The sequence below is a fragment of the Hyperolius riggenbachi genome, chromosome 11, assembly GCF_040937935.1.
Source record: "Hyperolius riggenbachi isolate aHypRig1 chromosome 11, aHypRig1.pri, whole genome shotgun sequence".
Taxonomy (NCBI): domain Eukaryota; kingdom Metazoa; phylum Chordata; class Amphibia; order Anura; family Hyperoliidae; genus Hyperolius; species Hyperolius riggenbachi.
The window spans coordinates 250,108,902-250,397,259 of record NC_090656.1 but is presented as its reverse complement, the minus strand read 5'-3'; the positions used below and the strand labels follow the sequence as shown (position 1 = coordinate 250,397,259).

The 288,358-nt window shown below is 47.2% G+C and overlaps 2 protein-coding genes across 6 annotated transcripts in view; one reads left to right on the top strand and one right to left on the bottom strand.

Moving 5' to 3' along the window:
- TRAF6 (TNF receptor associated factor 6) overlaps positions 1-18,935 on the top strand; it is a 60,205-nt gene extending 41,270 nt beyond the window's left edge. For all 4 annotated transcript variants that reach the window (XM_068261359.1, XM_068261360.1, XM_068261361.1 and 1 more), the window contains exons 4-7: positions 4,223-4,381; positions 9,269-9,343; positions 12,535-12,612; positions 17,665-18,935. In XM_068261359.1, coding sequence (XP_068117460.1) covers positions 4,223-4,381; positions 9,269-9,343; positions 12,535-12,612; positions 17,665-18,579 — 1,227 coding nt within the window. In that variant the 3' untranslated portion in view covers positions 18,580-18,935. The remainder of the gene's footprint in view (positions 1-4,222; positions 4,382-9,268; positions 9,344-12,534; positions 12,613-17,664) is intronic.
- Positions 18,936-184,553: 165,618 nt separating this feature from the next.
- PRR5L (proline rich 5 like) lies at positions 184,554-286,268 on the bottom strand. 2 transcript variants are annotated; one of them, XM_068259502.1, is made up of 9 exons: positions 286,121-286,267; positions 256,341-256,592; positions 253,397-253,477; positions 246,060-246,108; positions 234,044-234,101; positions 231,482-231,573; positions 222,878-223,018; positions 217,041-217,167; positions 184,554-186,206 (listed from the first exon to the last, which is right to left on the bottom strand). In XM_068259502.1, the coding sequence occupies exons 2-9, from the start codon at positions 256,508-256,510 to the stop codon at positions 185,845-185,847; spliced, it is 1,080 nt and encodes a 359-aa protein (XP_068115603.1). In that variant the 5' UTR covers positions 256,511-256,592; positions 286,121-286,267; the 3' UTR covers positions 184,554-185,844. The 2 variants fall into 2 exon arrangements, with proteins under 2 accessions (XP_068115603.1, XP_068115604.1); XM_068259503.1 differs by lacking the exon at positions 222,878-223,018 and having other exon boundaries at positions 286,121-286,268.
- Between the last annotated feature and the right edge of the window lie 2,090 nt (positions 286,269-288,358).

Genomic DNA, 288,358 nt, shown 5'->3' with positions numbered 1-288,358 from the left:
TGCTAAGTTGTATGGCTGTGCAATAAGCTGTTAAAGCTGCGAAGTGCTGAATTGTAAAAAATGGCCTGTTCACTAGGGGTATAAACAACCTCTGGTCCTCAAGAGGTTAACAATGCATTCTTTTTTTGATACTGTTTCTGTTATTTCTACTTCAGTATGTTTTCAAATAAAGCTTTTAATGTGAAAAAAAAAAAGATAAGGACACCATGACCAGAAGGAAATAGAAACCGTTCAACAGATTGGTTCACTGAGCAGAAAAGGATGAGTAAAGAAGAACAGGTAGTCCTCGACTCACGAACGCCCAACTTACGAACAACCCGCCGATAAGAACGGCATGGATTATCTGTTTCCATGGGAACAGCCCCCAAAATTTTCTTTCAAATTGGACTTGTAGTTTTTGAGTAAAACGATTTAAAAAAAAAAAAAATCAAAGAAAAAATGGCTTTTAAACTTGTATAAACAGGTACAGAGGGAAGAGGTGACACAGAAGGGGGCCACAGAGGAGGTACAGAGGGCAGAGATGGCACAATGTTCCGACTTAAGAACAGATTCAGGTTAAGAACGAACCTACAGTCCCTATCTCATTTGTTAACTGAGGACTACCTATAGAATGCCTGAGTTCAAAATACTGATACCCGTGTTTCCCTGAAAATAAGACCCTGTCTTATATTAATTTGTCTTTCAAAAGTTGTGCTAGGTCTTATTTTCGGGGAGGTCTTATATTTTATGGTGGTAGCCAGATCCCCTTTGGTGTATACAATAGCTAGATTCCCCCCACAAGCCCGCCCATTACCTTTACCTCCCCTGCTCTTGCTACTGGCCCCCTCCTTAAAGTCCAGAACCCTCTGCTGATTATGCCTAGGATAATTCACACCGCAGATTAGTGGTGACTTGCGGTGAAAGCAGCTACAGGGATGTATCCAGTAACAGCGCTGATAGGAAGTAAACAGAGATCACTTCCTTTATAGGGCGGCGCTGTTACTGGATACATTACCGTAGCTGCTTTCACCGAAAGTCGCCGCTAATCTGCAGTGTTAATTATTCCAGGAGTAACCAGCAGAGGGTTGCGGACTTCAAGGAGGGGGCCAGGAGCAAGAGCAGGGGGAGGTAAAGGGATTGGGCAGGTGAGCAGGTCTGCCACTAGGTCTTATATTAGGGGGAGGTCTTATATTTCGAGCATACTCAAAATGTATGGTAGGTCTTATTTTTGGGGGAGATCTTAAATTTGGGGAAACACGGTAGTCTTTGTGCTGAAATTATCATTTTGACCAGTTGCTGGCCTGCTGATTGATGGAATCGGACAGCAGATGATGAACAAGGACAATGGACCAAGTGTGTCCCTGGGTTGTATGCACGTCTCCAGCCGGGCGTGGTTATGACACGCAAAAGTCCAGCCTTGTGTAATTGGAACAGGGGGCAGTCCCGTCCCCCCCCCCTCCCTTCTAGGAGAGAGATTTTGACCGAATTCCTGCTTTGCCCGTCTCTCGGTGCCCGTAGGTCACAATGAGAAATGGATTGCATGTTTATATTCAGTTACTTCCAACTCCAGATTCTGAAAGTCCGGTTTGTCTGGAGACTTCCCAGAACGGGTGCCAGATTGAGCCCAACGACTTCTGCAGAGATGGGCCGCCTATTAGATTCCTAACCCAGCAATTATGAAGAAAATATGGAAAAGATAGGAGCTTCAGGGTTACAGTCAGTTTATCTGTCCTTTGTAGCACAGCTGTTTGGAGGATATTATCAGATAAGATCTGTTTCTCTTAGCTCTGGAGCGAGGTGTGAATGGTGGAGACAGCTTCCTTCCAATAGACCCTGGTTTATCTTACAGTGTACCAGAGAGCAGGAATTATAATTTATACTTACATGGGGCTTCCTCCAGCCCCATGAGCACCACTGCGTCCCTCACTGTCCTCCCGGGTGGCTCCGTTCGCCTGGTATCAGCCCCAGTAACTGGCTCAGTAGCGTCAGTTGGGGTCTTCTGTGCATGCTTGGCCGCCAGCGCATTAGACCCCGACTGACACGACTGAGTCAGATTACCGGGACTGGTTGCAGCCGAACGGAGCCACCCGGGAGAGCGGCGAAGGAAGCAGTGGTGCTCATGTGGCTGGAGGAAGGCCTGGGTAAGTATAGATTCTTTCTGATTCCAGCTCTCAGGTTTCCTTTAAGCTGATATTTATGGCTTGTTAAACAGGCTGCTGGAATAAGTGTTTCTTGCATTCTTCAATGCTGGCTGAAAGCTAAGCTAATTCTCTACTGGCATAGCAGATTGTGACATTGTGGCCGATATATGTAATGACGTATTCCTTTATTATTCTTTAGTATTTATATAGCGCCGACATCTTCCCTAGCGCTGTACAGGGTATATATTGTCTTGTCACTAACTGTCCCTCTGAGGGGCTCACTATCTAATCCCTACCAGAGTCTTATGTCTATGTATGTATTGTGTAGTGTATGTATCATAGTCTAGGGCCAATTTCAGAGGAAGCCAATTAACTTATCTGTATGTTTTTGGGATGTGGGAGGAAACAGGAGTACCCGGAGGAAACCCACACAGACACGGGGAGAACATACAAACTCCTTGTAGATGTTGACCTTGCTGGGATTTGAACCGGGGACTAAGCGCTGCAAGGCAAGAGCGCTAACCACTATGCTATTGTGCAGCATTATGAAATATGGTGAATACCTCACAGGGGCCAAAAGTTTTTTACTTTCCTAGGGCCCTGCTAGGTCTTAATCCAGCAATTTTGTTATTAATATGGCAGTGCATTAGACTAGGACTATGGTAGGATTAGAGTGTGAGCTCCTTTGAGGACAGTCAGTGACATGACTATGTACTCTGTACAGTGCTGCAGGAGATGTCAGTGCTATATAAATACATAATAATAATATGGTAGGACATTAGACTAGGACTATGGTAGGATTAGAGTGTGAGCTCCTTTGAGGACAGTCAGTGACATGACTATGTACTCTGTACAGTGCTGCAGGAGATGTCAGTGCTATATAAATACATAATAATAATATGGTAGGACATTAGACTAGGACTATGGTAGGATTAGAGTGTGAGCTCCTTTGAGGACAGTCAGTGACATGGCTATGTACTCTGTAATGTGCTGCAGAAGATGTCAGTGCTATATACATACATAATAATAATATGGTAGGACATTACACTATGACTATGGTAGGATTAGAGTGTGAGCTCCTTTGAGGACAGTCAGTGACATGACTATTTACTCTGTAATGTGCTGCAGAAGATGTCAGTGCTATATAAATACATAATAATAATATGGTAGGACATCAGACTATGACTATGGTAGGATTAGAGTGTGAGCTCCTCTGAGGACAATCAGTGACATGACTATGTACTCTGTAATGTGCTGCAGAAGATGTCAGTGCTATATAAATACATAATAATAATATGGTAGGACATTAGACTATGACTATGGTAGGATTAGAGTGTGAGCTCCTCTGAGGACAGTCAGTGACATGACTATGTACTCTGTAATGTGCTGCAGAAGATGTCAGTGCTATATACATACGTAATAATAATATGGTAGGACATCAGACTATGACTATGGTAGGATTAGAGTGTGAGCACCTCTGAGGACAGTCAGTGACATGACTATGTACTCTGTAATGTGCTGCAGAAGATGTCAGTGCTATATAAATACATAATAATAATATGGTAGGGCATTAGACTAGGACTATGGTAGGATTAGATTGTGAGCTCCTCTGAGGACAGTCAGTGACATGACTATGTACTCTGTAATGTGCTGCAGAAGATGTCAGTGCTATATAAATACATAATAATAATATGGTAGGACATTAGACTATGACTATGGTAGGATTAGATTTTGAGCTCCTCTGAGGACAGTCAGTGACATGACTATGTACTCTGTAATGTGCTGCAGAAGATGTCAGTGCTATATACATACGTAATAATAATATGGTAGGACATTAGACTATGACTATGGTAGGATTAGAGTGTGAGCACCTCTGAGGACAGTCAGTGACATGACTATGTACTCTGTAATGTGCTGCAGAAGATGTCAGTGCTATATAAATACATAATAATAATATGGTAGGACATTAGACTATGACTATGGTAGGATTAGAGTGTGAGCTCCTCTGAGGACAGTCAGTGACATGACTATGTACTCTGTAATGTGCTGCAGGAGATGTCAGTGCTATATAAATACATAATAGTCTGTGTTTCTCTTTGCAGCGCCACCAAGCGCTTTGTGAGTTTGCCAGCCTGGAGTGTCGGCAGTGCCAGCAGCTCTTCCAGAGGAGCCAGCTGCAGCAGCACATAGTGGTGGAGTGTCCGAGGAGGGAGGTGTGCTGTGAGAACTGTCACATGCCCATGCCCTACGAGGAGAAGGAGGTGAGTATAGCTGCCATCACACATCACTTCACAATCGTTGGCATCTTACTGACCATCCCTAATGATGAGTCACCTGAGGATATTTGCATACTGAGCCCCAGACAGATGTATTTCCCAGTCCTGTGCAGCTCTTTGTGTCAGAACCTGTTGAACTGACTCCAGAAGGAAAACTGCTGGTTTGGGGGCTTGGGGTGGGCTTATAAATATTCATTTATAGATGATTTAGTCAGTGTTTACCCATTGTCAAATCTTTCCTCATCCTGATATATATTCTGATATTTATCACTGGTGGTGACCTCTTTAGTCCTGGCAGGTGATCTCTGCGGAATTCTACTATATGTCAGTACAGGTCCCCTTTGCTGCATTCTGCTATATGAATGTCACTACAGGGCCTCTTTACTGCATTCTGCTGTATGTCACTACAGGGCCTCTTTACTGCATTGTGCTATATGTCACTACAAGGCCCCTTTACTGCATTATGCTATATGTCACTACAGGGCCTCTTTACTGCATTCTGCTATATGTCACTACAGGGCCTCTTTACTGCATTCTACTATATGTCACTACAGGGCCTCTTTACTGCATTCTACTATATGTCACTGCAGGGCCTCTTTACTGCATTCTGCTATATGTCACTACAGGGCCTCTTTACTGCATTCTGCTATATGTCATTACAGGGCCTCTTTACTGCATTCTGCTATATGTCACTACAGGATCTCTTTACTGCATTCTGCTATATGTCACTACAGGGCCTCTTTACTGCATTCTGCTATATGTCACTACAGGGCCTCTTTACTGCATTCTGCTATATGAATGTCACTACAGGGCCTCTTTACTGCATTCTGCTATATGTCACTACAGGGCCTTTTTACTGCATTTGCTATATGTCACTACAGGGCCTCTTTACTGCATTCTACTATATGTCACTACAGGGCCTCTTTACTGCATTCTACTATATGTCACTGCAGGGCCTCTTTACTGCATTCTGCTATATGTCACTACAGGGCCTCTTTACTGCATTCTGCTATATGTCACTACAGGGCCTCTTTACTGCATTCTGCTATATGAATGTCACTACAGGGCCTCTTTACTGCATTCTGCTATATGTCACTACAGGGCCTCTTTACTGCATTCTACTATATGTCACTACAGGGCCTCTTTACTGCATTCTACTATATGTCACTACAGGGCCTCTTTACTGCATTCTACTATATGTCACTGCAGGGCCTCTTTACTGCATTCTGCTATATGTCACTACAGGGCCTCTTTACTGCATTCTGCTATATGTCATTACAGGGCCTCTTTACTGCATTCTGCTATATGTCACTACAGGATCTCTTTACTGCATTCTGCTATATGTCACTACAGGGCCTCTTTACTGCATTCTGCTATATGTCACTACAGGGCCTCTTTACTGCATTCTGCTATATGAATGTCACTACAGGGCCTCTTTACTGCATTCTGCTATATGTCACTACAGGGCCTCTTTACTGCATTCTGCTATATGTCACTACAGGGCCTCTTTACTGCATTCTGCTATATGTCATTACAGGGCCTCTTTACTGCATTCTGCTATATGTCACTACAGGATCTCTTTACTGCATTCTGCTATATGTCACTACAGGGCCTCTTTACTGCATTCTGCTATATGTCACTACAGGGCCTCTTTACTGCATTCTGCTATATGAATGCCACTACAGGGCCTCTTTACTGCATTCTGCTATATGTCACTACAGGGCCTCTTTACTGCATTCTGCTATATGTCACTACAGGGCCTCTTTACTGCATTCTGCTATATGAATGTCACTACAGGGCCTCTTTACTGCATTCTGCTATATGTCACTACAGGGCCTCTTTACTGCATTTTGCTATATGTCACTACAAGGCCCCTTTACTGCATTATGCTATATGTCACTACAGGGCCTCTTTACTGCATTCTGCTATATGTCACTACAGGGCCTCTTTACTGCATTCTACTATATGTCACTACAGGGCCTCTTTACTGCATTCTACTATATGTCACTACAGGGCCTCTTTACTGCATTCTACTATATGTCACTGCAGGGCCTCTTTACTGCATTCTGCTATATGTCACTACAGGGCCTCTTTACTGCATTCTGCTATATGTCATTACAGGGCCTCTTTACTGCATTCTGCTATATGTCACTACAGAATCTCTTTACTGCATTCTGCTATATGTCACTACAGGGCCTCTTTACTGCATTCTGCTATATGTCACTACAGGGCCTCTTTACTGCATTCTGCTATATGAATGTCACTACAGGGCCTCTTTACTGCATTCTGCTATATGTCACTACAGGGCCTCTTTACTGCATTCTACTATATGTCACTACAGAGCCTCTTTACTGCATTCTACTATATGTCACTACAGGGCCTCTTTACTGCATTCTACTATATGTCACTGCAGGGCCTCTTTACTGCATTCTGCTATATGTCACTACAGGGCCTCTTTACTGCATTCTGCTATAGGTCATTACAGGGCCTCTTTACTGCATTCTGCTATATGTCACTACATGATCTCTTTACTGCATTCTGCTATATGTCACTACAGGGCCTCTTTACTGCATTCTGCTATATGTCACTACAGGGCCTCTTTACTGCATTCTGCTATATGAATGTCACTACAGGGCCTCTTTACTGCATTCTGCTATATGTCACTACAGGGCCTCTTTACTGCATTTGCTATATGTCACTACAGGGCCTCTTTACTGCATTCTACTATATGTCACTACAGGGCCTCTTTACTGCATTCTACTATATGTCACTGCAGGGCCTCTTTACTACATTCTGCTATATGTCACTACAGGGCCTCTTTACTGCATTCTACTATATGTCATGACAGGGCCTCTATACTGCATTCTGCTATATGTCACTACAGGGCCTCTTTACTGCATTCTGCTGTATGTCACTACAGGGCCTCTTTACTGCATTCTGCTATATGTCACTACAGGGCCTCTTTACTGCATTCTACTATATGTCACTACAGGGCCTCTTTACTGCATTCTGCTATATGTCACTACAGGGCCTCTTTACTGCATTCTACTATATGTCACTACAGGGCCTCTTTACTGCATTCTACTATATGTCACTACAGGGCCTCTTTACTGCATTCTGCTATATGTCACTACAGGGCCTCTTTACTGCATTCTACTATATGTCACTACAGGGCCTCTTTACTGCATTCTGCTACATGTCACTACAGGGCCTCTTTACTGCATTCTGCTATATGTCACTACAGGGCCTCTTTACTGCATTCTGCTATATGTAACTACAAGGCCCCTTTACTGCATTCTGCTATATGTCACTACAGGGCCTCTTTACTGCATTCTGCTATATGTCACTACAGGGCCTCTTTACTGCATTCTACTATATGTCACTACAGGGCCTCTTTACTGCATTCTACTATATGTCACTACAGGGCCTCTTTACTGCATTCTGCTATATGTCACTACAGGGCCTCTTTACTGCATTCTACTATATGTCACTACAGGGCCTCTTTACTGCATTCTGCTATATGTCACTACAGGGCCTCTTTACTGCATTCTGCTATATGTCACTACAGGGCCTCTTTACTGCATTCTGCTATATGTCCCTACAGGGCCTGTTTACTGCATTCTGCTATATGTCACCACAGGGCCTCTTTACTGCATTCTGCTATATGTCACCACAGGGCCTCTTTACTGCATTCTGCTATATGTCACTACAGGGCCTCTTTACTGCATTCTGCTATATGTCACTACAGGGCCTCTATACTGCATTCTGCTATATGTCACTACAGGACCTCTTTACTGCATTCTGCTATATGTCACTGCAGGGCCTCTTTACTGCATTCTGCTATATGTCACTACAGGGCCTCTTTACTGCATTCTGCTATATGTCACTACAGGGCCTCTTTACTGCATTCTGCTATATGTCACTACAGGGCCTCTTTACTGCATTCTACTATATGTCCCTACAGGGCCTCTTTACCGCATTCTGCTATATGTCACTACAGGGCCTCTTTACTGCATTCTGCTATGTCACTACAGGGCCTCTTTACCGCATTCTGCTATATGTCACTACAGGGCCTCTTTACTGCATTCTGCTATATGTCACTACAGGGCCTCTTTACTGCATTCTGCTATATGTCACTACAGGGCCTCTTTACTGCATTCTGCTATATGTCACTACAGGGCCTCTTTACTGCATTCTGCTATATGTCACTACAGGGCCTCTGTACTGCATCCTGCTATATGTCACTACAGGGCCTCTTTACTGCATTCTGCTACATGTCACTACAGGGCCTCTTTACTGCATTCTGCTATATGTCACTACAGGGCCTCTTTACTGCATTCTACTATATGTCACTACAGGGCCTCTTTACTGCATTCTGCTATATGTCACTACAGGGCCTCTTTACTGCATTCTACTATATGTCACTACAGGGCCTCTTTACTGCATTCTACTATATGTCACTAAAGGGCCTCTTTACTGCATTCTACTATATGTCACTACAGGGCCTCTTTACTGCATTCTGCTATATGTCACTACAGGGCCTCTTTACTGCATTCTACTATATGTCACTACAGGGCCTCTTTATCTCACCCTTATCCTCCCCTAAGCGTTCCATCCCTCTGATACTTCCTCCTCCCTGCTGTGAAGGAGGAGGTATCGGAGTGATGTGGGGCGAGACGTGGAGTGCAGCGGCCAGTGGCAGTGACCAGAGTGAGCTCACTCCTTCAGGTGTCAGGGCTCTGTTATATTTGGAATCTCATCCCCAGTAGAGAGCGAGTTATTTTCAGTCACATGAAAGATTACGGTACGTGATTTGTTAAAAGTATTCTTTGCGATTGTAACTGTTACACCTTCTCTTTTCTCCATCCACAGGAGCATGAGCAGGCCTGTCCCCTGGCCTATGTGACCTGCGAGTATTGCCATGCCAGAGACCTCATCAGGAATCAGGTATCTACCGCCCAGCTCCTCCTCCTGCTGCCGGGCATACAGAGCTGCAGCTGCCTCTTTCCTTAGCAGTGGTGGCTGGATAATGTGCTGGTGAAAGAACCCGGGGCGGTGCAGGGTGGGGCAGATGGGGACAAAGAGGCGTGTTCTCTGCCCCATGACACGCCTCTGTGTCCCCACACTGCCACACTATAGCCTCCCCAGTCCTAACACACCTCACCTCCCAGAAGCCGCTGAAAGTAGACTGACAAGTTTCTAGCCTTGTCTGTGTGCTAGTTTCAATACCTTATTTATTTATTGTATTTATGAAGTGCCAACATGTTATGCAGCGCTGAAACCTTCCCTTTATCAACACATTCTGCTCTTTAAAGGGAACCAGAGACGAAGCACCCTTGTGTATTTTACCATATATATTAGTAAGAACATTAGAGAAAACACTTACCATGCTCTCTGTTTCACCCTCACTGCTAAAAGTGTCTGTTATCAGCTGTGATAAGAATCCCAGACTGAGCATTCAGTCTGGCTTTGCAGGGAATAATTATAGCTGAGTCATTATAGCAGAGCCACAAGGGGGCAGGCTTGGGCTTGAAAAGACACCAGAGAAGACAGACTCGGCTATAATCTTTCCGTAGCAAAGCTAGACTGAGTGCTCAGTCGGGGATTCTTATCAGAGGTGATAACAGTCAGATTAAAGAGGAGCTGTTAGGTATAAGGTCTCAGAGAAAATAAACACATATATCAGTAGCTAAAGATTGGCTGTACTTACATTACATATACATTTCACTGTCCACGTTTGGATTTCACAGAATTTGTATATAGTATATGCAGAGATAGATGCTCCTGACAGCTCATGGCAGGCTACATGTTTTTCTGTCAAATGTGTCGTCATGTCCTGCCTGCTTCCTGATCACAGATAAGCTTGTACTTGAACAACACAGTGTGCAGTGAATATTAATGAGCCATGTGGCTAGGAACAATAGCTGACTCCTGCAGTGTACTCTGCCTGAGATTTATCAGTGCTACGCGATTACAAGCTGCTGTAACGTCTCATTAGCAGCCGAGGGGAGAGCCCCAGAATGCTTTGCAGTATGGTATGCGGCTTGAGTCTTCTTAAGAATAACAGACTTGCTGATAAGCACACATCAAAGGTAACTGAGATTTTTATCTTCACTAATTGCTTTTGGGCTTCCTTCTAAACTGTTTAACACAGGAGAATAGAGGTTTAAATTAGCTTCTGCAGCCTGACAGTTACTCTTTAAACAGAGAACAATGAAACAAAGAGCAGATTAGGTGCTTACTGTCATGTTCCCACTGATTTATAAGGTAAAATACAAGAGGGTGCTTCATCTCTGGTTCTCTTTAAGGTTTGTATTGTTTAAAAGCCTTGAATAACCTGAAATTCCCAGAGGAATATACAGGGTTGCTGGCTGACATCAAAGTTTAAAGATGCTTCAAATGTCTTAAAGAGAACCTGTAACAAATAAAAGTTTCCCTGGGGGGTACTCACCTCGGTAGGGGGAAGCCTCAGGGTCCCAATGAGGCTTCCCCCTCCCCTGTAGCTGCAGGCAGTCCAGCGCTGGCTCCACCGAAGTCTCCGGCAATCCTGGCTCGAGAAGCCTGACAAGTCTTGCTATATTTACCTTCCTGGCTCCAGCGGGGGCGCTGTTGCGGCTCTCAGCATGGAGATAGGCGGAAATAGCCGATCTCTGTCGGGTCCGCTCTACTACGCAGGAACAGGAGACTTGTGCCTGCGCAGTAGAGCGGCCCGTCGGCGATCGGCTATTTTCGCCTATCTCAGAGCGGAGAGCCGATACTGCGCCTGCGCTGGAGCCAGGAAGGTAAATATTTACATCCCCGCTGTTCGGAGGGGCACAGCGAGACCGCCGTGTGACACAGGAGGACGGGAGAAGCCTCAATAGGATCCGGAGGCTTCCCCTACGGAGGTGAGTACCCCCCAGGGGAAGTTTTTGTCGTTACAGGTTTTCTTTAATCCTGGCGATATGATTTTTTCCAGATTCTTTTTCAAAAAGCGGTGCAATTTTTTTTTTTTACAAGCTTTCAGACCCTAAAATCATACCGCTTGATAGATCTGCGGCAGCCCAGCACATTCCACAACTCTGATGGATCCATCTCGGGATTACTGCTCAGAGCTGCGGATTTTCGTCCCGAGCCTGATTCGGGGTTACCGCTAGGGAGGTTAAAGAAGCAGAGAGAGCTATACTTTCCCAGGAAAAAAAAAATAAAAAAATCTATATATATATATAGAGAGAGAGAGAGAGAGAGAGAGAGAGACAAATACTTGTTCTACTTACGTAACATATGTATTGTACTATTATTATTATTTATTATTATTGATTTATAAAGCGCCAACATATTCTGTGGCGCTGTACAAAGTAAGAAACAACATGGGGTACATAATAATACAGACAATAGTGTACACCAAAATACAAGATACATAATTAGTGACAAAATACAAAGAATGATACAAAAACAAATTATAGAATTGGTAATGACAGTGATAAAATTAACATGATGAATAAAATGTATAATGGTTACCAGGACACAGTAATTTCAGTGACTTTTATATAGTAAATAAAAAGAAAACTGTTCTAGGCATTTTCCATCTTTACTGCCTCTGACTGGAGCCAATCCTAATGCAATTTCCTCCCTTACTCATTTTTTTTATTCTCCTGCCTGAAATGGTGTATGCATTGCCTCCCCTCCTTCCCACTGAGCTCTGTAGAAACTGCACTGTCATATCTAGCTTGCTGTGTGAGCACAGCATAGATCGTATTTCAGCAGCTTCTGCTGAGAGGTCCGGTGTATTTCCCTTCTCAGCCTTGTGTCACACTGAACTGCCCTCAGCCAATCAGTGAGGAGCAGGAATGTGGGAGGAGAGATAACCAGCTTCCCTCTTCCTGACAATGTACCAGAATAGTCAGGCTGACTGAGATAAGATTCATTACAACAGACACATTTATGATTATATTGGAATGCTTGCAATGCAGGGACAGGATTTAGACTGCATAATAAACATAGTGCAGTGGGTAAATGGAATTCGATTTTATAGCTGATAATCCTGCTTCAGTGGGACTTTGATCTTTCGGGCAATGCGCTTGCATTCTGGATGTTGACCTCATTTCATAATACCATCCCTAGTGGCCATTTTGTGTAACGGTTTTCTTTGTTTGTAGATGGCTGTACACTATGACAATGATTGCACCAAAGCCCCCATCCCGTGTACCTACAGCCTGTTTGGATGCCCAGAGAAGGTAGGAATGACTCTTTTGCACAGGCCTGCTGTTTTACTGCTCACCTCTTTATAACCGCTTGTCAAGCGATTTGCCGGATTTGCAGATGTGGAATGTTGGGCCGCTGCCATCGTTCTTGTGAATCCCACTAGCGACCTGAAAGCCTCTGCATTGTATGTTCTTGTTATTTGGCTGTATAGGATTGCTGACAACAGTGGCGGTGCTACCCTGGGGCATGCTGGGACACTGGGGCTGGAATTACTTGTCTGTGACCTGTCCATACAGGAGCAGCTTGCTGATCTGCAGATAACGTTTCTCCAATAATGGTACCATCATTTCGGCAGTCTGCTCCGCTCAAAAGACTTTGAGTTCCATGTGTGATGTTCACAATTGGTTCCTACCATTGCTGAACTAATTAGCCTTAATTTTATCACCTCTTGCCTCACTACATGTGATTCCAATTTTTTTATTCCCCCCCCCTCCCAAGACCCCGTGCGCTGCCTGACCAATCAGTGCCAGGCAGCGCTGTGGGGTGGATTGGAGTCCCCTTTGACGTCACGACGTCGATGACGTCATCCCGCCCGTCGCCATGACAGGAGAAGCCCTCCAGGGGATGTCGTTGAGCAGCGGCTATCATGTAGCGAGACAAGGTCTCGCTACATTGAAAAAAAAGAATTCTTTTAAAAAAACGGCTTTGCTGCCCCCTGGCGGATTTTCATAAACCGCCATGAGGGTTAAAGGAATCATCAAGCTATCTGCTATAGACAGATCTAGTGTGCTACATGGCCGGCCAGGAATGTTAAAGCGGAACTCCGCAATATCTCTTCAAGAATTTTAATGAAAGTTTCATATACCTTTTTGATTACACTTGATACGTATTATTTCTAGATTAATAGTATAATTAACTGGTTGTGTTCATCAAAGTGGGATAAAAGTATATTTATAAAGTTTGGCCAGGAGGCTCGGGATAACCTGTCCCTGGCCACTTAAATGATGTTCTACCCACTGTTATGGATCAGAGTCCAGAGACTCCATTTATAATACTATAGCCAGATCTAGTTACCTGGGGCTTCCTCCAGCCTCTTGTAGCCGACATATCCTACACCGCAGCTCTGCTCTCATCTGCCGGCCCGGGGTCCCCACCGGTGCAGAGGCCGACCTCGAGATCGTTCTCTACTGCGCCTGCGCAAGCGCTGATGTCAATCAAGTCCACGTTGTCCGCAGGCGCAGTACAGTCCGGACTACGTGGACTTGATTGACAGTGATCCTCACGCAGGCGCACTAGAGGACAGCCTGGCGAAACACCATGCGGGGACCCCGGGCTGGGAGCTTGCTTGATAATTCCTTTAAAGGGACTCTGAGTAGTGCAGTAACTATGGAAAGATGCATACCATTTTGAAGCTCTCTTTCTCCTCTTTCCAACGATATATAAACCGCCGCCCTTCACCTTTTAGTTTTCGTTATTTTGCGATCAAAATCGCTGCCGCCGTGATTTCAATCGCAAAAATAACGAAAACTAAAAGGCGTAGGGTGGTGGTTTATATATCATTGGAAAGAGGAGAAAGAGAGCTTTAAAATGGTATGCATCTTTCCATAGTTGCTTGTATTACACAGGACGACACTTTCCCCAGTGTCAGCAGCTCCATTCAGCACAATGCAATGAAATATAAGGAACCCAGGGGGATATAATTACAAACATCATGCTGGTAGGTGTGAGGATGTAATTAATTAGTTGTGGGTATGCTTAAAGGCATACCCACAGACATTGCTCAGAGTCCCTGTAAAGGGAACCAGAGACGAAGCACCCTTGTGTATTTTACCATATATATCAGTAAGAACATTAGAGAAAACACTTACCATGCTCTCTGTTTCACCCTCACTGCTAAAAGTGTTTGTTATTAGCTGTGATAAGAATCCCCGACTGAGCATTCAGTCTGGCTTTGCAGGGAATAATTATAGCTGAGTCATTATAGCAGAGCCACAAGGGGGCAGGCTTGGGCTTGAAAAGACTCCAGAGAAGACAGACTCAGCTATAATCTTTCCGTAGCAAAGCTAGACTGAGTGCTCAGTCGGGGATTCTTATCAGAGGTGATAACAGTCAGATTAAACAGAGAACAATGAAACAAAGAGCAGATTAGGTGTTTACTGTCATGTTCCCACTGATTTATAAGGTAAAATACAAGAGGGTGCTTCATCTCTGGTTCTCTTTAAAGCGCAATTGAAGTGAGAGGGATATAGAGGCTGCCATATTTATTTCCTGTTAAGCAATACCAGTTGCCTGGCTATCCTGCTGATCTATTTGGCTGCAGTAGTGTCTGAATCACACCTGAAACAAGCATGCGGCTAATCTTGTCAGATCTGACAATAATGTCAGAAACCTCTGATCTGCTGCATGCTTGTTCAGGGGCTATGGCTGAAAGTTTGGAGGCAGATGATCAGCAGGACAGCCAGGAAACCGGTATTGCTTAACAGGAAATAAATATGGCACCCTCACTATCCCTCTCACTTCGGCGGTTGTCCTTTAAATTTGATCACCCAAATGGGCTTTACCAGCCAGCCATTGTGCCTCCTCCCCCTCTAACCTCCCCCCCCCCCCCCCCCCCTAAAAAAATTAAAATAAAATAAATTTGAAACTGGAGCCATCACTGGCAGACAAGTGTTTTGACAATCGTGACTGTAAATACTATTATTATTATTATTATTATTGATGTATAAAGTGCCAACATATTCCGTGGCGCTGTACAAAGTAAGAAACAAACATGGGGTACATAATAATACAGACAATAGTTTACACCAATATACAAGATATATAAGTGGCAAAATACAAAAAAGATACAAAATACAGAATTGGTAATGACAGTGATAAAAGTAACATGATAAATAAAATGTATAATGATTGCCAAGACACAAAAGGGGGAGAGAGCCCTGCCCTTGCGAGATCCTAATCACAAAAGAAGGAGCTTGCCATTCTTTTAGTCCCCTCCTTATTAAACCCCACCCCTTTCTGTGCTCAATAGCAGAGTGTGTGTGTGTGGGGGGGGGGGGGGAGGGGGGGGGATACTGCTTATTCTACAAATACAACTTCCTGTGAGAAAATAAAAGGGAAAAAAAGACGATATAACGACCTGATTGAGTATTAACCACATCCTTGCCAAGGGATTTCTCTCACCTTCTCTCTAAGGGGTTGATTCACTATAACAAATAGTGTGCCTTATCAGAGTTAACGTTCTTTATCAGAGTTAACGTTCCTTAGAGTTAGCATGCCTTATCAGAGTAGCATGGCGAGCGGTACGAACTTATGCCTGCTAATTGGCAATGATGAGAGCTCCACTCGTCCTGCCCTGAGCCCCTGCGGGTCCAATCACTGTAAAGGACATTACCCCCGCACTTTGATTGGCCCTATGGTGTCATAACCGAGACAAATGGGCACATAAAATACATAGGTTTTAATTATGGTAGCGTGGATTATTTTAAAGCTATAATGGCTGAAAACTGAGAAATTAATTTTTTCCATTTTTTTCTTATTAATCCTGTTAAAATGCATTTATAAAAAAATAATTCTTAGCTAAATGTACCTCGCAAAGAAAGCCTAATTAGTGGAGGAAAAAACAAGATATAGATCAATAAATTGTGATAGGTAGTGATAAAGTTATTAGCGAATGAATGGGAGGTGAAAATTGCTCTGATGCATTAGGTTAAAAATGTTAATGTTTGTAAAAGTCCTGAATCTGCTGAATCCAATGATACCAGATATGTGTTGGTAGCCCACTTTTCCTGTTTTGGAATAGGTCCGCCAGTACAGGTATCCTGGAATAGGTGCGCCAGTACAGGTAGCCAGATATAGGTGCAGCAAGTATAAGTAGCCAGGAATAGATACCCCCAGTATATGTAGCCAGGTATAGGTGCCTCCAGTATAGGTAGCCAGGTATAGATGCCCCCAGTATAGGTAGCCAGGTATAGGCGACCCAGCATAGCTAGTAGGTATAGGAGCCCCCAGTACAGGTAGCCAGATATAGGTGCAGCAAGTATAAGTAGCCAGGAATAGATACCCCCAGTATAGGTAGCCAGGTATAGGTGCCTCCAGTATAAGTAGCAGGTATAGGTGCTCCCAGTATAGGTAGCAGGTATAGGAGCCCCCAGTATAGGTAGCAGGTATAGGGGCCACAGCGGGGAGGGGAGCCACCATTATCCTCCCTCCCTCCACATGAGCCCCCCTCCTGTGGCCCCCTGCAGAGCTGGAGCGCAGCGGTGTGGTGTGTAATTACTCACCCGATCACTGGCTCCATGCCGTGTCCCCTCCGGCAGCAGGCTCCTTTCTCCTCTCCAGATCTCCGTATGACGTGTAGTTACTATGCGTCATACAGGAAGTAGAAAGAAGAGAGAGGAGACAGCTGCCGGCGTGGGACACGGGTATGGAGCCAGCGATCAAGTGAGTAACTACACTCTGCCCACTGCTCCAGCCATGCAGGGAGGCAGAGGAGGGGGGCCCATGTGGAGCGAGGAATGTTGTTGGACCTCCCTCCCCGCTGCTTCCCGGCGTACAAGCTGCCAAATAATGTACCTAGTATGTTTTTGGCAGCAGCAGGCTACTCTCTCCCCCTCCCGATCCTGTAAGATGTGTATGTAATCATGCGTCATAAAGGAAGTAGAGAGGAGACGGCTGCCGGCGGAGGACTTGGGCATGGAGCCCGCGATCAGGTGAGTGATTACACTCCGACCGCTGCTCCAGCCATACAGGGAGGCAGAGGAGTGGGACCCATGTAAAGGGGGGGAGGAATGATGTCTGCCCCCCTCCTAGCTGCTTTCCGGCTCACAAACTCCCAGATAATGTACCTAGTACGTTGTTGGCAGTTAATGTCCTTCCCTGCCAAAACGTACCTAGTATGTGCTTGGCAGGGAAAGCGTTAAGAGTATTTGGACATTCTGAATTGGATAGGGTTAATTCGAACACAAACACTATTCAGGAAAGTAGTGTAGGAAATCAGGAATTGCCCGGTTCATGGTCCTCTTAGTTTAGGTTTCCTGTTGGTATTGATGTGGAGGGTTGAGCTGACCTTTTAATTCTCTCCCCAGATGCAGAGGAACGATCTCGCCCAGCATCTGCAGGAATTTACGCAGGTCCACATGAGGATGATGGCCCAAACCTTACGCAGCTTCAGCACATCCATCACCCCGACTACCCACATGGCCAACATCTCTCTGGACCCCAACCAGTTTGAGCCGGGGCCGCCTTCTGTGTTCCAGTTACCCTCCCGCCTGATGTCTTCTCAACACGATAACAGCCAAGAGACTCAGCAACTAAAGGAGACCATAGAGCAGCTGGAGACCCGTCTGGTGAAACAGGACCACCAGATCCGGGAGCTGATAGCCAAAATGGAAACCCAGACAGGTCATGTGACTGAGCTCAGACAGACCATCCGGAACCTGGAGGACAAGATTGCTGAGGTGGAGGCTCAGCAGTATCATGGGGTCTTTGTCTGGAGGATTCAGAATTTTAGCGCTCACCTTAAGACCCAGGAAGAGGACAAACCAGTGGTCATCCACAGTCCAGGGTTCTACACCGGGAAACCGGGTTACAAGCTGTGTTTGCGGCTTCACCTGCAGATGCCCAGCGCCCCTCGCTGTGCCAACTACATCTCCCTCTTCGTGCACACCATGCAGGGCGAGTATGACAGCCTCCTCCACTGGCCGTTCCAGGGGACCATCCGCCTCTCCATCCTGGACCAATCAGAAGGACCCAATCCTCAGGACCAGGAGGAGGTCATGGAAACTAAACCAGACTTGTTGGCCTTTCAGAAGCCCTCCATGCCACGAAACCCCAAAGGCTTCGGTTACGTCACATTTATGCACCTCCAGGCTCTCAAGCAGCGGATGTACGTTAAGAACGATACCCTCCTGGTGCGCTGCATTGTATCTACCCGCGGGGATCTTAATAGTCCACGGCGGGAAGGCTTCCAGCCGCGCAACACCGATGGGACAACCATGTAATCCGCCAATTATTGACACAACAGATTAGGAAGGCATACATAATGATCTAAATCTCCACTGATAGAATGGTGTAGTCTTTGGAGGACAGTGACGCCATTATTGTCCTTGTACATGTCCTGCCCTCAGATTCCTTCCCTAGCTGCCACTGCTTTTGATGAGTTCCAAAAGGGACCTGGCTAGAATGTGTACAAACGAGATCTTCCTGGGAGCAGATACAACCCATAACCCTGAAATCCTAAAGCACCACTCCATGTATGCGTCCCCCACCTCCTCCTGGGCATATGACTTTTTTCTTTTTCTTTGTTTATAAGTCAATTCAATAAAAACAGTGAGTTGGGGTATAATCTAAAACTAAAGGCCTCATTCCAGGTCACTTGTGAAGTGATAAACTTAATTGCTTATATCTGACTCCATTTAAAAAAACCGAAAGACACTGTTCTGTTATAACTTGATGGTAATATGATATAATGGCGAAAGGTCACTTATCGATACAGATGGTCAATAAGGTGTTATAGAGCAGGGGTCAGGAACTTTTTTGGAGATAGCTATGAACGTCACATATTTTAAACTAATCCTGTGAGAGCCATACAATACGTTTCAAACTGGCACAGTGCGCATGCGCAGCAGAGGGCTCATGTCCCTGTTGCCATGGGGATGTGTATACAGATGATCCGCCAGGCAGCGGAAGTGTCAGACACATCTTCAGCTTCTCTTGGGTTTCAGCAACATCAGAAATTTTCCCAAGAGCCAGACAGGAGAAATACTGACTAATAGCTTGTACAATTAGCTAGCAAGCAATGGGCAGCGCTCACAGGCAAGTGAAGTGAAAGCTCCAGAGATATGCCCAGCCCCTTGGGGCTAAATACACACCTTGAATACAAATCAGATGCAAATTATGTGCTAACACTAATGAAAATTGTAAAATTTGAATGCAAGCTGACACCCCTGGAGGCAGCTAGCCTGAAGTATACTTAAGTTTTGTACAGCAGAAGGAAATGGCAGCGCTTCCAAACAGACGCTGCACCTGAATTGACTACCTGCACAAGTATGCAGAGCTCGACTAACGGGCAGGTTACACACCTTGCATTCAAAACAGGTACAGTAAAGGGGGCGTTGGCTTCAGCATAAGTTGTGCACAAATGATCACTAATAGACTCTCCTACGCTGAAGCTAACACCCCCCTTTACTGTACTTGTTTTGAATGTGTGTAATCTGCCCGTTATTCGAGCTCTGCATACCTGTGCAGGTAGTCAATTCAGGTGCAGCGTCTGTTTGGAAGCGCTGCCATTTCCTTCTGCTGTACAATTAGCTAGCTGACTTGGGGGTTGATTCACTTTGTAGGACGAGATCCCCGCACTTTGATTAGCCAAATAGGCTGCCTGTCACTTGATTAGGCAGCCTACTGGGCCAAAGTGCGGGGATCTCGTCCTACAAAGTCATTGGACTTGACAGGGTCCTGAGTGGGACATTTGAAGCAGCCGTTAGTTTTGGGGGGAGCGCGAGTAAGTTAGTAGTGAATGCTACAGCAGTAACGTGCCTACTATGAAAATGTTACTTGCGCTGCCACACTAAGCTGTGCTGCTTGAGCCGTGTAGATTAGTGAACCAACCGCTAACTGTGAGCCAGATGCAGCCATCAGAAAAGCCACATCTCACTCCTGAGCTATAGGTTCCCTACCCCTGTTATAGAGGGACTGTAGTGAAAATAACAAAATGAAGAATATTGCTGTTTTTGTCTTTTACAATATTGATTTATAGATTATTTAGTCAGTGTTTGCCCTTTCTTCTCCCTAATTTACATTCTGAGATTTATCACTGGTGGTGACATCTCTAACCGGAACTTTAACAAAAAGGGGGAAAAAATATATTGACACATTGCAAAGTGAGAAGTTACAAAACAGAAGAGAGATGAAGAAATTATTGATATTCTCCATGTCATTTGTTCATGTTGTTTACGCCACAATCAGCCTGCAGGTCCTCATCTTTACTACTGGCAGACATGGAAAAAGACAGCACCAACTGCCATTATCTATAACCATACTCACTAACAATGCGATAGGCTAAAAGGTTGTTGTTGTTTTTTGTTTTTATTGATACACATATGCACAGAGGGAGATACTGGTTGCATGGCAGATGGGAACGGCCAATATTTCCCACAATGCAATGGGGTTCACAGACAGAAGACTGTCAGGACCATGGTCATGACATCACACTGTGGGAGGGGTTTCACCATAATATCAGACGTACAGAGCCCCCTGATGATCCGTTTGAGAAAAGGTCTCATGGGAAAGGGGGTATCAGCTACTGATTGGGATGAAGTTAAATCCTGGGTTACAGCTGTCAGGTGCATCACTGTGGAATGTTTGTTTACTGAGCATTTCAAAGTCAGTGTAAATAATACTTGGACTCCCAGAATGCTCTGGAAGGGGAATTCCGCATAGCTAATCAGCCTAGGCTAAGTATAACGGAGGATGGGGCTACATACCAATATACCGCAATGTATAGAGATATGAAGTGTTTCCGATGCTGAAATTACCCTAAACTTGGGTATCCTGAACACTTTACTACATCCTACTATATGTCACTACAGTGCCTCTTTAATAATGTCTGATATAATGCAATAAAGGTTCAATTAACCCATTTGCAGTTTCAATAGAGATAAAGCAGATCGGTACACTGCTTTTGACGTCAGTCGGCAAAACTGGTTGTGCTGTAAATTCTTGGAATGCTTTGATGTCTCTCTGCTAGCTGAAAATATAGAAACTGAAAGCATTTATTGTCTCACAATGCCCCCTAGTGACAAGTGGCCAAAAATACACATTACAGCAGTACTAATTAGAAGCAGGGAAATGTAACAAATAAGAAATAAAAAAAATGTTCTAGACTAAATTGGCCCGGAGCATTTGCAAGCCTCTAAATAAATTGGCTGCTAAAGGAAAACTTGGAATGGGACCAATCAAAATGATCAGTTCCTGCATTTTATTGGGCCCCTTTCCGAGCTCTGTCATTTTTCATAAAATTAAAGGGGCACTATGGCGAAAAATTGCAAAATTTCAAATATGTGCAAAAATAGACAAATAAGAAGTACATTTTTTTTCCAGAGTGAAATGAGCCATAAATGACTTTTCTCCTATGTTGTTGTTACTTACAGGAGGTAGTAGAAATCTGACAGAAGTAGCAGCAACATAGGAGAAAAGTAATTTATGGCTTTTTTTACTCTGGGGGAAAAAAAACGACTTCTTATTTGTCTATGCTTGCACCTATTTAAAATTTTACAATGTTTCGCCATAGTGCCCCTTTAACCACCCTGGCGTTCTATTGTTTGCGCCAGGGTGGATGCGCAGCACTATTTTTTGAATATTTTTTTTTTTAATCGTGTAGCTAGCCTAGTGCTAGCTACACGATGCCCTCCCTTCCGTGTCCTCCCACCCCTCCGATCGCCGCCGGCGCTCTTACCCATAAGGAAATCCCATTCTGAACGGGATTTCCTTTAGGGCTTCCCCCATCGCCATGATGGCGATGACGTCATCGGCGTCGTGACGTCAGACGTAGTTCCCATCCACCCCTCAGTGCTGCCTGGCACTAATTGGCCAGGCTGCGCAGGGGTCTCGGGGGAGGGGGGGAGTAGCGGCGCATCGGTGCATGCTTGCTGCATGTTTTTTAAAAAATAATTATGAAAATCGGCCGAGCAGGGCCTGAGCGGTGCCCTCCGGCGATCATGAACGAGCTGAGCTCATCTATACCGCCAAGGAGGTTAACATACATTCTGCATCCCTTTGAAATGATTAGCATCTCACTGACCATCCCTGATTATCACTCAAGTGTATGGCACGTGGAATCATTTTATTTGTATTTGTCTACATCGATTAACGTTAAAAAATATGTTAATATATATTTATTTTTTTTACCCAATGTACACTTTGAAAACTAATATCGATTAAAACTTCAAATCTTACAGTGGATGGGGTGCTTAACCACTTAAGGACCGCTGCATTTTTGGAAGATCTGTGTTGCGTGGGCTCTCCAGCCCCCAGCACAGATCATGTGGCAGGCAGCGCGATCAGACCTTTTTTTCTCCATTAGGGGGATGTCCTGCTGGGGGGTCTGATCGCCGCCGGCTATTTGTGTGTAGTTGGGGGGCCTCAAAGCCCCCCTCCCTCTCCTTCCCTCCTTCTCTTTCCCAATATAGGCGGTACAGGACAGTGATCCTGTACCGCCTCAAATAGGCTTCAGCCTATCAGATGGCGGCGATCCCCGGCCAATCAGAGGCCGGGGTCCGCCGATCTCCTTTACTGTGCTGCTGTGACAGCAGCGCCGTAAAATGTAAACGCCGGGGATTACATTTAGCCTGCGAGCCGCGACCGGAGGCTCGCAGACTGTTCACGGAGACCCGCTCCGTGAACTGACAGGAAACGGCTGCTCGAACGCTATCGGCGGTGGATGGTCGTTAAGTGGTTAAAGGGAACCCTAGGTAGGGCTTTTAAGGTCTGATCGGATCAGGTAGCCGCAATCCCTGCCCCTCTGCACCGTTCCTGAGGCCTGCAATCCATCACTTTTGTTTTCATGACCCCTGGCGTCACGACGCTGGAAGCTGCGCTCTGTGTGTCTCACACAGAGCGGAGTGCAGGGGGAGCGGCCGTACAGAAACAGCTGGGGGAGGGGTTCAGGAACATTCAGTGGCCATTTAGCAGGGAGTGTCTCTCCTGGATGAAATGCCCTTTACCCCCTCGAGATGCTGACAATCTGCAAGTGTTTGTAGAGAGTGGATACGCCATGCTATGGACCGCACAGAGCGGGCAGCTGTGGACTTTACAGGACTATGGGGTACGGGACTTCCACCTTCTAAGCCAGTGGATTGCTGCAGGCTTGCGTAATCACTTTATCAATAAATTATCAGTAATGTTTGATATTTGCATAACTGATCCAGGACCTTTTCTGCACTGTCTGCCTTTTTTATTACAATATTTGTTTCACTGTAAACTTTTTGAAAATGTTTATTTTTCAAATAACCCTCCAGGACAGGTGCTACATATGAGATATGGGCCCGCCCCCAACAGGAAACACATCAAACTAGCCCTCTATAACTTCCACCTCTAGCCTCTACCTGCCAGTTCTTTGTGTTTCCTGTTCCGGGGAACACCTAGCTCTCTAGCTAGTGGAGTGGTCAGCAGCCAGGCAGTGCTGAGGCCATGGAGAACTAGTTTGGGTAGCCCTATCCTGGTGGGGTTCTGGAGGTTACCTTTTATCCACAGGCTGGTGGATTCCTTTGGCTAAATCCGGCAGGTGCAGCGGTATCCAGAGGAGCGGCATTGGAGGCAGCTAAGGCGGAGGCCATACGCGCGACGGAGGGGACAGTGCCAAGCGGAGGCGTAATGGTGGTCTCTTGGAGGAAGCGGAGTGCGGGGCAGCAGGTCCAAGCGGAGGCTAGGGCATTGGCGCTCTCCGTACAGTACTTCCGCCCTGAGTATGACGTCACGTCCGGTGGCGTCATTTCCAGTTCCGGTTCGAGCGCCTGTTTAGATGCCGCGGCGTTCAAACCTTCACACGCGTTGGAGATAGTGAAGGAGATGGACGCAAAGCAGAAGACGGCAGATCAGGTAAGTGGGGCAGTGTCGGAGGACAGTCGCCCGTCTGATCTGCGAAGGTCTGAAATCTGTTTGGCCGCATACTGATCCATGAGGTCTGCTGAATGTTGGTGATGTAGTAATTCACTAAGGCCGCAGTCTGATCAGTAAGGTCTGAGTACATAGTGGTGGCTACAGTTTAATATTTTATGATGATTATTAACTTAGGCCACATGGTATCAACAAGGCTGACTATTATATAGCATATTATCTTTTGTTTGTGCGATAATTTATGGTATATGGCAATGCTTATTTTCATGATAAAGATAAAAGCTTGTCACTATTATTAACAGTAATTGGATTAGCGTTGCTTTAAGCGACATTGACTTTACACAGGGTCTATATAATTTTACATTGATACCTGTTGGAAAAAAAAAAGAAAAAAAGAGGTATTTCACTAATAGGTGGAAACATACTATGCCTAGTTTTTCTTTGGATTACCAACATCTGCTTGCATATTAATTGGTATGAAAGGAATATCAGTATGACATATTGTTTGTTATTTTGTATGTTTCTAGGAGGCTATGGAGTCTGATAGCTCTGATAGGCCCAGGAGTTGCATTCTGTGTAATAAACCCTTACAACTGCACTGGCCAAAAGCTTCCTGTCAGAAGTGTATATCAAGCATTATCAATGAAGATAATACTGCTTCATGTAAAGACTTTATGTTCACTATGCGTCAAGAGATGGTGGAGACCTTTAAGGCCTTCAGAGAAAGCTTGCCGACTACCTCAGCACAGGGGCAGCAGTCGGCTCAGTCAGTTAAGCCTAAGAAGGCTTTAGGAAAAACACCTAGAATAATTTATTCTTCTGAAGAAGAGGATAGTCACCAGGAGACTGGGGATCTGGAATCCAGATCTTCAGAGGGACTATCAGAACAAGAGGAAGCGGAAGACGCTTTTAAATCATCTAAATTTAAGTTTGCCTCTGAGGAAACTGAAGAGTTACTTAAGGCAATTTATTCAACTCTTGACATTCCACAAAAGAAAACATCTGAAAAGTCTTTACACGATAAGTTATACACGGGTATGGAACCCTCAGAGCAACTCTGTTTTCCATTTCATAGTTCAATGAAGAATCTGATTATGTTACAATGGAAAGACCCGGATAAGAGATTGTTTATCTCAAGAGGTTTTAAAAGGCGATTTCCTTTCTCAGAGGAGGACGCTAAATTATGGGAGTCATGCCCCAAACTTGATGCAGCCTTTAGCCAAGTAGATAAAGATAATGAGTTGGCTTTTGAGGATTTGGGTCGACTTAAGGATCCGGGGGATAAAAAGATTGAGTTCTCTCTCAAGAAAGCATGGTCGGCTACGGCGACCAACTTTAAACCAGCCGCTGCAACTACCTGTGTATCTCGCACAATGTCAGTATGGTTGGAAAGAATAAAGAAATTGATTAATGAGGATGCCCCTAAAAAAGACATTTTAGAAGCTGTTGAGGTAGTAGAGGGGGGTAATGACTACGTCATTGATGCAGCCTCAGAATCTTTAAGAATCACGGCTAAATCCACCGCACTGATAAATAGTGCTCGTAGAAATTTATGGATAAAAACATGGGATGGTAGTCAAGCATCAAAATCTAGAGCCTGTGCTCTTCCCTTTTCAGGTGATTTACTGTTCGGCCCACAGCTCCAGGAAGTATTGGAGCGTACAGCTAGTAAAAAGGCAACTTTTCCGAAAAAGAGGAAGTTTGAAGCAAAAAAGAAACCGTTTTTTCGGAAGAGGCAGACGCAGGGGAGAGAACAACAGAGGCGTAAACCCTGGACAGGCAATAGGGGATTTACCAAGAGAAATCCGTTGTTTACATCAACGGAAAATAAAAGTAAACCATGACGCCAACAAGGTGGGGGGAAGGTTAAAGAAGTTCCTATTAGGTTGGAAAGAAATTACAAAAAACAAATTCATTTTAGACCTAATAGAGAATGGATACAAGATTCAGTTTTCAAGAAATCCTCCCAAACGATTTATAATGACTTTAGCCCCAAAATTACCAGAGGAAAGGGGGGCCATGCAGGAAATAGTACAGGACATGCTCTCACGAGATGTAGTATGCAGAGTTCCACCTGCTCAGGAGAAACAAGGGTTTTATTCAAAAATATTTCTAGTAAAGAAACCCACGGGGAAATATCGGCTGATATTGAACCTCAAACCTCTGAATCCTTATATAAAGTACGAAAGATTTCGAATGGAAACAGTGTTTACGATGCGGAACCTTCTATCCCCAGATTGTTTTATGATCAATATAGATCTAACAGATGCTTACTGGCATATCCCAATAAGGAAAGAATCTCAAGCTTTTCTTCGTTTCAGCGTAATGACAGTTTCAGGCCCAGAACATTTTCAATTTTGCTGTCTTCCATTCGGAATCTCTTCAGCTCCCAGAATTTTTACAAAGGTGATGGCAGAAATTGTGGGAGCTCTACATCTGGAGGGTATTCTTATAATCCCTTATCTAGACGATTTATTAGTTGTAGCCGACAGTATACAAGATCTGGAGCGGCACAAGAATATTGTGATACAACTTTTGGAACAGACGGGGTGGTTAGTAAATTTTCAAAAATCATTCCTATTTCCAACACAAGAGATTCAGTTTCTGGGATTCAGGGTAGACTCGGTGGTCCAGAGATTGTTCCTCCCTGGGGACAAGACATTAAAGCTCCAGACAATGGTGCTGCAGTGTCAGAAGGAAGCAACTACGACAACCAGGCAAGTCATGAGGCTGTTGGGGTTTTTAACCTCCACAGCCCCAGCGGTATATTGGGCGCTAAAACATATAAGACCTCTACAGCAGTGGCTTCTGCAGAATTGGAAGGGAGATCAGTCAGCCCTAGATCAGACCTTATACATACCAGAAAAGATAAAGCAATCCTTGGATTGGTGGATTCAAGAGCCCAATCTAATACAGGGTCGCTTATGGAGATGTCCAGTAACGAAGGTCCTAACGACAGATGCCAGCCTCACAGGATGGGGGGCTCACATAGAAGGCATTTATTTACAATTTATTTACAGGGCACTTGGCCAAGAGAAGTGATAGTTCAGTCTTCAAACTATCGAGAATTACTGGCGGTAAAAAGAGCATTGACTCAAGCAGCAGACAGGATAAGAGGCCACCATATTCAGATCCGATCGGACAACATTACAGTGGTTATGTATCTGAACAAGCAAGGTGGAACAAGGTCAGAACGGCTGTTGAGACTAGTACTGGAGATATTAGATTGGGGGGAGCAAAATCTTCAGTCAATTTCAGCAGTACACCTCAAGGGATCCCTAAATACCATGGCGGATCTGTTAAGCAGAGGAAAATTGTCCAATTCGGAACTAAGTTTAAATCCAGACATATTCAGGGAATTGACACAAAGATGGGGCCATCCGCAGATAGATCTGTTCGCCAATTGGGAGAACACCCACTGCAACCATTTCTTCTCATTAGACCCAAGAGGAGCTTTAGGGGTAGATGCGTTGGCACAAACATGGGACTTTCAGATCGCCTATGCGTTCCCTCCAATCCCTCTATTATCAATAGTTATGCAGAAGCTGAGATCAACTGCAATGTATCTGATACTGATTGCACCCAATTGGCCAAAACGACTCTGGTTCCCAATGTTAAAATCAATGTTAGTGGACAAACCGATCCAGTTGAGAGACAGGCACAACCTCCTCAGAAAAGAAGGCGAATGGATTCAGATTCCCAATCTTCAGCTGACAGCGTGGTTTCTGAAGGGCAAATCCTGAAAAGAAGGGGACTATCTGACAGAGTGACAAAGACGATATTAACCTCCTGAGCGGTCTGGACGAGCTCAGCTCGTCCATCACCGCCGGAGGCTGCCGCTCAGGCCCTGCTGGGCCGATTTTTATCAAATAAAGTGCAGCACACGCAGCCGGCACTTTGCCAGCCGCGTGTGCTGCCTGATCGCCGCCGCTCTGCGGCGATTCGCCGCGAGCAGCGGCGAAAGAGGGCCCCCCTAGCTGCCTGAGCCCTGCGCAGCCGGAACAAAAAGTTCCGGCCAGCGCTAAGGGCTGGATCGGAGGCGGCTGACGTCAGGACGTCGGCTGACGTCGATGACGTCACTCCGCTCGTCGCTATGGCGACGATATAAGCAAAACAAGGAAGGCCGCTCATTGCGGCCTTCCTTGTTTATTCTGGGCGCCGGAGGCGATCGGAAGATCGCCTCCGGAGCGCCCTCTAGTGGGCTTTCATGCAGCCAACTTTCAGTTGGCTGCATGAAATAGTTTTTTTTTTATTTAAAAAAAACCCTCCCGCAGCCACCCTGGCGATTTAATCAGAACGCCAGGGTGGTTAAACAGTAGGAAGAGTGTTACAAGGGCAATCTACCTAAAATATTGGAAGACCTTTTCTAAATGGAAAAGGGAGTCAGGTCTGAAATCAAATAGACTGGCTACAGTACTAGAATTCTTGCAAGATGGAATTGACAAGAAGCTGGCATTGAGTACATTGAAAGTGCAGGTTGCAGCCCTGTCAGTTTTTCTGAATAGGAGGTTAGCTTTGGAACCCTTAGTTATCCGATTTTTGAAATCAGTAGAACGGTCTCGGCCGGTAATCAAACGTTCATATCCGAGTTGGGATTTGACTTTAGTTTTAAACAGTTTGATGAGTGAGGAGTTTGAACCATTGAACGAAATTCCATTACGATTGTTAACAATGAAGACCATTTTTTTAGTGGCTATTACCTCAGCAAGGAGGGTAAGTGAGCTGGAAGCTCTAAGTTCTGTTGAACCGTTTTGTTCCATTTTTTATGATAGAGTAGTCCTGAAGACAGCAAGTGAATTCTTGCCGAAGGTTGCTACCTTATCCAATAGGATGCAGGAGATTGTTTTGCCATCCTTTTGTAAAAATGCCACTGATCCTAGAGAAATTAGATGGCATAAGTTAGACGTCAGAAGATGTTTATTATTTTATTTAGATAGAGTAAAAGAGTTTAGAAAATCTACAACATTATTTGTTAATTTTTCGGGTGCAACAAAAGGGAAGAGCATGTCTAAAGCCTCTATAGCAAGATGGATTAAAGCCTGCATTTATGAAGCATATAGACTTAAAGGAGTGCCCTGTCCAAAAGAAATAACAGCACACTCAACTAGGTCAGTTGCAACTTCCTGGGCTTACAGAGCTGGAGCTACAGCGACTGACATCTGCAAGGCGGCAACCTGGAAGACGGCGAACACCTTCATTAGACACTACAGGCTGGATCTACTATCAGCGGAAGAACAGACTTTTGGAAGGAAAGTTCTTCAAGCTGTGATCCCTCCCTAAGGTTAGTGTTGCTTATTGCATATCATCTCATATGTAGCACCTGTCCTGGAGGGTTATTTGAAAAAACCAAAATTAGCTTACCTGGTAATGCTGTTTTTAATAACCCTCCAGGACAGGTGACCCACCCTAGAAGAACTTACGTGCATACGAAAAACTATATGTTGTAAACATGTACGATGTGGAGTTAAGTATAAGCATGTATTTATGTAATATGTGAGGCATTCTATCGGAACAGTTAATTGGAACATACTGGCAGGTAGAGGCTAGAGGTGGAAGTTATAGAGGGCTAGTTTGATGTGTTTCCTGTTGGGGGCGGGCCCATATCTCATATGTAGCACCTGTCCTGGAGGGTTATTAAAAACAGCATTACCAGGTAAGCTAATTTTGGTTTTTTTGAGTTTGAGTTCTTTCCATCGTCTTCAAAGCCACCTAACAACCTTGCTTGCTCCTCATGACCAGAGGTTTGTGGGTTGTGTCTTTGAAACCAGATCTCTTGCCCACCAGAAGAAAAAGGGTCCCAGCAAAGTCAACTGGAGGTCTCCTCAGCTGTGTACGGGAACCGCCATCGTGACCTTTAATAATTGGCCTCATTGCCGTTCACAGACGGGGGTGGCAAAACGTTTGCCGTCGTGGTCAGTACACACCTTCTTGTTCTTCCTCGTTACTATGACAAATACTCCAAATACTCGATACTTCATTCTTGCAGTTGCCGGGAACGAAGGTGAACAAAAAAATGCGGACGTTCCTGTTTGGGATTACGGGAATGTGAATACATAAAGTGCCTTCGGCATGTGCTAATTAATATTCTTATCTGTATATTGTTCTGTAATGTATAATTAAATCTGATTTATATTTTATGGATATCTGCTCTGGCGTGGTGTCTCACTTCGTACTAATTCCAGTCGCCTTCATAACAACACCAAGCCCAAATGTTTGGTGAAGGAGAGAGTCTCTATGTAAATGGTCTAGTCCACACTGTGCACAAATAGTCTCCCAGTTGTTACAGAGCCAATCCCCCCATCATTGGTATGTTAAGTCTCAGAGATGCATAACATTTTTTACAAACCTGATCAGAGACACCACATTGGCCACATCTACCCCCCCCCCCCCCCCCCACCACCACAGTAGGAGATTACCATATGATTGACCACAAGGTCCACTGGTCGGATGACCTCTGTGTCAGTTGTCATCCAGTGACCCCTGCTTTAGTTAGTTTGGTGTCCTCCAACTTCTGCTCAAGCTTCTGATGTCTGGCGTCCAGTGACCTCTTCTTGAGTCAATTTGCGTCCAGCGACCTCTGCTCCAGTCAGTTGGCATCCGGCGACCTCTGCTCAAGCCAGTTGGTGCCCAGTGACCTCTGCTTGAGTCAGTTGGCATCCAGCGACCTCTGCTCCAGTCAATTGGCGTCCGGCGACTGATGCTCAAGTTAGTTGGCTTCCAGCGACCTCTGCTGGAGTCAGTTGGCGACCAGCAAACTGTGCTCGAGTCAGTTGGCGTCCGGTGACCTCTGCTCAAGTCAGACTGGTGACCTCTGCTCGAGTCAGTTGGCATCCGGCGACCTCTGCTTGAGTCAGTTGGTGTCCAGCGACCTCTGCTCAATTTGGTTGACGATCTGGACACTGGAGAGGAAGGGGATGCTCATAATAAAGGCCTATGAGTGGCAAAGGGAGACAGAGAACTCAGACTCACTGGGAGACAATTTGTGCAGTTTGGACTGGAAGATTTTGTTTATATGGCGGGGAAGGTACCTCATCTGAAATCTCATCTTATATCAATCGGGTTTATATATTGGCTGCCTTTCATTGCCGAGAGTGCTAATTTCAATGCAAAATAATTCTTTATACAGTTATAACGAAGTGTTCCACGATTATGTTCTGTTTTATCCTCTCGTAGTTTAAATGCTGCTAGTTTTTGTTTTCTTAAAGGGGGGGGGGGGGGAGAGGTCAGACACCTCTTAATGTCTGATATATATCCCCTTACAGTGCACACATGCGATTTTAATTGGTCAATTACCGACCAACTGTACCTTGCAGTGCAGCAGGAGGGCCAACAGACTTTGAATACTACTGTAGAAACAGATTGTGTAGGTAAACTCCTACTAAGTGGTATAATTGGCCAATAAAAATTGGATGTGTGTACCATGCTTTTATCTGAGCCTGTGTCAGTAATGACATAGAATGCACTTAAAGGGACACTTAAGTCAAACAAAAAAAAAATGAGTTTTACTCACCTGGGGCTTCCAATAGCCCCCTGCAGCTGTCCGGTGCCCTCGCCATCTCCCTCCGATCCTCCTGGCCCCACCGGCAGCCACTTCCTGTTTTGGTGACAGGAGCTGACAGGCTGGGGACGCGAGTGATTCTTCGCATTCCTGGCCACAATAGCGGCATCTATGCTGCTATAGCATATATCATATACCATATAGCAGCATAGAGGGTGCTAATGTGTCTGGGAACGCGAAGAATCACTCGCGTCCCCAGCCTGTCAGCTCCTGTCACCGAAACAGGAAGTGGCTGCAAGGCGGGGCCAGGAGGATTGGAGGGAGACGGCGAGGGTACCGGACGGCTGCAGGGGGCTATTGGAAGCCCCAGGTGAGTAAAACTCATTTTTTTTTTTGTATGACTTAAGTGTCCCTTTAAGAGCTTGTTCACTCTGAGCGTTTTTATTTTTTTAGCACTTGTGCAATGATTTCCTATGAGAATGTTCATACTTGAGCGCTCCGCTGTCTATTGAATTGCAAACGCGGCTCCTGTACCATTTTCTGAGCGTTTGTGTTCAATAGAAGGTATAGGGAAATCGCAAAGCGCTTGAAAATGCGCTTTGTATAGCGAATTCTTTAACGCCTTTATGAATAAATATATTGTATTAATTTATTTCCGGGTCAAAGAGTTCACTTCCTGACTGACGTCAGGAAGTGTAAAAAATAATCACTCCACAAAAGCGCTAGAAACCAAATCGCTCAGCGCTGGCAATGGCGATTTGTAATGAGAACAAGGTTCAAGGGCTCTTTTCCACTATGAAATGCGATCGCGATTGCGATTCCGATCGCAATCGCGTTTCAATTTCCACCATGCGATTGCGATTGAGCTACTATACTCATTATAGTCCAGCTCAATCGCATACAAAACGCGGCAGGACGACTATTGCGCTTTGACCAAAATCGCATCGCAATCGGATCGCACTAATGGAAATTGCTGCTGCAGTTTCCATTAGTTTAATGTACCTTGCGATTTGCGATCAGAAGCAAATCGCAAATCGCAGGCTAGTGGAAAAAGGCCCTAAGAGTGTGGCAGCATCGTCAAGCCACTTCTCTACCTGGTATGCCAGTAAAGGTAGATAGCGCCCCCTATGGCCTACAACTCATCAAACACACTTTTCAGGTAATTCTTGTCTCCTTCCTTCCAGACATTCATTCACAAATTACTTCCTGTCATCCTCTCAAAAATATGTCTGGTATCCGTCCCCATTTCCTGTGTGACATTGAGATTTACAGTATGTCTGAACCAGACCTAAGCGAGGGTTGGGGCATGAGAGCCATTTTTTAGGCATAGGCAAATGAGGCAGAAGACTGAGGTGACAGCACACTGTACTTTATGAAATTCTTATAGCCAACTGCTAGTTTCATTAAGAAAGTGATGGATGGTAATTTTAACACCTAAATGGGCACTGCTTTGTCAATTGCTGTAACTCTGTATTTCCAGGACAATTTTCCAACCTGTAAAGACCCAGGCAGTACATAGACAGTATAATGCTTATAAAATGGATATACACCCCTCAAAACCATTTTTGGAAGTGTTCTGATATGGGTTCAGTGCGCTTGGGCCCAGTGGCGTAGCTAAGGAGCTGTGGGCCCCGATGCAAGTTTTAGATTGGGGCACCCCAAGCACTCCATACATAACAATTGATACACAGCACCAAAACCTGCCAATGGCAACTACAGTGTCAGAGGTGCAAGAAGGGGATGGGGAACAGTTGGTTAATGATTACCACTATTCAAAGTATCTATAGAAGTGATTATTATGAGCACAGGACCAATAGAATGCTAATATTGCAACTGAGGGAGGGCCCCTTGGGGCACCTCTAGCTCAAGGGCCCCGATGCGGTCGCAACCTCTGCACCCCCTATTGCTACGCCCCTGCTTGGGTCAATGAGATGTATATGGCATGGGAATAAATGTATGTATACTTTACAAATCCCAGAATCGGCTTTATTCGCCAAGTACGCAGATTGACGTACCCAGAATTGTTTTTGGTACACCTGGCATGGCAGTTGTACGTATACAGATATAGAATACACGACGTGAGTGATCATGGAATGGGCGTAAGAAGCATACACTCAGAACAAGGGATGCAGACATGAACTATAGTAGCTTGGGGTAAGGGACCAGTTCCACACAGTAAGAAAGATTGAGCAGGTTGACCCGGGGCTGATTAGACCCGTCATGGGGTGCTTGAGTTCAGTAGGAGTACCGCCTGAGGGAAGAAGGTACTCCAGTGCCTGGTGGTTCTGGAGGAGGTGGCTCTGAGATGGCGGCCCAATGGGAGGAGCTTGAAGAAGCGGCTTCCAGGGTGGGAGGGGTCTTGCAAAATCTTGTTGGCCCTCATCCTTATTCCTTCAGTGTGGAAGAGATCCAGGGGCGATCCAATGATCTTTCCTGCAGTGCTGATTACTCTATCTGGTTTGTACTTGTCGCCAGCAGATGCTCCTGCGTACCAATGAGGGAGGAGCAAAGGATGGATTCCACGCTAGCAGTCTAAAAGCTCCTGAGCAACTCGCAAGGGATGCAAACATTTTTCAGTTGGCGCAAGAAAAATAACCTCTGCTGTGCCTTCTTCTGAATTTTGGTGGTGTTCTGCCCCATCTTGGGTCATTACTGTGTTTCCCCTAAAGTAGGGCATCCCCTGAGAATAAGCCCTAGCAGGAATTCCTAGCATGCTTGAAATATAAGACAGCCCCTGAATGTAAGCCCTAGCAGCAGCCCACATGACACCAGCAAGTCACGCTCCATCCAAAGCCTGGATACAGGAGAGCAGCAGTATAATGTGAGTCCTACAGTCCTGTATATGTGTCAGGCAATGTGTGTTTGTGTTGGAGCCAGCCCTCCTGATCTGTCCTGATAAGCAGCAGCAGCACTTCACCTTTTCCCAGGACACACAGCTTATCCTATCATAGCTCTGGGGAGCCTGACAGAGTTCTCTGCCAGCAAGAAATAGACTCTTACCCACATGGTCAGCAGAACCAGCTTCTTGTAAGTGAGAGCCAATATCTGCCAACCACAAGCTCTGTGCATGCTGCTTGTGTTTCAGCATGGCATGCAGTATATACATTGTGTATAGGAAAACTACCAGTGTTTCCCCCCAAAATAAGACATCCCCTGAAAATAAGCCCTAGCACATAATTTGGAGTAAAAAGTAATATAAGAAAGTGTATTATTTTCAGGGAAACACGTAGTAATGGTTGTGCCAAGGAGCAGAACGCACGGAACCCCTGGAGGCTTTGGTTTCCCCGATGTGAACTGGGGGGGGGGAAGCTTTTCCTGAAATCTACGATCAGCTCAACAGTCTTTTCCGCATTGAGAATAAGATTGCTGTGATTGCACCAGTTGCAGATTGTGTCTATCTCGCTATGATAGACATGTTCACTGTTTCCGCTGATGAGGCCAATGATTGTTGTGCTGTTTGCAAATTTAATGACCTTAACAGAGTCCTCAGTAGAGGTACCGTTGTGGTGTACAAGGAGAACCGGGGCGGAGACAAAACACACTTTTGCGGCGAGCTTTGGGCACAGCTAGCGCCACCATAGACCGTAATAGTAATTACAGCTATAGCGGCGCACAGGGACTTCGAAGTCAGAAGACAGAGCTGAAGTTACTTTTAAAACACTGTAATATATCTTTTCCCACCATCCACGTATACCTGGAAGGGGAATTGTAATTAACACCGCCGGGACCTGTGCAGCTGCTGGGTAAGCCGTATATAGGCTGTATCCTGCGCCTAAGTCTCCCGGCGGCTGATTCATAGGTACGCCCTTTGCGGAGATCCTATGTTAGTAGTTCTCTCGCTGAAGTAGCAGTTGCCTAGCTTGACCCTCTGCGTTCTGTTTTAGAGGAAGTCTCTTATCCACCTGCAGAGGGAGGGGTCTACTCCAAGCGGCATGAGATACGCAAGCAGGATTTCTGGGCAGATGGTATGGACAGCAGAACTAAAGAACAAGAGCCTGGCGTACATAGACATGTCTGTCAACTATCAATTTCTTATTGGTGCCTACAAAACTAATTTATGTAGGTTATGGTCTTCCTGTTCACTAGATTGGGGTAGGGAGACAGAAGCCGCCTTTCCTGGGGCTAGAATGGCTAGAAACAGCCCTGGTGGGCATAGTATAGGAATCATGTAGGATGAATTAATGGAAATTAAACAACTGAATTCCCCACACAGACTTATTTTTCTGCCTTGACACAGACTAAAAAGAGTCTGAAGCGATCTTAAAAATAAAAAATAAATACTCACTTAAAGGAGTTGTCATGCAAAAATTAAAAAAAAAGCTTTACTCACCTGGGGATTTCTCCAGCCCCTAGCAGCCAACTGTCCCACGCTGACCGCTCCGATCCCTGCCTCTGTCCCGCTCTATCCGCACGGTGCAGAGGCTGACCGCGGGGTCAGCCTTACTGCGCCTGCACAAACTGCTGTTGTCAATCAAGCCCACGTTGTACGCGGCTTACTTGTATGAACTACTGCGCCTGCGCAGTTCACTGCGGACCACGTGGCCATGATTGACAGCAGCGATTCGCGCAGGCGCAGTAAGGCCGACACTGGGGTTGCCCTCTGCACCGTGTGGCGAGAGCAGGATGGTGGCGGAGAGCGGAGCGGTCAGCGTGGGACAGTCGGCTGAAAGGGGCTGGAGAAAGCTCCAGGCGAGTAAAGCTCCCGGTTGGGCTGGTTCTGGCAGTCTTAGGAAGCACTCTGCGCTCCTGAAGACTGGACGCTCCGTACTGCGCACATACAAGCGCTCTTTCTCACACGTGCGCAGTACAGAGCCACCGGTCTTTGGAAGCTCTAGTGCTTCTGAAGACTGCCGAAGTCTCCTGTAATGGGAGATTCAAATTGGAGGAGCCTGTGAGGGAACGAGGGGACCGTGAGAACAGGAAGGCTCTGAAGGACCCAGAGCCTTCCCTCTCCTTAGGTGAGTATGGGTTTGATTCATCAAGCTGCTAAAGCAGCGCAGCTTAATGTGCTGTAGTGTGCGCTATGCCCGCCTTACATAACAGTGCTCGCTGCCATGTAAGGAGCGTGCCTTCCTTAGTTACGTGCATTGCTTCCTTCGCAACGTGCGTAACATTAACTGCAGGTTGTCCTGCTTCTGTGAAGTATCTCTACGGCGATTCTTCACTCACGGACGCTACTGTGTTAATTTACATAACAATGTACAGTGGGATGCGAAAGTTTGGGCAACATTGTTAATCGTCATGATTTTCCTGTCTAAATCATTGGTTGTTATGATAAAAAATGTCAGTTAAATATATCATATAGGAGACACACACAGTGGGCCTGATTCACAAAGCGGTGATAACTCAGTTATCACACCTAAAAGACTTTAGGCATGATAACCTTTGCACCACACTGGTGAAAAGCCAGTTTAGGTGTGATAAGTTTAGGTGTGATAAGTTTAGGCATGCTAAGTTTAGATAAGTGTAGATAGCGTGCAAAGTCCCGCACGCAAAGCAGCACCATTAAACTCTATGCAAAGTGCACCAGACTTTGCTAGCGCAAAACGTTTGATCAGCTGTGCACTGCGGTGCTAACGCAGTTGGTGCTTAAACTTATCACGCCTAAACTTATCACGCCTAAACTTATCACGCCTAAACTTATCACGCCTAAACTTATCACGCCTAAACTTATCACACCTAAACTTATCATGCCTAAACTGAGTTTAGGCGTGATAAAGGGCTTTTCACCAGGGTGCTAACTGTTAGCACCGCTTTGTGAATCAGGCCCAGTGAGATTTGAGAAGTGAAATGAAGTTTATTGCATTTACAGAAAGTGCGCAATAATTGTTTAAATAAAATTAGGCAGGTGCATAAATTTGGGCACTGTTGTCATTTTATTGATTCCAAAACCTTTAGAACTAATTATCGGAACTCAAATTGGCTTGGTAAGCTCAGTGACCCCTGCCCTACATACACAGGTGAATCCAATTATGAGAAAGAGTATTTAACCCTCCTGGTGGTCAATTAAAACCACCAGGGGGCAGCGCAGCACTATTTTTTAATATTTATTTTTTTTAATCGTGTAGCTAGCCTAATGCTAGCTACATGACAGCCGCTGTGCAACGGCATCCCCCCACCCTCATCGATCAATAGAGTTGGGCCGAATGGTTCGTCTGCGAACGGTTCTGCGAACTTCCGTGGTTCGCGTCCCGCAGGCGAACATTTGCGAAAGTTCAGTTCGCCCCATAATGCACCATGAGGGTCAACTTTGACCCTCTACATCACAGTCAGCAGGCCCAGTGTAGCCAATTAGGCTACACTAGCCCCTGGAGCCACTCCCCCCCTACTAAAATGCAGGCAGCGGCGACTATTACGGTCACTCGTGTGCCTGCATTAGTGAGAGTAGGGCGAGCTGCTGCAGACTGTCTCTCATAGGGAAAGATTAGTTAGGCTTAGCTTGTCCCTGGCTGCATACCTGTTCTGTGAACCCACCACTGCATACCTGTTCTGTGAAGCTGCCACTGCATACCTGTTCTGTGAACCCACCACTGCATACCTGTTCTGTGAACCCGCCACTGCATACCTGTTCTGTGAACCCACCACTGCATACCTGTTCTGTGAACCCACCACTGCATACCTGTTCAGTGCACCCACCTCTGCATACCTGTACTGTGAACCTGCCACTGCATACCTGTACTGTGAACCCACCACTGCATACCTGTTCTGTGAACCCACCACTGCATACCTGTTCAGTGAACCCACCACTGCATACCTGTTCAGTGAACCCACCTCTGCATACCTGTACTGTGAACCTGCCACTGCATACCTGTACTGTGAACCCACCACTGCATACCTGTTCTGTGAACCCACCACTGCATACCTGTTCTGTGAACCCACCACTGCATACCTGTTCTGTGAACCCACCACTGCATACCTGTACTGTGAACCCACCACTGCATACCTGTACTGTGAACCCACCACTGCATACCTGTTCAGTGAACCCACCACTGCATACCTGTTCTGTGAACCCACCACTGCATACCTGTTCAGTGAACCCACCACTGCATACCTGTTCTGTGAACCCACCACTGCATACCTGTACTGTGAACCCACCACTGCATACCTGTTCTGTGAACCCACCACTGCATACCTGTACTGTGAACCTTCCGCGGAAGTTTGCGAACCCGGTTCGCGAACCTAAAATCGGAGGTTCGGCCCAACTATCGATCAAGCCCAGTGCACAAAAAAGGGAGATATGGATTCTCTCAGTGGAATGGTAAAAGACAAATTTTATTGGAATATATGGATTTTAAAAACAGATAAAAGAAACTCACATCTAGAGGGTCCCACTCCAGTAGGAACCCTCTTGGCAACAAACGCTTCCCACTCCGTGTGGTACTACAAATAACAGCGATCAGTGTAGCATTGCCCGCTCTCGTCCCGACTAGTTTCGGCCTTCCGCCGTCATCAGGGGATACGAGAGCGGGCGGGCAAACCACAATTATATATGCTTAGATAGCCGTAATTACCTCTCTCCAAGTCGGCATAATTGCGAATGGCACCCGCCGCTCGTAGCGGGCACTTCCGACGGAAAGTACTTCCGTTTCAGGCAGGTGAACCCGGCCGTCATTGGAGCGCACATGCGTTCCACCATAGTATCAATAGGATCCGATCGTCATTGGAACGCGCTTGCGTCTCAACGCGCTTGCGTTCCCACACAGTAAGCGGCCAAATGGCCGCGCATAACGGCTCCACGCGTAAATCCACTTGCATATAGATATATCATTCTATATGCAATGGTAGATGTGCTGACTACTTCTGCGAACTTCCGTGGTTCGCGTTCGCGTCCCGTAGGCGAACATTTGCGAAAGTTCAGTTCGCCCCATAATGCACCATGAGGGTCAACTTTGACCCTCTACATCACAGTCAGCAGGCCCAGTGTAGCCAATTAGGCTACACTAGCCCCTGGAGCCCCACCCCCCTTATATAAGGCAGGCAGCGGCGGCCATTACGGTCACTCGTGTGCCTGCGTTAGTGAGAGTAGGGCGAGCTGCTGAAGACTGTCTCTCATAGGGAAAGATTAGTTAGGCTTAGCTTGTCCCTGGCTGCATACCTGTTCTGTGAACCCACCACTGCATACCTGTTCTGTGAACCCACCACTGCATACCTGTTCTGTGAACCCACCACTGCATACCTGTTCTGCGAACCCACCACTGCATACCTGTGCTGTGAACCCACCACTGCATACCTGTTCTGTGAACCCGCCACTGCATACCTGTACTGTGAACCCACCACTGCATACCTGTTCTGTGAACCCACCACTGCATACCTGTACTGTGAACCCACCACTGCATACCTGTTCTGTGAACCCACCACTGCATACCTGTTCTGTGAACCCACCACTGCATACCTGTTCTGTGAACCCGCCACTGCATACCTGTACTGTGAACCCACCACTGCATACCTGTTCTGTGAACCCACCACTGCATACCTGTTCAGTGAACCCACCACTGCATACCTGTTCTGTGAACCCACCACTGCATACCTGTTCAGTGAACCCACCACTGCATACCTGTTCTGTGAACCCACCACTGCATACCTGTACTGTGAACCCACCACTGCATACCTGTTCTGTGAACCCACCACTGCATACCTGTACTGTGAACCCACCACTGCATACCTGTACTGTGAACCCACCACTGCATACCTGTACTGTGAACCCACCACTGCATACCTGTACAGTGAACCCACCACTGCATACCTGTTCTGTGAACCCACCACTGCATACCTGTACTGTGAACCCACCACTGCATACCTGTTCAGTGAACCTGCCACTGCATACCTGTACTGTTCCGTGAACCCACCACTGCATACCTGTTCTGTTCTGTGAACCCACCACTGCATACCTGTTCTGTGAACCCACCACTGCATACCTGTTCTGTGAACCCGCCACTGCATACCTGTACTGTGAACCCACCACTGCATACCTGTACTGTGAACCCACCACTGCATACCTGTTCTGTGAACCCACCACTGCATACCTGTACTGTGAACCCACCACTGCATACCTGTTCTGTGAACCCACCACTGCATACCTGTTCTGTGAACCCACCACTGCATACCTGTTCTGTGAACCCGCCACTGCATACCTGTACTGTGAACCCACCACTGCATACCTGTTCTGTGAACCCACCACTGCATACCTGTTCAGTGAACCCACCACTGCATACCTGTTCTGTGAACCCACCACTGCATACCTGTTCAGTGAACCCACCACTGCATACCTGTTCTGTGAACCCACCACTGCATACCTGTACTGTGAACCCACCACTGCATACCTGTTCTGTGAACCCACCACTGCATACCTGTACTGTGAACCCACCACTGCATACCTGTACTGTGAACCCACCACTGCATACCTGTACTGTGAACCCACCACTGCATACCTGTACAGTGAACCCACCACTGCATACCTGTACTGTGAACCCACCACTGCATACCTGTTCTGTGAACCCACCACTGCATACCTGTACTGTGAACCCACCACTGCATACCTGTTCAGTGAACCTGCCACTGCATACCTGTACTGTTCCGTGAACCCACCACTGCATACCTGTTCTGTTCAGTGAACCCGCCACTGTATACCTGTTCTGTTCAGTGAACCCGCCACTGCATACCTGTTCTGTTCAGTGAACCCGCCACTGTATACCTGTTCTGTTCAGTGAACCCACCACTGCATACATGTTCTGTTCAGTGAACCCGCCACTGTATACCTGTTCTGTTCAGTGAACCCGCTACTGCATACCTGTTCTGTTCAGTGAACCCGCCACTGTATACCTGTTCTGTTCAGTGAACCCACCACTGCATACCTGTTCTGTTCAGTGAACCCGCCACTGTATACCTGTTCTGTTCAGTGAACCCGCCACTGCATACCTGTTCTGTTCAGTGAACCCGCCACTGCATACCTGTTCTGTTCAGTGAACAGTTCGGTGTGATAGTGTGAAGCAGTACCTTAATTACACTACCTGATTGATGTATACACATGCAAGATGTTTTAAAGCACTTTAGGCCTGTCATTTAGCATTCAATATGATTTCTGCCCTTAAAACGCTGCTTTGCGTCAAATCCAAATTTTTCCCGGGGACTTTTGGCGTGTATCCCACTCCGCCATGCCCCCCTCCAGGTGTTAGACCCCTTGAAACATCTTTTCCATCACTTTTGTGGCCAGCATAATTTTTTTTTTTCAAAGTTTGCATCCCCATTGAAGTCTATTGCGGTTCGCAAACTTTAACGCGAACCGAACCGTCCGCGGAAGTTTGCGAACCCGGTTCGCGAACCTAAAATCGGAGGTTCGGCTGAACTATCGATCAAGCCCAGTGCACAAAAAAGGGAGATATGGATTCTCTCAGTGGAATGGTAAAAGACAAATTTTATTGGAATATATGGATTTTAAAAACAGATAAAAGAAACTCACATCTAGAGGGTCCCACTCCAGTAGGAACCCTCTTGGCAACAAACGCTTCCCACTCCGTGTGGTACTACAAATAACAGCGATCAGTGTAGCATTGCCCGCTCTCGTCCCGACTAGTTTCGGCCTTCCGCCGTCATCAGGGGATACGAGAGCGGGCGGGCAAACCACAATTATATATGCTTAGATAGCCGTAATTACCTCTCTTCAAGTCGGCATAATTGCGAATGGCACCCGCCGCTCGTAGCGGGCACTTCCGACGGAAAGTACTTCCGTTTCAGGCAGGTGAACCCGGCCGTCATTGGAGCGCACATGCGTTCCACCATAGTATCAATAGGATCCGATCGTCATTGGAACGCGCTTGCGTCTCAACGCGCTTGCGTTCCCACACAGTAAGCGGCCAAATGGCCGCGCATAACGGCTCCACGCGTAAATCCACTTGCATATAGATATATCATTCTATATGCAATGGTAGATGTGCTGACTTATGAGGGAGGCATCACTTCATTTACAATATAAACGACTTATGTCATATGAGTATAAAATTCTAAAATTGTGAAAATAACATAAAAGCAACTAAAATATATAACTATCGAGCAAGTATCTGAATAAATTTTTTTTCAGATAACACATGTCCATATATACATGCTTTCTCGAACTTTTTAAACATTTTAAACATAATCTTGTTCTACCACAACCTCTGTCTACCCACTAATTCATATAAAAACATAAAAAGACAGCAAAACTAAACTGATCCATAAGAATGTTATAACATTTTTTACAGTTTTCTTTCTACAGAAAAATTATACAATATTGTTTCTCAATAGTAACAACTCAATGCAAATGTTCATAAGCACCCTCTTGTGGATAAAAAGTATATGGATCTTCTTCTTTTATTCTCCAAAATATCCTAGTTTAAAAGGAGTCTTCCTACCCCATCTTGTGGGCGAACCTTATATTGCACATATGTCCCTTTATTTGAGCCAATGTATTAATTTCTTTTGGAAGGTGATAAAAATTATATAGAACAGAAAAAAGCTTACCATCTTACTCCATTTTCTTTTCGTTACAGAAAAAAGCTTACCATCTTACTCCATTTTCTTTTCATTACATTGTAGATAATATAAAGTTCCTCACCTCAGATATTTCTTTCATATATTTTAACTGTTGGCCAAAAAACAGTTCAAATTAAAATCTATATTTAAACCATTCGGATGCATGCAATTTAGTTTCACTATCCAATTCATCTCCAACTTAGCCAGATCTCTATCCATATTGTTTCCTCTCCAGTTCCTCTTCACCTGATCAATAGCTGCAAAAACCAGACCCCTTGGATTGCAATCATGTTTCTCAAAGTGCGCAGAAACGGAATGGTCCATAAAGCCACTTTGTATGTTCTTTACATGCACATAAGTCCTCTCCCTGAGTGCCCGTGTCGTCCATAAAAATTGTGAAAAACCGCCAGGTAGGCCGATTGTTAGCAGCATTGGCTCTATAACATCGAGGTTAGGAGAGTTTTTGGACAATTTTTTACAACCATTGGTAGTTAAAGTGCCTTCATACCTAAAAGACTCGAAGGAACTAATTAAATTATTGGGAAATGTGCAATTAACCGATAGTAGTTTTTTAGTCACAGCCGATGCGACATCTTTATACACGGTCATTGACCAGAAAAGAGGCATTGCATCTGTAAAACATTTTTTAATTAATTCAGGAAATTTTAATCAACATCAAATAAGATTTTTACTTGAATGTTTGGAATTCGCCATGAGTCGAAATTATTTCTGGTTTGATAATATATTTTATTTGCAGAAGGTAGAGTTGGGCCGAACGGTTCGCCTGCGAACGGTTCCATGCGAACTTCAGTGGTTCGCGTTCGCGTCCCGCAGGCGAACCTTTGCGGAAGTTCGGTTCGCCCCATAATGCACATGGAGGGTCAACTTTGACCCTCTACATCACAGTCAGCAGGCCCAGTGTAGCCAATTAGGCTACACTAGCCCCTGGAGCCCCACCCCCCCTTATATAAAGCAGGCAGCGGCGGCCATTACGGTCACTCGTGTGCTGCCTGCGTTAGTGAGAGTAGGGCGAGCTGCTGCAGACTGTCTCTCAGGGAAAGATTAGTTAGGCTTAACTTGTTCCTGTCTGGCTGCATACCTGTGCTGTGAACCCACCACTGCATACCTGTGCTGTGAACCCACCACTGCATACCTGTGCTGTGAACCCACCACTGCATACCTGTTCTGTGAACCCACCACTGCATACCTGTTCAGTGAACCCGCCACTGCATACCTGTTCTGTTCAGTGGACCAGCCACTGTATACCTGTTCAGTGAACCCGCCACTGCATACCTGTTCTGTTCAGTGGACCCGCCACTGTATACCTGTTCAGTGAACCCACCACTGCATACCTGTGCTGTGAACCCACCACTGCATACCTGTTCTGTGAACCCACCACTGCATACCTGTTCAGTGAACCCGCCACTGCATACCTGTTCTGTTCAGTGGACCCGCCACTGTATACCTGTTCAGTGAACCCGCCACTGCATACCTGTTCTGTTCAGTGGACCCGCCACTGCATACCTGTTCAGTGAACCCGCCACTGCATACCTGTTGTGTTCAGTGAACCTGCCACTGCATACCTGTTCTGTGAACCCGCCACTGTATACCTGTTCTGTTTAGTGAACCCGCCACTGTATACCTGTTCTGTTTAGTGAACCCGCCACTGCATACCTGTTCTGTTCAGTGAACCCGCCACTGCATACCTGTTGTGTTCAGTGAACCTGCCACTGCATACCTGTTCTGTGAACCCGCCACTGTATACCTGTTCTGTTTAGTGAACCCACCACTGTATACCTGTTCTGTTTAGTGAACCCGCCACTGTATACCTGTTCTGTTTAGTGAACCCGCCACTGCATACCTGTTCTGTTCAGTGGACCCGCCACTGTATACCTGTTCAGTGAACCCGCCACTGCATACCTGTTGTGTTCAGTGAACCTGCCACTGCATACCTGTTCTGTGAACCCGCCACTGTATACCTGTTCTGTTTAGTGAACCCGCCACTGTATACCTGTTCTGTTTAGTGAACCCGCCACTGCATACCTGTTCTGTTCAGTGGACCCGCCACTGTATACCTGTTCAGTGAACCCGCCACTGCATACCTGTTGTGTTCAGTGAACCTGCCACTGCATACCTGTTCTGTGAACCCGCCACTGTATACCTGTTCTGTTTAGTGAACCCACCACTGTATACCTGTTCTGTTTAGTGAACCTGCCACTGTATACCTGTTCTGTTTAGTGAACCCGCCACTGCATACCTGTTCTGTTCAGTGGACCCGCCACTGTATACCTGTTCAGTGAACCCGCCACTGCATACCTGTTGTGTTCAGTGAACCTGCCACTGCATACCTGTTCTGTGAACCCGCCACTGTATACCTGTTCTGTTTAGTGAACCCGCCACTGTATACCTGTTCTGTTTAGTGAACCCGCCACTGCATACCTGTTCTGTTCAGTGCACCCGCCACTGTATACCTGTTCAGTGAACCCGCCACTGCATACCTGTTGTGTTCAGTGAACCTGCCACTGCATGCCTGTTCTGTGAACCCGCCACTGTATACCTGTTCTGTTTAGTGAACCCGCCACTGTATACCTGTTCTGTTTAGTGAACCCGCCACTGCATACCTGTTCTGTTCAGTGGACCCGCCACTGTATACCTGTTCAGTGAACCCGCCACTGTATACCTGTTCTGTTTAGTGAACCCACCACTGTATACCTCTTCTGCTTAGTGAACCCGCCACTGTATACCTGTTCTGTTTAGTGAACCCGCCACTGCATACCTGTTCTGTTCAGTGGACCCGCCACTGTATACCTGTTCAGTGAACCCGCCACTGCATACCTGTTGTGTTCAGTGAACCTGCCACTGCATACCTGTTCTGTGAACCCGCCACTGTATACCTGTTCTGTTTAGTGAACCCGCCACTGTATACCTGTTCTGTTTAGTGAACCCGCCACTGCATACCTGTTCTGTTCAGTGGACCCGCCACTGTATACCTGTTCAGTGAACCCGCCACTGCATACCTGTTCTGTGAACCCGCCACTGTATACCTGTTCTGTTTAGTGAACCCGCCACTGTATACCTGTTCTGTTTAGTGAACCCGCCACTGCATACCTGTTCTGTTCAGTGGACCCGCCACTGTATACCTGTTCAGTGAACCCGCCACTGCATACCTGTTGTGTTCAGTGAACCTGCCACTGCATGCCTGTTCTGTGAACCCGCCACTGTATACCTGTTCTGTTTAGTGAACCCGCCACTGTATACCTGTTCTGTTTAGTGAACCCGCCCTTAAAACGCTGCTTTGCGTCAAATCCAGATTTTTCCCGGGGACTTTTGGCATGTATCCCACTCCGCCATGCCCCCCTCCAGGTGTTAGACCCCTTGAAACATCTTTTCCATCACTTTTGTGGCCAGCATAATTTTTTTTTTTTTTTCAAAGTTCGCATCCCCATTGAAGTCTATTGCGGTTCGCGAACTTTAACGCGAACCGAACCTTCCGCGGAAGTTCGCGAACCAGGTTCGCGAACCTAAAATCGGAGGTTCGGCCCAACTCTAGCAGAAGGTTGGCGTGGCTATGGGAGCAAAATATGCTCCCAGCCTCGCTAACCTTTATGTGGCGGAGTGGGAAGAGAAATTCATAGATCCCAAAAGACATAGTGCACTAAAATTCTGGAAAAGATACATAGATGACGTGGTGTTTGTGTGGGAGGGGGATGAAACATCGTTGTTGACATTTATTGAATTTATTAATGGAAATGAAGAAAATCTTAAATTTACATGTGATTACATTACAACCAAAGTTAACTATTTAGATTTAACCATCAGTAAAGAAGAGGGTAGTTTAAAAACCCAGACTTTCTTCAAAACCACGGATCGGAACAGCTATATACCCAGTAATAGTTGCCATCACCAAAACTGGCTTAAATCAGTACCCAAAAGTGAAATGCTAAGGATTTATAGAAACTGTACACAGCTGTCAGATTTTAATACAGAAGCGGACTTTTGACTGGCATTTGGCAGCAGGCAGGAGGGCAGGCAGCAAGACATAGTAGGCCCTGGTTCCTAGCGGTGGTTCCAGGGCCGTAAATGAACATCATGAGGTTCCAGACAGCGGTCGTGAAGCCCACATTGTGTCCAATACACAATTGGGACAACACAGTTTTCAACCCGGACACCTCTAAATTAATTACATTTTTTTTTTAATTATTGCAGCTATTGTTGAGCGTAATATCTGGTGGCGCATGGCCAGCAGCACCTTGTAATGTGTTCCCTGGCAGTGGAAACACACAAACAGCAGGAGGCAATACAGCAGCAGGCAGCGTGAGGAGGATGAGTGTGTGTGGCAGACTGGCATTTGGCAGCAGGCAGGAGGGCAGGCAGGGAGACATAGTAGGCCATGGGTCCTAGCGGTGGTTCCAGGGCCGTAAATACACAGCATGAGGTTCCAGACAGCGGTCGTGAAGCCCACATTGTGTCCAATACACAATTGGGACAACACAGTTTTCAACCCGGACACCTCTAAAATTATTACAATATTTTTATTTTTTTTTCAAATTAATGCAGCTATTGTTGAGCGTAATAGCTGGTGGCGCATGGGCAGCAGCACCTTGTAATGTGTTCCCTGGCAGTGGAGACACAGACAGCAGGATGAAATACAACAGCAGCAGCAGGTGTATGTGTGTGTGCCAGTCGTCACTTCATGTCCCCCTCTCGCCGACAACAGGGGCCATGAATTCGCCTTCCACCCAAGCCTGGTTCATTTTGAGAAACGTCAGACTGTCCACAGACTTGTGAGACAGACGAGATCACTTCTCAGTGACGACTCAGTGATGACTCCACCGGCTGCACTAAAGCAATGCTCTGACAGTACGCTGGAAGGGGGGCAGGACAGCACTTCCAGGGCGTACTGCGCAAGCTCGCTCCAGATCGGCAGGTGCTTGACCCAATACTCCATGGGATCAACAGGGGCCACGCTGTCAAGCCCGCTGAAGGACCCCATGTAGTCAGCCACCATGCGGGTCAAGCGCTGCCTGTGACTGGAGAAGGATGCTGCTGCAGGCACCTCCTCTTTAGTCCTTGGCAGCTCTACACTCATGTAGAGCTCTTGGGTCAGAGACAGCAGGTCTGTGGTGCACGTGCGCTTGCTGGATGCAGGCACCTGCTGCTGCCTCTGTGCTGGCTGGACAGTGGGGGTGGATGTCTGAGGGAAGGCTTCCTCCAAGCGCTCAACAAGAGACAGCTGCAAATCCCTCATTTGTTGCGCACGGTCTCCTCCTGCAGGCAGGAACTGGCTTAGCTTCCCCTTCAGACGTGGGTCCAGCATCATGCAGATCCAGATGTCCTCCCTCTGCTTCATCTGGATCACCCTTGGGTCCTTGCGCAGGCACCTCAGCATGTGCGCTGCCATTGGGAAGAGTCTGGCCACGTCTGTTGGCACATCATCGGCATCTCCAGAGCCGAGAGTGCTGTCCTCCTCTTCCTCTGCCCCCTCCACCTCATCCTCTCTCCACCCCCGCACCAGTCCAGCTGCGCTCTGCTGCTCCCCCTCATTAGCAGCAAGGTCAGGGACCTCCACCAACTCCGAGCCCTCCTCCTCAGAGGTGGCCTGTGAAGCTGCCTGCAGCTCCTGCTGCTCCAAGGCTGCCGCTCCCTCTTCCAGCAGTGCATACAGAGCCCTGTCCAGCACACACACCAAGGGGACCCACTCGCACACCATTGCATGGTCCCTGCTCACCATGTTGGTGGCCTGCAGGAAGGGTGCCAGGACTGAGCACACCTGCTGCATGTGCCCCCAGTCCTCCGTGGAGATGATGGACGGGAGGTTGGTGGCGGCACGCCCAGTTGCAGTGAGAGAGGCAACTGTTGCTCGTGCAACATACTGGCTGACAGCCTGCCTCTGTTCAACCAGACGCTCCAACATCGCCAGGGTGGAGTACCAGCGAGTTGGAACATCGAGCATGAGCCGGTGCTGTGGCAGGTGCAGCTCCTTCTGCACCTCTTCCAGGCTCGCCACGGCTGCAGGCAAGTGCCGGAAGTGATGCACAACCTTCCTTGCCGGCTCAAGGAGTCGGTCCATCCCCTGGTAGGTCCGCAGGAACTTTTGGACTACCAGGTTTAGGACGTGCGCCAGGCAGGGGATGTGGGTCAGGTCTCCTTTGCTGATTACAGCAACCAGGTTTGCCCCATTGTCGGACACCACCTCTCCGACTCTGAGGCCTCTGGGGGTCAGCCAATTCCTCTCCTGCTCTCGGAGTTTGGCCAGGACGTGGTTCGCCGTCAGTTTGGTCTTCCCCAGGCTGACCAATTCCAGCAGCGCTTGGCAGTGGCGGGGCTTCACGCTGCTGCTGAGGCGGGGGGTTTGGGCTGGTGTGCCGGAGGATGGAAGCGGATCAGAGGAACCTGCTGCTGTTCCGCTGACCCTGCATGGTGGCACCACCCACTGCGTTGTTGGTGCTGCTGCTGCTCTGACAGTGCCCGATGCTGCTCCCCCCTCCTCACCCCCTTCCACCAAGCTGACCCATTGCGTGGTGAAGGACAGATAGCGGCCTTTCCCAAACCGGCTGCTCCACGAGTCAATGGTGACGTGGACCCGTTGACCCACCGCGTGCTCCAGCCCTCTCCCGACATTGGCCATCACAGAGCGGTGAAGTGCAGGGATGGCCGTGCGTGCAAAATAATGTCGGCTGGGGATTGGCCAATCGGGGGCTGCACACATCAGGAGCGCACGCATGTAGCTCCCCTCCTGCACAAGGGAATAAGGCAGGAGTTGGGAGCACATGGCCCGTGCCAGCAAGCCGTTCAGCTGCCGTATGCGACGGCTGCTGGGAGGCAGAACCCTGACCACCCCCTGGAAGGTGTCGCTGAGCAGGGTCTGGCGAGGCCTTTTGCTGGCATGGGAAGCAGTGGAGGGAGCAGAGGAGGCCACTGAGGACTGGCTGCCAGAACAGGCCTCAGTGTCGGCGGCAGGAGTTGCAGAGGGAGGAGGAGCAGTGCGTTGCTGACGCACTCCTGCTGACGACTGCTTCGCAGTGGTGGCGGGTCTGCCACTGCCAGCTTCCTTCAACTTCACGAACTCCTCATGCTCGTGAAAGTGTTTCCCTGCAAGGTGGTTGACCAGAGAGGTGGTGCCAAACGCAGAGGGCTCCTTCCCTCTGCTGAGCTGCTTGCGGCACTGGTTGCAGGTGGCATACTTGCACTCCAAATATGGAAGGGTGAAAAAATTCCATATTGGGGAGGTGAAGTTGGGGGGGGGGGGGGGGGGGAGTATGGGGTGGTTCTTGGTGCGGCTGGTGGTGGCACTGGCAGAACTTGTCTCCTGATCAGCACGCTGTGTGGCCTGCATACCACGCCCACTTGTGATCCTGCCCATGCAGTAAGACCACCACAGTGACTGACAGGCACAGTACACATAGTGCTCACATTAGGCAGGATATAGTATCCATGTGTCAGTAATTGTGTGTGATGACAGGCTGGGGAGGGATGGTGCGGGGGGGGGGGGGAGGGGGGGATGGGGGTATGATGGTGAATGTCAGTAAGACCACCACAGTGACTGACAGGCACAGTACACATAGTGCTCACATTAGGCAGGTTATAGTATCCATGTGTCAGTAATTGTGTTTGATGACAGGCTGGGAGGGATGGGGCGGGGGGGGGGTCGGGGGCTATGATGGGGAATGTCAGTAAGACCACCACAGTGACTGACAGGCACAGTACACATAGTGCTCACATTAGGCAGGATATAGTATCCATGTGTCAGTAATTGTGTTTGATGACAGGCTGGGAGGGATGGGGTCGGGGGGGGGGGTGTTATGATGGTGAATGTCAGTAAGACCACCACAGTGACAGACATGCACAGTACACATAGTGCTCACATTAGGCAGGATATAGTATCCATGTGTCAGTAATTGTGTGTGATGACAGGCTGGGAGGGATGGGGGTGGGGAGGGATGATGTGGGGGGGGGGGGAGGGGGGGGGGGTATGATGGTGAATGTCAGTAAGACCACCACAGTGACTGACATGCACAGTACACATAGTGCTCACATTAGACAGGATATAGTACCCATGTGTCAGTAATTGTGTTTGATGACAGGCTGGGAGGGATGGGGCAGGGGGGGGGGGGGGTGGGGGGTTATGATGGAGAATGTCAGTAAGACCACCACAGTGACTGACATGCACAGTACACATAGTGCTCACATTAGGCAGGATATAGTATCCATGTGTCAACATGTTCTGATGCTGTGAAACTGGTAAAGAAGCACCAAGCCTTTTCAGTGCTGCTGAGTCGATTTTTAGTCTGGAGGTTCACTTTAATAGACCCCTTTAAATGAATCAGAAGCAGCAGCATTTGAGAAACTCAAAAAACTAGAAATGTACTGGATCCAGACTCTTAGGACACTCGCTCCAGAAGGTCCTAGAAAAAATCTGTTAATTTTCTAAGCAATATATTCATACTGTTCCGTTCACGCTTTTATCTAGTCCTCTCTTTTGAGTTTTTAATTTCTGATGTTATGGTTTTACAGTTTTATATTTTTACTGTAAGTTATGAACAATCAATACATTGCAACAAAACTGTGAAAACCTATGGATGGACAGACAACAATATAGTTATTTATATCATGATGCCACAACATCAAGTGACACAGATGTGACAATCTTTCCTAGTGTTCTATATCATGCTTTTCTTAGATGTGTTTATATATTTTTATAGTATGTGTTATTAATATTCTTTGATTATCTTATTATTCTACATGTATCACATCATTTTAACCTGTCTTGCAGGTACTTATTTTATCTGTTCAGGTAATATGTAATTGTTACGCTCTGCTATGCATTTTTTCATACAATCACCTATATGCATATATCACAATCCACCACTAGATGGCACTGCATCACTAAAATGATCTTGCCCTTACTCTTGCCCTATTCCAAAATGGCACCAGCAACTGCTAGTTGCATTTGCACATGTGCAGAATGACTCAGCACATTTACCAAGCACTGTGATTGGTCAATCAGCCCCCAAAGTAGTATAAATGAGCAGTCCTGGAAGTGAGCCCTCACAGAGGTGCCTGGCTCTTCTACTGACCACATATGGTAAGTCCCAGCTTTCTGTCCTTATGATACCTTCATTTTTCCATTGCTTGTGAATTTTTACATTGAGAATTCATTTTTTGATTCAAGGTTTATCTTAGATTTTTACATTCTTTGCTTTTAACGCAAAAATACAAAAGATCAATATTTTAGTTTGAAAACATGCAACTATATTTTAGCGCAAAACGTCTAAAACAATAATTTTTATTCTAGCCCGAAAGATCAGTGTTTTTTTCGTGGAAATGTGCAATGTACGCGAAAACCGCGCAAGTTAACGGGAATTTTTTCCCAAAATTGTTTACTTGAAATTTGAATTAAACATTATTTTTGCAAGATTTTATGGGAAAAGAATATTAACAGTTTTGCGCATCACTGCTCACAATGACCTTTTCCACTGTCTTTATCCCAATCACCCCCACTTTAATACCTATTTCACCTCTAATGTTTGATATTTATTTTTATAGTTATACGTTTTTATATATATTTTATTTTTATACAATGTAATGACTGTATGACTACACATGGGTTATGAGCCAATTATCTCTGTTTACAGTTATTGCTCTGCTGTTATTGCCTGATGAAGTGGGATCAAACCTGCGAAACGGGTTGCATATTTGGGGTTCATAAATATAATATATTGACTGTCTTTACTACAGTCGTTGTGTGTCTACTTGGAGGAGGTAAGTCCACCACTACCTCCTCTATTTACCAAGAATTTGGCTTTTTTTTAAAGCTAATTTAGCTTCCTTTTGGCGCCTCTGTTCTCCTGCATAATATTGAGTCCACCCTGGGTGGAGGGTTGAACCCCCTTTTCTCATCTACAGAGAGCGACTTCTTATTCCTGAGTAGGGTCAGGAAAATCTCCCCACCTGCCTTTACAGTGGTTGCCTAATGGTAACCCTGATTTGTGAGTATTAATATTTACTCTATCTAGTAACCATTTACCAGTACATATTACACTATTGGGACTCTTGGTGTTCTTTGTTTTTACAGTACACATAGTGCTCACATTAGGCAGGTTATAGTATCCATGTGTCAGTAATTGTGTGTGATGACAGGCTGGGAGGGGTGGGGCAGGGGGGGGGGTTATGATGGTGAATGTCAGTAAGACCACCACAGTGACTGACAGGCACAGTACACATAGTGCTCACATTAGGCAGGCTATAGTATCCATGTGTCAGTAATTGTGTGTGATGACAGGCTGGGAGGGGTGGGGCAGGGGGGGGGGGTTATGATGGTGAATGTCAGTAAGACCACCACAGTGACTGACAGGCACAGTACACATAGTACTCATGTTATGTGGTCTATATTGCTGAAGTGATGCACAGGCAGCAGAGGGCACCCCCAGCACAGCCAGGCTGGACGGCTCCTTCCCTGAGGGAAACATTGTATTTGCATCACATGTCCTTAACCTCCTTGCCGGTCTAATTCTTGCCAGCAAGGAGGCAGCGCAGTACTTTTTTTTTTTTTTTTTTTTTAATCATGTAGCGAGCCCAGGGCTCGCTACATGATAGCCGCTGAGCGGCGGCATCCCCCCGCCCACTCCGATCGCCTTCGGTGATCAGAGTAAGCAGGAAATCCCGTTCAGAACAGGATTTCCTGCAGGGCTTCCCCGGTCGCCATGGCGACTGGGCGGGATGATGTCACCGACATCATGGACGTCGTGACGTCAGGGGAATCCCGCCCCGCCCCTCAGCGCTGCCTGGCACTGATTGGCCAGGCTGCGCAGGGGTCTGGGGTGGGGGGGGGGGGGGGTCAGCGCGGCGGGATGCGTCGAATCGGCGGCGAGTGGCGGCGATCGCGTACTACATGCAGCTAGCAAAGTGCTAGCTGCGTGTAGGAAAAAAAAATTATGCAAATCGGCCCAGCGGGGTCTGAGAAATCCTCCTGCGCAGGTTACCCCGAACTGAGTTCGGGATAACCGGCAAGGAGGTTAAAGTGGACCCAAATAAAAAATACAAGATTTCAGATATAAAATCTATTTTCTAAATTATAATAATAAATAGCAGCCTTTTTTCAGCTGCATGATGACAAATATAAAATATTTTACATTTATTGGAGGAACCCCTCCCCTTCCTTTCAAATTGCCGGAACAAAATCCGGCAAACTGGTGGAGTAGATGGTGTCCGGTAATGGAGGAATTGCTAATGGCTGCCCCCAGTATAACCCTAGTTATGAAAAGAGAAGGGTGAAAAGTATGCACTGAAATGATCATAGGTTTGTAGGAGTGTTTATTTATCTTTGTATGTGTCAGAGTGGTGCAACTAAATATTTTTAATTAAAAAAAATGTTTGGTTTGGGTCCGCTTTAACTCGGAAGCTGCCAGCAACATTTGTAAAAAGCTACAGTCCAGTCTGTAGGATTTATCCCAAGAAACAGCACTGCAGCCATCATTCCAGTCACCAGTGACCTCCTCCACCACACAGGAAGTACTCTGCAGCCATTATTCCAGTCACCAGTGACCTCCTCCACCACACAGGCAGTACTCTGCAGCCATCATTCCAGTCACCAGTGACCTCCTCCACCACACAGGAAGCACTCTGCAGCCATCATTCCGGTCACCAGTGACCTCCTCCACCACACAGGAAGCACGCTGCAGCCATCATTCCAGTCACCAGTGACCTCCTCCACCACACAGGAAGTACTCTGCAGCCATTATTCCAGTCACCAGTGACCTCCTCCACCACACAGGCAGTACTCTGCAGCCATCATTCCAGTCACCAGTGACCTCCTCCACCACACAGGAAGCACTCTGCAGCCATCATTCCGGTCACCAGTGACCTCCTCCACCACACAGGAAGCACTCTGCAGCCATCATTCCAGTCACCAGTGACCTCCTCCACCACACAGGAGGTACTCTGCAGCCATCATTCCAGTCACCAGTGACCTCCTCCACCACACAGGAGGTACTCTGCAGCCATCATTCCAGTCACCAGTGACCTCCTCCACCACACAGGAGGTACTCTGCAGCCATCATTCCAGTCACCAGTGACCTCCTCCACCACACAGGAAGTACTCTGCAGCCATTATTCCAGTCATAAGTGACCTCCTCCACCACACAGGAAGTACTCTGCAGCCAGCCAATACAACACGACAGGAAGCACAATACAGGAAGCACTATGCAGCCAGCCTGTGGAGCTCAGGGGCAGCTTAGAAACACTGCATCTGCGCATGTGCTAATCCTCCAGGGGACATGTCACGTGATGCAGTGTAATTCTACACGATATTGATACTGAGCATGCGCTGCAGAGTAATCCTTAGGGCAGCGTGATCAGACACAACACCGGCATGCACACACCAGTCACTCACATAACATCCTCCTGTTTCACACACTCCTCCTTCCATTCTCTCTGGCTGCTTGCAGGAGATTACCACATGTGGAGGCGGGGCCAATATGGAGGGAAAAAGAAACTGGCGACATCAGTGGCCAATCGGAGTTACAAAGGCTGAGGCTAGGCTGCGGTGATTGGTTTAGCAGGGCTGAGGGGCGGGACTGTCTTGTCTGCAGGCATATTTATGGGCATTGCAGTGATTCATACAGACACAAAAAAAGTATCTATTTATAGAAAGTTTGTTAATTAACAGACAGTTGGCGATGTGTTGTGGGCGGGGTTTGGTGCTTACATCATCATCATCTAGCTCTGCCTGCAGCCATCCTTATGGGCTGAGGCTGAGCCTGTCACACGAAACCCTGACCAATCACTTGCAGGGGGCGGGGATTTGATGTGAAAAGATGGGAGCTTTGAGTAGTACTTCTGTACTGTGCATGACGTCAATCGCCTTGACATCCAGGAAATAACGGACAGATTGCCGCTCCCCCGGGGATTTGGGGGCTCTGCAGTCCTCGTTTAGCGGCGGGGACACGGCGGATTACTTAGCATTAGAGCATTGAAGTGAATTATAAGGTAAAATAGGCAAAATTAGTTCGCTTCAGTGTCTCTTTAAACAATACCAGTTGCTTGTCAGTCATGCTGATCTCTTTGGCTGCAGTAGTGACTGAATCACACATCTGAAACAAGCATGCAGCTAATAACAAAGATTAAATGAGGTCCTAGAAAAAATCTATTAATTTTCTAAGCAATATATTCATACTGTTCCATTCACACTTTTATCTAGTCCTCTCTTTTTAAATTTTCAATTTCTGATATGATTTTATAGTTTTATATTTTTACTATAAATTATGAACAATCAATACATTGCCACAAAACTCTGAAAACCTATGAATGGATAGACAACAATATAGTTATTTATCTCATGATGCCACAACATCAAGTGACACAGATGTGACAATCTTTTCTTAGATGTTTTTATATATTTTAATAGTATGTTATTAATATTCTTTGATTATCTTATTATTCTACATGTATCACATCATTTTAACTTGTCTTGCAGGTACTTATTTTATCTGTTCAGGTAATATGTAATTATTACGCTCTGCTATGCATTTTTTTCATACAATCACCTTTATGCATATATCACAATCCACCACTAGATGGCACTGCATCACTAAAATGAACTTGCCCTTACTCTTGCCCTATTCCAAAATGGCACCAGCAACTGCTAGTTGCATCTGCACATGTGCAGAATGACTCAGCACATTTACCAAGCACTGTGATTGGTCAATCAACCCCCAAAGTAGTATAAATGAGCACTCCTGGAAGTGAGACCTCACAGAGGTGCCTGACTCTTCTACTGACCACATATGGTAAGTCCCAGCTGTCTGTCCTTATGATACCTTCATTTTTCCATTGCTTGTGAATTTTTGCGTTGAGAATTCGGTTTTTGATTCGAGTTTATTTTGGATTTTTACATTCTTTGCTTTTTGCGGAAAAATACACGAGATCAATATTTTATTGTGAAAACATACAAAACCATATTTTAGGGCAAAACGTCTAAAACAATAATTTTTTATTGGAGCCTGAAAGATCGTTTTTTTTTTTTTTTTTTTGTGGAAATGTGCAATGTACGTGAAAACCGCGCAAGTTAACGGGAATTTTTTTACCAAAATTGTTTACTTAAAATTTGAATTAAACATTATTTTTGTACACTTGACGTCCAGAAGGACATAACCCTATTAGGTACAGATAGTAAAGCTTATCACTTTACTGTATCACTACAAAATCGTGTATGAATGCCACAATGTGAGTATTCTCCTGTGTGGGTCACAATTTGTCTATCAGCTGCCCGAGTGTGGGGGTCTTTGCTCATCCCGCTTAATATCACAGCAAGCGGGCTGCGTTTAAGGTGTAGCTATCCCACACTTCTGTGACTGCTGTCCCCACACAGTTTGGCAGTTTGTACCTGGGACAATGGAGGCTATCTATTAAGCAAATTATGCTGTTGGATGCAACCACCTAAAATCAGTTCCCCATGTACAAACTGACTAAACGGCGGGAGGGTCTAAAACACATACAAAGTGCTGGGTGCTGTACACAGACTTTAACATGAGCATGTTTCACCAAAAGGCTTCATCAGAAAGATGTGCTGTACATATATACATTGGGCTCTATTCTCAAAGAGCCAAAAGTACCGCAAAATTTTAGCGCTAAATTCCCGCCAGCGGTAAACTCCGCATTTTTTCAGCATTCACTAACATTTTCCGCATGTTTTCCGTATGCGGGAAAAAAGATGCGGAAACAGGCATTATTCATGCGGGAATCATGCGGTAAAAAGGTCGCATGAAAAAGTGTTTAAAAAAAAAAAGTTAAAGTCCACCAAGCACAGCCCTTAAGCCTCCACACTTCATTAAAGTCAATGGGATGCGGAATATATCACCTACTACTTGTAGGTGATAAAAATTCGGTAATTAACGAAGAAATGATGCGCCTGAACATCTTTGAGAATTGATCTTTTATTGCGGAAAATACCGACTTTTGTGGAAATTTTACCGCATGAATCCCGCACTTTTATCACACTTTTTCCGCATGCGGAAAAAACATGCGGAACATTTTGAGAATCCCAACTTGCCGGTATTTTGGGTGCAAACTTCCCGCATGTACTTTACCGAATGCGGGAAGTCTTTGAGAATAGAGCCCATTGCCTTCACCACATATTTACATATATTACAAAATCCCCCCCTTCCCCCATCATCATAAAAGCCCCAATCAGAGCTGAAGTGCCTAGATAGATAGATAGATAGATAGATAGATAGATAGATAGATAGATAGATAGATAGATAGATAGATAGATAGATAGATAGATAGATAGATATGAGTGAGGGAGGTACTAAGGTGGGTGTGGTGAAAATTTGTCACAATCCACCCACTTATGATAATGCATAATGCAGGTTCTGGGGTAGTATCTATTCCCCATGTCTTACCTCTATATGTGGAATATGTATGCCACAAAGATGCATAGGGAGAACCGGGGTGTCCTCATCCTGTTTGCCTATTGGATATGCGGGCGGGATGGTGGGTGTGCTTTTGGAAATGGAGGGAGTGTATACATGTCGCCCATTGGTTGCCCCCACTGAGTACATCTAGGATGGTGGGTGTGCTTTTGGAAATGGAGGGAGTGTATACATGTTGCCCCCATGGCTCAAATACCTGTTAACTGTACCGGCGAGCTGAACAAACAGACGGCGTTGTGGCGGTGATGTCACTTCCGCCCGCACGTCTGCTTCCTATGCCTCCAAAGACCTGGAACGCAGTTTGCGCTCCAAGCCTCCTACTGAGGATGCCGGACTCCTCCCCCGTCAGAGCCGAGTGAGTGTGGGAAAGTCCGCCCATCACTCACAGAGGGATCATGTGACGCTACTGTGTAGAGTTGCTTAGCAACCTAAATGCCATGTCCCACAGCTAATATGTGTAAATACTGTCGCATATAAAATCCACATACGGGGATCACTTGAAGCTATTGCTTGGGGCTGCATAGCGATACAAGCTACGCAGCCAATGTCCGTATGTGAGGTCACACAGGGTGCATCCATATGCATATATCTCCACCTAGCCTGTATCCTGATGTATACACATCATTACATAAATACAGGCATGGACCTATCTCCCCAATAAATCGCTGGATGCATGCTGATTGATGTTAGCAAATGTGCAACAGGAAATTTGTACATAGTACTCACAGATGATGTATAAGGATGTACAAAACACCCAAACTGTGTACATGCTAGATGTACTCAGTGGGGGCAACCAATGGGCGACATGTATACACTCCCTCCATTTCCAAAAGCACACCCACCATCCCGCCCGCATATCCAATAGGCAAACAGGATGAGGACACCCCGGTTCTCCCTATGCATCTTTGTGGCATACATATTCCACATATAGCGGTAAGACATGGGGAATAGATACCACCCCAGAACCTGCATTATCATAAGTGGGTGGATTGTGACAAATTTTCACCACACCCACCTTAGTACCTCCCTCACCTCCTTTACTTATCTATCTCTATCTCTATCTCTATGTATATGTATATGTATATGTATATGTATATGTGTGTACAGCACATCTTTCTGATGAAGCCTTTTGGTGAAACATGCTCATGTTAAAGTCTGTGTACAGCACCCAGCACTTTGTATGTGTTTTAGACCCTCCCGCCGTTTAGTCAGTTTGTACATGGGGAACTGATTTTAGGTGGTTGCATCCAACAGCATAATTTGCTTAATAGATAGCCTCCATTGTCCCAGGTACAAACTGCCAAACTGTGTGGGGACAGCAGTCACAGAAGTGTGGGATAGCTACACCTTAGACGCAGCCCGCTTGCTGTGATATTAAGGGGGATGAGCAAAGACCCCCACACTCGGGCAGCTGATAGACAAATTGTGACCCACACAGGAGAATACTCACATTGTGGCATTCATACACGATTTTGTAGTGATACAGTAAAGTGATAAGCTTTACTATCTGTACCTAATAGGGTTATGTCCTTCTGGACGTCAAGTGTATACATTTATTTCCCTGGTACGTCTTCATTCGGTAGTGTGTGTTTATAAACATTATTTTTGCAAAATTTTAAGCGAAAAGAATATTAACAGTTTTGCTCATCACTGCTCACAATTACCTTTTCCACTGTCTTTATCCAAAGCACCCCCACTTTTTAATACCTATTTCATCTCTAATGTTTGATATTTATTTATAGTTATAGGTATATATATATATATATATATATATATATATATATATATATATATATATATATATATATATATATTATACAATTTAATGACTGTATGACTACACATGGGTTATGAGCCAATTATCTCTGTTTACAGTTATTGCTCCGTTGTTGTTGCCTGATGAAGCAGGATCAAACCTGCATATTTGGAGTTCATAAATAAAATATATTGACTGTCTTTACTACAGTCGTTGTGTGTCTACTTGGAGGAGGTAAGTCCACCACTACCTCCTCTATTTACCAAGAATTTGGTTTTTAAGCTCATTTAGCTTCCTTTTGGCGCCTCTGTTCTCCTGCATAATATTGAGTCCACTCTGGGTGGAGGGTTGAACCCCCTTTTTCTCATCTACAGAGAGCGACTTCTTATTCCTGAGTGGGGTCAGGAAAATCTCCCCACCTGCCTTTACAGTGGTTGCCTAATGGTAACCCTGGTTTGTGAGTATTAATATTTACTCTATCTAGCAACCATTTACCAGTACATATTACACTATTGGGGCTCTTGGTGTTCCTTGTTTTTATTCCTTGTTTTTATGCAGCTAATCCAGTCTGACTTCAGTCAGAGCATCTGCTCTGTATGCTTGTTGAGGGGCGGTGGCTAAAAGTATTAGAAACACAGGATCAGCTTGAGTAAGGGAACTGGTATTATATTAAAAGGAAAAATCCATATCCTTTTCAGTTTAGATTCCCTTTAACCTCCCTAGTGGTATGGACAGATATATCCTTCCATAAAAACATGCTGTAGTGACATACACATCAATACTCTCCTGCACTGTATACTAGACCCTCGCAGTACTGACATACATACACATCAATACTCTCCTGCACTGTATACTAGACCCTCGCAGTACTGACATACATACACATCACTACTCTCCTGCACTGTAAACTAGATCCTCGCAGTACTGACATACATACACGTCAATACTCTCAAGCGCTGTATACTAGACCCTTGCTGTACTGACATACATACACATCAATACTCTCCTGCGCTGTATACTAGACCCTCGCTGTACTGACATACATACACATCAATACTCTCCTGCACTGTATACTAGACCCTGGCTGTACTGACATACATACACATCAATACTCTCCTGCACTGTATACTAGACCCTGGCTGTACTGACATACATACACATCAATACTCTCCTGCACTGTATACTAGACCCTCGCAGTACTGACATACATACACATCAATACTCTCCTGCACTGTATACTAGACCCTCGCAGTACTGACACGCATACACATCAATACTCTCCTGCACTGTATACTAGACCCTCGCAGTACTGACATACATACATACACATCAATACTCTCAAGCGCTGTATACTAGACCCTCGCAGTACTGACATACATACGCATCAATACTCTCCTGCACTGTATACTAGATCCTTGCAGTACTGACATACATACACATCAATACTCTCCTGCACTGTGTACTAGACCCTGGCTGTACTGACATACATACACATCAATACTCTCCTGCACTGTATACTAGACCCTCGCAGTACTGACATACATACGCATCAATACTCTCCTGCACTGTATACTAGATCCTTGCAGTACTGACATACATACACATCAATACTCTCCTGCACTGTATACTAGACCCTGGCTGTACTGACATACATACACGTCAATACTCTCCTGCACTGTATACTAGACCCTTCCAGTACTGACATACATACACATCACTACTCTCCTGCACTGTATACTAGACCCTCGCAGTACTGACATACATACACATCAATACTCTCCTGCACTGTATACTAGACCCTTGCAGTACTGACATACTCTCCTGCACTGTAAACTAGACCCTCGCTGTACTGACATACATACACATCAATACTCTCCTGCGCTGTATACTAGACCCTCGCTGTACTGACATACATACACATCACTACTCTCCTGCACTGTATACTAGACCCTTGCAGTACTGACATACATACACATCAATACTCTCCTGCACTGTATACTAGACCCTCGCAGTACTGACATACATACACATCACTACTCTCCTGCACTGTATACTAGACCCTTGCAGTACTGACATACATACACATCAATACTCTCCTGCACTGTATACTAGACCCTCGCAGTACTGACATACATACACATCACTACTCTCCTGCGCTGTATACTAGACCCTTGCTGTACTGACATACATACACATCAATACTCTCCTGCACTGTATACTAGACCCTCGCAGTACTGACATACATACACATCAATACTCTCAAGCGCTGTATACTAGACCCTTGCTGTACTGACATACATACACATCAATACTCTCCTGCACTGTATACTAGACCCTCGCAGTACTGACATACATACACATCAATACTCTCCTGCACTGTATACTAGACCCTGGCTGTACTGACATACATACACATCAATACTCTCCTGCACTGTATACTAGACCCTCGCAGTACTGACATACATACACATCAATACTCTCAAGCGCTGTATACTAGACCCTCGCAGTACTGACATACATACGCATCAATACTCTCCTGCACTGTATACTAGATCCTTGCAGTACTGACATACATACACATCAATACTCTCCTGCACTGTATACTAGACCCTCGCAGTACTGACACGCATACACATCAATACTCTCCTGCACTGTATACTAGACCCTCGCAGTACTGACATACATACACATCAATACTCTCAAGCGCTGTATACTAGACCCTGGCTGTACTGACATACATACACATCACTACTCTCCTGCACTGTATACTAGACCCTCGCAGTACTGACATACATACACATCAATACTCTCCTGCACTGTATACTAGACCCTCGCAGTACTGACATACATACACATCAATACTCTCCTGCACTGTATACTAGACCCTCGCAGTACTGACATACATACACATCACTACTCTCCTGCACTGTATACTAGACCCTGGCTGTACTGACATACATACACGGCAATACTCTCAAGCGCTGTATACTAGACCCTCGCAGTACTGACATACATACACATCACTACTCTCCTGCACTGTATACTAGACCCTCGCTGTACTGACATACATACACGGCAATACTCTCAAGCGCTGTATACTAGACCCTCGCAGTACTGACATACATACACATCAATACTCTCCTGCGCTGTATACTAGACCCTCGCAGTACTGACATACATACACATCACTACTCTCCTGCACTGTATACTAGACCCTGGCTGTACTGACATACATACACGGCAATACTCTCCTGCACTGTATACTAGACCCTCGCAGTACTGACATACATACACATCACTACTCTCCTGCACTGTATACTAGACCCTCGCAGTACTGACATACATACACATCACTACTCTCCTGCACTGTATACTAGACCCTCGCAGTACTGACATACATACACATCACTACTCTCCTGCGCTGTATACTAGACCCTCGCAGTACTGACATACATACACATCACTACTCTCCTGCACTGTATACTAGACCCTTGCAGTACTGACATGCATACACATCACTACTCTCCTGCACTGTATACTAGACCCTCGCAGTACTGACATACATACACATCACTACTCTCCTGCACTGTATACTAGACCCTCGCAGTACTGACATACATACACATCAATACTCTCCTGCACTGTATACTAGGCCCTCGCAGTACTGACATACATACACATCAGTACTCTCCTGCACTGTATACTAGACCCTCGCAGTACTGACATACATACACATCAATACTCTCCTGCACTGTATACTAGACCCTCGCAGTACTGACATGCATACACATCAATACTCTCCTGCCCTGTATACTAGACCCTCGCAGTACTGACATGCATACACATCAATACTCTCCTGCCCTGTATACTAGACCCTCGCAGTACTGAAATACATGCACATCATACTCTCAAGCGCTGTATACTAGACCCTCGCAGTACTGACATACATACACATCACTACTCTCCTGCACTGTATACTAGACCCTCGCAGTACTGACATACATACACATCAATACTCTCCTGCACTGTATACTAGACCCTCGCAGTACTGACATACATACACATCAATACTCTCCTGCGCTGTATACTAGACCCTCGCAGTACTGACATACATACACGGCAATACTCTCAAGCGCTGTATACTAGACCCTCGCAGTACTGACATACATACACATCAATACTCTCCTGCACTGTATACTAGACCCTGGCTGTACTGACATACACACACATCACTACTCTCCTGCCCTGTATACTAGACCCTCGCAGTACTGACATACATACACATCAATACTCTCCTGCACTGTATACTAGACCCTCGCAGTACTGACACGCATACACATCAATACTCTCCTGCACTGTATACTAGACCCTCGCAGTACTGACATACATACACATCAATACTCTCCTGCACTGTGTACTAGACCCTCGCAGTACTGACATACATACACATCACTACTCTCCTGCACTGTATACTAGACCCTCGCAGTACTGACATGCATACACATCAATACTCTCCTGCCCTGTATACTAGACCCTCGCAGTACTGACATGCATACACATCAATACTCTCCTGCCCTGTATACTAGACCCTCGCAGTACTGAAATACATGCACGTCAATACTCTCAAGCGCTGTATACTAGACCCTCGCAGTACTGACATACATACACATCAATACTCTCCTGCACTGTGTACTAGACCCTCGCAGTACTGACATACATACACATCACTACTCTCCTGCGCTGTATACTAGACCCTCGCAGTACTGACATACATACACATCAATACTCTCCTGCACTGTATACTAGACCCTCGCAGTACTGACATACATACACATCACTACTCTCCAGCACTGTATACTAGACCCTCGCAGTACTGACATACATACACATCACTACTCTCCTGCACTGTATACTAGACCCTCGCAGTACTGACATACATACATATCAATACTCTCCTGCACTGTATACTAGACCCTCGCAGTACTGACATACATACACATCAATACTCTCCTGCACTGTATACTAGGCCCTCGCAGTACTGACATACATACACATCACTACTCTCCTGCACTGTATACTAGACCCTCGCAGTACTGACATACATACATATCAATACTCTCCTGCACTGTATACTAGACCCTCGCAGTACTGACATACATACACATCAATACTCTCCTGCACTGTATACTAGACCCTCGCAGTACTGACATACATACACATCACTACTCTCCTGCACTGTATACTAGACCCTCGCAGTACTGACATACATACACATCACTACTCTCCTGCACTGTATACTAGACCCTCGCAGTACTGACATACATACATATCAATACTCTCCTGCACTGTATACTAGACCCTCGCAGTACTGACATACATACACATCAATACTCTCCTGCACTGTATACTAGGCCCTCGCAGTACTGACATACATACACATCATTACTCTCCTGCACTGTATACTAGGCCCTCGCAGTACTGACATGCATACACATCACTACTCTCCTGCACTGTATACTAGACCCTCGCAGTACTGACATACATACACATCACTACTCTCCAGCACTGTATACTAGACCCTCGCAGTACTGACATACATACACATCACTACTCTCCTGCGCTGTATACTAGACCCTCGCAGTACTGACATACATACACATCAATACTCTCCTGCACTGTATACTAGACCCTCGCAGTACTGACATACATACACATCACTACTCTCCTGCACTGTATACTAGACCCTCGCAGTACTGACATACATACACATCACTACTCTCCAGCACTGTATACTAGACCCTCGCAGTACTGACATACATACACATCACTACTCTCCTGCACTGTATACTAGACCCTCGCAGTACTGACATACATACACATCACTACTCTCCTGCACTGTATACTAGACCCTCGCAGTACTGACATACATACATATCAATACTCTCCTGCACTGTATACTAGACCCTCGCAGTACTGACATACATACACATCAATACTCTCCTGCACTGTATACTAGGCCCTCGCAGTACTGACATACATACACATCAATACTCTCCCGCACTGTGTACTAGACCCTCGCAGTACTGACATACATACACATCAATACTCTCCTGCACTGTATACTAGGCCCTCGCAGTACTGACATACATACACATCAATACTCTCCTGCACTGTATACTAGACCCTCGCAGTACTGACATACATACACATCAATACTCTCCTGCACTGTATACTAGGCCCTCGCAGTACTGACATACATACACATCAATACTCTCCTGCACTGTATACTAGACCCTCGCAGTACTGACATACATACACATCACTACTCTCCTGCACTGTATACTAGACCCTCGCAGTACTGACATACATACACATCAATACTCTCCTGCACTGTATACTAGACCCTCGCAGTACTGACATACATACACATCAGTACTCTCCTGCACTGTATACTAGACCCTCGCAGTACTGACATACATACACATCAATACTCTCCTGCACTGCATACTAGACCCTCGCAGTACTGACATACATACACATCAGTACTCTCCTGTGCTGTATACTAGACCCTCGCAGTACTGACATACATACACATCACTACTCTCCTGCACTGTATACTAGACCCTCGCAGTACTGACATACATACACATCAATACTCTCCTGCACTGTATACTAGACCCTCGCAGTACTGACATACATACACATCACTACTCTCCTGCACTGTATACTAGACCCTCGCAGTACTGACATACATACACATCACTACTCTCCTGCCCTGTATACTAGACCCTTGCAGTACTGACATACATACACGGCAATACTCTCCTGCACTGTATACTAGATCCTTGCAGTACTGACATACATACACATCAATACTCTCCTGCACTGTATACTAGACCCTCGCAGTACTGACATACATACACATCACTACTCTCCTGCACTGTATACTAGACCCTCGCAGTACTGACATACATACACATCACTACTCTCCTGCCCTGTATACTAGACCCTTGCAGTACTGACATACATACACGGCAATACTCTCCTGCACTGTATACTAGATCCTTGCAGTACTGACATACATACACATCAATACTCTCCTGCACTGTATACTAGACCCTCGCAGTACTGACATACTCTCCTGCACTGTATACTAGACCCTCGCAGTACTGACATACATACACATCAATGCTCTCCTGCACTGTATACTAGACCCTCGCAGTACTGACACGCATACACATCAATACTCTCCTGCACTGTATACTAGACCCTCGCAGTACTGACATACATACACATCAATACTCTCCTGCACTGTATACTAGACCCTCGCAGTACTGACATACATACACATCAATACTCTCCTGCACTGTATACTAGACCCTCCCAGTACTGACATACATACACATCAATACTCTCCTGCGCTGTATACTAGACCCTCGCTGTACTGACATACATACACATCAATACTCTCCTGTGCTGTATACTAGACCCTCGCTGTACTGACATACATACACATCACTACTCTCCTGCACTGTATACTAGACCCTCGCAGTACTGACATACATACACATCACTACTCTCCTGTACTGTATACTAGACCCTCGCAGTACTGACATACATACACATCACTACTCTCCTGCACTGTATACTAGACCCTTGCAGTACTGACATACATACACATCAATACTCTCCTGCACTGTATACTAGACCCTTGCAGTACTGACATACATACACATCACTACTCTCCTGCACTGTATACTAGACCCTCGCAGTACTGACATACATACACATCACTACTCTCCTGCACTGTATACTAGACCCTCGCAGTACTGACATACATACACATCACTACTCTCCTGCACTGTATACTAGACCCTTGCAGTACTGACATACATACACATCAATACTCTCCTGCACTGTATACTAGACCCTCGCAGTACTGACATACATACACATCAATACTCTCCTGCACTGTATACTAGACCCTTGCTTGACACATTTTGGCAAGTTACAGGAAAAGTTTTTTAAAAATAAATGTTATCACTTTTTGCACAGAAATCCTGGGAAAATTGAATGCCAGGGAGTTAAAGGACATCCAAGGTGAAAATAAGCTGATGAGAAAATCCTCCTTCTCCTTAAAGTGTTTTTTTTTTTTTTTGTTATCCCCCAGTTTTTTATTTTATATCTTAAATCTATTTTTTAGGTTTTACTGTTTCATTGTCTCTGCTTAATGGCACCTTCATTGAAGTATGCTAGAGCTCAAATCTATGAATTATTGACCCTTTTTATCCCTTTCCTGCTCCGGGAAGCCATTTACTGACAAGAAATTACAGCCATAAAACACTTTCCTATCAGCCTGGGTTATGCTATAGTCTGAGCCAGTCTGACCCGGACAGAAAGTGTCACTTGCATACCTGATGTTTAATTCTTTCAGGCAGAGAAGGAGGAAAAAAAGGAACACAGCCTAGTTATTTGTGTGCTAGGCACTGTACCTACACATGTCCATCTCATCATGTGACGTGTCACCTCGGTGGTCCTTTAAGGGGTGAAGCAAGTACAAATGGTGGCTGAGGTTTTGGCGTTGCCATAGGCCGTAATGGGAATTACAGCTAAAGCGGCACTCAGACAGTAATTTGGGTGCCGTCAAGACGCAGGCCAAATGACTTTGATAACCGTGTAATAAAATGCGGCTGTCAGCAGTAGCTTGCAGCCGGGTTGCGTATTTCCCCGCTGTCCACGGCGACCTGGAGGGGGAGTGATAATGCTGCCAGAATGTTTGCAGTAGGCGGGTGAGCAGTTTCTTTACCCTGCGCCCAAATTACCTGCTGGCTTAATTTATATGTGCGTTAAGGGGTCCACCTGCCACCACCTCACTCCCCCCTCTCTCCACTACAGCTTATCATAACGGCCACAAGGGGGTGCTAAATGTAATGGGGCGCTAGGCAAGGTGGTACATCTTAACCCTCCTGGCGGTATAAAAAAATCCGCCAGGAGGGAGCGCAGCAGTTTTAATTTTTTTTTTTTTCCTATATCGTGTAGCGAGCCCAGGGCTCGCTACATGATAGCCGCTGCTCAGCGGCATCCCCCCGCCCGCTTCGATCGCCTTCGCCGATCTCCGATCAGGAAATCCCGTTCAAAGAACTCGATTTCCTGGAGGGCTTCCCCGTCGCCATGGCGACGGGGCGGGATGACGTCACGGACGTCATTGGGAGTCCCGGGCCACCCCTCGGCGCTGCCTGGCACTGATTGGCCAGGCAGCGCACAGGGTCTGGGGGGGCGGGGGGCCGTGCGGCGCGACGGATAGCGGCGATCGTGCGCGCGGCGGCGATCAGTGTGCTGGCGCAGCTAGCAAAGTGCTAGCTGCGTCCAGCAAAAAAAAAAATTAAACAAATCGGCCCAGCAGGGCCTGAGCGGCACCCTCCGGCGGCTTACCCTGAACTACGTTCGGGGTTACTGCCAAGGAGGTTAATCTGATTCTATGTAGTAGTAAATGTGTACATTCAATGTAACTGTAAAGGGCCAGCGTCACAACAATACTGTCAAGCAGTGAAGTGTACAAGAGTGCAATTCACCAGGATTTCTTCATTTGTGGACAGAAAATGTATAAACTTCCTGCAATCCATCCTGTGCCTGTACTGGTGTTGGGATGCACTACTGCTGTGTAGGGGGAGCATAATCACCCAGCTGACTCATGTATGCTTCCCCCAGCCTACATAGACTGCTCTTAACCAAGCGCTGCACTTGGAGACTCCTAAGTGACTCAGCTGGGTGAGAGGCTGGCTATGCTCCCCCTACACAGTGGGAGGTGTCCCAACGCCAGAACAGGCACAGGATTGAATTCAGGAAGGTTATTTTCTGCACCATAAGATAAAAAAATCCTGGTGACTTGCACTGAACATTCATCAGCAGTAAACATCGCTACTTGGCACACATTTGTTATTGACATTGGTCCTTAACCACTTCACCACTGAGGGGTTTTACCCCCTGACCACCAGAGCAATTTTCACCTTTCAGCGCTCCTTCCATTCATTCGTCTATAACTTTATTATTACTTATCCCAATGAAATGAACTATATCTTGTTTTTTTTGCCACCAATTAGGCTTTCTTTAGGTGGGACATTATGCCAAGAATTATTTTATTCTAAATGTGTTTTAATGGAGAAATAGGAAAAAATGTGGGAAAAAATTATTATATTTCAGTTTTCGGCCATTATAGTTTTTAAATAAAGCATGCTACTGTAATTAAAACCCATGAAATGTATTAACCCAGTTGTCCCGGTTATAAAACCATTTAAATTATGTCCCTATCACAATGTTTGGCGACAATATTTTATTTGAAAATAAAGGTGCATTTTTTCAGTTTTGCATCCATCCCTAATTACCAGCCCGCAGTTTATAAAGTAACAGTGTTATACCCTCTTGACATAAATATTTAAAAAGTTCAGTCCCTAAGGTAACTATTTATGGTTTTTTTTTTTTTTTTTTTTAGATTGTATTTTTTTTTTTTTATTACAAAAAAAAAAAAAATTGGGGAGTGTGGGAGGTAATGAGTTAATTTATTGTGTAAATGTAATGTTTGTATATGTAAAATGCTTTTAGGGTGTAGTTTACTATTTGGCCACAAGATGGCCACAGAGTGTTTGTTTACATGCGACCTGTAAGCGTCCGGAAGGACGCTTACAGGAAGCAGTAGGAGGCTGGGAGACTCACAATGATCTCGCTGTTTCTGAAAGAAGCAGCAGATCATTGCGGGGGCTAGATCAACGAACGGGAATTGATTTTCCCATTCATTGATCTCCAGGCGGCGGCGTGCACGAGCGGCGGGAGCGCGGACAGCGGCGGTAGCGCGGAAGGTACGGATTTCTCCGTCCCTGGTTTTTTAGGAGGGAAAAAAGGGGTGGAGAAATTCGTACCGCTGGGGGTAAAGTGGTTAAAGTAAACCAAAGACTAACAAATGGAGGGAATTAATACTTGCCCGGGACTTCCTCCAGCCCCATAAGCACATGTGAGTCCCTTGCCGTCCTTTCCGCAGTCTGCTGTTCAGCTGCAATCAGCCCCGGTAAGAGGCTCAGTCGTGTCAGTCCGGATCTATTGCACACGTGTGGAAGACCCAGACTGGACCTGACTGAGCCAGTTACCGGGGCTGAATGGCAGACTGCGGGAGGACGGCGAGAGACTCAGATGTGTTTATGGGGCTGGGGGAAGCCCAGGGTAAGTATAGATTTGTTCTATTTGTTAGTCTCGGGTACACTTTAAAGGGGAACTTCAGCCTAAACAAACATACTGTCATTAAGTTACATTAGGTATGTTAATTACAATAGATTGGTAATATAATTTTTTTACCCAACCGGTTTTAAAAGAACAGGCAAATGTTTGTGATTCATGGGGGCTGCCATCTTTGTCATGGGGGCTGCCATCTTTGTCATGGGGGCAGCCATCTTTTTGGTTGAAAGGAGATGACAAGGAGCAGGAGACACAGTTCCAACTTTCCTGTGTCCTGATAACCCCTCCCAGCTGCACACGCTAGGCTTCAAATGTCAAATTCAAAATTTAAAAAAAAAAAAAAAAAAAAAAAATTTGCACCAAAACAGCAGAACGAGAACAGCAACATCAGAAATCCCATCATGCTTTGCACAGCATCAGGGGAAAAAAAGCCCGGGCAGTTTTCTTCTGTGCAGCTAAAAATGAGGCTTGTATAAGACAAACAAAGTTCTGATGCTGTGAAACTGTTAAAGAAACACCAAGCCTTTTCAGTGCTGCTGAGTCGATTTTTAGTCTGGAGGTTCACCTTAAGGAAAGGGACATACTTGTCTTTCAGTTTTCTGAGCATGTTTTTCTGCATGCCATGTAGGGCTGAGCTCTCGGATTCCAAGTTTCGAGTTTGCCATCGGAATTTGGCAGTTCCGAGTAAGCTCTCGAAACCCGAAAATTCGGCAATTCCGAGTACCGAATTTGCGTTTACATTGAAGTCAATAGTGCTAAATTCCATGGTTAATTGTAAAGCGCCCGTACATGCTATCATCACCAAATTTGGCACGTATATTAAGCAGATGAGTAGGAACATGGTAAAAAATAAAAAAAAAAAATTGTGAAAAGACCGTATAGTTTTTGAAAAAATCGATTTCAAAGTTTCATAGGAAAAGTTTTTTTTAAATTGTGTAAAATGACACTGCTGCTGCTGGTCTGGTCTCCTGCATTGCATTGTCCAATTACGCTCTCACAGGAAGTACTGCGAGAGCGTGATTGGACAGAATACCAGACCAGCGGCACACAGAGCTATCGCTCTCGGTAAGCCGTTCCGCTGGCTGGAATTCTGGAAGTGGGGGGGGGGGGGGGAGTGCGCAAGGGGGGGGGGCCCTAGCTGAGGGAGGGGAGGCTCCCCGCCGCTCTGTGCCCACTTTCCCACCTTCCTGCGCTGTGCCCCCCTCTATCCTCTTAGGAGGTCCCGCGCACCTGCCGATCCTGCAGAACTCCTGGGGATGAATGGCTGTAGACAGCCTCTGCAATCTGTATTGCATAAGCTAGAAACACGAAAATTGTTTGCTAAAACAAGAATTTTCGGCAAACAGTGTCATAAACAAAATGGCTGCTGGGGAATCCCCGTTCCCCAGAGGTCCAGGGGATTAGGGAACCTCCTGCTCTGGTCACCTGGACCCACCATCTATGTAAAAAATCACTGGTTTCGCCACTCTAGTGTGGCCTCCAGCGATCGGGGATTTCCCAGTGGCCATTTTGATTGCATCACTGTTTGCCGAAATTTCATGTTTTAAAGGCAACATTTTCATGTTCTCAGCCTCTGCTATACAGATGCAGAGGCTGACTGTGACCATTCAGTGGTGGGAGTTCGTCAGTGTGGGAGGGAGGTGGGATGTCATAAGATACTGGCGTGGGACCACTCCTGAGGTTACTGGCGTGAGATTATCCCAAGGTAAGTATCCCTGGTTAATTTAGAATAATAAAGGACTTTTTTCATTGTCGTGTTTTTATTTCTTAACTCTGCTGAAATGGGTAAGGGGTACCGTGTACCCCTATACTCATTTCTCCTGGGGAGGGGGCGGCTTCCGGGGTCCGCTTGTTAAAGGGGAACCCCGGATGGCACCATGAACCCCCCCCAGGACTTCGGCGGCCCCCACCTCCTCCTGGGGCACCGGAGGTGGGGGAAGAGCCCCTTGTCCATGGATTGGACAAGGGCTCTGGGGGAGAGGGGGAGGTTGGCCGCCCCTCTCCTCCAGAGCCCCCCCATACCATGGACCATGCGGGCTGGTATAGCTCAGGGTGCGAAGCCCCACGTGGCCGGGACTCCGCATTCTGGCTATCCCAGCCTGCATGGGAGACAATGCGTTAAGGAGGCTTGGGAGGGGGGGACCCCACGCTGTCTGTTTTCATGAAATGTATACAATATGTATACAGAACTCGGAATGCAGTAACCTGTTCTGCAGCAGTGTCATTTTACACAGTTTAAAAAACATTTTTCTTATGAAACTTTGAAATCGATTTTTTTCAAAAACTATAAGCTCTCTTCACAATTTTTTTTTTTTTTTTTTTTTTTTTTTTTTTTACCATGTTCCTACTCATCTGCTTAACATACATGCCAAATTTGGTGATGATAGCATGTACGGGGGATTTACAATTAACCGCAGAAGTTAACACTATTTAATTCAATAGAAATGCACTCGGAACACGAAAATTCGGAACACAAAACTCGGTTTTCGCATGCGGTACACGAAATTTCGACAATCTTTATTCAGCTGTTCCGATCAGCCCTAGTGCCATGTGTGGTTGTATGCAGGAAAAAAGGTGGGTTTTTTTTTTTTTTTTTTTTTTTTTTGGCGAAAAGCGCATTGTGTACTAGCCATTGATTAACAAGTTCCTCAGAACTCCTTCAGAAAACATGCATGGAAACAGTTGTGTCCTCTGCCTCAAGGCTACTCACACTAAGGCATTGTGACATACATTTAGGCTCGGTTCACATTGAGTTACGTTCCGCCCTGATGAGCAGCAGCAATTCTTTCTCAATGGGAAAGTTCACATTGCTCCTGTTCTGTTCCCTGCGTTCCGCTCATCGGAGTGGACGTTCCCGACATGTCGGGACCTTGCGTTCCCGCTCCGCTAACGGAACGGCAGCGCCGGAGTGGATGCGCTCCAATGTGAACCTGCCCTTACAGTTGCACTGAAGCATACTTTTAACTGCATCAAATTTACCTGTAATGTGCAATGGAGCTTTCCATCAATTGGTGGTATGTTTTAACCAGGGCTGTGGAGTCGGTACAAAAATCTCCGACTCCTCAGTTGAGGATTCCTCTGACTCCTCTAGTTTGCATATTACAATCTTGTTGATTGAAAGTATGTAAAAGGAAATTCGTCCATTAGCTACTAACACTTAGGAATTTTAAAAGACAACTGAAGTGAGAAGGATATGTAGACTTCTATATGTATTCCCTTTAGTCATAGACTAAAACTAGTACTTGTAAAAGGTACAGACCGGAACAAAGAACATCTATCAGGCCCCAGGCAATGTGACTGTGGGTACATGTAAGAGTGATGTGCAGGTACTCTGCAGGGGAATAAGGAGATTCTTCCTCTATTACACATTCTTCATGCACAATCTGAGCATGGATCAGGCCCTAGGCAATGTAACTGTGGGTATATGTAAGAGTGATGTGCAGGTACTCGGCGTAAGAATAAGGGGATTTCTCCTCTATTACACATCTGCACATGGATCAGGCCCTAGGCAATGTAAGTGTGGGTACATGTAAGAGTGATGTGCAGGAACTCTGCAGGGGAATAAGGAGATTCTTCCTCTATTACACATCTGAACATGGATCAGGCCCTAGGCAATGTAACTGTGGTTACATGTAAGAGTAATGTGCAGGTACTCTGCAGGGGAATGAGGAGATTCTTCCTCTATTACACATTCTTCATGCACAATCTGAACCAGGTTTATGGGTGATAGACAAGACCTCTGTGTTCAATGTGCACAGCATTCTCAGTGGATTCCCTGCAGCTCTGTGGGGAGTGCATATGTAGAGTATAGTACTACTGTGTGACAAAGTAATCCTGAGACAGATGAAAATAAAGTTTTATAAATACCTAGGGCTTCCTCCAGCCCCCTTCAGGCTAATCAGTCCCTCGTTGTCCTCCTCCACCACCTGGATCTTCTGCTATGAGTCCAGGTACTTGAGCCAGTTGGGCGTAGTGCGCATGCACACACTCCGCTGCCGGGAGCGTACTACACCTGCGCAGCACAATTGCGCAGGTGCAGAACGCTCCTTTCTGTAGGAGCAGCATGTGGCTGGACAGCGCTGACTGGCTGTATTACCGGGACTCATAGCAGAAGATCCAGGTGGTGGAGGTGGACAGTGAGGGGCTGATTGGCCGGAAGGCGACTGGAGGAAGCCCCAGGTATGTATAAAACTTTACTTTTCATCCGTCTCAGGTACCCTTTAGTTCGTAGTCACCAAACCAAATTTGAACATATCAAAATATTTGATTTCATGAGCAAAAGGAGTGCATACATTTGCATAAATCTGCATTGGCGCAGAATTATTTCCATCTCGTTGACATCTAGATTAGTGACACGGCTACACATCAGGCTTTATACTAAATAACATCTATGCCGTAAGTATATGTGAGATTCCTGTGTACAATATAAAGACAGTGGCTTGCAAAAGTATTCAGCCCCCTTGAAGTTTCCACATTTTGTCACATTACTGCCACAAACATGAATCAATTTTATTGGAATTCCACGTGAAAGACCAATACAAAGTGGTGTACACGTGAGAAGTGGAACGAAAATCATACATGATTCCAAACATTTTTTTACAAATCAATAACTGCAAAGTGGGGTGTGCGTAATTATTCAGCCCCCTGAGTCAATACTTTATAGAACCACCTTTTGCTGCAATTACAGCTGCCAGTCTTTTAGGGTATGTCTCTACCAGCTTTGCACATCTAGAGACTGAAATCCTTGCCCATTCTTCTTTGCAAAACAGCTCCAGCTCAGTCAGATTAAATGGACAGCGTTTGTGAACAGCAGTTTTCAGATCTTGCCACAGATTCTCGATTGGATTTAGATCTGGACTTTGACTGAGCCACATAGATTTGTTTTAAACCATTCCATTGTTGCCCTGGCTTTATGTTTAGGGTCATTGTCCTGCTGGAAGGTGAACCTCCGCCCCAGTCTCAAGTCTTTAGCAGGCTCCAAGAGGTTTTCTTCCAAGATTGCCCTGTATTTGGCTCCATCCATCTTCCCATCAACTCTGACCAGCTTCCTTGTCCCTGCTGAAGAGATGCACCCCCAGCATGATGCTGTCGCCACCATATTTGACAGTGGGGATGGTGTGTTCAGAGTGATGTGCAGTGTTAGTTTACCACCACATATAGGGTTTTGCATTTTGGCCAAAAAGTTCCATTTTGGTCTCATCTGACCAGAGCACCTTCTTCCACATGGTTGCTGTGTCCCCCACATGGCTTGTGGCAAACTGCAAACGGGACTTCTTATGCTTTTCTGTTAACAATGGCTTTCTTGTCACTCTTCCATAAGAGCCAACTTTGTGCAGTGCATGACTAATAGTTGTCCTATGGACAGATTCCCCCACCTGAGCTGTAGATCTCTGCAGCTCGTCCAGAGTCACCATGGGCCTCTTGACTGCATTTCTGATCAGCGCTCTCCTTGTTCGGCCTGTGAGTTTAGGTACACGGCCTTGTCTTGGTAGGTTTACAGTTGTGCTATACTCCTTCCATTTCTGAATGATCGCTTGAACAGTGCTCCGTGGGATGTTCAAGGCTTTGGAAATCTTTTTGTAGCCTAAGCCTGCTTTAAATTTCTCAATAACTTTATCCCTGACCTGTCTGGTGTGTTCTTTGGACTTCATGGTGTTGTTGCTCCCAATATTCTTAGAAAACCTCTGAGGCTGTGACAGAGCAGCTGTATTTGTACTGACATTAGATTACACACAGGTGCACTCTAGTCATTAGTGCCCATCAGGCAATGTCTATGGGCAACTGACTGCACTCAGACCAAAGGGGGCTGAATAATTATGCACACCCCACTTTGCAGTTATTGATTTGTAAAAAATGTTTGGAATCATGTATGATTTTCATTCCACTTCTCACGTGTACACCCCTTTGTATTGGTCTGTCACGTGGAATTCCAATAACATTGATTCATGTTTGTGGCAGTAATGTGACAAAATGTGGAAAACTTCAAGGGGGCCGAATACTTTTGCAAGCCACTGTATGATATATTTAACTGACTTTTTAACCGTTACAACCAGTACAGGAAAATCATGAGGATTAACAAGGTTGCCCAAACTTTGGCATCCCACTGTAGAACACAAGATGGACTGACTAATCCCTCTCTCCACTGCTGTGTATATTTGCCTGTGGTGGGATCTCTATTCATTGGCTGTTGGGTTTGTTCAACATGATGCCCACTTCACTCTTCCTGGCAAAATTTGGCACGGTTACTGGCTGTCACTTTGACCACCCGTTTTACAAGATGCTCCGTGTGATATTTATGAAACAAAGGTGATAATCCTATATGTGGGTATACTATATGCTGCTGGTCTTATTCATTAGAGAGGTGTATGATTGGACCCACATTTATTCTGCAGCAGGAAAATAACCCCACAAATACAGCTAAAGTGATTAGGAACCATGTTTAGGATAAAGAAGTCTTTGGAAGTGATTTGGCCCCCACAGAGACCAGATCCCCACTAGTGTTGGGCGAACAGTGTTCGCCACTGTTCGGGTTCTGCAGAACATCACCCTGTTCGGGTGATGTTCGAGTTCGGCCAAACACCTGATGGTGTTCAGCCACATGGCCGAACTAAGAGCGCATGGCCGAACGTTCCCCGAACGTTCGGCTAGCGCTGTGATTGGTCACGTGGTTCGGGTAAATAAATACCCGAACCACGTCATATCTCCGCCATTTGTCTGTGGGTTTAGCTTTGGGTAGGCAGGCAGGGTAGTTCGCGCTCCAGCCACGCTAGCCAGGGTCCCCCCAGTCATTGTGTGTCGCTGCTGGGAACAGTAGTACACCGCTCGCTCAGCCACACTATATAGCATTGTGTTTACTGCCACTCTGTGTCTGCTGGGAACAGTAGTACACTGGCAGTAAACACAATGCTATATAGTGTGGCTGAGCGAGCACTCTGTGTCTGCTGGGAATAGTAGCACACTGCTCGCTCAGCCACACTATATAGCATTGTGTTTACTGCCACTCTGTGTACACCGCTCACCCAGCACTATATAGCATCATTGTGTTTACTGCCACTCTGTGTCTGCTGGGAACAGTAGTACACCGCTCACCCACCACTGTATAGCATTGTGCTCTATGTCGCTGCTGGGAATAGTGGTACACCGCTCACCCACCACTGTATAGCATTTCTGTACTGCCACTGTACTGCTGCCAGTCAGCGTGTACTTTAAGGATAAGTGAAATGAGGAAGAAATCCGGTGAAAGAGGGAGGGGCAAGGGAAGAGGTGTTTCCCCTGACGGTTCACGTACAGGCCACAGGGGAGCACCCAAGAAAACCCACTCAATACCGCCCATGTTGTCCAGGACAACAACCCTCACAAATCCAAAAGAACAGGACCAGATAATTACTTGGATGACCTCTCAAGCGTCCAGCAGTGGGTTAAGCAGCACCAGCACATCACGCACGAGGTCCGAGTCCTCAGCCAGTTACAAGGAGCCAGTGGGCACAAAGCTGACACAACCGGCAGCGACACCACGCACACAACTGCCAGATAACCAGTCCGATGAATTACCTCAGGACACAATGGGGTATTCGCAGGAGCTATTCCCAGCCCAACAAACTTCCACCTTTCAAAGGTCAATGGAAGGAACAGCCAGAAATGTTGTGCCCGGATTCACAACCATTAACTGTGGGAAATGCACCGCGCACTGAAATGCGAGTCCGAGGACTTTGAAACCCAAATCCCAGAGCAAGTTGGGCAGGAGGGGTTGCAATTGCAGGAGGTCAGCCGACAAGATCTGGAAGACGACGTTGGAGTGAGCTGCGCAGAGGTTGTTCTGGGGAGCTCTACTCCACGGCGGCGGACCCCCACAATGACCTATGACGAGTTTGAGGAGATGGAAGAGGAGGGTATGGACAATGTGGACATAGACCCAGATTTTGTTTGTGAACGAGAACATCGCCGTCATAGCAGCAGCACAGATGAGTCTGTTGAAGAACCCACTGCTGCACGAGTTCGCCTAGTGCCACAAGGTAGGCGGCGCGCAATTTCAGGCACCACAAGCGTGGAAGTTCAAGTGAGAGGCAAAAGAGACGCAAACAGAAATCGCCAGCAAGGCAGGTGCTCCAAAGTCTGGGCTTTCTTTGAAGACTGCACTGAGGATGGTACTATGGCGATTTGCAAGGTGTGCAAGACCCGCCTGAGCAGGGGGAAAAGTATTAACAACCTCTCCACCACCAGCATGAGCCGCCACATGCTGTCCAAACATCCCACTCTGTGGGCAAACGCGGCAGGACAGGGTACCAGCAACACTGCCTCCCTTGGGGTCACCAGACTCACCACCAGACCCGCCTCAGCAGCAGCAGTAGCCCAGCCATTGCGTGGTTCACAACATTCACAAACATCAGACGACGCTGACACTGTCACTTTCCGGAGTAAAACTCTTGAGGTCTCCCAGTGTTCATCAAATACAACAACCAACAGCCCTTCAGTGTGCAGCCCTACGGTTCAGTTGTCTGTCTTGGAGATGTTTGAGCGCAAGAGGAAATTGCCAGCAAATGACCCCCGGGCCGTGGCAGTAACAGCCAGCATAGCCAAGCTTCTGGCCTGCGAAATGCTGCCATATCGAGTGGTGGAGACAAACAGCTTCAAGGGCATGATGTCAGTGGCCATCCCCACGTTACGTGGTTCCCACCTGCTACCACTTTGTGCGCTCTGCAGTGCCTGAGTTGCATGAGCACGTGGTCAGCAAAATAACCCGAAGCTTGAAGAATGCCGTTGCCTGCAAGGTTCACCTCACCACTGACACCTGGACGAGTGCGTTCGGCCAGGGTCGATACATCTCCCTTACCGCGCACTAGGTGAACCTTGTGGAGCCTGGCAGCGATTCCTCACCTGCTATGGCGCAGGTGTTGCCCACGCCGCAAACAGCTGCACCGCCGTCCCTCCTACTGGATAACAACAGCAGCACCTACCTCTCTGACTCCTTCTCCTCCAACGCATCTCAAAGCTGTACCTCATCCGGAAACGCTAACCCAGCAGCAGTAGGATCGTGGAAGCAGTGCAGCACAGCTGTTGGCATGCGTCAGCAAGCGTTGCTGAAGCTGATCTGCCTTGGGGATAAGCAGCACACAGGGGAGGAAATTTGGAGGGGAATAAAGGAACAGACGGATTTGTGGCTGGCACCGCTGGACCTGAAACCGGGCATGGTTGTGTATGATAATGGGAGTAATCTCATTCGCGCTTTAAGGTTGGCTAAGCTGACACACATCCCTTGCCTGGCGCACGTGATGAACCTAGTAGTTCAGCGGTTCCTGAGGACATACCCAGGCGTGGCCGATCTTCTGTTGAAGGTGCGACGAGTGGCCAAACATTGTAGAAATTCCAGTACTGCTTTGGGGGCACTCGCCAAGATGCAGGAGCGCTTCAATCTCCCCCACCATCGCTTGCTGTGTGATGTCCCTACGCGCTGGAATTCTACGCTGCACATGCTAGCCCGCTTTTGCGAGCAGAACAGTGCAGTGGTCCAGTACATGACGGCGCAGTACCGAGGCGCATCCGGACAGCTGCCAAGCTTCTGTGGATCCGATTGGGCCAACATGTTGGACCTCTGCCAAGTCCTCCAAAATTTTGAGCAATCCACGTTGCTTGTGAGCAGTGACAACTCTTCAGTCAGCATTACCATACCACTGCTGTGTTTACTGAAGAGGTCAATGTTGAAAATCAAGGAAACAGCTGTCTTGATGCAACTGGGGGAATCTGAAGGAGAAAATGATCAGCGTGATGGTACCAACATCAAGCCATCCGCCTCAGGAAACGCTGGCCCCAGCAGCTATGACGAAGAGGAGGAACAGCTGGAGTTGGAGCAGGAATTTCCTGCCACCACTGACGAGGGCCAGAGCGGTGCACGTTGGACTTCCACAATTCAGCGCGAATGGTCAGCAGAAGCAGACCAGGAAGAAGGTGACGACTATGATGCATCACAACAACTATCACAACGCTCACAAGAGGATGATGAGGATTCTGGCAGGACTCTGGCACACATGGCTCAATTCATGCTAGACTGCATTGAACGCGACCCACGCATTGTGCGCATTCTGGACAACACCAATTACTGGGTTTATACCCTTCTGGATCCACGGTACAAACACAATGTTCCAAAACTGCTTGAAGAAAGAGTCAGACAGGTCAAAATGGAAGAATACCAGCAGGCCCTTGTGGAGACTTTAGAGAGGAGATTGACATCCTCCCCCTCCTCTAGCCAGTTGTACGCCGACAGACTGACTTCCGCAAACCCAGGACGACCAGGAGGGCAGCAAACAACACAAGCCGCAGCTAGTGCCCAAAAGGGAATGGTATCGGCAGTGTCCTTGGAGTGGGAACATTTTCTGACACCCATGCAGCAGCAGCCCACTGAACAGCAAGCGTGCAGATCCACCTCCAACACCGATCGCCTGGAGAAGATGGTCAAGGACTACATGTCAGATGGCGTAGCTGTGTCGAACAATCCATCTGCACCCTTCAACTATTGGGTATCGAAGCTAGACACCTGGCACGAACTGGCAATGTACGCAATAGAGGTGCTGGCTTGCCCGGCAGCCAGCGTTATGTCGGAACGCTGTTTCAGTGCTGCCGGAGGCATCGTCACAGATCGGCGTATCCGCCTCTCCACAGAAAATGCAGACCGTCTGACTCAAATTAAAATCAATCCTGGATTGGAAACGACTATGCAACACTCCTGGACCCCAACCAAGTAACATGAACAATGACCATCTGTGATGGGTTAGTGTTTCCGGTCCCTGTTTATTAAACCTCTCATCTTTATTACATTTATGACTGCATGGCGGCAAAAAGCATTGCTATATCCGCACGCCATTTGTCCTCATGCAAGGCCTGGGATGTGTCTCAAAAAGCGTGGCCTTCTCCTCCTGCGCCTCCTCCTGTTCCATCACGTGTGCTGCTGCTGGGTTAGCATTTCCAGTCCCTGTTCATTGAACCTCTCATCTTTATTACATTTATGACTGCATGGCGGCAAAAAGCATTGCTATATCCGCACGCTATTTGTCCTCATGCAAGGCCTGGGATGTTGTGTCTCAAAAAGCGTGGCCTTCTCCTCCTGCGCCTCCTCCTGTTCCATCACGTGTGCTGCTGCTGGGTTAGCATTTCCAGTCCCTGTTCATTGAACCTCTCATCTTTATTACATTTATGACTGCATGGCGGCAAAAAGCATTGCTATATCCGCACGCCATTTGTCCTCATGCAAGGCCTGGGATGTGTCTCAAAAAGCGTGGCCTTCTCCTCCTGCGCCTCCTGTTCCATCACGTGTGCTGCTGCTGGGTTAGCATTTCCAGTCCCTGTTTATTAAACCTCTCATCTTTATTACATTTATGACTGCATGGCGGCAAAAAGCATTGCTATATCCGCACGCTATTTGTCCTCATGCAAGGCCTGGGATGTTGTGTCTCAAAAAGCGTGGCCTTCTCCTCCTGCGCCTCCTCCTGTTCCATCACGTGTGCTGCTGCTGGGTTAGCATTTCCAGTCCCTGTTCATTGAACCTCTCATCTTTATTACATTTATGACTGCATGGCGGCAAAAAGCATTGCTATATCCGCACGCTATTTGTCCTCATGCAAGGCCTGGGATGTTGTGTCTCAAAAAGCGTGGCCTTCTCCTCCTGCGCCTCCTCCTGTTCCATCACGTGTTCTGCTGCTTGTGCTGGGTTAGCGTTACCGGTCCCTTTTCCTGAAACCTCTTCTCTGTATTACATTTATGACTGCATGGCGACAAAAAGCATGTTACCTGTGCAAAGAAACATGACATTTTCCACATTTAAAAGACAGTTTTTCCTTTGAAACTTTACAATCAATTTTCTCAAAAACTATAAGCTCTTTTTCAAATATTTTTTCCCCTTTTGTACCCACTCCCAAGGTGCACATACCCTGCAAATTTTGGGTATGTAGCATGTAAGGAAGCTTTACAAAGCACGAAAGTTCGGGTCCCCATTGACTTCCATTATGTTCGGAGTTCGGCGCGAACACCCGAACATCGCGGCGATGTTTGGCGAACGTTCGCGAACCCGAACATCTAGGTGTTCGCCCAACACTAATCCCCACATGGAGTGTGTCTGGGATTACATGGAGACAAAAGCTTGTAAGGAAGCCTACAACTTCACATCTACAGAAGATCTGAGGTTAATTCTCCATTGATGATTGGAACAACCTACCAGGTGAGTTCCTTCAAAAACTGCAAGTGTACCTAAAATAATTGAAGCTGTTTTGAAGGCGAAGGGCGCTTACCCCAAATATAGTTGATTTCTCGTCTGTTTGTTCACTGCATTATTTTAAATGTTTAAAAATAAATGCTACTTGAATGTATAAAAATGTTGTAAGAACAGAACAGAACAGAACAGAACAGAACAGAACAGAACAGAACAGAACAGAACAGAACAGAACAGAACAGAACAGAACAGAACAGAACAGAACAGAACAGAACAGAACAGAACAGAACAGAACAGAACAGAACAGAACAGAACAGAACAGAACAGAACAGAACAGAACAGAACAGAACAGAACAGAACAGAACAGAACAGAACAGAACAGAACAGAACAGAACAGAACAGAACAGAACAGAACAGAACAGAACAGAACAGAACAGAACAGAACAGAACAGAACAGAACAGAACAGAACAGAACAGAACAGAACAGAACAGAACAGAACAGAACAGAACAGAACAGAACAGAACAGAACAGAACAGAACAGAACAGAACAGAACAGAACAGAACAGAACAGAACAGAACAGAACAGAACAGAACAGAACAGAACAGAACAGAACAGAACAGAACAGAACAGAACAGAACAGAACAGAACAGAACAGAACAGAACAGAACAGAACAGAACAGAACAGAACAGAACAGAACAGAACAGAACAGAACAGAACAGAACAGAACAGAACAGAACAGAACAGAACAGAACAGAACAGAACAGAACAGAACAGAACAGAACAGAACAGAACAGAACAGAACAGAACAGAACAGAACAGAACAGAACAGAACAGAACAGAACAGAACAGAACAGAACAGAACAGAACAGAACAGAACAGAACAGAACAGAACAGAACAGAACAGAACAGAACAGAACAGAACAGAACAGAACAGAACAGAACAGAACAGAACAGAACAGAACAGAACAGAACAGAACAGAACAGAACAGAACAGAACAGAACAGAACAGAACAGAACAGAACAGAACAGAACAGAACAGAACAGAACAGAACAGAACAGAACAGAACAGAACAGAACAGAACAGAACAGAACAGAACAGAACAGAACAGAACAGAACAGAACAGAACAGAGGCCCCTTGCAGGACCCGACCCGCGGTCCGCTGCGTCGGGGCCCCAGGCCTCCGCTTTTAAATTAGCTAAAAATGTGTTGAGAAGAGTTCCAGTGAGCTTCCTCAACTTTTGGAGCAATTTGGATAAGGGTGTGGACTCCAGTATGTTTGTTAAAGGGAACCTGAAGCAAGTGGTATATCATGGCTGCCATATTTATTTATTTTTCTAAACCAGTTGCCTGGCTGTAGGGATGGTCACTGGATTCTGCGGAATTGTAGTATTTCAAAAGCCAGCTTGCATACCGTTGCAGGGAATTGAACCCAGGCTGTGCTGGGAATTGAACCCAGGTCTCAGTGTGTTGTAGGTAACTCCCTTAACCACTATACCACCACCAACACTACATGCTGAAGCCAGCCAAGGATTTACCATTGTGATCTACCCAAGAGAAAAATGAGCTCTCTCTCTAGGACTTGATGTAGTGTTAGTGGTGGTATAGTGGTTAAGTGAGTTACCGACCACACTGAGACCTGGGTTCAATTCCCAGCCCAACCTGGGTTCAATTCTCTGCCATGGTATGTAAGCTGGCTTTTGAAATACTACAATTCCCAGGATAATAGCTGGTGGCAGGCTATTGTAGTGGCATAATAGCTGGTGGCAGTAGAAGATATAGTTTTGTGTGGACCCTGGTGGTGGGTACCACAGACAGCAGCAGCAACAGGAGGCGTAGGTAGATGCAGCTATCATAGTGGCGTAATAGCTGGTAGTGGCTAGAGATGTCGCGAACCTCCGATATTCGTTTCGCGAACTTTCGCGGTAAGTTCGGTTCGCGCAAACTTTCATCCTGGGGAAAAATCTGGATTTGACGCAAAGCAGCATTGAATGCTTAATGGGAGGCCTAAAGTGCTTTCAAACATCTTGCATGTGTACACATCAATCAGGTAGTGTAATTAGAGTACTGCTTCACACTGACACACCGTGTAGCGGAGTGCAAACAGCTGTTTGCATAGTGATGGCCATGCTGGAGTGGTGCGCAACATGGCCAGAGTGCAGGCCGTGGCGGTTTTCCAGCCCATATGGTCGCTGGGCTGTGGTAGCTCAATGATAGAACAACAGTGACTGCCCAGCTGATCAAATTTGGTCTGACCACAATGAAGCAACAACCTTATTATCTTTGGTGTGCCACCCCCACCCGAGACACTCATATAGCCGGTGGTCATTGCTTCATTGTGATACGCAAGCCCCTTCACCGCGGCAAGGTAATGATCACGAAGGGGAATAGGCACATGTACATGCCTTTTTGTTTTGTTGTTGCAGCCGCCCGCAGTGCAGCCAGAAAAAATAGGCAGGCATGTACACGCACCAGAAAAATTATTATAGCAGCCGCTGCTAGCAGCGGCCTTAAAAATTCAGGAATCCGCCTGGAGTCCTGGACCCTGTTGGTGGTGGCGGAGAAGGCAGTCAAGCGGCCTGCAGGCAGAGATGCTGTGCGTGGGCCTGACTTAGTCTTGGGGCAGGCAGTAGCCATCCAGGATCCATGACTCATTAATTTTGATAAAGGTAAGGTACTGAACAATTTTGTGACTTAAGCGACTTCTCTTCTCAGTGACAATGCCTCCAGCTGCACTGAAGGTTCTTTCTGACAGGACGCTTGCGGCAGGGCAAGAGAGAAGTTGGATGGCAATTGGGACAGCTCTGGCCACAGGTCAAGCCTGCGCACCCAGTAGTCCAAGGGTTCATCGTCGCTGCTCGCAGTGTCTACATCCACAGTTAAGGCCAGGTAGTCGGCTACCTGCCAGTCCAGGCATTGTTGGAGGGTGGATCCAGAAGGGCTACGGCGAGGCGTAGGACTAAAGAATGTCCGCATATCCAACGTCACCATGAGATCGCTGGAGCGTCCTGTCCTTGCCTGCGTGGACATGGGAGGAGGATTACTGCCAGTGGTACCTTTTTATTGCGTTGTGCTGTCACATCACCCTTAAACGCATTGTAAAGCATCATTGCCAGCTTGTTCTGCAAGTGTTGCATCCTTTCCGCCTTCTGTTGAGTTGGTAACAGGTCCGCCACTTTGTGTCTTTACCGAGGGTCTAGTAGCCTGGCCACCCAGTACAAGTCATTCCCCTTGAGTTTTTTTTATACGGGGGTCCCTCACCAGGCTGGACAACATGAAAGAGGCCATCTGCACAAAGTCAGATCCAGACGTACTATCCATCTCCTCTTGCTCTTCCTGAGTGACGTTGCGTAAGTCCCTATCCTCCCCCCAGCCACGAACAATACCACGGGAACGTGGAGCAGCACAAGCCCCCTGTGATGGCTGCTGCGGTTGTTCTTCTGCCGCCGTCTCTTCCTCCTCCACAAAAACACCTTCCTCATCATCCGAGTCTGTCTCCTCTTCTTCCTACTCCTCCCCCCTCTGTGCTGCCGCAGGTGTTGAGGAAACATCTGGTTCGGATGAAAATTGCTCCCACGACTCCTCCTGCCGTAACTGTTCTTCTTCACGCTCCTTCACAGCTTGATCCACCACTCTACGCACGGCACGCTCCAGGAAGTAAGCGTAGGGGATCAAGTCGCTGATGGTGCCTTCAGCGTGACTCACCAGGTTGGTCACCTCCTCAAACGGCCGCATGATCCTGCATGCATTTCGCATCAGTGTCCAGTTGTTGGGCGACAACATCCCCATCTTCCCAGATTGTGTCCTTCTACTGTAATTGTACAGGTACTGGGTGACTGCTTTCTCCTGGTCTAGCTGGCGAGAGAACATGAGCAGGGTCGAATCCCAGTGAGTTGGGCTATCGCATATCAAGCGTCTCACCGGCAAGTTGTTTCTCCGCTGAATGTCCGCAAAGCGTGCCATGGCCGTGTAAGACCGCCTGAAATGCCCACACAACTTCCTGGCCTGCTTCAGGATGTCCTCTAAGCCTGGGTACTTTGTCACAAATCTTTGAACGACCGGATTCAGAACATGTGCCATGCAGGGTACATGTGTCAGCTTTCCAAATTCAAAGAGGAAAGGAGATTGCTGCCATTGTCACACACCACGTTGCCGATCTCCAGCTGGTGCGGGGTCAGCCATTGCTCCACCTCTTTGTTAAGAGCAGCCAGGAGAGCTGGTCCAGTGTGACTCTCCGCTTTGGGGCAAGACATGTCTAAGATGGCGTGACACCGTCATACCTGGTATGCAGCGTAGGCTGTGGGGAGATGGGGCTGTGTAGCTGGAGAGGAGGAGATGGCAGCTAGAGTTGGGCCGAACGGTTCCATGCGAACTTCAGTGGTTCGCGTTCGCGTCCCGCAGGCGAACCTTTGCGGAAGTTCGGTTCGCCCCATAATGCACATGGAGGGTCAACTTTGACCCTCTACGTCACAGTCAGCAGGCCCAGTGTAGCCAATTAGGCTACACTAGCCCCTGGAGCCCCACCCCCCCTTATATAAGGCAGGCAGCGGCGGCCATTACGGTCACTCGTGTGCTGCCTGCGTTAATGAGAGTAGGGCGAGCTGCTGCAGACTGTCTCTCAGGGAAAGATTAGTTAGGCTTAACTTGTTCCTGTCTGGCTGCATACCTGTGCTGTGAACCCACCACTGCATACCTGTGCTGTGAACCCACCACTGCATACCTGTGCTGTGAACCCACCACTGCATACCTGTGCTGTGAACCCACCACTGCATACCTGTGCTGTGAACCCACCACTGCATACCTGTGCTGTGAACCCACCACTGCATACCTGTGCTGTGAACCCACCACTGCATACCTGTGCTGTGAACCCACCACTGCATACCTGTGCTGTGAACCCACCACTGCATACCTGTGCTGTGAACCCACCACTGCATACCTGTGCTGTGAACCCACCACTGCATACCTGTGCAGTGAACCCACCACTGCATACCTGTTCAGTGAACCCACCACTGCATACCTGTGCTGTGAACCCACCACTGCATACCTGTTCAGTGAACCTGCCACTGCATACCTGTTCTGTTCAGTGGACCCGCCACTGTATACCTGTGCTGTGAACCCACCACTGCATACCTGTGCTGTGAACCCACCACTGCATACCTGTTCTGTGAACCCACCACTGCATACCTGTGCTGTGAACCCACCACTGCATACCTGTTCAGTGAACCTGCCACTGCATACCTGTTCTGTTCAGTGGACCCGCCACTGTATACCTGTGCTGTGAACCCACCACTGCATACCTGTGCTGTGAACCCACCACTGCATACCTGTTCTGTGAACCCACCACTGCATACCTGTTCAGTGAACCCGCCACTGCATACCTGTTCTGTTCAGTGGACCCGCCACTGTATACCTGTTCAGTGAACTCGACACTGCATACCTGTTCTGTTCAGTGGACCCGCCACTGTATACTTGTTCAGTGAACCCGCCACTGCATACCTGTTGTGTTCAGTGAACCCGCCACTGTATACCTGTTCTGTTTAGTGAACCCGCCACTGTATACCTGTTCTGTTTAGTGAACCCGCCACTGCATACCTGTTCTGTGAACCCACCACTGCATACCTGTTCTGTGAACCCACCACTGCATACCTGTTCAGTGAACCTGCCACTGCATACCTGTTCTGTTCAGTGGACCCGCCACTGTATACCTGTTCATTGAACCCACCACTGCATACCTGTGCTGTGAACCCACCACTGCATACCTGTTCTGTGAACCCACCACTGCATACCTGTTCAGTGAACCCGCCACTGTATACCTGTTCAGTGAACTCGCCACTGCATACCTGTTCTGTTCAGTGGACCCGCCACTGTATACCTGTTCAGTGAACCCGCCACTGCATACCTGTTGTTGTGTTCAGTGAACCTGCCACTGCATACCTGTTCTGTGAACCCGCCACTGTATACCTGTTCTGTTTAGTGAACCCGCCACTGCATACCTGTTCTGTTCAGTGGACCCGCCACTGTATACCTGTTCAGTGAACCCGCCACTGCATACCTGTTGTGTTCAGTGAACCTGCCACTGCATACCTGTTCTGTGAACCCGCCACTGTATACCTGTTCTGTTTAGTGAACCCGCCACTGTATACCTGTTCTGTTTAGTGAACCCGCCACTGCATACCTGTTCTGTGAACCCACCACTGCATACCTGTTCTGTGAACCCACCACTGCATACCTGTTCAGTGAACCTGCCACTGCATACCTGTTCTGTTCAGTGGACCCGCCACTGTATACCTGTTCATTGAACCCACCACTGCATACCTGTGCTGTGAACCCACCACTGCATACCTGTTCTGTGAACCCACCACTGCATACCTGTTCAGTGAACCCGCCACTGTATACCTGTTCTGTTCAGTGAACTCGCCACTGCATACCTGTTCTGTTCAGTGGACCCGCCACTGTATACCTGTTCAGTGAACCCGCCACTGCATACCTGTTGTGTTCAGTGAACCTGCCACTGTATACCTGTTCTGTTTAGTGAACCCGCCACTGTATACCTGTTCTGTTTAGTGAACCCGCCACTGTATACCTGTTCTGTTTAGTGAACCCGCCACTGCATACCTGTTCTGTTCAGTGGACCCGCCACTGTATACCTGTTCAGTGAACCCGCCACTGTATACCTGTTCAGTGAACTCGCCACTGCATACCTGTTCTGTTCAGTGGACCCGCCACTGTATACCTGTTCAGTGAACCCGCCACTGCATACCTGTTGTGTTCAGTGAACCTGCCACTGTATACCTGTTCTGTTTAGTGAACCCGCCACTGTATACCTGTTCTGTTTAGTGAACCCGCCACTGTATACCTGTTCTGTTTAGTGAACCCGCCACTGCATACCTGTTCTGTTCAGTGGACCCGCCACTGTATACCTGTTCAGTGAACCCGCCACTGCATACCTGTTCTGTGAACCCGCCACTGTATACCTGTTCAGTGAACCTGCCACTGCATACCTGTTCTGTGAACCCGCCACTGTATACCTGTTCTGTTTAGTGAACCCGCCACTGTATACCTGTTCTGTTTAGTGAACCCGCCACTGCATACCTTTTCTGTTTAGTGAACCCGCCACTGTATACCTGTTCTGTTTAGTGAACCCGCCACTGTATACCTGTTCAGTGAACCCGCCACTGCATACCTGTTGTGTTCAGTGAACCTGCCACTGCATACCTGTTGTGTTCAGTGAACCTGCCACTGCATACCTGTTCTGTGAACCCGCCACTGTATACCTGTTCTGTTCCGTGAACCCACCGCATCAGTGCGCATACCTGTGCAGTTAAGTGAACCCACCTACCTACGTGAGTGCACGCAGTGTGATATACCACTCCGTGCATACCCGATATGGACAAAACAGGTAGAGGAAGAGGTAGTGCCAGAGCCAGAGGAAGGCCACCCGGCAGGTCTGCGCGAGGTCGTGTAAATGTAATTTCGTGTTTACCTGGCCCACGGTACAGTGCCCGGAAGAAGGCACGTCCCATCACCTCCCAAGATTGTCAGGACGTGGTTGAGTATTTAGCGACACAGAACACCTCATCTTGCTCAGCCACCAGCGCTACTACTAGCACCACTTCCGCTGCATTTGACACTTCGCAAGAATTATTTAGTGGTGAAATCACTGATGCACAGCCATTGTTGTTACAGCCAGATGAATTTTCACCAGCTCATATGTCTGAGTTACGCGGCAACACTATGGATGTAACGTGTCAGGAGGATGAAGGACCTACTGATGGTGCAAGTTTGGATTTGTCTGAGGCAAGCGAAGCTGGGCAGGATGACTACGATGATGACGATGATAGGGATCCTCTGTATGTTCCCAATAGAGGAGATGAAGAGGGGGACAGTTCAGAGGGGGAGTCAGAGAGTAGTAGGAGGAGAGAAGTTGCTGAAAGAAGCTGGGGCAGCTCTTCGTCAGAAACAGCTGGTGGCAGAGTCCGGCACCATGTATCGCCACCTATGTACAGCCAGCCAACTTGCCCTTCAGCATCAGCTGCTGAGGTCCCCATAGTGCCCACATCCCAGGGTGGCTCAGCGGTGTGGAAATTTTTTAATGTGTGTGCCTCAGATCGGACCAAAGCCATCTGTTCGCTCTGCCAACAAAAATTGAGCCGTGGAAAGGCCAACACTCACGTAGGGACAAGTGCCTTATGAAGGCACCTGGAGAAAAGGCACAAACCGCAATGGGATGGCCACCTGAGCAAAAGCAGCAACAGCACACAAAAGCAAAGCCACCCTCCTTCTCCTCTTCCTCCTTCAGGTGCATCATCTGCTTCTGCCGCTTTCTCCCTTCCACCTTCACAGGCACCCTCCTCCACTCCGCCTCTTTCCGGTTCCTGCTCCTCTGCCCACAGCAGCAGTCAGGTGTCCGTGAAGGAAATGTTTGAGCGGAAGAAGCCAATTTCGGCCAGTCACCCCCTTGCCCGGCGTCTGACAGCTGGCGTGGCGGAACTGTTAGCTCGGCAGCTGTTACCATACCGGCTGGTGGACTCTGAGGCCTTCCGTAAATTTGTGGTCATCGGAACACCGCAGTGGAAGATGCCAGGCCGCACTTATTTTTCGAGAAAGGCCATACCCCAACTGCACCGTGAAGTTGAGAGGCAAGTGGTGTCATCTCTTGCGAAGAGCGTTGGGTCAAGGGTACACCTGACCACGGATGCCTGGTCTGCCAAGCACGGGCAGGGCCGCTACATTACCTACACAGCCCATTGGGTGAACCTGGTGGTGAACGATGGCAAGCAGGGCGCAGCGGACCAAACTGTGACACCTCCACGGCTTGCAGGCAGGCCTCCTGCCACCTCCTCTCCTCCTGCTACATGCTCTTCGCTGTCCTCCTCCTCCTTGGCTGAGTGGCAGTTCTCCTCTCCAGCTACACAGCCCCAGTTCCGCAGGGCCTATGCTGCATGCCAGGTACGACGCTGTCACGCCATCTTAGACATGTCTTGTCTCAAAGCGGAGAGTCACACTGGAGCAGCTCTCCTGGCTGCTCTTAAGAAACAGGTGGATGAGTGGCTGACCCCGCACCACCTGGAGATAGGCAACGTGGTGTACGACAACGGCAGCAATCTGCTTGCCGCTTTGCATATGGGGAAGCTGACACACATACCCTGCATGGCACATGTCATGAATCTAGTGGTTCAAAGATTTGTGGCAAAGTACCCTGGCTTAGCGAATGTCCTGAAGCAGGCCAGGAAGTTCTGTGGGCATTTGAGGCGGTCTTACACAGCCATGGCACGCTTTGCGGAAATTCAGCGCAAAAACAACATGCCGGTGAGACGCCTCATTTGCGATAGCCCGACTCGCTAGAACTCGACCCTGCTCATGTTCTTCCGCCTGCTAGAACAGAAGAAAGCCGTGACCCACTACCTCTACAACTACAGTAGAATGAAACAGTCTGGGAAGATGGGGATGTTCTGGCCCGACAACTGGACACTGATGGAAAATGCATGCAGGCTCATGCGGCCGTTTGAGGAGGTGACCAACCTGGTGAGCCGCAGTGAGGGCACCATCAGCGACTTAATTCCCTACGCTTACTTCTTGGAGCGTGCTGTGCGTAGAGTGGCGGATGAAGCTGCGAATGAGCGTGACCAGGAACCGTTATGGCAGGAACAGGCATGGGACCAATTTTCATCAGACCCAGCTGTTTCCTCAACACCTACGGCAGCACAGAGGGGGGAGGAGGAGGAAGAAGAGAAGTCGTGTGCAGAAGACGAGTCAGACTCAGAGGATGATGAGCAAGGTGTTTCTTTGGGGGAGGAGGAGGAGGAGGGAACAGCGGCAGGAGAACAACCTCAGCAGGCATCGCAAGGGGCTTGTGCTGCTCAACCTTCCCGTGGTATTGTTCGCGGCTGGGGGGAGGAGGTTGACTTACCTGACGTCACTGAGGAAGAGCAAGAGGAGATGGAGGGTACTGGATCCGACTTTGTGCAGATGTCGTCTTTTATGCTGTCCTGCCTGTTGAGGGACCCCCGTATAAAAAACCTCAAGGGGAATGACCTGTACTGGGTGGCCACACTACTAGACCCTCGGTACAGGCACAAAGTGGCGGACCTGTTACCAACTCACCGGAAGGTGGAAAGGATGCAGCACATGCAGAACCAGCTGTCAACTATGCTTTACAATGCCTTTAAGGGTGATGTGACGGCACAACGCCAGCAAGGTACCACTGCCACTAATCCTCCTCCCGTGTCCACGCAGTCAAAGACAGGACGCTCCAGCGATCTCATGGTGATGTCGGACATGCGGACGTTCTTTAGTCCAACGCCTCGCCGTAGCCCTTCCGGATCCACTCTCCACCAACGCCTGGAACGGCAGGTAGCCGACTACCTGGCCTTAAGTGTGGATGTAGACACTGCTGTGAACAGCGATGAGGAACCCTTGAACTACTGGGTGCGCAGGCTTGACCTGTGGCCAGAGCTGTCCCAATTTGCCATCCAACTTCTCTCCTGCCCTGCCGCAAGCGTCCTGTCAGAAAGGACCTTCAGCGCAGCTGGAGGCATTGTCACAGAGAAGAGAAGTCGCCTAAGTCACAAAAGTGTTAAGTACCTCACCTTTATCAAAATGAATGAGGCATGGATCCCGGAGGGCTGCTGCCCGCCCCAAGACTAAGTCAGTCCCCGCACACACAGCATCTCTGCCTGCACGCCGTGTGACTGGCTGCCTGGCCTGCCCCAAGAAGACTAAGTCGCTCCCAGTCCCTCCACACAGCATGTCTGCCTGCAGGCCGCTTGACTACCTTCTCCGCCACCACCAACAGGATCCGGGACTCCAGGCGGATTGCTGAATTTTTTAGGCCGCTGCTAGCAGCGGCCGCTGTAATAATTTTTCTGGTGCGTGTACATGACTGCCTAATTTTTCTGGCTGCACTGCGGGCAGCTGCAACAACAAAAGAAAAGGCATGTACATGCGCCCATTCCCTTTCGTGATCATTACCTTGCCGTGGTGAAGGGGCTTGCGTATCACAATGAAGCAATGACCGGCGCCTAGATGAGTGTCTCGGGGGGCACACCCACGATAATAAGGTCGTTGCCTCATTGTGGTCAGACCAAATTTGATCAGCTGGACAGTCACTGTTCTGTCATTCAGCTACATCAGCCAGGCGACCATATGGGCTGTAAAGCCACCAAAACCTGCACTCTCGCCATGGTGCGCACCAGTCCAGCACGGCCGTCACTACACAAACAGCTGTTTGCGGTGCGTTACACGGTGAGTTTGGTGTGTCAGTGTGAAGCAGTACCTTAATTACACTACCTGATTGATGTATACACATGCAAGATGTTTGAAAGCACTTTAGGCCTGTCATTTAGCATTCAATGTGATTTCTGCCCTTAAAACGCTGCTTTGCGTCAAATCCAGATTTTTCCCCGGGACTTTTGGCATGTATCCCACTCCGCCATGCCCCCCTCCAGGTGTTAGACCCCTTGAAACATATTTTCCATCACTTTTGTGGCCAGCATAATTATTTTTTTTTTTTCAAAGTTCGCATCCCCATTGAAGTCTATTGCGGTTCGCGAACTTTAACGCGAACCGAACCTTCCGCGGAAGTTCGCGAACTAGGTTTGCGAACCTAAAATCGGAGGTTCGGCCCAACTCTAATGGCAGCACCACTAGAGTTGAACTGCCACTCAGCCGAGGAGGAGGAGGATGACAGCGAAGAGGATATAGCAGGAGGAGAAGGAGAGGAGGTGGCAGGAGGCCTGCCTGCAAGCCGTGGAGGTGTCACAAGTTGTTCCGCTGCGCAGCCATGTACTCCCTGCTTGCCAGCGGTCACCAGGTTGACCCAATGGGCTGTGTACGTAATGTAGCGGCCCTGCCCGTGCTTGGCAGACCAGGCATCCATGGTCAGGTGGACCCTTGACCAACGCTCTTCGCCAGAGATGACACCACTTGCCTCTTAACTGCACGGTACAGTTTGGGTATGGCCTTTTTAGAAAAATAATTGCGGCCTGGTATCTTCCCCTGCGGTGTACCAATGGCCACAAATTTACGGACAGCCTCAGACTCCACCAGCTTGTATGGTAATAGCTGGTGAGCTACTAGTTCCACCACGCCAGCTGTCAGACGCCGGGCAAGAGGGTGATTGGCAGAAATTGGCTTCTTCCGCTCAAAGACTTCCTTCACGGACACCTGGCTGCTGTGGGCAGAGGAGCAGGAACCGCTCAAGGGCAGAGGTGGAGTGGAGGAGGGTGGCTGTGAAGATGCTGCACCTGAAGGAGGAAGAGGAGAAGGAGGGTGGCTTGTCTTTTGGGTGCTGCTTTTCCTCAGGTTTTCTTGCCATTGCTGTTTGTGCGTTTTCTCCAGGCGCCTTCGTAAGGCACTTGTCCCTACTTGAGAGTTGGCCTTTCCACGGCTCAATTTTTGGAGGCAGAGACCACAGATGGCTTTGCTCCGATCTGAGGCACACACATTACATTTCCAAACCGCTGAGCCCCCCTTGGGTGATGGCACTATGGTGGCATCAGCAGCTGACGTTGAAGGGCATGTTGGCTGGCTGTCCATAGCTGGCGATACATGGCGCCGGACACTGCCCCCAGCTGTTTCTGAGGATGAGCTCCCTCTGCTTCTTTCATGGACTCGTCTCCTCCTACTCCTCTCTGACTCCCCCTCTGAACTATCCTCCTGGTCATTTCCTCTACTGGGAACATACGTGGCATCCGTATAATCGTCATCATAATCCTCCTGCCCAGCTTCGCTTTCCTCAGACACCTCCAAAACTGCACCAACATCAGGTACTTCATCATCCCCCTCCTCACACGTTAGGTCCATACTATCGCCACCTAACTCAGACGTATGAGGTGGTGTAACTTGCTTAGCGCCTTCACCTTGTTGTAGCAGTGTTGGCTGTGAATCAGTGATTTCCCCACCAAATAACTCCTGCGAAGTGTCATGCAGTGGATGTGGTGCTTGTAGTAGTGCTGGTGGCTGTGGGAAATGATGTGTTCTGTGTTAAATAGTCAAGCACGTCCTGACAATCTTGGGAAGTGATGGCACGTGCCTTCTTCTGAGCACTGTACTTTGGGCCAGGGCCGCACAAAATCACATCAGCATGACCTCGCACAGACCTGCCCATGCCAGGTGTCCTTCCTCTGGGTCTGCCTCTACCTCTTCCTCTACCTGGTTTGTCCATTTTGTCCATCTCGGGGGGGGATGCTAGGTATATGCAGTAAGGTGGGTTCACTCAACATAACAGCTAGGTAGATGCAGTGAGGTGGGTTCACTGAACACAAAGGTAGGTAGATGCAATGAGGAGGGTTCACTGAACACAAAGGTAGGTAGATGCAGTGAGGTGGGTTAACTAAACACAACAGGTACTAGGTATATGCAGTACTGGGTATTAAATGTGCACCTGTCACACAGGTAGTAGCAGGGCCGGGCCGAGGCATAGGCTGGAGAGGCTCCAGCCTCAGGGCGCAGTGTAAGAGGGGGCGCAGAATTCATTCAGCTGACATTCCTAATTGTGTTTGAAGCAGAAAGAAATAAGAAAAGGGGATACATGGCAGTGACTGCAAGCCAGATAACTACATATTAAGGTGTTGGGGAGGTTGTGGGCCCTGTGGCGCCTCTTAGTCTAATAGCAATCAGTGTGTGATGGCTGGGGAGGCAGGGATGGAGGGGCGCACTTTGGTGTCTCAGCCTTGGGTGCTGGAGGACCTTGTCCCAGCTCTGGGTAGTAGTCACTGAATGTGCTGGGCCGCTGGCAGGCAGTGGCGCACACACAGTATGAATTATCAATGCTGTCTATGCAACACAAGTGTCAGTGGGACACACAGAAGAAAAAAAAATAGATCACAAGAACAGGATTGGCTCTCAAAAGAGCTGTTGTGGGGTGCTATTAAGGCAATAAGATTCAGCTAGGAGCAAGCTAGCAAGCCAAGAGCCTAACTAATCTTTCCTAGGAGATACAGTCTGCAGCACCTCGCCCTACTCTGACTATAGCAGGCACACGAGTGAGTATAATGGCCGGCGGAGCCTGCCTAATATAAGGGGGGAGTGGCTCCAGGGCTGAGTGTAGCCTGATTGGCTACGATGTGCCTGCTGACTGTGATGTAGAGGGTCAAAGTTGACCCTAATGGAGCATTATGGGGCGAATCGAACTTCCGCAAAAGTTCGCCTTCACCGGCAAAGGCGAGCCACCCAAAGTTCCCCTGGAACCATTCGCCGGCGAACCGTTTGGGCCATCTCTAGTAGTGGCAGCAGAAGATATAGTTTTGTGTGGACCCTGGTGGTGGTGGGTACCACAAGCAGGAGGAGAAGTAGGTAGTCATGTAGATGCACCCTGGTGGTGGGAGCAGCACAGGCAGCAGGAGACAGGAGGAGGAGAAGTGTAATGTGTGGCAGGCAGCATAGATATTCCACCATGGCACCTAGTGTTGGTACCACGGCACAGTTAAAACATTACAAAGTAGAGGTTCCAGGAAGCAGTCATATTGCTACAGTTGGGACCTCCCCACAACTTGGACAGCCCAGACACCTCCAAAAAAATGACACAGCAATTGTGTTTAGCTAGACCATGGCACCTAGTGTTTTGGTACCACGGCTGTAAACATTTTTTGAACCAGGCTTATTACTCAAGATAGAGCCTAGAGGTTGTGGTGGTAAAGGGTGGTAAGGCAGGCATAGTGATTTCCAACCACTTCATTTCCCCCTCTTGCCAACAACAAGGGCCAGGAATTCACCAACCACCCAAGCCTGATTTATTTTCAGAAATGTAAGTTTGTCCACAGACTGGGTGGACAGACGAACGATTATCGGTGACCATGCCACCGTCCGCACTGAAGCACCTCTCGGACAGCACGCTGGAAGGGGGGCAAGCAAGGACTTCCAGGGTATACTGCGCCAGCTCGCTCCAAATATCCAGGTGCTTGACCCAGTAATCCAAGGGGTCTACAGGGGTGTCGCTGTCAAGCCCGCTGTAGGACCCCATGTAGTCTGCCACCATCTGGGTCAGGCGCTGGTTCTGACTTTGATAGCCACATGCTGCTGCAGGCACCTCCTCAGTCAGCAGCTGTACCGGTGTGGCGTACAGCGCCTTTGTGAGAGACAACAGGTGTGATGGGCGCTTCTGCTGCTGGACGCAGGCACCTGCTGCTGTGCTGGTTGGACTGTGAAAGCAGGGGGGGTGGAAATATGGCGGAAGGCTTCCTCCAAGCGCTTAACCAGGGACCACTGCAAGTCCCTCATTTAACACACAGGGTCTCCTCCCACAGGCAAGAACTGATGCAGCTTCCCCTTCAGCTGTGGGTCCAGCATCAGGGTGATCAAGATGTCCTCCCGACCACGCATCTGCTTCACTCTTGGGTCACTGCAGCATATGCGCTGCCATGGGGAAGAGGGTTGCCATCTCTGCTGACACATAATCATCTCCCCCAGTGCAGTCCTCCTCCTCTGATTCCTGAGCCTCCCCCTGCTCTCTCCACCCACACACCACGGCAGCTGCACTCGGCTGTGCCTCCTCATCCTCAAGGTCAGGGACCTCCAACTCCTCCAAGTCCTCAACCTCCTCCTCCTACTGCACAGAGGTGGACTGTGCAGGTGGCTTCTGCTCCTGCTGGATCAAGGCTTTCTTTCCCACTTCCAGCAGAGCATAGAGGGCCTTCTCCAGCATGCACACAGGGCACTCACTCACACAGCGGCGCACAGTCCCAGCTGACCATGTTGGTGGCCTCCAGGAAGGGTGCAAGCACCAAGCACACCACACTATATCGCCCCACTCAGCACTGAGGATGATGTCTGGGAGGTGGGTGGTGCCAGTCCCGAACACTGTGGTGGCTTTGGCCAGGTATTGGTTGACAGCCTGCCTCTGTTCAACCAGACGATCCAACATGGCCAGAGTGGAATTCCGCTGTGTTGGAACGTCTATGAAAAGACAGTGCTGGGGCAGGTTCAGCTCCATCTGCATGGCTTCCAGGGATGCTGAGGCACCACCCGAGCGGCGGAAATGACCCGCCGTTTTCCTAGCCACTTTCAACAGGGGGTCCATCCCCTGGTAGATGCTCAAAAATTTCGGCACCACCAGGTACCACCAGGTTCAGGATGTGGGCCAGACAGGGGATGTGGGTGAGGTCTCCCCGGTGGATGGCAGCAACAAGGTTGGCCCCATTGTCGGACACCACCTCTCCGACTTTCAGGCCTCTGGGGGTCAGCCAACTCCTCTTCTGCTCTTGGAGTTTGGCCAGGACATGGGCTGCTGTCAGTCTATGCTTCCCCAGGCTGACCATCTCCAGCAGCGCTTGGCAGTGGCGGGCCTTCACACTGCTGCTGAGGTGGGGGTGCTTGGCGGCGGCAGCTTTGCCGGAGGGTGGAACTGGATCAGAGGAACCTGCTGCACTTCCCCTGACCCTGCTCACATGGACCCACTCCCCCAACGCATGGTCTAGGCCACGTTCCACATTGGCCATCGTGAAGCGATGCAGTGCTGGGATGGCCGTGCGGGAAAAGTAGTGCCGTCTGGGGATAGGCCAATCCGGTGATGCACACTGAAGGAGCACACGCATGTCGCTCCCCTCCTGCACAAAGGAGTTTGGGAAGACATGGCCCGTGCAAGCAGGCCGTTCAGCTGGTGGATACGACGGCTGCCAGGAGGGTGAGCCTTGACCATAAATGACTCGCTCAGCAGGGTCTGGTGGCGTTTTTTGCTTGCACAGGATGAGGAGAAGGGAGCAGAGGAGACTGCTGAGGACTGGTTGTCTGAAAATGCCTCAGTGTCGGCAGGAGTGGCAAAGGGGGTTCTGGTGGTGCTTTTTGCCGGAACACTGCCAGCGCCAGCTTCCTTTAGCCTCTTTAACTCCTCATTCTCAACATAATGCTTTTTTGGCAGATGGTTGAAGCTGGAGGAGCCATAGTTGGAGCGGTTGCAACCTCTGCTCAGCTTCATCTAGCACACGTTGCAAGTTACAAACTGACTGTCCACTAAGGGCAGATCAAAGAACTGCAAGATTGGGGATAGAAATTTGCCCTTACGCCCTGAATGAGCTGTTTTTTTTTTTTTTTTCTCCCTGCGGTGGTTGGGGCCTGGGGTTGAGTGGTGCGGCTGGTGGTAGTGGCAGAAGATGAAGCAGCAGGCTGTGGGTCCCACATTCTACGCCCACCGCTGCTCCTGCCAATGTCAGCAATGCTGATCCTCCTTGACAGACCCACCGACGCATCCTCCTTCTCCTCCTCAGAGCTAACATCCCCCTCCCATGGATGGTAGTCTTGGTCCTTGATCTCGTCATCATTATCAGCATCATACTCCCCCCCCCCCCCCCCCCCCCCCCCTCCCCTCCCCCTCCTCAAACAACTGCTGGGATGTTGAACCCCCAAAACTCCTCTTCTGCTGACACATCAGGCAAGGACCCTTCCCCAACAATCACCGTCACCATCTGTGACTCCTCCATATATCCCATTGCACCCAGAATATCCTTCTCAAACATTGGTAACAGCCCTGATTGCACTCGCGGTACCTGGAGTAAAGCTCATGCTGACTGAGGGTAGGCTGCCCGATGGGGTCGACATGATGGCCGACGAGTCCCCATGCACTGCTGGGCGGCTGCAGCTGCTCCTGCGAACAGGCGTGGTGGTGGAGCTTTCAGTTGTAGAGCTGGTGGTGGCCTGCTCATCCACCACCAGCTGCATCACAGGCTCGGCGTCTTTCTCCTCCAATTTGCGGCGCCGACTCTGCTGAAAAATGGCCGCTACACGCTGCTGCGCCTCTGCAGCATGACTCCCCCTAACAGCTGGGCGCCCAGTGCGTCCACGACCAGTGGCTAGCGGTGGAATGGACACTGACACGGCAGAACTGCTGGCGGTGACGGTGCCAGCAATGTTCCCTCTCTTCTTGGCCTTGCTGCCCTGCCCCCGGCTGCCAGTGCCAGCAGACCTAGTGCAAGTTTGTGTGATGATGTCGCCAGATGAATGTGGGGTACTTGCACTTTATTGAAATCGGTGTTGGACTTTAATGAATCTGCACGGACAGCAGAGTAGAACAGTGTACACTAACTGTCTATCTCACACACACTGACACTCAGCAGCAGCACAGCAGAAATGCAGTAATCTGTAGTAGTAAGCTAACACAGACAGTACTACTCTCTAACAACTAGCACTGCAGTACTAAACTATGAAGCGTAGAGATCAGCAGCACCATGAAGATGGGTACTTTCCCTTGTCTAGGATTGTGACGCCATCAATATGACATATCGAATGCGTCATAGGGTTAGGAACGCCAGTTTCTTCGCAAACCCACCAAACTTACATTTGTTGGTTTAAAATCCCCTTATTTTCCTCTTACTCTCTGGCTGCTAACAAACCCTGGCTCTTTGGTAGCTTCTAATTACAGCTTTCGCACCTCCATGTGACAAAGTATTTCCTGGGCATTCAGGGACCCCAACCAGGCAGAAAGGGAGAAATCTCACCCCTACACTGTCCTTCTCCAGACTGGTAGGAACCGACCCAGCAGGAGTCCGACACTTAGCTGCCTTGTGGCCTGAGTTGAAAGGAGACAGGAATGATCCTTATCACGCCATCTGGCGGCACCCAAAGATTCAACAAACTTTAGAAACTATATTTAATAAATAGGCACAGTTTGGTAATATTTCTGGTGTTCCCAAGATCGCAGTTCCCTCAAATTCACGAAGTTTATTAGATTCCACATGACACTGGTCCTGAGAGATTTTCAGCCCTCTGGATCTTTCGGAACCAGTGCCAGTAAGCTGAAAGGGGAGGGGGGGGGGCGGTGCTGTTAGCGATCCAGACTCCTCTTGTTTGGTATTAGCAGATTCACATACTTACGCTGATTGTGAATATTCATTCGGGTTCTTGATATTACCTATGGGCATGCAGAGAGCGGGCAAAATATGAATTGGCCCAAAACCTCTCCCTGCCTAAGGGGGCACTGCCTTATTCAAATTGCAAGGCTGGACTTGTATGTGTCATAATTCCTCCCACCTACAGTGAGGAACAAAACTGACATGACCCAAAAGTCCAGGTCCTTTACCTTTCATCTGATGCCAAGTAACATCCTGGCAGCCCGCAAGGACATGGGCCAAAACCTCCATCTTGGAACTATTTCTAACAAAAGCTTGTTGGCCGCATGGCAACCGCCATTTTGGACTTTATGCCAAAGACTTGCGATTGCCGCATGGACTACCAATAACGGTATTTGAACTGTATATAATCGGACATTGTTTCTTTTCCTCTCTTCTCTCTGTCAAATCAATCTGTTCTAAAATAAGCTGTGTGTATGTAGTTTAGAAATAAACTAACGATTTTTTTATCCTTTTTTGTGCCTTTTCTGGTCATCTGATTGCTGCTATAACGAATCTGCCCTCTGAAGAGTCAGTCATACTACCGCATTGTTTTATTACTTGCTTATAACTTGTTGATTTGCTAGCTAGGTTGTAAATAACAGTTTCTTCCTTTTAGGATTAGCTAGTACCAGATTTCCTGTGTGAAATCGATAACTTTCGTTTCTCGATTGTAAATACAATTCGAGATTGCATCATATAGGGACCCAGTAACCTTTCTTTAACGTCACATTGCTCACAGTCTTTAAGCTGTCGGAAGTGACTATTCCCCGAACGGTGACTGGAGCGTGTTGAACGTGATTGGGCTGGCTACCGTATTATGGTAGCGTTGGGGTCTCTTCGCCCTAGTTGGAGACTGTCTGCTCCATTCATCCAATCAGGCAGTGGTGGCAGTGTATTTACCCGATTTCCAGCGCGAAATCGATATTTTTAGTTTACCGATTGTATATACAATCAGAATTATACATGTATGGGCACCTCCAACCGATCTTAACCGTTTACTACGCACACAGTGAATTTGCCTCCAGCAGTCTCTAGTGCATGAGACCTGCATGGCAACAGTGGCCTAGTAATACGGGATTGGTGGATGTTTGTCCCATTACATATTGTCGGCAGCTGCGCGACCAATCTTTATTGTCAGTCTGTTCACCGTACTTCCTGCGTATGCTAACGGGAGCAGGTTAGACGGGATTGGCACGCTCTGTCGCCTTTTCTTTCTTCTTCCCTCTGACGATCCAGCAACCGGTCTCGTTGTCCGACTGCGCCTGTACTTCCTGCGTACGCTAACGGGAGCAGATCTCGACGGGATCGCGGGGCTGGATTGTCACAAGGATGTCACATGTGCAGCCTGATTTTTAAGGGAGATAAGTTCAGGCATGCGTCTAAAGATACCGAGTTCAGCATACATGGTCTTTATACATGTGATTCTTCATATGTAGTTTATCTATTACAATGCCCATGTGGGCTGTTATATGTGGGAGAGACCACCCAGCGTCTGCGTGAACGTATCTCCTCGCATAAATCTGCTATCAGGGCCGGAAATATGACGCAATCTGTCTCGGCCCACTTTACTCAATTCCGCCACTCTCTATACCACGGCTCCGGGTACAGGTTATAGATGGGGATCCTGCTCATTTTAGGAGTGATAGGGAAAGAGAATGACTTAGGCGGAAGGCGGGTTGGATCAGGAGACTGGGTACCCTGGGAGGGGGGGGACTCAACCGTGATCAGGACTTCTCCTTTTGCAATTAAATTGGATAGAATGTGTGTATCTATTGTGCCTCTGCTTATGTGTGCGGTTAGTCATACTGTGTTGACTGCTGGGTCCAGGTGTGTGTGCTTCCCCTACTGGGTTACACTATTAGTACACTGGGCGTTGCTGTTTTCTGATGTATGATTCTCTTTATTGCTATAGTACTTTGTACATCTGGTACCATGTTGAATTATTTTGAGAGGTCTTTTACCTATTATCATAGTCCCCAACAGTCCCGATTTGATCGGGACTGTACCGATTTGGGGGGCCCCTCCCGCCATCCCGCGCTGCCCCCCTTCTGTCCCGGCCGCTGGGCAGAGAGAAGGAAAAAAATTGATCGAGGCACCAGCCCCGGGGATCTGCATGCGGGATGGATTACCGCCGCTATTTATTTCTCCCTCCCTCCCTCCTAATATGTCCCCCAGTGTCCCCTTCCCCCCGCACAGTAATTATGGGCAGCGGAGCGGGCAGTGAGTCTTACCACTGCCTCTCCGCTGCGTACCGGGATCTCCTCTGATCTTCTCACTTCCTGTGACGTCACAGGAAGTGAGAAGATCAGAGGAGATCCCGGTACGCAGCGGAGAGGCAGTGGTAAGACTCACTGCCCGCTCTGCTGCCCATATTACTGTGCGGGGGGAAGCCGGGGACACTGGGGGACATATTAGGAGGGAGGGAGAAGGATAATGATGGCGGCGGCGGCCATACATGCCGCATACCGGGCGGGCTGGTGCCTCGATCGGCTTTTTTTCCCCCCTCTCTGCCTGGCCACCCCCCTCCTCCTCCTCACCACCACCACCCCGGCATCCTCCCATTTGGGAGTAATTTAATAACAAAATTATTTAAAAAAAACAAAACTTTTTTTTTCCCTGGGGTGGGCGTGACTAGGGGGTTGGGGGCGTGGCCAGGGGTGTGGCCTAATTGTCCCGTTTTGGGACATTGAAATGTTGGGAGGTATGCCTATTATGGACTCTCAGCTCTACTATACCACAGCATTTCAGCCTTTTTCTATTTTTTGTTTTAATGTTTTTGTCTTTATTAGTATTTTATTATGATGTTATTGCGTCTGTACGCGTCGGTTTGCGTGTTTATGCGTTTTGTTCTCATACTTGAGAGCAGATGTACGGTTCCATATCGGTTTTCCGCATGCATTTTTCCGCATTGATTTACGCGTACATTTTACACATCATCGGGACGGATTTACGCATGGAAGCGTCTGACGTTATGACTCTCAGGTTCTGTTTTTTGTTTCCTTTTTCCGGTTTCCGGCGGCTCGCATCTTCCATTGCCCTCTGGGAGATTGGGAGGAGCGATACGACTAAGCTGTGGTTCCCCATCAGGTCCTCCTAGGCTGGTGAGTGCTGATTGGTCCATATGGGTCTGACACTTTTTAAATTGTGCTGCTGCAACGGCTACTCATTTAAATATCTGTCTTCCATCAGGTCCTCTCATTATGCTTTGTTCTGTGATTGGACACTGGTGTTCACATGTATCCTGGTGCTATGTGATTGGTCCATGTGACCTCATTGAGAATGTATATAAATGCTTTTGTGGTTGTTATTTCTCTTGTGTGAGCCTATACAGCTTGAGGAAGGAGTTCATCTCCGAAACAGCGTCTGTCGCTGTCCCTGGGCTTTATCTTTTATGCAATAAAGCATACCTCCCAACATTTTAAACTATGAAACCGGGACACTGGCCACACCCCTAACCACACCCCTACACACGCCCACCATCGTTTTTTGAAATGTTTTTTTAAATAATATTTATGCCCTTAATTTGTTTTAATTAATATACCCTCACCCTGCCCGTGGGTGGGGAGGATGGGTGCCACTGCACAAAAAAAATGATCGAGGCGTCAGCCGCGCGTGGTATGCGGGATGCGGCCATGTCATTACTACCTCCCTCCTTCCCTTGAGATCTGCCCCCCCTGTGTCCCCGTTAGCAGAGTGCGCAGCGGGCTGTCATTACCTGTGTCCATGCATGGGTACCGATGTCTTCATCCAGCTTCCTGCTTCCTGTGACGTCACAGGAAGCAGAGTGAAGCCGGACATCGGTACCCGTGCATGGACACAGGTAATGACAGCCCGCTCCGCTCGCTGCGCACTCTGCTAACGGGGGACACAGGGGGGCAGATCTCAAGGGAAGGAGGGAGGGAGGTAGTAATGATATGGCCGCATCCCGCATACCACGCGCGGCTGGCGCCTCGATCATTTTTTCTTTTTTTTTTTACTGCTGCCCACTGCCGCCGGGACTTGGGGGGCTCATACCGTGACAGCGGGAGAGCCCCCCCAAATCGTGACAGTCCCGACGAGATCGGGACGGTTGGGCCCTCTGATAAAGAGCTTAAATACATCTTCGTGGTGCTGCTGATCTTTACTCTTCATGCTTTGGGAGCTGCTGAACTACAGCGCCATATCAGCCTAGCACACGTCTACCCTCACTAGGGTGCCTGACTAGTGTGGTGTACTAAATAACTACAAATAATACAGTAATCCTATTCCCTAAACTATACTGTAGGTAAGGCTAATAGCACAGGCCTGGCCTGTGTGCACAAACAGCAGACACAGACACAGACTAGCAGAGCTGCTGCAGCAGAGACCGTCACACACACTAACTAAATACAAACAAAATACAAGCTAGCTAACTAAACAACAATCAGAGTATTCTAGTACAGGTGTTAATGTGCAAAAACACTAGGTTTAACACAGTAGAAAGCACTTGCTTTAGCCAAACAGCACTGGAGATGTCTCTCAGTGAGCAGTCACAAAGCAAGGATGAATTCCCTCAACATGGCCGCCTCTTTATATACAGGGGGGCTGGCCAGAGTTCTCCCTCTGTGATTGGTTGCTAGGGCTTCTGCTGGGAGCCCTCTGATTGGCTCAATGACATCATGGACGTCATCTCTGTGGCTTCAGTACCCGGATTCGGATATCCAACGGATATCCGACCAGATATCCGGGTTGCAGATAAATATCCGCGTAGTGCTATTCGGATTTGCAATGGAATCCGGATCCAGCTGAAAAAGTTTGGATTATCTGGGTAGTTGGGTTATCCGGAATCTGGATGAGCACCACTGGTCATACAATCTGCCCAGAAGAGGAGACGCACAGCAGAAATGGAAATCAATCCCATGCGTGTACTGGCATTGGGATGTACTACCGCTGTGTAGGGGGAGCATAATCAGCCTCTCACCCAGCTGATTCATGTATGCTCCCCCAGCCAATGTGGACCATTCCTTCCTGATTATGCTCCCCCTACTCAGCAGTAGTGCGTCCCGACGCCAGTACAGGCACAGGATTGATTTCATGAAGTTTATTTCCTGTGCAACAAATTATAAATCCTGGTGACTTGCACTCTGTATGTGTCAGCAGTAAACATCACGGATTTGTTTGTGACACTGGTCCTCAAGGCAGGGGAACCTCTTGTTGTTTGGTTTTCTGCATACATTTCCTTCACGCCATGTGTGTTTGTATGCAGAAAAACATGTGCTTTTTTTTTTTTTTTTCACAGCACAGGTATTACCAGGCAGCAGTGAGCAGTTATCAGGAAGCAGTTACCAGGCAGCAGTGAGCAGTTATCAGGAAGCAGTTACCAGGCAGCAGTGAGCAGTTATCAGGAAGCAGTTACCGGGCAGCAGTGAGCAGTTATCAGGAAGCAGTTACCGGGCAACAGTGAGCAGTTATCAGGAAGCAGTTACCGGGCAACAGTGAGCAGTTATCAGGAAGCAGTTACCAGGCAGCAGTGAGCAGTTACCAGGAAGCAGTTACCGTGCAGCTGTGAGTTTGTGAGGCATTTCACTGCCTATCAACTGCTCATGGAAAAGCTAGCCATACAGCTAGGAATTCTGATTCAATTGACAAAGCGATCAACTTTATTAAGGAATAAACCTCAGTATGGTTGATAGAAAGTTGATCGACTAGTGACCCACACACTGCAAACATCCTATGCGATTCACATTCGATTTGACCAATGTGGTATCCATGCTCTGAATGCAAATTTCGATTGGCATTTGAATGACATGTGAACAGTAGCCGATTCCTGTGCGATTGACCGATATCTTGCATCCAGCTGGTCAATTCCACATGAAATTAGCCACTTTTCATGGAATGGGAATTTTGGAACACATTCTATTCTTTCTCGATTTTATAAAATGATAGAATCGCGTGGTCGATAGTACAGCTAAATCGCTAGATGTATGGCCACCTTAAAGTGAACCGAGCATCATTTTTAACTCCCAGGGCAGCTCTATAGCAAATTAAAAATGTGGTTTATTATTAAAACTTTCATTTTACCTCATCTTTTTGCATTTAGGGGTTAAATGAAGCGGGGTCCTTCTACCTCTTCGGCCAGTGCAAGGACTTGCAGACAGAGGAGCAACAGATGATGGAAGGCAGATCTGCATCATTTTTTAACACCCAGGGCAGCTCTATAGCAAATTAAAATGCATTCTAAAAATGTGGTTTGTTTAAAAAAACAAACAAAAAAACAAACAAAAAAAACATCTAATCTTTTTACATTTAAAGAGAATCTGTATTGTTAAAATCGCACAAAAGTAAACATACCAATGCGTTAGGGGACATCTCCTATTACCCTCTGTCACAATTTCGCCACTCCTCGCCGCATTAAAAGTGGTTAAAAACAGTTTTAAAAAGTTTGTTTATAAACAAACAAAATGGCCACCAAAACAGGAAATAGGTTGATGTACATTATGTCCACACATAGAAAATACATCCATACACAAGCACAGCCCCGTTTCTTGCCCCGTGCAGAGCGTGCCGCCGCCCGGGGCGCTGTTGGGAGGGGGGCGCTATAATGGAGGGGGGAGCCGGAGCCGCGGGGAGGGCAGCCCGACCTCTCCCTCCCTCTCCTCTCCCGGGCGCCCTCCGTACTCCCCCCTCAGATGCAGAGTCCGTGAGCAGCAGGGAAGCGCTGTTTACAACTCACCGGCTGCCTGGCTCCAAGCGCTGCTCTCTCGCCGCTGGTCTCCTCTCTCTGTATACATACTGATACACGCTGCTTCCGGCTACAGGAAGCAGCGTGTATCAGTACGTATACAGAGAGAGAGAGAGGAGACCAGCGGCGAGAGAGCAGCGCTTGGAGCCAGGCAGCCGGTGAGTTGTAAACAGCGCTTCCCTGCTGCTCACGGACTCTGCATCTGAGGGGGGAGCACGGAGGGCGCCCGGGAGAGGAGAGGGAGGGAGAGGTCGGGCTGCCCTCCATGCGGCTCCCCCCTCCATTATTGGGGGCATCTACCTATCTAACCTATTCTGGGGGTACCTACCTAATCTAACCTACGCTGGGGGGCAGCTGCTAATCTAACCTACGCTGGGGGGCACCTACCTATCTAACCTACACTGGGGGGTACCTACCTAATCTAACCTACACTGGGGGGCAGCTACCTATCTAACCTATACTGGGGGCAGCTACCTAATCTAACCTACGCTGGGGGGCAGCTACCTATCTAACCTATACTGGGGGCAGCTACCTAATCTAACCTACGCTGGGGGGCAGCTACCTATCTAACCTACACTGGGGGGCACCTACCTAATCTAACCTACGCTGGGGGGCAGCTACCTATCTAACCTACACTGGGGGGCAGCTACCTATCTAACCTACACTGGGGGGCAGCTACCTAATATAACCAACACTGGGGGGCAGCTACCTATCTAACCTACACTGGGGGGCAGCTACCTAATCTAACCTATACTGGGGGGCAGCTACCTACCTAACCTATACTGGGGGGCACCTACCTAACCTATACTGGGGGGGCAGCTACCTTATCTAACCTATACTGGGGGCAGCTACCTAATCTAACCTATTCTGGGGGGCACCTGTCTAATCTAGCCTATACTAGGGGGCACCTACCTAATCTAACCTATACTGAGAGGCACCTACCTATCTAACCTAGGGGGGGGGGGGCGCAATTTTTACACCCTCGCCCTGGGTGCATTTTAGCCTAGAAACTGCACTGCACAAGCAGGCTGTATACACCCTTCCTTTTGAATCTCAAGAGATCATTTGTGTGTTTCTTTTCCCCTTCTGCTCTCATGCACTGAAGTTTCAGGCTGCTCTTTTCTTCCTGCAAACAGCTTTGCCCTTGTCTGTAATTACTCAGTATGTGAAAACCCAGCCAGCTCAGAGGACGATTTATCCAGCTTGTAAAAGATAAGAGAGCAGAAAGAAGCTGCTCTAATCTTAATAATAATCAGGCAGTGTGCAGAGAGGGGCCAGGAGGGGGGAGATGCATCACAGAACCACAACACTGAAGAACTTGGCAGCCTTCCAGACACAGGCCGACAAGTCTGACAGGGGAAAGATACATTGATCTATTACAGAGACTGTTATAGTAGAAAGTACTGCAGTAAGCTAGAACACATTAGAATAGCTTTTGGAACTTGTAGGATGATAAAAAACAGGATGCAATTTTTGTTACGGAGTCTCTTTAAGGGTTAAAATAACACCTCTTCAGTCCATGAAATGACTGGGGACCCAGAGCAAGAGATGATGGAAGGCAGATAAGAAATCACCTCATTAGACTTAATTGAAAGCAAACAAACTCCCCTTGTAATTCAAACAGAAAACAATAATCACACTTGAAGAATTTCACACCTAGCCTGGATAAGGGCAGTGGAAAAGTAGCAGGGGGTTGAGCTTTTGAAACATGGCAGCCCTTTCAGCTATTTGAAGCCAGGAGCTGCTTAGATCCCTTTAAAGAGACACTGAAGTCTCCTAAAAATCAGCTTTTTATTATAAAATCCTCTTTAACATTACTGCCCTAACTAAACCACCGCATCCCAGCGGCTGAAATCTAACTAAATCCCCCCCTTAACTCCCCCCCCCCCCCCCCCACCTCTCCCCACAAAATCCACGACTTTCTTGGTCATGGATGTTGCTGCTGGAGGAGGCAGAGCTTTCAGCCGCAGCTCTGCCTCCTTGCGCATCTATCAGGGGCGGGCGGAGGCGGCGATCCGGCACTGACTGACAGCGTGAAGAGGCAGAACTGCAGCTGACCACTCTGCCTCTCACAGAAGCACTCCCCGCACTGCCCCCCCCCCTCCCCCGGGGAGTTAGGGGGAATTTAGTTAGATTACAGCCGCAGGGATGCAATGTTTTAGTTAGGGCAGTAATGCTAAAGAGGATTTTGTAATAAAAAGATGATTTTTAAGAGACTTCAGAGTCTCTTAAATCATGAAGTAGCTATTCAGGGCCTGTTTCCACTACACACAGATAGGATACAGAAAAACTGCCTCCAATGAAAGCCTATGGGCCTGTTTCCAGTAAACACGATTTTTCTGATGCAGATTTTCCCATAGGCATTCATTGGAGTCAGTTTTTCTGCATCCAATCTGCGTGTAGTGGAAACAGGCTCTAAGGCCGTTTTTTCCACGGACAGTTGATAGGCAGTGAAATTCCACACAAACTCTCACAACTGTTTGGTACTGCCTAACTGCTCACTGCTGCCTGATAACTGCTTGCTGAACACACAGTACAGCTGTCTGATGAAAAGAGGCCAGAGGCCTGGAACCCACTGTAAAGCGCAATCGCTAATCGCAAACGCTAGCGTTTTTTATGCACGTTTTTCAAGCGATTAATGAAGCGTTTTCCGGTGTTTTTGTGAGCGTTTTTAATAAATGTGTAGCGTTTTATTAGCGATTAGCGATTTCTTGAAAGCGTTTTTCACTTTGATTGCTTGATTCAAATTTTGTTAATTGAGCCAAAGATTTAGGCACTATCAGCTGATCAGTGTTTATGTAAATAGCTATACACACCTGATTGTGTTAATGGAATCATGTGGTGTATAAAAAGCAGATTGTCACAACATACTGTGTGGGTTTTGTAGAGGAGTTAATTGAGATAGATAGAGAGAGATAGTGGTTGCCTCTTGCCTTGCAGCACTGGATCCCAGGTTTGAATCCCAGCCAGGGTACTATCTGCAAGGAGTTTGTATGCGCTCCCCGTGTCTGCGTGGGTTTTCTCCGGGCACTCCGGTTTCCTCCCACATCCCCAAAACTTACAGATAAATTAATTGGCTTCCCCCTAAATTGGCCTTAGACTACAATACATACACTACATGATACATACATACATACATACACATATGACTATAGTAGGGATTTGATTGTGAGCTCCTTTGAGGGACATTTAGTGACAAGGCAATATACTCTGTACAGCACTGCGTAATATGTCGGCGCTATATAAATACTAAATAATAATAATAGAGAGAGAGAGAGAGAGATTGACTGTGTTTTGTGTTGCTTCATCATGGAGGCATGTGCTTTGACCATCCTGATGACTGGAGCTGCTTTGGTGGCCAGACGCAGGAGAAGGGCACATAGGTACTGGGTGCACCCCCATGCTTCAGGAAAGGGGGAGAAAGGGCCAGTTTAGGACTCTCTACAATGACCTGCGTGCAGATGCTGAGAAGTTTTTTTGGGATATACCAGGATGTCCATTTCAAGGTAAGAAGGCTGCTTATGTTACCATAATGTACCATTGATTTATTATTTGTCATGTGTTAACTTGTCATTTGTAGATATGTAGTAGTGATGGCCATCATGCACATTATTTAAGTATAATTTTGAACACTAGCATCACACTGTAGTATGTTAGGAAGCACTACAGAATGTGTTGAACCTCAGAATTCTATAACAAATGTCACTCAATACATGTCATCAATATATCTTCACATTTTGGTGACCATACACACACCAAATAAAGCACACCAAGATGTTATGAATGCTTTTATTATGGAAAGCTAACCAATCCCACAAACATGAGTAGCATTAGCAACATCAACTCAACAACATACTTTGGTAAAAAAACGTGTTTTTGTTGCCTTTAGAAAAACATTATAACAATAACAATAATATTTATATAGCGCTTTTCTCCCTGGGGACTCAAAGCGCTGTGACCCTGCATTATGCAGTCTCAAAGGCTAGGGAAAAGAGGCGAGTTTTTAGCCTTTTTTTAAAGCTGTCCAGAGAAGGAGCCTCTCGTACTGATTGTGGCAGTGAGTTCCAAAGAGTAGGGGCTGCATAGGAAAAGGCCCGAGCACCAAATGTTAAGTGTATCCTGGGAATAATCAGCTTCATAACACAAACATAACAAGTATGTTTGCTGTCATGGTAGTACAAACCATTAATTGTTCTTAATTAAATTATTACATGTACAATACCAATCAATGGAATGTTTTCACATATCTCTGCAACAATTCAACACTATTAATATAGAGGCGGGGTTTTTGTGGAAACAAATATTCACTAGTTGCGTTAACGTAATGTACCGTATTTCGCGCTGTAGAAGACGCTCCGGAATATAAGACGCACCCAGGTATAGAGGGCAAAAACCAGGGGAAAAAAATATCCTAAACCTGGTGCGTCCATATTTCAGGAGCGTCTTGTACATGTCGTCCTGTGTGTCCTCATGTGTGCTCCGGTGCCCCCCATATCCCCATGTGCCCCCATGTGTCCTCCTGTGCCCCATGTGTCCTTCTGTGCTCCCCATGTGTCCTGTGTGTTCTCCTGTGCCGCCCCATGTGTCCTGTGTGTGCTTGTGTGCTCATGTGCCCCCATGTGTCTTGCTGTGCCCCCTCATGTGTGCTCTGGTGCCCCCCATATGTCATCCGGTGCCCCCATGTGTTCTCATTTTCCCCCCTTGCCTTAGTCTCCTGGCCCCCCATGGAGTGTCAATAGCGGCGGCAACTTACCTTTGGCAGGCTCCAGCGGTGATCCTAGATGATTGCCCTGCCCCCAGCTTGCCTCCTCTGCCTCCCCCCCTGCTTATCTGGCCCCCACAGGTGTAGCAATAAGTATCGGTAGCTTACCTCCGCAGTGCGCCCGCGATGATTGCAGACATCCGTCTTCCAGGCACTTCTCGCTCTAGTGACCGGCTTGAACTGATGACGCGTAGTTCAAAGCCGGTCACTAGAGCGAGAAGTGCCTGGAAGACGGATGTCTGCAATCATCGCGGGCGCACTGCAGAGCTAAGCTACCGATACTTATTGCTACACCTGTGGGGGCCAGATAAGCAGGGGGGAAGGCAGAGGAGGCAAGCTGGGGGCAGGGCAATCATCTAGGATCACCGCTGGAGCCTGCCAAAGGTAAGTTGCCGCCGCTATTGACACTCCATGGGGGGCCAGGAGACTAAGGCAAGGGGGGAGGAAGGCAGGCACAGAAAGGCAGGGAATCCCCGATGTGGCGGCGGATCAGCGGTTCCTATCGGCGGGCGTTCGTAAGTCGGGGATTCCCTGCCTTTGCCGTATAAGACGCAGGGACTTTTTCTCCCCATTTTTGGGGGAGAAAAAGTGCGTCTTCTACGGCAACAAATACGGTAATTTCTTATTATTTTAGCTTTGACTTCCTTCCGGGGAAAATGAAAGCTAGTTTGCAGCACCAGGACACACAGATGCGCAAATCTATTTCACCTACTGAACGCTTACTGCTTGCTTTGAGGTAAATATTGTGTGCACATACATAGACAGCCTATAATGTTTAACTAAGCATTGCTAAGTCAATGCATTCACCAAGATTAGTTTTCGATTAGTTACCATGGTTACAATAACAATCTTTACACAACCCCACATAAATACTTTAGTATTTGGCTGCAGTAGTGTCTCATGTAAGAGAACAGTACAGATGACATAAAGGAGGAGAAGTTGTTTGGATGCCAGTAGATGCACTGGTAGCCAGACCCAGGGGGGAGCAGATGTGTAGGAGTGTGCCTCCAGATATCACAGATGTAGTGTATATAGGAGCACATAAATTGGGCCAGGAGCCAGCATAGTAATGGGGCAATGCACATCTTTATTATATCCACAAGAATCAATACAGAATTATATAGGCCTGTCAGCCATTTCACAGAAGGACATTTTGCCGCTAAAGAAATGGATTATGTTTATTTGATAGGCCTGTGAAGGCCTATATAATTATGTCTTGATTCTTGGCGAGGTCATAAAGGTGATTATGGCAGCATTTCTGTACTTGCTGGTGGGGGGATTTCTGTGCTTCTATCCGATACAGTACAGATGGCAACCACTTACTACAGTGACGAGTACTAAGAGAATGGCTGGATAGATATTACTTTCAATAACCGTACAGGTTAATTTAGAGAAAGCAGAAATCTGTAAGTGAACATAAACATACATGACTAATCTTTTGTCAAACAATTATTTAATGGGCATATGTTTGATATTGTGTAAGGATTGTTATAGTAAATTTGTAGAGTACTGTTATTTTCAAAGGTAAATATGAAGGAAGTAAGCTATGGGTGTAGTATTTGCGCCCGTCAAATGCAACAAAACAGTTTAAATACATTGAGATTGGGGAGCAATCGTAACAGATAACTAATCTTCCTCTCGTCTTATCATTTCCATAAAAGAGGTTTGTTTGGGTGCAGCATTCTCACTTGGTTGGTGAGGCCTTGTCTGTCCAATATCGGTATAGAACACTTGATCTTGTGTTTGGTCACTATTACTAGTTTGGCCTTGGTAAGGGTGTACATAGCCCATGTTGCTTGGTGGTCTATATGGATAATTGGGGTACCCATACTCATTGTGATGCTGATAATAGCTGTGCTGGTAATGTCAATTGCCATAAGGTTGTTGTCTATGATATGGAGGATTTGACACTGGAGGAGATGGTGAGGAGGTGGAAGATGAGCTTTGTGATTGTTCCACAGAAGTTGATGGTGTATTTTTAATTGTTTTTTTTTTAACTAGATCTATGATTGCCTGTCTTAGATGTAAAATTCTATCCTCTGGTACTTTTTTCATGTAATGGAACCAGACTTACAGCAAAATTGTAGTGATCACAGCTAGCATGATGTAAGACACCTACAGCTTCCTGCATAGAATTTAAGACACCACTTTCAAAAGAACTTTGTGATCTCCCAACTGCACCTTGCCGCCTTCCTCTTCCTGTTACTTTAGTAGTTGTAGTTTTGGTTTGTGGAGGTAGTAGGCTGCACAGGAGACAATACATGAACACTACTAGTATTCGACGTGTCATCACTGGGTGTGTCAGAGGTGCTTAACCACTTCCGGATTCTCGGTGCGTATATGTACGCCCCTGAATCCTGAAGTGTATTCCATGGAAACGGCCGCTCATAGTTCACGGAGGGTGTCTCCGTGAACACCCTGCGAGCCGATCGGCGGCTCGCAGGGTAAATGTAAACACACGGGGAAGATCTTCCCCGGTGTTTACATGTATACGGCGCTGCTGCGCAGCAGCGCCGTAGAGGAGATCGGCGATCCCCGGCCTCTGATTGGCCCGGGGATCGCCGGCATCTGATAGGCTAAAGCCTATCCCATCAGGCGCAGGACGGAAATCCGTTCTGCGCAGCTCACAGGGGGAGGGAGAGGGAGGGAAGGGGAAGGAGGCCAGGAAGCGCTGCGGAGAGGGGCTTTGAAGAGCCCCCCCCCCCGCAAGCGCAAGCAGCCGGCGGCGATCAGACCCCCCCCAGCAGGACATCCCCCTAGTGGGGAAAAAAGGGGGGAAGTCTGATCGGCCTGGCTGCAACCTGATCTGTGCTGTGGGCTGGAGAGCCCACGCAGCACAAATCAGCACAAAATAGCGTAGTACAGAAGTGGTTAATAAAGATACAGTACTATTTTCTAGTCCTTCTTCTGCATCATCTTCCTCTACTCGGACCACAGGATCTGCAGGAATGTTATCTTGTGTCCTATGGAAGGACAAAGTTTGTTAAGTATTGGAAGTGTCAACATTACATGTGTTATGATATGTGTGTGTTGGGACATATAGAAAGTGAATGTAGGTGATAACTGTTATACACAAACGATATCTTACTCACTCCTCCAAATCCATAGTGGGTCTCAGGGCCTCTAGGCATAGGCAGTACAGGCCATTGCCTGAAGTGCCATTGGTCCTGGGGGCACCATGTTGCTGGATTAAGCCACGCCCCCTGGATGTAGCCACACCCTTGGACTAAGCCCCATCCCACAGGTGTTTTATTACTTGCTTCTGCTGCATCTGCTTAGCGTAAGTTGCAGGCAGCTGCCACTGTGTCCCTCTGTTCTTTGTACATCCTCTCTCCCCCCTTTGTACCTCATTCTGTCCTTTTTGTGTCTCCTTCTGACTCCTTGTGCCTCCTTCAGTCCCTTGTGCCATGTCTGACCCCCTGTTTGTCCTTCTGTCTCCCTTTGTCCCTTTGTGTCTCCTGTTTCCATGTGCCTCCTTCAGTCCCCCTGTGCCACCTCTGGCTCCTTCTGTCAACCTGTGCCTCCATATTTCCCCTTGTGACTTTCTTCCCCCCCCCCCCCCCCCCCCTGTGCTGCCTCTGCCCCCCGTTCCTCCTTCAGTCCCACTCTGCCTCCTTCTGTCCTCATGTGCCTCCTTCTGTCTCCCTTTGTGCCTCCTTCTGTCTCCATGTGCCTCTTCAGTCCCCATGTGCTACCTCTGTCCCCCTGCGCCTTCCTCTGTCCCCATGTGCCTCCTTTTGTCCCCATGTGCCTCCTTCTGTCCCCATGTGCCTCCTTCTGTGCCCCTTCTTCTGTCTCCTTGTGGCTCTGTCTGTCACCCTTTTGTGCATCCTTCTGTTCCCCTTTGTGGTTTTTTTTTGTCCCCCATCATTCCTCCTTCTGCCCCTTTGTGTCTCTTTCTGTCCTCTGCATGCCTCCTTCTGTTCCCCTCTTCCCCCTTCTTTCCTCCCTTGCCTCCTTTTGTCCCCCTGTGTGCCTCCTTCTGCCCCCCATTTTGCCTCCTTCTGCCCCCCTTTGTGCCTCCTTCTGTCCTTTTTTGCACCTCATTCTGGCCCTCATGCCTTCTTCTGTCCCCCTGTACCTTCCCGCTTTCCCTCTGTGTACCTCCTTCTGTCCCCCAATGTGCCTCCTTCTGTCCTCCTTTGTGACTTCTTCTGACCCCCTGTGCCTCCCTTTGTCACCCGGTGTGCCTTATTCAGTACCCCTGTGCCTCCTTCTGCCCCCCTTTGTGCTTACTTCTTTCTTACTTTGTGCCTCATGAAAGTGGAGCCCTGCCTATGTGTATTTTTTGGTGAAACACTGCTGCAGTAAGTGTATTTTCTGGTGAAACGCTGCCGCATTATGATTATTTTCTGGTGAAATAGTGCTACAATATGATTTTTTTCGGGTGAAACACTGGCGCATTCTGATTTATTTTTTACATGAGGTCGCGCCACGGGAAGGGGGGGGGGGGGTCGGGAGGCGCCGCAGGCTTTCTCGCCTGGAGTGACAAGATGGCTAGAGGCGCCCCAGTTGGGTCTTAAGAATGCAAGTTTATTGTGATGCACAGCGGAGCCGGCGCCGCACAGGGCAGCATGCCGGCGGTCTCCGCTTCACAGATGGCGTTCTCCGTGTCCCAGCCGGCGGTTTCCACCAATCATGCGGAGCCGCCGGCACTGAGCAGAGGGGACACCGCCGCCGCTGGCAATATGGCGGCGGCTCCCGCAATTCACCCGGCGGACTTTGGAGTGCACGCTGACCGGAAGCCTGGCCTCTCCGACATTCAGAGGCTCATGCGCACGCGCGCGAGGCGACAGGACTCTTATCTCCCACGAAGGAAGGTCAGCTGACTTTCCAGTCAGCTGACCTCAGGAGGTCTCCGGATTGGCTGAATTCCTGGGCGGGCTGGCTGAGTTACACTCAGCATAAAAAGAGCTGGATGTCAGTTCTCCTTTGTCTGCTGTCGTGAATACACTTGTTGTGTTAGCGCTCAGACCTTAGTATAGTGCCCTGGTGTTGATACTAAGGATTTCACACCTTAGCTTAGGAATTATTGTATTTTGATCTGTGTTTTGATTCTGGCTATCCCTGACTACTCTATCTCTTGCTGATCTTGTACCTTTGCCTATCTAATCCTTGTTGCCGACCTCTGTCTGTCTAACGATTACTCTTCTGCCTTCCGCTCCTGTACTGCCAACCGCCATCTCTGTTGCCGAACCCTTGCCTGTCTGACCTTTCTCCCTTCAGTGGAACGTCTCCCACTGGAGGGTTATCTCTGAGGCTTGCCTCTCCGAGACGCCTGCCCCAAGCAGACGATTACTGCTAGGGGTCGAGATTCCTCACATTGCCTGGTTAGAGGATCTCATGCACGGGATTCCCATTCAGAGGTAACCACACCTCTGAGGAATTACCGTGTGGTGGACATTTCCACACTACCTGAGTTATTACTGTATTTATTTGTGTATTTGCTGGTGTCCAGAGGTTAGCAATATATCGGATTATCGGTGATACTGCAGATCATCTCTAATCGGGTATATATCTGCATTCTTGGTGATACTGCAGATCATCAATAATCAGGTATATATCTGCATTGTTGGTGATACTGCAGATCGCCAATAATCAGATTCTCTCTGCGTGCTGACACCAATCCTGACATTCATTAGTGTAGCTGTATTTGGTTCTATTTGATGCACCAGAACCACTTCTGCTCTCTTTCTTCTCTTCTAGGAGCTCCCTTCTAAAGTTGTCCTTTGGGAAAAGAAACACACACACTATTAATATATGTTTTCTTTACACAGGTTTCTTGCTACTGGGCATACATATGTGTCATTGCATTATCAGTATCGTCTTGGAAGGACAACTATTTGAAGAATTGTTTTGGACACATGCAGCTTAATTTGGGAGATTTTACAACCTGAATTCCTGAAGTTCCCGGATATGGATGATTGGGAAAAGATTTCCCAGGATTTCTGGCAGAAAACCAATTTTCCTAATTGTGTCAGTGCTGTGGATGGCAAACACATCCGAATTGTGATGCCTCCAAATAGGGGCAGTAAGTTTTACAACTACAAAAAATACTTTTCCAATGTGCTTCTAGCAATAGCTGATGCTAACTACAGATTCAGCTATGTGGATGTGGATGCACAAGGAAGCAGCAGTGACTCAGGCATCTTTCAACACAGCTAGTTTGAAGTTAAATTACGAGAAGGAAACCTCGATCTCCCTCCTCCTCAGCCCTGGCCACACACAAATGGACCAGATAGGCCACTGGTCTTCATTGGGGATGAGGCTTTTGCCCTGTCTAACCACATGATGAGGCCTTTCCCACAGCGCACTTTGAACCCTCAAAGGACTGTTTATAATGTTCGCCTGAGTAAGGCAAGAAAAGTGGTGGAGTGTGCCTTTGGCATAATGGCTAATAAGTGGTGTATCTTCCACACCAGCATGATGATGGACACTGCAAATGATGTAACAATTGTCAACGCTGCATGTGTCCTGCATAACTTTGTCAGGGACAAAGAGGGCATCAATGTGGATGAAGATGTTCCACCAGCTCCACTTGAACCACTAACAGCATCCACCAGAAGAGGCACAATATCTGCTACCACCCTTCGTGAACAACTCACACTATATTTAAATTCTCCGGAGAGCTGTCTGCACTCTGCATACATAATATTCATTTAGCATAGGGACATTAATTATCAGGACATAGCAGGTTGCTTTATATTATTTTGTTTATGTGTTATTACCATTTTTTGAAACATGTAAAACTCTTTTTTGATTATTAGGGACAGGTGCAGCCATGGCAACATGTATGTCACAAGAAGGATTGATTGATGATGTTACATGCAATAAAACAGTGCATGTACGGTATACACATACATAGATATATACATCCTCCAGGGTTTGATACAATGGAACATCATCAATCGATTGTATGTATGTCTCTATGTATACAAAGTTTGCTCTATCAACTAACACAAAAGGTATTCTCTTTTAGTATCCTGAAGCTTTGGGTGAAAGTATATTCCAAGTAAAACCAGCCTCCTCAAACAGTTCTTTGGTAATGTTGCACTAGAGGTGTCACGAACCTCCGATTTTCGGTTCGCGAACTTCCGCGGAAGGTTCGGTTCGCGGAAAAGTTCGCGAACCGCAATAGACTTCAATGGGGAGGCGAACTTTGAAAAATAGAAAAAATTATGCTGGCCACAAAAGTGATGGAAAAGATGTTTCAAGGGGTCTAACACCTGGAGGGGGGCATGGCGGAGTGGGATACATGCCAAAAGTCCCCGGGAAAAATCTGGATTTGACGCAAAGCAGCGTTTTAAGGGCAGAAATGACATTGAATGCTAAATTGCAGGCCTAACGTGCTTTCAAACATCTTGCATGTGTATACATCAAACAGGGAGTGTAATTAGAGTACTGCTTCACACTGACACACCAAACTCACTGTGTAACGCACCGCAAACAGCTGTTTGTGTAGTGACGGCCATGCTGGACTACTGCGCAACATGGCGAGATTGCTCTTCCTCACTCAGTGATGTCAGGTAATGTGTGACTTCCTTCTCAACTTTCCATGGCATTGTTAAAAAGCTTACGTTTTGTTTTTAAATTACATTTTCTACTTGCTGTGTACTTGTTCAGTACCGCTACAATGAGAATCCTGTGAAGGCGGGCAAGTCTGCCATTGTGACCCCGGGTAATGGCCGGGGAATGAGAGGTTTGAATCCGGTGTGGAGCCTGAGCAACGGCTACCACTACACATCCAAGGAGGGCGGCAGGCAGGCATGCACGCCCGCCCGCCCCGAGGTAGTGACCAAAAATAACAATACAGGAGGCGGACTTTCGAGGCCCTGCTGTGTATTTGAAATGAATGTACTTTAAATCCTTTAACGAGAACCAGTTATGGCGGGCAAAGATGACACCACATTCCTTTCACGAGAATCATATGGAGGCGGGCAAGTCTGCCATTTGTGACCCCGGGTAATGGCCGGGGAATGAGGGATGGAATCAGGTGTGGAGCCTGAGAAACTGCTACCACTACACATCCAAGGAGGGCAGCAGGCAGGCATGCACGCCCGCCCCGAGGTAGTGACCAAAAATAACAATACAGGAGGCGGACTTTCGAGGCCCTGCTGTGTATTTGAAATTAATTAACTTTAAATTCTTTAACGGGAATCCGTTATGGAGGGCAAGTCTGCCATTGTCACCGCGGGGAATGAAGGTTGGATTGCGGCCCGAAGTGGGAGCCTGCTGAGACCCATGCTGTAGCTGCCCTGACCGTGATTTGCAGACCAGGCATCTGTGGTCAGATGGACCCTTGAGCCAGCGGAAGACAAACCAAGTCGAAAGCATTTGCCAAGAATGTTTTACGGAGGGCAAGTTTTTTTTTTTTTGCCCTTTTTTTTTATATTTTTTGAAAATGATAGATGGTTGTATTTTTAAATTGTTTGAAACTTTAGATGGTTGTATTTTTAAATTGTTTAAAAGTGTATCCATTCAAGTGCAAGTTATGCACTGACTGCCAGGTATAATGTGCAGTCACAGATGCAGTGAAAGGTATGCAGTGACTGCAAACAGCCGTTTGTGTAGTGACGGCCGTGCTGGACTGGTGCGCACCGTGACGAGAGTGCAGGTGATGGTGGCTTTTCAGCCCATATGCTCGCCCGGCTGATGTAGCTGAATGACAGAACAGTGACTGTCCAGCTGATCAAATTTGGTCTGACCACAATGAAGCAATGACCTTATTATCTTTTGTGTGCCACCCCCACCCGAGACACTCAAATAGCCGGCGGTCATTGCTTCATTGTGATGCGCAAGCCCCTTCACCGCGGCAAGGTAATGATCACGAAGGGGGATGGGCACATGTACACGCACCAGAAAAATTAGTGTAGCGGCCGCTGATAGCAGCGGCCTTAAAAATTCAGGAATCCGCCTAGAGTCCTGGACCCTGTTGGTAGTGGCGGAGAAGGCAATCAAGCGGCCTGCAGGCAGAGATGCTGTGTGTGGGGACTGACTTAGTCTTCGGTCGTGCAGTAGCCCTCCATGATCCATTCCTCATTCAGTTTGATAAAGGTCAGGTACTGAACACTGTCGTGACTTAGGCGACTTCTCTTCTCAGTAACTATGCCTCCAGCTGCACTGAAGGTCCTTTCTGACAGGACGCTTGCGGCAGGGCAAGAGAGAAGTTGTATGGCAAATTGGGACAGCTCTGGCCACAGGTCAAGCCTGCGCAACCAGTAATCCAAGGGTTCATCGTCGCTTTTCGCAGAGTCTACATCCACACTCAAGGCCAGGTAGTCGACTACCTGCCGGTCCAGGCGTTGGTGGAGGGTGGATCCGGAAGGACTATGGCGAGGAGTTGTATTAAAGAACATCCGCATGTCCGACATCACCCTGAGATCGCTGGAGCATCCTGTTCTTGACTGCGTGGACTTGGGAGGAGGAGGGTTACTGCCAGTGGTAACTTGATTGCGTTGTGCAGCCACATCACCCTTAAATGCATTGTAAAGCATCATTGACAGCTTGTTCTGCAAGTGCTGCATCCTTTCCGCCTTTTGTTGAGTTGGTAAGAGGTCCGCCACTTTGTGCCTGTACCGAGGGTCTAGTAGCATGGCCACCCAGTACAGGTCATCCGTCTTGAGTTTTTTGATACGGGGGTCCCTCAACAGGCTGGACAACATGAAAGAGGACATCTGCACAAAGCTGGATGCAGATGTACTCTCCATCTCCTCTTGCTCTTCCTCAGTGACGGGACGCAACTCCTCTTCCTCCCCCCAGCCACGAACAATACCACGGGAACGTGGAGCAGCAGAAGCCCCCTGTGATGGCTGCCGCGGTTGTTCTTCCGCCGCCTCTTCCTCCTCCACAGAAACACCTTCCTCATCATCACCATCATCAGAGTCTGACTCCTCTCCTTCCCCACATGACTCCTCTTCTTCCTCTTCCTCCCCCCCTCTGTGCTGCCGCCGGTGTTGTGGAAACATCGGGTTCGTGTGTAAATGGCTCCCACGACTCCTGCTGCCCTAACTCTTCTTGTTCACGCTCCTCCACAGCTGTATCCACCACTCTACGCACGGCACGCTCCACGAAGTAGGCTTAGGGGATCAAGTCGCAGATGGTGCCCTCATCGCGACTCACCGGTTTGGTCACCTCATCAAATGGCTCCATGACCCTGCATGCATTTCGCATCAGTGTCCAGTTGTTGGGCCACAACATCCCCATCCTCCCAGATTGTGTCCTTGTACTGTAATGATACAGGTACTGGGTGACGGCTTTCTCCTGGTCTAGCAGGCGAGAGAACATCAGCAGGGTGGAATTCCAGCGAGTCGGGCTATCGCAAATCAGGCGTCTCACCGGCAAGTTGTTTCTACGCTGAATGTCCGCAAAGCGTGCCATGGCCTTGTAAGAGCGCCTGAAATGCCCACACAACTTCCTGGCCTGCTTCAGGACGTCCTCTAAGCCTGGGTACTTGGACACAAATCTTTGCACGACCAGATTAAGCACATGTGCCATGCAGGGTATGTGTGTCAGCTTTCCCAAATTCAACGCAGCAATGAGATTGCTGCCGTTGTCACACACCACGTTGCCGATCTCAAGCTTGTGCGGGGTCAGCCATTGCTCCACCTGTTAAGAGCAGCCAGGAGAGCTGCTCCAGTGTGACTCTCCGCTTTCAGGCAAGACATGTCTAACACTGTCTGCATGACACCGTCGCACCTGGCATGCAGCATAGGCCCTGGGGTGCTGGGGCTGTTTAGCTGGAGAGGAGATGGCGGCACCAGCCAAGGAGGAGGAGGAGGAGGATGACGACAGTGAAGCGGTGATAGCAGGTGTAGAGGAGGTTGCTGGAGGCCTGCCTGCAAGCCATGGAGGTGTGACAAGTCGGTCCTCTGCGCAGCCACGTACTCCCTGCTTGCTGCCATCGGTCACCAGGTTGACCCAATGGGCTGTGTATGTAATGTAGTGGCCCTGCCCGTGCTTGGCAGACCAGGCATCCGTGGTCAGGTGCACCCTTGACCAGTGGCGTAGCTAAGGAGCCGTGGGCCCCGATGCAAGTTTTACAATGGGGCCCCCCCCAAGCACTCAATACATAAAAATTGATACGGTGCACCAAAATGTGCCAATGGCAACTACAGTGTCAGAGGTGCAAGAAGGGGATGGGGAGCAGTTAGTTAATGATTACCACTATTCAAAGTATCTATAGAAGTGATTATTATGAGCACAGGACCAATAGAGAGCTAATATTGTAGTTGAGGGAGGGCCCTTTAGAGCCCCTCTGGCCCAAGGGCCCCGATGCGGTCGCTACCTCTGCACCCCCAATTGCTACGCCCCTGCCCTTGACCCAACGCTGTGTGCCAGAGATGACACCACTTGCCTCTCAACTGCACGGTACAGTTTGGGTATGGCCTTTTGTGAAAAATAATTGCGGCCTGGTATCTTCCACTGCGGTGTACCAATGGCCACAAACTTACGGAAAGCCTCCGACTCCACCAGCTTGTATGGTAATAGCTGGCGAGCTAATAGTTCCGCCACGCCAGCTGTCAGACGCCGGGCAAGAGGGTGACTGGCAGACATTTGCTTCTTCCGCTCAAATACTTCCTTCACGGACAGCTGGGTACTGCTGTGGGCAGAGGAGAAGGAACCGCTCAAGGGAAGAGGCGGTGTGGAGGAGGGTGGCTGTGAAGGTGCAAGGGAGGGTGGATGAAGACGATGCACCTGAAGGAGGAAGAGAAGGAGGGTGGCTCGTCTTTTGAGGGGTGCTGCTTTTGCTCAGGTGTTCTTGCCATAGCTGTTTGGGCCTTCTCTCCAGGTGCCTTCGTAAGGCACTTGTCCCTACGTGAGAGTTGGCCTTTCCACGGCTCAATTTTTGCTGGCAGAGACAACAGATGGCTTTGCTCCAATCTGAGACACACACGTGAAAAAATTTCCAAACCGCTGAACCCCCCTGGGGTGATGGCGCTAGGGTGGCATCAGCAGCTGACGTTGAAGGGCATGTTAGCTGGCTGGCCATAGCTGGTGATACATGGCGCCGGACACTGCCCCCAGCTGTTTCTGAGGACGAGCTCCCTCTGCTTCTATCATGGAGTCGTCTCCTCCTACTCCTCTCTGACTCCTCCTCTGAACTGTCCACCTAGTCATCTCCTCTACCGGGAACATATGTGGTATCCGTATAATCATCATCATAATCCTCCTGGCCAGCTGCGCTTTCCTCAGACATCTCCTCAAGTGCACCAACTTCAGGTGGTCCACCATCATCCCCATCCACACACGTTACATCCATACTATCGCCACCTAACTCAGACGTATGAGGTGGTGTACCTGCGCCTTCTTGTTGTTGCAGTAGTGGCTGGGAATCAGTGATTTCACCACCACCACCAAATAACTCCTGCGAAGTGTCAAATGCAGCGGATGTGGTGCTTGTTGTAGCGCTGGTGGCTGCGGGAGATGAAGTGTTCTGTGTTAAATACTCAAGCACCTCCTCACGATTTTGGGAAGTGATGGCACGTGCCTTCTTCTGAGCACTGTATTTTGGGGCATGTCCGCACGAAATCACAGCAACACCACCTCGCACAGCCACAGACCTGCCGGTGCCTGGTGGCCTTCCTCTGGGTCTGCCTCTACCTCTTCCTCTACCTGGTTTGTCCATTTTGTCCATCTCGGGGGTATACTAGCTATATGCAGTGAGGTGGGTTCTCACTCAACACAACAGGTAGTTAGATGCAGCGAGGTGGCCAGGTGGGTTCACACTCAACACAACAGGTAGTTAGATGCAGTGAGCTGGGTTCACTCAACACAACGCTAGGTATATGCAGTGATGAGGTGGGTTAAGTAAACACAACAGGTACTGGGTAGTTAGATGCAGTGAGCTGGGTTCACTGAACAGTAAAGGTACTTAAAGGGATACTGTTGGAGGGGGTCGGGGGAAAATGAGTTGAAGTTACCCAGGGCTTCTAATGGTCCCCCGCAGACATCCTGTGTTGGCGCAGCCACTCACTGATGCTCCGGCCCCGCCTCTGGTTCACTTCTGGAATTTCAGACTTTAAAGCCTGAAAACCACTAAGGGCCCGTTTCCACTGTTGCGACGCGATTTCGCCGGCATCCCGACGCTTGTAAAAACGCATGCGGATGCATTTCCGCATGCGTTTTTACCCGCGATTTCGTGTGCGATTTCGCATGGCAGGGTGCCATGCGAAATTAACCATGACTCTGCCAGGGCAAAATAACATTGAAAAAGGTGCGAAATCGCACGTGAATCGCGGGTAAAAACGCATGTAAAAAACGCATGCGTTTTCCTATTAAATACATTAGCGGCGATTCGCATGGATTCCCGATGCAGGCGAATTCTGTGGGTCCCGTCGTGCAGATTTGGCCCGCCGCCAAATCGCTCCCGCACGCCGCACATAGGGAAACAGCCCCGGCCACTTCAATGTACCAAGCGAATCCGCATGTTGGCGCCGCATGCGGATTCGCTATAGTGGAAACGAGCCCTAAGTCTGCATTGCCGTGTCCTCGATCCCGCTGATGTCACCAGGAGAACACTGCGCAGGTCCAGTATGGTCTGTGTCTGCGCAGTACGCTTCTGGTGACATTAGCGGGAGCAAAGACACGGCAACGCAGGCGCAGGGGTTTTCCGACTTTAAAGTCTGAAATTCCAGAAGTGACCCGGAGGCGGGGCTGGAGCATTGATGAGTGACTGCGCGGGCACAGGATGTCTGTGGGGGACCATTAGAAGCCCCGGGTAAGTTAAACTCATTTTCCCCCGACCCCCTCCCCCCCCCCCCCCCCCCTACAGTATCCCTTTAAAGTGAACCGAGCACCTTTTTTTTCACTCAGGACATTTCTATAGCACATGAAAAATGTATGCCGACTATCTGTTTCATTATTAAAATAAACTTTAATTTTACCTTGTATTTTACATTCAAAGTTGTTAAATTGGCCTGTTTGAGCAGACCTGCCGACCGTCCCCATCCACAGAAAGTTCAGTAACCTCTAATTGTTTTATTGCGCTAATTACCAAGAGGTAAACCATGCCTTTCATCAGCAAAGAGGGTGAATAATTAGGAGTGTGTTTTCAAAGCATGGCTAATTAATATTCACTGCACTGAGGAGACTCCTGGTAGGACTGTAGTGTTGTCCGGATCATGAACGAATCATTCATTTGATCCTGATCTTTTTTGTGAGTCGAATCATCCGGCTCATCACAATGAAAGATTCGGTTCACAGTGGATGTCTGTCTGGAAGAAACAGGAACATACAGAATGTACAGTGCAGGGAAAGTCCTGTCCTGCTAGTCATTTCACCCAGTCTGCTTCCCTAGTAAAATGATTCAAATGATTCGGTTCAAAGATCCGGATCTTTTCAATGATCCGATTCAAATGATCCGAATCCTTAAAAAGATCCGGACTTCCTATCACTAACCTGGAGCGGCTGCTTTGAGAGCTGCACAACGCGGCTCAATCTGACGTCCAACTTCAACACCACCATGCGTTGCGTTAGGGGCACGTTATGCGACCTTAACGTCCCCTAAAATGCAACGTCCTGGTGGGAAAGAGGCCTAAGGGCCCATTCACACTAGGGGCGTTTTCACCCTTTTTTCCAGTGCAGGCGATTTTCAAAATCGCCCACAAACCGCTTGTGCAATGAATCTCTATGAGAAGGTTCATATCAGCACGTTGCCTGTACCATATTGGGGGTGTTTTTTACTATAATGGAAGGTATAGGAAGAGCGATAAACAGTGACAAAACCACTTTATGCGGCGATTGCGTTTGCGGTTTTTTGAATAAATACATTGTATTATTTTCCGGGTCAAAGAGTTTACTTCCTGACTTGCGTCAGGGGGTGGATGACAAAACCGCTCTGGAAAAGCGCTTTTACCAGAAACGCAGCGCGCAGTGGAGCGCCGGGAGGGGGAAAAAACGCAGCACAAATTGCTAAATGCTTGAGTTTGCGATTACGATTTTAGATGTGAACGAGGCCTGACTCTGTTACATTTTTAGGCTTCCAAAGAGCAAAAGTATAATATAATTAAGTAAGACAAGTAATATTGAAATTAAGTTAATCAGGAACAACTTACTTTGAGTGGTTATTTTGCTTGTAAATGTGCTGAAAGGTTATTTTTATCAATGAGGTGATAAGTCATTAAAGAGACACTGAAGTGAAAAAAAATATATGATATAATGAATTGGTTGTGTACTATGAATAATTACTAGAAGATTAGCAGCAAAGAATATATTCTCATATTTTTATTTTCAGGTATGTAGTGTTTTTTCTAACATTGCATCATTCTCTAATATGTGCAGATTACACAACACTCAGCATTCAAAATGATTCTTTCAGAGCAGTCTGTGAAGTAATGACCTCTCCTCTAGCAGAGAAAAAGAAAACAGTTCACTTACAGTTGAGATAATAAGTCAGAAGACAGCCCTCTCCACGACTTTGAAAGTTGTAGAGATTAATGGCTTTTTTGCATAGAGATAACAACTGTAGTTTCTTAACTCTTCCTGTACTGGAAACAATTACACTGATGTATCTGATCTTAACGTTTTATTTCTTAGCTGTGTTACACATACAAATCATAATATCATCATAATTTTTTTTTCGCTTCAGTGTCTCTTTAATGAGACGTTTTGTGAATAGAGCCCATAATCGTAAGTAGCCAGCAGGTGGCAGCAGACACCCATTCTCTGATATGATACAGCGCAGCAGAAAATCCCTTTAATTGACCTCATCCTGATGATGTTGTTGTTATGGTGTCTAGAATTGTGTTAAGCTGTGGGTGATGCTGATGACTAATGGTGTGTACACACTTGAAAGATAAATGAAAGATCTTAGACCAATGTTACCTCCTTCCATGTAGTATGAGAGCCATACTCTACACAGTCTATTCTATGGAGCTGCACTCCCCATCAGACAGAAATCTTACCCCCTTCCATGTAGTATGAGAGCCACACCTACACAGTCTATTCTATGGAGCTGAACTCCCCATCAGACAGAAATCTTACCCCCTTCCATGTAGTATGAGAGCCACACCTACACAGTCTATTCTATGGAGCTGCACTCCCCATCAGACAGAGATCTTACCCCCTTCCATGTAGTATGAGAGCCATACTCTACACAGTCTATTCTATGGAGCTGCACTCCCCATCAGACAGAAATCTTACCCCCTTCCATGTAGTATGAGAGCCACACCTACACAGTCTATTCTATGGAGCTGCACTCCCCATCAGACAGAAATCTTACCACCCTTCCATGTAGTATGAGAGCCACACCTACACAGTCTATTCTATGGAGCTGAACTCCCCATCAGACAGAAATCTTACCCCCTTCCATGTAGTATGAGAGCCATACCTACACAGTCTATTCTATGGAGCTGCACTCCCCATCAGACAGAAATCTTACCCCCTTCCATGTAGTATGAGAGCCACACCTACACAGTCTATTCTATGGAGCTGATCTCCCCATCAGACAGAGATCTTACCCCCTTCCATGTAGTATGAGAGCCACACCTACACAGTCTATTCTATGGAGCTGCACTCCCCATCAGACAGAAATCTTACCCCCTTCCATGTAGTATGAGAGCCACACCTACACAGTCTATTCTATGGAGCTGCACTACCCATCAGACAGAAATCTTACCCCCTTCCATGTAGTATGAGAGCCACACCTACACAGTCTATTCTATGGAGCTGCACTCCCCATCAGACAGAGATCTTACCCCCTTCCATGTAGTATGAGAGCCACACCTACACAGTCTATTCTATGGAGCTGATCTCCCCATCAGACAGAAATCTTACCCCCTTCCATGTAGTATGAGAGCCACACCTACACAGTCTATTCTATGGAGCTGCACTCCCCATCAGACAAATCTTACCCCCCTCCATGTAGTATGAGAGCCACACCTACACAGTGTATTCTATGGAGCTGCACTCCCCATCAGACAGAAATCTTACCCCCTTCCATGTAGTATGAGAGCCACACCTACACAGTCTATTCTATGGAGCTGCACTCCCCATCAGACAGAAATCTTACCCCCTTCCATGTAGTATGAGAGCCATACCTACACAGTCTTTTCTATGGAGCTGAACTCATCAGACAGAAATCTTTGCAAGATGCTGCACACACAGATGCTGTAGACATTCAACAGGTCAGTATCTGCAAAAGATCCGTTCCTGCAAATTGCAATCATAGTCTATGATATCTGCAGATCCTCATACACACCTTGTTTAGCAGACATTCATCTGCAGATCAGATCCACCAGGGTGGATCTGGATCTCAGCTGTTGTGAAACATTCCTTCTTTCACCTAAGGAATATTGCAAGGATTAAACACCTAATTCCTTCAGAGGATCTTCCAACCCTAGTCCATGCCTTTGTCACATCAAGGTTAGACTACTGCAACGTCCTCTACACAGGCCTGCATAAGAAAGACTTACGCCGCCTGCAATTAGTACAGAATACCGCCGCAAGGCTGTTAACGAGCCAACCCCGCCATTGCCACATAACCCCAACCCTGAGCTCACTCCACTGGCTACCGATAAAATGGAGAATTCTGTTTAAGATTGGCTTACTGACATTCAAATCCTTGCACAATCTGGGCCCTGGATACCTGAAGGACTTGTTGCAACTACATCACACCCCCCACAATCTTAGATCAAAAGGTCGTAACACCTTGGTCACCCCCAGAGTCCACCTCAAAACCTTTGGAGACAGAGCCTTTTGTCATGCTGCCCCTACACTTTGGAACTCCCTGCCACACCCAATCAGGACAGCCCCATCCCTGGAAGCATTTAAGTCTAAACTGAAAACCTACCTCTTTAGTCTGGCATTCATGAACTTCTGACTATCTCCTCTGTAATACAACCCAGCCTGAAACCCTGTATTAATCTGAGACACAACTATGCGCTCTGAGTCCTATGGGAGAAAAGCGCTTTACAAATGTTATTGTATTATTGTATTGTATCTTCAGATCTGCAGATGATTGTCTGATCTGCAGATGAATGTCTGTTAAATAAGGTGTGTATGATGATCTGCAGATCTCAGACTATGAATGCATTTTGCAGGAACGGATCTTTGGCAGGAACAGATCTTTTGCAGATACTGATCTGTTGCATGTGTACAGCATCTGTGTGTGCAGCATCTTGCAAAGATTTTTATCTGATGTGGAGTTCAGTTCAAAACAATAGACTGTGTAGAGTATGGCTCTCGTACTACATTGAAGGGTGGTAAGATTGGTCTGTGATTTTTAATTTTCCAAAGACTTTTATCTGATGTGTATACCCACCTTAAGAAATCGGGCTAGTTCTGGCAGATAAATTGTTCTGTTTCAGTACACTTTTGTCAGACATGAGCATTTTTCTCTAACTTACTACCTATGGGTCAAACATGATACAATAAAATGATCCGATTTTATGGATAAAACGATTGGATGTACAGAAAAATCTATTTTTTTTTTAATTCATTTAAGATATCTGATTTAACTTTACGTTGTTTTTGTTTTTTGTTTTGTTTTTCTGTTTTTTGTTATGTCGATTGTGAGCGGTGCATTTTTCTGATCAATTTTTATGGCAATTGAATGGTGCAGGGCCGAGTGTCAATTTCTTGATATACAGACCCCAGCATTTTTTTCAGAGTTTTCAATCACTTTTATCATAACTGGGGAAAAACCAAACACACGTTTGTGTGGTACATTGGTCCGATTTTTGCAGATGTTACAATCAATCAAAAAATTGATTGAAATTGAATTGAAAAGATTTTTTTTTATGGTGTGTGTGTGGCCACCTTTTTAGGCCTCCTTTTCACAAACAGTTGATAGGCAGTGAAATGCCTCTCAAACTCTCACAACTGCTCACTGCTTCCTGGTAACTGCTGCAGCCTGATAACTGCTCACTGCAGCCTAACTGCTTGCTGAGCACACAGTTCAAGTGCCCGTGGAAAACAGGCCTTAGGACTGGTGCACTCCAGAGCGGTTCTGGAGCGTTTTTTATAACGCTTGCAGGGGGAAAACAGCTTGGCTAATGAAAGTGAATGGGCTGGTGCACACCAGAGCGGCTCGTTTTTCCACAAACGCAAACTCGGGGGCTGCAACATTTTTTAGATTTCTGAGGCGTTTCTGCCTCAATGTAAAGTATAGGAAAGTGGAAAACCGCTCTGAGAAATGCTGGATCAGAGAGCGGTTTTCCAGGCGTTTTTGTTACAGAAGCTTATGCAGGAGAACAGAGGCGCCAAAAGGATAAAAGGAAGCTAAATGAGCTTAAAAAACAAATTATTGGTAATTAGAGGAGGCAGTGGTGGACTTACCTCCTCCAAGTAGACACACAACGACTGTAGTAAAGACAGTCAATATATTATATTTATGAACTCCAAATATGCAACGCGTTTCGCAGGTTTGATCCCACTTCATCAGGCAACAACAACGGAGCAATAGCATATGTGGTCAGTAGAAGAGCCAGGCACCTCTGTACAGCTTTACTGTAACAATATTCGAAATGTAGTTGAAATGTGCTACACAAAAACGCTCCAAAAAAGCTATGCATGTTTACAAAACGTCTCTCAGGCCCCATTCACACTAGAGAGTTTTGCTGCAATTTCGGCAAAACGCTCAAACGCTAGCGCTTTTTAAAAGTGCTAGCGTAATGAAAACCTATGGGCCCATTCTTACTTGGGCGATTTGCGCAAATCGCCCAAAAAAGCAAAACGCAAACACGTTGCCTGTACCATTTTCAGGCGATTTCCCGGCGATCGCGTTTCAGTGCTATAGACACGCTAAACGCGATCGCACCAAAATTGCCGCAGTGTTCAGTGATTTTTCTGTGTGAAATCGCAGAAAAATCACTCCTGCAAAACACCGGCAAAAATCACCAGCGTTTTGCGTTTTGTAAGTGTGAATGGGGCTTCAACATGCCTAGAATTGCTCTGAAAATCTGCTTCAAAAATCTCCAGCGTTTTGCAGATCTGCGAGTGGTTTTGGTGTGCACTGGCCCTTAATCTGTCAGAAAATTGCATCATGTGTGTGTCTAGCATAAGACCTGGAGATTCAGTCAAAGCAGTGCAGCTGATTACTAAACACAGGATGTTAACCCTGTGTCTGCTTCCATGAAAGCAGGAAGTAGACACACTGCAGATGTATTGCAGGGTTTGTATCAGCTGTGACAAATAAATGTTTTTCTTTAAAGGTTATTATGCTGCTTATTTTTTAGAGCAGAGAGGAAGATTTGAGTTCAGCTCCGCTTTTAAGTTGCCCTTCAACCTCCCTGGTGTTCAATTTCCCCAGGATTTCTGTGAAAAAAAAATGATCCAATTAATTTTCATAACCTTTTGTTTCCTGTAACTTGCCAAAATATGTCAAGCAAGGGTCTAGTATACAGTGCAGGAGAGTATTGATGTGTATGTATGTCAGTACTGCGAGGGTCTAGTATACAGTGCAGGAGAGTAGTGATGTGAATGCACGTCAATACTGTCAATACTGTTCAAAGCATGTTTTGTATGGACGTGTATAACCGTCAATACCGCTAGGGAGGTTAAGGCTTCTTGCACACAGGGACGTTACAGGCGCACGTTAGTGCAGCCTGTAACGCTCCCCCAACGCACAGCAATGTAACCCAAGTGGGCTGTTCACACTGCCAACCTTGCGTTACATTGTAACGCAGCAAAGTGCTGCATGCTGTGCGTTCTACACGGCTAAGCCGCGTTAGACTGTTTGCACATGCTCAGTCATGCTGGGGAGGAGCGGAGAGCGGCCGGGCACATGGCTAATTAATATGCACTGCACTCAGTGACGTGCAGTGTTTACTTCCTGGAGCGGCCGCTCTGTGCGGCGATTGGCCGGGCGGGACCACGTGATGCCGCATGCGTCCAAGAGTACGCATCACGGGCGCCAGAGTGAGCTGCACAACGCGGCTCTCTCTGACGTCCAAAGCAGAGAGCACCAGGCGTTGCGTTAGGGGCACGTTATGTGCCCTATAACGTCCCCTAAACGCAACGTCCTGGTGTGTAACTAGTCTAAAGGTACAATTTCTTAAAGGGACTCCGAGCAGTGCAGAAACTATGGAAAGATGCATATCATTTTAAAGCTCTCTTTCTCCTCTTTCCGATGATATATAAACCGCTGCCCTACGCCTTTTAGTTTTCGATATTTTTGCGATTGAAATTGCCGCGGCCGCGATTTCAATCGCGAAAATAAAGAAAACTAAAAGGCGTAGGGCAACGATTTAGGTGTCGCCATAAAGAGGAGAAAGAGAGCTTTAAAATGATATCCATCAAGCCATAGTTATATTGTATTACACAGGCCGACTTTTTCTGCTGAATGGAGCTGCTGACACTGGGGAAAGTGTCGGCCTGTGTAATACAATATAACTATGGCTTGATGGATATCATTTTAAAGCTCTCTTTCTCCTCTTTCTGGCGACACCTAAATCGTCGCTCTACGCCTTTTAGTTTTCTTTATTTTTGCGATTGAAATCGTGGCCGCGGCAATTTCAATCGCGAAAATAGCGAAAACTAAAAGGCGTAGGGTGGTGATTTATATATCATTGGAAAGAGGAGAAAAAGAGCTTTAAAATGATATGCATCTTTCCATAGTTTTTGCACTGCTCGGAGTCCCTTTAATCCGATGCGATCTTTCAATGCACTTTTTACAGTTGAAAGTCAATTGCAATGCAATCATGTTTATTCTGTTTTTAAACTCCTGCAATTTTGCCCGATCCATCAGGTTTACGGCATCCTGACAGCGTGGTTGTGGTTACCTACGAGGAGAAAAACGGATGAGAAAACATTTTAAATAGCTAAAAAAAAAATCGCAAAGTTGGGTGATCGCTATGCGACTGTCCTTTGTATAGGAGGCTAATTGCATGAAAAGTGCAGCAGCTACGAAATTGCGTCACAAACGCGGTTTCCATCATTCAAGTGAGTACTGAGCGTTTTGCGATTGTAATTATTATTATTGATTTATAAAGCGCCAACATATTCCATGGCACTGTACAAAGTAAGAAACAAGCATTGGGTACATAATACAGACAAGGGTGTACACCAAGTACACAAAATTGGTAATTACAGTGATAAAAGTAATATGAATAATTGTATAACCAATTACAAGACACAAAAGGGGGAGAGAGTCCTGCCCTCGCGAGCTTTACAATCCTAAATCCCCCTCTACGCCATGAGTTTTCATGTTCGACCTTACTTGCGATCGATCGTCGGGTTCGACAGTAGAATTGTAGATCTGATCGACCGCGGCATAAAAAAACATCCCAACGTATGCGATTTCTCTTTCGATTTCGATCGTTTCCAATCCCACAGGGCTGTCCAGGGCTATGGGCAGCTCGTCAGCAATTGCATTCGATTGATCGATCGCAAATAAGAGCCAGCAACAAACTGTACAATTGCAGCTGTTGCATTCGAGATCTACGAGATAAAATCCAACCTGTCCGATCCAATTGCATTCGAGGATCAGATCTCATGCGAGCGAAAAATAGACTGGAAACATGCGATTCCTCTCTTTTTGCACATTCGATTCTATCTGATTCGATCAGATTTATCGATCGCATTTAGAATCGAAGGCTGCTATTGCATGGTGTAGAGGGGGCTTTAGGAATAGCGGGGGGGGGGGGGGGACAAGAGGTGGGGTAGGATACAATAATCATTCCTAGAGGCAGTGTGTTTTTAGGTTATCTAGTAGGAGTACAACTTGGCCACAGGTCTATAAAGGGGTAATGGCCTAAGGTACAGCGTATGCTTGTTGAAAAAAGTTTTGAGAGAGCAGTAAAAGATATCAAAGGCTGGAGAGTGACGGATGTGTTGTGGAGGGGTGAAGCACATGAGAAATCTTGTACATTTATAATCACATTTGGCCCCTATGAGATGCTCGCTCTGGATATACTAAAAAGTGAGTGGTGCATGCGTCATATGTCAGTGTGAAACCCATGGTCTGCTGCTCTCTTCAGGCTGGGGCTGCAAGCCATGTGCTGCAAGTCCCGCCCACAGAGGTATCGGAGCCACTCACAGAAAGCGTGTGGCTGGCATGGCTGCCTCTATTCAGTGATGGCTGCAATTTTTAGGGAGCCCTGGATACTGTACTAGTGATTTGTCCAGCCTGGCTATGCAGCCCTAAGGTGTACTTAAAGAGGAACTTCAGCCTAAACAAACATACTGTCATTAAGTTACATTAGTTATGTTAATTAGAATAGATGGGTAATATAATTTTTACCCACCCTGTTTTAAAAGAACGGGCAAATGTTTGTGATTCATGGGGGCTGCCATCTTTGTCATGGGGGCAGCCATCTTTTTGGTTGAAAGGAGGTGACAAGGAGCAGGAGACACAGTTCCAACTGTCCTGTGTCCTGATCACCCCTCCCAGCTGCACACGCTAGGCTTCAAATGTCAAATTCTAAAAGTAGCAAAAAAACGAGAGCAACAACATCAGAAATCCCATCATGCTTTGCACAGCATCAGGGGAAAAAAGCCCGGGCAGTTTTCTTCTGTGCAGCTAAAAATGAGGCTTGTATAATAGAAACAAAGTTCTGATGCTGTGAAACTGTTAAAGAAACACCAAGCCTTTCCAGTGCTGCTGAGTCGATTTTTAGTCCGGATGTTCACTTTAACCTTGTAATCCACCAAATGTGTGAGTGCTTGTACTGTACCTCCAAATGGGTGGACAAATATGCTTTTTTGCAGCAGAGAATGTACCGGTGCATGCTGGGCCATTTCTAGGACAATTTCTGATATAGTAAACCAATTTGTCCGGTCTCTTGGAGTTTACTATAAAAGGAGTATAAGAAGGTATACATGAATGCATACCTCCAAACTTTTTGAGATCAGAAAGAGGGACATTTAAGCCACACCCCTGACACACCCCTAGGCACACATACTATAAAAGATTTCATAAGAAAAATATGTTGTTTTGTACTTCAAACCACACTGGTCCTTTCTACCCTGGTCCATTTTTCTTCCTATTAAAATAAGAAATAAATAAATTTAAAGGAAGGGCAAAACATTTAGAGTCAATTAAATTCATTTTAAGTAGAAAAATACATATATTGACACAGATCTGTACCTCAGTCCTGAAAGAGGGACACGTGAGCAGGAAAGAGGGACAGTTGGGAGCTATGTGAATGTGAGGAAGTGATTCTAGAGGAGGGCAATAGAAGGTCATGTGCAGATCTGAGATTGCGGTTGGGTTGGTATCTGAAAACTTGTCAGGAGATGTTCAGCGGGGAGAGACTCTATGGGGTAGGACTGTGCATTTCAAAACCTACCCCACAGAGCCACAATAATCCATGCCATGCACTGATGAGGATCAACAATCCGAAACAGTCTGTTTGTATGTTGGATTATTGTGGCTCTGTAGCTGATACATCATTGCATTCCAGTGGATCTGGAGGCGTGGCTAGCTTACAGGGACAATAAAGGACAATTTGCATATTCAGCAGTGATGCATTGTGGGGGACGACCTATGCTCACGCTAACCTTAATAATCACAAATACCTTCTGTTTTAAAAAGGCAAACTTTTGTTTTCCACAGCATTTTAGTAATTTAGACTGTAGCCCCTTACACACGCCTGGGAGTTCTGGTTCACCAGGTACTTGCTGGGTAGCTGGTTAATATGGAGTCCATGTTGTCAGGGTGTCATCAGGTGGCGTCCTCCACTTGGTGTAGAGTTCCTGGGCTGTGTTACGACCTCCCTTCCCAATTAGGAAGCCCCATTAAAATGTAACGACGTGTGCTTTATTTAACTGTAATGTACAGTATGTAGGAGAGGATAGGATTCCGCACACAGGTCACCCCTCCACTGTGAATGTGCTGAATGACATGTATATTTTTATATGGCCACCCGATACCCATATTGCCATTACAGCCAATAAATAATGCACAGGAGGTGAATGTTATTCAGAGGAGCGAGTGTCTGTGGAGAAAATCTATCTCTGTACCCCTGTCTCTATCTAGTGCGCCCGCTCTACCTGTCCGACCGTCTGTCCTCCGTCCATCAGAGGAGCGAGTGTCTGTGGAGAAAATCTATCTCTCTCTGTGCCCCTGTCTCTATCTAGTGCGCTCGCTCTGCCTGTCCGACTGTCTGTCCTCCGTCCGTCAGAGGAGCGAGTGTCTGCAGAGAAAATCTATCTCTCTCTGTGCCCCTGTCTCTATCTAGTGCGCTCGCTCTGCCTGTCCGACTGTCTGTCCTCTGTCCGTCCGTCAGAGGAGCGAGTGTCTGTGGAAAAAATCTATCTCTGTGCCTCTGTCTCTAACTAGCGTGCTCGCTCTACCTGTCCGACCGTCTGTCCTCCATCCGTCCATCAGAGGAGCTAGTGTCTGAAGAGCGAAATCTATCTAGCGTGCTCGCCCTACTGGTCCGACCGTCTGTCTTCCGTCCGTCTGTCAGATATGCGAGTGTCTGCGGAGCACAATCTATCTCTGTGCCTCTGTCTCTCTATCTAGTGCACTTGCTCTACCTGCCCGACTGTCTGTCCTGCGTCCGTAGGTCTGAGGAGTGAGTGTCTACAGAGAAAATCTATCTCTGTGCCTCTGTCTTTCTATCTAGCGTGCTCGTTCTACCCGTCTGTCTTCCGTCCGTCAGAGGAGCGAGTGTCTGTGGAGAAAATCTATTTATGTGCCCCTGTCTCTATCTAGTGCGCTCTCTCTACCTGTCCGACCGTCTGTCCTCCGTCCGTCCATCAGAGGAGCGATTGTCTGTGGAGAAAATCTATCTCTGTGCCCGTCTATCTAGTGTGCTCGCTTTACCTGTCCGACCATCTGTCCTCCGTCCGTCTGTCCGTCAGAGGAGCGAGTGTCTGTGGAGAAAATCTATCTCTATGCCCCTGTCTCTATCTGGTGCGCTCGCTCTACCTGTCCGACCATCTGTCCTCCGTCCATCCGTCCGTCAGGAGCAAGTGTCTGTGGAGAAAATCTATCTCTGTGCCTCTGTCTCTATCTAGTGTGCTCGCTCTACCTGTCCGACCGTCTGTTCTCCGTCCGTCCATCAGAGGAGCGTTTGTCTGTGGAGAAAATCTATCTCTGTGCCCGTCTATCTAGTGTGCTCGCTCTACCTGTCCGACCGTCTGTCCTCCGTCCGTCCATCAGAAGAGCGAGTGTCTGAAGAGCGAAATCTATCTCTGTGCCTCTGTCTCTATCTAGCGCGCTCGCTCTACCTGTCCGACCGTCTGTCTTCCGTCCGTCCGTCAGAGGAGCGAGTGTCTGCAGTGAAAATCTCTCTGTGCCCCTGTCTCTATCTAGCACGCTCCCTCTACCTGTCCGACCGTCTGTCCTCCGTCCGTCTGTCAGATATGCGAGTGTCTGCGGAGCACAATCTATCTCTGTGCCTCTGTCTCTCTATCTAGTGCACTCGCTCTACCTGCCCGACTGTCTGTCCTGCGTCCGTAGGTCTGAGGAGTGAGTGTCTACAGAGAAAATCTATCTCTGTGCCTCTGTCTTTCTATCTAGCGTGCTCGTTCTACCTGTCTGACCGTCTGTCTTCCGTCCGTCAGAGGAGCGAGTGTCTGTGGAGAAAATCTATCTATGTGCCCCTGTCTCTATCTAGTGCGCTCTCTCTACCTGTCCGACCGTCTGTCCTCCGTCCGTCCATCAGAGGAGCGATTGTCTGTGGAGAAAATCTATCTCTGTGCCCGTCTATCTAGTGTGCTCGCTTTACCTGTCCGACCATCTGTCCTCCGTCCGTCTGTCCGTCAGAGGAGCGAGTGTCTGTGGAGAAAATCTATCTCTGTGCCCCTGTCTCTATCTGGTGCGCTCGCTCTACCTGTGCAACCGTCTGTCCTCCGTCCGTCCATCAGAGGAGCTAGTGTCTGAAGAGCGAAATCTATCTCTGTGCCTCTGTCTCTATCTAGCGCGCTCACTCTACCTGTCCGACCGTCTGTCTTCCGTCCGTCAGAGGAGCGAGTGTCTGTGGAAAAAAATCTATCTCTGTGCCCCTGTCTCTAACTAGCGTGCTCGCCCTACCGGTCCGACCGTCTGTCTTCAGTCCGTCCGTCAGAGGAGCGAGTGTCTGAAGAGCGAAATCTATTCCTCTGTCTCTCTATCTAGCGTGCTCGCTCTACCTGTCCGACCGTCTGTCCTCCGTCCGTCCATCAGAGGAGCGAGTGTCTGTGGAGAAAATCTATCTCTGTGCCCCTGTCTCTATCTAGTGCGCTCGCTCTACCTGTCCGACCAACTGCCCTCCATCCGTCAGAGGAGTGAATGTCTGCGGTGAAAATCTATCTCTGTGCCTCTGTCTCTCTATCTAGTGTGCTCCCTCTATCCGTCCAACCATCTGCCCTCCGGCCGTCCATCAGAGGAGCGAGTGTCTGCGGAGCACAATCTATCTCTGTGCCTCTGTCTCTATCTAGTGTGCTCCCTCTATCCGTCTGACCGTCTGCTCAGGGCCGGCCCTAGACTTTTTGCCGACCTGAGGCAAATTTATAAAAAAATTTGGGGGGCCGCCGAGCCGGAGGGGTAGCGGGCAGGACGGGGGTATTGGGCCTAGCGGTGGCCCTCCCTCGCCTGGGTCCCCTGATCTGCGCTCCCCTCCAGCTGTAATAGGAAGCTGCCGATGCCCAATAGTAAGAGGCACGGGCGGGGAGGACCCACCTTATCCGCGTTCCAGCGTGCACTCCACTGACGTCACTTCCTGCATCGCCGCCCACTGTATTGTATTCTTCTCCGTGCCTCTGTCTCTATTTGGCGTACTCCCTCTACCTGTCCAACCATCTGTCTCGCTTGCCAATTGTAATTTATACTAGCTTTAGCTCTCTTGTTATCTCTCCCTGGCCCTTTTCACATTCAATTTTTGTGAATCACCTAGGAGATATTATTATAATTGATTTATAAAGCGCCAAGATATTTTGTGGCGCTGTACAAAGTAAGAAAAACATAAAAGGAGTACCTAATGCAGACAATGATATACATTAAATATGGACACCGGTACAAAATAGAGGATTGATGATTACAGTGACAAATTGAAACCGGTACTTTCGGCACATGGCGCTCTCCGGCCAGCAGGGCCGGGCCGAGGCATAGGCTAGAGAGGCTCCAGCCTCAGGGCGCAGTGTAGGAGGGGGCGCACAATTCATTCAGCTGTCATTCCTAATTGTGTTTGAAGCAGAAAGAAATAAGAAAAGGGGATACATAGCAGTGACTGCAAGCCAGATAACTAGAGATTAAGGTGCTGGGGAGGTTGTGGACCCTGTGGCACTCTTAGTCTAATAGCAATCAGTGTGTGACGGCTGGGGTGGCAGGGATGGAGGGGCGCACTTTGGTGTCTCAGCCTTGGGTGCTGGAGGACCTTGTCCCTGCTCTGCCGGCCAGTGCCAAAACCAGGCGCCCCGTAGCAGCGATGTAATGCTGCACGGGACACATAAGGGTAATTCGAGGCTCCGACTGAGAGGGTCAATAGTTTTTAACGCCGTTGGGGAGTTTTGCAGCAGCAGGGAGAGCCGTCATTCGTCTCTCTAGGCGCCCAACTCACCCGGCGGCCCAGCAACGCGTACGCAGGACAAATCTAACCCGATGAATAAAATGTATAACAGAGTGCAAGCTAAAGATTGAGTAAAAAATTCCAAGACAGAGAGCCCTGCCCTTGTCAGCTTACAATCTAAAGGATAATTCTTCATCTTCTGCATAAAATAACATTTCAGCACTTTGCAATTGAAAAGGTACCAAAAAGTAGACAAAAAATGTATGTCAAAATTGAGTAAGGCCCAGTGTACACCAAAAGCCTCTAGCAGATCCGCAAAACGCTAGAGGTTTTTGAAGCAGATTACAGATTTTAGGCATGTTTAGGGCCCATTCACACTAGAGCGTTTTGCCACAATTTCGGCAAAATGCTCAACCGCTAGCGCTTTTTAAAAGCGCTAGTGTAATAAAACCCTTTGGGCCCGTTCTTACTTGGGCGATTTGCGCTAATCGCGTTTCAGTGCTATAGAAGCGCTAAACGCGATCACGTGGAATCGCGGAAAAATCACTTCTGCAAAACACCAGCAAAAATCACAGGCGTTTTGCAAACGCAAGTGTGAATGGGCCCTTAGGGCCCGTTCTCACTTGAGCGGGAATCACGCGATTCCTGCTCTAGGCAAACTGTTAGCGGTTTTTAAAAAAACGCTACAACATGTCACACAGGGCAGTGTTCTCACTGCCGCATTTGCGGTTAGCGTTAACCACAAATGTGTTACATGCAGCGGTTTGCCGGCGGTTCTCGATTAGCGTTTAGCGATTAGCATGCATAGCACCGCTAATCCACGATCGCTCCAAAACCGTCGCAGGGTCCAGTGATTTTTCCGCGTTAATATGTAAAGTGCTGCAGAAGATGTCAGTGCTATATAAATACATAATAATAATATGGTAGGACATTATACTATGACTATGGTAGGATTAGATTGTAATCTCCTCTGAGGACAGTCAGTGACATGACTATGTACTCTGTAATGTGCTGCAGAAGATGTCAGCGCTATATAAATACAAAATAATAATATGGTAGGACATTAGGCTATGACTATGGTAGGATTAGAGTGTGAGCTCCTCTGAGGACAGTCAGTGACATGACTATGTACTCGGTAATGTGCTGTAGAAGATGTCAGTGCTATATAAATACATAATAATAATAATAATATGGGAGGACATTACACTATGACTATGGTAGGATTAGATCGTGAGCTCCTCTGAGGACAGTCAGTGACATGACTATGTACTCTGTAATGTGCTGCAGAAGATGTCAGTGCTATATAAATACATAATAATAATATGGTAGGACATTAGACTATGACTATGGTAGGATTAGAGTGTGAGCTCCTCTGAGGACAGTCAGTGACATGACTATGTACTCTGTAATGTGCTGCAGAAGATGTCAGTGCTATATAAATACATAATAATATTATGGTAGGACATTAGACTATGACTGTGCTAGGGGTTAGAGTGTGAGCTCCTCTGAGGACAGTCAGTGACATGGCTATGTACTCTGTAATGTGCTGCAGAAGATGTCAGTGCTATATAAATACATAATAATAATACGGTAGGACATTAGACTATGACTATGGTAGGGATAAGATTGTGAGCTCCTCTGAGGACAGTCAGTGACATGGCTATGTACTCTGTAATGTGCTGCAGGAGATGTCAGTGCTATATAAATACATAATAATAATATGGTAGGACATTAGACTATGACTATGGTAGGATTAGAGTGTGAGCTCCTCTGAGGACAGTTAGTGACATCACTATGTACTCTGTACAGTGCTGCAGGAGATGTCAGTGCTATATAAATACATAATAATAATATGGTAGGACATTAGACTATGACTATGGTAGGATTAGAGTGTGAGCTCCTTTGAGGACAGTTAGTGACATCACTATGTACTCTGTACAGTGCTGCGGAGGATGTTGGCGCTATATAAATACTAAATTATCACTATCTCACTTTCTTTCTCTTTACCTATATTTCTCCACCTGCGGCTGCCCTTTGCCTGATATGACAGGTCTAGGTTTTGCTGTAAAGCGTTTGTGCGCGCGCTCACTAGGAAATTCAGAAACAGGATGTTTTGTACCCGGCTTCCCTGCTCACAGCGCTCTGCAGCATCAGATAACAGCGCTCCGACTTCCTCTGTGCTAAACTAGACCTCACCAGCTGACCCGCTCCCTCGCCGCCGGATGTGACAGCAGAGTGGCTGGGTCTGGCTGAGCGCTCCACCTCCCCAGAGTCCCGCGCTTCTGCTAAAATCACTCCAGAGTACTTTACTCCCCAGCCTATCACAGCTCGAGCCGAACACTCGCCACAGTATGGAGTGTGATAAGGAAAGGAGGAGCCTATGGGGGGCAGCGTCACTAACAGCATGCAGAATGTAGTGCTGAAACGTCTGATCAGCTGATATATAATCGATAAAATAGAGCCTCCAACAAGTATACTGTAAATACACTAAAGGTGCCCATACACTCGTCAGATTAGCAGCAGATAGATCATCCGATGGATTTCTTATCTATCTGATGTGTTTTTAGAACATTTTTTACTAGGATAGAATTCCAATAGATTTCAGTTTGAAATCTATTGAAATTCGAGCTGATGGCATTTTTTTGTCATCAGATTTCCATTAGGGCCAATGCAAACTGATAAGCAATCTCATCAGATCGACCTAGATTTTCCACCCTGCCAGTTCGATGGAAATCCATCGAAATCGGCCATCGTTCGGTCGATTGGCCAACCGATTTGCAATCGATCGATTGATTTTGATCGATCGATCGGCCAGAAAATCGGCTGAGTGTATGGGCCCCTTAAAGAGAACCAGAGATGAAGCACCCTCTTGTATTTTACCTTATAAATCAGTGGGAACATGACAGTAAACACCTAATCTGCCCTTTGTTTCATTGTTCTCTGTGTAATCTGACTGTTATCACCTCTGATAAGAATCCCAGACTGAGCACTCAAGTCTAGCTTTGCTACGGAAAGATTATAGTTAAGTCTGTCTTCTGTGGTGTTATTTCAAGCCCAAGCCTGCCCCCTTGTGGCTCTGCTATAATGACTCAACTATAATTATTCCCTGCAAAGCCAGACTGAATGCTCAGTCCGGGATTCTTATCACAGCTGCTAACAGACACTTTTAGCAGTGAGGATGAAACAGAGAGCATGGTAAGTGTTTTCTCTAATGTTCTTACTGATATATATGGTAAAATACACAAGGGTGCTTCGTCTCTGGTTCCCTTTAAGATCAGTATAAAAAGGAATGTGGACTTACTTAATCAGGAAAACTACAAGTTGACGCTGTCTCTTTATTTGGGTACAACTGCACTCTGCTTTGCGACGCGTTTCGCAGGAAAAAACTGCTTCTTCAGGCAGTAAAGATAAATGGGAGTGTCTGAGACTCTACAGTGCCTTTTTAGACTGTTCTTAAAGGGAAGCTTAACTGAGAGGGATATGGATGTTTACTCTTAAACAATACCAGTTGGCTGGCAGTACTGCTGATCTCTTTGGCTGCAGTAGGGGCTGAATCACACACCTGAAACAAGCATGCAGCTAATCCAGTCTGACTTCATTCAGAGCACCTGATCTACTGCATGCTTGTTGAGGGGCTGTGGCTAAAAGTATTAGAGACACAGGATCAGCAGGATAGCCAGGCAACTGGTATTATTTTAAAAGGAAAAATCCAGATCCTTCTCAGTTTAGGTTCCCTTTAACTATGTAGCATGTCTTAGCAGCTCCTGCAGTATGTATTCTCATAGTCTACCCATCTTGGTGGTCGATTGGGTTTTATTTTATCCCTCCCATCAAAGGGATGATTTGCATACTCAGCAGAGATGCATTGTGGGACACCTCATATACTCCCTCCAACCTGAATAATCTGGTAACCTGCTTTAAAGGGTCACTTAAGTCACACAAAAAAATGAGTTTTACTCACCTAGGGCTTCCAATAGCCCCCTGCAGCTGTCCGGTGCCCTCGCCGTCTCCCTCCGATCCTCCTGGCCCCGCCGGCAGCTACTTCCGGTAGGCCGGGAACGTGAGTGATTCTTTGCGTTCCTGGCCACAATAGCAGCCTCTATACTGCTATTGCGGCAAGGAAGGCCTGTCACCGAAACCGGAAATAGCCGCCGGCAGGGACAGGAGGATCGGAGGGAGATGGCGAGGGCCCGGACAGCTGCAGGGTTCTGATAGAAGCCCCAGGTGAGTAAAACTCTTTTTTTTTTTTTTTTTGCTTGACTTAAGTGCCCCTTTAGGCTAATTTCACACCAGGACGTTGCGTTAGAGGGGGCGTTAAGGTCGCATAACGTCCCCCTAACGGAACGCCTGGTGGTGCTGGATCTGGACGTCAGAGTGAGCCACGTTGTGCAGCTCACTCTGGCGTCAGTGATGCCGTGATGCGCACTCTTGTGCGCATGCGGCATCACGTGGTCCCGCCGGCCAATCGCTGCACAGAGCGGCCACTCCAGGAAGTAAACACCGCACGTCACTGAGTGCAGTGAATATTAATTAGCCATGTGCCTGGCCGCTCTCCGCTCCTCCCGCACATTACTGAGCATGTGCAAGCAGTCTAACGCGGCTCAGCCGCGTCCAAAGTACTGCATGCAGTACGTTGCCTTGTGACGCAGCGTTACAATGTAACGCAACGTCCGCACTGTGAACAGCCCCATTGATTTTTCATTACTGTGCGGTGGGCTGCGTTACAGGCTGCTCTAACGTGCGCCTGTAACGTCCCACTGTGAAACCAGCCTTAAGAAGGCAAACTTCTGTTTTGCATACTGTTTTAGTAAGAGGGCTTTTTGATCTCTTACAGCGCCGTAAGCACTCCAGGAAGTTCTGGCTCACCATGAGCTTGCTGGGCAATCTGTTATCCTTGGAGAGTGATGGCATCAATGGACTCGTGCCTGTGCAATAGAGCAGATCCGATCAAGGTTGGCTATTTACGCCTTAACCTGGATCAAGAGCCGCTAATGCGCCTGCCAGGATTATGGTAGGTAAAGATTTACCTCGTCGCTGTTCGAGGGGTCAATGCTCTGGATTGTCGGGACACCGGAGGATGGGAGGAGCCTCATTAGAATCCAGAGGCTTCCCCCTCTCAAAGTGTCACACGGCTGTCCCCAGTGCAGCGCTGCACCGTGTAAATAAACAGCGATCACGCTGTCTAACAGTCTCCCGAGCGGCAATCGGAGACTGAAGGCGGGGCGGAGCTCCGCCCCTCGGCAGGAGATGCGGGCGGCCTGCACGCGATCTCCTGCAAAACAGAGCCCCAGGACTTTATGCCAATCAGTGTTAGGCGGTCCTGGGGCTGCCGCCGTGGCAACGCCCATCGGCGTGACGCGGGTGGCAACTGGTTAAGCAATACCAGTTGCCTGGCTGCCCTGCTGCCCTCTGCCTCTAATACTTTCAACCACAGCCCCTGAACAAGCATGTAGCAGATCAGGTGTTTATGAAATTATTGTTAGAACTGACAGATTAGCTGCATGCTTGTTTCTGGTGTGATTCAGACACTACTGCAGCCAAATAGATCAGCAGGACAGCCAGGCAACTAGTATTGTTTCACAGGAAATATATATGACAGCCCCCATATCCCTCTCAGGTCAAATGTCCTTTAAAGTGCACCCAAGCCAAAGCTCGGGTTAAAAAGGAAACACCGGTTACTAAGTAGAGGGAAGGCTCTGGATGCTATACAGGCTACTCATGCTTTCCTCCAGTCCTCTGTTGCTGAGCGCAGACCCCCTTCCCCACAAAGACATATCCCAACTTTTTGAGATAACAAAGAGGGACACTTCAAGACACGCCCCTGCCACACCTCTAACCACGCTCCTGCCACACCTCTAACCACGCCCCCACCACACCCCTCACCATGCATGTCACAAAGAATTCAGAAGCAAAAGATGTAGTTTTCTCATTCAAACCACTCTGGTTCATTTTAACATTTGAAAATAAGAAATGTGTCAATTTAACAACCTCCCGACCGCTGGGAGGATGGCAGTCCCAGGACCGCCTAATGCCGATAGACTTCAAGTCCTGGGGTGGGGTTTTGCAGAAGATCGCGCCACCGATGCGGAACTCCACTCCGTCATCCGTCTCCCAGTGTCGACCGCCACTAGGAGACAGCACTGCGATCTACGGCAGTGCTGTACTGGGGACAGCCGTGTCACTCAGCTGTCCCCTAGAGAAGGGCGATCGGCTCTCATAGGTTGATGCTAAGTAACTCATTGGCTGGCAGGGGAGGGGGAGGGTAAAAAAAAAAAAAAAAAAAAAATATATATATATATATATATATATATATATATATATATATATATATATTAGACAAATGTATAAAAAATAAATAATAAAAAAACAAACATTGCAGGAGCGATTAGAGCCCACCAACAGAAAGCTCTGTTGGTGGGCAGAAAAAGGGGGGGGGATTCACTTGTGTGCTGCATTATATGACTCTGCAGCAAGCTTTTAATCCTGCAGATCACAAAATTGTAATAAATAGCCTGGTCACTGGGGGGGTGTAAGCCTATGGTCCTGAGATGATTAATTGATGGAAATAAACTTTGGGGTCAGTTAAACAAATATTTCTGTACAAAAATACATACATTTACAAAGATCTGTACATCAGTCCTGAAAGAGGGACAAATGAGAAAGAAAGAGGGACAGAGGGTCAGTGTTCCCAAAGAGGGACAATTGGGAGCTATGTGAAGATTACTGACTAGGACTTGTCCGTCAATTGAAAGGTTTCATCATTTGCAAAAATGGCACCGTTAAATATCCCTGCTGAATAAGGCGCTCCCTGGACTTGTCACGACGGCTGGCCAGGTGGCACAGATGCGCTATTCGTGACCTTCAGACTATACCAGTGCTGGGCCGAAATTACGCATGCGCGTAATTACGCACCGTAATTTACCGCTATTTTACGCGTAAGCGCTACGCGTAATTTACGGTCTTACGCGTAAGTATGCACGCGTAAGTCGTAAAGCGGTATTGTAATTACGCCGGCTACCGTAATAGCGTTGGCATGCGTAATTTTACAGCAAATTACGCGTAATTTTACGCGTAATTTCGTAGGCACAACTCCCCTTTTCTAGGAGTAGCCAATCAGTTATCAAGTTTGTTTGGGAGCTACATCCTAAGCAACCAATAGTATCTTCTCCCGCCCTTTAGTATATAAGCTGTCAGCCATGATCTGTGTTCTTTGTGGGTTGCTTTCACTTTCTGAGGAGAAGGAGTGAGACAGAGAGTGATACAGTTACACATCCATATTAATTGCAATTCTATTGCATTTTCTTACATCTTTGATCTGTGTGATTGTAAGCCTGTGTTAGGAAGTTGATTATTGTAGTTAGGGCTTTGTTTAGGGTTAGAATTCTGTTGTTTAGTGTTAGAGGCAGGGAAAACTGATTATAGGGCTTGTGATTTTACAGTGAAAGCGTGTAGATTGTAGAGACAAGAGAGGGCCTGTGATATGTAATAGAGTGAAATCAGTTAGATTCAGGGATCGTGTGCTGAGAGTGAATTGTATTTGTGTTTTGTTTTGTTTTTTTTATCATTTTAATTATTTGATTTGATTGAATTTTATTTTCATTTTTTTTGTGGGGGGATTTATTTCAAGTGCGTTGTCCAAAAGCAATTGATATATAATTTGGACTAGCTCTCCAGTCCTCTCCTCCCTCATTACATTGAAATTTTAATTTGATTTATTTTTATTTTATTTTATACGTTTATCATTTGTCACTTTCCCCTACATTTCAATAAAACAATAACGTTTGGCACTTGCTGAACATATTCCCTACAATGTCTGGCAGAGGTGGAGCAGGCCGTGCCCGTGGCCGAGGAATTGAACCCACTGCAAAAAGATGTTTGTTTGACACCTTGACAGGCAGTGATCAAGAACCAGCAGCCCAAAAAGTACATCCCTATTTCACAGCAGGAAGGGGACGCTCTGCACCAAGCAGGGGATGCACTGTACCCGGCAGGGGTCAGTCCAAAACTGGCAGGGGACAGTCAGTTGGTAGTGGACAATCAGTGCGAGGTAGTGGCCAATCCTCAACAGGCACAGTGAGGAGTGAAGATGTAACTCCAAAAAAAGTCTACAACCTTACGCGCGATTCTATGATGATGAAGGGCCCACGACACCCCATTAGGGAGAGCCAGGCTGATGAAATTGTGGAGTTTGTGACGAGAGATAGCGGTTCTCAGTCCCCCAATCTTCAGGCCCTGGAGAGTAGCAGCAGTACCAGCAGCACACCCATGCCTGCTCAAAGATCTGCCACCAACATCCAAAATGAGCCTTCACTTCCATATACTGCACATATTGCAGACCTTGTGGACAAAGCTCTTTCGCAGTCCGACATAAACCTAGAGTCTGATGCCCAGAATTTTTTTAATGAACCTCAGAATGTTATCGATGAGGGATTGGCGGGTGATGATCATGATGACAACTTGTACCATGCCCGCGATCAGTCTCAGTCCTCAATGGGAGAACATAACATCCAGTATGAGGGCTCTCCCAACCTTCTTTCTCCCAATTATCCTGATGATGATGAGCTGGGTTCTTATAAGGGATATAGTGACGATGATCTGGATAGGGACTATGCCCCGCCTGAACGTCACGATGATGCCAGCTCAGATGATTCAGAGCCGCAGAGGCTGCATCAGCATACCGTGAGACCTAGTGGAAGCAGTGGCTCCTCTGGTAGGCTTTTTCAAACGAGGCAGCAGCCACAGCCTGAGCCTGCATCTGAAAGCACCCTCTCCCAAATTGTTGTGCCTGAGACTGAAAAAACAGTTAAAAAATCATCTAAGAAAGCCCCAGTTTGGAAGTACTTTACCGTTGATGAATCTGATCCCCACATTGCCATATGCAACATTTGTGGTCATAAGGTGCGTTTAGGGAAGGACTTGTCAAGAGCGGGCACAGGTGGACCACTCTCCCACATAAAAAAGCATAAGAGAGAAAATCAGCTTGTTCAGGAAGCAATGGGTAAAAGACCCCGCACAGTGCCCCATCCTTCTTCCCATTCAGGTTCTGACATCGGCACCCCTTCCCCCTGCCTTCACTCCGCAACACAGTCTGGCAGTAGAGGCCACATGTCAGCTACCTCAATTGCACGTTTCTCGTCAGTGGCTCACAGCACCCAGCCCTTAATTACTGAGTCGATAAGGTCGACAAAGCCACTGCCTTCCCATCACAGCAGGATCCGGAGGCTGAATGGGCTGCTGTCACAGGCTATGGTCCAGCAGTTATTGCCCTACAGTCTTGTAGAGGAGGGTACAGCCATTCGCGAGCTGCTGAGGTTTGGCATACCAGAATGGCGGATCCCCAGCCGCCATTTTTTTGCTAGGACAGCAATACCTGACCTGTATCGCCACACTGTGGATAATGTGACCCTGTCCCTTGACTATTCTGTAGGCAACAGGGTACATCTCACGACGGATTGCTGGACCAGCAGTCATGGCCAGGGACGTTATATGTCCTTTACGGCACAATGGGTCACCCTCCAATGTCAACAGGAGGGTTCCAGTCCTGGGGCGGCCAATGAGCTGGTTGCGCCGCCCCGTGGTGTCAAGGGGAACAGTTCCACACTTGCCTCTAGTCATGTCGCAACCGCTACAGCTGAGGCCCCCAGTAAGCGTGCCCGTGGGACTGGCCACAGCAGAGTGGTACATCGACGCTGTCAGGCGGTTCTGGGCTTAGTCAGCGTTGAGCAGCAGAGACTTACTGCACCAAATGTCCTGGCCATTATCAACGGACAGGTGCAGAAGTGGCTGACCCCAAGAAGACTCCAGGCTGGTCATGTTGTATGTGACAACGCAGCAAATCTGATTGCCGCCCTGAATCAGGGCAACATCCCCCATGTGCCATGTTTTGCCCACATACTCAACCTGGTGGTGCAGCGCTTTATACGCACCTACCCAGGTTTGAGTGATGTGGTGCAGCATGCAAGAAGAGTTGTATCGAAGTTACGTTATTCTTCAAATGCCAAAGATTCGCTGTCTAAATTGCAGGAGAAACATGGCCTGCCCCCCCATAGGCTCATTGCAGACAGTGCAACACGGTGGAACTCCACACTTCGCATGCTGAATAGGTTGTGCGAGCAGAAAAAGGCGGTTGCAGAGTACCTCCGAGGAGGACATGGCACCCAGGGCGCACCTGCCCGATTCACCCAGGAAGAGTGGCGGCTGATGTATCAAGTCTGCCGTGTCTTGTCCCCATTCGATCAGGCTACAACATTCGTAAGTGGGGCACAAGTCTGTATCAGCGAAGTGATCCCTCTCGTGTACATGCTGGACGAGAGTCTGAGTAGCCTGATGGCAGCTGGGGAGGATGCGCTTGATGAGCTTGAACAACAAAGCTTGCTCCAAGCCACCCAAACTCAGGCACATGAGGAGGAGGAGGAGGAGCTTACTTTCACGCGGGACTTACTTGAGGTGCCTGACCATTGTGAGGAGGGAGAGCAGGCCAGTGCGGCATCTGTGGTTCATGGGTGGGTAGACATTGGAAGGCAGGACGAGCAGCAGCAGCAGTCAGAGGATTTTGATGTGTTGAGCAGACCGGATGATTTGGAGGCGCAGGCTCATCTCTTCCCCATGGCTGTTCATATGTTGAAATGCTTACGCAGAGATCCCCGGATCCAAAACATTAAGGAGAGGGATGACTACTGGTTGGCCGCCCTTTTAGACCCTCGATGCAAGGGGAAACTGGGTCAGTTCATTCCAGCAAGCCGGCAGGAGGAGAGGATGCGGGAGCTGCAGCAGGCCCTAATACGTCATGTGCAGGAGGCCTTTCCACAGTCTGAGATCACAGCTATCCCCACTCATCGCACCCAGCAAGTAGCTGAGCCTAGCAGACCCATTCTTCCTGGAGACCTTTTTGGAGCAATGAGAAACTTTTACTTCTCTGAGCGTCCAACAATAACAACAAGAACAGTAGAAGGAAGTTTTCACCAGCGGGTGAGCCGCATGGTCAGTGATTACATGGGGTCACTTGGTGCATCTGACAGTATGCGCACAGAGGACCCTATGGAATTTTGGTCCGCCAGACTGGAAACCTGTCCCGAGCTGGCGCAGTATGCGCTTCAACTTCTGTCATGCCCGGCTTCCAGCGTCATTTCTGAGCATGCATTCAGTGCGGCAGGTGGGGTGGTTACTGAAAAGCGATCCTGTTTGTCTACAGATTCAGTGAACAGACTGACCTTCTTAAAAATGAATCAGTCCTGGATTGATGGTGAATACTCAGCCCCTGCCCTCAGAGACAGAAACTGAATGAGATCGCTTTCAACTCCCTCTGATATACCTATGTGTCTATAACATGGGTCTCAAACTCGCGGCCCGCGGGCCACTTGCGGCCCTCGATGCAGTATTTTCTGGCCCGCGCTGTCCCATATGATCTGCCGCATCCGCATCGCCGCCGCATCCATCTCACTGAAGCGAACTATCTTGTATTTAAATTTAACTTACAGTTCGCTTCAGTGGTCCCATAGGAGTGATCCGCCGCGTCCCAGCCTCGAAACGAGGGCTGCAGAGCCCCCAAATCGGCCGGGGGGCAATCCTGGAAGGGGCAGAGCTGTCAGCTTCAGCTCTGCCCCTCCTGACGTCAATCGCGGCGCATCACCGCCTCTGCCCGCCCCTCTCTGTGAAGGAAAAGGGAGAGGGGCGGGCAGAGGCGGTGATGCGCCGCGATTGACGTCAGGAGGGGCAGAGCTGAAGCTGACAGCTCTGCCCCTTCCAGGATTCCCCTCCAGCGCGATTTGGGGGCTCTGCAGCCCTCGTTTCAAGGCGGGGACGCGGCGGATCACTCGTATGGGACCACTGGAACGAACTGTAAGTTAAATTTAGGAATAGGAAAAAAAGATTGCTTCAGTGAAAATTTTGAATAACAGTCAATGTGTGGTGGGGGGCGGGAGCTGCTGATTGATGTCACAACAGTGACTGAGTGACATTAAGCATGAGATTGCTGCACAGGTATATGTTCCCACAGAAAGAGTTAGTCATCATACGAAATAATTAAAACTGTTAATATGTTCATAAGAAATAATTAAAACTGTTAATAATGACATTTGAGCACTTTTTTTGTGAAATCCCTTATGCGGCCCTCCCTCATCCTGACTTTGCCTCCTGCGGCCCCCCGGTAAATTGAGTTTGAGACCCCTGGTCTATAAGATAACATTAAATATTTAATGTTCAGTTGTGTTCCCAACATTATTGTGCACTGCACAATTTGATTCAAAGGTACAGCAGTCTTCCCACTTTTATGGAGCTCTATGGTTAAACCCCCCCCCCCCCCCCCCCCCCAAAAAAAAAAACCTTTTATTGATATCGTTGCTCACACCGTTACAGTGCACTGCACAATTTCATTTTTTTCTGCTCCTGCTGCAAAAGTATTTCAGTGTTCCTACCCTCATGGAGCACTGCTATGTCCTGCTATGTTTACTGTTGTCCCTGATGTTGCTGCTGTTTTGTTTATTGGTCTTCCACCTTTCCGGTGACTTTGCCTACTACCTGCCACCAAAATGGCTTTGGCTTACTGAGGGTGATGGTCAACTTACTATATGACTGAGCCGCTGCTCCTCTCAGGGCCACAAGCTAGGACTTTGCCTACTACCTGCCACCAAAATGGCTTTGGCTTACTGAGGGTGATGGTCAACTTACTATATGACTGAGCCGCTGCTCCTCTCAGGGCCACAAGCTAGGACTTTGCCTACTACCTGCCACCAAAATGGCTTTGGCTTACTGAGGGTGATGGTCAACTTACTATGTGACTGAGCCGCTGCTCCTCTCAGGGCCACAAGCTAGGACTTTGCCTACTACCTGCCACCAAAATGGCTTTGGCTTACTGAGGGTGATGGTCAACTTACTATATGACTGAGCCGCTGCTCCTCTCAGGGCCACAAGCTAGGACTTTGCCTACTACCTGCCACCAAAATGGCTTTGGCTTACTGAGGGTGATGGTCAACTTACTATATGACTGAGCCGCTGCTCCTCTCAGGGCCACAAGCTAGGACTTTGCCTACTACCTGCCACCAAAATGGCTTCTGCTGACTTAAAAAAAAAAACTCACCTTTTTCTTGTTCAGTTTCTTGGTGTCCCCACCGTTAGGGTGCACCGCACTTTTTTAAATAATTTACCACCTTCTCTTGATTATAGATAGCTGTGTTCCCACTGTCAGGGAGCACTCCACACAAAAAAAAAAAAAAAAAAAAACTCACCTGTTCCTGTTCAATTTCTTGGGTGTCCCCACCGTTAGGGTACTCCACACTTTTTATTATAATGTACCACCTTCTTTTGATTATAGATAGCTGTGTTCCCACTGTCAGGGAGCACTCCACAAAAAAAAAAAAAAACTCACCTGTTCCTGTTCAATTTCTTGGGTGTCCCCACCGTTAGGGTACTCCACACTTTTTATTATAATGTACCACCTTCTTTTGATTATAGATAGTAGTGTTCCCACTGTCATGGAGCACTCCCAAAAAAAATAAAATATACTGAAACTGAATTTCTGGGGGGAGGGTGGAAGGGGTTCAGGTCTGGTTACCTATGATTTACTGGGGGGAGGGTGGAAGGGGTTCAGGTCTGGTTACCTATGAATTTCTGGGGGGAGGGTGGAAGGGGTTCAGGTCTGGTTACCTATGATTTACTGGGGGGAGGGTGGAAGGGGTTCAGGTCTGGTTACCTATGATTTACTGGGGGGAGGGTGGAAGGGGTTCAGGTCTGGTTACCTATGAATTTCTGGGGGGAGGGTGGAAGGGGTTCAGGTCTGGTTACCTATGGATTACTGGGGGGAAGGGGAGAGGTCTGGCTACCTATGAACTACTGGGGGGAGCGTGGAAGGGGTTCAGGTCTGGTTACCTATGATTTACTGGGGGGAGGGTGGAAGGGGTTCAGGTCTGGTTACCTATGAATTTCTGGGGGGAGGGTGGAAGGGGTTCAGGTCTGGTTACCTATGATTTACTGGGGGGAGGGTGGAAGGGGTTCAGGTCTGGTTACCTATGAATTTCTGGGGGGAGGGTGGAAGGGGTTCAGGTCTGGTTACCTATGATTTACTGGGGGGAGGGTGGAAGGGGTTCAGGTCTGGTTACCTATGAATTTCTGGGGGGAGGGTGGAAGGGGTTCAGGTCTGGTTACCTATGATTTACTGGGGGGAGGGTGGAAGGGGTTCAGGTCTGGTTACCTATGAATTACTGGGGGGAAGGGGAGAGGTCTGGCTACCTATGAACTACTGGGGGGAGCGTGGAAGGGGTTCAGGTCTGGTTACCTATGATTTACTGGGGGGAGGGTGGAAGGGGTTCAGGTCTGGTTACCTATGAATTTCTGGGGGGAGGGTGGAAGGGGTTCAGGTCTGGTTACCTATGATTTACTGGGGGGAGGGTGGAAGGGGTTCAGGTCTGGTTACCTATGGATTACTGGGGGGAAGGGGAGAGGTCTGGCTACCTATGAACTACTGGGGGGAGCGTGGAAGGGGTTCAGGTCTGGTTACCTATGATTTACTGGGGGGAGGGTGGAAGGGGTTCAGGTCTGGTTACCTATGAATTTCTGGGGGGAGGGTGGAAGGGGTTCAGGTCTGGTTACCTATGATTTACTGGGGGGAGGGTGGAAGGGGTTCACGTCTGGTTACCTATGAATTTCTGGGGGGAGGGTGGAAGGGGTTCAGGTCTGGTTACCTATGATTTACTGGGGGGAGGGTGGAAGGGGTTCAGGTCTGGTTACCTATGAATTTCTGGGGGGAGGGTGGAAGGGGTTCAGGTCTGGTTACCTATGATTTACTGGGGGGAGGGTGGAAGGGGTTCAGGTCTGGTTACCTATGAATTTCTGGGGGGAGGGTGGAAGGGGTTCAGGTCTGGTTACCTATGATTTACTGGGGGGAGGGTGGAAGGGGTTCAGGTCTGGTTACCTATGGATTACTGGGGGGAAGGGGAGAGGTCTGGCTACCTATGAACTACTGGGGGGAGCGTGGAAGGGGTTCAGGTCTGGTTACCTATGGATTACTGGGGGGAAGGGGAGAGGTCTGGCTACCTATGAACTACTGGGGGGAGCGTGGAAGGGGTTCAGGTCTGGTTACCTATGATTTACTGGGGGGAGGGTGGAAGGGGTTCAGGTCTGGTTACCTATGAATTTCTGGGGGGAGGGTGGAAGGGGTTCAGGTCTGGTTACCTATGATTTACTGGGGGGAGGGTGGAAGGGGTTCAGGTCTGGTTACCTATGGATTTCTGGGGGGAGGGTGGAAGGGGTTCAGGTCTGGTTACCTATGATTTACTGGGGGGAGGGTGGAAGGGGTTCAGGTCTGGTTACCTATGAATTTCTGGGGGGAGGGTGGAAGGGGTTCAGGTCTGGTTACCTATGATTTACTGGGGGGAGGGTGGAAGGGGTTCAGGTCTGGTTACCTATGAATTTCTGGGGGGAGGGTGGAAGGGGTTCAGGTCTGGTTACCTATGATTTACTGGGGGGGAGGGTGGAAGGGGTTCAGGTCTGGCTACCTATGAATTTCTGGGGGGAAGGGGAGAGGTCTGGCTACCTATGAACTACTGGGGGGAGCGTGGAAGGGGTTCAGGTCTGGTTACCTATGATTTACTGGGGGGAGGGTGGAAGGGGTTCAGGTCTGGTTACCTATGAATTTCTGGGGGGAGGGTGGAAGGGGTTCAGGTCTGGTTACCTATGATTTACTGGGGGGAGGGTGGAAGGGGTTCAGGTCTGGTTACCTATGGATTACTGGGGGGAAGGGGAGAGGTCTGGCTACCTATGAACTACTGGGGGGAGCGTGGAAGGGGTTCAGGTCTGGTTACCTATGATTTACTGGGGGGAGGGTGGAAGGGGTTCAGGTCTGGTTACCTATGAATTTCTGGGGGGAGGGTGGAAGGGGTTCAGGTCTGGTTACCTATGATTTACTGGGGGGAGGGTGGAAGGGGTTCAGGTCTGGTTACCTATGAATTTCTGGGGGGAGGGTGGAAGGGGTTCAGGTCTGGTTACCTATGATTTACTGGGGGGAGGGTGGAAGGGGTTCAGGTCTGGTTACCTATGAATTTCTGGGGGGAGGGTGGAAGGGGTTCAGGTCTGGTTACCTATGATTTACTGGGGGGAGGGTGGAAGGGGTTCAGGTCTGGTTACCTATGAATTTCTGGGGGGAGGGTGGAAGGGGTTCAGGTCTGGTTACCTATGATTTACTGGGGGGAGGGTGGAAGGGGTTCAGGTCTGGTTACCTATGGATTACTGGGGGGAAGGGGAGAGGTCTGGCTACCTATGAATTACTGGGGGGGGGGGGGGGGAGAGGGGAGAGGTCTGGCTACCTATGAATTACTGGGGGGAAAGGGGAGAGGTCTGGCTACCTATGAATTACTGGGGGGAGATGGGAGAGGTCTGGGTACCTATGAATTACTTGGGAGGGTGGGGGATTAGGTCTGGCTACCTATATTTAACTGGATGGAGAGGTCTGGCTACCTCTATTTATATGTGTATCAGATATACATGCATGGAGATTTATTATCAGATGCCTATATATATATATATATATATATATATATATATATATATATATATATATATATATATATATATATATATATATATATATATCTATATATATATATCTATATATATATATATCTATATATATATATATATATTATTTATACATATACTGTATATACATATGTCCCCAATATCCACCAGCTGTGATCACTTGAAGCCGTATTCATGTGCTTGTCGGTTGCTTACTTGAACCACCAGCAGAAAAAAACGCAAACCTGCTCCAAAATATTCACTGAAACCTCCAGCAACATCTTTCAGCCCTCCTGAAACTCCTAGCGGCTTTCTGCCATCCTCCTTGCATGGAAGCCGGCGTGTTACCTGACCTGCCTAGAGTCGAGTGATACGCCTGCTGCCGTGAACAGAGTACGTCGGAAAGCCAATAGGAGCATGCTAGGAGCTTCAGGAAGGCTACAAAACGCCGCTGGAGGCTCGGTAAGTATTTTGTAATGCCTGCAAACCAGGCCCAAATTCTTCTCCCCCACCCTAAAGAAAGAACCCCTGAAAGGGACACTGAGCAGGGGCACAGGGTATGTTTTTAAAGGGACTTCAAGATCAAATTAAACGCAAAATGTGAACTTACCCGGGCTTTGCTGTAGCCCAGTGTTGGTCTGTAGTTGGCCGGCGGATCCTGGCGACACTCGGGCCGAGTGTCGGGCTCCTTCTTCCGCATACATCACGCGTAACGTCATTACGCCGGCCGCCTCGCGTCATCACGGTGGCCGGCGTGACAGTACGGCGCATGCGCGATTAAACCACGCATGCGCCGTACTGTGACGCCGGACGCCGTAATGACGTTACGCGTGATGTATGCGGAAGAAGGAGCCCGACAATCGGCCCGAGTGTCGCCAGGATCCGCCGGCCAACCATTTCTGAAGAGGCATTGGGAGAAGACCCGGAGGTACGTCGTGGGAACTACAGACCAGCACTGGGCTACAGCAAAGCCCGGGTAAGTTCACATTTTGCGTTTAATTTGATCTTGGAGTCCCTTTAAGTATACCCAAGTGTATATGAAGTGTATACACTTCCTCTCTTAATCCCTCTCCATCCCGGTATGCCCACTCTCAATGCTATTGAAAACATGGCTCCTACAGAAAGTAGAGCTGAAACATGAAAAATGATGTCTGTGGGTCCTTACAGCGCATGCGCAGTCTCTGTCTCCTCGAATTATTTTCCGACTCTCTGCATCGCATCATAGTTCCGTGCACTATGACGCGTGCCACAGAGAGGAGGGGAGGAAGAAAGTAGAGTAGCCTGAACCTGCATGCGCTGTAAAAGAGAACTAAAAAGCAATGAATAATTGCTACATATACTCTTTACACTTTAAATGTCTATTTTGCACACTGGTGCTTTGTGTTGGACACAGAAGAAGATCTACAAAATTAAGGGATTGCATCACACAAGCAATGTGACACATACAACTAAGTATTCTGCATAAATATATGTTTTTGAAATGCATTGTATTAACAATGTCATTGCATTTCTTTTGCGATTATTTAGTCCAACACAATGTGTCAGTGTCAGAGATCGTACAACAAAAGAGAAGAAACTTATCCTTTTTTAAGAAAAAAATTTATTTTTTTGTGAAAAGTTTTTCTTTTTTTTTTTTTTTTTTTTTAAAGGGGAACTTCAGCCTAAACAAATATACTGTCATTAAGTTACATTAGTTATGTTAATTAGAATAGATAGGTAATATAATCTCTTACCCACCCTGTTTTAAAAGAACAGTCAAATGTTTGTGATTCATGGGGACAGCCATCTTTGTCATGGGGGCAGCCATCTTTTTGGTTGAAAGGAGGTGACAGGGAGCAGGAGACACAGTTCCAACTGTCCTGTGTCCTGATCACCCCTCCCAGCTGCACACCCTAGGCTTCAAATGTCAAATTCAAAATGTTAAAAAAAAAAAAAAAAATTGAACCAAAACAGCAGAACGAGAACAACAACATCAGAAATCCCATCATGCTTTGCCCGGATTCAGGGGCAAAATGCCCGGGCAGTTTTCTTCTGTACAGCTAAAAATGAGGCTTGTATAAGAGAAACAAAGTTCTGATGCTGTGAAACACCAGGCCTGTGAACCTTGCTGCATTGTGGAAAATAGCTGTTTACAGCTGTTTCCAACTGCCAAAAAACCATGCAGCAGCTACATCACCTGCCAGCAGTAAAAATCTTCAACAACAAAAAAAAAAAAAAAACAACAAAAAAAAAACCCCTCAGTCCACCCTACCGCCTACCCCCTGTCCCCTTCAACTGGCGGACCTCCTCCTCCACATTCGCCATATGCTGACGCATTTCAAGCATCTGCTGCTTCAGTAAGCGGATTTCCCGCTCATGCCTCCTCTTCGTCTTCGTCAGCCTCCTCACCTGGCCCCTCAGCCTCGTATATGTTGATAGAGGAACTGTAGAAAAAAATGTGCAAAATAGGTAAACCCAGCAATCCATCAACTTGTACATATTTCAATCTCATTGATCATCCCTAAAATTAAGAACCTGTAATGTAATACATATAACATAGCATTTACTTGCTTTTCCATAGTATGCAATGTTAATCATACAGTAAGAGAATTTTACCATAAAGCGGTGTCCTGGCTCTAAGCAGATAAGCCCTCTGGCTATGATGGCTGGGGCCAGGTGAGGAGGCTCTTGAGGAAGAAGGCCTGGGTGCAGAGGATCCCCGGGGCCGGGCAGTGCGGGTACCACTTGCAGCTGTAGTAAGGAGTAATGAATAATACAATTTAATCAAAATATATGATAAAATGGATAAAAAGTAATAACTTTATTGTTTGAACTACAATTACTTTTATTTCTATTTTCAAGTGAACTTTGATAAGGACCTTACTCTAAACACAGAACAAAAAATCATATTCTTATTCCTTTAATGTATTTATTATACATGAAAGAATATGACTCTTCAATACAGTAAAATAAAACTAGGATAGGCTTTAAAGTGATCCTTTGCGGCTATTGCGGCCTCCGGGACGTAATAGTAGCATAGGGGGTGATATTTTTGCTGGGAACACGAAGAATCACTCGCGTTCCCAATGCCTGTCGGTTCCTGACAGCGAAACCGGAAGTGGTCGCCGTGGGGTCCAGGAGGATCTGAGCGAGGCGGCGAGGGCACCGATCGACTGCAGGGGGCTCAGGGAAGCCACAGTTGAGTCAAAATCTTTTTCTTTTTTTTTTACAGGCTTAAGGATCACTTTAAAGAGAGCACTTGGAACGCAGACTGGGGCAATGGTTCATCTTGTAGTAGGAATACGACCCTGGGCACACAGTCAAGATATCAATGGTGTGGCTCCGAGACAACTCTGTGTATGTTCTTGAGTGGCCCAGCAAGAGCTTAGGCTTCAATACGATTGAATAGCTCTGGAGAGATCTTTAAAAAAAATTGCTGTGCAACAAAGCCGGACCATCCACAAGGCAAACCTAGCCACTTGCCTAGGGCCTGGAGAGGATATAGGGTCCAGATGGACGACAGCACCTATCAAATTTTTCTAAAAAAAAAAATAAGTTAATTGATCATCAGTGGTTATCAAAAACCAATGTTAAGCCTAGGGGCCCATTTTTTTTAATAACTTTATTTGCATGAATGCAGTATAATCAGTACATATTGCACAAATATCATCACTATGCCCACACAGGAGCACAAAATAATATGTTTTAACCCATTTTGGAATAAGCCCCTAACAAAACAAAATGTGGGAAAAGTGCTGCACTGTGAATACCTTACGGATATATACTTTAACTGTACATACTGCACAACTCTATAGTATTCAGCCCATGGAATTATTTTTTAGGATAAATACATACAGCATATAAAACCCAAAATAGACATACATAAACTAATAGTTTGCTGACTTACATCCAATTTGAGCAACCACCCGCCTGAGCAGGTCCTGGTCCCTCCTCTTAAGGTCGCTCCATAACATTTGGACCTGCTTGGTGGTGAGGTCCCGCCGGTACTCGGCCCTCAGGATCCCCTGCACCCTTCTCACCACGTCCCTTTTCTCCCTCGGGGTGGTGAGGTCATACTGGCCTCTTGTAAATTCCTGGAAAAGAAATATTACAGTATTAATGACCACTGTATTATACCTTCATTAATTAAGAATCTTCTTACTTACAGCATAATGTAAAAGATTATAATATTATTCATAATGACAGTTTTCAAAAATTGTGGGAAGCAACCAACTATGACTTTGGGCAGATACTAGGGATCAACGATGACTAGTGCCACCTATAACTGCTGACATTGCTAGCCATAATAACTACATCATTTCATTTCATGTGTGATTGGACTGACAGAGAAGATCCTGTGACAGCAAGCATCAAATATATAATTGAATGGATTCCATGAACTGGCCGCGGCGTCTATAGACTTTGTGCCAGTTCATAGCCATGGGCGTCCGCACAAAATTTTCCAGGGGGGGGGTGCAAAAAGGCAGGGAAGAAGTGGTGCGCCGCAAATTTTAGAGAAGATGTGTGTGCCGAAAAACCTGAGGGTTATGTTGTGCGGCGCACGTACGCGCCGCCCCCAAAAATGGGTGCGGCCATGGACCAGAATGTGGGTGTGGCCATGGGTGGCGACAAATTTTCGTTTACTTAGCAATGTGGGACATTAGATTAGGACAGTGGTGGCGAAACTTTTGGAGGCCGAGTGCCCAAACTGCAACCCAAAAGTCAATTTATCTATCGCAAAGTGGCAACAGCAATTTAAAACTTCATACAAACGTTTTAACTCATACATGAACATTATTGAAAATCCAAGTTGCAAATAAACTGTGAAGATAAACAATTTCTTTCATCCTACTCCTGAAAAATGTATTCGTTTTTTAGAACCTCACAGTTTTATTTTCCGTTTTAAAAAGCAAAAATGTAGGTTTAATGCTATTGTCTCATAGGATAATGATTCAGCTTTTCCCAGAGGCCCCCAACAAGACAAATGTAGCAATCATGAGGCCCCCAAGAAATCATCAGGCTCCCAACAAGACACATTCAGCAATCTTGAGACCCCCAACAAGACAAATTCAGCAATCATGTTGCCCCCAACAAGACAAATTCAGCAATCATGAGGCCCCCAACAAATCATGAGGCCCCCAACAAGACATTCAGCAATCATGAGGCCCCCAACAAGACAAATTCAGCAGTCATGAGGCACATAAATAGACAGGATTTCACATAAATAGGCAGAATGCCCCCTTAATATGGTAGACACCTCTCACCTGGATTCTCAATTCTCCTCTACTGGCTGTTGTGCCTGGCAATACTGTTTTTGGTTGGATTGGGGATGACGTGCGGGCTGAAAGGCCTTGCGTGATGCTTGCCTGAAATGTGGCCCAAATTGCGATTTTTTTCCCTGCTAAAATGTGGCCTAAATTGAGTTTGTTTTCTGCTAAAATATGGCCCAAATTGCGTTTACTTTCTGCTGAAATGTGGCCCAAATTGCGTTTATTTTCTGCTGAAATGCAGCCCAAAGTGCGTTCATTTTCTGCTGAAATGTGGCCCAAAGTGCGTTTGTTTTCTGCTAAAATGTGGCCTAAATTGAGTTTGTTTTCTGCTAAAATATGGCCCAAATTGCGTTTACTTTCTGCTGAAATGTGGCCCAAATTGCGTTTATTTTCTGCTGAAATGCAGCCCAAAGTGCGTTCATTTTCTGCTGAAATGTGGCCCAAAGTGCGTTTGTTTTCTGCTAAAATGTGGCCTAAATTGCGTTTGTTTTCTGCTAAAATTTGGCCTAAATTGCGTTTGTTTTCTGCTAAAATGTCTATATTTGCTGCTTTGGGGTTACGGTTACGCTCCACCCATACAATGTCATGACCACACCCATTTTTTGGCGGGGCGTGGTCATGACATTGTATGGGCGGAGCGTAACCGTAACCCCAAAGCAGCAAATATAGACATTTTAGCAGAAAACAAACGCAATTTAGGCCAAATTTTAGCAGAAAACAAACGCAATTTAGGCCACATTTTAGCAGAAAACAAACGGGCCTGGGGGGCGTGTGCGGCGCGCATAGTGCGCCCCGCACTATGCGCGCCGCACACGCCCCCCAGGCCCGTTTTCCGGCGCGCTGCGACCCCCTCCCCAGCCGTCCACAGCCCACCCCCCACCTTCACTTGTCCCAGGTTGGAACCAGAAAAAACAGGTCACTGTAGTGAATATGTCTCACTCTACTATTAACAGTACTGCTACAAATGCAAAGTTACAGAGATAAACTAAAAACAATTCTCTACTACACTAACACCTATGATATCCTTTTACATGATGGGACATATAAAGATTAGAGAAATGCAGTCAGAAACAGTAGCCAAAAACTATACATTCTGTTAATAGATTGCTTAAGTTACCTCAATTAGCATCTCTTTCATCCTGAGGGGAATCTTAGGAGGCATGGTGGATGGTTGATGGCAGTGCTGCGTGTCTGTTGCCTGTGATGCGTCCTCTCCACGCGTTTGCCGGCGCCTGCTCTGGCCAACTTCCTGTCTCTACGCATCAGCCAATCAAAACTTCCGCTTGTGACGTACGCGTGTACGTACGCGTACGGAGGCAAAGTACGCATGCGCGCGCGCAGTAGTTGATGACCGGATACGCATGGTTGTACGCTTGCCGGCTACAACATACGCATCGTTGGCAATCCGGTGCGCGCATGCGCGGTACTATCACGGCTAACGCGTACAGAAAATCCGCATGCGAGCATAATGTTACGCATACGGCTACGATAGCTACGCGGAGATGCGAAGTTCAATGAGTAGATTACGTTATCCTTACGCGTAACGTCGTAAGTGTACGCGTAATTACAGTGTTGTACCGTAGATAATTTCCTACGCCGTAACCGTAATTGCGTAATGCGTAATAGCGTAAAATTACGCGAAATGATCCGTAAGCGTAGATTTTTCCATTACGACCAGCACTGGACTATACTGTGTAGTCCTATCTGCTGAGGAAGCGGGAACATACCCGTGAAACGCGTTGCACTGTTTGTTTTGGAGTATATTAATAAACCTGCTGTCATAAAACTGACGGTATCTTGTCTGCTTCAGGGAGGCGAGTCCACCACCACCTCCTAGGGGATTTTAAGCCTTTTAGAACCTTTTATCCTGCTGGCGCCTCTGTTCACTCTTACATTACCAATATCCACCCCTGGTGGAGGGGTCGATCCCCATTTTTTCCTGATCTACAGAGAGCGACTTCTTATCCCTGAGTGAGGACAGGTCTAATCTCCTCACCTGCCTGTACAGTGGTTGCCTAGGAGGTAACCCACGTTTGTGAGTATATACATTATATACTTTTCATTTCCAACCCCTTGTTTTGCATACTACACTATATTGGGCTCTCTGTATTTCTTTTGTCTTTATCGTGTCTCGGTGGCTGGTCAGGTGACCAGGATCAGGTCATGTGACCAGCTGGTATCTGATTAGGGAGACTTTGCAGGAGCGGACATATACTGACATATAGCGGAGTGTGTGTTGCCGGCAGACAATGTATAGATGCGGTGACTTTGGTGACAGATGTGTATTCGCTGCCTGGGAATTATCAGGTCAGACGCGAGCGCTCTCCTCTCCAGCTGTCGCCCTCCAGCCCTGTAAATGCATTTTGGGGGTTTTGTGTTTCTAATCCCTAAATATGAGGATTAGAGAAAGCCTGCCGGCATCTCATAGCAGACCCCCCAGGCCCAGCGGCTTTCCCTCATCGGCTGCAGAGCGACCGACACTTCACGCCCCGCGAATGCCGCTATACAGAGCATTCTGAGGGGGGACGTAGGTGGTCCGATCGTCACAGGTAGCTAGAGGCGCTCTGCACTGAACTTGCATGCAAGTCAGAATTATATGTTTATACAGGTTACAGTTGCACGAGTTTTAGGGCCCGTTTCCACTAGTGCGGTGCGAATCGCTGGGATTCCACCGCTGACAAAATCGCATGCGGATGCGATTCCGCATGCGATTTTTGCCGCGATTTCGCATGCGATTTCGCATAGGCAGGCTATCAGCGATTTTAACCATGTCACTGCCTGGCTCAATGTACATTAGTTTTAGTGCGAATTCGCACGCGAAATCGCGGCAAAAAACGCATGTGCGATTTCCCCTATTAAATACATTGCCTGCGAATCGCCTGCATTCCACACGCAGGCAAATTCTGCAGGCCCTACCGTGCAGAAAAATCCTGCACAGAAAAACGCACCAAAAAACTGACAAGTGGAAACAGTCTCATCCACTTGTATTAGTTATGCGAATCCGCATGCAGACAACGCATGCGGATTCGCTCTAGTGGAAACGGGCCCTCAAAATCTTTAGCCAGCTGGCCTCCTATTTGAATGGATTCCGAGGTGAGCAAACAGGTTACTGGTTTCAAAAGAAGTGTCAGCTTTAAACGCTATGCAATAAACTTTAACCAAAGATTGAACTTCATCCCAATCAGTAGCTGATACCCCTTTTCCCATGAGAAATCTTCACCTTTCCTCTAATAGAACATCAGGCGGGTCTGTATGGCTGATATTGTGGTGAAACCACTCCCACAGTGTGATGTCATGATCATTACATTGTGGGAAATAACTGCTTTTTTTCAACAACCAAGCAAGCAAGCAGTGTCTTCGGCCCAGTGCACACCAAAACCACTAGCAGATCTACAAAATGCTAGTGGTTTTGGGTGCGGATTTCAGATATTTGGCCCAGTGCACACTGAGCGGATTTGGATGCGATCCGCCGGCCGCATCCGCCTGTTAATCCGCTTGGCTATTGTATATCAATGGGCTGGTGCACACCGGCGGTTTGAGGTTTTTTGCAAACCGCAAACATGCAGCAGGAGGCACTTTTGTGGTTTGCAAAAAACCTCAAACCGCCGGTGTACACCAGCCCATTGACATACAATAGCCAAGCGGATTAACAGGCGGATGCGGCCGGCGGATCGCATCCAAATCCGCTCGGTGTGCACTGGGCCTTCCTCTGTGCATAGAACTCTTGGTAACGGACATTCCGCAGAGATCACCTGGCAGAACTAAAGATGTCACCACCAGTGATAAATGTCAGAATATATATCAGGATGAGGAAAGATTTTACGATGGGCAAACACTGACTAAATCATCTATAAATGGATATTGTAAAAAAAATAAGCAATTTTATGTTATTTTCACTACAGTTCCTCTTTACATACATTACTTGATTTTGTGGGCCAATCAACCTTTCGCTGCTTATCGACACTATGGGTGGTGTATGCAGTGCAGTTTCTAGGCTAAAATGCACCCAGGGCGAGGGTGTAAAAATTGCACCCCCCCCCCTAGGTTAGATAGGTAGGTGCCTCTCAGTATAGGTTAGATTAGGTAGGTGCCCCCTAGTATAGGCTAGATTAGACAGGTGCCCCCCAGAATAGGTTAGATTAGGTAGCTGCCCCCCAGTATAGGTTAGATAAGGTAGCTGCCCCCCCAGTATAGGTTAGGTAGGTGCCCCCCAGTATAGGTTAGGTAGGTGCCCCCCAGTATAGGTTAGATAGGTAGCTGCCCCCCAGTATAGGTTAGATTAGGTAGCTGCCCCCCAGTGTAGGTTAGATAGGTAGCTGCCCCCCCAGTGTTGGTTATATTAGGAAGCTGCCCCCCAGTGTAGGTTAGATAGGTAGCTGCCCCCCAGTGTAGGTTAGATAGGTAGCTGCCCCCCAGCGTAGGTTAGATTAGGTAGGTGCCCCCCAGTGTAGGTTAGATAGGTAGCTGCCCCCCAGCGTAGGTTAGATTAGGTAGCTGCCCCCAGTATAGGTTAGATAGGTAGCTGCCCCCCAGCGTAGGTTAGATTAGGTAGCTGCCCCCAGTATAGGTTAGATAGGTAGCTGCCCCCCAGTGTAGGTTAGATTAGGTAGGTGCCCCCCAGTGTATGTTAGATAGGTAGGTGCCCCCCAGCGTAGGTTAGATTAGCAGCTGCCCCCCAGCGTAGGTTAGATTAGGTAGGTGCCCCCAGAATAGGTTAGATAGGTAGATGCCCCCAATAATGGAGGGGGGAGCCGCGGGGAGGGCAGCCCGACCTCTCCCTCCCTCTCCTCTCCCGGGCGCCCTCCGTGCTCCCCCCTCAGATGCAGAGTCCGTGAGCAGCAGGGAAGCGCTGTTTACAACTCACCGGCTGCCTGGCTCCAAGCGCTGCTCTCTCGCCGCTGGTCTCCTCTCTCTGTATACATACTGATACACGCTGCTTCCGGCTACAGGAAGCAGCGTGTATCAGTACGTATACAGAGAGAGAGAGGAGACCAGCGGCGAGAGAGCAGCGCTTGGAGCCAGGCAGCCGGTGAGTTGTAAACAGCGCTTCCCTGCTGCTCACGGACTCTGCATCTGAGGGGGGAGCACGGAGGGCGCCCGGGAGAGGAGAGGGAGGGAGAGGTCGGGCTGCCCTCCCCGCGGCTCCGGCTCCCCCCTCCATTATAGCGCCCCCCTCCCAACAGCGCCCCGGGCGGCGGCACGCTCCGCACGGGGCAAGAAACGGGGCTGGGTGTATGAGCTTGTGAAAGTTTGAGTTACGCGAAATTCCACTCTTTGCAGACTCACGCACAGCTCCCAACTGTCCCGCTTTTGGAGGGACAGTCCCTCTGTCCCTCTTTCCTCCTCATTTGTTCCTCTTTCAGGACTGATGTACAGATCTATGTAAATATATGTATTTTTCTACTGCAAAATACTACTTTAAACTTTATTCCCATACTGCAGTTTGTTATTTTTCTTTTTTGAAAATGTAAATATGAAGGAAATGAACCAAGAGAGAAAGAACCAGCATGGTTTAAATAATAAAACATAGTTTTCTCATTAAAGCTTTATAGTATGCGTGACTAGAGGCGTGCCGGGGCGGAGGGGGGTGGGGCGTGGTTGGAGGTGTGACATGGGTGTGGCTTAAGTGCCCCTCTATCTGATCTAAAAAGGTTGTGAGGTATGCTCACATGTCACATTTGTGCCCACATGTCGCAAAAGATTCTGCATTTTAATGTTGCTTATAATAGGACTGATCACTGGGATGCAAATCATTCTGAGTTGATGCAGGATTATGCTAAATTCTGAATGCAAATAAATGCGACTTGAAAACTGACCAATCAATTTAAACCTTGGTGGAACTTAATTGTTATATATTTTCAAGCTTCATAAATTCGCATACAAAATGTACATAATCCTGCATCAACTCTGAATGATTTACATCTCATTGATCATCGCTAGCCAATACTTACCTCTCCATTCCAACCAGCCATGAATTTTGGCGACTGCTTGCATGCAAATTGTATGCAAGTTAGGATTTCATTTGATTGGCCCAATCCCAAACTGCGTACAGAAGAGGCGGAGCCACTGGTCCTGGATTCATGGCTGAATCTTCAGTGGTCTCTTCAGTGGGCATAAAGAGGAGAGTCGAAAACAATAACGCGTTGGAGTTCCACTTTTGTAAATATTTTACAACCTTTAACCACTTCAGCCTTCAGTGGTTTTTCACTTTATATATTCGAGCAATGTTCACCTCCCATTCATTAGCCTATAACTTTATCACTACTTATCACAATGAACTGATCTATATCTTGTTTTTCCGCCACCAATTAGGCTTTCTTTGGGTGGTAAAGTTTGTTAAGAATTATTTTTTTCTAAATCCATTTTATGCATTTTAACAGGAAGAATAAGAAAAAAACAGAAAAAAATCATTATTTCTCAGTTTTCAGCCATTATAGTTTTAAAATAACACATGCCTCCATAATTAAAACTCACGTATTGTATTTGCCCATATGTCCCGGTTATTATAGCGTTAAAATTATGTCCCTATCACAATGTATGGCGACAATATTTTATTTGGAAATAAAGGTGCATTTTTTTCCGTTTTGCATCTATCACTATTTACAAGTTTAAAATAAAAAAAATATAGAAATATTTCATCTTTACATTGATATTTAAAAAGTTTAGACCCTTAGGTAAATATTTACATGTTTTTTTTTTTTTTTATTGTAATGGTTTTTTTTGTTTTTTTTTATAACAAACATTTTATTTGGGTATTTTTGGGAGGGTGGGATGTAAACAGCACTTTTATAACGTAAATGTGTGTTGAGTTTTTTTTTTTTACTTTTAGGTGTAGTTTTACTTTTTGACCACAAGATGGCGGCCATGAGTTTGTTTACATGACGTCACTAAGCGTAATATACGCTTAGAGGGACGCAGGGGGGACGCAACAGCCAGAAAAAGCGCAGCTTCCGAGAGAAGCTGTCGCTTTTTCTGCGGGGGAGAAGAATCAGTGATCGGGCACCATAGCCCGATACATTGATTGCCTAGCTAATGAACCGCGGGCCGGGAGTGCGCGGACGCGCACATGGCCTCCTGGGCGTAGCTAGTACGTCCAGGAGGCCAAAGTAGTTAAGCAGATCTGAACTCAGAACTTCCTCTCTGCTCTAAAAGATAAGCAACAGCATAATAACCTTTAAAGTAAAACATTTCTTTCTTACAGCTGATACAAATCCTGCAATAAATCTGAAGTGTGTCTACTTCCTGCTTTCATGGAAGCAGACATAAGGTTAACATCCTGTGTTTACAAATAAGCTGTTCTGCTGAGGCAGCCAGCTGGCACAGCTGAGGGATCAAATTACAGTTGTGATTAGTCACAGATGAGGGGGAATTAGACAGACTAAACTCTCTAAGGCCTCGTTCACATTGCGTTTTGTTCGCGGTGGTTTTTTTTTTTTTTGAGGCGTCTTTTTTTCCGATTCTCGGCGCTTGGGTGGGCGATTCGTTTTTGTGCTTAGCAGTTTCCTAAGCGTTTTTTTCCGAGCGGATTTGTAATTCTCTTCCTGACACAAGTCAGGAATTGAACCTTTGACTTTGAAAAGAATAAATACAATGTAAATGCCTTTCCCATCGCACATAGTGGAAAATGTATATGCAATTCTGCCAAGTGTGTTCCTACCTACCCCAAAACACACAGGGTGCAGGTCTCTGTGTTTTCCTTCTGTTCTGTGCAAGAGTTCTGGTCTGCTTTAAAGGGACCCTGAGCTCTGGATAAAATTGGAATTTGGACACACTTGGGGCTTCCTCCAGCCTCCGTAGGCCACGAGGTACCAGGGCAAACCCCAGCTTCTCTCCCGGTCCCGCTGGCGGCTGTGAATAGGCGACTTCAGCCTGAAGGTGCCGGTGTGTGTGTGCCCCCCGCCACCCGAGTGTAGCTCGGACTTGGCGGTATTCCCGAGTGCAGCTCGGGTGTTTTCACTGCCAATAGCGGTAACACCCAAGTTACACACATGGAGACAGCTAGGAGAGCCGGGTGCAGAGTGGGGAGCGAAGCTCTAAGGATCACTCACCTCCTCGTGATCCATCCACAGCAGCCCGCCTCCTCCCTGTCCTCCCGCCCCCATCACTATGCCAAGACCGGCAGAGGGAGATCTCAGCATAGGGATGTAGCACCCACCGGAGGACAGCAAGACTTGCCACAGGTGGTAAGTGATCTATGGGCTTTGCTGTATACTCTGTGTAGGAGGTGAGGGGGCCTCTGTGGTGACCTATACTGAATGGGGGGCACTGCTAACTATACTGGGGGAGGCGCGGGGAGCACTCTGGTGACCTATACTGAATGGGGGGGCACCCTAACTACCGATACTGAGGGGGGAGGGAAACTTTCTGGCTACTTATAAAAGGGGGGACCTCTCTGGCTATCTATACTGGGGAGGAGGGGCACTATCTGCCTACCCATAATGGGGGGCACACTCTGGATACTTGTACTGAGGTCACTTTCTGGCTACCTAATTGAGGGGGTATGCTCTGGCAGGGGCATAACTACAATTCATTCAAAGCAAAACTTCGATGGTGCCCAAGGTGAAAATAAACGAATGAAATAATTATAAAAAAATAATTGTATCTCTCTTCCTTCTCCTAAAAATTACTTTTTAAGATATTCCACAGTTTTATTTTATATTTAAATCTACTTTTTTAGTTGTACTGTTTTATTATTTTTGCTCAATGACACATTCATTGAAGTATGCCAGAGCTAAAATCTATTCACTATTGACCCTTTGTATCTCTTTACTGCTCTCAGAATCCATTTTCTGCTAGGAAAGTGTTTTATAGTTGAAATTTCTTATCAGTGAGGGTCACACTGTAGTCACTTCCTGTCTGAGTCAGGACTGAGTCAGCCACTTACATATCTGATATTTAACTCTTTCAGGCAGAGAAAGAAAAAAAAGGAACACAGCATAGTTATTTGTGTGCTGGGCACTGTACATACCCATGTCTATCTCATCATGTCACATGTCACCTCGGGTATCCTATAACCGGTTCAGCCCCACAGTGTCGAAAACCTCATGCATCCGAGCAATGTTCACCTCCCATTCATTCGCCAATAACTTTATCACTACTTATCAGAATGAATTGATCTATATCTTGTTTTTTTCCGCCACTAATTAGGCTTTCTTTGGGTGGTACAGTTTGCTAAGAATTATTTTTTCTAAATCAGGAAAATTAAGAAAGAAATTAAAAAAATTCATTATTTCTCAGTTTTTGACCATTATAGTTTGAAATTAATATATGCTACCGTAATTAAAACTCATGTATTTTATTTGCCCATTTGTCCCGGTTATTACACAGCTTAAATGATGTCCCTAGCACAATTTATGGTGCCGATATTTTATTTAGAAATAAAGGTGCATTTTTTCAATTTGCGTCCATCACTATTTACAAGCTTATAATTTAAAATAATATCATAATATACCCTCTTGACATGCATATTTAAAAAGTTCAGACCCTTAGGTAACTATTTATGTTGTTTTTGTTTTTTTTTTATTGTAATTTTTTTTTTATTATTGGTGTGGTAGGGAAACAGCTAATTTTACATGTAAAATAATGTAATTGTTTAATAAAAAATGTATGTGGGTGTAGTTTACTAGTTTACAGTCAAAAAAGTAGTCCTGGATGCGAACGATCTCGCATCCAGGAACTAGAAAGCGGACGGGAAATTGTTTTTTTTTTTTGGTAGGAAGACGGCGGTCTCTGATGAGAGATCGTCGATTTTTCTGCTGAAGACTTAGATCGGTGAATGGGAACTATATTCCCATTCACTGATCGGGGGGCTAGTGGCAGGCGGCGGGAGCGTGCACACCGCGCAGCAGCAGAGCCTATCTGGACAAAATCCTCGTCCAGATAGGCTGAACTGGTTAATGGTCACACCCCTTCCCTTGCCTCCCTTTGGTGCCCTCCACGGCAGTGGGGCCCATCTCACAAGGATCATAAATAGGATGCCACCTCATCCCTTTAAATACCGACACACATTGTGGCTAGTTAGATGCAGTTTAGGCACTGATTATGTGTGAGTAGCCCCAGAAGCTGTATAACTTAGATGTGTCGGTATTTAAAGGCATGAGGTGGCAACCATGGTCATAAAACGAGAGTGGCCATCTTCACACCCATAACAAGTGTAGCCACAGAAACACCTGATGTGAAGTATAGTCCCCGTATCAGAGGAGGGGAAGGTTAGTAGTTGGGGGCCCCCACAGCTCTGGGCCCCTCTGTGATTTCAGCACGTGCAGCTCCCCTCTAGTTAAAGTAATCCAGAGCTATAGCTTGGGTTCAAAATAAGACATTGCCCTGCAGAGAGGGAAACCTCAGGATTCTATTGGTGGTCTGAAGTCCCCTCCACATCGGGGCAGCGCAGCTCTCTTCCTCTATCGTTGCCGCATATGTGCAGTAGCACGGAGTCCGTGGCTCCGCCTTACCGTGCATGGCGAATGGGCTTGAGCGGCTACTGTGTGGCCACGCTGCAGGAAGAGGAGGGGCGTGGTCCCGATATGATTAGCGACAATACCTTGTTGCTAATCTTCCAGGGGGCCGCACTCTGAGACTGGGGACATCAGTGCAGCGAGAGGAGCCTCAATAGGATCCTGAGGCTTTCCTCTCTTTAGGTAAGTATCTTATTTTGTACCCGAGCACTTTGACTACCTACCCTCGGGGGTCACTCTCTGGCTGCCTAAACTGGGGGGCTCTCAGCAGGGGCGTAACAATAGACCCTGCAAGGGATGCAGCCGCAGGGGAGGCCAGAAGCCGGAGGGGGCCCTGTGGGGGATAAAGTTTCTTTTCCCTGTCCTAAAAGACTGACAACTAAGGGCACGGAGAGAAAAAGCTTTCTTCTCTCTGCACAATTGTTCTAATGACTGCATCTGCTCAGCCACTGATAAGGAATCCTACAAAATTTTGCAGACAAATATTTATAGACGATCACTATTCAGTGGGCAGCAGGGTCTTGTGTACAGTGTCCAGTTCCCCAACCTCTCTACCCCTCCCCAAGTGCTGTGTACTGTAGTGATGCTGGAGGAGTCTGCAGAGCCCCGCCCCCAGCCTCTCTACCCCTCCCCAAGTGCTGTGTACTGTAATGATGCTGGAGGAGTCTGCAGAGCCCCACCCCCAACCTCTCTACCCCTCCCCAAGTGCTGTGTACTGTAGTGCTGCTGGAGAAGTCTGCAGAGCCAGTTCTGCTCCATGAGAGGTGGACAGAGTGAGTGTAATAAGCTGAGGCTGGAGGCACACTCGTCTGTCTGATTTCTGTATGCATTTTCTGCACTCCATGTGTGTCTGTATGTGTGAAAAATGCACGTTTTATCACAGAAGCTAATGTAATTGATAGGGATAATGAGTGCAGTGCTTCGTTGCTGTCTGCTTTTAACTGCATGGGGAAAACACATTCAAGTGTGTTCTAGCCCAGTGATCTGCAAACTTGGCCCTCCAGCTGTTAAGGAACTACAAGTCCCATAATGCATTGCGGGAGTCTGACAGCCACAGTCATGATTCATAAAGGCAAATGCATTGTGGGACTTGTAGTTCCTTAACAGCTGTAGAGTCAAGTTTGCAGATCACTGCACTAGCCAAATGAATAACAATAGTTCTCAGTTTACCTGTGCAGAAAGCGAGGGGGGCCCAGTGATTTCTAGTTACGCCCCTGACTCTCAGACTAAATATACTTAGCGGTCTGATTCTTTCCACAGAAAAAGTGCCGCTTTTAGAAGCTAACATCCGGGCAGACTCCTGCCGCTAAGAAGGTTACAACAGGCCTTCCAAATCCTCTCTCAGCTCATCCAGTTCTCTCGTTCTCTCCACAAACTGCAAACACATGGCGAGAACAACAGGTGCGTAGAGAGAAATTGTGAAATAGTTTTATCTCCCCGAAACTTCAGCCTTTGAAGTGTTCCAATGAGTCATGTTGTTTCCGCGAGATCAAACAGAGTTTATGGCAGATGCAGGCGGGAAAAAAATACACCTTGTGGAGGTTTTACAAATCCTCACGTTGGCGAGAGAACATTTCGTTTCATCTCCGTCTCTCTCTCGTCTCGTATAAAGCTGAGACAAAGCGCTGGCAGACACGGTGGCGTTTGATACGCTGCGCCGCTAATTGCTCCTCATACTTATTATTTTTTACTGGATGAAAAGAACGCTTTGGCGTCTCGCAAACATGCCCGGACTAGGTTTTGCTCTACGACAGGCGAAGGTCACTCTGTAATCGTTTTTCTTTTCATCGGATGGGTTTAGTGACCGAGAGAAGCCAACAATCTCCTAACTCTCTTCCATTAAGGGAAAATCCATTTAGGACAAGATACAGGTCACAAAGCAGGTCCACCATGGATAACGATGGGCTTTTGTGCCTGATAAAAGGGTTACAGTTGAACTTGAATTGTGACATAGGAGGTCAGGTCACAGAAATGGGACAGGCCAGATGCGGCTTGAGTAGACACATGCATCCCGACTGTCCGGGTTTCGCCGGGACAGTCTCGGGATGGGAAGCTCTATCCGGTGTCCCACCCCTCCACCATTTCTTTTCCTGTGGTGCACTGCAGAGCTTAGTGACAGTGGAGCAATCCCAGCCCAAATGGTGCAGTATGCTCTGTACTGCACCCCCATGACCCACATTACAGTCGGCTCTGCGTCCCGCTGATAGTGACACTGGAACCCCGGAGAGGTGAGTTATTACCTAGCATTGCTTTCCGTGTTAAACTCTGCATAGGGAGGAGGAAGGGGGGACCACTAGACTACTGGGGATTCAAAGCTATATGGGGGAGGGGGTTATCAGACTACCAGGAAACATTATATGCGGAAGGGTCGGGGTACCACTAGACTGCCAGGGAATGCTATATGGGGGAGGGAGGAGCTACCACTAGACTGCCAGGGAAAGCTATATGGGGGAGGGACCACTAGACTACCAGGGAATGCTATATGGGGGAGGGAGGAGCTACCACTAGACTGCCAGGGAAAGCTATATGGGGGAGGGACCACTAGACTACCAGGGAATGCTATATGGGGGAGGGAGGAGCTACCACTAGACTGCCAGGGAAAGCTATATGGGGGAGGGACCACTAGACTACCAGGGAATGCTATATGGGGGAGGGAGGAGCTACCACTAGACTGCCAGGGAAAGCTATATGGGGGAGGGACCACTAGACTACCAGGGAATGCTATATGGGGGAGGGAGGAGCTACCACTAGACTGCCAGGGAAAGCTATATGGGGGAGGGACCACTAGACTACCAGGGAATGCTATATGGGGGAGGGAGGAGCTACCACTAGACTGCCAGGGAAAGCTATATGGGGGAGGGACCACTAGACTACCAGGGAATGCTATATGGGGGAGGGAGGAGCTACCACTAGACTGCCAGGGAAAGCTATATGGGGGAGGGACCACTAGACTACCATGGAACGCTATATAGGGGAGGGAGGAGGGGCCACTAATCTGCCAGGGAAAGCTATATGGGGAGGGAGGCGCTACCACTAGCCTACCAGGGAGCGCTATATGAGGGAGGGAGGGAGGAGGGACCACTAGTCTGCCAGGGAACGCTGTATAGAGGTGGAAGGTGGCAAGTTATAATCGCACAGTCTGCACATTCCCATCTGTGCGTTACTTTCGTGGTGTGTTGGCTTAAAGGGGAATTGAAGAGAGAGGTATATGGAGGCTGCCATGTTTATTTCCTTTTAAGCAATACCAGTTGCCTGGCTATTCAGCTAATCCTCTGCCTCTAATACTATTAGCCATAGCCCCTGAACAAGCATGCAGCAGATCAGGTGTTTCAGACTTTGAAGTCATATCTGACTAGACTAGCTGCATGCTTGTTTCTGGTGTTATTCAGATACTACTGCAGAAAAATAGACCATCAGGGCTGCCAGGCAACTGGTACTGATTAAAAGGAAATAAATATGGCAGCCTCCATATACCTCTTACTTCAGTTCCCCTTTAAGTTCATAATAACGCGGGCTGAGCTCTGCCTACTACTACTACTACTACTACTACCCTGCAATAGAGAAAGGGGGAGAGGGGCACACCTGGGCCCTGACCAAACAACCCAGGCCTGGGGGCAGAGTGGACACGCCTTAGCATCTTAGTTGGCGCTGAAGGATCTTATCCCCGCCCCATGCACAAGCTATTATCAGCGTCTCATTGGTTGTCACTAGCGGTGACTTTTAGCTGCTCACCCAACGCTGAATCCCATTGGCTGATGAGATAACAGACAGGCAAAAGGTACAGCAATATCTCCACTTTACTTTACAGATATTTCCATAGCATGGATACCTCTCTCTACATTTTCTTCACATTTCCCGTACCATATACTGCCATTCCTTTCATAGACAAGAGACCAGCTTTCCACACAGAGATTTTGTATCCTATGAGGATGTAGGACTGAAGTGGTGCCCCCTATAGGACCAGTCTGTCACTGCACTGCACTGCGGTACAGCTGGATCCATTCCTGCAAAATGCATTCAGTCTATTATATCTGCAGATCCTCATACACACCTTGTTTAACTGACAATCATCTGCAGATCAGATACACCAGGATGGATCTTCAGATATGCAGATGATTGTCTGATCTGCAGATGAATGTCCACTAAGCAATGTGCATATGAGATCTGCAGATATTTTTTTCGCAATAGGTTTTTATTGAATTTTAATAACAAATATTCGGTTGTGTATAAAAAAAAAACCTTTGGTAATAAGGATCGAGAATGATCTGCAGATAGACTATGAATGTATTTTGCAGGAACTGATCTTTTGCACATACTGATCTGTTGCATGTGTGCAGCATCTTGCAAAGATTTTTATCTGATGGGGAGTTCTGTGAAGGTATGGCTCTCGTACTACATAGAAGGGGGTAAAATTGATCTGTGATCTTTCATTTTCCAAAGACTTTAAGTGTGTACTTAGCTTAAAGAGACTCTGTAACATCAAAAACCTCCCCTGGGGGGTACTCACCTCGGGTGGGGGAAGCCTCCGGATCCTAATGAGGCTTCCCACGCCGTCCTGCGTCCCACGGGGGTCTCGCTGCAGCCCTCCGTACAGCCGGCGACAGACCCGACTGTAGCTTCAATATTTACCTTTGCTGGCTCCAGCGGGGGCGCTGTGGCTGCTTTCGGCACGGAAATACCCGATCTCAGTCGGGTCCGCTCTACTGCGCAGGCGCCGGAAACTTGCGCTTGCGCAGTAGAGCAGACCCGACGGCGATCGGGTATTTCCGCCTACTTCAGAGCCGACAGCCGTCAGAGACTCAGCGCCCCCGCTGGAGCCGGGAAGGTAAATCTTGACGTCACCGCTGCACGGAGGGCTGCAGCGAGACCCCTGAGGGATGGAGGACGGCGTGGGAAGCCTCATTAGGATCCGGAGGCTTCCCCCACCCGAGGTGAGTACCCCCCAGGGGACGTTTTGTCGATACAGTTCCTCTTTAAGAAATGGTCCACCTGTTCTCGTTATATATGGCTGATATTGTGGTGAAACCCCTCCCATAGTGTGATGTCACGACCATGGTCCTGACAGTTTGCTGTCTGTGAACCTCATTGCATTGTGGGAAATAACCACTTTTTCCAACTGCCAAGCAAGCAGTATCTACCTCTGTGCATAGAACTCTCAGTAACGAACATTCCGTAGAGATCTCCTGGCAGAACTAAATATGACACCACCAGTGATACATTTCAGAATGTAAATCCGGGAGAGGAAAGATTTGGCAATGGGCAAACACTGACTAAATAATCTATAAATTAATATTGTAAAAAGTAACCAATTTTATTATTTTCGCTACAGCTCCTTTTTAAGGTGCCCATTAACGGTACAATGTTTTTGATTGAATTGTACAAACGATTCTATGACCGATTGGAATGCAGAGTTATGTCAGTCGAAACGTTGGATTTTACGATTGTATCTGAGGAGAGAAAGTGTCCTAATAGATTCTGGGGACCATCGATAACTACCTTCTGATTACTTACAATCCCGCAAATCTGATTGAATGATCGTATCTGAGCAAAATATTGTACCGTTATTGGACACCTTTAACGGAGCCAAAACCGGTTATTAGTCTCCCTGCCTGCGGGTGGATGAGAAAAGCAGCGCAGCCTGTAATTATCAAATAGAGTGCAACGAATCGCGATTAGAATCGACATTCTAGCCTTCCCGTCATTATGACGAGTGACGCCATGACGTTTGGGCGCCGGCTTTTGCCCGTTTGTTTTTCTCTAAAAGAATTCTCGGCTCTTTATAAACAGCATTTAGGAGGTGCTGATTTCAGAAGAAATGACCTAAATAGCACCTCGTTTCCTCATTCCTTACCATGAGGGCGTTTGTTTCCACAGAATGCCTAGGCAAAGCGCGTCATCTTCTGAAACCGAAGGAGGCATTTCACGCTTTCCCTGAAACGATTTATACTTGCTATAGAATGCCCGGATTTCACACCCAGCCTGTAACGTATATGCTGTATATCTGCAGTGTTCAACTCCTAAGGGTTAAAGAGGACCTGTAGTGAAAATACTGCAGCGAATGAAATTTTTTTTTTACAATATTCATTTAAAGATTACACATAGCAGAGCGTAAAAGGTTGCGTGTTCTGTAATTTTTTGTGTGTGCGTTATTAGTGCGTTTGGGTTTTTTCCCGCATATGCGTTTTTCTAGCGCTTTGCGTGCATTTTTACGCATTTGCGGTCCGCATATACAAAAGGCATATCATAAAACAATAATAAAAAACGCATATAAAAATACATGAAAAACGCTTACAAAACGCAATGCATTGCGTTCCCATTGACTTTCGTTATGTGCGTTTTTTAATATTATGCAACAAAACTAACATTTTAACAACGCACACATACAAAACGCATATGTTTTTATATGCGTTTTTTTTCATGCGGCTCATAAACTTTAGCGGCAAAAACACAGCGTTTTATGCAGCGCTTGCGTTTCTGCTAAGTGTGTTCCTATCTCAGTGATTGCTCTTTGTAAAAAAAAAATTCTCTCCCTGATATATATTCTGAAATTTATACAAGGTGGTGACATCTTTAGTCCTTTCAGGTGATGTCTGCAAAATGTTTGTGTGCTGAGCATCCTAGAGCCAGTATAAATTAGTCTCCCAGAATGATCTGAGAAAAGAATTCCGCATAGCTAAACAGCCTAGGCTAAGCGTCACTGGTAGGGCGGAGCTACCTAGCAACATACAGCAATATATAACGGTAGGAAGTGTTTCTGATGATAAAACCAGGCACATTACTACATACTATTCTATGTCACTACAAGGCCTTTTTTAAAATTTATGGCCTTTTAAAATCTGAAGTTCCTGTTGCAGCTATAAATATAGCTTCTTGTAAATGAGGCCTGGAACGCATGAGCAGATATCCCGATCTGAGTACTGATCCAATCCAATCAAATCGTTGCAATATATACACAGGTCAGTTCCGCCCATGATATCAAGTGAGGCGACTTTCTCAGGCGACAGAAGTCTGGGAGCAGCACCAGGCAGAAACAGGAAGTGAAGAGAGTGCCTGGCCAACCTATACTGGGGGCACCTATACCTGGCCAACCTATGCTGAGGGCAACTGTACCTGACTAATCTATACTGGGGTACCTGGCCAACCTATGCTGAGGGCAACTGTACCTGACTAATCTATACTGGGGTACCTGGCCAACCTATACTAGGGGCAACTGTACCTGGCTAATCTATACTGGGGGCAACTGTATCTGAATAATCTATACTGGGGTACCTGGCCAACCTATACTGGGGGCAACTGTACCTGGCTAACCTATACTGGGGCAACTGTACCTGGCTAACCTATACTGGGGGCAACTGTACCTGGCTAACCTATACTGGGGTCAACTGTATCTGGCTAACCTATACTGGGGGCACCTGTACCTGGCCAACCTATACTGGGGGCAACTGTACCTGGCTAAACTATACTGGGGGAAACTGTACCTGGCCAACCTATACTGGGGGCAACTGTACCTGGCCAACCTATACTGGGGACACCTGTACCTGGCAAACCTATACTGGGGGCAACTGTACCTGGCTAACCTATACTGGGGGCAACTATACCTGACTAACCTATACTAGGGGCAACTGTACCTGACTAACCTATACTAGGGGCAACTGTACCTGGCTAACCTATACTGGGGGCAACTATACCGGGCCAACCTATACTGGGGCAAATGTACCTTGATAGCAATACTGGGGACACCTATACCTGGCTACCTACCTTTTATTGAGGGTGTTTTTTTTTTTTGGGGGGGGGGGCTCTTTGCAGCTTTAAAGTGTGGTGCAAATTGTAGGGTGTTGTGCGATCATTACAATTCGGGAGGGGGGGGGGGGAGAGAGGGGGGGGGGGCATCCTTCCTTCCTTCCTTCCTTCCTTCCTTCCTTCCTCACTAGCAAAAAGTCTAAAACCGCCCTGAATATACAGTACAAGGAATGATCATGCAGGTGGGCTTCTCGTATATATGCCATTCGTTTGTCTTTGGCAAATCCTGGATCGTGTTCCGGCTGAGCAGTTGAGTTGGGGTCCGAGGGAGATGTGCTTTTTCCCTTTACAATTGCATTTCCTGAGAAAGAGAAGTGAACGTCTGGCAGATCCTTGTCTGTTGAAGTAGAAGAAAGGGACAAGGATCCCCCTCTTCATCTGGTCTCTTCCAACAGGCAAGATTTCCAACAGCCTTTACTGCAGTAACTGGCAGGTCAGCGGTTTGAGTGCAGTGATGTAACGGCCATTAGCAGGGCCGGATTTGTACTTTCCAGCGCCCTAGGCCGGCTGTCACCAACCACCCCCCTATTCTGTCCAACTCTGACTAGTTTGACCAGGCCCCCCTCTGTTTTGCTGCATTGCCCCGTTCAACAAAGAAGCAGTGCATGCTCTGTCCACTCCATGTAATTTTGCGCTCCTGTCTGCATGCACAGCAGGCGATAGTGTTCTGGGCTTGCATACTTCAGAAATGATGCACATGTATGAGCACTCAGCAGCACTTGTCAAGTACACATACCCATAACACTCCCTCGGCTCCTGTGCACATGCATACAGGAGCGCAAAATCACAAGGAGCCCCAGTGGACATCGCTGCTTCTTTGTGCTCTGTGCGACTAGCTGCAGTCACAGCCACAAACGGGACAGAGCAGTGCAATGGAGAGAAGCCCATCCAAAACAGAGACCAGGTAAGTAGAAGGTTCTGACACTACACACACTGGCATGGATGTAGTGTAATGCTAGGTACACATGATGCAATTTTCTGACAGATTTACTGTCAGGTCGATTATTTCCATCATGTCTGATCTAATTTCAATTTTTCGATCAATATGCTGTTCACTTCAATGAAAAATCATTCAGAAAATTGATTGGAAAGCAGATCGGACATGTTGGAAATAGTCGATCTGACAGTAAATCTGTGAGAAAATTGCATTGTGTGTACCCAGCATAAGCTCAGGTGTACTTTACACAGTGACAATTTAGCACTTAAGACAGATTTTAAAATCAGTCAGCAGGAAGTTTTGTAACAGAATAACACTTTTTATTGGCTAACCAAAAGAAAAACAGTGAGAGCCGTCTTCAGACTTTGTTACTGTGTACAAGATGTTGGGCACACAGCTATATATACAGTCAGCAGGAGATCCATTGATTGTTTTGTAAATATAAATAAATGTAACACAGTTGTCATTCTGTTTCAAAACATCCTGCTTTCACTGATGGCTAACACAGTACTTTGCTGGCAAAAAAAGCCAGGAAAGAGTTAAACTGTATCACAAAGAATGTTGTTGTCATTCTCTAGGAGGAAAAAGAAGCCATAAATTTTACAGATCTGAGGTCTTTAACAGCACTGACCTACTAGTAATAAACCATCAGTCAGGGAGAGGGGAGAGCTGCTAATTCCTGCCCGTTAATGCGTGCTGAATGAGAAAAACTAATCGGAACTCAAGAGTTCTGCTACTTAAGCCCATATATTTTTCTTCTCACAGCAGATTGTTTGTCCCCTCTCATCATACAGGTGACAGCAGATGCTGACTGCCATAACACACACTTTGCACAAGAGATGCAGGGATCTCTGGAATTCAGGCAGACCAGAGCAAAGCAGGAGAGGTGATTTACTTTGACATGTGACCTCTTATCTCTCCAAGTCCTGCGCCCTGCTAATTTTTATCGCCCTAGGCCATGGCCTCTGTGACCTTCTCAGAAATCCGGGCCTGGCCATTAGATGTCTTGCCAGGTGAAAAGGGGGATCCCGGACCACGTTAGCAGCACTGCTGGCAGACAAGAGATCTGTCCGATACTTAAAATATAGCATTTCAATGCATTTTTTGACACAAAGTATATGAAAAATGGGAGATCCAGAAACTTAGAGTAATATTTGTAAAGTTCCTTTAAAGTGACCTGCGGAGGACATAATAAAATTCCAGGAAAACACAGAAATGTGTTCTGATTGGTGGATGTGCCATCAGGACTCTCTGCACATTGAGCAGTGTGACAGGCAGTAAAGATGGCCTCAAAGGGGCCTTTCTGTCAGTAAAATCCAGTTCACAGTCCCTGTTCTGATGACCCCTCCCAGTCCTGTGTATGGGTCAGCTGGGGGAGGGTCAGCTGTGTGTGGGTCAGCTGTGTGTGGATCAGCTGGGAGAGGGGCATCTGTGTGTGGGTCAGCTGGGGGAGGGGCATCTGTGTGTGGGTCAGGTGGGGAGGGGCAGCTGTGTGTGGGTCAGCTGTGTGTGGCTCAGCTGGGGGTGGGGCAGCTGTGTGTAGGTCAGCTGGGGAGGGGCATCTGTGTGTGGGTCAGCTGGGGGAGGGGCATCTGTGTGTGGGTCAGCTGGGGAAGGGCATCTGTGTGTGGGTCAGCTGGGGAAGGGGCATCTGTGTGTGGGTCAGCTGGGGGAGGGGCATCTGTGTGTGGCTCAGCTAGGGGAGAGACATCTGTGTGTGGGTCAGCTGGGGGAGGGGCAGCTGTGTGTGGGTCAGCTGGGGGAGGGGCAGCTGTGTGTGGGTCAGCTGGGGGAGGGGCAGCTGTGTGTGGGTCAGCTGGGGGAGGGGCAGCTGTGTGTGGCTCAGCTGGGGGTGGGGCATCTGTGTGTGGATCAGCTGGGGGAGGGGCATCTGTGTGTGGGGCAGCTGGGGGAGGGGCATCTGTGTGTGGGGCAGTTGGGGGAGGGGCATCTGTGTGGGGCAGCTGGGGGAGGGGCATCTGTGTGTGGCTCAGCTGGGGGTGGGGCATCTGTGTGTGGATCAGCTGGGGGAGGGGCATCTGTGTGTGGGGCAGCTGGGTGAAGGGCATCTGTGTGTGGGGCAGCTGGGGGAGGGGCATCTGTGTGTGGGGCAGCTGGGTGAAGGGCATCTGTGTGTGGGGCAGCTGGGGGAGGGGCATCTGTGTGCGGGTCAGCTGGGGGAGGGGCATCTGTGTGTGGGTCAGCTGTGTGTGTGTCAGTTGTGTGTGGGTCAGCTGGGGGAGGGGCAGCTGTGTGTGGGTCAGCTGGGGGAGGGGCATCTGTGTGTGAGTCCGTTGGGAGAGGGGCATCTGTGTGTGGGTCAGCTGGGGGAGGGGCATCTGTGTGTGGGTCAGCTGGGGAGGGGCAGCTGTGTGTGGCTCAGCTAGGGGAGGGACATCTGTGTGTGAGTGAGTTGGGGGAGGGGCAGCTGTGTGTGGGTCAGCTGGGGGAGGGGCAGCTGTGTTCCGAGCTATCGTTCAGCAGTTCCGTTGGACTGTCCGCAATGTTCGGCACGCTGCTGAAGTGTCGCTGGTTGAAGCTGGGTTGCAGCAGCAGACACTGGTCCGATAGCTCCACCTCCTCCGATCTGGGGTGCATGATGGAGGCCATGGCCAGGAGCTGGATGTCCGTGTGGGCGTTGGCCACGGTGTGCCGGCGTATGCTGCCGCATTTTTCCAAGTACGCCTCGCCTTCCTGCTCCGTCAGCGGGGACAAGGAGCGTTCCATCACCAGGGAGGGGCCGGCGTGGGAGCAGTAGGGGGAGGAGTCAGAACGCAGGTGACATTTTGGAAAGCGATGGTCTGAAAATAAGGAAAAATAATGTTTAGTATTATAGAGGTAAAAAAAAAAAGTCTGACAACCAATAAGAAGACAAGTTAAAGTGAGCCTCAGACGAGAAGGATATGGAGTCTGTCATATTTATTTCCTTATAAACAATGCTGATTGCCTGGCAGTCCTGCTGATCCTGTGTCTCTAATACTTTAAGCCACAGCCCCTGAACAAGCATGCAGCAGATCAGCTGTTCTGAAGCTGAGTTGGGTTTTACTGGATTAGCTATATGCTTGTTCCAGGGTTTTGACTCAGACACTACTTATGCCAGAAGATCAACAGGACTGCCAGGCAACTGGTATTGTTTACAAAGAAATACATATGGCGGCCTCCTAATCCTTCCCACCTCAGGTTCCCTTTAACAATTTAAATAATTTTCCCTAAAGTTCTAAAATTCAATAATAATGAAAAATCAATTAAGCAAATGAGTTCAAAATATTGTGCTTGTTCATTTGTTTTACAATGATGATTGCTTTGTATGAACACAAATGCTCCACTCTCATCCCAACAGACTCTGACATGACTGGGAGTGTCAGAGCCTCCCTGTCAGTCACTCAGTCTGTGCAGGCGTGCAAAACAAGCAACAGCTGTTAGTGAGCAGTATTTCATAGATCGACGTGTGTGTGTCTGGGATTGTTTTGCTACATCCATTCATTAGATCAAGATAGTCAATGGATTTTCTATTTAAAGTGTACCAGAACGCTCCCAGCCGCCAGAAAGACGGAGGGAGCACACTGCGCATATGTTGACTGGCTGCGACTGGCCGGAGTTACGGGACCCGGTAATGAAGACTCAGGACAGCGGCATGGGAGTGATCCGTGCAGATGGGGCTGGAAGGAAGCCCTAGGTACTGTAAGGGAACGAGTCCAATTTGTGTAGTCTCAGGGGGTTTAGGCAGATTGCAGGGACCAGTTTGGTCTTAGAAACAACAGTTCAGTCAGCAGACCAAGTTTTAAGCTGATAGCATCAGCTTTATTTACATATCCAACACACAGGAGTACAACAAAAAACAAAACATAAAAATAAACCCTAGCCTGTCCGGCTCTAACTAACATACATAGATTCCCTCTCTATGCAATAGAGAGGATCTAGCATCCAGCTCTACAAACAGTATGCTTAAGTTTGGTTACTCACTGTGTCTGTAGATTCTCCACGTTGGAGCATGCTCTTATCAGTTGTAGATCCTTTTTTCCAAGCAGGAAGCTTTCCCTTGGGAACCTGGGTTCGCTCTACTTGTTGAAGGCTGAGTAGCTCCTCAGCAGAAACGTACCTCTCCACCATTTCCACAAGCTGATCAGCAGTTTTTGGCTCTGCATGGCTTACCCATTTGCGCAAAGGTGTCGGTAGAGACCTAAGGAACCGGTCCATCACTACCCTCTCCACGATCTGTGGTCCGGTTAGAGTCTCCGGTTGCAGCCATTTTTTAGTTAGATGAATTAGATCATGCATCTGGGAGCGGGGAGGCTTTTCTGTTATAAACATCCACTGATGAACACGCTGGGCGCGGACTGAGAGCGTGACCCCCAGTCAGGCCAGAATCTCAGCTTTTAGTCTGTCATAATCTTTAGCGGCTACGTGATCCAGATCAAAATAGGCTTTTTGGGGTTCCCCAGATAGAAAGGGGGCCACCAGACCCGCCCACTGCTCTCTAGGCCACTCCTCACGCTCTGCAATCCTCTCAAATGTGGAAAGGTAAGCTTCAACATCATCATTTGTAGTCAACTTTTGCAGATAGTAGCTAGCACGAATAGCACTTGACTTAGCGGTTTCTGTAGGCGGTGCTGCTGCACTCCTTGCAGCTAGCTGCTGCACCACCTCTTTGAGGAGCTCATGATCTTTTTTTTTTTTAATGCCAAAGCATCCTCCACCACATGTAAGGGAACGAGTCCAATTTGTGTAGTCTCAGGGGGTTTAGGCAGATTGCAGGGACCAGTTTGGTCTTAGAAACAACAGTTCAGTCAGCAGACCAAGTTTTAAGCTGATAGCATCAGCTTTATTTACATATCCAACACACAGGAGTACAACAAAAAACAAAACATAAAAATAAACCCTAGCCTGTCCGGCTCTAACTAACATACATAGATTCCCTCTCTATGCAATAGAGAGGATCTAGCATCCAGCTCTACAAACAGTATGCTTAAGTTTGGTTACTCACTGTGTCTGGCTCTCTCCTTACTGCAGGCAGGCAGATCCCAGGAAGAGAGAGAGAGTAACACTGGAGACACCATATTTAAAGGGTTTCCCCTGAAGCCTAATGAGGCAATTAATTAGCCAGGCTTCTTCAAAAGCCTGGATAGCCTGGTGAATGGAAGTCCCACCCGCTCACTTCCATTCACTCCAGGGCCCCTTTTACCAGCTTTTCCAAAAAGCCAAATGCAGTGAAAGAACACCCTTTCACTGCTGAAATGCTTGCTGCCCTGGAGTTTTAACATATATAAGAGAGAAATCTGGGAGAAATATACACACCTTCTACCTCTAACCCAGCATTTCTCTCACACACCCTCCCCCTCTGTTTCGACGTAGGGGTCGGAACATAACTAGCCTCAAGACAGTGTACCCGGGACAAGGCATCTGCATTTCCCAGCTGGGACCCGGGTCTATGCTCCACTGTGAACTTGTAGTTCTGAAGGGCCAGGAACCATCTTGTCACCCTTCTATTCTTTTCCCGATTTTCACACATCCATTTTAGGGGGGCGTGATCAGTAATTAATGTAAACTGGCGGCCTAACAGATAGTATCCAAGCTCCTCCAGAGCCCATTTAACTGCTAAGCATTCCTTCTCTACTGTAGCATAGTTTCTTTCATGGATGTTCAACTTTTTACTCAGGAAAACCACAGGATGCTCTGAACCTTCTCTGATTTGGGACAGTACTGCTCCCACTCCCACATCAGATGCGTCCGTCTGCACAATAAAGTTTTGTGTGAAGTCTGGGGTAATCAGCACTGGTTGGCTACATAAAGCTTTTTTAAGGGTCTGAAAGGCCTGTTCTGCCTCAGAGTTCCACTTGATCATTATAGACTTGGTCCCTTTTGTAAGGTCAGTCAGGGGGACCGCTATAGTGGCAAAATTAGCTATGAACCGTCTGTAGTAACCAGTGATTCCCAAAAAAGCTCGAACCTGTTTCTTTGTCAATGGTCTAGGCCAGTCCTGAATTGCTTGCACCTTGTTAAGCTGAGGCTTAACTAGCCCTCTGCCAATGTTATACCCCAAATATTTGGCTTCTTCCAGGCCTATGCTACATTTCTTTGGGTTCGCTGTCAGTCCGGCCATACGTATGGAGTCCAGCACGGCCTGTACCCTAGGTAGATGGGATTGCCAATCCGCGCTATGGATAACCACGTCATTCAGATACGCTGCTGCATACTGTCTATGGGGCCTTAAGATTTGGTCCATGGTACGTTGGAAGGTGGCAGGGGCCCCATGTAACCCAAATGGCAACACAACATACTGGAACAGACCTTCGGGAGTGCTGAAAGCAGTTTTCTCTTTGGCTTGGTTTGTCAGGGGGATCTGCCAATAGCCCTTGGTCAAATCTAAGGTCGTCAGATATCTGGCTGTTCCTAGTCTCTCAATTAATTCGTCCACACGAGGCATAGGGTAGGCATCAAATTTGGAGACAGCATTTAATTTTCGAAAGTCATTGCAAAAGCGCCAGCTCCCATCCGGTTTAGGAATTAAGACAATTGGACTGGACCAATCGCTATGCGACTCCTCAATGACCCCCAACTCCAGCATTTTTTTAACTTCCTGAGATATGGCTTCTCGTCGAGCTTCAGGCACCCTATAAGGTTTTATGTTAACCCTTACCCCAGGTTCAGTTATGATGTCATGTTTTACCAAAGAGGTTCGACCAGGTTTCTCCGAAAAAACATCCCTATTCTTCATTACAAGGGCCTGTACTTCTTTCCTCTGAGTGTCGGACAAGGAGTCTGCCACCTTAACCTCTGGCACTAAGGGTTCTGCACTTAGAAATGAAGTAGGCTTGGTGAACAGTGACATCCTTTCTTTCCAAGGTTTGATAAGATTGACGTGGTAAACCTGCTCAGGTTTCCTTTTACCTGGCTGGCGAACCTTATAATTTACCTCGCCAATCTTCTCAAGAATTTCAAAGGGTCCTTGCCACTTTGCCAAAAATTTGCTTTCTACTGTGGGTATTAGAACTAGTACTCGATCACCAGGGGAAAAATTACGTATTTTAGCACTCCTATTATACACCCTCCGTTGGGCTTCCTGCGCCTGCTCCATGTGTTCTCTTACTATGGGCAGCACTGCAGTTATCCTGTCCTGCATTTGGCATATATGCTCAATGACACTTTTAAAGGGGGTGGGTTGACCCTCCCAGGTCTCCTTGGCTATGTCCAACAGGCCCCTAGGGTGTCTACCATATAACAATTCAAAAGGGGTGTATCCTGTAGAGGATTGGGGAACCTCCCTTATAGCAAACATTAGATAGGGTAATAAGTAGTCCCAATTTTTCCCGTCCTTGTCAACCGCTTTCTTAAGCATATTTTTGAGGGTTTTATTGAACCTTTCCACTAACCCATCAGTCTGGGGGTGGTATACAGAAGTGCGAAGTTGGTCCACTTTGAACAATCTGCACAACTCCTTCATGACCCGGGACATAAATGGGGTACCTTGGTCAGTAAGTATTTCTTTTGGGATTCCCACCCGGCTAAAGACTTGTACCAACTCTCTAGCAATGGATTTCGATGAGGTATTACGTAGGGGAATGGCCTCGGGGTATCGGGTAGCATAATCCATTATTACTAATATATGTTGGTGTCCCCGTGCAGATTTTACTATCGGGCCTACCAAATCCATTGCTATCCTCTCAAATGGTGTCTCTATGACAGGGAGAGGGACCAAAGGGCTACGAAAATGTGGCCTAGGAGCCGAATACTGGCAGTCTGGACAGGAACTACAGTATTCCTCGACTTCACAATGTAGTCCTGGCCAGAAAAACCGTTGCAAAATTCGCTCCTTTGTCTTCTCTACCCCTAAATGTCCACCCATCACATGTTTGTGTGCAAGGTCAAGTACCATACGTCGGTATGGTTTCGGGACAACCAGTTGCTCCACCCGATCATTTCCCTTTTCTACTACCTGATATAACAGGTCATTTTGGAGGGCTAAGTAGGGACAAGAGAGCGTGGAGTCAGGGTTTACGGGTTTCCCATCTATAACTTTTACATTAGCCCTTGCTCTAGATAAAGTGGGATCCTTTAACTGTTCTGAAGCAAAATTATCCCTCCTAATCTCCAAATCAGGCATGTCATTTTCTTCCTCAACCGAGTCTACATGGACTTCCCCCTCTGGTATCACCTGGTCAACCTGGGGTTCCATGTCTACCTCATCAGCTTCCCCTGCTAAAACAGAGAACGGAAAATCTCTAGTAGCCCCAGCCTCCGGTACACCCTCAGACACATTAGTACCAGAATCAGGGGAGCTTCCCTTTGAGCAAGATTGGTTCATAACCTTGTCTGTCTCCCACAATTTCCAAAAATGTGGGAAGTTTCTACTCAAAATGACATCGTGTGGTAAAGTGGGAACCAACCCTACGGGGTACATTAATGTCCCGTAGGCAGTTTTGATTTCCACTTCCGCAATAGAATACTCGCGAGTATCCCCATGTATACATGTAACCCCTACTTTATCATGCACATATTGAGGAGTTTCAACCAACACAGATTTCATCAGGGTAACCTGACTACCAGAATCCAACAATGCATTTACTTGTTTTCCTTCCACAACAACATTACACAGGTGCTTATCATTCCCTGTCTGTGGAAGGGCTGTACACACAATCTGAGCATACATTGACGTACGTCTATTTGTTAAGGCCATACCACACTGCATAGGTTCATCAGTTAGGCTGCAGTCTGCAGCAAAGTGTCCCAGCATATTGCAACTGAAACACCGCACTAACTCTTTATTAGGTCCTCGGCGAGGAGGGGGCCCTCCTGACACATTTTGGTACTCTCTGAGTCTAGCGCTAGTAGATTCTCCACGTTGGAGCATGCTCTTATCAGTTGTAGATCCTTTTTTCCAAGCAGGAAGCTTTCCCTTGGGAACCTGGGTTCGCTCTACTTGTTGAAGGCTGAGTAGCTCCTCAGCAGAAACGTACCTCTCCACCATTTCCACAAGCTGATCAGCAGTTTTTGGCTCTGCATGGCTTACCCATTTGCGCAAAGGTGTCGGTAGAGACCTAAGGAACCGGTCCATCACTACCCTCTCCACGATCTGTGGTCCGGTTAGAGTCTCCGGTTGCAGCCATTTTTTAGTTAGATGAATTAGATCATGCATCTGGGAGCGGGGAGGCTTTTCTGTTATAAACATCCACTGATGAACACGCTGGGCGCGGACTGAGAGCGTGACCCCCAGTCAGGCCAGAATCTCAGCTTTTAGTCTGTCATAATCTTTAGCGGCTACGTGATCCAGATCAAAATAGGCTTTTTGGGGTTCCCCAGATAGAAAGGGGGCCACCAGACCCGCCCACTGCTCTCTAGGCCACTCCTCACGCTCTGCAATCCTCTCAAATGTGGAAAGGTAAGCTTCAACATCATCATTTGTAGTCAACTTTTGCAGATAGTAGCTAGCACGAATAGCACTTGACTTAGCGGTTTCTGTAGGCGGTGCTGCTGCACTCCTTGCAGCTAGCTGCTGCACCACCTCTTTGAGGAGCTCATGATCTTTTTTTTTTTTAATGCCAAAGCATCCTCCACCACATGTAAGGGAACGAGTCCAATTTGTGTAGTCTCAGGGGGTTTAGGCAGATTGCAGGGACCAGTTTGGTCTTAGAAACAACAGTTCAGTCAGCAGACCAAGTTTTAAGCTGATAGCATCAGCTTTATTTACATATCCAACACACAGGAGTACAACAAAAAACAAAACATAAAAATAAACCCTAGCCTGTCCGGCTCTAACTAACATACATAGATTCCCTCTCTATGCAATAGAGAGGATCTAGCATCCAGCTCTACAAACAGTATGCTTAAGTTTGGTTACTCACTGTGTCTGGCTCTCTCCTTACTGCAGGCAGGCAGATCCCAGGAAGAGAGAGAGAGTAACACTGGAGACACCATATTTAAAGGGTTTCCCCTGAAGCCTAATGAGGCAATTAATTAGCCAGGCTTCTTCAAAAGCCTGGATAGCCTGGTGAATGGAAGTCCCACCCGCTCACTTCCATTCACTCCAGGGCCCCTTTTACCAGCTTTTCCAAAAAGCCAAATGCAGTGAAAGAACACCCTTTCACTGCTGAAATGCTTGCTGCCCTGGAGTTTTAACATATATAAGAGAGAAATCTGGGAGAAATATACACACCTTCTACCTCTAACCCAGCATTTCTCTCACAGTACGTATAACACTTACTCATCTCTGGTTTACTTCAAAAAAATTTGATGTGTACAGTTCATTTTTTAAATAATTTTTGTTTGTTCCAGCAAAATAACCCAAATAATGATGAGAAAAAGAGAACACCCCTAAGTGAAGAATGTCAAAATTCTGCCCAATTAGGCATTTTGGGCAGTGTCAGAAAATACTGGTGGGCACAGAAAATATTGATTCTTTGGGCAGAATTTTAGCATTCTTGCAGTGGCGTAGCTATGGGCCCCGGTGCAAGTTTTAAATTGGGCACAACAAAACCTACCAAGGTCTTCCACAGTATTAGAGGTGCAAGAAGGGGATGGGGAACAGTTTGTTAATGATCACCACTATTCAAAGTATCTATAGAAGTGATTATTATGAGCACAGGACCAATAAAAACAACAACAACAAATAACATTTGTAAAGCGATTTTCTCCCGTGGGACTCAAAGCGCATAAGCATGGCTCCGACCATCGTGGTACAGAGGAAGAATTTTATAAGTCTGGAAATGCCAGGCTAAACAGGTGGCTTTTCAGTCTGGATTTGAATAGCTCCAGGGATGGTGCTGTCTTTACTGGGTGTGGCAGGGAGTTCCAAAGAGTAGGGGCAGCATGACAGAAGGCTCTGTCTCCAGATTTTTTGAGGTGCACTCTGGGAGTGACCAAGTTTATAGAACTTGCTGATCTGAGGTTGTGAGAGGTGTGGTGCAGCTTCAGCAAGTCCTTCATGTATCCAGGGCCCAGATTGTGCAGGGATTTGAATGTCAGCAGTCCAATCTTGAAGAGTATTCTCCATTCTACTGGTAGCCAGTGCAGTGAGCGAAGGATCGGTGTAATGTGACAGTGGCGAGGCTGGTTTGTTAGCAATCTGGCAGCAGCATTCTGCACTAATTGCAGGCGACGCAGGTCCTTTTTGGGGAGGCCAGCATAAAGGGCATTGCAGTAGTCCAGCCGTGATGTGATGAAGGCGTGGACTAGGGTTGGAAGATCCTCTGGGGGAATCAGATGTTTAATCTTTGCAATGTTCTTCAGATGAAAGAAGGAAGATTTAACTACAGATGAAATTTGGTTTCTGAAACTCAATTCCCCATCGATTAGTACGCCAAGGCTGCGCACAAGGTTGGAGCTGTTTATGTCTGAATTCCCAATCCTGATTGGTGTTGCTTTAGGATAGAGCTGTTTTGATGGCGAGCACTGGCTTTGCACAAACAGGACCTCAGTTTTGTCAGCATTCAGTTTCAACCAGTTATCATTCATCCATGCCTGAAGCTCAGCTAAGCAAGAGTTTATTTTTGGGGTAGGGTCTGTTCCACCAGGCTTGAAGGACAGGTATAGCTGTGTGTCATCGGCGTAGCAGTGGTACGTCAGGCCATGTCGTAGGATAAGTGTACCGAGTGGCAACATGTAGATTGCAGACAGCAGAGAGAGCTAATACTGTAGTTGAGGGAGGGCCCCGATGCGGTCGCTACCTCTGCACCCCCTATTGCTACGCCACTGCATTCCTCACTTAGGGGGTGTACACACTTTTGTTGCCAGTGGTTTAGACATTAATAGTTGTTTTGTTGCAGCTGTACACTGATGACTTTACATTGTCACAGTGTCATATCTCCAGTGTTGTGCCATCAAAAGATATAATAAAATATTTACAGGAGAGAGAGAGGGGGAGAGCGTATATGATGTGAATTTTTCTCCCCGAATCGATGAACCAGCGTTCCAGACGGGAGTAGCAATAGGGGTTGCAGAATCAGCGCCCTTGTGCCAAAGGTGCCACGAAGGGCCCTCCCTCAACCACACAGTATTAGCTCTCTATTGGTCCTGTGCTCATAATAATCACTTCTATAGATACTTTGAATATTGGTAATCAGTAACAAGCTGCTCCCCATCCCCTTCTTGTACCTCTGACACTGTAGTTGCCATTGGCAGGGATTGCTATGTATAGAGTGCTTGGGGGTAATCATTAACAAGCTGCTCCCCATCCCCTTCTTGCACCTCTGACACTGTAGTTGCTATTGGCAGGGATTGCTATGTATAGAGTGCTTGGGGGTAATCAGTAACAAGTTGCTCCCCATCCCCTTCTTGCACCTCTGACACTGTAGTTGCCATTGGCAGGGATTGCTATGTATAGAGTGCTTGGGGGTAATCAGTAACAAGCTGTTCCCCATCCCCTTCTTGCACCTCTGACACTGTAGTTGCCATTGGCAGGGATTGCTATGTATAGAGTGCTTGGGGGTAATCAGTAACAAGCTGCTCCCCATCCCCTTCTTGCACCTCTGACACTGTAGTTGCCATTGGCAGGGATTGCTATGTATAGAGTGCTTGGGGGTAATCAGTAACAAGCTGCTCCCCATCCCCTTCTTGCACCTCTGACACTGTAGTTGCCATTGGCAGGGATTGCTATGTATAGAGTGCTTGGGGGTAATCAGTAACAAGCTGCTCCCCATCCCCTTCTTGTACCTCTGACACTGTAGTTGCCATTGGCAGGGATTGCTATGTATAGAGTGCTTGGGGGTAATCAGTAACAAGCTGCTCCCCATCCCCTTCTTGCACCTCTGACACTGTAGTTGCCATTGGCAGGGATTGCTATGTATAGAGTGCTTGGGGGTAATCAGTAACAAGCTGCTTCCCATCCCCTTCTTGTACCTCTGACACTGTAGTTGCCATTGGCAGGGATTGCTATGTATAGAGTGCTTGGGGGTAATCAGTAACAAGCTGCTCCCCATCCCCTTCTTGCACCTCTGACACTGTAGTTGCCATTGGCAGGGATTGCTATGTATAGAGTGCTTGGGGGTAATCAGTAACAAGCTGCTCCTCTCCCCTTGTTGTACCTCTGACACTGTAGTTGCCATTGGCAGGGATTGCTATGTATAGAGTGCTTGGGGGTAATCAGTAACAAGCTGCTCCCCATCCCCTTCTTGCAGCTCTGACACTGTAGTTGCCATTGGCAGGGATTGCTATGTATAGAGTGCTTGGGGGTAATCAGTAACAAGCTGTTCCCCATCCCCTTCTTGCACCTCTGACACTGTAGTTGCCATTGGCAGGGATTGCTATGTATAGAGTGCTTGGGGGTAATCAGTAACAAGCTGCTCCCCATCCCCTTCTTGCACCTCTGACACTGTAGTTGCCACTGGCAGGGATTGCTATGTATAGAGTGCTTGGGGGTAATCAGTAACAAGCTGTTCCCCATCCCCTTCTTGCACCTCTGACACTGTAGTTGCCATTGGCAGGGATTGCTATGTATAGAGTGCTTGGGGGTAATCAGTAACAAGCTGTTCCCCATCCCCTTCTTGTACCTCTGACATTGTAGTTGCCATTGGCAGGTGTTGGTACTCCGTATCAATTGCTATGCATAGAGTGCTTAGGGGGCCCCATTGTAAAACTTGCATCGGGGCCCACAGCTCCTTAGCTACTCCTCTGGTTCCAGATAAAAGCGCCTGTCACTGGGGCACTCTGACAATAGGTCCATGTGATCTTTACAATGACAAATAGACAAGACAAGACAAGACAAATAACATTTATATCGCGCTTTTCTCCTGGTGGACTCAAAGCGCCAGAGCTGCAGCCACTAGGATGCGCTCTATAGGCAGTAGCAGTGTTAGAGAGACTTGCCCAAGGTCTCCTACTGAATAGGTGCTGGCTTACTGAACAGGCAGAGCCGAGATTCGAACCCTGGTCTCCTGCGTCAGAGACAGAGCCCTTAACCATTACACCATCCAGCAGGAAAATACACACAAGCATGACACACATTGGCCTCAATTCTGGTAGCTATGTGAGGTAAATATTTTTTGTAGGTAAAATACCTCATGCGGTATTTTCCTCATTTTTAGCAATTCTGAAAGATTTTTCTCCATTTCCAAACATGAGATAAAACATGAGGTAAAACATGAGGTAAAACATGAGATAAAACATGAGGTAAAACATGAGGTAAATGCATAAAGTGAGAGGTATATCAGCGGTAAGCATGCAGTAAATCAGGGGTGCCCATTAGGTAGATCGCGAAGGCCTTCATGGTAGATCCCGACCCCACTACATTTTCCATTCTGTATATACAAGTGTGCTCCTAAAATTGTACATAGGTAGATCACTTTGACTTGCTAATTTTTGAAAGTAGCTCACAAGCCGAAAAAGTGTGGGCACCTCTGCAGTAAATAAATAATAGTACAGTAGAGTAGTCTTTAATTGTCTTCCATAAGTTAGGATAGACTGTGGGCTGGCGCACACCAGAGCGGTTCTGGAGCGTTTTTGTAAAACGCTTGCAGGGGGGAAACCGCTTGGCTAATGAAAGTGAATGGGAGGTGCACACCAGAGCGGCTCGTTTCTTCCACCAACGCAAACTCGGGGGCTGCAGCATTTTTCAGATTTCTGAGGCGTTTCTGCCTCAATGGTAAAGTATAGGAAAGTGGAAAACCGCTCTGGAAACCGCTACATCAGAGCAGTTTTCCAGGTGTTTTTGTATACATTAGCTGTTCAGTAACAGCTTTACTGTAACAGTATATGAAATCTGCTACACAAAAACACTCCAAAAAACGCTGGGCATGCTTAGAAAACCTCTCTAATGGCTTGTACTCACAGTTACAGCTACAATTTGGCATGTCGCTAGCACACGGGAGCGTGTGCGCGACATGCCGGTGACAGCTCGTCGCCAGGTCCCTCTGCATACACACGGCGGAGGGACCTGGCAACTGATGCGGCGGAAGCTGTCGCTGTTGTCCCTCCCCCCGCCGGAAGCGCCGTCTATTTACAATTATGTTGCTGTCGCTAGTCCGCGTACTCACGCAGACTAGCGACAGTTGCGGCGGAGTTGCGGCGGCGACTGTCGCCAGGCGATTGACCGCGCCAATCGCCTGGCGGCATCAGCGACGGGCGACAGTTCGGGGTGCGCGCCCGGGCAACACCACATACTCATGGGCGACCTGTCGCCGCAACACGCGCGCGCCGCATGTTGCGGCGACAATTGTAGCCCGTGAGTATGGGCCATTAGGGCCCATTCACACTTGAGTGTTTTGCCGGCGATTTCGGCAAAACGCTCAAGCACTAGCGCTTTTTAAAGCACTAGTGCCATTATATTATTATATTATTAATCGCCGGCGATTAACGCAAATGGCCAAACGCAAATTTGTAGCCTGCACCACTTTCAGGTGATTTTCCAGCGTTCGCATTTCAGTGCTATAGAAGTGCTAATTGCGATTGCGAAAAAATCGTCAAGTGTGAATGGCAATTTTTTTCGAGTTAAACGCCAAAAATTGCCTGAGCAAAACGCTAGCAAAAGCGCTAGCGTTTTGTGTTTTGCAAGGGTGAATGGGGCCTAAACATGCCTAGAATCGCTCTGAAAATCTGCTTCAAAAACCTCTAGCGTTAGCAGATCTGCTGGAGCTTTTTGGTGTGCTCTGGGCCTTTGGAAGATTTGTTTTTGAGGGGGAAGGTGTATTTGATTATGAAAAGTATATTTATAGGCATCACGTATAAAAAGAAAAAATTCAGTAAATATTTGGAGTTTTGCTTCTACTATTCTTTTCTATTACACGGCCTGAATAGTAACTCCACTAAAAAATGCAAAATGCCTACAAATTGACTTTACCTCCAGGTACAGGCAGGTCTGAGGCCTAGTGCACACCAAAACCCGCTAGCAGATCCGCAAAATGCAAGCAGATTTTGAAACGCTTTTTCTTCTTTTTCTGTAGCGTTTCAGCTAGCATTTTGCGGTTTTGTGAAGAGTTTTTGGTGTAGTAGATTTCATGTATTGTTACAGTAAAGCTGTTACTGAACAGCTACTGTAACAAAAACGCCTGCAAAACCGCTCTGAAGTGCCGTTTTTCAGAGCGGTTTGCGTTTTTCCTATACTTAACATTGAGGCAGAAACACATCCGCAATCCAAAATCTGCAGCAGCCCGGGAGTATGCGTTTCTGCAAAACGCCTCCCGCTCTGGTGTGCACCAGCCCATTGAAATACATTACCCAAGCGGATCCGCACCCGCAAGCGGCTGCAGAAACGCTGAAAAAGCTGCTCGGTGTGCACCAGCCCTTAAACTGATTGGTAAATTATGTGCTAACGTGCCCACTATTTGCATCATGCGGAGGTGACAAAGGCCTCAGGGTGGAGCATTCTAGGGTGACACAGGCCTCAGGGCGGAGCATGCTGGGGTGACACTGGCCTCAGGGCGGAGCATGCTGGGGTGTCACGGGCCTCAGGGCGGAGCATGCTGGGGTGACACGGGTCTCAGGGCGGAGCATGCTGGGGTAGCACGGGCCTCAGGGCGGAGCATGCTGGGGTGACACGGGCCTCAGGGCGGAGCATGCTGGGGTGACACGGGCCTCAGGGCGGAGCATGCTGGGGTGACACGGGCCTCAGGGGGGAGCCTGCTGGGGTGACATGGGCCTCAGGGCGGAGCATGCTGGGGTGGCTAGGGCCTCACAGCGGAGCATGCTGGGGTGGCACGGGCCTCAGGGCGGAGCATGCTGGGGTGACACGGTCCTCAGGGCGGAGCATGCTGGGGTGACACGGGCCTCAGGGCGGAGCATTCTGGGGTGACACAGGCCTCAGGGCGAAGCATGCTGGGGTGACACGGGCCTCAGGGCGGAGCATGCTGGGGTGACACGGGCCTCAGGGTGGAGCATGCTGGGGTGACACGGGCCTCAGGGTGGAGCCTGCTGGGGTGACATGGGCCTCAGGGTGGAGCATGCTGGGGTGGAAAGGGCCTCAGGGTGGAGCATGCTGGGGTGGCACGGGCCTCAGGGCGGAGCATGCTGGGGTGGCACGGTCCTCAGGGCGGAGCATGCTGGGGTGACACGGGCCTCAGGGCGGAGCATGCTGGGGTGACACGGGCCTCAGGGCGGAGCATGCTGGGGTGACACGGGCCTCAGGGCGGAGCATGCTGGGGTGACACGGGCCTCAGGGAGGAGCATTCTGGGGTGACACGGGCCTCAGGGCGGTGCATGCTGTGGTGACACGGGCCTCAGGGCGGAGCATTCTGGGGTGACACGAGCCTCAGGGCGTAGCATGCTGGGGTGACACGGGCCTTAAGGCGAAGCATGCTGGGGTGACACGGGCCTCAGGGCGGAGCATGCTGGGGTGGCAAGGGCCTCAGGGTGGAGCATGCTAGGGTGGCACGGGCCTCAGGGCGGAGCATGCTGGGGTGACATGGGCCTCAGGGCGGAGCATGCTGGGGTGACATTCTGGGGTGACACGGGCCTCAGGGCAGGGCCGGCGCTACCATAGAGACAAAGGAGGCAGCTGCCCCAGGGCCCCAGAGCTTGTAGGGGCCCCCAGTGGCTACAAGAGGAAAAAAAATTCAAATCGACCTTATAGTTCCTGAGAAAATCGATTTTAAAGTTTTCAAAGGAAAAAAAATACACATTTAAAAACCAGCCGACTTTAATGATTAATAGCAAATCCACCTTAAATTCTAGAAACCTTAAAGAGTAACTGTCAGGCTGCAGAAGCTAATTTAAACCTCTATTCTCCTGTGTTAAACAGTTTAGAAGGAAGCTCAAAAGCCATTAGTGAAGATAAACATTTCAGTTACCTTTGATGTGTGCTTATCTAAAGGCCCGTACTCACGGGCTGCAAAACTCGCCTGTCGCCAGCACACGTGAGCGTGTGGGCGACAGGCCGGCGACAGCTTCTCGCCAGGTCCCTCCGCGTACACATGCGGAAGAGGGACCAGCGGCAAGGCGGAAGCTGTCGCTGACGTTCCTCCTCCCCCCGCCGGAAGCTCACCGGAAGGTCTGTGAACCTCAATGGAGGTTGCTGTCGCTAGTCCGCGTACTCACGCGGACTAGCGACAGTTGCGGCGGGGGGGCAGCGGCGACTGTCGCCATGCGATTGAAAGTTTCAATCGCATGGCGACATAGCGACGGGCGACAGTTCGGGGGCGCGCGCGCGTGCGACGGCCCATACTCACGGGCGACCTGTCGCCGCAACACGCGCGCGCCGCGTGTTGAGGCGACAAAAGTCCCTCGTGAGTATGGGCCATTAAAGTCTGTTATAGACCCATAAAGACGCAAGCCGCAGCTAAACTGCAAAGCATTCTGGGGCCCTCCCCTCGGCTGCTAATGAGACGGTACAGGAGCTTCTATTCAGTCCAGCGCGAAGCACTGATAAATCTCGGGGCAGAGTACACTGCAGGAGTCAGCTATTGTTCCTAGCCACATGGCTCATTAATATTCACTGCACACCGTGTTGTTCAAGAACGAGCTTATCTGTGATCAGAAGCAGGCAGGACATGACGACACATTTGGCTTCACAAACATGGAGCCTGCCATGAGCTGTCAGGAGCATCTATCTCTGCATATACTATATACAAATTCTGTGAAATCCAAACGTGGACAGTGAAATGCATATGTAATGTAAGTACAGCCAATCTTTAGCTACTGATATATGTGTTTATTTTCTCTGAGACCCTATACCTAACAGCTCCTCTTTAAATTTGCAGGATATGTTAAGGAGATCATTGGGAATAAGAGGAAAAAACAATTTTTTAAAAATACCTTATAGTTTTTGAGAAAATCGATTTTAAAGTTTCGAAGGAAAAAAGTATACTTTTAAATGCGGTAAATGTCACTTTTAGTAGCAAACCTAACAGTAGTGTAATTTTACATGCATCAAACGAAAGCGCAATAAATTTCCTGACGGGGTTTCCAGGGGGTCCATACGCAGCCGCAGCGCTTTGGCCAGGGATCGCTATACAGCCGCAATATGGCTGTATGAAGATCCCTGGCATTTTTTTCCTATTTTCCCAATTTTTTTTTTTAGAGTGTGGGAATTAAAAAAAAAAAAATTATGCAGGGTCCCCCCTCCTGAAACTTTTTAACCCCTTGTCCCCCATGCAGGCTGGGGTAGCCAGAATGTGGAGCTCCGACCGATTGGGGCTTCAAACCCTGACTATACCAGCTGCAAAAATGGTCCCTTAATGCCAATTTTTGCTCCGGGATATATGTTGGGGGCCCCCCAGGTTTATTTTGTCCTGGCGCCCCATTGTTGCTTAAACCGGCCCTGCCTCAGGGCGGTGCATGCTGGGGTGACATGGGCCTCAGGGTGGAGCATGCTGGGGAGGGAGGGAGGGGTGTGGCTTAAGTATCCCTCTTTCTTATCTCAAAAAGTTGGGAGGAATGCTTGAGCGCTTTGAGTCCGTCAGGAGAAAAGCGCTATACAAATGTTCGTATTATTATGATTATTATTATAGGGTGGAGCCAGGAGTGAGACGATGTTGGAGGAATCTTCTGTCTCTGGACTGACATGGAGATATGTGAGAAATGTCACTGAGGGCTGCAGATGAGCTCAGGCTTGCTGGGGAAATTTGAAGGAACTGAAAAATCTGAGAGGCTGAACTCTTCAACCCGGTGTGCAGCCTGCGGGGTCTGGCGGACCTCAGAGACACATCGTCCTACAGGAGAGGAGGCGGTCATACTGTCACCCCCTCCAACACCGCCATATCCTCCAGCACGCCATACACACTTCTGAAGGCCTTTATACAACTCATTGCAGCTCTATGAAAGTTACCGGTTAGACTGTCCTCTCCTGTTTATACACTGTACTATCTTGACTTTACAACCTTAGAGGGAACCCGAGGTGAGAGGGCTATGGAGGCTGCCATATTTATTTTCTTTTAAACAATACCAGTTGCCTGGCTGTCCTGCTGGTCCTCTGTCACTAACACTTTTAGCCATAGACCCTGAAAAAGCATATGCCGATCAGGTACTCTGACTCAGCTGACTGGCTTAGCCATATCCATGTTCAAGGGTTTTGACTCAGACACAACGAATGGCAGATGATCAACAGGGCTGCCAGGCAACCGGCATTGTTTACAAGGAATTAAATATGGCAGCCTCCATATCACTCTCACCTCAAGTGTCCTTCAAAGGACAACTGAAGCGAGAGGAATATGGAGGCTGCCATATTTATTTGCTTTTAAGCAACAGCCAGTTGCCTGGCTGTTCTGCTGATCCTCTGCCTCTAATAGCCATAGACCCTGAACAAGCATGCAGCAGATCAGGTGATCACTTCTCCCTTAGTTACCCTTAAAGGGAACCGGAGGTGAGAGGGATGTGTTTATTTCCTATTAAATAATGCACATTGCCTGGCTGCCCTGCCGATCCTCTGCCTCTCATATTTTAAGCCACAGACCCTGAACAAGCGTGCAGCAGATCAGATGCTCTGACTGAAGTGTGACAAGATTAGCTGCATGCTTGTTTCAGGTCTGATTCAGCCACTGCTGCAGCCAAATAGATTAGCAGGGCTGCCAGGCAACTAGTATTGTTTATGACCTCTTTTACACATACACTTTTTTGCATTGCGTTACCCTATCTGCACGCAGCGCAATGTAACATCAATAGCAGTGTATGGGTCCAGTACACATACTGCGCTGCGACGCACCCGGAAATATCTGACTCCGCAAAGTCATCAGTGCCCCATTGCATGACTTCTGCAGCGGAATGCATTGAAGTCAATCGGCGATGCAAGAATTTAAATTTTTGCTGTTGCCGGCAGCGCGGCGTGCATGCACAGAACTTGGGGGGGGGGGGGGGGGGGGGGCTGCTCACTCTGCCGCAGGGTCACATGGAGCTCGTTTGTGGCTAGGGCCGGATTTACCATAAGGCATTGTAAGCACCTGCCTACAGGCGCCTGATGATGGAAAGGCAGCTACTCCCCTTCCCAAGCACCTCCCCCCTTTCCTATGCAGAGTGTAAATGAGAGATTACTCACCTGACTCTCAGCATTCCACTGACGAGATCTCCCTTCAGTCAGGGGCACTTCCAGATACTTAATACTGAGGTTCCTCTGGCTGCCTAACACTTAGGTAGGAGCACCTCTAGCTACTTAATATTGGGAGTACTTCTGTCTATTCCTTACACAAAGGGGCAACTGCGTACATATGAAAAGGGCACTTGGAAAAAAGGGCGCGGGATATAGCCGAAATTATGTTTTTATCTAAAACCGTATTTTTCGTTTATAGCTTATTAACGAAAATCAAGTGCTAAATATGTTATGGAAATGAAACAGCAAAATACCGTCTATAACAAAAAATGATATTTACACTTGTATTAAGCATAGTAATACAATGGTAGATATTACAGGTATTTTACTGCAACTATACCTAACTGTACTCTCACACAGATTTATCCCTAACCCCTAGACCCCCCTTTGTGGAAATATACATAATTTAATAAAATGTATATATTACAAATATTGTACTGTAACTATACCTAACCTTACTCTCACACAGAACCCTCCCTGTACCTATCCCTAACCACCCCCCTGGTGGTGCCTAACCCTAACCACCCCCCTGGTGGTGTACACTGTACTGTAACTATACCTAACCCTACTCTCACACAGAACCCTCCCTGTACCTATCCCTAACCACCCCCCTGGTGGTGCCTAACCCTAACCACCCCCCTGGTGGTGTACACTGTACTGTAACTATACCTAACCCTACTCTCACACAGAACCCTCCCTGTACCTATCCCTAACCACCCCCCTGGTGGTGTACACTGTACTGTATCTATACCTAACCCTACTCTCAGGGGCGTAGCAATAGGGGGTGCAGAGGTAGCGACCGCATTGGGGCCCTTGGGCCAGAGGGGCCCCGAAGGGCCCTCCCTTAACTACAGAATTAGCTCTCTATTGGTCCTATGCTCATAATAATGACTTCTGTAGATACTTTGAATAGTGGTAATCATTAACAAACTGTTCCCCATCCCCTTCTTGCACCTCTGACACTGTAGTTGCCATTGGCAGATTTTGGTGCGCTGTATAAATTGTTATGTATAGAGTGCTTGGGGGGCCCCATTGTAAAACTTGAATCGGGGCCCACAGCTTCTTAGCTACGCCACTGCCTACTCTCACACAGAACCCTCCCTGTACCTATTCTAAACCCCAAGACCCCCCTGGTGGTGTATATTGTATGTAACTATACCTAACCCTACTCTCACACAGAACCCTCCCTGTACCTATCCCTAACCCGTAGACCCCTACTGGTGATGCCTAACCCTAAAACCCCCAATGGGGTGCCTGACCCTAACCACTCCCCTGGTGGTGCCTGACCCTAACCACCCCCCTGGTGGTGCCTGACCCTAACCACCCCCCTGGTGGTGCCTGACCCTAACCACCCCCCTGGTGGTGCCTGACCCTAACCAGCCCCTGGTGGTGCCTAACCCTAACCACCCCCCTGGTGGTGCCTAACCCTAACCACCCCCACTGCACAAACACCCTTACACACATATAAACAATATTATACTTAATTTACCTTAAAATACTTCACTACAAAACATGAATAGAATAATTTATATCTTTTTAATAGAATAAATAGCCTTAATATCACGTACACATTAATAATATTATAAATAGAAAAAGTTATATATGTATAATAGAGTAAATAGCCTTACAATCACATACGCATTAAAAATCTTAAAATAACGGTAATATTAAAAGCGATCTATTAGTAAGATAATAAATCTGAAATCTATAATCGACGCATTATAATTCTGAAAACAAGGCTAATACCAAAAGCCATGTAATTCTAATGCAATAAGGTGGAAAACGATATTTAAGCATTATACGTATGAAAACGAATTTTAAAACCATAAAATAAGTGTAAACGAAAATGTACTTGTTACACTCCTGAAAGCGAAATTTTAAAACGAAAAAATAAGTAAAACCTGAAAGTGAACGAGTTTGTAAACGATATTTGTAATAAACCTTATTCTGTAAATTAAAACTTTTGTTAACACGATCCCTGCAACGGCTATTTCTCGGCCGCCCTTTTTACCTGTCGGGCGCCCAATAGCCGATATTTTGCATTGCAGCCTATGGCAGCGCCCTTTTTGTCCATTAGCTGTATGTTCCCTTTTTTCTGCTTCCTCTGTACCTATTAATAGGCTGCCACTGAGCAGAGACAACAAAACGTTCGCTCTATTCTGTAAATGTTTCAATACGAAATATAACCATAGGATATTGTAAAAAAAAAAAAGTAATTTTGAGGAGTAGGAGAATAAATGCATTTGGTCATCTCATCAGTATGTTTTCACCTAGGGTTCACTTTAAGTAGCTTGGAAATGGACCTGTTGCCTCTCTTCGGTCCATTTCCAAGTGGCAAGTGCATAAAGCCGGCATTAATTTGAAATGTTTGGTGTCTCAGTCACCATCTCTGCTTACTCCCCACCAAAGACAAGTAAGGAAAGTGAGGACAGGTCCTCTTTAAGGGCTCGTTTCCACCATAGCGAATCCGCATGCGGCGACGAGATGCGGATTCGCTTGTTACACTGAAGTGCCCGGGGTTGTTTCCACATGTGCGACGTGCGGGAGCGATTTGGCGGCGGGCCAAATCTGCACGACGGGACCCACCGAATTCGCCTGCGTCGGGAATCCGTGCGAATCGTCTCTAATGTATTTAATAGTAAAAACGCATGCGTTTGTTACATGCGTTTTTACCCGCGATTTCGCACCTTTTTCTATGTTATTTTGCCCTGGCAGTGTCATGGTTAATTTCGCATGGCACCCTGCCATGCGAAATCGCACGCGAAATCGCGGGTAAAAACGCATGCGGAAACGCATCCGCATGCGTTTTTACAAGCGTCGGAATGCCGGCAAAATCGCGTCGCAACAGTGGAAACGAGCCCTGAAAAAAAAAATGTCTAAATGAAGCATTATTCTTCTACCATTCGGAATGCACTGGGCGCTGGCGGGCTTCTCCTGGACGCCCGATGTGAAGCCATGCAAAAGAGAGACTAGACGCACCAGCAGACGGGACGCATTTGGCGATTACCCAGCATTCCACAGTACAAGGCCGGGGTATGAAGTCCTAAGCCATAAATAACACCCAGTGTATTGAAAGTCAGATTACTGTAGCCGCGGGACACCTGCTCTTTCTCACCCTTCGCGCTGTGGGAATCCAGCGAGACGGGTTACGTTGACTTAATTAACCCTGTTGGAGGATCTGCATGTTTATGCTGGGCTATAATTGCTAATCCCAGCTATTTAAAACTGGCATCTCAGTCAAATATTAATTCCCTTAAGCCAAACCACATCGCGTCAGCAGTTCTCAGCCGAAATCTAGACGTTAAAGAGAAACTCCAACCTAGAATTGAACTTTATCCCAATCAGTAGCTGATACCCCCTTTTACATGAGAAATATAATGCTTTTCACAAACAGACCATCAGGGGGCGCTGTATGACTGATTTTGTGCTGCAACCCCTCCCACAAGAAGCTCTGGGACCGTTGTACTCTGGGCAAACTGCCACAATGTAACAATGTTCACAGACAGGAAATAGCTGTTTACAGCTGTCTCTAACAGCCAAAACAGCTGGGAGCAGCTACATAACCTGTCCACAGTAACAATGTCACCATGTAATACATGTCAGAATGTAAATCGGGGAGAGGAAAGATTTTACAATGAGCAAACACTGACTAAATCATTTATACAGAATTATTGTAAAAATGAAGCACTTTTTTTTTACTACATTATTTTCACTGGAGTTCCTCTTTAAAGGGTCACTCCAGGAACGCAGTCTCCCCAGACACAGTGGGATTGATTCACTAAGACAAATAGCATGCCTTATCACAGTTATCACGCCTTATCAGAGTTAACACACCTATCCCCTCACTTTGATTGGCCCAATAGGTTGCCCGTCACTAGACAGAAAACTTGACAGGCAGCCTATTGGGCCAATCAAAGTTCAGGGATAATGTCCTTTAAAGTGATTGGACCCGCAGGGGCTCAGCGCAGGACGAGTGGTGCTCTCGTCATTGCCAATTAGCAGGCATAAGTTCGTAGCGCTTGCTATGCTACACTGATAAGGCATGTTAACTCTGATAAGGCATGCCATTTGTCTCCTAGATCTGTGTAAGGATGTCGCTGCACAGATTTCTGTCTGTCTAGTACAGAGGTGGAGATCCTATGGCAGACGTCTCAGAGGGGGCAATCAGAGCCCTCTCTCTCAAGAGGCATAGTTACATAGTTATTTAGGTTGAAAAAAAGACATACGTCCATCGAGTTCAACCAGAAAAAGTACATGGTAGTTATGGTGGGGGATAAGGGCAACATATGTCCCTTGGCGCAGCACTGTGAGGACACTCAATTCTGATGCATGGCCACACCCGTTTTTGTTGCACGACCTCATTACTGTCCAGCGGAGGAGCACGAAAACGTTGTCCCCGGGCACTGAAAACCCTAGCTACACCTCTGCCCTCTCTGCAGGCACACATGCTATCTACCCAGCCAGTGGTCTAGGGATCCAGAGATAAGGGGGTCCGCAATGGGCTCACCCTTGACGGCCCACCAGAAGTGCAGAGTAGAAAGCAGGTTAGATGTGAGATACCTCTTTACACCGTCCTCCCTTGTCTCCATGACTACAGCGCCTCCTCTCGTCACATGACCCACGGGTTACGTGAAGGGAGAGGATGCTGTAATCCTAGAGAGGGGGACACATGATGACGGTAGGTTGTAGGTGGACCTTGAAGGGGTATGTTGCTTCTCTACAGGAGGTAGAGAAGTAACATACCGGGGCACATCAGGCTGCCTATACTGGGGGCCCCCTCTGCTACCTACAACGATGGGCTACTTCTGGCTATCTATACTAGGGAAGGACACACACAAGCAAAAAGGAGGACAAAAATGACTAAATATAGTTTCCACGGTTACCATACTGGACAGTTTCTTTTCAAACTGCCACAAAACACGGATATTTACTCTTTTCCGTTTAGATTTAAGTTTAGACATGGCTCCCAACTGTCCCTCTTTCCTCCTAATTTGTCCCTCTTTCAGGACTTTGTCCCTCTTTCTATGTAAATCCTCTATAATGAAACCTAACTGTCCCTGCGTCATCCTCTTTCCCAGGCCAGTGAGCTGGGCGGGCGTGTGCGCGTGCGTGGTGGATGGGTGCACACGCGGCGATTGGCGCACACTAACATGCACCGGCGGTGGTGGTGGTATCACTACCTAGAGCCCGTTTTTAAACGGGATTAGGTAGATTAGTATATATATATATATATATATATATATATATATATATATATATATACACACACAGTGGGTTGCAAAAGTATTCGGCCCCCTTGAAGTTTTCCACATTTTGTCATATTACTGCCACAAACATGAATCAATGTTATTGGAATTCCACGTGAAAGACCAATACAAAGTGGTGTACACGTGAGAAGTGGAACGAAAATCATACGTGATTCCAAACATTTTTTACAAATAAATAACTGCAAAGTGGGGTGTGCATAATTATTCAGCCCCCTTTGATCTGAGTACAGTCAGTTGCCTATAGACATTGCCTGATGAGTGCTAATGACTAAATAGAGTGCACCTGTGTGTAATCTAATGTCAGTACAAATACAGCTGCTCTGTGAGGGCCTCAGAGGTTGTCTAAGAGAATCTTGGGAGCAACAACACCGTGAAGTCCAAAGAACACACAAGACAGGTCCAAGACAGGTCGGGGATAAAGTTATTGAGAAATGTAAAGCAGGCTTAGGCTACAAAAAGATTTCCAAAGCCTTGAACATCCCACGGAGCTCTGTTCAAGCGATCATTCAGAAATGGAAGAAATATGGCACAACCGTACACCTACCAAGACAAGGCCGTCCACCTAAACTCACAGGCCGAACAAGGAGAGCGCTGATCAGAAATGCAGTCAAGAGGCCCATGGTGACTCTGGACGAGCTGCAGAGATCTACAGCTCAGGTGGGAGACTCTGTCCATAGGACAACTATTAGTCATGTACTGTACAAAGTTGGCCTTTATGGAAGAGTGGCAAGAAGAAAGGCATTGTTAACAGAAAGTATAAGAAGTCCCGTTTGCAGTTTGCCACAAGCCATGTGGGGGACACAGCAACCATGTGGAAGAAGGTGCTCTGGTCAGATGAGACCAAAATGGAACTTTTTGGCCAAAATGCAAAACGCTATGTGTGGCAGAAAACTAACACTGCACATCACTCTGAACACACAAGACAAGACAAGACAAATAACATTTATATTGCGCTTTTCTCCTTGCGGACTCAAAGTGCCAGAGCAGAGCAGCAGCCACTAGGGCGCGCTCTATTGGCAGTAGCAGTGTAAGGGAGACTTGCCAAAGGTCTCCTACTGAATTAGTGCTAGCTTACTGAACAGGCAGAGCCGAGATTCGAACCCTGGTCTCCTGTGTCAGAGGCAGAACCATTACACCATCAGCCAACTGCACCATCCCCACTGTCAAATATGGGGGTGGCAGCATCATGCTCGGGGGGTGCATCTCTTCAGCAGGGACAGGGAAGCTGGTCAGAGTTGATGGGAAGATGGATGGAGCCAAATACAGGGCAAACTTGGAAGAAAACATCTTGGAGACTGCAAAAGACTTGAGACTGGGGCAGAGGTTCACCTTCCAGCAGGACAATGACCCTAAACATAAAGCTAGGGCAACAATGGAATGGTTTAAAACAAAACCTATCTATGTGTTAGAATGGCCTAGTCAAAGTCCAGATCTAAATCCAATCGAGAATCTGTGGCAAGATCTGAAAACTGCTGTTCACAAACTCTGTCCATCTAATCTGACTGAGCTGGAGCTGTTTTGCAAAGAAGAATGGGCAAGGATTTCAGTCTCTAGATGTGCAAAGCTGGTAAAGAAAGCTGTAATTGCAGCAAAAGGTGGTTCTACAAAGGATTGACTCTGGGGGCCGAATAATTACGCACACACCACTTTGCAGTTATTTATTTGTAAAAAATGTTTGGAATCATGTATGATATTCGATCCACTTCTCACGTGTACACCACTTTGTGTTGGTCTTTCACGGGGAATTCCAATAAAATTGATTCATGTTTGTGGCAGTAATGTGACAAAATGTAGAAAACTGCAAGGGGGCCGAATACTTTTGCACGCCACTGTATATTTCGCTACTAAAAATGTGTTTGATTGACTCTAAACTTTATTCCCATCCTTTAAATTGATATATTACTATTTTTAAAATGTTGATATAAAGGAAAATGAACCAGGATAGAAAGGACCAGTGTGGTTTGAATTATAAAACAACATATTTTTCTTATGACATCTTCATGGTATGCGTGACTAAGGGGTGTGGCAGGAGCGTGATCAGGGGTGTGGCTTAAGTGTCCCTCTTTCTTATCTCAAAAAGTTGGGAGGTCTGGTTTAGATTTACCTTTTTCTTTTGAATTTTACATTTTACAAAAACGTATTACCGTAGTTATCACTTTCAGACAATTAACTACTAACCACTGTCTGTTGCGCAGTCAGCCGAACTAGAATACGAAATTGTGTTGCCACGCCCAGTATGTCACCATTATTGATAATGAAACATCATGTGGATGAATTGAGAATGGCAGGAAGCTTCCCAATCTCTACTGCAGGACGGTAACGCAAAGAAAGATACGTGTGGCTCGGGGTGCGCAGTTGTCGTCGACTTATAAGTGAACGGTAATGGAACTAGCTGGCGGCGGACAGTGATGAGCGGCAGATTCAAACCGGATGAAATCTGAATGAGTTTCATTCGGATTTCACCCTCCTAACTTATGCAGCTGCACCTTCCGGGTTGAAGGAGGAAGTGTTTGTAGTCATGTGACCGTGGCTTGGAACGCAGCGTGGGAAGCGCCGTGGTGAGTTTAACCCCGCCCACCTGCATTAGTTAGGATGAGATCCGAATGAAACTCATTCAGATCTCATCCGGTTTGAATCCGTCGCTCATCACTGGCGGCGGGAAAACGGAGGATCATGCAGGACCGGCGCGGGACAGGACGGCTGTAGGGGGCGGGAGAGCGGAGGATCATGCAGGACCGGAGCAGGACAGGATGGCTGTAGGGGGCGGGAGAGCGGAGGATCATGCAGGACCGGCGCGGGACAGGACAGCTGTAGGGGGCGGGAGAGCGGAGGATCATGCAGGACCGGCGCAGGACAGGACGGCTGTACGGGGCGGGAGAGCGGAGGATCATGCAGGACCGGCGCGGGACAGGACGGCTGTAGGGGGCGGGAGCGGAGGATCATGCAGGACCGGCGCGGGACAGGACGGCTGTAGGGGGCGGGAGAGCGGAGGATCATGCAGGACCGGCGCGGGACAGGACAGCTGTAGGGGGCGGGAGAACACAGGATCATGCAGGACCGGCGCGGGACAGGATGGCTGTAGGGGGCGGGAGAGCGGAGGATCTTGCAGGACCGGCGCGGGACAGGACAGCTGTAGGGGGCGGGAGAGCGGAGGATCATGCAGGACCGGCGCGGGACAGGACGGCTGTAGGGGGCGGGAGCGGAGGATCATGCAGGACCGGCGCGGGACAGGACGGCTGTAGGGGGCGGGAGAGCGGAGGATCATGCAGGACCGGCGCGGGACAGGACAGCTGTAGGGGGCGGGAGAGCGGAGGATCATGCAGGACCGGCGCGGGACAGGACGGCTGTAGGGGGCGGGAGAGCGGAGGATCATGCAGGACCGGCGCGGGACAGGACAGCTGTAGGGGGCGGGAGAGCGGAGGATCATGCAGGACCGGCGCGGGACAGGACGGCTGTAGGGGGCGGGAGCGGAGGATCATGCAGGACCGGCGCGGGACAGGACGGCTGTAGGGGGCGGGAGAGCGGAGGATCATGCAGGACCGGCGCAGGACAGGACGGCTGTAGGGGGCGGGAGAGCGGAGGATCATGCAGGACCGGCGCGGGGCAGGACGGCTATAGGGGGCTTAGGGAAGGAAGCCCCAGATAAGTGAAACTGTTTTTTTCTAATCCTCAGTTCCGCTTTAAAGAGGAACTGTAGTGAAACTAACATAATGATTAAAATTGCTTATTGTTCACAATAATCATTTATAGATGATTTAACCCCCTTGCCGGTCCAATTCCCGCGGCAAGGGGGCAGCGCAGCACTTTTTTTTAAAAATCATGTAGCAAGCCCAGGGCTCGCTACATGATAGCCGCTGAGCGGCGGCATCCCCCCACCCACTCCGATCGCCTCGGGAACGGGATTTCCTGCTGGGCTTCCCCGGTCACCATGGCGACGGGATGACGTCACCGACGTCATGGACGTCAGAGGGAATCCCGATCCACCCCTCAGCGCTGCCTGCCACTGATTGGCCAGGCTGCGCAGGGGTCTGCGTGGGGGGGGGCGGCTCGGCGCGGCAGGTAGCGGCGAATCGGCGGGTAGCGGCGGCAATTGCGTATCACACGCAGCTAGCAAAGTGGTAGCTGAGTGTAGGAAAAATTTTTTTGAAAATCGGCGCAGCGGGGCCTGAGAAATCCTCCTACGCAGGTTACCCCGAGCAGAGCTCGGGATAACCGGCAAGGAGGTTAATAAGTGTTTGCCCAGTGTAAAATCTTTCCTCTCCCTGATTTACACTCTGAAATGTATCACTGGTGGTGACATCTTTAGTTCTGCCAGGTGATCTGTACAGTGTGTTCGTTACTGAGAGATCGAGGCACAGAGGGAGGTATTGCTTGCTTGGCAAATGGAAAAAGCTGTTATTTCCCACGATACAACAAGGCTCACAGACCAGAAACTGCCAGGTCCTAGGTCATGACATCACACTGTGGGAGGGGTTTCACCACAATATTAGCCATACAGAGCCCCCTGATGCTCTATTTTAGGTTCAGTGCACACCAAAAACCTCTAGCAGTAAGCTGGAGGTTTTTGAAGCAGATTTCAGAGCAATTCTAGGCATGTGTAGAGACGTTTTCTAAACACGCCTAGCGGTTTTTGGAGCGTTTTTGGTACAGAAGATTACAAATATTGTTACAGTCAGGGCCGGTTTAAGCAACAATGGGGCCCCAGGGCAAAATAAACCTGGGGGGCCCCCCCAACATATACCCCGAAACAAAAATCGGCATTAGGGGACCTTTTTGGAAGCTGTTATAGTCAGGGTGTGAAGTCCCAATCGGTCGGAGCTCCACATTCTGGCTACCCCAGCCTGCATGGGGGACAAGGGGTTAAAAAGTTTCAGGAGGGGGGACCCCACATAATTTAAAAAAAAAAAAAAATTCCCACACTCTAAACATAAAAAAAATTGGGAAAATAGGAAAAAATGCCAGGGATCTTCATGCAGCCATATTGTGGCTGTATAGCGATCCCTGGCCAAAGCGTTGCGGCTGCGTATGGGCCCCCTGGAAACCCCGTCAGGAAATGTATTGCGCTTTCGTTTTGATGCCTGTAAAATTACACTACCGTTAGGTTTGCTACTAAAAGTTACATTTACCGCATTTAAAACTATACTTTTTTCCTTCTAAACTTTAAAATCGATTTTCTCAAAAACTATAAGGTCTTTTTGAAAAATAGTTTTTTCCTCTTATTCCTAATGATCTCCTTAACATATCCTGCAAATTTAGGGTTTCTAGCATTTAAGGTGGATTTGCTATTAACCATTAAAGTCGGCAGGTTTTTAAATGTTTTTTTTTCCTTTGAAACTTTGAAATCGATTTTCTCAAAAACTATAAGGCCGATTTGAAAATTTTTTTCCCTCTTGTAGCCACTGGGGGCCCCTACAAGCTCTGGGGCCCTGGGGCAGCTGCCTCCTTTGCCTTAATGGTAGCGCCGGCCCTGGTTACAGTAAAGCTGTTACCGAACAGCTTCTGTAACAAAAATGTCTGGAAAACCGCTGTGATCTGGCGTTTTTCAGAGCGGTTTTCCACTTTCCTATATTTTAACATTGAGGCAGAAACGCATCAGAAATCTATAAAATGCTGCAGCCCCCGAGTTAGCGTTTGTGGAAAAACGACCCGCTCTGGTGTGCACCATCCCATTCACTTTCATTAGCCAAGCGGTTTTCCCCCTGCAAGGGTTTTAAAAAACACTTCAGAACCGCTCTGGTGTGCACCAGCCCTGAGAAAAGGAAAAGATTTCCCAAGGAAAAGGGGGTATCAGCTACTGATTGGGATGACGTTCAATCCTGGTTTCTCTTTAAGCCTGGTACACACTTTCAATTATGATTGGCCAATCACTGACAAGTTTTACCACCTCCATGTGGTATGAGGGCCAATAGATATTGAATATTACGAGCAGATTGCGTAGTTAACCCCTCACATTACATGGGAGTGGTAAAAGTGGTCAGTGATTGGTCAATCATAATTGAAAGTGTGTACCAAGCATAAGTAAGTATGTGTGTGTGGAGGGGGGGGCTAGGACAGCAGAAATGAGCGCAGCAATATTCCAACAAGGCTGTCAGAGGCTTGGAGGAGAAGGGAGGGAAGGGGTAGTTTTCCAGTCACATGATGAAAACAATGCAGGAACGCTGGTCATGTGACCATACCGACTTGCTTTGTGTTTATGTAATGTTACAGCTGAGGGGGGGAAGGGGGGGACATAGCGAGGGGGGAGGGGCGGGAAAAAATAGAAGACAGAAGGGGTTTAAGTTTCCCAGAAGTAAGAGTTTGTTGAGCTGCACAAAGACTTATGCGGAGCTTTCAGGAGGATCAGACCCACCCCGGGGGGGCTCGCCGCCTGGCCTGTCACATGACGTCTATTCAGCTTCAACCACACAGGCCACTGCAGTAAATAAGCACATTAAATTCAAAGCAGCTGCGCGATTAATTAGTGGCAGAAAAAGGGGGGCGGCTGCGGTCACAGGCGCCTAGTGTTCCCGCTCACAGAGAAGGGGTTCTGTGCGGAGAATGACAATCGCACGCTGCTCTTTTCCCAGAATCCTCAGAGTTAACCGTTCACCCACTCCTGAGGGCAGCTGAGGAAAACGCGGCGTCAGGCGCATACCAATCAGCTGCCATCATCCGCGTCCCCCGGAGGCGGGAGAAGGACGCCGCAATTTCCAAAGCTGCTCACTTTTTCCTATTGTCGGTGTGAGAATCCTTCTGTGGTTTCAGCAACTTCTGCTTTCCGAAATGCTAAAGCGTAACCGTAGCAACCCAGGCGATCTGCGCACTCAGAAAACAACGTTGGACCCTCCATCTAGGATGTCTGAAGAAAGGTGCCCATACATCAGAAGATATATGAGAGGATCGACCAAGAGACAGATCTCTGATCAGAGAGAGATCTGTCGGCTGCCCATATACTGCAGGCCGATTCCTGATCAATTTAAGCATGAAATATCTCTGTAATCGGCCTCGCACCCCCCCCCCCCCAGCACTGTCCCCCTAATGTAAAGTGGTCCCCCCCCCCCCCCCCGTGACTATACCTATTCATCACTGGCCCTGGGCTCCGTCTGCATACACGCCCCCACATGGTGGCCTGCGTATACATGGGCGGGTGTCTGACACACCCATGTTACGCCTGCAGCCACGTGGGGGGCGTGTATGCAGACGGAGGCCGGAGTTAGGGATACTCCTAATCGCAAACGCACTAATGGGTTCAACCCCACTTACTTTCATTGGCAAAGTGTTTTTGGGAATTGCCCGCAATCGTCATCGATCCCAAAAACGCTGCCAAAGACGTCCTAGTGGGTTCCTACCCTCCGGCTGGGTTCACAGTGGTCAGTTGCATAGTGCATGCGTTATGAGTGTGAACTGCAATGGAGACTGGCCATAGACATTAATACAACCGCTTTTACCGCAGGAGGCGTTGTTGTGGGCGTAGCTTCTGTCCACGTAGACTGCCAGATACGGCGACACCACCATCTTCACCAGCTCTTCCAGTTGTAGGTAACCGTCGCTGGGACCTGCTGGCTCATGTATGCCCTGCAAGGAAGAGAGAGGATGGAATGAAGCCAGATCAGAAGGGGAAGGACCCGGGGCTGGCCAGTGAGATGCCAGCAATTCACATATGCTATCTCTATGCACCTCCGACATCCACCGATCCAATCAAACAACCGATCCATCAAAAGTTGTTCATTAATGATAAAATCTCCGCGATCAACCAGATCGGGTGCCGTTAATGGTGCCTATCTACGACAAACGATTGTTCTATTTTACATAATTCTTTCAGTCTGATCGAATTGCTTCTTATTTTCCCCTCCCTTTGTGGGCCCAAACAATATTGATCACAATGATCGGATAGTTGATCGCTCGGGACATTGGATCGTTCATGGGCACTGTAAAAATTACTTTCATAGAATCCCACAGTTTTATTTTCTTTGTATGAGCTAAAAAAAAGTATGTTTATTGAAGTACTTTCTTATCTGACTGATACAGTCTTTCAGTGTCCTAGAAGCTATAACCTATGAACGGCTGATCTTTTCTCCATCCCCTGCACTCAGAAGCTGTTCTCTGCCAGGAAGGTGTTTTTTGGATGTAATTCCTTATCAGTAAGGGATGCTATAGTCCCACTGGGTCCTGACTGGAGGAAAACTGTCACTTGCATACCCAAAATGTTTAACTCTTTCAGGCAGAAAAAGAAGAAAAGGAACACTAGACTAGTTATTTGTATGCTTGGCACTGTACATACACATGTCTATCTCATCATGTCGTTATAATCATAAACGGATCAGCTGTTGCCCAGGCACAGCGACTCAAATTCCCAATGTCCATAACCTCCCGGGGCTTAAGATGGGAAACCAATAATCAAATTTAATGCAAATTAAATTTTCTCATGGGTAATCTCATCTTTTATCTACAAACTATAGCCAACAGTAGGTGAAAACTTGCTAAAACTTACATGACAAAAGTAATTAAACTTTTAAAGAGGAACTGTAACCCAGTATTGAAGTTCATCCCAATCAGTAGCTGATACCCCCTTTCCCATGAGAAATCTATTCCTTTTTTACAAACAGACCATCAGGGGGCGCTGTATGACTGATATTGTGGTGAGACCCCTCCCACAGTGTGATGTCATGACCATGGTCCTGACAGTTTCCTGTCTGTGAACCTCATTGCATTGTGGGAAATAACGGCTTTTTCTAACTGCCAAGCAAGCAGTATCTCCCTCTGTGCGCAGGACTCTAATGGTGGCCATACACGATATAATAAAAACGTTTGATTTTCCCGTTTATTCGATCTAAATGATCGAATGAAAGTTTCAAATATTTTTTTTTCGATCAAGAAATTCGAACGATTATCCTGATTTTTCGAGAAAAATCTGACCGGACATGCTGGAAAAATCTTTATATTCGATTTAACGGAATAATAGAACTAAATTATCTAATTGAAAAAAAAAATTGTACCATGTATGGGCACCTTTTAGTAACGAATATTCCGTACAGATCACTAAAGATGGCGCCACCAGTGATAAATGTCACATCCCGACTGGACTACTGCAATGCGCTCTACACTGGCCTTCCAAAAAAGGTCTTGTACCGACTACAGCTGATACAGAATACTGCTGCCAGACTGCTAACCAACCAACCCTGTCACTGCCACATAACGCCAGTCCTGCACTCCCTTCACTGGCTACCTATAGAATGGAGGGTCCTATTCAAGATCGGCCTACTGACATTTAAATCCCTGAATAATTTAGGCCCTGGATACATGAAAGATATGTTGCAGCTGCGTAGCAATCCCCGCATTCTCAGATCAACAGGTTCTAATAATCTAGTCATACCCAGAGTCCACTTGGAAACTTTTGGTCCCAGAGCCTTCTGTCATGCTGCCCCTACGTTTTGGAACTCCTTACCTCAACAGATCAGGACATGTTTAAATCCAGACTGAAAACCCACCTGTTCAGTTTGGCATTTGCAGAAATATAACTTTTGTTGTGTGAATACTTCATCCTACTAATTACTGAATCTGAGAGAGCCTAAGCGCTTTGAGTCCTATGGGAGAAAAGCGCTATAGAAATGTTATTGTATTGTATTGTAATGTAAATCAGGGAGAGGAGAGATTTTACAATGGGAAAACAATATTGTAAAAAAAATAAGCAATTTTATTCACTAGGTCAATTTCTCCACAGTTCCTCTTTAAGTGTACACTTAGGAGTATATGGCACCTGAAATAATTTCTCCTGATCACATCGGGTGACCGTTAATTCCGGGTCAATGTAGATTTGAGCTATTTATCATGCTGGGTACACACGTTACGATTTCCCACACGATTTGCGGGATCGATTTGATTATGTTCGATTGTGTTTCGATGGATACAGCCGTCAATTTTGCATATTAAGTATGCAAAATCGACGGCTGTATCCATCGAAACACAACATGTTGGAAATAATCGAATCGATCCAGGGAATCGCGCGAGAAATCGCAATGTGTGTACCCAGCATCACTCGGTTGAGCAGCCCTTTCTCTTCCATGGAGGTTTGAGGGGGAGGGGGGGGAGGGGGCAGGACATGTCCAATCGTATCCAGCAGCGAGATGTCAATTATTGTCTATCTCAGCAGGTCCCAGCTGACCTTGGAGGACTCCTGGACACTATAGTTTCACCCCCAACAATTGTGACCAATCATTTTGGGAGATAACATTCTAGTGTGTGTACATAGCTCTACAGTAGTAATGTTGCAACTGCTGGAATAACGAACTCATTACACTCTGTTACCCTTTGTTATACTGCTGGTTTGCTTGTCACGTTGTCTGTTTTCATTCTGCAACCCCCACATAGAATTCCTCAAGGGTGAACTCCCTGGGCCAAATAAAGTCCGTTCTGATCCCGAGGCTGATTTTCTAGGGAAAGCATTTGGCAGGACACACCAGTCACATGTTCCCCCCAGTAACACGACCGAGCAGCCCCCTTCAGCCTTTCCTCCACACTTTCAGTTTTCCGTGATGTAAATCTAATCAGATATAATGAAATCAGTCTGTCTGCTACCTCATGACCCGGGGGAAACACATGATTTTGTAATAATATATTGTCCTTTTGTGCAAGACTAATAGCTTACCAATTAAAGACTTAAAATAGGGGATGGCGAAATCGGGTCATCGGGTCATTCATGACAAATCTCTGCTAGCTCAGACTCCACCGCCAGATAACCCGAGGTGGTGCGGGGGGGCATGCATCTGTGCCCCCACACCGCTGCTTTCTGACCCCCCCCCCCCACACACCACGCTATAGCCCCCCACCCCCCACCCCCGATTTGTCAATATCTTGGAGGGTAATGGGAGGAGTGGGATTCCCTGCTCAAACGCCCACTAGGCGTTTCTGCAGGTTTTTCCCAGCTGCCATTGTGCTGCTCTTTCCCTGGCCACGCCCCCTGCCACTCCCCCGCCTCCCCGCACGCTAGGAGAGAGAGATCTCTCTTCTTCCAGCGTCTTGACCCAGAGGTCACGAAAGTGAAAGTGGGCCCTAGCAGGCCTCAGTTGTGGCGGAGAGCTGCGTGGATGGTGGCTACCTGATCCGCCCAGCCCCACCGCATCAGGTAGCCTAGGTTTTTTTAATTCTATGAGCCCACAAAAAAACAAAAAAAATTTGTAGGCGAACAGCATTCAAACAGTTAAACACAGCACTTTGCTCTTCGATGGAGAGCTTGTTGCTTCAGTGGGCAGCTTCTGGCCGCATCCAAAGTGGTGATAACATTATCTTTTGTTTACATTCCTTTGTCAGATACATTTAGTAAACATTAGCAAACTGCAGAAGCTGAGCTGTACTTAGCTGAGAAGCAGAAAGAGTTGAGTAGTAATCACTAGATAGATTTTAATACATGAATAAAGCAGCTATGCAATAAAATGCAATGGCAGCTTTCAGATAAACTGTACTTTGGGAATTTGTAGACAGACAAGAGTACTTGTGCACAAAAGCAAACATGATAACTGTATGGGTAATAAATAGTAGGACAACACATTTTTATTGAATGTTATGTCAGAGTTTTATCCCACTTTAAAGGGATACTCCGCTTGGGTGCAGAAATCAATGTAACCCGTGCTACCTCTGCACAATCCAACACCACTAAATGTTTTAAACTTCAGTACATTTGGTGGTAACCTTGGCAACAGCGTACTAGTTAATGGACAAGATTCTCAGAACACGACCCTTGTTAAATCCTCCCACCAGTCTGCAGAAAGCCATCACATCCCTTTACGCACCCCAACTCTCTTCCTGGGCTTACTGTAATGACACATTCATTCTAGAAGGGGGTGACATCCTACACCTCTGTAGGGACGATGTCTCTGCGTATGTGTCAAATGGAGTAATCACTAACATCCCATTAACAGCTAAATGCAATACTCTCACGCTGAACAGATTAAAGTGAGCTGACCTCAATAAGGGCCCCTTTTCATCCAATATCGCACAATGATGAAAACACAAACGCATGCTATTTTGTGCTGTGCGTCTCCATGCATTATTAGGCCTCCTTTCCACGGACCGCTGATAGGCAGTGAAATGCCTCTCAAACGCTCTCAACTGTTTACTGCTGCCTAACAGCTGCTTGTTGCTGCTTGGTAACTGCTTACTTCTGCCTGGTAACTGCTTGCTGAGCACACAGCTCAACAGTTCGTGGAAAGGAGGCCTTATAGTGAGTTTTTGGATCCCAATACACTTTACTCAATAAAATGAAGAGGCAAATTGCATTTTTTAAAACCAAGGCAAACAAAACGCAGCCGTAAAGATTTACATTATTTTTGCTGTGTCCTTGCGTTGCGAGCTGCAAGAGGCATGCGATCGAAAAAAACACTGGTAGTGGTAAAGGACCTCACATTTCCCTTTCTCGTTTAACCTAAAGCCAAATCTTCTATTCACCAAATCACCTCTACACTCACCTTCAGCACCCCTCAACTTCAGGAGGGTCAACCAAGGGGGTCCTGGTTGCCACAGCATTCTGATCAGACTGTCCCGACACTGGCCCTGTCTCCTTCCACAACCATCCTGCACCCGTGCCTTATCCTAGAGACCCCCACACAATCACTTAGTGCTGCCCTCCACCTTAGCAATGACCTCACCACTTGTCATAATGAGGGGGAGGGATAAACTTTCGCCTGACATTTCAAAACTTTCTTCAGCCTTCAGGAGACTTTCTCCTGACATTGGGAAACTTTTTCCTGACACTGGGAGACTTTCTCCTGACACTTGGGGATTTTCTTCTGACACTGTAAGACTTTCTCCAGCCTTCGGGAGACTTTCTCCTGACACTGGGGGACTTTCCCCTGACACTGGGGGACTTTCTCCTGACACTGGGGGACTTTCTCCTGACACTGGGGGACTTTCTCCTGACACTGGGGAACTTTCTCCTGACACTGGGGAACTTTCTCCTGACACTGGGGAACTTTCTCCTGACACTGGGGAACTTTCTCCTGACACTTAGGGATTTTCTCCTGATACTAGGGGCCTTTCTCCTGACACTGGGTAACTTTCTCCTGACACTGGGGGATTTTCTTCTGACACTGGGGGACTTTCTCCTGACACTGGGAGACTGTCTCTTGATACTGGGAGACTTTCTCCTGACACTGGGAGACTTTCTCCTGACACTGGGAGACTTTCTCCTGACACTGGGATACTTTCTCCTGACACTGGGATACTTTCTCCTGACACTGGGATACTTTCTCCTGACACTCGCCCACCCAGCGTTTCGATACACAATGCCTACCTGCAGCACCAGCAGCATTTGCAGAACGGGGGGTGGGATCCGTGATTGCATCAGTGGAAGCGTTTTCTCCAGATTGACCTTCAGCAAGACTAAATCCCTGAAGCCAAGCAGAGCGATCTGTCGGATTGTGAGCTCCTGTCCCTGGAAGAGAGTCCCAAACAGAAACGTTTTACTGCAAAGACTGGCAACGACATTGCAGAGCTTATTCAGCACGACTGGGTTGTTGAGGGCAGAGTGGGTTACAACAGAGATCAGCACTAGCTCAGATAATGCATATTCCTCCTCTATACCACATTTTAGAATGTGTGAGGGAAGAGGACCTGTCCCATCAGATTTACAATCTAAGAGGTGGGGGAACACAGGATACAGACAGTAGGAGGGAAGAGGACCTGTCCCATCAGGCTTACAATCTAAGAGGTGAAGGAACACAGGAGGATACAGTAGGATGGAAGAGGACCTGTCCCATCAGCCTTGCAATCCGAGAGGTAGGGTAACATAGGATACAGTAGGATGGAAGAGGACCTGTCCCATCAGGCTCACAATCTAAGAGGTGAGGGGACACAGGATACAGTAGGAGGGAAGGGGACCTGTCCCATCAGATTTACAATCTAAGAGGTGAGGGAACACAGGGTACAGTAGGAGGGAAGAGGACCTGTCCCATCAGGCTTACATTCTAAGAGGTGAGGGGACACAGGATACAGTAGGAGGGAAGAGGACCTGTCCCATCAGGCTTACAATCTAAGAGGTGGGGGGACACAGGATACAGTAGGAGGGGAAGAGGAGCTGTCCCATCAGGCTTACAATCTAAAGGTAGCCATACACTGGTCGATTTGCCCTCAGATTTGACCAACAGATAGATCCCTCTATGATCGAATCTGATCAGAGAGGGATCGTATGGCTGCCTTTACTGCAAACAGATTGTGAAACGATTTCAGCCTGAAACCGATCACAATCTGTGGTGGTGCGCCGCTGCCTTCGCCGGCGCGTATCCCCTCTGTCACTGCTGTCTTCTTCTGCGCTGGGTTTCGCGTTCCGGTCCGGCTGCCTTCACTTCTTTCTGTCCGGGGAAGTTTAAATAGAGTGACTAGATTTTTTTGGGTCCAACCTGGGACGGGGAGGGGGGGCGCGGGGAGGAGGGGGTGCGGCGCGCATAGCGCGCCGGCAGCAAAAAGTGTGGAGGACTGAGGAGCGCGCAGCGACGAAGACTGTGTGTGTGTGGGGGGGGGGGGGGGGGGCGGCACAAAATGGGCATGGCCATGACATTGTATGGGCAGAGCTAACGTAATGATGTAACAGTGAGGCATAAGAAAGCAGTGTTTACGCCATGATGTGGACAAACGAGACTTTGCATCATGGGTGTGCAGAAACTGTGTGATGCTAATAGTATACCGTAACCACAAAGCAGCAAACATAGCCATCTATGACCATTAAATAATAAATGCAGTAGCAGTTACCCCGGACACCAGAAAATAAACGCAATGGGCAACATGTCAGCACAAAATAAACGCAATGCGGGCAACATGTCAGTATAAAATAAACGCAATGCGGGCAACATGTCAGATTAAAATAAACGCAATGCGGGCAAACATGTCAGTACAAAATAAACGCAATGCAGGCAACATGTCAGTACAAAATAAACGCAATGTGGGCAACATGTCAGTACAAAATAAACGCAATGCGGGCAACATGTCAGTATAAAATAAACGCAATGCGGGCAACATGTCAGAATAAAATAAACGCAATGCGGGCAAACATGTCAGTACAAAATAAACGCAATGCAGGCAACATGTCAGTACAAAATAAACGCAATGCGGGCAACATGTCAGTACAAAATAAATGCAATGCGGGCAAACATGTCAGTACAAAATAAACGCAATGCGGGCAAACATGTCAGTACAAAATAAACGCAATTCGGGCAAACATGTCAGTACAAAATAAACGCAATGCGGGCAAACATGTCTGTACAAAATAAACGCAATGTGGGCAAACATTTCACCAGAAAAGAAACGCAATGCGGGCAAACATTTCCCAAGAAAAGAAACGCAATGCGGGCAAACATTTCACCAGAAAAGAAACGCAATGCGGGCAAACATTTCACCAGAAAAGAAACGCAATGCGGGCAAACATTTCACCTGGAAAAGAAAGCATTTACTCACCTGGCAGAAGTCTCCGGCCTCTTGCGCGCTGCTCCCGGGACCACCTTCCTCCAGCTCGTCTCCCGCGCTGAATTGGCTACGGCAAGATGGCGCCCGAAGCCCTGTACTGGAGACACAAATAGTCTCCAGTACAGGGCTTCGGCAGCCATCTTGCCGTAGCCCTGCTCGCCTGCCGGTATCGGAACAGACACCGGAAGAAGGAGGCTGGAGCGGGGCTGCAGGCAATAAACTGGCACGGCGTCTATAGACGCCGCTGCCAGTTCATGAGGAGAGTGGCCAGAGTCCCGAGGCCGGGACGTCCCGCTGCTGAAAGCGGGACGTTTCCCGGGACCACATGCTGCCTGGGACAGCAGACCCTGAATCCGGGACGCATCCCGGGCAATCCGGGACGTCTGCTCACTCTAGTTTAAACAGTAGAGGGCGCTCTACTGATTAAACTTCCTGCCGGGACAGGAAGTGAAGGCAGCCCGACCGGAACGCGTAAACCAGCGGAGAAGAAGACAGCGGTGACACGCGCCGGCCGGAGCAGGTAAAGCATTGCCGCTAGCGTCGGTCGTTGGGCATTCGAACGCCGCTATTGACACACTCCCGACCCGCCGGCAATCGAGAAAAATCTTCTACACGGATGCATCGACGGGAACGATTGATTTCAGGCGTTCTGTCAGCATTTGTGCAACGATTTCACGGCAGATTCGAACACAGGACACAGTAGGAGGGGGAGAGGAGGATGGGCGGTGGGACGGGTGGACACACACACACAGTTCTATACACGATGGACGGTATTGGGAAGAGATTGCTGAGGGTAGGACCGGACAGGCTGCAATAGTCTAGGTGAGAAATAATGAGGACGAACAGCCAGTTCTGCTCCCCAGAGGAACATTCTGCTAATCAGTCATTCATTAGAGGATTAAACCGGCCATAAAGACAAAGATATATGACGTAAAGTTAAAAAATAACCACAATCTCCATGCATATGGGCCTTAATGAGGCTGCAGCTGCCGCCGGTGCGAATAGCTGAGTGGAATTATCGCGGTCACGTGACCTGGCGCAAGGAGACCGCTCTGACATCCGAGCCTGTTCCAAGGAGCCGATACCGGTACGGGATAGCTTATAGTTTACACACAAGTGTTTGCACACGCATAAGATTAACGTCATCTGGAGTGTCACCGCAGATGACGTCAGCACGGCCGCGAGCGGCCTTCGTGCAGGCGCAGTAGAGGACGACCTTGCGAGGTCGGAATCTGCACCGGAGGGGACCCCGGGCCACGGCTGGGAGCAGAGCTGCGGCGAGGGCACAGAACGGCTGCCAGGGGCTGGAGGAAACTCCGGGTAAGTACCGGTAGATTTTTTGTTTTTAAAGCAGTAGGATCAGCCATACTATTCCAGGGAAAAACACATATATAAGTAGATAAATACTTGATCTAGTTACATAACACATGTATTGTACTGTCCACGTTTTGATTTCAGTGAATGTTACATAGTAAATGACGAGAATTCTGTTCCGGGTGGGGGCCATGTCTTTTACCCACAGTTTGAGGCTAAATCCTGATGTCATTTCTGCCCTTTACTTTTCTCCTCCAATCGCTGAGTCGCCTCAGCCTTGCTTGTAAACACAAGTGATCAGGGAATCGTGTTTCAGATAAGCAGCTAAGCAGGGAAATAAAGGGAAGAGGAGGAATACATCATAGATAAAAAAAACTCCCAGCATGCAACTGTTTGGCACGACTACTAAAGGGCCAGTGTTCCTTAAGTATGTGATAACTCCAAACCATAACAGCAGAAAAAGTTTTGAAAGTTTTGAATGCAGGATTAGCATCTTTATCACTTAAAGCCAATGGGTACTAGTTTAAAAATAAAAAAGTCGGATACTCACCTAAGGAGAGGGAAGGCTCGGTCCTAATGAGCCTTCCCTCTCCTCTCCCAGTGCCCTCGGTGCTGCGCTGGCTCCCCTGTTCGCGTCCGCCGCCGCAGGGACTTCGGAGGTCTTCGGGAGCACTCGGGCTTCCGAAGACGGGCCGCTCCATAATACGTACGCGCGAGTGCGTCATAGAGGGCGCTCGCGCATGCGTAGTATTGAGCGGCCCGTCTTCGGGAGCCCGAGTGCTCCCGAAGGCTTCCGAAAGCTCCCTTCGGCTGCGGAATGACAGTATTTGAGCGAACTGGTCGAATACTGCCACGGGGGATCCTGCGCAGGACCGGGCACCGGGAGAGGAGAGGGAAGGCTCATTAGGACCGAGCCTTCCCTCTCCTTAGGTGAGTATCCGACTTATTTTTTTTTATTTTTAAATTGGTAAACACTCACTTTAATACACTCAGACCAGCTGCTGTTGAAATTAGATTTTTATGGTGACAATCCCGCTTAATGAGCTCAGACCTTCCCTGAAAATCTACATCGCGTTAGTTTATGACACATATAGATTTTCATAGCAGCTGTCCCACTGTCCTTTTGCTCCACTGCCCACTCGGGTGTACTTAGAAAGCTGTACTTTTCTTTGTAACCATAGTAACAGTACCCTGGAGTACAACATGTACAGAAATTCTCATCTCCCCCGTGAGTGATCAGCTACATAGAGCAGGAGTTCTTGTTGCCTTCTTTACATCCCCTGAATAATTCATGTGACTGTCAGCCGGCAGCGACACTTGTTTCTGGCAGTTTCTGATGGGAACACTGTGGAATTATGTGTGCTATACATACATAAAAAAGAAAGGTATCAAAGCTGAGCTGCTTAAAGAGGAACGCCAGCGAAAATAATGTAATAAAAAAGTGCTCCATTTTTACAATAATTATGTATAAATGATTTAGTCAGTGTTTGCTCATTGTAAAATCTTTTAAATCCCTGATTCACATTCTGACATTTATTACATGGTGACATTTTTACTGTTGGCGGGTGATGTAGCTGCTGCATGCTTTTTTGGCAGTTAGAAACAGCTGTAAACAGCTATTTCCCACAATGCAACAAGGTTCACAGACAGGAAACTGCCAGGAGTACCACGGTCCTCAGTTTCTTGTGGGAGGGGTTTCACCACAATATCAGCCATACACCGCCCCCTGATGGTCTGTTTGTGAAAAGGAATAGATTTCTCATGTAAAAGGGGTATCAGCTATTGATTGGGATAAAGTTCAATTCTTGGTCGGAGTTTCTCTTTAAGCGATCCTTGTAGTGCAATCTGTGACCTCCAGATCATTTCACTGATTCTCTTCAGGAACTTTGTAATGTTTAAAGTGGACCTGAACTCTTGCACAGGACAGAAGGAGAACAGATAAATGCACCCTGTATGTATTTAGAGAGCTTAACCTATCTAAATCCCCCTCATCTGTCACTAATCACAAGTTGTAATTTGATCAATCAGCTGGCTGCCTCGGCGGAGCAGCTAATTTATAAACTCAGGATGTTGACAATGTCTGCTTTCATGAAAGCAGGAAGTAGACACACTGCAGATTTATTGCAGGATTTGTATCAGCTGTAACAAGAAAATGTTTTTCTGTAAAGGTTATTATGCTGTTGCTTATCTTTTAGAGCAGAGAGAAAGTTCTGAGTTCAGGTCCACTTTAAAGAGGAACTGTACTACAAATAACATAATGAATACAATTGTTTACTTTTTATAATATGTGTTTATAAGTTATTTAGTCAGTGTTTGCCCTCTTTTTTCCCCCTCCCCCCTCCTTTCTGGACTTCGGTTGTGGACATTATGATATCTCCTCAAGTTTTGGACTTGTATTCCGGATTTGAACATGTTTTGCGGCCGCTGTGCGTCGACTTTTGATTGTGCCTACCCGTCTGGAACTTGGATTTGGAATTCCGGATCTTTATGAACTCAGCATTTAATATGGGTATTGGCCCTTTAAATATTGCCCAGCACTGTGATCTCGTGGTTGGCGTGCGCCAGTCACTTGGCACCTTTGACTCCTTTGTCCCTTTGAACTTTGATCTTGGAGCCATATTAATATGGTATGTATCTTGGGAACTGGCCCTTTAAGTACTGGTGCTCCAGTGGTGTATATATTTGTATAATGGATGTATGCAATGTATGTATATATATATGCCTTGTTGATGTATATGCTTATGAATATATTTTTCAATAATTGTATGTTATGAAATATCTTTTCCCTTCTATCTCCCTTTATTTTCCTCTTTGGGGCTGTTTTATGGCGTTTTTGGTGCCTTTCCTGGGCTTCTACTACTCATCTCGTGGCTTCCTGGTCCGCTGATGCGCTCCAGCGTGGTCCGCAAGCTCTCCTCACTGGACTCCGTTATCTCCGCCTTTGATGACTTCATCTTCGGGCGGCATGTTACTAACGTCTATGCGCCCCAGTATGGTCTTCACGCCTTCTCCACTGGCCTCTGTTGTCTCCGCCCATGCTGACGTCACCTTCGGGTGTCAGCGCTCATTGCATGCCCTCCTCTGCTCTCATATTTAAACGCCGGCTCGGCGTGCACATCTTGCGGTGTCCTCTCTCTCCTTCAAAGCGGGGTGACGCCCGCGGAGCTAGTGGGATAGTCAAGCTGGATACCGACTCTTCCCTGCTACTTGCATCCTATCTGACTTACGCTGTGCCTGGGGATAAGTAAACCTTTTCTTCCTTGCAGCACTCACCATTTGTTTCTTTCTATGCACTTTACTATTGGGCTGCTCCAACTTATCATATTGATCACTCATCATTGTATATGTATATCTTTTTACAATTTTTAGCAATGTTTGCACGTGTTTGATGCACTTTGGGATATTATCCCCTTCCTTTTTATCACATTGTTGCTGAACCCGGGTTCAAGCATTGGTGGTGCTCTTTGTAGATGCCCACCTTGCTGATTTGATTATATATCTCTTGATTGATTTATTGTCTTTTTGGATGCAAGAGGTTGTTTGTATTTATTAATATCATCATTATATGTATCATTATTTGATAGCAGGGAATTGTCTTATGCCGTTTTTTAATTGTTTTTATCATGTTGAATCTCATTATGGTCTCATTATTAATACCTATTATTCAATAAAGTATGTTTTTGTAAATTTACAAGTGGTGCTGTGCATGGGGGCTTTCTTTTTCTCTTAATTTTCAGTGTTTGCCCTCTGTAAAATATTTCCTCTTCCCCGATTTACTTTCTGAAGTTTATCACAGGTGGTGAGATCTTTAGTCCTGTCAGGTGATCTCTGCGGAATGCTCGTTTACTGAGAGTTCTAAAGCCAGTAGAAAAGTATCTTTGGTCTCCCAGAATGCTTGGGGGTGGGGAGTCTGCATAAATTGGGGGCAGTGCTACACATACAGTAAATATGCAGCAATATATAGATATAGGAAGTACCGTATTTTTCGGAATATGACACACTTTTTCTCCCCCCAAAATAGGGAGAAAAAGTTCCTGCGTCTTATATTCCAAAGGCAGGAAATCCCCGACTTCAGAACGCCCGCTGATACGAACCGCTTATTCGCCGCATTATCGGGGACTCCCTGCCTTGTCCCCCTGTGTGGTCCGCCTGCCCCCAGCATGTCTCCGCTCCCCCTTGGAAACAATCACGGCAGAGCAACTCACCTTCCTATGGATTCCAGCGCTGTGTGGTCCTCCGCCTCCAGCATGTCAGCTCTACTCCTGTAAAAGAAAAGTTAGCGGCAGAGCGGCTCACCTACCCAGCAGCGACAATCTGCAGACATCTCGCGTACCGCGTGGCTCCCCCTAGTGACGGCTCCTGTGAGTGACTCATTGAGTCATGGGGAATGACTCATTGAATCATGAACATGCGCCGTCACTAGGGGAAGCCGCGCGGTATGCGAGATGTCTGCAGATCGTCGCTGCTGGGTCGGTGAGCTAACTTTTCTTTTACAGGTGTAGCGCTGACATGCTGGAGGCGGAGAGGACCACACAGCGCTCGAATCCATAGGAAGGTGAGTTGCTCTGCCGTGATTGTTACAAAGAGGGGAGCGGAGACATGCAGGGGGGGGGGGGGGGCATGGACAGAGGGCAGGATGGGGACTGGAGTGGAGGACTACATGGGGGGGGGGGGGGGGCAGGAGAGGACATAGACATGCACAGGAGGGGGCACAGACACACACAGAAGGACAGGAGGGTACACAGGGACTGGAGGACCGCAAAGGGGGGGGGGGGGGGGGGAGGGTGAAGGGGACATGGAAACACACACAAGGGGGGCAGGAAGGGAGGACACACACACAGGAGGCCAGGAAGGGACACATAGTGGACACAGGAGGACAATGGGGGAGAACATGTACCAGATTCTCCTGGAACATGGACGCACCAGGTTTAGTATACTGTATACTGCATACATTTTTTCCCATGATGTTTGCCCTCTAAACCTAGGTGCGTCTTATATTCTGAAAAATACGGTATTTCTGATGCTGAAACCAGAATATTTAATGTTAAAGTGGGCATAAAGAATAATTTACTACATTTCACTGTATCTCTCACTACACAACCTCTTAAAGTGATTTAAAGGATACCTGAACTGGATAGAAAATAGCCTGTAGGGTTGGCAGGATTTCCATGTAAAAATGGTCCCATAATTCAGCAACGATGATCACGCGATTTTCACCTGAAAATAAAGATATGACAAAATCAATTACCGTCCCCCTGAACCTGCCGTCCCCTATAAAGAGAACCTGTCACAAATATCTGAAAAGCATTTTTACCAGCCTGTAAACTGCTCATCGTCCTGATGCAGAGATGGATGGAGATGTAACGGGGCCATAGGCAGGGTAGCAGGTTTGGGGCCCCCCTTGTGGTCTTTCTAGTGACAGACGTTGGCTGGTGGGCCCCTTGACAATCACTACGCCCCAGGCACCTGCCTAGGTTGCCTTGCGGATGATCCTAACCTGCCCTGATGTTTCATTGTTCTGTTTTCCCATCTCCAGCTACAGGCTGAACCCCAGAATCATAACCCGACCAGGTAAACCCGCCATTCAGTTCAGGCAACAGTTTTTGATAAGCAATGGATTGAACATTAGTTTAATTATGTGTAATGGTGGCCACTAACAATACAATTTGCCATACGATTGTTTATGAACGATTCTTTGTATGAACGATCGGAAATGATCGTTTGGGACCACTAATGAACAAAACTCTTACCAATCTGATCATGCGAAGAATCGTTCGCACACTATCATTTGGCAAATTGGATCATTAGTGGTTACTAGTGATGGGCGAACATCCAGATGTTCGGGTTCGGGGGGGTTCGGCCGAACATGCCCCCGATATTCGGCATGTTCGGGCCGAACCCCGAACCCAACCCGAACATGTCCCTTTGGGGCCCCTATAGGGTCCCAGCATAAAGGGAGAGCATGCCCCGAGCGCGAGGGGGGGGGGGGGGCGTAAATGCCCCCCACCCCTCCCCGCTAAGCTCTCCCTTCTGCTGGACCCTATAAAATTAAATAGAAGTCTCCCAAAGTACCTGTAGCAGGCTGGCAGGAAGAGGACAGGAAGCGGGCAGCCGGAGAGCAGAGGCGCTAGTACCATCTGGTACTTCCGCCCTCTCTCTGACGCACTTCCTGTTTACATTTGTAAGTCACGTCAAGAGAGAACAGAAGTACCCGCGATGACTCGAACGAGGGTACGCGTCATCTACATGATGACACTCATCTACATGATGACACGTACCCTCGTACGCGTCATCACGGTACTCCTGCTGTCTCTTGACGTGACTTACAAATGTAAACAGGAAGTGTGTCAGAGAGAGGGCGGAAGTACCAGATGGTACTAGCGCCTGTGATCGCCGGCTGCCCGCTTCCTGTCCTCTTCCTGCCAGCCTGCTACAGGTACTTTGGGGGACTTCTATTTAATTTTATAGGGTCCAGCAGAAGGGAGAGCTTAGCGGGGAGGGGTGGGGGGCATTTACGCCCCCCCCCCCCCCCCCCGCGCGCTCGGGGCATGCTCTCCCTTTATGCTGGGACCCTATAGGGGCCCCAAAGAGACATGTTCGGGTTGGGTTCGGGGTTCGGCCCGAACATGCCGAATATCGGGGGCATGTTCGGCCGAACCCCCCCGAACCCGAACATCTGGATGTTCGCCCATCACTAGTAGCCACTAATGATCCAATTTGCCAAATGATAGTGTGCGAACGATTCTTCGCATGATCAGATTGGTAAGAGTTTTGTTCATTAGTGGTCCCAAACGATCATTTCCGATCGTTCATACAAAGAATTGTTCATAAACAATCGTATGGCAAATTGTATTGTTAGTGGCCACCATTACACATAATTAAACTAATGTTCAATCCATTGCTTATCAAAAACTGTTGCCTGAACTGAATGGCGGGTTTACCTGGTCGGGGCATGCTCTCCCTTTATGCTGGGATCCTATAGGGAGCTATGTTCGGCCGGACACGGCTGTGTTCGGCCGAACACAGAAGGCCTGATCGGGTTCGGGCAGCGTGCCCGAGCACCCTCCCGAACACCATGAGGTGTTCGGGGGGTGCCGAACCGAACCCGAACAGGCCAAAATCCGGGCGAACCCGAACACTGTTCGCCCATCACTAGTGGTTACCTTAAAGGACACCCGAGGTGAAAATAAAGTAATGAAATAAACAATTGTATCTATCTTCCTTCTCCTAAAAATGAGTTTTTTCAGATATTCCACAGTTTTATTTTATGTTTAAATCTACTTTTTAAGTTTTAACTGTTTTATCGTTTCTGCTCAATGACACATTCATTGAAGTATGCCAGAGCTAAAAATCTATGAACTATTGATCCTTTTTATCTCTTTCTTGCTCTCAGAAGCCATTTTCTGCTAGGGAAGTGTTTTATAGTTGAAATTTCTTATCAGTGAGGGTCACACTGTAGTCACTTCCTGTCTGAGTCAGGACTGAGTCAGCCACTTACATACTTGATATTTAACCCTTTCAGGCAGAGAAAGAAAAAAAGGAACACAGCCTAGTTATGTGTGTGCTAGGCACTGTACATACACATGTCTATCTCATCATGTCACATGTCACTTCTGTTTTTTTTTTAAAGATTTATTTGTAAAACAAATTAAGATTAAAAAAAATGGTAGTTTTGTTTACATCTCACCTTCATATAAGTTGACTTTGTCTTCCAGAACAGCCAGGCCCTTCGAGAGCAGCTGGTTCTACAAGCAGAAACAAAAAGAACCTTTTATACAAACTATAAGGTTTTATTGGTAGGTATTAATAATCTTTTATTGCTGAAGTGAAGCACAACATATTGCGCAGCGTTCTGCATACAGTATGCAGAAAGAATGAACGCATCTATAATGGTGGGGCCTGAAATGGAAGGGCACTGACAGCTGGAGATCTTTCTTCCTTCATTTCTATTGCTTCTTATCCTCCTCTAGTAGGAGCCATTCACACCTGAAAGCGCAAGACTTGTGGGAGTGATTTTTCTGTGATTTAACTCGGAAAAATCACTGGACACTGCAGTGATTTTCCCGCAATCGCGTTTAGTGCTTCTATAGCACTGAAACGTGATCACCGGCAAATCGCCTGATAGTGGTGCAGGCTACACGTTTGCATTTGGCCAGCGATTAACGCAAATCGCACAAGTAAGAACGGGCCCATAGGGCATTATAGCACTTGCGCTTTCAAAATTGATAGCGGTTGAGCGTTTTGCCAAAATCGCCGTGGGAATAGGACCCTACTCTCTTCTCTTTACTCCTCCTTATTTACCTCAGTACACCATATGATGGTATCTTATATTCATTGTTACTTGTCATACTCGGATGATAATCACTTATTGTTATTACGGTTACTTATAACTCTATGACAACTTGTGCCTTGGAGACTTTACTGTCAATGTGTGTACACTGACTGTACTCGTATACAGGGTCAATTCTAGACTTTTTGCTGCCACTTCCCCCTCCCCCCTCCCCAACTTGGAATGATTGCACCCAGTATAGGGTGGCTAGGTATAGTTGCCCCCACTAAAGGCAGCCAATATTGTTGCCCCTGTATAGGTAGCCAGTATAGTTGCCTCCAGTATAGCTAGCATAGTTGCCCCCAGTATAGGTAGCTAGTAAAGTTGCCCCAGTATAGGTAGTATAGTTGCCCCAGTATAGCTAGTATAGTTGCCCCCAGTATAGGTAGTATATTTACCCAGTATTGCTAGTATAGTTGCCCCAGTATAGCTAATATAGTTACCCCAGTATAGTTAGGTAGCTAGTATAGTTGCCCCACTATAGGTAGTATTGTTGCCCCAGTATAGGTAGCATAGTTGCCCCAGTATAGGTAGTATAGTTTCCCCAGTATAGATAGTATAATTTCCCCAGTATAGGTAGTACAGTTTCCCCAGTATAGCTAATTTAGTTGCCCCAGTATAGTTAGGTAGCTAGTATAGTTGCCCCAGTATAGGTAGTATAGTTGCCCCAGTATAGATTGCATAGTTGCCCCAGTAAAGGTAGTATAGTTGCCCCAGTATAGATAGTATCATTTCCCCAGTGTAGGTAGTATAATTTCCCCAGTATAGATAGTATAATTTCCCCAGTATAGGTAGTACAGTTGCCCCAGTATAGGTAGTACAGTTGCCCCAGTATAGGTAGTATAGTTGCAACAGTATAGCTAATTTAGTTGCCCCAGTATAATTAGGTAGCTAGTATAGTTGCCCCAGTATAGGTAGTATAGTTGCCCCAGTATAGGTAACATAGTTGCCCCAGTATAGGTAACATAGTTGCCCCAGTATAGGTAACATAGTTCCCCAGTATAGGTAGGATATCTCCAGATACCTCCCCGCCCGGACCCTCCGTTCCTCACAGGAGACCCTTTTGTCCTCCAGCCTAGTCACCTCCTCTTACTCTCGCATCCAAGACTTCTCACAGGCTATCCTTTTCCTTTGGAACTCTCTCCCTCAGCCGGTTCGTCATGCCACGAGTCTGGAAACCTTCAAACGTACTCTGAAAACACACCTGTTCAGACAAGCCTATAATTTGCTATAGGCAGCACTGAAGGCACACTGGCTCACCCACTAATCCTTGTATTTCCTTCCCTTTTGTTTCCTCCCCACTACTCTCTAGATTGTAAGCTCGCAAGGGCAGGGACCTCCTCCTAGTGTTTCTCATACTGCTGTAATTTTAACATATGTATATGTACCAACTACACATCAACTATGTATGTATTTGTATTTTTAATTCTATTCAATGTCATGACTGTACAGTGTCTTGTATTTCTTGTGTATATTTGTGTCCCATTATTTGTTTGTACTATGGTACAGCGCTACGGAAGATGTTGGCGCTATATAAATAAAAAATAATAATAATAATAGTTGCCCCAGTATAGATAGTATAAATTTCCCCAGTGTTGGTAGTATAATTTCCCCAGTATAGGTAGTACAGTTGCCCCAGTATAGGTAGCATAGTTGCCCCAGTATAGATAGTATAATTTCCCCAGTATAGGTAGTATAATTTCCCCAGTATAGGTAGTATAATTTCCCCAGTATAGGTAGTATAATTTCCCCAGTATAGGTAGTACAGTTGCCCCAGTATAGGTAGTACAGTTGCCCCAGTATAGGTAGCATAGTTGCCCCAGTATAGATAGTAATAATTTCCCAGTATAGGTAGTATAATTTCCCCCAGTATAGGTAGGTATAATTTCCCCAGTATAGGTAGTACAGTTGCCCCAGTATAGGTAGTACAGTTGCCCCAGTATAGGTAGTACAGTTGCCCCAGTATAGGTAGCATAGTTGCCCCAGTATAGATAGTATAATTTCCCCAGTATAGGTAGTATAATTTCCCCAGTATAGGTAGTATAATTCCCCAGTATAAGTAGTACAGTTGCCCCAGTATAGGTAGTACAGTTGCCCCCAGTATAGATAGTATAATTTCCCCAGTATAGATAGTATAATTTCCCCAGTATAGGTAGTATAATTTCCCCAGTATAGGTAGTATAATTTCCCCAGTATAGGGTAGTATAATTTCCCCAGTATAGGTAGTATAATTTCCCCAGTATAGATAGTATAATTTCCCCAGTATAGGTAGTATAATTTCCCCAGTATAGGTAGTATAATTTCCCCAGTATTAGATAGTATAATTTCCCCAGTATAGGTTAGTATAATTTCCCCAGTATAGGTAGTATAATTTCCCAGTATAGGTAGTATAATTTCCCCCAGTATTCCCCAGTATAGGTAGTATAATTGCCCCAGTATAGGTAGTACAGTTGCCCCAGTATAGATAGTATAATTTCCCCAGTATAGGTAGTATAATTTCCCCAGTATAGGTAGTATAATTTCCCCAGTATAGGTAGTATAATTTCCCAGTATAGGTAGTATAATTTCCCCAGTATAGATAGTATAATTTCCCCAGTATAGGTAGTATAATTTCCCCAGTATAGGTAGTATAATTTCCCCAGTATAGATAGTATAATTTCCCAGTATAGGTAGTATAATTTCCCCAGTATAGGTAGTATAATTTCCCCAGTATAGGTAGTATAATTTCCCCAGTATTCCCCAGTATAGGTAGTATAATTTCCCCAGTATAGGTAGTACTGTTGCCCCCAGTATAGGTAGTACAGTTGCCCCAGTATAGATAGTATAATTTCCCCAGTAATAGATAGTATAATTTCCCCAGTATAGATAGTATAAATTTCCCCAGTATAGGTAGTATAATTTTCCCCCAGTATAGGTAGTATAATTTCCCCAGTATAGGTAGTATAATTTCCCCAGTATAGGTAGTATAATTTCCCCAGTATAGATAGTATAATTTCCCCAGTATAGGTAGTATAATTTCCCCAGTATAGGTAAGTATAATTTCCCCAGTATAGGTAGTATAATTTCCCCAGTATAGATAGTATAATTTCCCCAGTATAGGTAGTATAATTTCCCCAGTATAGGGTAGTATAATTTCCCCAGTATAGGTAGTATAATTTCCCCAGTATTCCCCAGTATAGGTAGTATAATTTCCCCAGTATAGGTAGTACTGTTGCCCCAGTATAGGTAGTACAGTTGCCCCAGTATAGATAGTATAATTTCCCCCAGTATAGATAGTATAATTTCCCCAGTATAGATAGTATAATTTCCCCAGTATAGATAGTATAATTTTCCCCAGTATAGGTAGTATAATTTCCCCAGTATAGGTAGTATAATTTCCCCAGTATAGGTAGTATAATTTCCCCAGTATAGATAGTATAATTTCCCCAGTATAAGTAGTATAATTTCCCCAGTATAGGTAGTATAATTTCCCCCAGTATAGGTAGTATAATTTCCCCAGTATAGATAGTATAATTTCCCCAGTATAAGTAGTATAATTTCCCCAGTATAAGTAGTATAATTTCCCCAGTATAGGTAGTATAATTTCCCCAGTATAGATAGTATAATTTCCCCAGTATAGATAGTATAATTTCCCCAGTATAGGTAGTATAATTTCCCCAGTATAGGTAGTATAATTTCCCCAGTATAGATAGTATAATTTCCCCAGTATAGGTAGTATAATTCCCCCAGTATAGGTAGTATAATTTCCCCAGTATAGGTAGTACAGTTGCCCCAGTATAGGTAGTATAGTTTCCCCAGTATAGGTAGTATAGTTGCCCAGTATAGGTAGTATAGTTTCCCCAGTATAGGTAGTATAGTTGCCCCAGTATAGGTAGTATAGTTTCCCCAGTATAGGTAGTATAATTTCCCCAGTATAGGTAGCATAGTTACCCCAGTATAGGTAGTACAGTTGCCCCAGTATAGATAGTATAATTTCCCCAGTATAGGTAGTATAATTTCCCCAGTATAGGTAGTATAATTTCCCCAGTATAGGTAGTATAATTTTCCCCAGTATAGGTAGTACAGTTGCCCCAGTATAGGTAGTATAGTTGCACCAGTAAAGGTAGGTAGCTAGTATAGTTGCCCCAGTATAGGTAGTATAATTTCCCCAGTATAGGTAGTACAGTTGCCCCCAGTATAGGTAGCATAGTTGCCCCAGTATAGATAGTATAATTTCCCAGTATAGATAGTATAATTTCCCCAGTATAGGTAGTATAATTTCCCCCAGTATAGGTAGTATAATTTCCCCAGTATAGGTAGCATAGTTACCCCAGTATAGGTAGTACAGTTGCCCCAGTATAGATAGTATAATTTCCCCAGTATAGGTAGTATAATTTCCCCAGTATAGGTAGTATAATTTCCCCCAGTATAGGTAGTATAATTTCCCCAGTATAGATAGTATAATTTCCCCAGTATAATGTAGTATAATTTCCCCAGTATAGGTAGTATAATTTCCCCAGTATAGGTAGTATAATTTCCCCAGTATAGATAGTATAATTTCCCCAGTATAAGTAGTATAATTTCCCCAGTATAAGTAGTATAATTTCCCCAGTATAGGTAGTATAATTTCCCCAGTATAGATAGTATAATTTCCCCAGTATAGATAGTATAATTTCCCCAGTATAGGTAGTTATAATTTCCCCAGTATAGGTAGTATAATTTCCCCAGTATAGATAGTATAATTTCCCCAGTATAGGTAGTATAGATTCCCCCAGTATAGGTAGTATAATTTTCCCCAGTATAGGTAGTACAGTTGCCCCCAGTATAGGTAGTATAGTTTCCCCAGTATAGGTAGTATAGTTGACCCCAGTATAGGTAGTATAGTTTCCCCAGTATAGGTAGTATAGTTGCCCCAGTATAGGTAGTATAGTTTCCCCAGTATAGGTAGTATAATTTCCCCAGTATAGGTAGCATAGTTACCCCAGTATAGGTAGTACAGTTGCCCCAGTAATAGATAGTATAATTTCCCCAGTATAGGTTAGTATAATTTCCCCAGTATAGGTAGTATAATTTCCCCAGTATAGGTAGTATAATTTCCCCAGTATAGGTAGTACAGTTGCCCCAGTATAGGTAGTATAGTTGCACCAGTAAAGGTAGGTAGCTAGTATAGTTGCCCCAGTATAGGTAGTATAATTTCCCCAGTATAGGTAGTACAGTTGCCCCAGTATAGGTAGCATAGTTGCCCAGTATAGATAGTATAATTTCCCAGTATAGATAGTATAATTTCCCCAGTATAGGTAGTATAATTTCCCCAGTATAGGTAGTATAATTTCCCCAGTATAGGTAGCATAGTTACCCCAGTATAGGTAGTACAGTTGCCCCCAGTATAGATAGTAAAATTTCCCCAGTATAGGTAGTATAATTTCCCCAGTATAGGTAGTATAATTTCCCCAGTATAGGTAGTATAATTTCCCCAGTATAGGTAGTATAATTTCCCCAGTATAGATAGTATAATTTCCCCAGTATAGATAGTATAATTTCCCCCAGTATAGGTAGTATAATTTCCCCAGTATAGGTAGTATAATTTCCCCCAGTATAGGTAGTACAGTTGCCCCAGTATAGGTAGTTATAGTTGCACCAGTTAAAGGTAGGTAGCTAGTATAGTTGCCACAGTATAGGTAGTATAATTTCCCCAGTATAGGTAGTACAGTTGCCCAGTATAGGTAGCATAGTTGCCCCAGTATAGATAGTATAATTTCCCAGTATAGATAGTATAATTTCCCCCAGTATAGGTAGTATAATTTCCCCAGTATAGGTAGCATAGTTACCCCAGTATAGGTAGTACAGTTGCCCCAGTATAGATAGTATAATTTCCCAGTATAGGTAGTATAATTTCCCCAGTATAGGTAGTATAATTTCCCCAGTATAGATAGTATAATTTCCCCAGTATAGGTAGTACAGTTGCCCCAGTATAGGTAGTATAGTTGCACCAGTAAAGGTAGGTAGCTAGTATAGTTGCCCCAGTATAGGTAGTATAGTTACCCCAGCAGGGTGTGAGGGTGGGGGGGGGGGTGAGATGCTGCCCCAGGCCAGCACTCATGTTGCCTGATGCAGATGCGTCCCTTAACATCATGGGCGGGAGGGCACTGCTTGTATATTGTCTTTTCTTGTAAAAATTATAAATTGCATTTTTTAAAAACACATCTAAAAACGTATAGCAATACATTTTTTGTGTAGCCCATGCATTATCATCATGTGTGTTTTTTAATGCATTTTCTAATATGCATTTGATTCAAATAAGTGTGACCCAGGCCAAAAACTGATAGGACTGGACTGGACACTTTTTTATGTGTGAACCAAGACTAATTGGGGGAGTTCTCAGAGCCAAAGTTAGCAGAGAGAAAATGACAGAGACCCCCCCCCCCCCCACTTCCGAACACTTTAAGTGAAAGAAAACAGTATAACCACAGAGGATGATGTGTTTCGAAAACAACAAACAAGCAAAAAAAGACAGAAGAAGAAACGTTCACAAGATTCTGCGAGTTGTGAAAAAAGACACCATAGGAGACAAAATGCATCTTCTGAAACCGAGAGAAAAACAGTCATAACACAACCCAGGGGACCAGGAATAGCAGAAGAAAAAACGGTAACCACAATCGCTAAACCTGCAACAGCGAACGCCGCCTGATTCATAACAGCCGCCGCGGGGTCGGCTGGGGAACCAGACTGAGAAATTACAGGGTGAAATCTAGTGTTGGGCGAACAGTGTTCGCCACTGTTCGGGTTCTGCAGAACATCACCCTGTTCGGGTGATGTTCGAGTTCGGCCGAACACCTGACGGTGCTCGGCCAAACCGTTCGGCCATATGGCCGAACTAAGAGCGCATGGCCGAACGTTCCCCGAACGTTCGGCTAGCGCTGTGATTGGCCGAACGGGTCACGTGGTTCGGACCCGAACGCGCTCTGATTGGCCGAACTGTCACGTGGTTCGGGTAAATAAATACCCGAACCACGTCATATCTCCGCCATTTGTCTGTGGGTTTAGCTTTGGGTAGGCAGGCAGGGTAGTTCGCGCTCCAGCCACGCTAGCCAGGGTCCCCCCCAGTCATTGTGTGTCGCTGCTGGGAATAGTAGTACACCGCTCGCTCAGCATTCTGTTTACTGCCACTCTGTGTACCTCGCTCAGCCACACTATATAGCATTCTGTTTACTGCCACTCTGTGTCTGCTGGGAATAGTAGTACACCGCTTGCACAGCCACACTATATAGCATTCTGTTTACTGCCACTCTGTGTACCTCGCTCAGCCACACTATATAGCATTCTGTTTACTGCCACTCTGTGTCTGCTGGGAATAGTGGTACACCGCTCGCTCAGCCACACTATATAGCATTCTGTTCACTGTTCTGTGTCTGCTTGGAATAGTGGTACACCGCTCGTTCAGCCACACTATATAGCATTCTGTGTACTGTTCTGTGTCTGCTGGGAACAGTAGTACACCGCTCGTTCAGCCACACTATATAGCATTCTGTGTACTGTTCTGTGTCTGCTGGGAACAGTAGTACACCGCTCGCTCAGCCACACTATATAGCATTCTGTTCACTGTTCTGTGTCTGCTGGGAATAGTGGTACACCGCTCGCTCAGCCACACTATATAGCATTCTGTTCACTGTTCTGTGTCTGCTGGGAATAGTGGTACACCGCTCGCTCAGCCACACTATATAGCATTCTGTTTACTGTTCTGTGTCTGCTGGGAATAGTGGTACACCGCTCGCTCATCCACACTATATAGCATTCTGTTCACTGTTCTGTGTCTGCTGGGAATAGTGGTACACCGCTCGCTCAGCCACACTATATAGCATTCTGTTCACTGTTCTGTGTCTGCTGGGAATAGTGGTACACCGCTCGCTCAGCCACACTATATAGCATTCTGTTTACTGCCACTCTGTGTACCTCGCTCAGCCACACTATATAGCATTGCGTACTCTGCCAGTCAGTGTGTATATTGCTGGGATCAGTAATACTCCACTCACCGTCAACCACTATATGAGCTCAACATGAGTTCCCCAGAGACCTCCGCTGTGAGCAGCACTCCCAACAACAGCAACAGCCAACGCCCCACGCAAGCTATAACATCCACCCCAGCAGCCAGTGGTCAGCAGCAGCCCTCCCCGGAGGAGAACGTTGTGTCCATCAGTCCGTCGCCAGAGCGATTAATGAGGGCTGCCATTGAGGAGATGATGGGGCCTGATGTGGAGGAGGAGGTCTGGCTCAGGCCAGCATCCCAAGTTAATGTTGAGGACGATGAGGGGTCTGTGTCTGGGGATGTTGGGGTGGCAGAGGTGGTGGGTGGGTCAGACTCAGGAGAAGAGTTGTATGATGAGGATGATGATCGGGACCATCTGTATGTGCCTCAGAGTCCGACCCCGGAAAACATGTTGTATCGTGTGTTTAGGTACTAAAATCTGCGTTCCCTCCCAGTAGTGTTGGGCGAACAGTGTTTGCCACTGTTCGGGTTCTGCAGAACATCACCCTGTTCGGGGTGACTATATAGCAGACTATATAGCATTGTGTTTAATGCCACTCTGTGTACACGGCTCAGCCACACTATATAGCATTGTGTTTACTTCCACTCTGTGTCTGCTGGGAACAGTAGTACACCGCTCACCCGCCACTGTATAGCATTGTGCTCTGTGTCACTGCTGACAATAGTGGTACACCGCTCACCCACCACTGTATAGCATTTCTGTACTGCCACTGTACTGCTGCCAGTCAGCGTGTACTTTAAGGATAAGTGAAATGAGGAAGAAATCCGGTGAAAGAGGGAGGGGCAAGGGAAGAGGTGTTTCCCCTGACGGTTCACGTACAGGCCACAGGGGAGCACCCAAGAAAACCCACTCAATACTGCCCATGTTGTCCAGGACAACAACCCTCACAGATCCAAAAGAACAGGACCAGATAATTACTTGGATGACCTCTCAAGCGTCCAGCAGTGGGTTAAGCAGCACCAGCACATCACGCACGAGGTCCGAGTCCTCAGCCAGTTAAAGTCTGGGCTTTCTTTGAAGACTGCACTGAGGATGTTACCATGGCGATTTGCAAGGTGTGCAAGACCCGCCTGAGCAGGGGGAAAAGTATTAACAACCTCTCCACCACCAGCATGAGCCGCCACATTCTATCCAAACATCCCACTCTGTGGGCAAACGCGGCAGGACAGGGTACCACCAGCAACACTGCCTCCCTTGGGTTCACCAGACTCACCACCAGACCCGCCTCAGCAGCAGCAGTAGCCCAGCCATTGCGTGGTTCACAACATTCACAAACATCAGACGATGCTGACACTGTCACTTTCCGGACTAGTGCTCTTGAGGTCTCCCAGTGTTCATCAAACACAACAACCAACAGCCCTTCGGTGTGCAGCGCTACGGTTGAGTTGTCTGTTTCTGAGATGTTTGAGCACAAGAGGAAATTGCCAGCAAATGACCCCCGGGCCGTGGCAGTAACAGCCAGCCAGCATAGCCAAGCTTCTGGCCTGCGAAATGCTGCCATATCGAGTGGTGGAGACAAACAGCTTCAAGGGCATGATGTCAGTGGCCATCCCACGTTACGTGGTTCCCAGCCGCTACCACTTTGCGCGCTCTGCAGTGCCTGAGTTGCATGAGCACGTGGTCAGCTAAATAACCCGAAGCTTGAAGAATGCCGTTGCCTGCAAGGTTCACCTCACCACTGACACCTGGACGAGTGCGTTCGGCCAGGGTCGATACATCTCCCTTACCGCGCACTGGGTGAACCTTGTGGAGCCTGGCAGCGATTCCTCACCTGCTACGGCGCGGGTGTTGCCCACGCCGCAAACAGCTGGATAACAACAGCAGCACCTACCTCTCTGACTCCTTCTCCTCCAACGCATCTCAAAGCTGTACCTCATCCGGAAATGCTAACCCAGCACCAGCAGCAGTAGGATCGTGGAAGCAGTGCAGCACAGCTGTTGGCATGCGTCAGCAAGCGTTGCTGAAGCTGATCTGCCTTGGGGATAAGCAGCACACAGGGGAGGAAATTTGGAGGGGAATAAAGGAACAGACGGATTTGTGGCTGGCACCGCTGGACCTGAAACCGGGCATGAAGCTAGACACCTGGCACGAACTGGCAATGTACGCAATAGAGGTGCTGGCTTGCCCGGCAGCCAGCGTTATGTCGGAACGCTGTTTCAGTGCTGCCGGAGGCATCATCACAGATCGGCGTATCCGCCTCTCCACAGAAAATGCAGACCGTCTGACTCAAATTAAAATGAATCAATCCTGGATTGGAAACGACTACGCAACACTCCTGGACCCCAACCAAGTAACATGACCGATGAACATCTGGGATGGTTTAGCGTTTCCGGTCCCTGTTTATTGAACCTCTCATCTGTATTACATTTATGACTGCATGGCGGCAAAAAGCATTGCTGCTATATCCGCACGCTTTTTGTCCTCATGCAAGGCCTGGGTTGTTGTGTCTCACAAAGCGTGGCCTTCTCCTCCTGCGCCTCCTCCTGTTCCATCACGTGTGCTGCTGCTGCTGCTGCTGCTGGGTTAGCGTTGCCGCGTGGTCCCTGTTTATTGAACCTCTTATCTTTATTACATTTATGACTACATGGCGGTACAAAGCATGCTATCCGCACGCTTTTTGTCCTCATGCAAGGCCTGGGTTGTTGTGTCTCACAAAGCGTGGCCTTCTCCTCCTGCGCCTCCTCCTGTTCCATCACGTGTGCTGCTGCTGGGTTAGCGTTGCCGCGTGGTCCCTGTTTATTGAACCACTTATCTTTATTACATTTATGACTGCATGGTGGTACAAAGCATGCTATCCGCACGCTTCTTGTCCTCATGCAAGGCCTGGGTTGTTGTGTCTCAAAGCGTGGCCTTCTCCTCCTGCGCCACCCTCCTCCTGTTCCATCACGTGTGCTGCTGCTGGGTTAGCATTACCGGTCCCTTTTCCTGGAACCTCTTATATGTATTACATTTATGACTGCATGCCGACAAAAAGCATGTTACCTGTGCAAAGAAAACAGACATTTCCCGCATTTAAAAGACAGTTTTCCCTTTGAAACTTTAAAATCGATTTTCTCAAAAACTATAAGCTCTTTTTGCTAAATTTTTTTTTCCTCTTGTACCCACTCCCAAGGTGCACATACCCTGTAAATTTGGGGTATGTAGCATATAAGGAGGCTTTACAATGCACAAAAGTTCGGGTCCCCATTGACTTCCATTATGTTCGGAGTTCGGGTCGAACACCCGAACATCGCGGCCATGTTCGGCCTGTTCGGCCCGAACCCGAACATCTAGATGTTCGCCCAACACTAGTGAAATCCCAGCCCAAATCTGCTGACTTTCTGCCGCTCTCAGTTACTATTCTGACTCACCTGAAAATAGTCGGTGATAAAAGATCCCAACTCGCTCTTCAGCAGCTGCCTGCGGAGAGAAAAACGCAGGAAACAAACGTCAGCCTTGCTCCAAACGTCACAGGTTCAATATAAAGTTATTAGCATACATTAAATAAGGGCGCCAGGAAAACAGGGCGCAGGGCAAAGCTGACATTTTTAAATAATGTTTATAACAATTTTTTTTAATCATTTCTTCAGCTTTATCTGAGATAGAATAATAAATATGTAACCCTAAACCCCCCTTCCTGACGCCTAACCCTAAACCCCCCTTCCTGACACCTAACCCTAAACCCCCCTTCCTGACGCCTAACCCTAAACCCCCCTTCCTGACACCTAACCCTAAACCCCCCTTCCTGACGCCTAACCCTAAACCCCCCTTCCTGACGCCTAACCCTAAACCCCCCTTCCTGACGCCTAACCCTAAACCCCCCTTCCTGACGCCTAACCCTAAACCCCCCTTCCTGACGCCTAACCCTAAACCCCCCTTCCTGACGCCTAACCCTAAACCCCCCTTCCTGACGCCTAACCCTAAACCCCCCTTCCTGACACCTAACCCTAAGACCTCCCTTCCTGTTGCATAACCCTAACCCTTAGACCCCCCCCTTCCTGACACCTAACCCTAAACCCCCCTTCCTGACACCTAACCCTAACCCTTAGACCCCCCCCTTCCTGACACCTAACCCTAACCCTTAGACCCCCCCCTTCCTGACACCTAACCCTAAACCCCCCTTCCTGATGCCTAACCCTAAAACCCCCCCTTCCTGACACCTAACCCTAAACCCCCCTTCCTGACTCCTAACCCTTAGACCCCCCTTCCTGACACCTATCCCTAAAACCCCCCTTCCTGACACCTAACCCTAAACCCCCCTTCCAGACACCTAACCCTAAAACCCCCCTTCCTGACACCTAACGCTAAACCCCCCTTCCTGACACCTAACCCTAAACCCCCCTTCCTGACACCTAACGCTAAACCCCCCTTCCTGACACCTAACGCTAAACCCCCCTTCCTGACACCTAACCCTAAACCCCCCTTCCTGACACCTAACCCTAAACCCCCCCTTCCTGACGCCTAACCCTAAACCCCCCTTCCTGACACCTAACCCTAAACCCCCCTTCCTGGCACCTAACCCTAAACCCCCTTCCTGACAGCTAACCCTAAAACCCCCCTTCCTGACAGCTAACCCTAAAACCCCCCTTCCTGACACCTAACGCTAAACCCCCCTTCCTGACACCTAACGCTAAACCCCCCTTCCTGACACCTAACGCTAAACCCCCCTTCCTGACACCTAACGCTAAACCCCCCTTCCTGACACCTAACCCTAAACCCCCTTCCTGACAGCTAACCCTAAAACCCCCCTTCCTGACAGCTAACCCTAAAACCCCCTTCCTGACAGCTAACGCTAAACCCCCCTTCCTGACACCTAACCCTAAACCCCCCTTCCTGACACCTAACGCTAAACCCCCCTTCCTGACACCTAACGCTAAACCCCCCTTCCTGACACCTAACCCTAAACCCCTCTTCCTGACACCTAACGCTAAACCCCCCTTCCTGACACCTAACGCTAAACCCCCCTTCCTGACACCTAACGCTAAACCCCCCTTCCTGACACCTAACCCTAAACCCCCCTTCCTGACACCTAACCCTAAACCCCCCCTTCCTGACGCCTAACCCTAAACCCCCCTTCCTGACAGCTAACCCTAAACCCCCCTTCCTGGCACCTAACCCTAAACCCCCTTCCTGACAGCTAACCCTAAAACCTCCCTTCCTGGCACCTAACCCTAAAACCCCCCTTCCTGACACCTAACACTAAACCCCCCTTCCTGACACCTAACCCTAAACCCCCCTTCCTGACGACTAACTCTAAAACCCCCCTTCCTGACACCTAACCCTAAACCCCCCTTCCTGACACCTAACGCTAAACCCCCCTTTCTGACACCTAACCCTAAACCCCCCTTTCTGACGCCTAACCCTAAAGCCCCCCTTCCTGACGCCTAACCCTAAACCCCCCCTTCCTGACGCCTAACCCTAAACCCCCCTTCCTGACACCTAACCCTAAACCCCCTTCCTGACAGCTAACCCTAAAACCCCCCTTCCTGACAGCTAACCCTAAACCCCCCCTTCCTGACGCCTAACCCTAAACCCCCCCTTCCTGACACCTAACCCTAAACCCCCCTTCCTAACACCTATCCCTAAACCCTCCTTCCTGGCACCTAACCCCCCCCCTTCCTGACACCTAACCCTAAACCCCCATCCCTGACGCCTAAACCCCCCTTTAATCGAGAATTGGCTTGCGGTGTATAAGCAGCTGACAGATCTCTCTCTTATCAAATTCGATTTGTCTCTTAGTCGAATCTGTCCATACATCGCTAGATATATGGGCACGTTTACGAGAGAGTGAAGCCGTATTAAAAACAAGTTCTTACCTTTTATTTAGCTTAAGCATGCTGGTTACTGCTAAAACTCCACATCCCCGCAGCCGAACGAGGGTTGTTTACCCCACAAATCCCCGGGGCAAATACGGGGAGCGCTTCCTGATTGAGGCAGGGCTTAGGGCTGTAGCTCTGCCTCTCGTTGCATCAATCCCCGCTGATCGCCACCTCTCCCCGCCCCTCTCAGTCTTCTTTCACTGAGAGGGGCGGGGAGAGGCGGAGATCCGTGGGCAGATTGACACGAACGGAGGCAGAGCTACAGCCCTAAGCTCTGCCTCCCTGGGCAGTGAAATCCACGACCAGGAAAGTAGTGGATTTTTGCCCTAGGATTTGCGGGGTAAAAAACCCTCATTCTGCTGCGGGATAGCAGCGTTTTAGCAGGAACCAGCATGCTTAAAGAGAACTCCGACCTAAAATTGAACTTTATCCCAATCAGTAGCTGATACCCCCTTTTACATGAGAAATCTATTCCTTTTCACAAACAGACCATCAGGGGGCTCTGTATGACTGATATTGTGGTGAAACCCCTCCCACAAGAAACTCTGAGGACCGTGGTACTCGTGGCAGTTTCCTGTCTGTGAACCTTGCTGCATTGTGGGAAATAGCTGTTTACAGCTGTTTCCAACAGCCAAAAAAGCATGCAGCAGCTACATCACCCGCCAGCAGTAAAAATGTCACCATGTGATAAATGTCAGATTGTAAATCAGGGAGAGGAAAGATTTTACGATGGGCAAACACTAACTAAAACATTTGTACATAATTATTGTAAAAATGAAGCACTTTTTTTATTACATTATTTTCACTGGAGTTCCTCTTTAAAGGGATACTGTAGGGGGGGTCGGGGGAAAATGAGCTGAACTTACCCGGGGCTTCTAATGGTCCCCCGCAGACATCCTGTGTTGGCGCAGCCACTCACCGATGCTCCGGCCCCGCCTCCGGTTCACTTCTGGAATTTCTGACTTTAAAGTCAGAAAACCACTGCGCCTGCGTTGCCGTGTCCTCGCTCCCGCTGATGTCACCAGGAGTGTACTGCGCAGGCACAGACCATACTGGGCATGCGCTGTGCGCTCTTGATGACATCAGCGGGATCGAGGACACGGCAATGCAGGCGCAGTGGTTTTCTGACTTTAAAGGGAACCAGAGAGGATGCAATATACCTACCTGGGGCTTCCTCCAGCCCCATACGCACGGATCGCTCCCACGCCGCAGTCCTCCTCTGCCTGGAACCGCCGCCACCGGGTCCCCGCATTGCCGCGAGTCGGCAAGTCGGCCGGCGGACGCGGCCAATTCTCCGCATCACAGGGTGCTCTCCCCATACTGATACGCATGTGGCCGCTAACTGCGCAGCCGCATGCGTACATGTATGGAGGGAGCCCCTGTGATGCGGACAATTGGCCGCGTCCGCCGGAAGTGACGGGCCCGGTACCGGCGGATCCAGGAAGCTGAGGACGGCGGCGTGGGAGCGATTCAGGCTTATGGGGCTGGAAGAAGCCCCAGGTATGTATAAAATCTTTTTCTTTTTCCACCCCCCCGTTCCTCTCTGGTTCCCTTTAAAGTCAGAAATTCCAGAAGTGAACTGGAGGCGGGGCTTGAGCATCAGTGAGTGGCTGCGTGGGCACAGGATGTCTGCGGGGGACCATTAGAAGCCCCGGGTAAGTTCAGCTCATTTTCCCCCTGACCCCCCCTACAGTATCCCTTTAAGCTAAATAAAAGGTAAAAAACAGTTTTTTAAGTCTCTTTAAGTGACAGCAACATAGGAAAAAAGTGATTTTCAGCTCATCTTACTCTGGAAGAAATGTACCATACTTTTTATTTATGAGTTTTCATGCATTTTAAATGACCATTATACACTTTTTTGCAATAGTGGTCCTTGAACAGACACTGCAAGTTACAATCTGCAAAAAATTGCAACTGCACCGCGTTTGCGATTTCATTAGTGGAAGAAGACCCTTCAACTCGTACGTCAACCACGATGGTCAATCAGATGCTAGTAATTATCCCCTTGAAATCTGGGATGAGGTGCACTTTAAGGGGAAAAGTCGAGATGTGTGGCGGAAACGAGCGTCGGAGAGCTGACAGGTCGGCTGGGAGTTGCGGTGACGGGAACATTACGCTCGGGGGGCTCTCCCTCCACGCTCTGTCAGATGATGGAAATCTCGCTCGTCCGTAAGATGATAGAACAGATTGTGAAGTGTCACCATTTGTGCGGGGATTGCCAGCGCACATAGCCCAGACCATACAACCATGGTGCGGCCATAAGCTCTGTACTTACAGGGGAACCCCGCTCTCGTCTGCGCGAAAGGGAAAACTTAAAGAGGAACTGTCGCAAAAATCTTAAAATGTAAAACACATACAAATAAAAAGTACGTTTCTTCCAGAGTAAAATGAGCCATAAATTACTTCTCTCCTATGTTGCTGTCGCTTACAGTAGGTAGTAGAAATCTGACATTACAGACAGGTTTTGGGCTAGTCCATCGGGGATTCTCAGCAAGGCTTTTATTCTTTATAAAGACACTCCCTGAGGGCTTGTTCCCACTGCAGGCGTTTTTGTTATTTTTAAAGCGCGGGCAGTTTTTTTTAAAAAATTTTTTTTTAAAGTGCTGCGCAGCCACCCTGGCACAATCAATAGAACGCCAGGGTGGTTAAATATGCATGTCAAAGGAGTATATTAATATAATTTTTTTAATTATGGCCTTGTAAATAGTGATGGACGCAAATTGAAAAAATGCACGTTTATTTACAAATAAAATATTTGCACCATACATTGTGATAGGGACATAATTTAAATGGTGTAATAACCGGGACAAATGGACAAATAAAATACATGGGTTTTAATTACCGTAGCATGTATTAATTTCAAACTAGAATGGCCAAAAACTGAGAAATAATGATTTTTTCCATTTCTTTCTTAATATTCCTGTTAAAATGGATTTAGAATAAAATAATTCTTAGCAAAATGTATCGCCCAAAGAAAGCCTAATTGGTGGCGTAAAAAACAAGATATAGATCAATTCATTGTGATAAGTAGTGATAAAGTTATTGGAAAATGAATGGGAGGTGAAAGTTGCTCAGATGCTAAAAATATACAACCCTTCGGCTGGGAATACACGATGCGTTTTCCTCGGTCGATTTTCCATCTGATCGATTTTCGATTTGTTTCTCCGCTTGCTTTCTCTCTCGATTCTTTTATCTTTTCTTATCTATCCATTCACTTCTATAAGAAATCGATCAGAAAAACAATCGAAAATAAGATCGGACATGTTGGAAATTATCTATCGAACCGAAAAAACATATGGTGTATTCCCAGCATAATGGAGTCACCTTGAGGAACAAAAGGCTCTGCCTGTGAGCAATAGGGAGCGCAGCTGCCAGGGGTTTTCGTTGCGTTTGCGATTATCACACGCCATTAGCGTCGACAAGTGAGCCTGGGACACTCATCTCTGGCCCGGGGGGTACATATTTTACATGGGAGGAGACTGGCCAGAGTCCGTAGCGTAGGTTGTCAAAAAATCAAGCGCTGACTGTAGCGCACCCGACCAAGCCCTCTCCAGCTTGATATTTCGAACAGGCCAGATCAGAAATCGATGACCAAAATCGTGTGGCCACATTGCACATCGATCTCTGCCAGATTGGATCATTATGACCGAATCGGGCACATATTGAGCAATGTATGGACAACTTCATTAGAAATTACGTGTGATGAGCACAAATTTAGCATTTCGCACTGAAATTCTCAAGTATTATGCGAAATCATAATGCAAAATCATATTTCATTTTGTCTGTAATTGTAAACAGGAACTGTTATTTTACATAATTTCACATAAAAAAAAAAAGAATTGTTCAAGACCTTATAGCTTTTGAGAAAATCGATTTTAAAAATGCTAAAGAAAAATAGTTTTTAAACTCAAAAAAAAAATCACAGTTTAAAAAACATTTTTTCTGTGCATTTTTAAAACCATTTTCTCAAAAACTACAAGGTCTTTTTGAACAATTCTTTTCTTTTTGACTTGTACCTACTATTCTAGTGGATCTGAAATTTTTAATTTTACTCATTGCATAGTTGTGTTCCTTTTATATATTTTATAGGGCATTCTTCAAGCCAAATACTTTTTTTTTTTAATACTCAAATTCCCTATAAACTAAACACGCCTCTCCCACAGCTCCTTTTGTGCCTTGGCACTCTCAGAGCAATGTAGCAAGGGCTTATGGGAGCTCAGTCTGGGCAGGAGGAGGAGGTGTTACTAGCCATAGATTTCAGAGGCAGAGGGGAGGGGGGAGGAAGAGAGGGGATTGAGCTGAGGGCTGGAGATGCTATCAGCTTGCCTGTATGTAATGTGACAAGCAGAACATGGCTGCTGTCGTATCACAGAAAGAAATAAGCATATACAGTTGAAGCTGTTTGCAGCTAGATTTGCTGTGCAAACAATCTAAACTTTAGATAAGATATATAGACAAGTTACTTGTTAAAGTTAGTTTTTAACCTCGGATCCGCTTTAACACACGTAGCAATTTTGGTGACAATAGCATGTATGGGAGCTTTAAGTCAGCATGAAATTATGCAAAAATTATTATTTTGAATGGATTACACGAAATCAATTGAATTGGCAAATCGTAATTACATATGGGCATAATTTCAAAAATGTACGTGAAATTTCATGCAATCATAATTAGATGATTCTGATCATGTGATTTTCATGCAAAGCCTGGCCCACTGTCGGTTTCTGGAAGGTTCCTTTATGGAAGAAGCCAGGTCATGTGACCAGGGAGAGAGTGGCACGCGGATGTCAGAAGAAGCAGAAGATCAGCATGCAGGTGTAACGTAGAGGTCGCGTTTCCCAGCTCTGACCACACTTCCAGCAGCTGCGCCCATCTCCACCACCACCTACCTCACATTCTCGTTCAGGGTGTAGAGTTCGTTGGCTTGCAGGCCCCCTCCTTTGAAGACGTTGATGACAGCGCTCTGCACACTGAGAAAAGAAAACCACTAAAATTTCAGTATGTCACATCTGTCCCCAAACAGCTGAACAACAACGTTATCAATCTGACAGGTTATGTAAGCGTTTTCTCAGCCGCCGCCCAGAGATATATAGGGAAAAAAAACACGTCTGGATGCCTGGATATTACAAATGCTTAAAGGGGGTTGTAATATTCGAAAACAAAAAAAATGCCCAAAAAAGGGGGTGCCCCAAAAATATATGTAACCCCTCTTTTTTTTTTTTTAAATAAGTCCCTATATGTCCCCCTTTTTCTTTATATTTTTACCTGGTTTGGGTGCCTTTACTTAACTGCAGGAACTGTGCAGTGCCAGCGGGAATGTTTTTTTGTTTGTTTGTTTGTTTTTTAGCTACAAGTTGTCAAGCTTATCTCAGCATGCAAGTAACAGAAAACTTCCTATTTCAGATAAGATAAGGGCACTATGACCAGAAGGTAATTGAAACCCCTCCCTTTGAAGAGTTTTTGCAGTGATATAAGTCTGTGCTGTCTAGGTGATGGTTGCTGTGGCAGTAGGGAGGAAGCTGAGTTAAGGAAGAGAAAAAAAAAGAGAGAGCAAAAGTGATGTCAATTTTGGCATCACAGAGAAACAGTAAAGATGGAAACCAACAGACCTAATTTTCTTTTCTTTTTGTATATCACATTTCTCCTAACTTTTACAGTGAACACTAAAAACAAAGGGATGATTAATTTAAATAAGTAATTTCTAATTGGGTGATTTTATTTCAGTTATTATGGAGTTTCAAGCCACTTTACAAATGGATGATAAGTAAATATAAACAGTGTATAGAAGGGAAGTAGTCAATGGAATATCTGTTTTATGTTATCAATGACAGATAAAAAAGTGTCAGATCGGTTCCACCCCGCTTTACGCTTAAATATATACAAAACAGTCCACAAGGGTTTTTTTTTTTTAGGAATAGCATTAATGATTTAATTCTTCATAAATATTATTCTACTTGATTGCAGTCATATGGATAGGATATCCAATCCCAGCACCAAAATATGCATATGTTTGTTTTTTCTGGTTAAACTTGATGGACAGATGTCTTTTTTTCAACCAAACTAACTTTGTAACTATGATTGATCGCAGGGGTCAAATCAGGTGGTCAATCGCTTTGGGAGATTGTATCATTAATGGGCACCTTTAAGGCTGGTTTCACAGTGTGGGACGTTAAAGTCCCACGTTACAGCAGCCAGTAACGCAGCCTAACTCACAGCACTGTAAAATCAATTGTGCTGTTCACAGTGCACACGTTGCGTTATATAGTAACGCAGCACGTTTATACAAAGTGCTGCATGCTGTACGTTATACTGGGCTAAGCCGCGTTAGACTGTTTGCACATGCTCAGTAATGTTGGAGGAGGAGGTCTTCCCTCCTCCTCCGCAGCAGCCACATGGCTAATTAATATTCACTGCACTGCAGAGACTCGTGGTAGGCCTGTAGTGTTGTCCGGATCATGAACGAATCGTTCATTTGATCCGGATCTTTTTTGTGAGTCGAATCATCCGGATCATCACAATGAAAGATTCGGTTCACAGTGGATGTCTGTCTGGAAGAAACAGGAACATACAGAATGTACAGTGCAGGGAAAGTCCTGTCCTGCTGGTCATTTCACCCAGTCTGCTTCCCTAGTAAAATGATTCAAATGATTCGGTTCAAAGATCCGGATCTTTTCAATAATCTGATTCAAATGATCCGAATCCTTAAAAAGATACGGACTTCCTATGACTAACCTGGAGCGGCTGCTTTGAGAGCTGCATAACGCAGCTCAATCTGACGTCCAACTTCAACACCACTATAAGTTGCGTTAGGGGCACATTATGCGACCATAACGTCCCCTAAAACGCAACGTCTTGGTGTGTAAGTAGCCTAAAGAGACACTGAAGCAAAAAGAAAATGATGATATAATGAATCGGTTGTGTAGTACGGATAATTACTAGAACGTTAGAAACAAAGAAAATAGTATCATTTTTATTTTCAGTTATATAGTTTTTTTTAATAGCATTGCCTCATTCTCAAATATTTGCAGTTTACACACTAAACTCGGCATTCTAAATTATCTCACAGAGCAGGCTAATGACATTTTGAACTTTCCTCTGCAGAAAAAAAACAAATAGTGACAGACAGCTGAGATAACAAGCTTCAGAAGATAGAGTTCTCTGCGACTTTGGGGCCTGGAACCCACTACAAAACGCTATCACTAATCGCAACCGCTAGCGTTTTGTATGATTAGTTTGTAAGCGATTTCATGAGCGTTTTAGGGAGCGATTTAAAAAAGTGTATCAATTTGCCAGCGGTCGTGTAGCGATTAGCGTCTTAAAGTCTGATTGGTCCTTTCAATTAATTTTAATTTTCTTACAGTGTGCAGTAACTTCAAAACGCTAGCAAAATCGCTCCGTGCAGGTTTTGATGAGCGATTACGCCAGCAATTATATACTTTACATTGAAGTGCAAATGCTAACAAAATGCTGCATGTCCTGCATTTGCGATTTTGCTAATCGCAATCGCTTCTGTGGAATTTGCACCTTCCATTTACATTGGCAGAGCGTTTAGGGAAATCGCTAGCGATTTATCACGCTCCCTAAACGCTCAAAATATCGCTCTATTGGGTTCCAGCCCTGAAAGTCGGAGAGTTCAGTGAAGCTCTTTTGCATAGATAACAACTGAAGATTCTTAACTCTTCCTGTACTGGAAACAATATGAGACTCATATCTCTGCTCCTAATGCTTTATTTCTTAGCTGTACTACACATACAAATCATTATATCATGTTTGTTTTCATTTCAGATTCCCTTCAACCCCAAAATGTGATCAAGCATAACGGCAGCACTCTACCTGTTCCACATGGCGCTGGAGTTCAGCTGCACGACTTGGCGGCTGGCGTAGAACCGCGGAAGGTCGCTCAGAGCCGGGGAGCTCATGAACCGCGGTCTGGGGCGCTTGAACGAGCCCATCTTGTTGAGCTGCTCCGTGAAATATGGCAGAAGTGTCTGACTCCCAGTCATGCGGGCGACAAGGGGAAAGCGGGACGCAGTCTGTCCTGGGGCGGGCGGCGAGAAGGGTCCAGCGGCCGCAGGTTCACCAACACTGCAAGAAAAACAAACATTATCAGCACACGTGGGGGGCAGTTGTTACAGGGACACTCCAGCAAAAAAAGAAAGCAGTTAAACTCTGACAGATCCGACAGGTTTTTGACTAGTCCATCTCCCAATGGGGAATTCTCTGGGCTTTTTGTTTTCAAAAGCATTTCTTAAATGGCAGCTTAACTGCTAAAGTAGTCAGATACCATCCAGCCCCCCTACTCACGTGCGCACTATTTTGTCAGTTGGACTTAGCAACTGCCGTTCAGGAAATGCTCTTGAAAGCAAAGAAAACCCTGAGAATGCTCCATGCGGAGAAGGACTAGTCCAAAACTTGTCAGTTTTGTCAAATATTTAACTGCTTGTTTTTTATGCTGGAGTGGTCTTTTAATGGTTTAGTAACATTTCTAGAGATTCAGAAAAGGGTTATATTCTTTCAGAAGAAAAAAAGAAAGAAAGAAAACAAAAAACAAAAAACACCCAAGAACAATTTTGTTACTGGTATTGATAGCAAGCAGAGATGTCAAATCAGACGCCAAGAATTTTTGCTTGCAAATTTCATACAAATCACACACAGTTTCGAATTGGGCCATTGAAATGTTCTTCCTGTAGATTGCGATTGTCCCATTTGTAAACTGCACACAATTTACCTTAAAGGGGAACTCCAGCCTGAACAAACATACTGTCATTAAATTACATTAGTTTTGTTAATTAAAATAGATAGGTAATATAATCTCTTACCCACCCTCATTTAAAAGAACAGGCAAATGTTTGTGATTTCAGCAGCCATCTTTTTGGTTGAAAGGAGGTGACAGGGTGCATGAGACACAGTTCCAACTGTTCTGATCACACCTCCCAGCTGTGCAGGCTAGGCAATGAGAACAACATCAGAAATCCCATCATGCTTTGCACAGCATCAGGGGAAAAATGCCCGGGCAGTTTTCTTTGATGGGGCGGAGCTTAGCTTCTGTGCAGCTAAAACTGAGGCTTGGGTAAGAAAAACAAAGTTCTGATGCTGTGAAACTGTTAAAGAACCACCAGGCCTTTTCAGTGCTGCTGAGTAGATTTTTAGTCTGGAGGTTCACTTTAAATTTCAATCCGGAATTATGGTAATAGCATATGACTGACTTTCCTAAGGGCTGAATCACACCCGGGGCGATTGCGATACATTTGTTGATCACTGGCGATCAACACTGTGCTTCAGTGTTTCAATCATAATTCATTGGAATTACGATCATATCCAATTCAATTTACAATACAATCAATTAGACTGATGGAACGTCTCGTTGGGCTATAAAATTGCTCAGTGTATGGCTACCAACCTAAACTGAGAAGAATGTGGATTTTTCCATTTAAAATAATACCAGTTGCCTGACTCTCCAGCTGATCCTCTGCCTCTAATACTTTCAGCCACAGCCCCTCAACAAGCATGCAGCAGATCAGGGGCTCAGACTGAAGTCAGGCTGGATTAGCTGCATGCTTCTTTCAGGTGTGTGATTCAGCCACTACTGCAGCCAAAAAGATCAACAGGGCTGCCAGGTAACTGGTATTGTTTAAAAAGAAAACATCCATATCCTCACAGTTAAAGGGGAACTGAAGAGAGAGGTATACGGAGGCTGTCATGTTTATTTCCTTTTAATCAATACCAGTTGCCTGGCAGCCCTGCTGGTCTATTTATCTGCAGTAGTATCTGATTAAAACCAGAAACAAGCATGCAGCTAGTCTTGTCAGATCAGACTTATAAGTCTGAACCACTGAAACACCTGATCTGCTGCATGCTTGTTTAGGGGCTATGGCTAATAGTATTAGAGGCAGAGGATCAGCAGGGCTGCCAGGCAACTGGTATTGTCTAAAAGGAAATAAACATGACAGCCTCCATATACCTCTCTCTTCAGTTCCCCTTTAAGGTTCCCTTTAATGTGGACCTGAAATCTTGCACAGGACAGAAGGTAAACAGACAGAAATGCCCCCTGTATGTATTTAGAGAGTTTAGCCTGTCTAATTCACCCTTATCTATATCTAAGCACATGTTGTAATTTGATCTCTCCCCAGGTCACCTGACTGCCATGGCAGATAAAGCTCATTTGAAAGCAAAGGATGTGAACAACATGTCTGCTTTTCTGCAGGAAGTAGACACTGCAGAGGTATTGCAGGATTTGTATCAGCTGTAACAATGAAATGTTTTTTTTTTCTTTAAAGCTTATTATGCTGTTGCTTATCTTTTATAGCAGAGAGGAAGTTCTGAGTTCTGGGATGGAGAAATGATCAGTACATCATTGACGGGATGCAGCAACGCCCCGGAATGTGTCAGGTAGCGGATCTCCTGCCCCCCCCCCCCCCACCCCCTCATTGCTGTGCAACCAATATGATGGAAACACGCAGTCTTGGCGCTGCTCCTGCATGAGGCTACGTTGTGAATCGCAGGCGGATGCAGATTTGCGCACCTGAGTGTGACCAGCCCCCCGAAGCCCATAATCATCTGCGTGTGAAAAGCAGACTGGGCGCCCTGCATGGAACGCAGGAATATTTCAGCACATACTGACACTTCTCTGGCCTCCGTGCGATTATCAGGCGGACAGGCAGCGGGGGGGGGGGGGGAGGGGGAGGAACTCGTCTATCTGCCGCAGGTCCCCTTTTTTGGGGAAGTTACGATATCGCTGCCGCCCGTTGACCAACGTTGCGCTGTTAACCTCTCGGCTGCTGGACTTGCTGATAGAGCCTGCGGTTAACTCCTTCAACTGGGTTGCTTCAAGTCACAGGTACAACTGATTCGCAGCAGGAGATTTAGCTACATTAGCCCGGCTTAAAAAAGAATGTCAGCGCTCTGCTCACCGAAACCATCACCTACTACGAGCGGATCTGTGTCTGAAGTTTAGAGAGGAACTTCAGCGAAAATAATGTAATAACAAAAGTGCTTCATTTTTACAATCATTATGTATAAATGATTTAGTCAGTGTTTGCCCATTGTAAAATCTTTCCTCTCCCTGATTTACATTCTGACATTTATCACTGGTGGTGACATTTTTACTGCTGGCAGGTGATCTGTACAGAATGTTTGTTAGGGCTGTTACCCACTAGAGCGTTTTTTGAGCATTTAGGAATTGCTTTCAACCGCTAGCGATTTGCCTAAACGCTCTGCCAGTGTAAATGGAAGGGACAGATTCCACTGGCGTGATTGTGATTGCAATCGCAGGACATGCAGCATTTTGGGAGTGTTTCCATTCTAATGGATTGTATAGGAGCAGGGAAATTACTTCCAAAATCGCTTGCAAAGCGCTATCACAAAGCGATTGCAATAGCACTTTGAAGTTGGTCCCAGGCCTTACTGAGAGTTCTGTGCACAGAGGGAGATACTGCTTGCTTGGCAGTTGGAAAAATATGTTATTTCCCACAATGCAAAAAGGCTCACAGATAGGAAACTGTCAGGGCCATGGCACTGACATCACACTGTGGGAGGGGTTTCACCACAATGTCAGCCCTACAGAGGGGGGGTCTCCTTCCTCCCCCCGATGATCTATTGGAGAAAAGAAAATGATTTCTCGTGGGAAAGGGGGTATCAGCCACTGATTGGGATGAAGACCCAATGACCCAATTACCGGCAAAGATTGAAGCAGAACAGAGCCACCCTGGAAAATGGCGAGGGAATCCCCGGAGTACAACATGAGGCTGGAGGAAGCCCCAGGTAGGAATAAATACTGCACATTACTTCATCTCTGGTACACTTTGAAGAAACCAGCAGTTGGGGGTATTAAGGTGCCCATACACTCGTCAGATTGGCAGCAGATAGATAAGAAATGCATCTGATGATCTATCTGATGCGTTTTTAGAACATTTTTTACCAGGATAGAATTCCAATAGATTTCAGTTTGAAATCTATTGAAATTCGATCTGATGGCATTTTTTTGCCATCAGATTTCCATTAAGGCCAATGCAAACTGATAAGCAATCTCATCAGATCGACCTAAATTTTCCACCCTGCCAGTTCGATGGAAATCCATCGAAATCGATCGAAATCGGCCATCGATCGGTCGATTGGCCAACCGATTTGCAATCGATCTATCGATCGGGATCGATCGGTCGACCAGAAAATCGGCTGAGTGTATGAGCCCCTTAAGAATTCCACAAAGCACAGTGTGATGAGTATAGCTCTGTGGGGCCCCCTCCTGCTGCTGTGACCCTAGGCATCTGCCTGGTTTGCCTAAGCCTAAATAAATGGGCAGCCCCTTCTCTTGTATTGCTTCACTGTTGTTATGTCCAAACTATGTACACCCAGTATAAGGTGTGCTTTGGGACCGTGTCTTATCTGTATCGCCCTGGATTTTCCATGCAGCTGATCACACATGTGGCTTTTCCCAGCTTTCTTAAAGAGGACCTGTCCTCTTGCACAGGACAGAAGGAAAACACAGAGAAATGCACCCTGTATGTATTTATAGAGTTTAGCCTGTCTAATTCCCCATCATCTCTGACTAATCACAAGTTGTAACTTGGTCTCTCAATTGTGTCAGCTGGCTGTCTCAACAGAGCAGCTAATTTGTAAACACAGGATGTTAAAAATCTGTTTGCTTCCATGAAAGCAGGAAGTAGATACACTGCAGATGTATTGAAGGATTTCTATCAGCTGTAACAGAGAAATGTTTTTCTTTAAAGGCTATTATGCTGTTGCTTATCTTTGAGAGCAGAAAGGAAGTTCTGAGTTCAGGTCCGCTTTATCACTAGGATCCCTCCCAATTATCTTATATCAAAAGGATGAAAAGGACTTAAACAAAGGCTGCAGTCTGAGGTCTATGAAGAGAGATGAGGAAGTGATACCTGAACTGGGGAACTGATAACATGTTAATTATTTGGAAGAATAAAATGATAATAAACAAGATATAACACTTCCCTCTACCTGCCGGTCACAATATTATCACTCCATGGAGACAACAATAGGGCATTGATCTATAATGCCAGGCACAGCAACAACCATCCCACAAACGCCACAATTACTACAACGTAAATCAGGCCACGCCATGGCGAGTTACTCATTCTGGGAACTGAAAGGGAGAGAAATATCTCTTCAATGCTGATCTATTGTCAGACAGCAGGGATAGTGATGTGAGTGCAGCACTGCCCTGCCTGTCTACACCGGCCAATACAGCAGCTTGCTATAAAAGAGCGGGGCGTGGCCTGCTTCCCTGCCCACCCAATGGCAATCAGCTGGAGTCTAGGAGCACAAAACTGCTGGCACAACTGACTTCCATGCTCATATGACTATGGTAGGATTAGAGTGTGAGCTCCTCTGAGGACAGTCAGTGACATGACTATGTACTCTGTACAGTGCTGCAGAAGATGTCAGTGATATATAAATACATAATAATAATATGGTAGGGCATTACACTATGACTATGGTGGGATTAGACTGTGAGCCCCTCTGAGGACAGTCAGTGACATGACTATGTACTCTGTAATGTGCTGCAGGAGATGTCAGTGCTATATAAATACATAATAATAATATGGTAGGACATTACACTATGACTATGGTAGGATTAGAGTGTGAGCTCCTCTGAGGACAGTCAGGGACGTGGCTATGTACTCTGTACAGTGCTGCAGGAGATGTCAGTGCTATATAAATACATAATAATAATATGGTAGGATTAGAGTGTGAGCTCCTCTGAGGACAGTCAGTGACATGACTATGTACTCTGTACAGTGCTGCAGGAGATGTCAGTGCTATATAAATACATAATAATAATATGGTAGGACATTAGACTATGACTATGGTAGGATTAGAGTGTGAGCTCCTCTGAGGACAGTCAGTGACATGACTATGTACTCTGTACAGTGCTGCAGAAGATGTCAGTGATATATAAATACATAATAATAATATGGTAGGGCATTACACTATGACTATGGTAGGATTAGAGTGTGAGCTCCACTGAGGACAGTCAGTGACATGACTATGTAGTCTATAAAGTGCTGCAGGAGATGTCAGTGCTATATAAATACATAATAATAATATGGTAGGACATTAGGCTATGACTATGGTAGGATTAGAGTGTGAGCTCCTCTGAGGACAGTTAGTGACATGACTATGTACTCTGTAATGTGCTGCAGGAGATGTCAGTGCTATATAAATACATAATAATAATATGGTAGGACATTAGACTATGACTATGGTAGGATTAGATTGTGAGCTCCTCTGAGGACAGTCAGTGACATGACTATGTACTCTGTACAGTGCTGCAGAAGATGTCAGTGCTCTATAAATACATAATAATAATATGGTAGGAGATTAGATTATGACTATGGTAGGATTAGAGTGTGAGCTCCACTGAGGACAGTCAGTGACATGACTATGTAGTCTATAAAGTGCTGCAGGAGATGTCAGTGCTATATAAATACATAATAATAATATGGTAGGATATTACACTATGGCTATGGTAGGATTAAAGTGCGAGCTCCTCTGAGGACAGTCAGTGACATGACTATGTACTCTGTATAGTGCTGCAGAAGGTGTCAATGCTGTTGTTTGTTTTTAAGGAATGTTACCTTTTAACTACAGAAGCCTTGTGCTTTACTATTGTCAGTGAGAACACTCACTAGAAATATCCGCTTTATAGATGGAGTGACAGATATGGCGTTCAGAAGTTTGTTGAAACTTTTTTTCATCAAGATAAACATGAAGCGGCCCCACCCCATCGCTGAGCGCCAAGCGCACGTGAGAGACGCATTATCTGGTCACAAGGATGGGAATAATTCTGTATAGATAGATATCGCCACACATCACAACAGTCTGCAGTTATTGATTATCTTTTATGCGGGTTAATTATTAACCCATACTGAGCCGTAACCTGATCGTTTATAACAATAGAAACAATTGGGGAGGTCAGAGGTTAAATATGAGACAGTCACATGGTGGAGATAGCTACTGTACTTTATAGATGCTGTAAACTTTGGAATGTACAGTGAAATGCACTGATGCGGGCTCTATGTGCTCTCATTCTCTTCACAAGCTAAATTACTGTCACCTGTAGCGATCACTCTGGGGACAAGCGATGTACTGACTCGCTGCTCTGCAGCCACTGGTGCTGTTCTAAGGAGAAGGACAGAGGGCGTACTGTATATAAATGTGAGCAGGATTCGAGTGCTGCAATGGAGTAGGGTCATACTGTATGCTGCATGCAATAGAGGCTTAAATGTTAAAGCTGTACTCTAATATTCTTACAATAAAAAGCATACCATTCTATTCCTTATGTTCTCCTGTGCCCCTCTGTGCTACTTCTGCCACTCCCTGCTGCAATCCTGGCTTGTAATTGACAGTTTTAGGCAGTGTTTACAAACAAATGACTGGCTTCTAACCACAGTATCATAGGCTGAGAACTAGCTTACTGTGTGACTCATGAAGAGCTTGGAGGGGGTGTGTACAGCTTCTGCCAATGACAAGCAGTGCTACACATTCCACACTTTCCAGCCTCAGCCCGACAGACACGACAGAGGAAAGGAGATACGATTTATTACAGAGACAGTGCAACTAGGAAAGGCTGCAGTAAGACAGGCCACATTAGAACAGTAATAGGAACTTATAGGACAGAAGAAATAAGGCTCAACATTTTGTTACAGAGTCTCTTTAAATATAAAATATACATAAAGAGGAATTGTAACCAAGGATTTAACTTCATCCCAATCAGTAGCTGATACCCCCTTTCCCATGAGAAATCTATTCCTTTTCTCAAATAGATCATCAGGGGGGGGTGTATGGCTGATATTGTGGTGAAACCCCTCCCACAGTGTGATGTCATGACCATGGCCTGCCCCTGACAGTTTCCTGTCTGTGAACCTCATTGCATTGTGGAATATAACAGCTGTTTCCAACTGCCAAGCAAGCAGTATCTCCCTCTGTGCTCATCTGTGCATATGTATGTCTATAATTAAACCAATCCTTTTAGCCTATCGCATTGTTAGGGGGTGTGGTTATAAATGATGGCAATTGGTGCTGTCTAGCTTTTTCATGTCTGCCAGTAGTAAAGATGAGGACCTGCAGGCTGATTGAGGATCAAACAACATGAACAAATAACATGGAGAATAAATGTAGATGGTAGGTAAATAATACTTACAAAAGTGGGTTGCAAAAGGGGCAACTGACCACTGTAAGCAGGTGGAGATGTATGACCCCGACTCCACTCGGGTTTCCAGTCAGAGCTGGAGATGTTCCCCAGGGCAGATTCTAGGCTAAATCGTACCCGGGGCGAGAGTGTAAAAATTGTGCCCCCTTCCCCCCCTCCTCCGTGGACCTGAGAACCCTTACTCTTCAGGGACAGTCACACAGCCACAGGTCACAAGTAGCTCTGCCTACTTACTAGTGACCAGCCGCTCATCCAGGAGGAAGCAGGGACCAGGAGAACACACAGGCGAAGAGAGCCCGGAAAGCAGACTCCTCCATGGGCGCCGCACACTGACAGCCTGCAGTACCGCTACAGGACACCAGGTGTCATCACGCGGTGGTGACAGCCTGCAGTACCGCTACAGGACATCAGACTCCTCCATGGGCGCCGCGCACTGACAGCCTGCAGTACCGCTATAGGACATCAGGTTTCATCACGCGGAGAACATACAAACTCCTTGCAGATGTTGACCTGGCTGGGATTCGAACCGGGGACCCAGCGCTGCAAGGCAAGAGCGCGAACCACTACGCTACCATGCTGCCCCTATGCCACCGGCTAATGGCACAAAGTACAAAGGAAAGAGGCGCCCAAATAGGATAAAATACGATACATTAAAACCAAATAAAATCACCTCTAGAGGCGCCCTAATCTACTAGCATCTTTTAGCACTTTTATTTGGCCTGTGGAAGCGGGATGTACAGATGAAACGTGTTGCCAGTGCTTTAAAGTGATAAAAATTAATCTTATACATGAATTTGTCTTCATTGAGGTAAGCCACCTAATTTTGTTTTTTTATTTTATTTGGTTTTAATGTGTTTTATCCTATTTGGGGGCCTCTTTCCTTTGTAACTTGGTAGGTGATTGAGTTTGACAGGCCCCCCCCATGCCATGACTCTGGCTCTACTATACACACTATATGAGGCCTGCACTGCAGCAGGGATCCCAGGCGTTGGGCCTTATTAGGGCCTTTCTGAGCTCAGTGAGGCGGGTAATGGGATGTAAGTATTTGCATCCTGCAGACAATAAGAAGGCCAGGGCTCCGCTCTGTGAACTTTCATCTGATTTATCAGCAAACAGGACTGTGGCAGGCAGAGGACATGAGGATGCCTCATGCCTGGTGGGGGGAGGGGGGCAGGAAATGCAAGGATTGGGGTCAAAGGTGGGTGACCTCGCTACCTGACCCCCTCTTCCTAACCTGCCAAAGCAAATTCCACCCAGCAGGCCACGCCACCACCTCTGTGACCCCCGACCTATTTATATCCGCCAAGGTATGCTGAGCGTAACATTGTAACCAGCAACTGACAAAACACACAGGGAAAAAAAGTTAAAAGATTGGGCAAATTTTATGTATAGATTTTTTAATGTAAAGATAATTTATTTTCTTTACACCCCTTTTACACTAGGAAGCTCTCTTTGCGTTGTGTTACCCTCTCTGCATGCAGGATAACGCAACAGCAATGAGAGTAGTACACTAATGCTACATACACACTTGCGACAAGGGTTTAAACAGCAGCTTAACAATCGGTCTGCCGACAATCGGGTAAAGAACTTTACCAAACGATCATTAAGTACAACGACGAACGAACGATATCGGAACGATGAGAAAATCCAACAGGACGGATCGTATTAAACGACAATCGTTACAAAGCTTTAGAGTGTACAAGGGCCAATGCGCCTGTGTTGGATTCTGCCAGCTTCCGTACTTCCTGTGTAGATCGGCCTGTGAAGATTGTTACATTAACAATTTCAAATAAACTTTGTTTTCAAGTTAACTTTCATATATTTGTATCTATTGTAACCCCATGTTTGTTTTTTTTTTATTTTATATAAATATGTACGCAACATTTTCCTCTGATCGTTCTTTTCTGTGAGAATGATCGTTAAAATGTGTATAATGATCGCTGCATCCCATCGTTGCATTCCAATCGTTCCAATATTGTTCGTCTGGTAACTATCGTTCCTTGTAAACGATCGTTATGGCAAGTGTGTACTTGTCCCAGCAAAGCCTTATACTACATAAGGCCTTGCTCACATCTAAAATTGAAATAGCTGACAGCAGCGATTTTGGGGCATTTGTTTTTCTCCTCTCGGCGCTTACCTGCGCGCTGTTATTTTGTACAAAGCGCTTTTCTAAGCACTTTTGCAGAGCGATTTGTTTTTTTCACTACCTGATGCAAGTCAGGAAGTGAACTCTTTGACCCAGAAAAGAATAAATACATTGTATTTATTCTTAAAACCGCTGGGGAAATCACTTTACTAAGCACTTTTTTAAAGCGATTTACCTGTACCTTCCATTTAGCAAAAACGCTCAGAAAATGGCACAGGCAGCGCTTTGGTGAGCGGATCGGAAACAAACCACTCAGATGTGAACTCTCTCATAGGGAATCATTTTACAAGCGCTTTAAGGGCGATTTTGAAAATCGCTGGCGATTTAAAAAAAACGCAAAATGCCCTAGGTGTGAACGAGCACTTACAGCGCCGGGACACGTTACGCAAGAAGTTTCTGATCAGCCGACGACCCGCCGCAAAGACAACAGAGTGTTACCGCCAGACTTCCGCGCACAGAGGCGACAAAATGCATGCAAGTCTATGGGCGATACAGATAATGTAAATATGTTGGCGATGGCAGTGCGACGTGCATGTGCAGAACAACGCAAATACGACGGGGAAGCCATTCAGCAATGAGTAAGTCACTGCGCGACGGGCGTTAAAGGACGAGCGCGAGGTGTGCAAGTGGGCGGTGCTATGCATATGACTCTGCCATTGCACTCTGCCACGGGGATGATATGAATGTAGTTTGCTGTGGTGTGATGCAATGAGGGCGGAGCATTGTACCGCAAACACAAGGGCCAGGTGTAAAATCAGCCTTAAAAAAAACAATTCAAACACTTATTTTCATATAAGAATAACCAATTTATAGAACTTGCATCTCAATGGCTTCGGTGTGAACTCAAAGTCCTTCTACCACTAAACATACATATAAAATGCACATTTCTCCCACTGACATTCATCTGCAGATCAGATCCACCAGGATGGATTTTCAGATCTGCAGATCTGCAGATGAATGTCAGTTAAATCATGTGTGTATGATGATCTGCAGATCTCATAGACTATCATTGCAATTTGCAGGAATAGATTTTTGGCAGGAACAGATCTTTTGCAGATACTGATCTTTTGTGTCTGTACAGCATCTGTGTGTGCAGCATCTTGCAAAGATTTTTTTTCTGATGTGGAGTTCAGCTCCATAGAAAAGACTGTGTAGAGTATGGCTCTCATACTACATGAAGGGTGGTAAGATTGGTCTGTGATCTTTCATTTTCCAAAGACTATAGTCTGATGTGTGTATGAGCCTTTAGTTAGTCGTGGAGAGGGCTGTTATCTGACTTTTATTATCTCAACTGTTCCTGGACTATTTACTTTTCTTCTGCTAGAGGAGAGGTCATTACTTCACAGACTGCTCTGAAAGACTCATTTTGAATGCTGAGTGTTGTGTAATGTGCACATATTAGAGAATGATGCAATGTTAGAAAAAACACTATATACCTGAAAATAAAAGTATGAGAATATTTTCTTTGCTGCTAATCTTCTAGTAATTATTCATAGTACACAACCAATTCACTATATCATATTTTTTTTCCGCTTCAGTGTCTCTTTAAGGGACTTTTTGAATTGTCTGGGAGTTCTATACGCACCTAGTAAAAAGGCAGTAATAAGATTTTGATAAACACCTTGTGGTTTGCAGAACCTTTCTGCATAGACTGGTTTATTGGCTGTAGGTGTGCTAAGAATACTATATATCCCATGTAAGCATTCCTCCTGCTTCTGTGTACGCCTCCTCCGATGGGCAGGGGGTAACACTAGCTCTCTTTAAAAAGGAACCCGAGGTGTGAGACCTACGGAAGCTGCCATATGTATTTTCTTTTACCCAATACCAGTTGCCTGGCTGTGCTGTGCTGATCTTTCTGGTCAGTAAGGTTTATATCACACACCTGAAACAAGCATGGGGCTAATCTTGTCAGATTTGTCAGAGCACCTGAACTGCATGCTTGTTCGGGGTCTATGGCTCAACGTAATAGAGGATAGAGGATCAGCAGGACAGCCAGGCAATCTGCAATATTTAAAAGATAATAAACAGGTCAGCCTCCATATTCCTCTCTCCCTTAAACTAACTAAAGACCGCGTCATGCCAATTGGCGTGACCACGGCGGCAGCCCCAGGACCGCCTAACGCCAATTGGCGTCAAGTCCTGGGGCCAGCTACTGCAGAAGATCGCTCACAGGCTCCACCTTCAGTCTCCCAGCGGCAACCGCTGTCTAATTACCTCGTACAGTGCTGCGATCTAAGGCAGCGCTGTGCTTGGGACAGCCGTATGACACCTCTGCCCCCTCTGTTTCTATGGAAGTGATCCGTTGTCATAGGCTAAGCCTATGACAGCCGATCACGCTGATTGGCTGCTAGGGGGGGGGGGTGTATAAAATAAAAAAAAAATGTAAAAAATATTAAAATAAATAAATGTTTATTAAAAAAATAAATAAACATGGGGAGCGATCAGACCCCACCAACAGAGAACTCTGTCGGTGGGGAGAAAAGGGGGGGGGGGAATCACTCATGTGCTGTGTTGTGCGGTCCTGCAGCTTGGCCTAAGCCGCAGTGGCCTATTTCTCAAAACATGGCCTGGTCTTTAGAGGGGTTTAACACTGCGGTCCTCAAGTGGTTAAGCTAGACGTCTTTGCGTTGCAGGCACACACACAGCCATCGCGCTGAGCTCTTCAGAAGTGAAACAGGTCTTTGCAGGAACTTGTGGCCGAAGAAGAAAACACCTTCGCTAATTCTGCATCAGGCAATAACAAAACTGAGGTTTGGGGTTTTATTAGTCATAAACATCCTAACCTGACATTTGCAAAGGGGAAATCCGATAAAGGCCGGAGTGATGAGACTGACTCAGCCGCGGAAACTGACACGAGCTCTCAGAGCGACGCAAGATGTGCATCTGTAACAGGTGGCCGATGAGACACTAAAAATATGGCTGCTCACACTGAATCCGGGGCGCTGTTACCAGTGAGTTTGGATGTCTCTTGATATGGACGCCTTACACCCAGAATAAGAAAAAGAGTAAAAGGGGTTTAACCAGTTCACGTTTCACAGTTTTTACCCCTTTTTAAAGGGGAACTCCAGCCTAAACAAACATGCTGTCATTAAGTTACATTAGTTATGTTGATTAGAATAGATAGGTAATGTAATTTTTTACCCACCCTGTTTTAAAAGAACAGGCAAATGTTAGTGATTCATGGGGGCACACTGAGACCTGGGTTCAAATCCTGGCAAAGGTATATATGCTGTTTTGAAAAACTGCAATTCCCTACAAGAGGATGAGAGAGAGAGGATGAGAGAGAGAGGATGAGAGAGAGAGGATGAGAGAGAGAGGATGAGAGAGAGAGGATGAGAGAGAGAGGATGAGAGATTTAAAAAAAAAAAATTGGCGGAATTCCGCGGAACAGCTCCGGAATGAAACGGAAACGGAATTTCGGATCGGCGGGATGCGGAATTACCGCGGAACGGCAAATTGCAATTCCGAGCATGCCTAGTGTTGTATACTGTAGTGACGTTTGAGGAGTCTGGGAAGGGAGAGAAAAAGCTTTCTATTCTCTATACAATTGTTCTAATGACTGCATCTGCTCAGCCACTGATAAGGAATCATAAAGTTTTGTAGACAAATATTTGTAGACAGTCCCTATTCAGTGTGCAGCAGGGTCTTGTGTACAGCGCCCAGCCCCCAACCTCTACCCCTTCCCAAGTGCTCTGTATTGTAGTAATGCTGGAGGAGTCTGCAGAGCCAGTTCTGCTCCATCAGAGGTGGACAGAGTGAGTGTAACAAGCTGAGGCTGGGAGCACTCATCTGTCGCTTTTCTGATTGAATGATTCCTTCCAGCTCTGACAAGATCTTGTCAGAACTGAAATATGTCAGTTACTGTCAGTTATATATCAGTTATAACTTAAACAACTGATGTGCAAGGTAATGTTCATGTTTTCCTATGGCTCAAGTGGGTGATATTACAGTGTAACTGTGTGCTGACCAGGAAGCTGTTATAGTGTAACAACCATTTTCAAAATGGATGATGTAGAATTCCATTGATCACAGTGGACTAACAGGACACAGGAGAAGAGAAAGAGATTGAGGAGTAGACTACACAGGAAGTAAGTATGACCTGTGTGTGGTTATTGTGACTTTTCATTTTCAGCTCAGGTTCGCTTTAAGGCTCATTAGCTCTTTACAGCTCAGTCCTCTCGATGCTCCGTAGGTCATCATATCTTCTACCCCTCATAATCTACATGACCCCCCTGACCCCAACGCTGCTGAATAGGACACATAATTGCCAATCTTATAAGGTGGCCATACACTTGTTAGATTAGCAGCAGATAGATCTGCAGATAGATTTCTGATCTATCTGATGTGTTAAGGAACATTTTTTACTAGGAACAGATTTCCAATAGATTTTAGTATGAAATCTATTGAAAAATCGATCTGATGGCATTTGTTTGCCATCAGATTTCCATTAGGCCCAATGCGAAACGATAAGCCATCTCAACAGATCGACCTAGATTTTCCAGCATGTCAGATCGATTGAAATCGATTGACATTGATCAAAATCGGCCGCAAATCGATCAATCGGTCAATCAATTTGCAATCGATCCATCTCGATCGATCGGCCGCTAATCGGTTTAGTGTTTGAGCCCCTTAAAAGTGAGTGTTTCAGCCAGCAGTGAATGCATTCTGGTACCTGAAGGTCAGAGCCATTGTTCTTGATAATTAGAGATGGCAGAGCTGAGGTCACTGTGCCATCCTATGCTGGGTATATCCTCTCTTTTTATAGTACCCGACATGCATACCTCCCAACTTTTTGAGATGAGAAAGAGGGACACTTAAGCCATGCCCCTGCCACACCCCTGATCACGCCCCATCGCAACCCTAGTCATGCATACCATAAAGATTTCATAAGAAAAATATGTTGTTTTATAATTCAAACCACACTGGTCCTTTCTATCCTGGATCATTTTCCTTCATATTAACATTTTAAAAAATCTATATATTTACATAGAAAGAGGGACAGAGGGGCAGGTCCTGAGTCCTGAAAGAGGGACAAATGAGGATGAAAGAGGGACAGAGGGGCAGGGCTCCCAAAGAGGGACTGTCCCTCAGAAAGAGGGACAGTTGGGAGCAATGCCGACATGTCACATATTTATGTAACGCATCTGCCCCCGTATACATGACCTGCGCTGTCCTTTGGGGGAGAGCATAAGGCTGGGAGAGAGCGCATAAGGCTTGCAGTTATGTCTCCGGGCAAAACAAGATTTAAACAATTTCCACCACCACCAATTGCCAGAGTTTTTGAGGCATGCTGAAGAAAGGGAATGTCTGCTCTGAGATGAGACTGTCACCTGAAGTGATCACAAGTGACTGTTTTGCCTTTCAGATATTTAAACTGTGAACGGCGCTGTGCAAGGAAATGTTTCATAAAGGTCCCCTCAAGTTAGAGGGAGGCTGCCATATTAATTTCCTTTTAAACAATACCAGTTGCCTGGCAGCCCTGCTGACAAGCATGCAGCAAATGCAGTCACACTTCAGTCAGAAACACCTGATCTGCTGCATGCTTGTTCAGGGGCTATGGCTAATAGTATTAGGCCACATACACACATCAGACTATAGTCTTTGGAAAATGAAAGATCACAGACCAATGTTACCCCCTTCCATGTAGTATGAGAGCCACACCTACACAGTCTATTCTATGGAGCTGATCTCCCCCTCAGACAGAAATCTTACCCCCTTCCATGTAGTATGAGAGCCATACTCTACACAGTCTATTCTATGGAGCTGCACTCCCCATCAGACAGAAATCTTACCCCCCTCCATGTAGTGTGAGAGCCATACCTACACAGTCTATTCTATGGAGCTGCACTCCCCATCAGACAGAAATCTTACCCCCTTCCATGTAGTATGAGAGCCACACCTACACAGTCTATTCTATGGCGCTGCACTCCCCATCAGACAGAAATCTTACCCCCTTCCATGTAGTATGAGAGCCATACTCTACACAGTCTATTCTATGGAGCTGCACTCCCCATCAGACAGAAATCTTACCCCCTTCCATGTAGTATGAGAGCCATACTCTACACAGTCTATTCTATGGAGCTGCACTCCCCATCAGACAGAAATCTTACCCCCTTCCATGTAGTATGAGAGCCACACCTACACAGTCTATTCTATGGAGCTGCACTCCCCATCAGACAGAAATCTTACCCCCTTCCATGTAGTATGAGAGCCATACTCTACACAGTCTATTCTATGGAGCTGCACTCCCCATCAGACAGAAATCTTTGCAAGATGCTGCACACACAGATGCTGTACACGTGCAACAGATCAGTATCTGCAAAAGATCCGTTCCTGCCAAGGATCCGTTCCTGCAAATTGCATTCATAGTCTATGAGATCTGCAGATCATCATACACACCTTGTTTAACGGACATTCATCTGCAGATCAGACAATCATCGCAGATCTGAAAATCCATCCTGGTGGATCTGATCTGCAGATGAATGTCAGTTAAACAAGGTGTGTATGATGATCTGCAGATCTAATAGACTATGAATGCATTTTGCAGGAACGGATCTTTTGCAGATACTGATCTTTTGTGTCTGTACAGCATCTGTGTGTGCAGCATCTTGCAAAGATTTCTGTCTGATGGGGAGTTCAGCTCCATAGAATAGACTGTGTAGAGTATGGCTCTCATACTACATGGAAGGGGGTAAGATTTCTGTCTGATGGGGAGTGCAGCTCCATAGAATAGACTGTGTAGAGTATGGCTCTCATACTACATGGAAGGGGGTAAGATTTCTGTCTGATGGGGAGTGCCGCTCCATAGAATAGACTGTGTAGGTGTGGCTCTCATACTACATGGAAGGGGGTAAGATTTCTATCTGATGGGGAGTGCAGCTCCATAGAATAGCCTGTGTAGGTGTGGCTCTCATACTACATGGAAGGGGGTAAGATTTCTGTCTGATGGGGAGTGCAGCTCCATAGAATAGACTGTGTAGGTGTGGCTCTCATACTACATGGAAGGGGGTAAGATTTCTGTCTGATGGGGAGTGCAGCTCCATAGAATAGCCTGTGTAGGTGTGGCTCTCATACTACATGGAAGGGGGTAAGATTTCTGTCTGATGGGGAGTGCAGCTCCATAGAATAGACTGTGTAGGTATGGCTCTCATACTACATGGAAGGGGGTAAAATTGGTCTGTGGTCTTTCATTTTCCAAAAACTATAGTCTGATGTGTGTATGAGCCTTTAGAGGCAGAGGATTAGCAGGACTGCCAGGCAATCTGCATTGTTTAAAAGAAAATATGGCAGCCTTCATATCGCTTTCAATTCAGGTGTGCTTTAAAGGACACCTGAACTAAGACGGATATGGAGGCTTCCATATTTATTCCCTTTTAACTAGTACCAGTTGCCTGGCTGCCCTGCTGATCCTCTGCCTCTAATACTTTTAGCCATAGCCCCTGAACAAGCATGCAGCAGGTCAGGGGTTTCTGACATAATTGTCAGAACTGACAAGATTAGCTGCATGTTTGTTTCTGGTGTGATTCAGACACTACTGCAGCCAAATAGACCAGCAGGGCTGCCAGGCAACTGGTATTGTTTAACAGGAAATGAATATGGCAGCCTCCATATTCTTCTCACTTCAGGTGTCCTTTAAAGGGACCCTGAGCAGTGATCTAAAAAGGGTGAATTAACTTACCTGGGGCTTCCTCCAGCCGCTCGTAGTCCACGACATCCCTCGGGGACCTCCAAGCTCCCTCCGTTGTTCCCCCAGCGGCTCCATTAGAGCAGAAACTTCAGCCGAAGTCGTGCACAACTGCGCATGCGTGGCCCGTCACACTCGCATGCCCGTCGGGCGTGAGCGTTCTGCGCCGCGCACGGTTCTTGAAAAAATAACCCGCACGGGTCTCTTTCAGGCAGTTCTGAAAGCAAAAGGGGGTCACACCCAGTACAAGCAAGGTGTACTCCAAGGGCTGGAACCCGCTAGAGCAATTTTTTGAGTGTTTAGGGAGCGATTCAAAATGCTAGCGATTTCTCTAAACGCTCAGCTAATGTTAATGGATGGGCCAAATCGTTCATGAATCTCTATAGAGAGCAATTTTGCTAGCGTTTTTAAATTACTGCACACTGTAAAAAAATTAAAATCAATTGAAAGGACCAATCAGAACTAAAAGCGCAAATTGCTATCACAATCGCTGGCTAAAAGCTTACACTTTTTAAAATCCATCCCAAAATCGTCAGAAAACGCTCATTAAAAACGCAAGCGATTCCGATTAGCGATAGCGCTTTGTAGTGGGTTCTGGGCCTAATATAATGAGTGTCTTTGGGCTGCATGAGGGCTGTGGGGTGACATTGATTGATGACTCCCCAATTCCACCTAAATCTGATTGAAAATTGACCAGAACACCGTCCCCGCTCTCTCCACGCTATTCGGCGCAGTCATCCATCACTCGTCGCTCCCTCCCGCCTGCGCTTGATTGATAAGCAGAACAGACCGTCACACGGCGAGGGTAATTTCGGTATCTGCGTGGCGGCTGTCATTTTTCCTGTTGGCTGTCATTTTTCCTGTTGCATGCCTTTCTAACAGGTACTGCCTGTGTTTACTGCCTTCATAGAACTCTTTTGTGGATGAGTAACTTCTGGAAGCTGAGAAAGGGGAACTACTGAGGAGATAAACAAGTGATAATTACTGCTACTGGTAATCCATTACTGCCCCAGCCTCTGTATGTGTCAGGAATGAGTTCCCTTCCCCTGTCTACAGTAAACACGGCTATCCTGCCGTACCTCTGCGCTGGAATGTGGTGGCTGCAGCCGCAATGGATTTCATTATTATTAACCGCTAGTGGCATGTTAATACTTAAAGGACAACTGAGGTGACATGTGACATGATGAGATAGGGCCAAAAGTGCATACATTTTAGCTCTGTGATACTTCAATGAATGTGTCATTGAGCAGAGACAATGAAAACGTAAAAACCTAAAAAGTAAGGTATATTTAGCCCTCTTTTTCACAGGCAGTTGAACTGTGTGCTCAGCAAGCAGTTACCAGGCAGCACTGAGCAGTTACCAGGCAGCACTGAGCAGTTACCAGGCAGCACTGAGCAGTTACCAGGCAGCACTGAGCAGTTACCAGGCAGCAGCGAGCAGTTACCAGGCAGCAGCGAGCAGTTACCCTGCAGCAACGAGCAGTTACCAGGCAGCAGCGAGCAGTTACCAGGCAGCAGCGAGCAGTTACCAGGCAGCAGCGAGCAGTTATCATGCAGCAGCGAGCAGTTACCAGGCAGCTGCGAGCAGTTACCAGGCAGCTGCGAGCAGTTACCAGGCAGCAGCGAGCAGTTACCAGGCAGCAGCGAGCAGTTACCAGGCAGCAGCGAGCAGTTACCCTGCAGCAGCGAGCAGTTACCAGGCAGCAGCAAGCAGTTACCAGGCAGCAGCCAGCAGTTACCAGGCAGCAGCGAGCAGTTACCAGGCAGCAGCGAGCAGTTACCAGGCAGCAGCGAGCAGTTACCAGGCAGCAGCGAGCAGTTACCAGGCAGCAGCGAGCAGTTACCAGGCAGCAGCGAGCAGTTACCATGCAGCAGCGAGCAGTTACCAGGCAGCAGCGAGCAGTTACCAGGCAGCAGCGAGCAGTTACCAGGCAGCAGCGAGCAGTTACCAGGCAGCAGCGAGCAGTTACCAGGCAGCAGCGAGCAGTTACCAGGCAGCAGCCAGCAGTTACCAGGCAGCAGCCAGCAGTTACCAGGCAGCAGCCAGCAGTTACCAGGCAGCAGCCAGCAGTTACCAGGCAGCAGCCAGCAGTTACCAGGCAGCAGCGAGCAGTTACCAGGCAGCAGCGAGCAGTTACCAGGCAGCAGCGAGCAGTTACCAGGCAGCAGCGAGCAGTTACCAGGCAGCAGCGAGCAGTTACCAGGCAGCAGCGAGCAGTTACCAGGCAGCAGCTAGCAGTTACCAGGCAGCAGCTAGCAGTTACCAGGCAGCAGCGAGCAGTTACCAGGCAGCAGCGAGCAGTTACCAGGCAGCAGCGAGCAGTTACCAGGCAGCAGCGAGCAGTTACCAGGCAGCAGCGAGCAGTTACCAGGCAGCAGCGAGCAGTTACCAGGCAGCAGCGAGCAGTTACCAGGCAGCAGCGAGCAGTTACCAGGCAGCAGCGAGCAGTTACCAGGCAGCAGCAAGCAGTTACCAGGCAGCAGCAAGCAGTTACCAGGCAGCAGCAAGCAGTTACCAGGCAGCAGCAAGCAGTTACCAGGCAGCAGCAAGCAGTTACCAGGCAGCAGCAAGCAGTTACCAGGCAGCAGCAAGCAGTTACCAGGCAGCAGCAAGCAGTTACCGGGCAGCAGCAAGCAGTTACCGGGCAGCAGCGAGCAGTTACCGGGCAGCAGCGAGCAGTTACCAGGCAGCAGCAAGCAGTTACCAGGCAGCAGCGAGCAGTTACCAGGCAGCAGCGAGCAGTTACCAGGCAGCAGTCAGCAGTTACCAGGCAGCAGTCAGCAGTTACCAGGCAGCGACAAGCAGTTACCAGGCAGCAGTGAGCAGTTACCAGGCAGCAGCAAGCAGTTACCAGGCAGCAAAGAGCAGTTGTGAGAGTTTTAGAGGCATTTCACTGCGTATCAACTGTCCGTGGAAAAGAGACCTAAATATAACTGTGAAATACCTAAAAAGTCCTATTTAGGAGAAGTAAGATAGATGCAGTGGTTCATCTCATCAGTTTTATTTTCACCTTGTGTTTCCTTTGAGGCTTGCATGCAGATGTAATGCAAATTGTAGGCAGTCAAAATTGTCAGTAGGTGCATTTGATTGGTCTATTTCTGAGCTGCCCACCGTATGGGGGTACATGCTGGGGGCAGTAAGTTCAAAGGAAACCTGAAGTGAGCGGGATATGGAGGCGGCCATATTTATTTTCCTTTTAAACAATACCAGTTTTCTGGCATCCTGCTGATCTCTGTGGCTGCAGTCGTGTTTTAATCACACACCTGAAGCAAGCATGCACCTAATCCAGTGACACTGCAGCAGAGCACCTCATCTGCTGCATGCTTGTTCAGGGACTACGGCTAAAAACATTTGAGGCAGAGGATCAGCAGGACAGCCGGGAAATCTGCATGGTTTAAAGGATACCGGAAGTGAACTGTAAATGAAAAACGGACGCTGTATTAGTGTGTGGGGGTGCAGAACCTTACCACACCCCCCGTGTGCCAGTGCCCCCTCCCGTGCGCCAGCGACCCTTCCGTGCGCCCCCCCCCCCCCGCCTCCCGTGTGCCAGTGCCCCCTCCCGTGTGCCAGCGCCCCTTCCATTTCTCTCTAAAAGCCTCTGTTTGGTCCCTTAAAGGACATCCGAGGTGAAATTAAATTGATGAGAATAACAATTGTATCTATTCTCCTTCTCCTAAAGATGCCTTTTTTTAGATATCCCCAAAGTTTTATTTTATATTAAAATCCAGTTTTTATGTTTTTACTGTTTTATTGACTCTGCTCAATGACACCTTCATTAAAGTATGCCAGAGGCCCAGAGCTCAAATCTATGAATTACTGATCCTTTTTTATCTCTTTTCTGCTCGCTGAGAAGCCGTTTACTAACAGGAAGGTGTTTTATGGCTGCACTTTCTTATCAATGAGTGTTATGGCCCATACTCACGGGCTACAATTGTCGCCGCAACACACGGTGCGCGCGTTGCGGTGACAGGTCGCTCGTGAGTATGAGGCGCAACACGGGCGCGCACCCCGAACCGTCGCTGCTGTAGCCAGGTGATTGGTGCGGTCAATCGCCTGGCGACAGTTGCCGCCGCAACTTCGCCGCAACTGTCGCTAGTCCGCGTGAGTATGCGGACTAGCGACAGCAACCTCTGTCCACAACACGGAGCTTCCGGCGGCGGGGGAGGCACGTCGCGCAGCTGATCCCTCTTCCGCGTGTGTACGCGGAGGGACCTGGCGACGAGCTGTCGCCGGCCTGTCGCACACACGCTCCCGTGTGCTAGCGACAGGCCACAAATGTAGCCCGTGAGTATGGGCCATTATGCTATATCTGACCCGGTCCCGACCCAGACAGAAACTGTCACTCGCACACCTGATTTTTATCTCTTTTAGGCAGAGTAAGAAAAAAAAACACAGCATAGTTATTTGTGTGCTAGACAATGTATATACACATGTCTATCTGCTCATGTCACATGCCACCTCGGTTGTCCTTTAAGTCGGCACCCCTTGACCTGGACATACATGGCTGCTATTGCGCGGTATGTGTAGGGGGCCACCTGTACTGGTTGCGATATATATGTTCATTTTGTACATTCCCCCTGATGTGAGCAGGCTGTGAGTCTTGCAGTTGTACACACTCACCATAAAGCGCCAAAACCTGCAAACACTGACCTATTTTTTTGATCAAGAATGTAGTTTGCACTCTAGTGACTTCGTTTACACACAGCTAAAATAAACCTCCTTCCTGTGTCAACCATTCGCACAGCTGTGACAGTAGCTAGGAATGACCGAGAGCCGGTACAGTAGCAGAATCTGCACACGATTGCCTGGATCGTCTATCTCGTCCATGGCCAATATTTAACCGCTATTCCCTATTCTGGGATACCTTATCTCCTGTCTCCTGTGCAGCTGCAACAGCCACACAACACAGGACAACTGAAGCGAGAAGTATATGGACACTGCCATATTTATTTCCTTTTAAACAATGCCAGTTGCCTTCCTGGCAGTCCTGCTAATCCATTTAGCTGCAGTAGTGTCTGAATCGCTCTTTCTTTCAAGTTTGCCTCAGGCGGCAAAAAGTCTAGGGCCGGCCCTGATCACACCAGAAACAAGCATGCAGCTAATCTTGTCAGATCTGACAATAATGTCAGAAACACCTGATCTGCTGCATGCTTGTTCAGGGGCTATGGTTAATAGTATTAGAGGCAGAGGATCAGCGGGACAGCCAGGCAACTGGTATTGTTTAACAGGAAATAAATATGCCAGCCTTCATATCCCTCTTACTTCAGTTCATAACAGCAGCTCAAGCTGCTGCTGAAATGCAGGCCATGTGCAAAATGTTGCTTGAAAAAAATAAGTTTGTCTAGCTGGCCTTGTGGTTCAAACAGCCCAGAAGCATGGCATAGAATAATTAGTAACTCTGCAACCTCATGGCTTTCCTGTCTAGGAATTGGGGAATGGATATTAGATTGTGAGCTCCTCTGAGGACAGTCAGTGACATGACTATGTACTCTGTAATGTGCTGCAGGAGATGTCAGTGCTATATAAATACATAATAATAATATGGTAGGACATTAGACTATGACTATGGTAGGATTAGATTGTGAGCTCCTCTGAGGACAGTCAGTGACATGACTATGTACTCTGTAATGTGCTGCAGGAGATGTCAGTGCTATATAAATACATAATAATAATATGGTAGGACATTAGACTATGACTATGGTAGGATTAGAGTGTGAGCTCCTCTGAGGACAGTCAGTGACATGACTATGTACTCTGTAATGTGCTGCAGGAGATGTCAGTGCTATATAAATACATAATAATAATATGGTAGGACATTAGGCTATGACTATGGTAGGATTAGATTGTGAGATCCTCTGAGAACAGTCAGTGACATGACTATGTACTCTGTACAGTGCTGCAGAAGATGTCAGTACTATATAAATATATAATAATATGGGAGGACATCACACTATGACTACGGTAGGATTAGAGTGTGAGCTCCTCTGAGGACAGTCAGTGACATGACTATGTACTCTGTAATGTGCTGCAGAAGATGTCAGTGCTATATAAATACATAATAATATGGTAGGACATTAGACTATGACTATGGTAGGATTAGAGTGTGAGCTCCTCTGAGGACAGTCAGTGACATGACTATGTACTCTGTAAAGTGCTGCAGAAGATGTCAGTGCTATATAATACATAATAATAATATAATAGGACATTAGACTGACTATGGTAGGATTAGAGTGTGAGCTCCTCTGAGGACAGTCAGTGACATGACTATGTACTCTGTAATGTGCTGCAGGAGATGTCAGTGCTATATAAATACATAATAATATGGTAGGACATTACACTATGACTATGGTAGGATTAGAGTGTAAGCTCCTCTGAGGACAGTCAGTGACATGACTATGTACTCTGTAATGTGCTGCAGAAGATGTCAGTGCTATATAAATACATAATAATATGGTAGGACATTAGACTATGACTATGGTAGGATTAGAGTGTGAGCTCCTCTGAGGACAGTCAGTGACATGACTATGTACTCTGTAAAGTGCTGCAGAAGATGTCAGTGCTATATAATACATAATAATAATATAATAGGACATTAGACTGACTATGGTAGGATTAGAGTGTGAGCTCCTCTGAGGACAGTCAGTGACATGACTATGTACTCTGTAAAGTGCTGCAGAAGATGTCAGTGCTATATAAATACATAATAATAATATGGTAGGACATTAGACTATGGCTATGGTAGGATTATACTGTGAGCTCCTCTGAGGACAGTCAGTGACATGACTATGTACTCTGTAATGTGCTGCAGGAGATGTCAGTGCTATATAAATACATAATAATAATAATATGGTAGGACATTAGACTATGACTATGGTAGGATTAGAGTGTGAGCTCCTCTGAGGACAGTCAGTGACATGACTATGTACTCTGTAATGTGCTGCAGAAGATGTCACTGCTATGTAAATACATAATAATAATATGGTAGGACATTAGACTATGACTATGGTAGGATTAGAGTGTGAGCTCCTCTGAGGACAGTCAGTGACAGGACTATGTACTCTGTACAGTGCTGCAGAAGATGTCAGTGCTATATAAATACATAATAATAATATGGTACGACATTGGACTATGACTATGGTAGGATTAGAGTGTGAGCTCCTCTGACGACAGTCAGTGACATGACTATGTACTCTGTAAAGTGCAGCAGAAGATGTCAGTGCTATATAAATACATAATAATAATATGGTAGGACATTACACTATGACTATGGTGGGATTAGAGTGTGAGCTCCTCTGAGGATAGTCAGTGACATGACTATGTACTCTGTAATGTGCTGCTGGCTTGATTCAAAGTTTCATATAATTAGCATTATATTAGCCTGTCAGCTGGAATTAATATGGAACATTTCTACTGGACACTGAAGTTGCTCCCAGACTTATGACATTAGTCCCACATCCAGCCCAGCATCTGCCAACAGCCACCATGGAGCAATGTCTGTAGTAACAACGCAGTGATGGTGGGCGGGGCTTATGATGGGCAACATTTCAGCTAATAAATCTGGGTCAAAGTAACAGTGACACATAGTTCCTAATGCTGATGCCTAACCCTAAGACCTCCCTCTATTCATGCCTAACCCTGAGACCTCCCTCTACCGATGCCTAACCCTGAGACCTCCCTCTGCCGATGCCTAACCCTAAGACTTCCCTCTACCGATGCCTAACCCTAAGACCTCCCTCTACCGGTGCCTAACCCTAAGACCTCCCTCTACCGGTGCCTAACCCTAAGACCTCCCTCTACCGATGCCTAACCCTGAGACCTCCCTCTGCCGATGCCTAACCCTGAGACCTTCCTCTACCGATGCCTAACCCTGAGACCTCCCTCTGCCGATGCCTAACCCTGAGACCTTCCTCTACCGATGCCTAACCCTGAGACCTCCCTCTATTCATGCCTAACCCTGAGACCTCCCTCTACCGATGCCTAACCCTGAGACCTCCCTCTACCGATGCCTAACCCTAAGACCTCCCTCTACTGATGCCTAACCCTAAGGCCTCCCTCTACCGATGCCTAACCCTGAGACCTCCCTCTACCGATGCCTAACCCTGAGACCTCCCTCTGCCGATGCCTAACCCTGAGACCTTCCTCTACCGATGCCTAACCCTGAGACCTCCCTCTACCGATGCCTAACCCTAAGACCTTCCTCTGCCGATGCCTAACCCTGAGACCTTCCTCTACCGATGCCTAACCCTGAGACCTCCCTCTACCGATGCCTAACCCTGAGACCTCCCTCTACCGATGCCTAACCCTGAGACCTCCCTCTACCGATGCCTAACCCTGAGACCTCCCTCTACCGATGCCTAACCCTGAGACCTCCCTCTGCCGATGCCTAACCCTAAGACCTTCCTCTGCCGATGCCTAACCCTGAGACCTTCCTCTACCGATGCCTAACCCTGAGACCTCCCTCTACCGATGCCTAACCCTGAGACCTCCCTCTACCGATGCCTAACCCTAAGACCTCCCTCTACCGATGCCTAACCCTAAGACTTCCCTCTACTAATGTCTAACCCTAAGACCTTCCTCTACTGATGCCTAACCCTAAGACCTCCCTCTACCGATGCCTAACCCTAAGACCTCCCTCTACTGATGCCTAACCCTAAGACCTCCCTCTACCGATGCCTAACCCTAAGACCTCCCTCTACCGATGCCTAACCCTAAGACCTCCCTCTACCGATGCCTAACCCTGAGACCTCCCTCTACCGATGCCTAACACTATGACCTCCCTCTGCCGATGCCTAACCCTAAGACCTCCCTCTACCAATGCCTAACCCTAAGACCTCCCTCTACTGATGCCTAACCCTGAGACCTCCCTCTACCGATGCCTAACCCTGAGACCTCCCTCTGCCGATGCCTAACCCTGAGACCTCCCTCTGCCGATGCCTAACCCTAAGACCTTCCTCTGCCGATGCCTAACCCTGAGACCTTCCTCTACCGATGCCTAACCCTGAGACCTCCCTCTACCGATGCCTAACCCTAAGACCTCCCTCTACCGATGCCTAACCCTAAGACCTCCCTCTACCGATGCCTAACCCTAAGACCTCCCTCTACCGATGCCTAACCCTGAGACCACCCTCTACCGATGCCTAACCCTGAGACCTCCCTCTACCGATGTCTAACCCTGAGACCTCCCTCTACCGATGCCTAACCCTGAGACCTCCCTCTACCGATGCCTAACCCTACGACTTTCTTCTACCGATGCCTAACCCTAAGGCCTCCCTCTACTGATGCCTAACCCTAAGGCCTCCCTCTACCGATGCCTTACCCTAAGACCACCCTCTACCGATGCCTAACCCTAAGACCTCCCTCTACCGATGCCTAACCCTGAGACCACCCTCTACCGATGCCTAACCCTGAGACCTCCCTCTACCGATGCCTAACCCTGAGACCTCCCTCTACCGATGCCTAACCCTGAGACCTCCCTCTACCGGTGCCTAACCCTGAGACCTCCCTCTACCGGTGCCTAACCCTAAGACCTCCCTATACCAATGCCCAACCCTAAGACCTCCCTCTACCAATGCCCAACCCTAAGACCTCCCTCTACCGATGCCTAATCCTTAAACACCCTCCCCCTCCCCCAGGTTGTGCGTAGCTTTTAACCCCCCTCCTAAACTTACCACTACCAGCCTGCCGCAAAACTGCAATTTGCTGAAAAGAAAGTAAATTTGGGAACTTAAAACTGCCTCAGCAAAACCGCGATTTGCATGAAAGCAAAGGAATTAGTGGCCTGAGGCATGGCAGTCCGCTATGTAATGCGGCAATTTGCATATCGGCATGCATCGGCACTCGCAATTTTATTCTGCACCTCCTTTCACTCAAATTTCTCTGCTTTGTCGCAAATCCCAGTTTTATATTAGGCGCCTATGGCGGTGCCCTTTTTTTCCGCAAGAGCTCCAGCTGCCTTTTTTCCTGTTTCGCATGGCTCGGGCCGTGCATGCGCCGTAGCCTGTAACTGGCCACGACCTGGCCAGCTTTCAGGGGGTCGTCACTGCTGGCCGGAGGGTCTCGGAAGGACAGCGCGGGCGCAGGATGACTGCAGGGGATGCAGCAAGCCCCAGGTAAGTCAAACTGTTTTGTATTTGTTTTTTAGGCTTAAGTAACCCTTTAAGCCCATTTCTGAAGGACGGTTCATTTATATGGGCAGCACGGTGGCGTAGTGGTTAGCTCTCTCGCCTTGCAGCGCTGGGTCCCTGGTTCGAATCCCAGCCAGGGCACTATCTGCAAAGAGTTTGTATGTTCTCTCCGTGTCTGCGTGGGTTTCCTCCGGGCACTCCGGTTTCCTCCCACATTCCAAAAACATACAGATAAGTTAATTGGCTCCCCCTAAAATTGGCCCTAGACTACAGTACTTACACTGCATAATATAGACATATGGCAATGGTAGGGATTAGATTGTGCGCTCCTTTGAGGGACAGTTAGTGACAAGATATATATATATATATATATATACTGTACAGCGCTGCGTAATATGTCGGCGCTATATAAATACTAAATAATAATAATAATAATAATAATAATAATAATAATATGTGCTATATAAGTACACAGTAATAATACAACCTAAATACACAGTAATAACTCAAGTTACCGGCACACACAAACATGGGAAAAGTGTGTACAAACTCCATGCAGATCGTGTCCTAACCCAGAACACCAGAACTGCAGGGTGACATTGCTGACCATCTAGCTGTTATACCCATACATGATTATTTATTAAAGCTCTAAACAGTTACAGAACCATTATTCTGCATTCCGACATAGCTGATATTTACTATATTATTCATGTATTATTATTATTTATACAGCGCCAACATCTTCTGCAGCTCTGTACAGGGTATATTGTCTTGTCACGTAGCTGTCCCTCAGAGGAGCTCACAATCTAATCCCTGCCATAGTCATATGTCCATATCCTGCAGTGTATGTATAGAATAGTAGTCTAGGGACAATTTAGGGGGAAGCCAGTTAATTTATCTATATGTTTTTGAGATGTGGGAAGAAACTGGAGTGCCTGGAGTAACCCCACACAGATATGGGGGGAACATACAAACTCCATGCAGATAGTGCCCTGGCAGCTGGCTGGGATTTGAACCAGGGACCGAGCGCTGCAGGGTGAAAGCACTAACCACTACTACACCACCGTGCTTTCCACAGGTGAGTATATGAGGTCTGGTAGAGAAGCTGACAATCTAATGCTCCCCACCACAGTCAGATATCATTATATCATCATATTATATTCATCATATTACAGAATATGTTGGTGCTTTTTAAATAAATAAATAATAATAGTGATAGCCTAGGAGGAATTCTGGGGGAAGACAATGAACTTATTAGCATGCTTTTGGGATGAACCACTACAGGAACATTAGGGGAACCTGTAAACTCTCCGCGGAGTATCCCAGCCAGGAATTGAGCCCGAGACAGAGCGCTGCAAGGCGAGAGCGCTGACCGCCTCTCTAGCGTGCTGCCCATAGGGTTACATGAATAGCAGAATAGCCCCCCAGGTGAGTACACCAGCTACAATATAGAGAGTCAGGACTTCAGGAGGACTCACCCTCAGATGCAGCCTTGTGGCCCCCCAGCAGCAGGGCTCCCCAGTCACTGAGGGTCTGTAGAGTCCATCAGGCTCCTGGAGGAATGTAGCACTTGTAGGAGAGCCCAGCTCTAGTGTGTGATCTCCAGCAGCAGCCCTGAGACTCGCTTCTCTCCACCCCCTGCCTGAGTATTAACTCCCTCCGCTCTCTCCTCCCTGCCCCACATCTGCTCGCTGTGTCTCAGGAAGTTCTCATGCTCTGACCATCTCACCAGGAGGTGCCTACTGCAGGCTCACCATGCTAAGGGGACATCCTCCTGGGGGCTGCACATCTCTGACCATCTCACCAGGAGGTGCCTACTGCAGGCCAAGCTCACCATGCTGGGGGGACATCCTCCTGGGGGCTGCACTGCTCTGACCTTCTCACCAGGAGGTGCCTACTGCAGGATCACCATGCTGGGGGGACATCCTCCTCCTGGGGGCTGAACTGCTCTGACCATCTCACCAGGAGGTGCCAACTGCAGGCCAAGCTCACCATGCTGGGGGGGGGGGGGGGGGGGGGCATCCTCCTGGGGGCTGCACTGCTCAGACCATCTCACCAGGAGGTGCCAACTGCAGGCCAAGCTCACCATGCTGGGGGGGGGGGGGGGGGCATCCTCCTGGGGGCTGCACTGCTCAGACCATCTCACCAGGAGGTGCCACTGCAGGCAAAACTCACCATGCTGGGGGGACATCCTCCTGGGGGCTACACTGCTCTGACCATCTCACCAGGAGGTACCACTGCAGGACAAGCTCACCATGCTGGGGTGACATCCTCCTCCTGGGGGCTGCACTGCTCTGACCTTCTCACCAGGAGGTACCCACTGCAGGCCAAGCTCACCATGCTGGGGGGACATCCTCCTGGGGGCTGCACTGCTCTGACACCATGCTGGGGTGACGTCCTCCTGGAGGCTGCGCTGCTCTGACCATCTCACAAGGAGGTGCCCACTGCAGGCCAAGCTCACCATGCTGGGGGGACATCCTCCTGGGGGCTGCACTGCTCTGACCATCTCACCAGGAGGTGCCCACCGCAAGCCAAGCTCACCATGCTGGGGGGACATCCTCCTCCTGGGGGCTGCACTGCTCTGACCATCTCACCAGGAGGTGCCTACTGCAGGCTAAGCTCACCATGCTGGGGGGACATCCTCCTCCTGGGGGCTGCACTGCTCTGACCATCTCACCAGGAGGTGCCCACTGCAGGCCAAGCTCACCATGCTGGGGGGACATCCTCCTCCTGGGGGCTACACTGCTCTGACCTTCTCACCAGGAGGTGCCCACTGCAGGCCAAGCTCACCATGCTGGGGGTGACATCCTCCTGGGGGCTGCACTGCTCTGACCATCTCACCAGGAGGTGCCCACTGCAGGCCAAGCTCACCATGCTGGGGTGACATCCTCCTGGGGGCTACACTGCTCTGACCTTCTCACCAGGAGGTGCCCACTGCAGGCCAAGCTCACCATGCTGGGGTGACATCCTCCTGGGGGCTACACTGCTCTGACCTTCTCACCAGGAGGTGCCCACTGCAGGCCAAGCTCACCATGCTGGGGGGACATCCTCCTGGGGGCTGCACTGCTCTGACCATCTCACCAGGAGGTGCCCACTGCAGGCTAAGCTCACCATGCTGGGAGGACATCCTCCTGGGGGCTGCACTGCTCTGACCATCTCACCAGGAGGTGTCACTGCAGGTCAAGCTCACCATACTGGGGGGACATCCTCCTGGGGGCTGCACTGCTCTGACTTTCTCACCAGGAGGTGCCTACTGCAGGCCAAGTTCACCATGCTGGGGGGACATCCTCCTGATGGCTGCACTGCTCTGACCTTCTCACCAGGAGGTGCCCACTGCAGGCCAAGCTCACCATGGTGGGGTGACATCCTCCTGATGGCTGCACTGCTCTGACCATCTCACCAGGTGTCCACTGCAGGCCAAGCTTACCATGCTGGGGGGACATCCTCCTGGGCGCCGGGCTGCTCTGACTATCTCACCAAGAGGTGCCACTGCAGGCTAAGCTCACCATGCTGGGGTGACATCCTCCTGGGCGCCACTCTGCTCTGACCATCTCACCAGGAGGTACCCACTGCAGGTCAAGCTCACCATGCTGGGGAGACATCCTCCTGGGGGCTGCACTGCTCTGACCATCTCACCAGGAGGTGCCCACTGCAGGCTAAGCTCACCATGCTGGGAGGACATCCTCCTCCTCCTGGGGGCTGCACTGCTCTGACCA

Excerpts from the sequence above, each read along its gene's own strand:
- PRR5L (XM_068259502.1), bottom strand. The coding sequence starts at position 256,510 with ATGACTGGGAGTCAGACACTTCTGCCATATTTCACGGAGCAGCTCAAC. Across the intron at positions 246,109-253,396 it reads ACCCTGAACGAGAATGTGAG|GCAGCTGCTGAAGAGCGAGT; the intron begins GTAGGTGGTGGT and ends TTCTCTCCGCAG. Across the intron at positions 223,019-231,481 it reads CTATTTTCTATCCAGTTCAG|GGACAGGAGCTCACAATCCG; the intron begins GTATCCTTTAAA and ends ACTCTCTTCCAG.